The sequence below is a fragment of the Pieris napi genome, chromosome 6, assembly GCF_905475465.1.
Source record: "Pieris napi chromosome 6, ilPieNapi1.2, whole genome shotgun sequence".
NCBI classification, from domain to species: Eukaryota; Metazoa; Arthropoda; class Insecta; order Lepidoptera; family Pieridae; genus Pieris; species Pieris napi.
This window is the reverse complement of record NC_062239.1, coordinates 4,820,220-5,108,577: the sequence shown is the minus strand read 5'-3', so window position 1 is coordinate 5,108,577 and position 288,358 is coordinate 4,820,220. Positions and strand designations below refer to the sequence as shown.

General features: G+C 32.2%; 4 protein-coding genes across 12 annotated transcripts; 2 read left to right on the top strand and 2 right to left on the bottom strand.

The window, feature by feature from the left end:
• Positions 1–46,572: 46,572 nt before the first annotated feature.
• Positions 46,573–50,125, top strand: LOC125050693. The gene is made up of 2 exons (XM_047650696.1): positions 46,573–46,962; positions 47,784–50,125. The coding sequence occupies exons 1-2, from the start codon at positions 46,585–46,587 to the stop codon at positions 48,198–48,200; spliced, it is 795 nt and encodes a 264-aa protein (XP_047506652.1). The 5' UTR covers positions 46,573–46,584; the 3' UTR covers positions 48,201–50,125.
• Positions 50,126–70,667: 20,542 nt separating this feature from the next.
• Positions 70,668–99,016, bottom strand: LOC125050616 (gonadotropin-releasing hormone receptor). Of its 2 annotated transcripts, none has more exons than XM_047650571.1 (6): positions 98,829–99,016; positions 78,799–79,476; positions 76,614–76,797; positions 76,077–76,273; positions 72,182–72,300; positions 70,668–71,882 (listed from the first exon to the last, which is right to left on the bottom strand). In XM_047650571.1, exons 2-6 carry the CDS (start codon positions 79,438–79,440, stop codon positions 71,750–71,752), a joined length of 1,275 nt encoding a protein of 424 aa, XP_047506527.1. In that variant the 5' UTR covers positions 79,441–79,476; positions 98,829–99,016; the 3' UTR covers positions 70,668–71,749. The 2 variants fall into 2 exon arrangements, with proteins under 2 accessions (XP_047506527.1, XP_047506526.1); XM_047650570.1 differs by lacking the exon at positions 98,829–99,016 and adding an exon at positions 81,292–81,388.
• A 7,292-nt stretch (positions 99,017–106,308) lies between these two features.
• On the bottom strand, positions 106,309–251,579 carry LOC125050537 (small conductance calcium-activated potassium channel protein). Of its 8 annotated transcripts, XM_047650445.1 has the most exons (18): positions 251,123–251,579; positions 193,946–194,685; positions 192,831–192,935; positions 191,815–191,835; positions 125,046–125,242; positions 119,814–119,943; positions 119,455–119,550; positions 118,705–118,878; positions 118,248–118,271; positions 117,172–117,314; positions 116,489–116,593; positions 114,944–115,079; positions 113,667–113,777; positions 112,936–113,063; positions 112,018–112,087; positions 110,450–110,551; positions 109,512–109,654; positions 106,309–109,072 (listed from the first exon to the last, which is right to left on the bottom strand). In XM_047650445.1, the coding sequence occupies exons 2-18, from the start codon at positions 194,675–194,677 to the stop codon at positions 108,967–108,969; spliced, it is 2,523 nt and encodes an 840-aa protein (XP_047506401.1). In that variant the 5' UTR covers positions 194,678–194,685; positions 251,123–251,579; the 3' UTR covers positions 106,309–108,966. The 8 variants fall into 8 exon arrangements, with proteins under 8 accessions (XP_047506401.1, XP_047506403.1, XP_047506404.1 ...); XM_047650447.1 differs by lacking the exons at positions 113,667–113,777; positions 114,944–115,079; positions 118,248–118,271 and adding exons at positions 113,505–113,615; positions 115,391–115,526 and having other exon boundaries at positions 110,450–110,569; XM_047650448.1 differs by lacking the exon at positions 118,248–118,271 and having other exon boundaries at positions 110,450–110,569.
• A 14,276-nt stretch (positions 251,580–265,855) lies between these two features.
• Positions 265,856–266,698, top strand: LOC125050549. Its single transcript, XM_047650473.1, has one exon. It carries the CDS (start codon positions 265,861–265,863, stop codon positions 266,599–266,601), a length of 741 nt encoding a protein of 246 aa, XP_047506429.1. The 5' UTR covers positions 265,856–265,860; the 3' UTR covers positions 266,602–266,698.
• The last annotated feature ends 21,660 nt before the right edge of the window (positions 266,699–288,358 follow it).

The window sequence follows — 288,358 nt, the reverse complement described above, 5'->3', positions numbered from 1 at the left end:
TAAACATTACAATTGTACACATAATTCTGACGGATTAACATTCCTTAAAGATATTGTTTCAAGAACAAAAATAGCACTAGTCTGGTGTTTAAGAGTACAACTCCATTAAGGTAATGCGTCAAAGCCTGATCAATACCCTTATGTTTGAAGAAAAATATTTAATGATGAGAAATGTGCCATATATACGTATTAGAACTTAAAAGATGCATGTAATACAATTTAAAAATGCCTGTCATACAGGCCAAAGAGGTTAATTCAATATCAAAGTAAATGAGATTTATCAAGAAAATGTATACATATATTTCATTGATATATGATATGATATATTCATGTTTTTACTTTCGAATTAAATTTAATTGATTGAGAACTCGGAACTGTGGTTAGTAGTAAGACATACACACATATATGCAGTAAACATGTTTAAAACAGAAAAACAATAGATTTACGACGTTTCGCCTTTATATGATATTTTTTACTTAGCTTACCTTTTTATTAGCTATATACCAACATATAGAACATTTTACTATGCTACGATAGAGACCTTCAAGGAATAAATGAAAAAAATAATACTAGTATTGTGCTTAGCAACATATTTTGATAGTTACGTCGACACATATATAACCTGTATTCAAGAAAAGGTTTTATTCAAATTTAATTCCAATTAATCAATTAACAAACAAAAAGCATTGGTAGTGATAACCTCTACTAGCGGAATATAGCGCATACAGATTTTAAGATATGCTTCATTATTTTTTTATAAGCAAGTTAAGCTATTTTAATCAAATCCGTGTATATATCCGTCCGTATATCGTATATATCCGTGTATATATATTCATTATAATTAAGATAAATTTTATACTTAAACCAAAAACTGTAATGTAATGTAAGAATGTGACTTTGAAATACTAGCGTTGCTAAATTACACTTAATACAAGAGAAAAATAAATAAATTTCTTACGATGCTCGATGGCTCGATGAATATGGAGAGAGATCTTGACCTAACGATGTTTACAAATGTACATTTTTCATCGAGAAAAGGCAGGTGATTAAAGCTACATAAAATAATTTATCTAGTTATGATATTAAAACCGTCTCGCTTCATAATTTTAGCTTCGAAAATAATTGATTTACATTATGTAAAAACCCATATAAACCTTCGGCACAAAAAGAAGGCACCTTCCTAAATTTTACATTTGTGTGTTTGTGAATCTGTCTATCACTGTCTGTGGTATCATATCTCCTGAATATGTTGTCATATTTTTAGAAACTTGACGTAGTTTCTAGCACGAGGACGAGGTGGTTTTTAGCAAAAAATTAAGAAGGCATTAGGCCAGGCTTACTTGATATCGGCGGCAGAATTGTCAGGGATTTTTTTATTGGGACCCCATAATTTTACCCATTTACCGTCAGCTAAGATGACGTACATAGGGTAAAGAAAAATACTCATTAGGAATGGAAAATTATAATCGGCCCTTTGACCATACAGGACAGGGCTCGTGAACTCTATACCTAGCAGAGAGGGGGGATTATATTAGGGGTGAAGTACCAAAAACGCCAGATGAAAGACAATCTGAATTTGAATGTAGACATTTAAATGTTCTATGCAGTTTTAGGCTGAATTGAAGCCAGCTGGGATGCCAGTATTAGATAAATTAGATACAGGTATATAAACAGATAAGTGACTACATTATCTGCCTTGTTCATAGACAATCATGAGGGCACCTAAAATTACAGTTTTGATCATAATTTAAAGTTCCATAACCGGCTCCTGTATTTTTGTTGACTTTTTTGTTAGAATTAGGAAACAAAACAAATCCTTGTACAGCCCAAAAAATAAAAAAACAAAAGATACAGTATAACTTACTGTTATCTCACCTAATTAAACTAATAAAGTCTAGCATAATATACTAATTTGAATTCGGTCCTGTATGAATGTAACACGTGCTCGAAGGATCAACACAGGCGTCTATTTAATTAAGCGTCAATTAATTGAAATAGCTTTCAGACTCCTTTGTAACATTGACCGAATAGATACATGATTCGAAATTTGAAATTTAATTAACCTTTGCTGTGATTGATGAATAACGTTATCGTGTTAAGGTTTTAATAACGCGAGAGAGGAAAATTACTAGACGATGGCAATATGACATGTAAAATGTTATTTAAAAAATTATACCTACTACAGATATATCAATTAAAAAAAAAAACCTTAAATTTATTATTTAGTTCTTTGTCCACTCTAGAAATGCGTGGGAAACTAAAATTAACCTACCCCATGTCCCAAACACTGAATTGATTTTGATCAAACTTGGACTGTTCCCTACGTCGGAATACTGACTAAACCTTTTTTTGAGAAACCTTTTAGGTCTAATCCTCAGATTTATGTATCTGTTTCGTGATCGTTGTGATGTGATGTTTTTCTTCGCCGTACAAGCGAGTGTATTTAACTCGCTCGCGCACATAGACAGAAAGTCCTTTAGTGCACAGCCGGGTTTTCAGCTGACTATCAGCCTCTCAGCATGCGTGACGTACAAACGTGAATATAATTACAAAATTTCGCACACGTGCTTGAAAACCCAAATAGTTATACCGAATTATTATCCAATAATATCACATATCCGTGATATTGTTGGATGTGATATTGATCAGACTTAAAATAATATTTTGAGTCTGTTGAAAACTTTAACATAAACTCGTCGGTACCAATCTAGTGGATGTTATGAAAAAGATACAGGTGTAGATTTTTTCGAATTTTAATAGGAATTAGTAAAAAAAGTCAACTTTCTTATAAAAACGCAAAATAGCAGCTGATGACCCCATATAACCCCTAGTTGCGTTTGATCCACGACTTTTTGGCCACCCTGTATATAAGTTAATTATTTAAATCTCTTCGACGTCCCAGTTGCCAGAAAAACTGTGTCCAGTTTGTGTTTCCACCACACTGTTGAAACTTCTTTTTTATTTCAGATTATGTATTCAATAAATAAAATAAATATAAAACCCATGATCAGTTTATTAGGTAAAATTTTAAGTTATTTTTTTTAACAAATGCAATTAGTAATCTTACCTCTTTCTATCACCTAATATTTGTCGCTTTAAAATAATCCAGTGTCTATGGATTCCAGCGTTTCTTAGGAACACAAGTACATAAATTGCGAATATGTAAGTCCATAAAGAAATATCGAAATCATTCTTAAAAATAATTGCTATACCAACCAGCTTTGTTTAGCAACAGTATTTGTTTTGTGAAAACAAATTATTTTATTCCTGCAGATATTATCTTTTGTATTACGTATATACATTAGTATATTAGTTTTAACTCGATGGATAAATAATATTTTCTATAAATTTGTTATTAAACTATATTGTTTTGTTTTTATTTTTCTGGTTTCTTTTTTAAAATACAAAAACAGTAGTTGAAATCGGGTTCGTTACGTAGGTATATGAATTCCTTTCTTATAAGGTTTACATTGGCTTGTTGACAAGATCAACAAAATGCATTGGAAATTTAACTTTGAAATCTCCGATCATTTGATTAAGGCATTTACAACTCTCAACCCGTATCGCTTCCAAACTTTACACTGAACATCCCAGGAATGTATTCCATGTTTGCTCCAATTTATTAGTTAAATATACTATTTGCTTAAGCACTTTTATAAAATCTATGGTTCAAAATACGGAGTTATCTGAATATTATAAAATTGCGCTGCGCCAATGAAACAAAATGTCATTTTGTGTATTTCGATAGCCACTTGGTTGACCATTACTTTATATTTTTTAACAAAGACCTCCGCTATTGCGCAATAAACTTAAGCTGCATGGATTTTCTTGCTGTTTTCATCAATAAGAAAGATTTAGGTAAAATTTGTAAGGCTTATGGGTCACGGGAAGTAACCCGTGCCGATCCGGGGCGGGTTACTTCCTACATAAAACATATACAGATGTCGCCTCTCCTACACTCTAATGGGTCACGAAACAAGAAACATATATAGCTTTCTAACATAAGCTGCAACTTAGATATTGGCGTAATAAACTTGTCACAGTATGACAAACTTTTGCCAACTTATGACAAAGAACACTTTCGGGTTAATTCGGTTAATGTTAGGTGCTTTGGGAATAGTTAGAGCTTATAAAGGATAATACAATGTTGTTAATTCAAAGGAATCGCGGTCATGGTTTCAATGTACATGTACATTGTACGCTTTTGTTTCTATTTATTTATTTATTTACACTTCGTTGCAAATAAAAGAAACACAATACATAAAAATTATAAGGGATGCAATGGGCGGCCTTATCGCTAATAAGGTAACCCGATCTCTTCCAGGTAACCCTAGTTAAAGAGACAAACTAAAAAAAAAAGAAACATGATGCGTGCGAGAAGTGGAGAACCAAATGTTATATAAAAAACCTTAATATAAAGTGATACAAAAAAAATATTATTAACAGACTAAAAACTTAAAAGCTAATCTTACAAATTCATGAACAGAGAATAGTGATGTAAAAGGAAACATAAGAATTATACAAGTCACGATTGATGAGGATAATATAAGGTTAAGAAATGATTATACAGAAGAGTTTTAAAAGATTTTTTAGTTTCAGTTCCTAACTATATTTTATTTACATCTTCATGGCCCATGCAAATGTGTTACAAACACATGAGGTCTGTTGTGACTGTATAAGACTTGAAATAATAAAACCAGCCTAATAAAGTACAAGCTCCCACCTTTTCAGAATGCCAAATCATAAAATGACTGCTTCACGACTGATTTGAGAGCGACCGCCGATGCGAAAACCGCTGTGTGAGTTCGTGAAGTGAGTTACAGAATCACAGGGCTGACGTTAGAAGCACACTTTGTTTAAATAATATCCGCGTTAAGTATTGTCTTTTATTGACATAACCTTAACACATTTAAAGAAAAAACTTTTTTAACTTTTTTAAAACTTAATCTGGTTAAAAAGTTTTTTCTTTAAATATCCGCGTTGTTATTTATTTAAGTACAATTACACACGAGCAGCCGCTCACTTCCGACATTAACCATCCAAACTATCAAAATCAAACTTCACAAAGCATAGAGATGCGAGATTCCACAATTAACAGACTATGTCAAACAAGGTCAAATCTAGATAGATAACTTTAAGGTACACAGACGACGATATATTGATATACAAATTATTATAAGACGTTTCAGTTTATATCTTTGAATGTGCACAAATATCTACTTGGACATGGGAAATCTACCTCTGTAGCTAAGTGGTAAAAGATTGATGGGTACATATGGGTTTAATATGGATTATGGATATGAATTCGTGTTGGTCTCTAAGTCTTTATTATAAACGAAATAATTATTGCATATCTCAGTTTATATATGTCACCGTAAAACTGTAAAAACCGTTAGATTGTAATCTATCTCGCGAGATTGTAAACCGTCAAAAGATTGTGAACCTCAACGAACTGCTTACAAATTAACGTATTATTATTCGGTAGTTATATGAAATTGTTGGGAAGTAATTGACCAAAGAAGTTTGAATGATAACTAAGTTAGTGTAGTACAATCTACCGAATAATAATACGTTAAATTGTAAGCAGTTCGTTGAGGTTCACAATCTTTCGACAGTTTATAATCTCGCGAGATAGATTACAATCTAACGGTGTTTACAATTTTACGTTAACATCTATATCAAATATACATAGATTGAGATATGCAATTGTTTGCATTTAATCAATCGGTCATCATTATTTTTACGTAATTTATTTAAATATATTCTGTATTAAAAAAGTTAAAAGATTTTCTATATGTATATTGAATTTTGCTATAGCAAAATAACATAAAACATAAGGTCTGCTCAGCAATTGTTTGTTTAAAGTATTCTTATTAAGCCAAGATCAAAGTGCTTTTATTGCTTATTCCAAAAAGAATAGTCCAAAACAATGGGAATGAAAGCAATTTAGGAAATGGCTTGGGAACATGAGAGTAGATGCGAGACATATCAACTAAATTGGGCGCACTCGTTGACTCTCCCTAAATTCCTAACTATTTTTTTACTCCAACCCAAATAAAGCCTACATCTTGACCCCTTCGCGGAAGTCAAGCGTGAAATTAGTTGTTTCAAGATTTTTTCTTAGGTCTAGAAATCTGGGTCGCACTTTTGAATTGCAATATTCAAGCTTCAACAATAATGATGTTTTTAGCCTATATTAAAATGAAAACCAGAAACATGAATAGATTTGCAACAAAACTTTATGACACGAGTAATGAATTAAAAATGTTATGTCTACAATGAAGATTAAAAAACAACGTCAATTTAATTAATTATTATTTTTTTATTATTTATCAATAAAGCTTTTGTGTTTTATAATAATATTCTAATTATGAAAATAAATCTGGAGATTATTAAGATTAATCTAACTAAAATGCCGAAGATTTTTGCCATTAATAAATATAAAGGATCTGTTTTATTTATTACTAGCCACCCCGGCGAACTTCGTTTCGCCTCATATGATTTTTTTACTAAGCCTACTGTACCGCCTGCTACCTAGTGGACTGTGAAATATGTGTTTAAATTTATATGTATTAAATGTCTGGAGTATCTGTATAGTATATGTAGTGAATGTATGAGCAAGCTGCACTAGATAACTAAGACCTGCAGACGTGCCCTAACACATAATTGTGAATATATAAATAAGTACGGGATGTCTGCACCAAGAGACCTAAGGTAACAGACGGAGACCTTCGGGTGGAATCAAAGGTTCAAGGTGGTGGGATTATCTCAAAGCTACCGGTCAGGCTCACCACGATCATTAAAGGCTTGAAGTAGTCTTCGCCACCTTGAGAGGACGCGAGAAATGAATAAGACCACCAATATTCAAATCTGATTTATCGTTATAAAACAAGAGCTCGAAAAATAAATAAAAAGTAAGTACTCAAATTGCCGAGCCAGCTCCTTCGTATTTTTATAGACAGTAAATTATACAATATATAAATTAGATACTTTATTCTTAAACAGCTACAAAACCTAATTTACGTGTGAACAACCGTTAACGTCACTCCTGCTACCTGAAATTTATTTACTTATTATACTTTATACCCCTAAGGTTGGTTTTGCTTCGTAGCTTGCGGTTAGTTCCTTTCATAGTCAAAGCTATATCAACTCTCGTAATTGAGTCCGCTGTAATAGTTAGCTTTTTCAGAATGTCTTTTTCCGCTTTTCCAGCATTGTTTTCTGGACAAGCGTTTTCATTTACTTCGCAAACAATGCAATTCATGATAACACCGCATAAAAGATTTGTGGATTTGAAATATTCTGACTGTAGTGGAATGACAATTGAATAAAATTAGTTTTATATATTCTTATATAATAATATTTTACGTTTTCGCTATTAAGGAATACACGTCTATCAGTACCAAATACATATTTTATTTATATTTATAAATATGGGAAAAATAATCAGTGATGGATCGCTAAGTTAAAACATTCACCTTGACAAGGCAAGGCAAGTTTATTATTACATAAAACGATTGCATTTTTCTCTATTAATTAATTGATCATAAGACAAAGTATTATTTGGGTCATACACAAAACGAGTCAGAATTTTGTGAAAAAAAAACATAGTCAGAACTTTTACGAAATCAGTCTTATTTATTACCTTATAATCATAGCATTTAAATGACAATATAAAACAAGATCGTTTTTCAGTTTTGACTGAAATATTAAACTTTTAATTTTTTTTGTGACCACTGAAGGGACATACTTCCACAGAATAGAACAAAAACAAAAACAATCGTTACGTTAGTCTTAAAAAGTTATTCATATAAACAATACAAAGTAAAAAAAGGATTTTAAAAGATATCATCATCACTCGAATCAAAAAATGAACGGCCTTTACATTTCTTTTGTGGTGCATTTGAGTCGTCAGAGTCACTGTATTCTGGGAATGCACGGACTCTGGATTTTTTGGGTGTTACTTTTGGTGGTGTAATTGAGTTTTCCAAGTCACTTACATCAAGGGTTGGACAGAACCTGAATTTATTAGGAGTTACTGAGTCATCAGAGTGTGTATTAATTAAATTTGGCTTTTGTACGGTTAATGGTTGACGGGTTGGGCTTGGTGATGATTCCAATGATGGTGTATTAAACAAGGGTTCAAGCAGTGTTGGGGTTGTTGGTCCAGTGGCTGTAGAGGCTGATGTAGTGTTATTAGTGGTTGCTGGACTGGGGGTTGAAGAAGATGTACAATTCTGTAGAAGTTGTGTTTCTATAAAATTACACGAAATGCCCTCAACCTCTATTTGTCCAATTTCAAAATGGGAACATTCAATATGGGCTGCACATAATAAGCAGCTCAATCGTCTGCAACGTATAATGTTAGGTGCTTTTGCACTCCATGCAACCTGATGAATCTTGAAGGTCCCTTTAAAAGGACAAAGTTTGACGTTTGCAATTTCTTGTATATTAGATACTTCATTATCAATACGAATAATTTCAATGCCTTTACAGTTACCTTTTAAACATGACATAAAACTATCAATGTTCGATATATCTTGGCCATTTGTAACTGCATTATCGCATGTCCGTTTTATGCATCCACCTACCCTATCAGGAGCACCTTTGCCATGTCCTGCCTCGCTGAAATGCCTTCTGCTTTTGAAATTTTGCTAAGATAGTTTGCTATTAAATGAAACATTGTTTTATTACGATACTGGGTAGTAGGCCCATCACTGAGTACATGCAGCTGCTTCAAATCTGGTGTAAGTAACTTTATTCTTTGAATAACAGGTTTTAAATGTGCACAAATGAACACGGGATCGTGTCTTAAGTTTTCTGATACAGTGCAAAGACATGTGGTTTGTTGGTGGCTGATTATTTGACGAGTAGTACACGCATGTATGGAGTGAAAGTTGTGCTTTAGATCCGCCAAAATGGGCTGATTGAATTTCTGATCCATATTTGCAGCAATAATTTTCTGAAAAAATCAATATGAAGTAAGCCATCTGTTGGCGTTAAGTTTTGTTTGATTGATCGAATAACTCTGTGTTGGTTTTATTTGCAAGATTTTGAAAATATGTAGGTAATTTTGTCTTAAAAATATTAACGAGTAATTGATGAGTAGTTTTAACGGATTCTTTAATAGTTTTTTGGCATAGCTTTTCTTTTCCTTTAATGACTTCTAACACTTTTTAATGATCCATCTTTGGTAAATAATTGTATCATTGCATCATTGATTAAAATTTACTGTATTCTCAGAGCATTGCAAACACGTCCTTTCCAGGCAAGAAACACTGAGAGTGTTGTTACAGCAGAAAGCCCTGGCAACATCAGTAGCGGTAGAATAACGTATTAGCTTGGCTTAAAGCACGAGCAATAAAATCATTATTTTACAAATTAAGAATACACTATCGTTACTTTCCAAATAAATATTGCTCTTTTCTGTGGACAATGTCTCTCGTGTGGACTTCTCAGTCTACAGAAAAGATGTCCACAGGAAGGACTTTTATTAAAAAAGTAAGCATTGCTCGATCAGTTTTGACGTTATACAAACAATTTAAAACATTTCGAAACCACTCCTAATAAGAAACGATGGCTGCATGCTAATCGGTAAATTCATTAATTACTTACTAATATACACCAGGAACAGGAAAGACTCACTGATCTTTGATGAAAACTCAGTAAAATTTATAAAAACTGTTGTAATAAACTACGAGCGCTCAGTCACTCAATCCAAACTGGCAAACGCCAGCCGTGTATTGTGGCCAGTACAAAAAAATAATTGTGAAATAGTATTTTGAGTTAGCTCGATAAAATCGATTGAATTTTAGGTCTACAGAAAAGACGTGATTTTGCATAACCAACTGTTTATTGCTAATTGTGTAGGTTTAGCTAGATATATATTTAATAACTTGGTAACATTTAAACATTCAGTATACATATTATCGATAATTAATATTTATTATGAGATAACACTTGTTAATTAAGAACAGCATTTGTCTAAATGTGCTTACCACGTTCACGAACAGTCCACAGAAGGGGACATTTTAAAACTTTTCTTTTTTTTTCAACAAATTAGTAACTAAATAATTCCATATTTAGCAAACGTAAATAAAGGAATATTTGTGAATAATATATCAAAATATATATCAGCATAAAAAAAGTATTATTTTTAAACAATCCTCAACCTGAACTAGCCCATGAGTTTGACCCATTTGATACTGGGGTAAAAAATTACGTTATTACGATCAACTTTTGGTAAATAAACATCGGGGATATCCTAGCAACGTAAAATATTTTTACCTGAATCAATTCATTTCTAATTATGCTATACTTTTGCATAATTTCTAATTACCCCGCTACCGTATAACTTATGTAACCTGCTTTTTTATTTTTTTTATATGTATGTTTTTGTATAAGGTAACAAAGTGTAAATAAATAAATACTTTTATTACCCACTATGCGAGCTTGCTAGTATTAAAAAATACTACAATTTCTTAAAATAGTCTAACTTTGAAAAATAAATCTATCAGCATAGAATACAGATTACTTTATTACTTTATTTTCTACAGAAATATAACAACTACGCAAAATTGTCATCCTAGATCCTATCACTGGATTTAAGGTAAGGCGAACTACATATTTTACTAGATATTTTATTAAGGGAAGAATAAATAATACAATACACAGACAGTGTACGGTATCGAAATTATACTTAGCTCACCAAACGTAACAAAATGCCAAGTCTCTAGTGTAAAATGACTATTTTGAAAAGATTTAGGTTTCAAAGCCTATTTCGTAGGAAATTGAAAAGTTAAGCCAAACAAGAACAGGATATTGCTGGAACGGAAATGAAAAATAATATGTTCGAAACTCAAAAATCATATTCGGTTTTTGAAAACTGCTTGTGTGACTTGTAGTGTGGCACTCTATTTATTTAGAAATGTCCATCTTACCAAGCATGGCGTAAGAGTTATTAATTGTACATAAGAATGAATAGGAAAATAGTAACTAACTGTTCAATTTTTTTATTGAATTTATTTCCCCATGTTGTATATTGCCACTTTTCAGCTGAGTTAATACATTTTGGATAAAAAGAATTGAATGTATAGGTAATTTGCTTCATTATTTTAATCCTTTAAAAAAGTATTAACATGTCGGTCCAAGGGTCAAAGATAAAAATTCATATTCAATTTGGAATAAAATGAAACATACCATTATATGTTTAACGAGTTTGAAATTGTTTGCGAACCTTTACTTCGAATTATACACACAGGTATTAGATAGGTAACAGAATAACATTTTATTGCTTTACTGGGTATAATTTTAATATACTAATTTTATTATTAAGTCGGGGTTCGGGCAAAAGTATGTCATAATTATTAACTTTATGTGTTACAAAAATTAAGTTTAAGGATAATTTTTTGTCAAAAGAAGTTCCTAGGTGTAAAGTAATTGTACAGTTTTTGTCAATGGTACAAAATATAATAGTTGAACGAAAGAAATGGAACGGAATGGTGATTAATGGTTTAAAATATATCCTGTAGTACACACACATATTGAATATTGAGTTGAGACGTAAGCATTCAGTATGAAAATTCCACCCTAAATGCGGGGAAAACAGTATGAGTACGTATGCGAGTGCAACATACTACCATAGTTCTTACCTGCGCTACGCTTAATTTTCTTGGCGTCCTATTGTATGTAAATCTAATATATAAAATTCACGTGTCGCGGTGTTTGTAGTTTAACTCCTCCGAAACGGCTTGACCGATTCTCATGAAATTTTGTGTGCATATTGGGTATGTCTGAGGATCGGACAACATCTATTTTTCATCCCTCTAAATTTTAAGGGTAGTCCACCCCTAAATTATTATTTTTTAATTTTTAGACAAATTTTTATTTTTTATGATACAGCATTAAAAATACATACAACCCCTAATTTTCACCCCTCTACGATCAACCCCTACTTTTTATTATAAATGATATACATGGCAAAATGACGTTTCGGTCAGCTAGTATCCTATATATATTGAGCCTAAACTTACGTAGTAAGTATATACTTCAAGAATTAATTTAACAATATTTACTAGTGAACATTTACGAGGCCCTTACAAATTCGCTTATGTAGGTGTTTTTCTTTTATTGGAACCTCGCTTGACTCTGGAAGCCGTAAAACAGAATAACGAGAATCGTTATTACAGTATACAAAGGACCTACGTAAAATGTTTTCACCGAATAATTCAGATGGGAAATCAGGATGGCCACGCTTTTACAGGTTTGCTTATTGGCATTTTTGAGCGTACTTTTTAAAGAATTTTTATGATCATAAGAGGTAGAAAGAAAATTTTGTTTGCGTAAAACTCCTTTATTCCATTTCTCTTTCAGTATCTGGAGAACAAGTAATATATTTATACTACCGACTGTAATAACTAAGTAACTAATTAATTACTTCGTGCAATTTGTTAACAAGTTCGTTCTTGTATCCGTTAATTAATAAAAAGTTATGACTCGTTGGTGTCAATGTTTGACTAGTAATTTGGTTTCAAGTGTATTAAGTGTCTAATATATATTGCTACTTCTGTTGTTCTATTACAATGCCTAGTTTAGGCGACATGTTAAGAAGTTGATCGTGCAGATAAGAACGGTAAGTGGTCCGTCCTGCGCGAATTTTCACGTTTTTCAATTTTCAGCACGGACTGTTCAAAAACAAACATTGAGTTATGAGATAAAATAAAGAATATTACGATATTTAATACACACTTTTGCACTAAAATATCATTTGACGGTCAATAGAGATTAGCCACCGTTGTGAAATTAAAAAGAAAATTTAATTCACCGATTGACCAATAATCGCCAATCAAAAATGTCAGATGACCCTCGCATTTACAAAGGCTTAAAAATTGAGCTTTTAAATTAAAACATTAATTTAGGTCAGGTTTTATCTATGTCTACAAAATTAATCAGTTCAGTAATTGTTTAACACAAAAACCTTTCAGATTTATACTTGAATATTTAAGGTATAACGTTGTTGTTGTTAAATAGCTTTATTTTAGGTAATTTTGAAACAAAATTAAGAATATTACTCGTATGTGTATTCTTTATTTTCAAGAATAGGTGAGAAGTCTTCTTTGTTCTTCTTCTTAAACAAATATTAGTGACGTAATAATATAATAATAGAGATGTTTCGTAGCGATGTGGATCTCTTTGCATCTTCTACCGCATTTACCATGGCGATCAGAGGATTTGTTAGGGCTAACACCAGCAGCTGAGTTTCATCATTGGACGTCAACGCCGAATACAAAATACCATCCGTATCACCTCGATGTGCGTTATTCCACAACTGAGCGTTTCTTAAGGCAATTTTTGCCACACACCACCACTATGTGGAACCAGCTGGTTCGGAATTAGTTCGAAAATACTTTAATGGGCAGCTGCCCATTAGGTACCCGACTTAGGGTCCTTCAAGAAAAGAGGGTACCACAAAAAGGCCGGCAATGCACTTGCGAGCCTCCTGGCAATGTGTGTCCATGGGCGGCGGAATTTTTAAATAATCATTCAAATAGCCAATGTTTTAAAACATTTAAAATAGCATCTTTGAAATAAACGAATTAACGTGTAATACATGTACCAATCCGAAAGTTTATCTTCGTTCCGCGAAACTATTTTGAGTTTTTAATTAAATTTTTACTTTGATAGTCATCTGAGCTATGCAGATAGCATTTTGTAGGGAGCTAGGCTATGTAGCGTAAAGGGGGTCAAGTAGTACTCAGTAGCAGTTACGGAATGGAAAATGAAAAAAACTACGGCGAGAATTGATCGTTTCAACGGACAATTCCCGCTAGTTTTGTCAGGTTAATGTCACGGGTCAACTTATCTTTGTATAAGGAACTTATTTTCTTATGTGAGAAATTTTCTTGCCGATTAACACTTCTCCACTTAAAGCACAAATACGAGTGTCACCTTATAAGACGTTTATCTTGTAAACACGTTGTCTGCGTTGGATATTTGTATAAAACTGTGAGTTTTGTAACCGCGAGTGGCGCTGTTTTAAATACTTTACGAAGAGGGTAACATTTAGAACAATTAGATGATGCAGCTAAACCGAAAAATATAATTAAACATAGTTTTTGTTCCCGCTTACACATTTCAAGATTAATGTTTGCAGTTTCAGAGGAATTAAAATTAAAATATGTTTGATCCATGCTGCAAACGTCGAAGTTATTGAATGGTCATTAAAACTTTAGCTTATGTCGAAATTTAGTTCTGTGAAGTGGACGATAAAGCCGCGCTGTGTCTAGGTTAAATTACTTAGTAGAACTGAGTCGTTAAATTTAAATTAAGGCAAAGTAGTAAAAATTTACAAAATACCAAGTAACACAATCTCATTTCCCAAACACATCTCATCCAAACGCAAAAGCTTAGTATCAAAGACCAGTATCAAAGTTTGGTTTTGCCAGCAAAATAATGTAAATAAAAAAAATTTTGGTTGTTTGTAAAGTAGGTTTACGATCGAGATGTTTACGTGATAACGTCTTATTGGTGATATAAGTTTTTGGGAAGTAAGGAATTAATGAAGATAACAATTTTTTCAAATTTTAAATTACATCTATCGTTTTATTCACACTTTTGATGATAAATTTCGGGTGTAAAATGACAAGTTTACTTATTCGACTATGATATACATTTTTCTTCATACATTCACGGAATGACTGGCAGCGCTCGAGATGAGACGGGAGATCGGTCCGTCTCTCTCTCGTTATACCTGCGATCGCGCTCGTGAGGTTTTGGTGTGACACAAGTTTCTGAACATGTCACCCGACTAAAACGATTTTAAAGACGTTATCACGTCAAAACTTTTTTGCCCGGTTGAAGTTATGTATTTTTATAAATTTACAACTATTTAACATAATTTTAAATTTATCCGACGTTTCGCGTGCTTTACAGCGTGCGTGGTCACGGTGACTGAAGACAAAGATGTTGGATGTCAAAAAGTATCACAGCTTTTATTTTATAATAATACATAACTTCAATCCGGTCAAAAAAGTTTTTTATTTAAATGTGTAAAAGTTATGTCAATCAAAGACAATACTAAGCAAAATAATGGTTGCTTCGGAAATGTAAAAAAAGCTTGCCTATAAAAAGAAATTGAAACAGAAGCATAAATGTGTTTGTCGCGTTTAAGTAGGGTTTATGGAAAACAATGCAAGATATATAAAACTGTTCCAATCAGAACCCTTAAAATTCTAAAACAAAGAAGATACATGAATTTGTGTGTAATGAAAAGCCGTGAATCGAAAATGCAGATCTATCAGTCTCCGTCAAAAAAGTGTTTGAATAATGTATGTGCGTCAATATGGGACCAGGAAATCTATTTATGTATGTGCTGAATTGACATGTTGTCAACATGTCAAGCGCGGATCAAAGGCCGAAATTCATCAAACTTTTGAGTGTTTTTTGAACTCGTTAGAATTTTACAGCAACTATCAATTAAAACAAAACAATCGATTTGATTTTGATTGAAACCAGTAACATTACACTTCCTATTTCTAGAGGTGATTATTTTTTTAATTTCTCAATTTTTAATTTTTTACATCTAATGACACAATCAAAGTTAATGTCATTTAGCAAATTCATGTAAAATTTTGTCTATGATATTATTACAGGTCGTGAGTAAGTCATAATTATTTACTTACTGTAAATTTTCGGAGCACATACGGTACCGAAAAGTGTGTAAAATTTTGTTTCTTTTCATTCTAAACTCCAAACGATAGTGTACATATAATTACCTAATACTCTTTAAAAATATAAAATGACATACAAGTAATGTATATGGAATGTGTCGACGCCATTATTTAGTTTGCGATGTTAGCAGACAATGTCTTTATTAGCACAGTGCAACAGACCCGTTCTTATTTATATTGCACTTTGCGTTTGAATAGCACACAAAGTCGACAATTACAAATCAATTACAAAGAGAGCAGTTTCTTAGTGGTTAATATGAATGCCGTATTTACCATTTTTACATTTGTCGTTTGGTTGAACCATGGATTGCTTTGAACCAGAATACAAAAAACAAATTAATATTCTATCATATAGAACGTTAATAACATGATAAAGCAGCAATATCCCTAATACTTATAACTGAGACTGATTATTTTTATAAAATATCTATCAAGAAAATTAATTTTCAACGTAGTACTAATATCGTAAGTCGAAGATCCAATTCACATTTCATCTCGCTATGAAGGATTTAAAACCTAATCACTTGAGCCTGAGTATCAACATTGATTACAATTGTTATAGAATTGTAAAATTGTGATTAAACTAATACACTCATAACCGTTTACGACGACATCGTTTAGAACAACATACGTGTTATATTGACCAAAATAGAAGGTCCCGGCTGAATTCTATTGTATTAGGTATTTAATAACAACGTCATCGGCTGTTAAGACTATCGGTTTTTACGACCAAATATGAGTAGTCCCTTCGATGTCGTTATAACAGATTATGACGTATTTATTAAATGATGTTTTTGTACACAATAGGTATATAATTGACAGCGTTAGCTTAGTGGTTAACATGCGGTTTGACACTAGTCTCGCCTAGATTTATTTACTTCTATGCTCTTGTGCGGTAAAGAAATCGCAAGGAAAACGTGTGCAGGCACAGAAGGATCACTGACGTAACCAAAATATATCATTGCAACATATAGAGTGTATCTCATCCACCCCATGGGGCCATAACTCCCCGTAATTCGTACATATATTAATTTTAGAGAGTAATATAAATATTTCAGCGAAACAAATGGAGCACGAATTTAGCTAAAACAAAGAACTCGGCATTACCATATCATTTGGTTGACAGAATGTTCCATTTTATCTTGTTTGTATTCAGGATATATCTCCGGTTTTAGCGTCAGTAGCTAAATCATAAAAGAAATCTCGCAATATACCACACGCTGAGAAAATAGGCGTCCATATTGCTGGCAGCGATGCTATAACTTCTAACATTGTCGTTACATTCTTTATAATGATAGAACATTGCAAGTTAATTTATAAATAAAGAAAATTATAAATTTTATATTATTTGCAACTATATAACTATAAATTATATTGTTAAGCTATCAAAATATAGCTTATGTGGTTAGTAATTATAATTATTTGTTTTTTTTTAAATGCATACAAGCTAAATTGTCTAACACTCTTACTACTTCTACGATACTCTGTATTTTCATGAGAAATAATCTTTAAACCAAATCATCACTGATATAACTCTTATTTAGACAGAGTATACACAAATTCAGAAAAAAACAAATGAATAAAATATAAAGCAAAGCTCAAATTAGTTTTTATGATTATGATAGTGCTATTAAGTACCAAAAATGAGGCATTCTTGCTACAGTGCATGGGCGTAGTGACCAATAACCTTGGAAACCAAACTTCCACTTAAAAATTAAAATATATGTTTATTAAATACAAAATCCTAAAATCTACACCTTTTAAATTCAACGTTTTAATTAAAAAATTAGCTTTAAACCTAATTAAATTTTATACATTCCGCGCTAACTTTAGCAATATGTAAGTTCGTAGAAAAAAGAAGACTTTACTTGCTAGATTACTCCGCCTTTTTGACCTTGACCCTAACCTTTAACACTACATAACGCTGCACTGAAATTGTAAAATGAATATGTTTGGAACTATACTTAAATACTTTTAAACTTAAAATCAGCAAGAAACATACCATGCTGAAGTTATGTTCAAACCCTAGCTAGGCACCGATGTATTTTGTTTCTATACGTTTCTAATACTTGCTTGAACAGTACAAGTAAAACATTGTGAGGAAAATCAGATGCCATAGAGTGGACACTCATGTACCGTACATCAAAAACGTCTTAAATACTGACATATATATTACGGGAATGATAGTTCGTGCCACAGACCCATAAGTTGACATCACCTACTAGCTTTGAGTTGTCCTGTTGTGAAGAAATTGTAGGAATTTGACTTTAAGGGCCTTAAAGGGTGCGTTATTATTTACTTAAATGAGAATCACTTGAAATGTTTTAATATTAACCCAAAGTTAGTTAGCGTATATATAAAAACCAATGTTTACAGAGTGTAAAAATAAATAGCGGAAATTAGAACGATTTATGTTGATGTTGCTGCCATCTGCCGATGACATTTTGATGAGTTTCCTCATAATTTTCTGTGCTAATATTAATGCCGGGGTCAATTTTATTAATTTTCCGAAGCGACATCTTAAACTTTTTAATGTCTTTTTGAATTTCTTTTGGTTTATCCTTGACATTTTTATCCCTGATATTACGTTTTTTAACGAATTTTCCGCTTCAATTTTTTTATTACATTACTTAAAAAGGAAAAAAAAAGTTGTTTGATGATATACAATCGGAAAAACAGCTATCACAACGATCTAAGAAATATTTATTTGTAGATATGATTAATAAATAAATGTTTGAAAATGTACGAAATTGCAAATATATCTTTTACAAATAGTTAAAATAAAAATATTATTAAAGGTAGGTAGAAAACGGCCAATAACGTTTAGATAATAATAATTGTATTATAATGTTGCAGGGAAGACCTACCTCATAAGCTTAATTGAAACGGAACGAAACGAATGAACAAACGCCCATTTTCATTCAGCTCATTATGAATTCACAAGGGACACAAATATCTAGGTTTTCATTGGTATTAGGGACGTAACCTTGGCTTTTTCTGCTATTCATATAAGCCAGTGACGTACCTACCACACTGGTCCCGTATTAAATTTGTCAAGGGGCCTCTCCAGACATCTATGAAGTAACGATGAATACACCCGTACGGCCTAGGTCACTAAACAATAGTAGTTTGTGGTCAACGTTCTACAATACCAAACAATATGGAATATAAATCGGTCTACGTTTGGTCACGTCACGTTATGGACAAGTGCGATGGCGAAGAATCGCACTTGTCGTAAGATACTTTAGTCAAGGGCCCTAGTTTTTATTTAAAAAATCGCGAACACTTTAATGTAATAGTGAACAAATTTACTTATTTATTAACAGACACTATTCAAGCAATGACTTTAAACAAATATTTCTCTGCATTACCATTAATTTTATGTCCATACCTAAAAATTTTCATCAAAAGTAAGATAAAACTAAGTAACTCAGTACTAATATATTATGAAGGGATATTCCAAAAATGGAACGTTCGTCCCTGAACTCAGCAGTGTCCTTCGTCACGTATCAACCAATTCCCGCCCGTGACCTGAGTGGAAATGAGCATAAAGTAAATATCTATCAGAGGAAGTTAGGCAAGCGAAAATGATGATAAGTACATTATCAGAGTTACATCGAAACGTGTCGGAAGTGATCGTAAAAGTATGGCTTTTGAATAGTCTATGGTTTCTTATGGTGGATACCTACATGGATTTGTCGAAGATGTAGTTATCAAGTATTAGGTCCTTACATATGAAATTGGCGTTTTGTATGGGAGGAACAAAAAGTCGAATATTTTTAAATATAATATATTTAATTAATCAAAGTATGAACCATTGTTTTCTATGCCCTTTTGCCATCTCATAGGTAGTTCATTGATCCCTTTACTAAAAAAACCAGTCGGACGGGAATCAATAAAATCTGTGAAGGCGATTTGGACTGCCCCATCGGAGTTAATTTTTTTCCCTTGCAAGAAGTTGTCCAAATTTCGAAAAAAAATGGTAATCTGTTGGAGCAAGGTCCGGGGAGTACGGAGGATATCTTAGACATTCCAATTGAAGCTCTTCTAATTTGGTAGCCGTCTGTTGTGCAGTGTGTGGTCTAGCGTTGTCGTGAAGTAGCAGTGGCGTGGAGCGATTGACCAGCTTAGGTTGTTTAGCCGCTAGCTTTTCCATCATGGTTTGCAATTGCTGACAATAGACATCAGCCGTAATAGTCTGGCCAGATTTGAGAAAACTGCAATGAACAATACCGGCACTAGTCCACCAAACGCTTACAAGTAACTTTTTTGGGGTTAATTTTCGCTTGGGGCAGGATTTGGCTGGCTGGCCAGGATCCAACCATTGTGCTGAGCGCTTCCTATTATCGTAAAGAATCCATTTTTCATCACAGGTAATGATTCGGTTTAAAATACCTTCATTATTGTGCCGGTTCAGTAATGTAACGCAGCAGTCGACGCGCTTTTGCCGGTTTGCTTCAGTCAATTCGTGAGGTACCCATCTTTCAAGCTTTTTAATCTTCTCAATTTGCTTCAAGTGAATTAAAACAGTTTTATGACTAACACCGCAGTCTGCAGCTAACTCGGACGTGGTTTGCGATGGATCCGCTTCCACAATAGCCTTCAATACTTCATTATAAACTTGGGTCTCAGGCCGTCCACGGGGCTTGTTCTGCAGGTCGAAATTTCCAGAACGAAAACGTTGGAACCAAAAACGAACTGTGTTTTCTTTTGCAACATGACCGCCATACACTTCATTCACCCTTCGAGTCGTTTCCGCAGCACTAGTGCCACGGCGGAACTCGTACTCGTAAATAATGCGATACTTTAAGTTTTCCATTTTGTAAAATGAGTGACGCAAACAGAAAAAAACAAATGAATGACGGTCATCAAATCACAAATACATGAGTAAATAGCTGTACAAATTTTGATTTGGAATTCTTAACCAAAGAGGAGATATTTGAGGTCAAAGTGGACAAAACGTAAAACGCCAATTTCATATGTAAGGACCTAATATTACGTTACAAATACTATATTAATACAGATTATATTTTATATGATTTTTTTTCTTTGGATCACCTATGTCAAACAAATAGAGTAACACAGAATTATTACTTTATAAAATTAATCGTTGAAATTTACTTACGTAGCTTTCAAGTGACTGTTACAAATTGGATTATCACTATGGTTTCTGTTCTTTATTACCAGGTTTGTTTAAAGAAAATTTAAATCTAACGTATTTTCAAATGACAGAGATGTATTGAACAAAAATATAAGTATATTTAATGCTATATCTAGCAGTAATGAGCAGTCAGGAAATGAATGAGCCGATGTATTGGAGAAGTTAGCGGCGACGAAGCTGCGATGTTTCATATAACGAATGTCCTATTTCTTACATAAAATCCATCCAAAGAAGTAAAGCAATAGAAAACTGGGCATAGAGATACAGACAGACAAGCTATTTTATATTATTCACTATCCCTATGCATCTCTTTATCCTTTGAGATATATTGTATAACAGTGACATCTGTTAGAAAACTAAGAATCTACAATGCTTAGAAGTCCATGCGTGGCTGTAAGCGACATCTCTTGCAAATTTTCAAAATCACGTTTATATTTTCAAACACAAATTAAGTATAGCGCCGCTTTTGGAAGTTTTATTGAACTAATTAAAATAATTGTTCTTATACACTTTTTATAATAGTGACATCTATGTAAACATTTTTGAAGCACAACAAATTAATTTCACTACTGAAATTATTAAGCCTTACGCCAGATACTGAAAATTGTATGCACTACTTTAATATTTTAAATTAAAGAATGTGTGAATGATAAAATGTTTTTTCTTCATAGAAATAGTTTCAATATTTTCAGATTTTTTTATTAAGTACAGAATTATTTTAAATATTCCGAATTGCGTATATTTTGCGAAACTTATAAATACTTACTGGCAATGTCGACGTTATATGAATTTTAATACAAGTTTCATATTCCAAATAAAATGCGTTCTTTATCAGGATATTTTTTTGCTAGAGTTGGTCAGAAAACATTTCTAGAGCCTTTAGTTAAACATCACTTGAATCAAGTGAAAACTTAATTAACTCTTCTCCCTTTCAACCGGAAAACGGTTTTTATTCAAAACTTGGATTTGTTTCTTGACTTGACCCGGAAAAGGAAAGTTTTGGTACGTTATTAATCATTCATTTTAATTACTTAATTGGCATTCATTTATATTTAACTGGATGACGCAGAACATTAGCGCAAGACTGGGACTGTATTCTTAACATAAAATTATCAAGATAATTATGTGATTTATGATATATTTATTAAAAAACGAGCTTTACAATCGAAGAACGGTACTTCCAATACAGGTCCCAGTCTTTTGTTACGTCGGGATCGCTATAGCTTTTGGAAGTTACAGAATACCAGCCTTGCGTTTCTGTAACTCACTTTTCGAATAATAAACTACAAGCTCCCTCCTTATCAGAATGCCAAATCGTAAAATGACTGCTTCACGACTGATTTGAGCGCGACCACCGCTGTGAAAACCGCAGTGAGAGTTCGAAAAGTGAGTTACAGAATCGCAAAGCTGTTCTTCTATGCCACGTCGCTAGTGACACATCCCATCTCTTTATCATCGGTTTTAATTCATTTGATACATACGTATGTATATCTATTATTGCTACAGCCCATGGACAACTTCTGTAATGACATCCGAACGAAGCCAAACTTTAATACATTATTACTAACATAATACGAGCAAATTATTGTTTCTGGTGGTTTTTCTTTGGTAAATATCTTGCAACTTTATAAAAGTCTCTTGTGATAAAATTTGTGTAAACGTATAGTTTTATATTTATAAATATTTAAACAGTTATTATAATTTTGTAAATTGTGGCTTGCTTCATGTTATCGGGGACTGAAAAAAATCTCTTGTATATTTATAAATATTTAAACAGTTATTATAATTATTTTGTAAATTGTGCCTTGCTTCATGCTATCGGGGACCTTATATTTACAATGCTATGCTTATATATTTATCGATTGGCTATCGTATAAGCCTGCTCCCATATCGCTGGTGGAGAAGGAACTGTGCGAGCTCCAAGTGCGCCATTACCAAGCAAATGCTCTGGTATCATTTTTGTGACAAAGAGGAAGACTCTGTGTACAGCGAAGAATGTTAAAACTTCTATATGTAATTTTTTATACTAAACTAGCTGGCCTGGCGAACATCGTACCGCCTAACAGTCGATTCTTTATTTTTTTTAATACTTATTCTGCTATTCGGGACACCGGTCTAGCTAGTAAGATAAAAAAAGAAAGTTGATAATAATACAACAAATACATTATGTCAAAAAATAAAAATTTACCTTCCCGGAACCCCTCCACTAACTAAGTTCAAATTGCCTTTAAATATTATTACGAATATTTTGTATGGGAATATAGAAAAGTGTTGTTTTTAGACTTTTTCACTCAATTTTTTTTAATTTTTCTCTTCGTAAGAACCATCCTCGTACTTCAAGGAATATTATAAAAAAAGAATCAGACAAATCGGTCAAGCCGTTTTTATGTTATGTCGTGACAACGGAAAACGTGTTTCATTTTTATATATATAGATTATTTTCCAATTTGCAGATAATGAATATTACTCCGCCCACAGAATACTTGAATTGTAACTCTTACATTTATATGATTTTTACAGATAAAAGGCTAATAATTTTACGCTTTCACGAAATTAATAATAAGCTTAAGATTAATGGTTAATATAAAATATTGAACATCTAAGACCTTCAAAGCCAGAACTTCGAATAGATTAATTAAACTATTATCAATCAGTTCCACTCGAGAAGATACACGCGTAATTATCCAGATTAATTTTAGGTTCATGTCATCATTACCATTCATAGATCATACACGAATTTACATAATGGCATATTAACGCATGAAAATATTTAAAATATAAAGGTAAAATTTAATATTTAATTATAAATATTATAATAAAGAAAGAGAAGAAATAGTAACTAGTTATTTCTGTTAGTTACACTAGTATTTGATAAATTTGACTGACTGAATGCCACAATGAAATACTATAACCGATCGAATAAAGCGGGTTATCGAACCAAATAAAAAAAAACATCTTAACTCTATGGTAGAATCAGCTTAGCATTTAAATAGAGAGACCAATTGTTATTGCATGTCGCCTAAATGTAATTGGCTACCGTCTCTAATCCAATCACAGGAACACAACACAATCCGTGTTTCCGTTTGACTTATCACAATCAAGAGAAACGCTATGATTAATTCGTCTTTTGTTTTATATTCAAATTTTTAACTTCGTTCGAATCAAATCGATCAATAGTCGACAGCGCTAATTGGTGTTTTGGCGGTTTATTGGTGAATATTAAATTTTTTTGTGGTTTTAAGAATCTCTGAGAATTTATTCTAAGAATCTGTATAGTAAAACAAAATACTTGAGGCCTTGTATTCTGAACACGGACGGACAATTTACCGTTTTAAGAGCTCCGCATTACGTGAAAACCGGAAATAAATCGTATTCCCTATAATCTTTTTGATGTGTGCGTCACCTTTTGACGTAAGTATGAGACTTGAATATAAATATAATTGGAAAAAAATCTAAATCGTGCTTTATTAAGGTGAAGGAACAAAGTTATGAAAAAACTTTAACTGTAAAGAACGTTATAGGCCAGCGTTTTATATTTAATAAAACTGTAATAGCGTATTTATTTTAAAACTATTTGCCGCGCACCACCGCTTTGTCAAATTAGTTGCCAGTAAAGGTACGTTTGATACGTCTTATCATAGTCGAGACTTAAGCTTAGGTTTCCTAGAAAAGCGGTGCCGTTAAATAACGGCCGTCATTTAACGGTTGTTAATAACGGCCGTCTTTACTTTTTAACATAATGCAAAAAAACAATAATTTTCGCTCGTCCAAGTCACGTTTCCACTCTTTGTATTAATTAAATATGGGCACCGCCACACCCGAAAAACTAATGTTTAGCTATTTGACGTTACGGTGACACTCAACGTTCTCTAGAAAACCTACTCCGATGTTATTTATAGACAACGTATGGGTGAAGTCACAACGTTACATTACGGCCGTTAGATAACGGCACCGCTTTTCTAGGAAACCTAAGCTTTATCGCTAAGTATGACTCCCGTTTGTCAAAAACATACTTTATTTTGACGTAGAGGCTCTGTCCGCGTTAAGTCTCAACTCTAAAGCTTACCCTTACAGGATTTCATAAAACAGCGTACCCATACCCTTTAAGGCCACAGATCCGCAAGCCCCCCGGCGTTCCAGGGGGCTTACTCAAGATGCCTAACAAACTAAATTTGTATGAAAATTTGTCGACACGAAGTGTCATTTTCGTACAAATTTAGTTTTCGACTTTTTACACACATTATGTTAAGGCGATATCATAAAAGTAGCAGGCACTCATTGGTTACAATTTTAGTATGCTGTAATGCGCGGGAATAGATCAGTAAGGCATTTGAGTGTCTTGAAGGAGTGGGACTGTCTCAACACTAATGCTGAATAGAAATTATACTCTTTTTTGTTTAAGTATTATACGCGGTAGTCATCAATGGAGTATCGGGTAGGTACTAAGTAAATTAGACAGGCAAAGACAAGAGTTCGAAAAAGAATTGAACTGAATGTGACAGGCACAGTTTAAATAAATAGTTATAATATAACAGAACTTCATTTATTTATTGTTGCTGCGTTGCGTCTATATTAATAATGTCTCCTCTTCCGAGCACCGCTGCTGCCATGAGTTATAGAATCGCAAGGCTGGTGATCTCCAGCTAGCTAGCTGAATAGTGTGAGAGATAAAGTCCCTAGGTTTTGTGATACGTGGTCCAACCATCGTATTTTATGGTTACCTTATGTGTCATCAAAGGCTTTTGTGGACTTTAAATATGCTTAGTTTTATATACTTTTATAGTAATTGAGAATTTTTAAGTATCCCGTCATGTTCAGAAAACGTATAGTGTAAATATTTATACAAAAATACCATACATTATCTGTTTTACTAGCTATTCCTTCCATATTGATGTCAAAGATATTAACATAATCTTCCCCGCAACGTGGTTTCGCATTTATTACAGTAGGTTTTTGTCAAATAATGAGCACATTTATACAACTTATCTTGAAATCCCCTTTGTTAAAGGTCGATCAACGATTTCTCGACGCAATTTTTGATATCCATTATGTAGATTTAGCAATTTATTTCAAAGATTTAAGAAAAGCAATGGAGCTTTGTCCAAATAGAAAAGTTGAAATTCTTAACAAAACTGAAAAAAATATTGTAGAATATGATCTATTAATTAAAACTTTTAAAAACTTAGATACCTATGGCTTACGTAACTTACTGAACTTGTATATAAAGGGTTTTTAAAACGATATCTATTAATAGACAAACATGGGCAGGGGTCATCGTTCATTAATTAAATCGCCTGCTTTTTCGTAGAAAAACCTTTGGCCTACAGACATATATCAAAGACAATTAAAGTTTAGATATTTGTTTACTAACTCAATGGCGATTTACAAATAAAAATCACACGACACTTTTTTGACAGCTGACTGCATGCATAATGACATTATAATATTTCTAATAAATTTTATATCTAACGAAAAGGCGAGTAAACCAGCTTGTATTAAAATATTTAATTGTTACTAAAATTTAATTTATATGTTTTAAGTTCAAAGCGATTGTACTGGATGAGTTGTTAATCCATTAAAACCAATTTATTGTTTGACGGAAACTGTTGATTAAATTTTTAAATGAAGCCTCCTCTCTAGTCAGGAGAATATTCGGTTCGATTTTATGTCTTAAAAATGTAAAAACGGAACAGAAGGTTCATAAATTGCTTACCTATAAAGAAAACCGACCAATAAAATCATGCAAAGGGCCTTTAAAATAGCAATATATACAAAATATTAGACATGGACAACAAAGAAAATGTGCATTGTTCTCGCGTGAAATTTATCTCCATAATTAAAATTACATAATATTTTTTTTTAAATATTCCCGTCATAGGACCTTCCATTTCCATAACCAACTTGAAAATACAGTAAAACATTTATAAAATACAGTAAAATATAATGTTTTTTGAATTGGCAATTTAACAAGAATTACATTTGTTTGTTTTTTTTATAGAACAGGAGGCAAACGGGCAGGAGGCAAACGGGCAGGAGGCTCACCTGATATTAAGTGATACTCCCGCCCATGGACACGCAATGCCAGATCGCGATTGCGTTGCCGGCCTTTTAAGAATTGGTACGCTCTTTTTTTGAAGGGCTCTAAGTCGATAAGAGTCAAGAGAAGCTATAGAAAATTTTTGGCTGTTGTTGCCAAAAATAAAATCAATAATCTCAAAAATCCTTCTACGGGACTAACTTGTTACCTAACCAAATTATTCAATACCTTGAACGTACAGATCGATCCACAGAATTAGGAACGTGAATATACACTAAAATAAACACATAATTAATAAGGAATGACATCAGAAAACGATTGTAAGAACGTTTTGTATAAAGGTTGAAGTTTTCCTCTTAATTGACAGCATTTGAAAATGTCGTTTCCTTTTAAATCTAAAAAGGAAAAATGTAATATTCCCTTTGAGTTTCTAACGATAGCTGTTAATTTTTTTTCTTTTTACACTGAAATGGTGTCTGCTTATTGTTTCAGACTATTTATGTTTTAACTCGAAGCTATTTCTCTCCAGATATTACTCAGTATATTATTTATTATATTTTATGGGTATTGTAAACGTCAATTATAATATGCCTGATACATATAAAAATTTATATCTAACCAATGAATGGAAAAATAACGAAGTTAGAGAAAACAGAACATAATTTCTGTTTGCCACACTAAATAAACTTGAAAACTTCAACTTTCATTTTAATTGAAATCGTATGATATATTTTATACGTATATGATCAAAACCTGAGTTAAATCTACTGTTTAAATTATTGGTCAAAGTCAAAAATCATTACTTATGAACGTCAAAAAAGAAATATATACATTATGTATTAGGTTCGAAGATTATGTTACAAATATAGTTCGTAATTGCTTTTTTCTTCTCAAGGTTTTATACAATATACGAACTTTCTTAAGTGTCGATCTTCGTATTAGACTTTGTGAAAGCATTGTGCTCTCAAAACTTACCTACGCTCTTCCGGTGTACGGGCCTCGCCTAACTGCTAAAGCACAACGGTTGATCCAGAGGGTACAAAATACATGCGCCCGGTTTTGTATTACCATACCACCTCGCTCACATGTCACCCCATATTTGAACAACCTAAACTTTCTTACAATGAAAGCTCTACAAAAATTGTATTTGGCATGTTTGTTATTTGATGTGGAAAATACTGAACAACCTGAGTATTTGTACAAATAGCCCCTCTGGCGTAGTAATGCTAACAAGCACCAAGTAAGGAATTGTACTCAGGAGCTCGCCATTCCCCAGCATCGGATGGCTTCATTTCGTGGGAGTTTTAAATATAGCGCGACGAAGTGTTGGAATGATATCCCTCCTCCGCTGAAGGGTCTTAAATTAAAGTATAATTTTAGTCGCATCTATAAAATTCTTCTATTAACTCAACAAAAATTCCATGAAATCTAGTTTTTAATCCGCCCAAATTCTGAAAAGGTGAGAGCTTGTAGTTTATTGTTTATTAGAATGCCAAATCATAAAATGACTGCTTCACGACTGATTTGAGAGCGACCGCCGATGCGAAAACCGCTGTGTGAGTTCGAAAAGTGAGTTACAGAATCGCAGGGCTGACATCAAGTAGTACAAAACTCGGTTTGTGATATCATAGCTATGGAAATAGAACTAAATTGAAATTGGTTATACTAAGACTACAACATTTAAGTCGCTTAACAATAATTAAAAGTCACGGAGTACCGAGAGATTGGTGATCAGTCTTTTGTGCTTGACACACGCCATCAACTTTTAAGGCAAGTCGATTTCCTCTCTATGTTTTCTTCCACCTTATGACCATGTTTTAAATACGAACATATATTGATGTACAGCCGGCGATAGATCTTATAACCCCAGGATTGTGAGTTGAAGCTACTGAAGCTACTGGGCCAACACTACTCAAGTGTCATATATATAATTCTAAATGAACAAAACAATTTGAGTTTGACACTGTAATAGGTTCTACGAGTTATTTCGGAAATGCGGAAGCAAGGATCCATAATAAAGCGTACACAAATGAATCGTTCGGCTCAATTCAACTCATTCGTGCGGTTGAGAACACAGCGTCCCGTAAAATTGCCTGTCCGAAGTTTATATTCCTTAGATTTCTACCATTTACGCCAATTTTCCTTTAAGTATTTTTTTTTCATTCGGGATATGAGGAAGCACTTAACGTAAACTTCTGTCATATTATATCTGTCAATCTACTCATCACACAATCTAAGGAATCTAATCTTTTGGGTTACAAGGTTTCAAAGAGCAGGCAGCACCAGAGCAGATTAGATTGTTAATAATTATTAAAAAAATACACGGTACTTCTACATTGTGAGAGAGTTTTAAGATTATAATTTTTGAGATACTTACATAAAATATGACATAAAAACAAAACTAATTGCTTTTAACTATAGTTAGACATTTTCATGCTAGTTTAATATGGGTGATTGTGTACCAAAATATGCAAATTAATGATAAATGAAAAATCAAGTTAAGCGTACGAAATAAAGCAACAATACCTCAAAACATAAGATGTTTCCTAGTCTGCAACTACTAGTGACGCTTCTACAGAAAAAATGTCAATTTAAACTCATTATCCTAAATGATAGAATGTTTTCCACTAAGTTAATGTTTGACTCTCTTATCTGCATCTTAATTTGTTAATTTTTCATGTTTTGATAGTGAAAAAAGGCAGTCACAGGCTGCTGAAACAGTTACTACACACAAAACGATTGCTTTGTGAGGTGTGAGAACGTTTTAAAGGAATAGTCAAAAATGTATTACTTTGTGACTGAAAACTAACAGATAATTTTTTTAAATACATTATAGCAATTATAATTTTAACTTCAGTTTTTACACGCTTTATATTAGGTTTAAAGAACTTTATTTCTCATAAGAACTTAATACTAGTTCGCTTACAATGAGATATAGTACTTAATTCTAAATTATATAATAATTATAATATTAGTAGCCTCTAGAGCGTTGGAAACATTACATTGATTACAAATAATCTTTTAGATTTCTTTTGAAGACATTCATATTATCGCACTGTTTTAATTCCTCTGGTAAATTGTTGAACAACTGTGTTCCTTCAAATAATATCGTTGTTTTTCCGTAATTAGCGCGCGGTGTTATAAGTTGAAGTTTATTTTTTTCCTCAAGTGGTGTGTAATTGTTTTTTTATGTAATTTTATATTCGATTGGATGGAATTTGTTATAATTTTCTTTACTAGGATGCATGTGTAGTATATATATAGTTGTCTAATATTTAGTATTTTTGTTTTTTCATATAATATTTTAGTTGGAGTTAGGTGATTATAATGGAATAATTTTTTATAATTTTGTTTTGGGTCCTTTGTAATTTATTTAGATTATTTTTCGCGGCTGATCCCCATATTTCAATTAAATATTCAAGATTTGATTTTATTAAAGAGTTGTCCGTATTTTTTTTTGGGATGCAGTGTGCAACTTTACGTAGTGCAACTAATAATGACATTAGTTTTGTTTTGACATGATCGATATGCGACTTCCAGGAGAGCTGGTCATCTAATATTAGTCCGAGATACTTTTCTTGAGTTGAGCGTTTTATTGCATAATTATTTATTATTAGTGGTGGGTAGTCTGAAATCTGTTTATTTTTTGCGGCGAAAATCATATGAGATGTTTTAGATGTGTTAATAGTAAATAAGTTATATTTTAACCATTCACTGAGTGGCTGTAAGTCCTTCTGAGCATTATTTATTAAATCACTAATCGATTCGCCGAAATAAAATAGGCAAGTATCGTCTGCGTATAATGTTAAATGACCTGTGAGCCCTATTTTGTTAATGTTATTAATATAAATTAAAAATAGCAAGGGACTTATTATGGATTTTTTTTTTTTTTTTTTGAAAGGGATCTCGCTGTTGGCCTTTAGGGCCTTGACAGCTCAGCTCGGGCTGTTTTGGCGAGCGTAGCTCGACCAGAATGAGCGTTTTTCCCGCGACTAGCGCAAGGGCGTCTCCTGTGAGACTCGAACCTCGGCTTGGGCCGTCACGGGGTGGTCAATCGCCTGAAGGGCAGGACGGAAACTCACTGGAGTGAGCGAAGTGCGAAATAAAGGTCCTCGCCTTCCCCGGTGAAGGCGGTTTTTAACCCTAATCTGTGTCTGAATACTTTGATTGTTATTATTTGCCGCGCGGGCGGCTTTTAATTTATTGTTTGCTACAGTAATTGGATCATCCGGATCCGTTAGTGTGTGTTAGGGCCTCCTATGACTCTTTTTTGTCGGCGGGAAGGGATAATAGTTGATGCTTTTACGCACCAAAGGGTTGGGATGGTGTTTAGCCTTGTCGAAGTGGCGTGCGGACGCCAACTTCATCCATTGGGCTATGGTAGGGAGCTCCAGGTCGTGGTGGAGATCGACGTTTCTCACATAGAGGGGCGCCCCGGTCGCGACTCTCATGAATCGCATCTGAAGCGCCTGTAGCCGGTGGATGTAGGAGGGGGCACAATGCGCAAATACTACGCTAGCGTATGTCATGCACGGTCGGATGCAGGCCTTGTACAAAGTCACCTTGTGTCTAAGGGACATGTTACTCCTTTTGTTTAGGAGGAAATAGAGGCGAGAGAGGACGAAAGAGGCCTTCTTGCGAACGGCGGCTACATGTTTACGGAAAGACTTGTCGCTATCGAGCGTTACTCCTAGATATTTGACGGATTTTTGCCACGGGATGGCTTGCCCGTATAGGGTTACCTCTTTTTTGAGGCGGAATTTTTCCCGAGAACGAGCGCTCGCACCGGGGTTACCCCTGGCAAAGAGAACTGCGACGCTTTTCTCGGGATTTATTTGGAAGCCCCATTGCCGAAACCATTCGCCTAGCGACGTGGTAGCGGTCTGGAGTCTGTCCACGATGACACCTCTGTCTTTGTGAGTGGTATAGAGAGCGGTGTCATCGGCATAGAGGGCTAGTTCCACGTTAGGAGCCCTAGGAATGTCGCCTGTAAACAGCGTGAAAAGAAGGGGCGAGAGGACCGAGCCTTGAGGGACTCCGGCCATGATGGGTCTAGGAGACGATAACGTCCCTTCGACACGATAGCGCATAGAGCGGTCGGAAAAGAAGTCGTGTACTATACGCACGAGTCTTAATGGCACTTGAAGGTGGTAGAGCTTGTAAACCAAGCCGTTGTGCCAGACCTTGTCGAAAGCCTTCGCTATGTCTAAGAAGAGCGCACCCGTGGCTCTCGGTCTCGTGGTGCTGTTGTTCAGCCCGGAAAGGATGTGCTCCGTGATTCGATGGACTTGGTGGACGCACGAGTGGCCTGGTCTAAAGCCAAACTGCTCATCGGGAATGAGCCCCTTTTCTAGGGCAAAGTCTAGGAGGCGCTTTTTAACTACCTTCTCGAATAGCTTGCTTAGCGTGTTGAGAAGGCTGATAGGGCGGTAACTGGTGGGATTGTTACGGGGCTTGCCTGGTTTGTGAATACCAATTACAATAGCCTCTTTCCACTGCGCCGGGAAGGTGCAGTTTTCGAGAAGGCAATTGAATATGGCCACTAGTAAGCATATCAGATGGGGCGGGAGGCATCGTAAGACCTTGTTTGAGATGGCGTCGAGACCTGGTGATTTACGAGGCAGTGAACCCTTGATTAGAGTTTTGACCTCGGCGATCGACGTAGGAGGGAGCGGCTCGGGAGGGAGGGGCAGTGCGACTATGCGTTGGACTTCGCGGTTCACGTGCTCAACGTGCGCCGGGTCGCTATGGTCGAGATAAGGCGTGCACTGCTCTACTAGGTTTACGGCTAAGCACTCGGCTTTTTCGTCGTCATCGAATGCGTCAGGTTGATTTGGACGTTTTAGCGGGGGCATGGAGGCCACCGTGTCGGTTTTTAGGGAACGCGCGAGAGACCAATAGGCCGTGTGCGAAGGTGACAATTCGCTGGTAAGACGGTCCCAGCGTTCGTTTCTAATTTCCCGTATGCGCTCTTTAACTCGGCGCTGCGCGGCGCGGAGTGCTCTACGGTTATCATCGGTCGGTGCCCTAGCGAAGGCGCGAGTCGCCGCGTTCTTCTCGGTCAGTAAGCGCCTTGCGTCCGGGGGAAGCTCCCAACGTTGAGCGAACTCATCTGGGACCTTCCGGGACGATTCGGCGACCTTTGTCTGAATGTGATATGTGACCGAGGAGAGCGCGTCTAACGCGTGAGCGGACGAGACTAAATTGTCGGGGATGTTATTAAGGTCAGAGACTTCGACGGGCTTGAGGGCCTCGTCTAGTTTCTGCCAGTCGACAATGGACTTGTACCTCTTCTCTTGGGTGTTAGGAGGGCCGAATTCAAAATGAACCGGGAAGTGGTCAGAGTCTAATTCGTGTAGCACCTCTATGCTTCGCGGCTGTAGTGCCACGTTGCGTAGAATCGCCACGTCTAAGACGTCCGTTGAGAGGAGACCGTTACAATTTATACCGCGACGAGTCGGATGAATGGGGGCAATGACATTAAAATCGAGTACGTCAATAAGCCTACTGAGGGCTCGCCCATTAGGGTTTTGTTTTGAGCTATTCCAGTCCCCGTGCTTGCTATTGAGGTCCCCGGCCAGTAAGACCGAGGGGCCCAGTGCAAACAGGGTCCTAAGATCGCTCTCTAATATGTCCTTAGTGGGAGGGAGGTACACCGATGCGATGATAATCGGCTGATGACCGGTCATAGCCACGCGTAACACAGAGCACTCTATGTTAGTTAGGGAGGGCGGGTCTAACGGTGAGCAGTGAAGCGCACGTCTATAATAAATGAGCGTACCGCCTTTCGCCGTAGGTCGGTCGTTTCGCACCGCGACGTAGTTCGCGAATCTAGGTGCGCGAACGCTGGGCTTTAGGAACGTTTCCTGTACTAGAAAAATATCAATTGGGTGGCGAACGAGGAAATCCCGAATTAAATCTGACTGTGGCTTGAAACCGTTCGCGTTGAAAGTCACTACGGACAGTGATCGAGCCTTGACCCTAGACGTGGTCGTAGCTATTGCGGTGCGTTAGAATTTACGAATTGCCGCACGGATTTAAGGAGCAGGGTGTGCTCGGTTATTACCTCCACCTTGGTGGACGCATTTTTAGCGGATTTAAAGGCTTCCGCGAATGCGACGAGTGCGTCTAGGTCTATAGCGTCTATTACGCTAATCGCGAGATTAAAAGCGTCGCGGACGTTGCCTGATTCCTCAGATGCCTTCACGGGAGGGCTGAGGGCTTTGGTTGGAGGGCTCGCATTTGATGTGGGCCTCTCTTTTAAGATAGGGGTTGACGCAGGGACCTGGGAAGGCGCTGCGGTTGCGGGTTTAGATGGCAGAGGCGGGAAAGCTTCTGTCGTGAGTTGGGGAGGGCCCTCCGTAACGGGGGGCTTGGCCCAGGGACTGATTTCGGGAGGCGGGGCCGGCACATATGTGGGCTTTGCTCCCGTGCCACGACGGGCCGCATCGCGTCCCGCCATGCGCCTAGCCGACGGCTTTTGCGCCTTTGGGGCTCTAGGACAACCGCGATAATTCGCAGGGTGCCCATGTTGCCCGCAAAGCACACATGCCGGCGGCTCAGCACATGGAAGAGTGCGCTTGCAGTCCGATGTGCCATGGTCGCCTAAACACTTGACGCACCGCGCCCTAGCAAAACAGTTACGGGCTGCGTGCCCGTAGAGTTGGCAGCGATGACACTGCCGTGTGAACGAATGTTTGAGGGGAGTTTCAACCCTCAACCCCGAGAGCTTACAACACTCCCGAAGGTTAAAAATCTTTTTCCCGCTCGGAGTAGGGTCCAAGACTACGAGTACCATATCGTACTCTTCTTTGGTGGTGCGGTTTAGCATACGGAATACATCCCTTACGGGGTATCCCTGCTCGGTCAAATCTATTTGGACGACCCCGGAGTCTATTTCCTTCGGGATGCCCTTGATAACTACCCTAAGGACGCGCTCCTCGGGCAAGGGGAAAGTGTGACCTCCGATACCTTCGGAACGAAGGTAAGAGGTAAGGAATCGGTGGTGCTCAGGTGTGGACACCTGAATGCATATGTTATCCCTCAAAGTTCGGGCTTTGTAACTAATCGACTTAGTGTCGAGAAGCTTAGAGAGGGTGGGCCATACGCCCTTGTCCCTAACATAAACGGGCGGAGGGGTTTTGATGCGATCCGCGGGGGCGGAGGGCGCAGGTTTGTCCGATTTGTCCGATAACAACGAACTTAAATCCCTCTTCGGAGGGTTTGTCGGCTGAGTAGGCCTTTTCGCGGGTGGGCCGCCGCTAGCCGAACGCTTTTTCTTACGTCCGACGGTTTGGAATCCGTCGGATTCCGAGGATGATGAAAGAACGGCTTCGTCAACCGTTTCCGCCGGAGCGGATTGGGCGGACATTGCCGACAAGGGACGCGCTAGATCCGTCTCCCCATCGCTTGCGCTTCCCACTTCAGGGAGTGGTGAGCGCGAGCGCGAGCGAGCGCGGGATTGGTCGGTTGATTTTAAACTATTTTTACGCGATGCCTTCGCGGAGGCATTTTTCCTCGTCTTACGCGGCGACGGAGACGGCGAACGGGGTGAGTCAGTGCACTCTGACTCGTAAAAAGCTTTAATAGCGTCAGGAAAACGCTCTTTAAAAAATGATAATATTTTATTTAGATCGGGCGGTTGAACCTCGGACGCCATACTGTATGCGGGAAGCAATACAGTTTGGCGGCGAGTGTGTACCTACGTCTAACGTGTGAGTACCTAAGCTGTGGTTTGCCCTAATATGTATGTGTCTCCGCTGGTGATAGCGGAGGTGAGGTTTGTCACCGACCTAACCAGCCCGCAGGGGTTTGGGTAAATAGAGCCCCCGCGGATGTGACAGGACCCGTCCAACAGTGGACCTGATTGAAGCCGGTTTCAAGAGAGTAGTTGGAGTTCCTACTCCCTAATAAGTGCCTACTAGGAGGCCCGGCTGCGCACAGGACTTGGAGGAAGCGGAGGGGCTGATTCGCGCCTTGAAAAAGGCACGGTGTATGCACCCCGGACAAAACACCCGCACAAGGCGTTAACCGTTCGATAACCGTTTGGCACCGTTAGGTGGCTATCGGACGGCCGCAGGTAAACCCGCGCTCATAAATTGCAGCCTTCAACACGATGTCCAATCACCGAAGACGCGAAGCGACCAATGAGAGGGCAGCGGGCAGCAAGGGCAGCAGTCGGACAGCGCGTGCGCACTGTACAGCGGCAAGCGGCGATGACTCACAGCGAGTGAGCGAGATGGCAGCAGGATGGCGCATTGGCAGGAGCAGACGTCCGCACAGGTCGGCAGTCGGGCGCAGAATAATTATTATGGAACCTTGAGGGCAACCATATGGCACGTTTTGGATTGAAGACTTGAAATTTCCTAGTTTTACAACCTGACACCTATTTAGTAAATAGGATGTAAACATATCTAATGCTGTGCCTGTGACACCAGCATTGTTTAATTTTTGTAAAAGCTTTTGATGACTCACAGTGTCAAACGCTTTTTTCAAATCAATAAAAATACCTAGTGCAATATTTTTTTGGTCAATATTTGTTTTGATTTTTGTGATTAAATCAGTCGCTGCCGTAAGAGTACATGATTTAGCACGAAAGCCATATTGTTGTTCGATCAAAAAATGTTTTTCGCTTAGATAATTGTTCAGGCGGGTATATAAAACTCGTTCAAAAATTTCTGATAAAACAGATAGGACCGACACAGGCCTATAATTGCTAGGATCAGTTCTACATCCTGATTTGTGTATAGGACTGATCTTAGCAACCTTTAGTGTGTCGCGGAAGATACCTTTCTGTAAACAAACATTTATACAATTAGCTTCACCTGTATGTATGTATGTATGTATATATGTATGTATGTAACCGACTCCTTCGGACTCGATTTTGACCCACTTTAATCGGACAGATTTTATTCAAATTTTGCGCACCTGTCAAAGATAGATGACAATGCAATAATCCGAAAAAAAAGACAAAAAAATTTAACTAAAAAATAAAAAATAAATAATAGTTAAAAAAAACTAAAAAACACGCTTTTAAAGCACATCAAACTAAAAAGTGAAAAATAATTCCTAATTTAAGCTGAAAATGGTAATGAACAAAAAATACTGGCATTATTGTGAAAAAGCGTGGGGCGCTCTGTGCCATATTTTTCGTCTATAGAACAACCGCGTGTTTTTTAGTTTTTTTTTAACTATTATTTATTTAATACAATAAAAACCAATCGTTGTCATCTATATTTATTGCTTTATTTTGATTTACAAAACAAAGTTCTTGTTGAAACCCCACACTCTTAAAAAGTCAATAATTTTCTTATTCACTTCAGCGTATTAACATGAAAGACGAAAGTTCTACACGACATTGTGAAACATGATAGCTCACGAAAAGTATACTAGACGTGACTTAATATCAAAAGCATATTATAATAAGCTTATTACAGACCTAAGAATATACTCAAATAAAATACTTTTCGTAAAACTTTTTTTGCGAAAATATGTTATTTCGGTAATTTATTTCATTGATAATGCGAAAGTTATGATGATTTAGAAAGTTATGATTTGAGGAAGTAATGGACAAAATTTTAATGGGATCTTCAACGTTAGTTTTCTTATAAATAAGGGTACGTCTTCAAAACTAGCTTAAAAAGTATAACCCTTTAAGAAGTCTTTCTTACCAATGCAAAAGCATATGATGCTTCTTGGGTCAGTATCCAGTTTGAAAATATATTATATATTATATACATATATATTTTGTTTTTCCAAGGACCTCTTATTGAGTATAGGCCTCCTCCAATTGACTCCATCTCTCTCTCTGTTTTGAGCATTTTTCTCCCAATCCTCTCCACCAACTTTCTTAAGCTCGTCGGCCCACCGTGCAAGAGGGCGACCACGCTTTCTTTTTCTGGTGGCCCTTTCCACAATGTTACCCTCTTTTTCCATCTGCCATTATTCATTCGATCGGTATGGCCCGCCCATTTCCACTTAAGTTTTTTGCAATAGGGCAGTACATCAATAACCTTTGTTTTGTTTCTTATTTGTGTACTTCTGATCTTGTCCTTCAGTTTTAAATTGAGTATACTGCGTTCCATTCCTCGTTGACAAGTTGTTATTTTTCTATTTGTGTTCGAGTCACATATCCATGATTGGCAACCGTAAGAAAGACATGGCAATATACACGTATCTAAGACTTTCTTTTTTCAATAGCAAACATTGTTACTAACCTGGAAATCGATTTATTATTAAACACGTGTAAATAATCTTACGTAATCTAAATTCACAACATCGAAAGCACAAGCAACTAAATACACTAGAAGTCTTAGTTTCACACGAGAGATTCGCAAATATTCTAGTGAAACGAAAATATTTGTATGGCATCGTTACCAAGTAACTACTGGAGTTATTGAGTTTGAATTTACTTTAAAGTCCCGATAAAATACTTTAAGTTCCCGATAAAATACTATATCATTTAACTCCGTATTTGTCATAGTATAAATTGATAGAAATGAAAGTTATGTTAAAGTAATTTAGCCGTAATGAAATTAAGTTAAATGCGTTGTACATTTATTTTTCGACTCCATTTGCCTAATCTAATCTTATTTATGTGAACAATAATAACTGATAAGATGTATATAGCATATAACTGGATGGTGTTGAGGTGGATCAGAGACCACCTATTTACATTAATAAGAAAAAATTTGTGTTATATCGCGGCGTAACCCATGCACGTGAGTAATTAATAACGTATTTTTTTTAATTACAACCAGTAGTTCCCAAGATTTGTGTGTTCGACCAAACAACAGTTTCAGTTTAATAAAATTACTATCCAGCCGTTCCTAGTCAGAAAATTTACGTCGATTTTTGTCAAAAAAAATCCGTAGAGGACAGCCGGGCTTCAATCGCGCCATTTAAATTTCTCATAACACGCTTAAAACAACTTAAACAATTTTAGCTACTCAAAGGAGGAACGCTGCCAGTATTTTCGGAACCTTGCCTATAGGGACTCTTTTTAATAATATATTTTAAGGTTAGTTATAGTTTTTTTGTTATATAAATTTATGTAAGCTGTGTCATGGTTAGGTAAGTTTATTATTTGACATTTCATGTATCTCATTATGGATATAATAGATTTAATCCCCGCTACAACTCATCTAATCTCCTTAATAATTGAATGTTACATTCAATAATGAAAACGTAACCATTACGTTTCTATTGTTATATAAATTATTGAAGCGTCCCTTTTACTACATTTCAATATACATATATTGCACTCAATTAAAATGTTTGCATATTTAAGCAACCTAATCCACATAAAGAATATAAAATTTGAATCAAATGATTTCAAAACACAGTTTTTAAGATTAAAAACCACTATTATCAAAGCTTATTATTTTCAAATCTCTACAGCTTTGTATAAAACTGTATTTTACACAAGCTATAATTTATGTTTTTGTAGTATTATTATACGTTAAGTAACTCCTAAGTTCCGAGGGATTTTAATTGATTTTGTTTTTGATTTGTCTCTAGTATATTTTATTTGTAATTACGGAACTAAAAAGGACTTATTTTAATAAATAATTCTTAATAAACACGTCAATATTACTGGGAATCATACTTCGTAGGAGTATGTTAGTGTCAAACGATAGATGACGGCGCGTTTCGCTTTGTAAAAAAAATCTAACAGATTATAAATAATACAATGTCTATAGATAGTGGTTACAAATTTATCAATTAACTCAGTATTATTAAAAAACGATAATAATCCAAAAAAATGCCGTTTACAAAGAAAATAGTCTTCCATAATTAATCAATGAATTCATATATTATTTCAGATATAATATTTTCGTTTAAATGGATAGGCCGATATTAAAAAAACTAACTCTGCCGTCACGTGGCGCCCATAAACTGAACTGTATGATATTAATTCAACATATGAAATGCCATTGGAATAATTCATTTTAACATATTTGAATTCATTGAAAAATTAGAAAATGAATCTAGTTACACAACCTGCGGCTCTGCTGATTAAAGACGTTAATCAATTAGCGCCTTTTGAATTCTTATCTCACGAATATTAATTTAAAATACTAAGGGTTGATGTTGTTAAGGGTTGGTTGAAGTCCTTTTTTATACGATCAAACGTAGTAAATGCGATACCGGCCTTAAATTTTATTATTACAGAGGGAAGTTCTTTATGCATTTATCTGCTAGAAATAACATATAATATGAATATAAATCCATATTGTAGATGTTATATTTCTTTGAACTTTAATATAGACATATTTCTTTGAATATTCCACCTTTATGAAATTCTCGTGTAATAGTATTTTTATGAAGTTTTTAGCGTATTCGGTAGTTCTGAGCATTTTAATATCACAAGATGAATAGAGTGCCTCTCCCCATTTTACTTTTAGTATTGTTGTGTTTTTCTTCTACCAATAAACTTCATTTTTAATAGCGATATTAGTTCTGTAATAATTTAACTCTTACTAGAAATATTTTTAATGGCAAAAGACGTTTGATGTTTTCCGGGTCAGCAAGTATTACCATTTGTAGTATTTAGTAAAAAATATCAAATTACTTTAGTAAAAAATCAAACAAAAAAAATTAATCAAACAGCTGGAAAATCAATACCGTTCTTAAACATTTAGCAGACACAAAGAAATCTGAAATGTTCCGAATCAGTGGTTCGCCAGAATTCCTTTTTGGATGAATATAGTAGGCACTTGAATAAAGGTAGGTACATTTGTAAACATGCCTCTGGCTACGACGCACGCAACTACAAAATCTACAAACCAATGTAAATATAGAATACAGATACATTTCTAAATCTGTAGATAGAGATACATTTGCGCTAATTAACTCAATACTTAAATATCCAATTACATGTACATTGGTTGCTTCAAAAAATCTACCAAAAAGAGCGTTTATTAAATCTATGTATAGCAAAATTAATACCAATTGCCGTGCCGTTTCGCCATATTTTTTTTAATGGCTCTGGCACGGGTTGTGCATTAGCCAGCGTCAAGTATGAGATTTTTATCATTCGTGCTTTTTGCCTCAGAAATTCGATCATGTCCTCCATGTACGGTTTAGGCACTCGCCTGGTACCGCACAACCCTCCCAAAGGCCGAGAACAAATTTAAATTAAATTAAAACTTGCCCTCGAACCGGGAATCGAACCCGGTACCCCTCACCTAGTTGCCACTTAATAAGACCGCTAGGCTATGAGGCCCCTTTCGCCATTTCAATGTCGCGTTATACTTTCTTTGACAGCTGACAGATGACATTATGATTTTGATATTTTCATATAACATATCGATAGTGACAGTTGATCGTCATCCTTTCGGATTCCATTTGCAATTCCTTTTTTCCAATATATTTAGTTAATAAAAAAGAAGACAGTTGAAGTTAATTATTGTTATATTATTTTCTTAAGTGACCAATGACATGGCGATAAGACAATATTCTATTTGCTAAAGTTTATTGTCAAAGTAATAAATAACGTGTCACTTAATGTCCTATGTACGTAACTTTGAATTAACAGTTTCAAAAACGTATTACTAAAGATGTAGAGGAATTAAAAAATATTTTTTTATTTAACAGTGCAGTGGTGGAATGGAGGGCTGACAGAAATTCCCTTGGACAGCTAACGCCCGTACCCAATAACCTATCTCGATCCACAATCCACCATCTTAACCCAAATGCTGTAACGAGTGTGCCAATAACCAATCTACAATAGTATGGGTGTCTGTGGATAGACCTTTGTATGAAAATGACAGTTGCTCGATTTCAACAGTTAATTATTTTAACTGATTTTAACTTACACCAGTTTTTTAATTAATTAAAAAAAAACTGTTTGTTATGTTTTAAACATACACATGTATATTTTAATGTTATTTGTACGGTTTTATTTACGTTATTTGGTTTACATTGATTATTATCAATTATGAGTGAAAACTCGGTAAAATGGAACGACAAAGAACATTTTATCCCTCGCCAAAAATGGATTGTCTTCGTAGGGTTTGGTTATTGGGATGCAGATAGGAAATCGATCGACTGTCACGGTCTGATCTCAGATTATTTCAATCTGAGATTGCGGATTAATTATTGGGTTCGGGCGTAAGTTGTATGCTGTGTCAACGTTCGCTGATAGTCGCATGACAGGAAGTCTTCTGGTCTTCTGTAATATCGTATAAACCAAAGCTGGGACTTGCCACCGATCGGCAGCGCAGAGAATGGAACAAAAAGTTCCATAACATTCGGAACCACCTCTGCAAGTATAAAAGTTGAATGAATGTGGGTGTGAATAAAATAAAATAAATAGGTAGTTATTCTGCAGTTTTCATGCAAAAAATATAACTTTATTTATCTTAAACGTAGACGGGTGACTACTTTGTTTACTTTTGTTATGTTCTCGGTGGGAAATAATAATATAGTTTCTTAATTAAAATTTACAATTGAATTAACAATAGATACGACCTATATTTTCAAATAAGGTTATCGTTGAAACAAGATTTCGTTAACAAATGGATTATCGTGTCTATAGATTGAGGGATGTTCCATCAATCTAAATCCACTGAGGCTGAAGCACAGTTCTTCGTATAAAACGTCTTTATGATTAGGTATTATATTTTTGACGTCAGGGATTTAGAATAATACCCAATTGTGACAATTTCTACTGAATTCCCATTCTCGTTGGTATTATCTGATACTTTTATTTTGGCGCCGTTTGGCGTAGAAACATCTATCATTATTAATTTAGTGTTAAAAAATTTAAGTGGAGAGAGAAATGCATGATTTTCTTTTATGATTGGACAATTCACACCAATTGACCTAGTCCCAAGCTAAGCTGGTGAAGCTTGTGTTATGGGTACTAGGCAACGGATATACATATCTACATATTACAGATAGATAGACATATAAATACATAATTAAACACCCAAGACCTAAGCACAACACCAAATGCTCATCACATCGATGTTTGTCTCAGCCGGGGATCGAACCCGGGACCCATGGATACGCAGTCAGGGGTACTAACCACTAGACCAATGAGCCGTCAAATTTTAGATTTTTGAATTTAGATTTTTTTTAAAGATTGTCTTATAGAAATCATATAAAAAATTATATTTAAAAATTCAGGGCTAAATCAAAAGGACTTTAGACGAATAAGTTCAAAAAAGTCAATTAAGTAAATGCTCACTTTAATATAAAGTGTTTTACAGATTTTATCTAGCCTGAATAATCATCAGCTGTTTCGCTAGGCACTCACGTAAACCTTATTTGTACAATCGAGTTATTTATTTCATTTTATTTATATTAACCCGCCTTAACAGCTAGAGAAAGAGTTTTTGTTAAGTCTGTCTTTCTAAAGTTAAGTTAGAGTTAGTTACTTAAGTAAGGTAGGTAGTGAAAAGTCGGGGTTCAGCCCCGACTTTTCACTAATTTCCACTAAGTATCGAAAGAATATAGAAAAATTATTTAATGAGAGTTGACACAAATTTTAAGGCTATGGACATATTATAAAGTAATGTAGCACTGATGTTTCAAACACTATAATAAAAGGAAAACGTTTAAAATTACACACTAGATAACCAGTAAAGCAATTAAGAAGTAAATGTTAATTTTCTTAATAAGCGTTCATTGAAATTAAACAATTATAACTCATAAATTATTAAACTTGACCATTAAACTCGGGCCAAATTATCTCCCGGAAAGCGGAAACCACGCTCCTGTCACTCATATAATTATTCAACCTTTTTTGATTTAATATTCAAAAGTTTCTCTGGGACCAACTAAACTGTTACGGCAGGGGTTGCGTGTATTTTAAAAAGTGTTTTTAAACTACTCTCAGTGTTTGATATGATTGATGTTTATATTTTTACACGCTTTATATTAGCTTCACCTGTATGTATGTATGTAACCGACTCCTTCGGACTCGATTTTGACCCACTTTTAACGAACAGATTTAATTCAAACTTTGCGCACCTATCAAAGATCAATGACAATGCGATAATCCGAAAAAAAAATGAAAAAAAAAAATAAACTAAAAAATAAAAAAATAAATAAATTTAGTTTAAAAAAACTAAAAAACACGCTTTTAAAGCACATCGGTTGCTCGATAGACGAAAAATATGGCACAGAGCGCCCCACGCTTTTTCACAAAAAATACCAGTATTTTTTGTTCATTACCATTCAGCCTAAATTTTTATTAATTATTTTTCACTTTTTAGTTTGACGTGCTTTAAAAGCGTGTTTTTTAGATTTTTTAAACTATATTTATTTTATTACTCCGTCTAAACCGAAACTTAAAAATGTGCAGTCGGGTATGTAAAAGATTACAACGATGAAGACGTACATAATTTATTTATTAACAATTAAATAGAGATTACATCAGCATTTATTAAGAAAGAATTTACTGGTTTTAATTTGCGCCGGAAGTACCTACAGGGTTTCAGGGGTGAGTTGGTATTTTGGTAGTTGAGTCATTTCAAAGTCAAAATTTTATAACTGGAACTTTATGGTACTGGCTATTGAAATGAACTACGACTTTTGTTATTTAGGGTCAATAAATAGTCCATTTATGAATTAGTGTCAGAATTGCACCGCATTTTAGATGCATCTTAATCTACAAATGGAAAATACTATTTAATTAAGATTATGAGCACGGCAAGTTGTACATACGACCAACTTAATAATTTAAAAAAAATAGCTTAATTATATTTTTACTTTTATTGGGAAAATCTCTCTGGGGTTTCTTTATCTTCATTAATCCTAATAATTCTAGCCTAACATTCATTAACAGTCTCTGACAGATAATGATCTTTATTAAATCTGTCGTTAGTGTCAATATTTAGCCGTAAAGATTAACAAAATAAGGTAATTCGGTGAAACGTATTTATAAATAAAATGATACAGCTGTCTTAAAATATCGCAACCTTTATTTATATATATTCAAGCGACAGTAACAAATTAAAAAAATAGATTTAGTTTAAAACTAAAACCTTTTTGTGAAAACCTTTGATAAATTAATTTTCAGAAAGATAATATAATAAAAAATGTACAACTACAATATAGAAATACGTGCATCGCTCAAACGTATGTAACGTTGTAATTTTTTGTTGGCGGTTAAAAAAATATTCTTTACGAAGCTGTTTTATGCATGTACAATGATTTTAATGAATATTTTCTAATATAGAAGAAGAAACAAGTAGAAACAGAAACAATAAACAAGACAAGAAATCGTTTAAACGTAACTTTTCAATCACAACTATTTCAATTTCAATTTTATAACAGCTAACTCATGTGCAGGAGGAAGAAATTGTATTTAATATTTATTGTTTCTCCCTTTTTGTTTCTGTGTTTGTTTTAAATTTTGTAAAAGAATGTTTGTAGTAAATTAATGTTAACTTAATTGTTAATTGAACATTTTAATTAAATTTTAAAACAAGCCATTTAAAGGTAAGTCTTCTTATCATTATTACATCAGTTAAGTTGAAAAATATGATTATGAATAATAAAAAAACCAACTCATTTTTAACCTCTTTCTTGAGTTGTTTTGCGAAACGATTCGTAGCACTTATGGTAGTTTTAAATATAGAAACAGGACATAAGAAAACAAATATCTGAATATTCGTTCATACGAATGGTCTTGTTTTGTCGTCTATTTCTTGTGAATTTTGATATGATGCCTCAGGGAATTCTTATGGGGATAATGAAACATGGGCAGGGTTTTATAAATGCGATTACTTATATTATCAATGTTATTCTGGCAATTTTTTATTAAATCATGGCAAGCTTAAAATAGATGTTTCAGAAACATTTTGATAGTCAATTGAGATTATTCTTTGGAACATTTGGAACCTGATATCTTTGAAGTTTTGTGAAGAAATATTTTTATCAAAAAGATATTTAGATTTGATGTTGGATTAGGTGAATTAGCTTGAAAAACATCATAAAAACTCAATTTTAAATAGCTTTGTGTCCTCTTGACATAACATTATATGTGTGCAATAACTAAATATATCTATCTCCGTTCAATATTTTCTAAATAATAATTTCAATAACTTTCTTAATTTAAATCTTTACATGTGTTATTTTATGAAGTCACATAGTCCAGACAAATTCATATTGTAGAATCATGATTTATTAATTTTATATAGTCCGCCGATACTGTAATCCGATTACAATTTTAGATTTAATCTTTGCGAAGTCAAATTTAATCAATTGTCGCTTTTATTCGATTGTCATAGTTAATCATTTTTGTGCAATATTTTTTCATCGAAGGCATGATATTAGTAAAAGGATTCAAATTTAAATTATGATACACATATTTATACAATATAAATATACGAATCAAAATATTTTTGACAAGACAAAGGCGAATGCTACACGCTCGATATTTATCGTGATATTTGGATCGTGATCCAGAATCACGATGTGTAGTACAAGCGTATAGGCGAATGCTACACGCTCGTTATTTATCGTGATATTTGGATCGTTATCCAGAATCACGATGTGTAGTACAGGCGTATCACGTATCGTGATACGGATCGCTGGAATTCTAGAAATCTAAAAGTCAACGATCTGTATCGCTTATCGTCGATAAATATCGAGCGTCTAGTGACTGGTCGATATTTATCGCGTCAGTATTTATTCTGCCAGCGATGGAAGAGGACGCGCATATTGAGTCGGCGCCCGCCGCACTTCAAACAAACGACCAAAAACACTTGAAAGAATTTATACTTGTATTAGAAACACTACCTGAGATATGGGACAGCTCAAATGCAAACAGAATTAATAAAGTGAAAAGGGCGAATGCGTATGAGCAGCTGCTTGAAATTTATAAGAAAATTAAACCAGGCGCGACAGCTAAAGACGTGATTGCCAAGATCAATTCATTAAAATCGAACTATAGAAAAGAATTAAAAAAAATAACAGATTCGAAGCGATCGGGTGTTGCAGCTGAAAATGTATACAATCCAAAGTCTTGGGTATTTCATATGCTGAAATTTTTGAATAAAAATGAAAAGCCGATTGATAGGGTAAGTTTATATTTTTATATACATACCTACATAACCTAATAATTACATTTCATTGGCGTTATAATAAAGACAGAATCTGTCTCTCAGCATCTTAGCACTTTTTAATGTATTTCTGTATGTCGTACGTTGCATTACTTGTAATACATTATTATTTTGACGAACGTTATCTTCACTTGACGAAAGATAAAAGTGTGGTTCTGTTTTAAGTAAATAATTATGTAAATAACAACATGCAGTAGTCACTTTTGTAGTCTTTGCAGGTGTTAGCCATATAGCTTTTTGAAAAATACCGAACTTAGCAGCTAATATTCCAAATGCACACTCAACCACACCTCTAGCTTTTGATAAACGGTAATTAAATGTTAGTTCCTCTTTTGTGGCATTTTTTAACGCATAGGGTTTCATCAAATTAGGCCCAAGGGCGAAAGCCTCGTCTGCTGTAATTACAAATGGAAATGTTTCTGTAGTATTTGGCAGTGGGGCTGCCTCTGGCATAAGAATCCCAAAATTTGGTATAAAAAAGGACACCACCATCGGAAATTCGTCCATTGCAGCTGACATCAATCATGATAAATTCTTTTTTCGTATTTACCAGTGCCATAAGAACTATACTATGGTAACCTTTATAATTGTAATAAAGAGATCCAGAATCCGGAGGATGTACAATTTTTATATGCTTTCCATCAAGCGCGCCAAGACAGTTGTAAAAACCATGCAATGTTTCAAAGTCCTTTGCAATGTCCATCCATTCTTCTTTTGTTGTTGGCACCCGAAAATTACGTAGATTATTAGTAATAATAAGTACCCATTTATTTTTTCAGAGCGAGTTTTCTGAATTGGTTAAGTCTGAAAACGAAGAAGAACAAAGTGAGCCTTCATTTTCTTCTATGGGTGTACCCGCTCCGCCATCAAAAAAACTTAAGAAGAAGGGGCCAGTAGCAAGACAGAATGATCTTCTCGAAAAAGCCTTTAATTATTTGTCGCAATCATCGCATCAATCTGAGTCTCCAAGTGTATCATTCCCAAATATAGATCCTACTGCTGTTTATTGGGCTCATAAGCTAAATAAATTGATGCCAACTCAAAGACTGCTCGCCGAAAAGGCAATCAACGAAATTCTTTTCGAAGCTGAACTTGGGACACTAAACAGGGACTCAGTACAAATTAACACTTGCCCTCAAGTTTTTAACCGCATTGTATCTCAGACTTCGAATAGTCATCCATCGCCATCACCATAACCGAATAGTGTACCTCATTCGACGCCGTCACCGATTTACTCGAATTCTGTATCTTTACAATTACTACAATCTGTTACATCTCCGGAAAATTGTGTTGCAAAGACTTATTAATTTTGATTTAGTGAATACGTTGACGGTCTGATTTGAGACTAGTTGAGCTCCTTAGCAGCATATAATTATCACGAAACACATATTCAAAGGGATTTCAGAAGCAGCAATCACTGAAATATTCTATAGTACTATACTTGTTACATTAAATGCTTTCTTGATCAAATAATAAGAGCTATTGTTCCATCGAAATTGGCTAAGATTTTCAAAGTTCTGGAGGATTGTACAGAGCGCCAGAGAGCGTAAACTGGAGTAGTGGCACGCCAAAGTTTTACAAGGCCGCTTTCTCGCGCTCTTGTCTAGAACTACAGAATTACATTGTGCCTTGAATCGCACTCAGTGCAGCCACTTAGTCAGATGTTGTCGCGTCATTTCTGAAGATACGAAAAACTAAACACAGATTCTGCTTTCCCGAATTACCTTTTTGACATATTACATCTAATAGTTTGATCACAATTCTCAAAGGACCGCCCTTAATTAATTAAAGGATTGTCGTTGGCATCACGACAGGTTAGACCCTTTCAAACAATTTGGAACTTTCGAAGTTACTTGAAACATGTAGGACTCGATTAGTATTTAAGCTATAAATATTTATCGAGTTGCTTTAGATGATATTTGTACAATAATGCTTTATATGAAAAATTTTACATTTAAATTTTTGAATAATGCGCAGTGACTTATAAAAATATTTTAAGTAACTCTTGATAACCAAAGCAAAGTTTTTACATTTGTTGTAGTATGAACTTTCTTGGAATTATCCAACAGAACCAGTAGTTCCTGTGATGAAATCCTAACTTAGTACGAAACTTGCATCTTGTCTATTGTGAACTCTGCAATCTGGTACGAAGTCCACTATAATGTTCATAGCATATACTATTATTTGTTATAATATGTCTTTGCATAAACAAAATAGTACATTGTAATTATTATTATTCAGTTTTTAATACTGTAATATTTTGTTAGCAATAGAAATGTGTTTACTTAAATAACTGTCTTAAGTAATTGTTAACCATCGGTTTCTTAATGCTTTTAGTTAAAACTTAAATTATTTTTATTTATTTATTTATTCTATACATGATTCTAAATAGAAAGAAGTTGGCGTGGTGGAAACACAAACTGGACACAGTTTTTCCGTCCACCAGGTCGTCGAAAATATTTAAATAATTAACCTATTACACACTCAGGCCAGTGACATACTATACAATATAACACCCCCACCAATAAACCATAAAAATTGCACGAACAACATATACCAATTGAAACAATGACGCTCCACAGCCGATGCAAGAAACCTGTTCTTGACGAGAAATTCTCATTCGAATACAGGATGTGTATTCGAATTTACATATTCGAACATGAACTAAATGACGACGTCCTACTTTTAGTTATGCATAATTTGTAATTGTTTGACTTATAAAGTAATTTTTTAATTTAAATTTGATATTGTTTCCTGTTACATTAGCAAATAGCGCAGCCGGTAACGAGTTTAATAGATTTGGAATAATATAGTCTAATGTTTTTTTCCCATATAAATTATTGTATTTTGGTAAAAGAAATTCGTTTTTTAATTTTCTACGTGTTGTATAGTGATAGTGAGTTTTAGTTGTTTTAAGGTAATTGTCTGTAAAGTAGTTTTCATTTAATAATGCTAGCTGCACTTTCTCTTGTATAGGTATAATTTTGAAAAATGCAAATAGCTTTCTATAGTCTTCTTTATATTGTGATTTTATTTTGTAAGGAGCAATTGCTTTTAAAATACGTATTTGTAATGAAAATATTTGATTAAGATAAGTTTTGCATGTTCTCCCATAGCTTGAAAGTCCATTGTTATAATAGATTCTGCTAGTGCTTTGTATAGCAGTAGCAGAGTATTGAGAGGTTTTTTATTTTTTATTATAGTGAATTTGGCAAGTATCGCTCTTAGCCTTTCACAGACAGAATTAATGTGCATTTTCCAAGACATTCGGTCATCTATTGTAAGCCCCAGGTATTTGTGGTTATGAACTAATTCTAAGGCGTTGCAGTTACAGTTGATGAGGTACGAGTTATAGGAATGTGCACAAATGTGGTTGTGTAAGATTAAGTGGGGTGTACGTGCGCTTAGATTGTGACTGGATCGGATATGCATGAACTTTGTTTTATTCGGATTTAGTACAAGTCCGAATAAAACGTCCACGTCGTGGGACCATTTAGCCAATGTATCGAAATCAGCTTGTAGATTTGTTTCTGCTTCTTGTATGTTAGCCCCAGCGGCTACTAGGCATGTATCGTCTGCAAATTGGAATATCTGGCAATATTTTATTATGTTAGGTAATGTGTTAACGTAGGTAAGGTAATGCAAGGGTCCAATCACTGAGCCCTGAGCCGTACCTTCTGTTATGGATATTGGGAAACTTTCTTCGTTGCACACTTTAACACGATAAGTTCTATCTTGCAGATAGTTTTCACACCACTTGAGCAGGTTTCCTCGTACTCCGCAGTCATTTAGGTTTTGTAGGATTACGCTGTGCCTTAATGTGTCGAATGCCTTACTATAATATCTATAAACACTACCAGGACATGATCCTTTTTATTTAAGTGCTTATAAATATGATCTGTGAATGCGGATAGTAATTGTGTGGTGTTTTTATTTGGTTGAAATCCGTATTGTTTGTTAGAAAGAATATTGTGTTTTTTATAATAACTTTGAATTTGTCCACATATGTATTTTTCAATTATTTTGTTGATTGTTGGCAGTATAGTTATTGGACGATAATTATTGTAGTTTTTTTTGCTACCATTTTTGTATATTGGTCGTACTATACCTGTTTTTAATAAATTAGGATATTGTCCAATGTAAATGCTCGTGTTAATAAGATTAGCTATGGCTACGTTTATTTTATTGCATAACATTTTAATGTCTATAGTTCGTATTCTATCTGCGCCTGGAGATTTTTTGTCGTTTAATGATTTTATTATCTTTGCAACAGATTTAGGGTCTGCTGACTGAAATCTCATACTAGTATTTTCTGCTCGCCGGTATAAACTTGTATCCAACAGTGGATTTACACAGTTGGTTGTAATATTACTGATACTATTGTGGAAGGTAGTTGCAAAATTATTTGCAATATCTTTACACGTAACATTTTGATTTTCAAATGAGTTTTGTATAGCTACGTCAATGGATGTTTTAATTTTTCCTGTTAATTGGTTTAATATATCCCATAAATTTTTTAGATTGTTTTTATTAGCTGCTATATTGGTTCTAAGTGTTTTATTTTTAGTTTTATTTATTAATTTATTGACATAATTTCTGGTTTTATTATATTTTTGTTTAAGTATTAAGTTGTTTGGATCTTTTATATATTGAGTAAAAAGTTTATCCCTGTAATGACATGCTTTAATAATTCTATTATTAATCCAATGGTTACTGTTTCGATGAGTGTTAGATTTAAGTTTAACTGTATATTCTGATTTTTTATATGCTTGAGTTATGTTATTTTGTATGAAGTTGTATATGCCAATAGGACACTTCATTTCTACTGTCGGCTTCCAATCAATTTGCTCTAGAAGGGTCGTTAATTTATTTTTGTCAATTAATGTTTTATATGTTGGAACATCCTGTAGCTGTGCTTTAGTGCAAGCGAGCACGATCGCTCGATGGTCCGCTAGTTTTGTGCCAACCGCTGCAGTGTATAGGTCGTGTGTTTGGGATCGAGCGTATATGTGATCTATGCATGATTTTGTAACGATTCCTTTGTATAGTTCTGCCCTAGTGTATGTTGTGATCCCACACATAAGGCCTAAACTGTGTAATGTGTTGCAATATTTATGTTTTATAGGAATGTCTAGCTTTAGGTTTATATTAACGTCCCCCAATAGATACAAGTCTATATTTTTCTGGCAGTTACTCTTAATGATATTATGAAGTTCGTCAATAAACAGGCTCTTGCTTAGGCTAGGTGGGCGGTAAATAGCACAAATATGCGCAGTGTATTTCGTCTGAGTTGTGATGGTAAAGAGTGTATTCTCGAAATGTTGGCTTTTTACAATTTGTATACTAAATTTATGTTTCTTTTTTACATAAACTAAGATACCACCACCTTTCCTACTGTTTCTGAGCGCTGAAAACAATCGAAATATACAACAAAAATAATTTAACTATAGATCGTTTGATGAGCTAAAGAAAGGTATCTTTTGGTCCCCATCTGTTAAATAATCAGGCTTTAAATTAGTTTGGTATCTAAATATGTATATTGTATATTTCAGACGGCTTAAATCTAAAATGCGGTTACCTCACTGAATTTCAGAAATATAATGTTTTTGCGAGCACTTTCGTTTAATCAAATACGAAATAAATATGGTACAAGTTCAAAATGAAGGTTAAATTATTACCTTTCACATTTTACATGTTTTTTCACAAGGATACAGTGGGCGGTGATCATAAGAATTTTGGTTTAGTCAAGTAATACTTGGAATTTACAGGGACTGACTTGTACGTGCGTGGCTGTGATTAGGGGATTTGCGTCATGATTTATTCATGGTGGAAAAATACACACATTTACCACTGTAGCTGTTGAGTTCGAAATTCAAATTGTTATGACAAAATAAAAAAAGGTGTGTGGCTCCTTTAGGTTTGGTAAGATGTATGTTACATAATTCAAATTAATATCTTTGGTGTATTATATATTATACAGATACGCATTGTATTTATTATTAAGTACTTGACGCCTTACTGGTTAAATCTCGTATTCAAATCCCGGGTGCAACAGTTAGTACCAATCGACGCTTTTTCAAATAATAAATAATAATAATAATCTTTATTTTCTTCTCTCACTTATACGTATACAATATACATACAAGGTTATTATGATTAAACTAAGATGATAACATTAGGAAGTGTATGTGAGAGACTGGTCTCTGTAACAGGAGACCTGAGTGACAGATTGCCAGCCTCTCCACCACTGGACCGGAACACGTACGATCAGGTCATTGTGATAAGATACAATAGAAGAAAATAAGTATTAAGTGCTAAAAGAAAACATTGCAAACGGAGTCGTAAAAATAAATTTGGTGTGTGTTTGTGTGTGTCTCTCTCTCTCTCTCTAAGTGTGTGTGTAATATTTCAATGGTTGCTTTAAGTTAGGAGGGAGTGGGTGTTTTAATATTCCCAAGCCTCGTATTACATTAAGCTGTTAGAAGAAAATATTTGTTTATTAAAATCAAAGAGATGATTGATCTATAACGTTTTTTTTTTATTGTATACATGCCAGGTACAAAAGCGATAAAAGCTTTTTACCGTATCTCAGCTTTTAAGTATATGATCGGATGTACAGTGATGTTGTATAGTTCTTTTTGGTATAAATAAATATGCATGACTTTATCGAAGTTTATATTTACTATCTGAAACTTTTTACTATCTTTACAAGATAAACAAACAAAATCTTATTTTTCGACACGTAATTTTTATTTTTAGTCCTGCTACCACGTTGGTGTAAGGGGCAATCTGTTTAAAGACTGTTTATAGCTTTTTTATTTCTTTTTACTACCAAAGTGTTTCCGCTTGAGTATATTATATACAACACTCGACCTTAACCAGCCAGTTGTTGAGCATTTTGTGCATCATATCGTGCAATTGAACCGACGACCTTCAGGGACGATAAATAATCAAGAATCAATTGAAATTATATAAAAATATTGCTATGACTTTTAATGACTACAATAAATCTTTAGAAATATAATGACTAGAGAGTGCCGACGAACATTAATTATTATAGTCGCCATTTTGTGCCTTCGTATACAGAAATGTATATTAATCTAACTATTTACCGTTAGTGCCACGGAATTGTATTTTAGTCATCCACTACACAGGGGAAATCTCTAGCGTATCTGAACGAATAGCATCCATGTAATTTAAATTTTCGAAATAAGAATATGATGTGTTAATGTGGTTAATGAGTTTTTGTGGTAGCTCTTTAATACGTGCTATGAAATTAATTAGATAATGTAAACATCGCTATATCTTGGTGCAAACCCGCAAGGCGCCCGACAAGAAAATTTGACTTGCCGCAAGTTTACAGTATTTGTTGACTTTGAACGATTATATACCGAACTAGCAAACTCGGCGAACTCCGTTTCGCCACCATCGTTTCGTTTCGTTTTTATGTAACATTTCGTTTGGTGATCCCGCTTTTCTGTTGAAATTTGCCTGAATTTTCTGAAAACCGTGGAAATCGGTTCGTGCGTTCTGTAGTTATAGCGTCAGGAAGGAAAACCCGACTTATTTTTATATATTAGAATAGATTATGTAGTTACCGAATACCAATGTGAATATTAGAAGCCACGAAGTTCATATACTAGGAATAATAATAATTACTTCTTAATTTCAGATTATATCCATCTGTAGTTTCAGTACCTACTCTAAATTGTACTTAAGTACTGGTTAGTATTGGTTAGTAAACAAAACAAAAAAAACAAAAATTTCCTATTGTGGGGCACGGAATAAGAGCGCTTCGCAGTTATATATGAATTCCATATTTTGTAAATACAACATCAAAATCTAAAGATCAAATGATTTTTTGATAATAAAAGTTGTGTGAACATAATTTTAATGTTAGTTTTAACATAATGCTTAAATTGTTGATGATATGAATTTTCTGCAATAAAACAACGAGTACTCGTGGCAAAACTTTAATAAATTTAAAATTAACCCATTTAACCTACCTATATATATTGTTTTAAATAGTAAATCATAGTACTGATTGGAATATTACATACATGAACACAAATAATTGTTAGTATCATGGAAATTATAATTTTTATGGAAACAACTCTGTTATTTATGATAGCAATTGCGAGTATGTCAATATTGGGCTTTTGTACTGCGAAATCAAGGTCGACATCACCTCTACGGATATTGAGAGATCTACTATTATATGGAAATTATATACAAAACCGTCGGCTGACAAGTACTTAGTTTTGAACTGGTCACATTTAATTTTACACTTTTTTGCTGAAAACATTAGGAAATGCGCATTATTTTCGAATTTAAATGAAGGTTAATCGAAGTTAAATTAAATACTTACCTATTGAATGAAGGAGTCGGACTCAGTTTGGAGACGTATTTGCATATCAAAGAATGTTGGAGAGCTTTCAATGTATTTTGCAGTTAATTCAAATAGTCCTTAGGTTCATTAACGGAGCGTAAAACAGTCGAATACTGACGTGGTTACTAAATAGGAAGGACATTATAAGCAAGGAATCTTTTAAAAAACTTTAAATACATATTTAGTATTTATATGACACTAGCGACCTGCCACTGCTTCGCACGGTGTTTAATTGGATAAAAATTAATGCTGTATTGGTTAAAATTGTTTCGAAAATTAGCCGTTATTTGTTGTAAAAAGTCAATGACAAAAAAAAAGTTCTTGTGGGATATCCATAAGAGATAGACAATAGACATATACCATCACGGAGTTGTCTGTAGACCTTTTCAATGTGTACAATACTTAGTACATTATTTTGATAAATCTCGTAGGGTGCCTGAGTTTGCAATGTAAGCGGAATAAATGTAATTATTTACGACATCACATTAGAAACCTCAAAAATAACAGTATTTCTCCACTATTTAATGGATGTTATTATTCATATAAACCAATTCAATTAGCTTTGTTCCCATAATATCAGAAACAATCAGAACTCATCCTTTGCGTACGAAAAGCGTACGAAATAATGAAAGCGAATTGCATTTAGACATGCCTAGCTCTCAGCGCTAAGACTCTCACAGACTCTCTCTCTACTCTGAATCTCATCTTTGTGAATATTGGTTATTTATTTTCTTTTAATTTCATAACGGTGCATCTAATAGAAATGAGTCTATCGTTAAAGTACTCATGCTTCCTTGGAATGTTGTTTTAGTAAAATAAAAGCAGATGCGTCGGTTTCAACGCGTCTTTTATTATAAAGCGGAATTTCAAAAGAAAGCTAATTCAATCTTGCAGCCCAATGGGTAGCCAGGAAATCATACTGCGTCTTTAAAGCTCGCCAGGAATGTTTTCAAATTAAGAATTTTTGCCAAGCAATTTATTTCTACGGATTCACCGCAGTATGATATACACTATAAAATAGTACTATGTCGGGAAGTCATCTTAGCCGCTATTATCTGATTGATGGAAATTAAAACATTACGTTATTACAAACATGCCATGTCTTATTTTTCAACATAAAAAAAGGCCAGTGGCCTTTTACGGTCTGGGCCTCTGTATCTGTTTCGTGATCATATACAACTATATTTTACATGAAAAAATGATTTTTGACTTTTGTTGCACATCTGGGTTTCGACGACTTATTCGATGATTAGAGCCACACGCTGAAGCCACTAGGCAAATAAAAGTATAAGCCGAAAAATATATTTCTTTTTTAATTTGACTAAACCAATTGATAACATATAGAGAAGTGTTGGACTAGTGGCTTCAGCGAACGATTCTCATCCCTGAAGTCGTAGGTTCGATGCCCGATTGTGCACCAATGGACTTTCTTTCTATGTGCGCATCTAACATTCGCTCGAACGGTGAAGGAAAACATCGTGAGGAAACCGGCTTGTCTTAGACCCAAAAAATCGACGGCGTGTGTCAGACACTGTAGGCTGATCACCTACTTGCTTATTAGATTGGTAAATGATTCATATTACAGGCACAGAATTGACTGATTGATATTATCTACTATAACATAGCTCATAATTTTATTGTAATGGTGAAAAGATGATGAAAAGTGAAGAAAATTAACCACTCCAGCAAGCAGGTCGGCAAAAATGTTTAATATATCTTTACATTCTGATAAACTTCGAAGGTGAATTTCAAATACTATTTTCTCACACCACATTGTATGAAATCTCTTTTTCCACGCTACTGAGTTAATGTCAATATTGCGGATTATATTTTGTTTGCTTTGAATTACGATGATAAATTTTTAGCTCAACACCTTATGAAAATAATAAAACAACACATGCTGGAATACTGACCATTCGTGCTGACAGCATACCTATAGTGAAGTTTACGAACACGAATGCCAATTTGAATATTGAATAATAATAGATTAATTGGCCTAATTCAGACAATATGGTAACGTTATAATGAAGACAGGTTTCTGTAGTCAACAGGTCGCTACATATAACCTTACGCTACGAAGTAGAGAGAGGAAATTCAATAATATGCGAACATCACCATTATTGTGGTTGAATTTAATATATCATACACGCCATCAAAAACATAAACTTAAGGTAGAGGGATTGTACTACAGCAATATACCAACGGTATTTCTTATGTGCAAATAACTGGCATGACCCAGACACAAAATTCTAAAAAATAACCGCGAAAACATAAAAAGATATAGGTTTGTATGTACGGTAAAAATGTTCGTTACGCTTAAAATAATTTAATTATCTGAGTAGTTAACGAATGATTAGCTAATACAACTCCATCCAATAACTATTACTAACTTAATTGTAATCAAAAGAAACCGTATAGGGAACAGAAAGACAATCGTTAACCTAAACATTCGAGTTGAAGCTTGTTCGAGCCGCTTTGTTTGGAATTTGTAAGGAAAATTCCTCTGATTAGTTTGACATTAAATTACATATAGTATAACTATATGAATCACTTAGAGCCAAACTATCAAAGGTTCTATTAATATTCAAATGGTGGGTGATCCAAAAGTGGCACCCTTGAAATAAAAATATTTTGGCATGTCTGATTCTGAATAAATTCATTTAAAAAAATGAACCGACTCCAAAGTGCACTAAAAAGTAATAAATAATATAAATAAGTAAAAAAATAATATTTTTTTAAATTCTAAGAGCACAAATTATCATGGGAAACATTTTTGGAAGTCGAAGTTTTTGAATTAATTGATTTCATTAGACAATCCGAATGGTCATCAAGCCAAATTTTATATTATCTTTGGCGGATCGGTCAATGGAAGAAGGACCTATGCTTGAATTACATGTCAAATTCCTCATTAAGTTCTTGCAAAGTCGGGTAAATATTAAATACGTATATCAGACAAACAAATAAACAATGAATCTGACAAAGAAATGTAAACACAAAATCTAATAATATTAATCTATTGGATTTTCCTTCATATATTGTATTTATCTTTATCCCTATCTACCTATAATAGCTAACAAAATAAACGATTTACGATATTCCTATTAAAATAGTTGATGTAGATATCGTTTTAGAAAGGAACGTAGCCTATTTGACCCCTAAACCTGATTTGTAATGTTTGACCAAATACGGAGGGTATTTTGTCAATCTTTAATCTTCGAGTTGGATGTGGGGTATCGTGAATATTACATATTGCTATTAATATTAGTGGTTTTCTTTTTAAAGTGTATACAAGGAAAATATATGCCGTTACAATTGAAAACGCGGAAATCTCCCAGATATTTCTTTATCATTTTCTATGGCACTGAATATTCTATTGGGCTGGAATACATTTTATTTGCATAATAATATTAGTTTTGTTATTCGCATATGAAGATACGTACGTCGTATGCAATAACGGGCTTAAGGAACTAATGAAAGGCTTCATATTTTAGCAAGTAAAAGCTTATTAAATTTACTTTCAAGCTGGTGTAATTTCTATTCATGAATATATGCTTACGCAGAATTGAAAGCTTTTGCTAGTTGTTGCAGAACTATACGGAGCATAAATAAAATTTCTGCAATGATATCCGTTGACCAAATAATATTACATTACGATTTCGAGTTTAACAAAATATTGTTTGGTATTGTTACAGTGGAGATTTTGACACCAATTTTATCGGAGATAATAAACTGTCATATATTTTTGTACAAAGCCTGAATCCAACAGATTATAGCACCATTATAATACAAGTTACTTTTGTGAAATATTGTATTCATTTAAAAGCCTAAAATAGGCAATAATGCTTATCTACGTAATGTGTTGCGTCAAAAATAGAGATACATAAATTTCATACTAATAGGAATGATATGATATAATTTTATTAATTTCAATTAATTAAAATCTTAAATATGATTCTCCTCTCTATAATTCTCCGAAATATTTAAAGCCATCGGAATTCAGTTTAATTATAATATGTACTAGCTCACTTATATAATAAACATATATATAAAAAAAATTTGAAAAACAATTCTTACATCCGTTTTATTAACAATTTATTGCAATACATTCCAAGAAAGACGTATTTTCTATTAAACTCTATTGAAATGGCATCGCTACTGCAGTATTACGTATTATGGTAATTTTATAGGAATTGTATTGCACGCTCTTGAGCCACAATAAAGCTTCTTTGGATTTAAATATTAAGTAACGAGTTTAAAAAAGGAACAATAAATAGGATTGTCTCGATGTCCTGTAGCTTCCCAATGGGGCTTAGGGTACCTACACACAGTTATCTCTTATCTATATATATAAAAATGAAACCCGTTTTCCGTTGTCACGACATAACATGAAAACGGCTTGACTGATTTGTCTGATTCTTTTTTTATAATATTCTTTGAAGTACGAGGATGGTTCTTACGGAGAGAAAAATTAAAAAAACATTCAGTGAAAAAGTCTAAAAACAACACTTTTCTATATTCCCATACATAATATTCGTAATAATACTAAAAAGTCAATTTGAACTTTAATACCATATCATAAAGTTCAAGTGTTCGTGGAGGGGTTCCAGGAAGGTAAATTTTTATTTTTTGACATAATGTATTTGTTGTCTTATAAACTTTCTTTTTTTTTATCTTAGCTAGACCGGTGTCCCGAATAGCAGAATAAGTATTTAAAAAAAAAATAAAGAATCGACTATAAGGCGGTACGATGTTCGCCAGGCCAGCTAGTTATTTATATATTTATTGTTACTTTTAAGTTGTTTGTGTACTAACCCTAAATAATGGGTTTCCGGGACAAACTCAGGGCCTTCTAGCCTCTGTACGTTAACAGCCAGTTAAAACCATATAAAAAATAACACTAATCATAACTATAACAACATCTTTAATTTTTTCGTTGTATATAGACTAACTGTTTGACTCAAAGCTTTGAATTGACGAATAAATTAATACTACAGTATCATACTAAGTATATAATTATAAAAGAGCCTGTAACCCACAATGAGATATGGGGGCATTTTACGGAGCTAGTTTCATACAATATTAGCTTGTTGGGAATTACCTTCTGAAACAATTGAATCCAGGATCCAGGCCACATAGGCGACCTGAAGTAATCCAAAAACATTACTCATACTACCTAATCTTGGCGATATTAAATTCCAGCAAATTATTCATTAAATATATATACTCCTGTATTTACCAATTTTGTTAATGGCTGCAATCTTCTTAGCCACAGGGTATCTATATTAATAACAATGTTCCTTCATACAATGGCCAGTAATTATGAAGTTATACAAAGACTGCCTTACACGTGTATCTGGCACTATTCATATTGTAACGAATTAATAAAATGCTTCTACTCATAAAATTATCATAACTGTGTTAGTGGCTGGTCTTTCTCAGCGGCGGATTATGCGCAAACAAAGGGAATTAGCAAATTAATATTGAAACAAATTGCTGCAAAGTAATCTTAAATATGGCATCCGTATTGCAAAAACATATCGGATTTTGACACGGAGGTCAAAATAGTCATAATAGTTAGTGCTAAATATGTATGGTGTTTTATCCGGAGAATTTGCGTTCGTAATACGAAAACATATTTTTGTGTCCTTATCTTTTCCTTTAAGATGCAAATTATATATACTATATTTTAATATAGTTTTAGTTACATTAATTGTTCGTATTATTATGATAATTAATATGACATTTTATAATACTATATATATTATATTTGTTTTACTTTATATCACAGTTATTTGATGTATAGTATTATTAAAGGCTTCAATCTATCACGTTCTAGCGATTTATGTGATTGAGCGTATTACAAACGTTGTTTAAGTTTGCAAGCTAAAACATCAATCAAGGCGAGTAGGCGCCTGCCAAGACAGTTTGTGATAAAAATCTGTTGGCAGAAATGTACACACTTTGTATGGTAAATATATTTTCATACATTTGAACTAATATTAGAGAATTAATGGAATGCGCATGGGTTTTTTTTAAATTAAATTATTGTCAACCGTGGTTTTGTTTCTTTGTTTTGTTTTAAAGAAATATAACGAACCTATTGCACCTAGTTCATGTAGCCAATTTTCTAATTTAATAATTCCTCGCGATTTTGATTTCACCATAGGTGCAAGTGTGTATTGCGAACATAGAAAGAAATAATCGTTGATGATTCGAACATTCGACCTCACGGTTGAAAAAAGCACGCTTTAGCTCCCAGGCCGACACTGCTCTTTGATCTAAGAATTGTTTTCAATATAGAATAATATCAAAGTGAAAAAAATCCACTAATAGTAATATAATTAATAATAATTATTGACTAAAAACCTTTGATGTATCGTCTAAATCAGAATCATAATATTTTTGTGTATGAAAGTAAATTTAATTATATCAAATATAGGTATAGGTATTTGTTCTATGGCCCGATCTCAAAACAAGAAATAATTGAAAAAAAATCACAAGATAAAATTACTTTTTTTCATGAGCTTGTGTCATACGAATAATTTTGTTTTAACAAGATATGTAGTTGGTGCAGTGTTGGCCTGTAGCCCCGGTACCAATGTTCTTTCTTCCTATGTGCGCATTTAACATTCGCTCGAACGGTGAAACTGGATCGGAAAATATCTTGAGGAAACCGGCTTGCCTTAGACCCAAAAAATCGATGGCGTGTGTAATTTTTTTTAAATCAATGGGTATCCGGTGGTACATAAGTGAATTTCAATATTCCTGCACCAAAATATTAACAAGTTATTTGCCAGACAAAATATTGTCAAAGCGTTTTGCGATTTTATACAGAAACAACCTTTTTGCTAAATTCTTGTTAAGGACGTCAAGGCTTGAAATGAGAAACAAATGCGGTTACATTATGTCAAGGGTAGCCCCTATTTGGAGATTTAAGTCACACATGTGGAAGGCTAATGAGATCCTTGATAAGGTAATTAGGCACTTCCTATGACTAACCTAATAACTATGAATGTGAACGTGTGATTTCGTAATTACCTTGATTAACTCAAGCTGAGGTCTGCGAGTTGCTCGTCTAAAATTAAATTGAAAACTTACAATATTAGAGCGACATCTAATAGATAAAATTCTCGTGTCACAATGTTCGTACCCATACTCCTCCGAAACGGTTCGACCGATTCTTATGAATTTTTTTAATCGGCTCGGCTACTACGATATTTCCAATCCCTAAGTTATAAGGGGTCCACCCCAAATTTATTTTTATTTTTTTGACAATTTTTTTGTTTTTATTTTTTTATGATACAGCATACAAAAATACATACAACCCCTAATTTTGACCCCTCTACGATCAACCGCTATTTTTTATTGTTGTAGGTAGTTATTTTTATTAAAAAAAAAAAATTGTTGTATGTTCACGTGTAACTACTCCGTCTGTGGACCGACTGAATCATAACACTAAATTGTTGTATGGCAAACTTTACAACGCTCCGGGGTAATCTCAAGACATATAACTAAAGATATTATATTATATTTATTTCCATGTATATTATTTAAAATTTACATATTTGTATCAAGAATTCATATAATATATAAATAAACTTATCTTTGATTAAAGATCGATATTCAATCAAGTCGCTAAAGTTCCGTCAGACAAGTGACTGAACGAAACGTTTAACGAGTTTCCTAAACGCTCCTAGACAACAAGACTCATTTCAACTTTGGTAGGGTGACCAAGATAATATTTGATTGGAAAAAAAATATAGAATATGAATATTGAATAGCCTATAAAAATATATTTTTTTTTGTTTTATGTTTCTTTTATTAAACAAAATAAAACCTGCTCTGCTGCAGATATTTGGTACATTTGTTTAGTTCGTTTTACCTTTATTAATAGCATGTTAAGTATTAATGCTCAAACTAAGTATAAACTAGATACTAGCTAGAACCTATTCCACAAAAATTGTATGGGCGAGACAAGCCATACAAAAAGGAACTATAAAATATCTTCAACAACAAAACTAAAATCAACGATACAAATGAAAAATATGCTTACTAACAATTAAAATTATTACTTACCTAAACTAACCATTTACAATAAAACAAAACACGGAATTTCCAAGCTCTCACGATCACACCAAAATCGTAAACAACATGTTTACAATTCCACCAAAAACCAGAATTTGAAACAAAAAACCACTGTCACAACAAACCAACGTTTGCCAAAAGAAAGACTCTAAAAGTAATCAGGTGTTGTCTTGACCGCCATCTTGTCTTACATTATTAATCAACACGCTGGCTTTCGGTCAGACAGATAGTTAAACGTTTTCGATGCCGCTTTATTTAAATCAAAACGCTAGCGACTGGATTTAAGATCGATAGATCTTTAATTTTTTTAATTAACACTCTAGAGATACAATTAACACTCCGATTTAACTACTTTACTGCGACATGCATAACTTAATATCGTTTGTAGATCATTCGTATACCCACTACAGGTAAAAACGCTGCGTCTGAACTGTTAGAAACTGATATTATCGTATTTTAAGTTACGAATACTTGACAAAACTTGCGTAAAGTGCATTTGAAGGCCGACTAGGCCATTAACGTGTTAATTCGTCTTGATTTGAAACGGTTTTTAATCCGATTGATAGGAATTTAGGAAATCTTCTTTTTATTGACGAATTATACGTTAGCTAGGCCATTGACGTGGTTTGACGTGGTCGTTATAAAAATATTTTAAACATAATTGGAATTCTAATGAAATCGGTTTATTTTTTTGTATAGCAAATACATTCCATAAATCTTATTTTACTACTATAGTGATGAATACTATGTGATAATAAAGGATATTTATTTTTATAAGCCGCCAATATAAAACTTTAATCAACTGTCAACCAATATAATTTATACTTTATATTAATTACAAAGTTTTTATAGTTAGGAGTAAAGCGGGCATTAAACCTTAATCCAATTTTATACCAGTATTTATTAAATTTTGTTGTGAGATAAATGTTATCTCTATTTTAAAATATATTACGTATATGTTTGAATGATTTTTATTAAAATTTTCCCTAAAATATAGCATATTGAGCCATTTTGGTCATTACAGTTGAAATATAATTGAACTTTTCTAGCACACGGATTAGATCCCCAATCGTAGTTTCTACGAGTCGTACATTTTTATACAACGGGTGTACTTTCCCTACTCTATCCTATGTTTAGTTTATATTACTTACTTTATATTAGCAGTGCTGGCTTTGTTTTTTGTTCTTTTTCTTTATTGTCATTGTATGAAAACATTGTGAGGAAACCAGCATGCCTTAAATCCGTAAATTGACGGCTCGTGTCAGGCACAGAAGGCTGTACACCTATAAAGCTGATACCAATAAAGACAAAAATGATTACGAAATGTGAGGCCACGACCAACGGTTGTAGCGCGACTGATTATTTTAAATATAAATTAACATTACACAAAAGCCTTTGGCTACCCATCTCCATTCGCCCTAGGTAAACCCGATAATATCGCCTTTGGTGGCACTCAAAGCCTCAATCAAATTGGTTTAGGATAAATACATTCGTTGGAAACCTTCCTTTAGAAATGGACAGAACAGAAAACAATAAAGCAGCATCTTGGGGAACTCTAATGTGTAGTTCAATGTTTAACAATACGTAATGCACATTTGCTACAGTGAATCTGGCATAAAGCAATTTTCCACAAGAACGGTTTGGTACCAATCTCTCAACAAAAGAAATATTAATACACTTTCTCACTTTTCCTTTATAACTTTACCAGTTCCAAAAGTGAAATAAATAAATCGCTTAATGGTGAGTTTGTTTGAATTCATATGAAATTGTATTAAACGGCCCATTCTGTAATTGTATTTTCGTGAGTGATATAATGGCAGTCATTATTTCAACATTCATAGGATCAATATAACGTGAGATTATATCGCAGGAACTGGCAATGACATGCGTTACCATCCGAAATGAAAAGCAAACGATTGGCGATTGTAATGAATGAAAGAGACCAAATACATTATATTATCAATTATTTATTTGTACATATATTTAATTCCTATTAATTTAAAACTCATGGCAACACATTCCAAAAAAATCTTCATATATTTTAGAACATCAACACGATAATTTATACTTATTAAACACAAGTTGCGGTTACATGTGTTTCAATTCATCATTACATCAATTGCATTTATATCAGGATATCGTTTCAATTAAAATAATATGATAAACGCTAAGGGAGCGTTCAAGTATTACGTCACACAATTTTTGGAGATTATTGAACCCCCCCCCCCCCCTCCCCGTGTAACGCGCCGTAACGTTTTTCTGTACCCAATAGTAAAACGTTTCGTGACCACCCAGTGACTCTTTATACCTAAAAGTTACCATTATGTGGTGTAAAGTACTGGAAAGTCGAAATAATATTACCAATAACGCGTAATTCAATCCCCGCACCGTATCGTAACGTTGTACAAAAGGACACAGCCCCCCCCCCCCCCAAATTTAGTTACGTAATACTTGAACGCTCCCTGATGCATAATTGCACAACTTAGGAATCATGAGGATCTTGGTCGTATAATGAGGGCTCAGCTTTCAAATTATCTCCTGAACATCTACTTTATTTTACGTACGTTTTTGGCTTACATGCCAAGTTAAGATTAGATTAATGATCCAACCGAAGGCTTAAACGAGTGATAAATTAAATTAATAGTCAATTAATTTATAGAGGAAGTAATAGCACGCGATATGCGTTAATAATGAAGCGTGTGGTGTTAATATATACTGGGATGAAGCTGTTATTTTCTATTAAACACAGAACATTTTGACATAACTACTGTATTTGGTGCGTACAAAAGCAATCGTTTGTGATTAAAGTTTAAAAAATTATAATTATGAAAACTGAAATCATCAATTCAAAAAAGTTTTTATAATTTTTTTTTTACCTTTGCCTCATTTTAGTTTTATTTCACTATCGTTTACTTGAATATACCCGTGTAGACTCTTAACGTAGAGTTTCTCGTTCGCGTTCCGGTTGTACCTATAGGTTATAAAAAGACCTTTAACTAAGAAACATAGGTGAGGCACTTTTTAATATTTGTTTTGCTAATTGCTTTTCTTTTTTTGCACGTGCATTGAATAGGGCAAACAACTAGACAATTTATGTACATGGGAGGTGGCACGCAGGCACAAATCAGGGCCATCAGAATTTGATCCGGCATGCTCCAATTACAGCGTTGGTTGGTATTTTACAAAATACAATAAACAAAAAATCCTATTCAAATCAATAAGGATGTTGAGCGTAAAATAATTACTAACAAATCCCAAACTGTACTTGTATTTAAAAAGCCTGAGGCTCTTTAGGAGTTTAGTTGCCGACAGTTGTACCGTTTAATGAGTGCAATCTATGAAAGCCCACTAGAGATATCGTCGAAAGCGTCTCTTTGAAGTTTTCATTGTGAAATTGTATTGACATTTTTAATTTCATTTCGTTTTGGTTTACAGAGAATTTAGTGTTAGCCTAGTGATTAAGGGGATATTCTTAAATGGAAGTATTTTTGTTTGAAACAAACACTTGCCTATACGCTGAATGTAAGATATTATGAAAAGTGTATCAGCCACATAGTAATGCAGATTTCCTTCCAATAAATAAACATCGAGGATACTGATGAATCGGAAGACGGTTTTAGTGCCACGGATTTATACTACTACGGGCTACTCATATTATTTAAAAGTTCTTAAACAAAAAAATAAAATGCCATCTTGTGATAAAAGATCCTCGCGGCTAATTAAAATATGAATAACATATAATGAACAATAAAAACGTGTATCGTAATTAAATATAATAAAGAGGTCGCGAACTGGGTTCAGAAACCGCTTCGCTTCCAATATTGTATAAACCTCATACAATGGATAGAATATTAACATCTTTAATAATTCTGTTTCTAAATTAATTGGTATTGTTGCCTTTTCAATTGTGAATGGCCGTTTATTTGTTTTATATTAATTGCGCCTTTCGGTCTCTTGTTTTCATGATAAACCGCTAAACATTGACGTTCATAATATATATATATTTTTGAAGTTATACTTCTTTTGGCGCGTTATGAAAAATTGATGAGAGTGAAATTTTACGATGCGCGCGCACCGTGACACAAAATTAACAGAATGAAGTTAGTGGCGCATGTTGGCACGCACGCCGCCTCTGTTCACTGTGTATTTATATTTATAATATTTATCCACATGCTTTGAGTTTCTACATTGAAAACGCGTGTTTTCATTTTGTTTTCATTATACAAGTGCGAATTTTATATGTGCGTCTGAATTATAATCAGAAGTGATTTAAATTGAATATTTAAATCAATACTAATTAATATTAGAAAATATTAATAAATATAAATGTAATATTAATAAATATTTATTTATTTAATATTTCAAATGTAAACTGAACTTTATTGACTACTAGCGACCCGCCCCGGCTTCGCACGGGTGCAATGCTGATACTAAATACACTACAGAAAAACTGTGCGGCCGGCCGGTACCGCCCGCAAACGATACGTCCCGCAATTTTTAAATCTGTAATATCTTCGAAAATATTCACTTAAATCATACGGTGTAAAGGGTCATAAAGATCTATATTAAATGAACAATGTATTCAAGGTATTTAATTGGTTAAGGATTAATGCTGTATTGGTTAAAATCGCTTCGAAAATTAGCCATTATTTGTCGTAAAAAGTAAATGACAAAAAAAAGTTATTATGGGTTATCCATAAGAGATAGACATATACCATCACGGACTTTTCTGTAGACCTTTTCAATGTGTACAATACTTAGTAAATTATTTTGATAAAACTCGTAGGGTTCAGCCTGCGTTTGCAATGTAAGCGGAAAAAATTTAATTATTTACGACATCACATTAGAAACCTCAAAAATAACAGTACTTCTCCACTATTTAATGGATGTTATTATACATATAAACCTTCCTCTTGAATCACTCTATCTATTAAAAAAAACCGCATCAAAATCCGTTGTGTAGTTTCAAAGGTTTAAGCATACAAAGGGAAATAGGGACAGAGAAAGCGACTTTGTTTTATACTATGTAGTGATAATGACTCCTTTTTCAGTCTTTGATTATTTAATTGTAATTAATTATTTGCATGCAATCAAAAACTATTTTTAATAATGCCAAAGAAGTATAACTTCTTACGCGCGTACATAAGTACACGCACCCTTTTTATTTTTTTTATCTTCTCATCTATTAAATTTATATGTTAGAATTTAGTTTAGCAATAAATATTGAGTATTTAATTCGTAAACTAAAAATTTATCCCACGTTTAGTAAAATGTCTTCATTAGTGTCTTTGTCATATGCTAAGTTCTTTTACAAAATCTTACTTATACTTTTTTTAATATCAGCCCTGCGATTCTGTAACTCACTTTTCGAACTCACACAGCGGTTTTCGCATCGGCGGTCGCTCTCAAATCAGTCGTGAAGCAGTAATTTTATGATTTGGCATTCTAAAAAGGTGGGAGCTTGTAGTTTATAATAATTTTGTAGTTTGTGTTTTAAAATTACTGCTTCACGACTGATTTGAGAGCGACCGTCGATGCGAAAACCGCTGTGTGAGTTAGAAAAGTGAGTTACAGAATCGCAGGGCAGACATGGTTAGATTTGCACACATTAGTGCACAGCTGGAGTACGAATATATGACCTCAGGTTTGACAATCCTACATCTAGGCTTCAGAGGAATTACTTTATACAATTTCCTTATTGGTGAATAAAAATTATTTAGCATGGCATGACCTTAACTCTCCGAAAAACATTAATTACAATTTAGGAGTTCAGACTTACCTTCAACTGTACCGTTAACCCATTTGACGAATTAAGTTCCTTATTGTAAATTCTATTATGTTTCACAACTCAAATTACCAAGTTATAAATAACTTATTCACTATGGAGATGCTATAAGCACAGACAAGCAAGAATGGAAGTAGAATTTATAAATATACTAGCAGACCCAGCCAAGCGTTGCTGTGGCTAAGGTTTTTGTTATATGACATAGTAGTAAACTATTAAAGGGAAACGGTAGGAGAACACCAGTCATGGGGACCACCATGCTTCTTTGGTGGTTATGCCATTAAATTGTAGCTCATGTTAAACGTTGGTACTTTCAACACAGCGCCATCTGTTAGAATTGTGACTGTCAAATAATAAACAAATAATTTGCAATAAAATAATATTGCTGGTATAAATGAAGATGTAAGCCATCCTATCTTTTAAGTTAGATCAAACTGCACACGGTGTGCAAATTTGATTGAAATCGGTTAAGTAGTTTAGGAGTCCATAGCGGACAAGCAACGTGACGCGTAATTTATATATATTAAGATAGTAGAATAGAGCTTGCTTCACCACTGTACAAAAAATTTGATTCAATATAAACTTGTGTAATATCTGTTTTGCTCTCGCAATATTTAAAAAAAAATGACATCTGTCATTTCATTTAACTAATTCAGTGAATTCGTACAAATCAGGATGAATTATCAGAGCTGTAAACAACAATCTGGTTGATCTCAGGCCTCCATTAAATGTCCCCGAGAGATGATATTGGAGATCTTATCGTGTAAATTTTCATCTTCCGTTTTATGAATTTATAATTCCTTGTATTTGAATAGATTACACCCAAGAGATAAACAAAACAATAGGGCCCTTCAACGACAAAAGTGTGTTTCGTTAGACTCCTACAGATGGAAAAATTAAAGCCTAAAATGCTGAATAATCGATACTAACTTTTTGTGTAATATATTTGATATTGTAATTTTTGAGTGTGTAGGAAACCTTTAGGGCTAGAAAATTAGAACGAGTACTGGATTCTTACCTTTTGTGTGGACTCCTGATAATATCTTCTCGTATTATTAAATATAATTACTGTGATAGACAGTCTAACTATATACGTATAATCTGTTTATAGAATATTTTTCAACACATAACCACTAGCATACGTTAATGCCTAGTTAAATTTACACAAATTAATCATTAACTAAAAGTTTCATAATCTTTTAATTAAATATTAATTATATTAAATAAAGGAGAATTATACAAGAATTATTGCTTTTTTAATTCTAAATAACTTTTTAACAGACTTCTTAATTACCAGTTCAGTGGATGTTATTTCAGTAAAACTTAAGTATTTAAAAAGACGGCGGCAGGGAGTGATTTTCTGTTATATCTTAAGATTCTATTGTAATAAGTCAAACCAATACATCGTGTGTCATAACTTTATTTAACCTTTTTACACTATAATTAAAGTACAACAAGTATAATATTCAATATACATTTTGTTTTGTTTACTTTGATTCACAATGAGAGACGAATATGAGTTTAAATTACTATGTATGAAATGTGAAACATAAATAGTTATTACATTTTGTTTCAAAACATCGAACATTCTATAAATATTATAATAGGTATTATGAATATGTTACGTCTTGACTTTTCACAATTAGGATAAATCTTTCTATTTATAAGTATGTTGTGGCCCAATCGGATTAACCATTTCATGATATGGTGTACAGTAGGAAATGGTGGATTTGAGCCACGACATTAATTTAACTTTTAAAGTTACAACCGTTATATTACATTATAACAATAAAATAGTAAAATTATCATCCAAATAATATTATTTAAAACTTGAATTAAGTTATGTTACAAATTGTACCGAAACAAATATTCGTCACACGTAAAAATATGTTTGTATGACATACACATTGTTATGGTAATTTTGATTTTCATTTACTGCGATTGTCAATATTGCTCGGCATCAATGTTTTCCGTGCGACACTTTTAGTTATTACATCAAAAGTAAATAAAATACATGACGCTCGCGAGGTAAAAAAACAAAATATTTAATAACTTCAAAATCCTTTCATTAGTGATTCGCTTGTATTCGAATTAAATAGGATTTTTTTAAATTAAATTGTTAAAAAGTTCTTGATTCTTCTACATATTTATACGGTATGGTAGATATACAAATGATACTGCTTGCACCGTATAATAAGAAATTTTCATAACATTTCTATAGTTTTAATGTGTTTTCAATAAGTCCTTGTCGCACATAACTATTTCGTATTGTATTGACTAGCTTTATGAGATGTGTAACACTCTTTGACATCAATCAACTAGAGTCCTCATTCTCTTATTTACTTGAAACGATTTCGATTGTCAGATGAAACAAATCATATTATTCGTGCAAATAAGTTCTGTAATTTTACTTATTTGACAAAGCACGAAACAGATTACTTTGTACTTTCTTCACAAATAGTAGACCAATTTGGCTTCAGATTTTGTTATAAAACACTCACATTGTTTTGTCCGTTAGTATATTTGGCTGATGATCTCATCGATCTGATCGTGGTCAGTCTGACAGATGAGGTGAGGTCACCTCGGCGGAATAATGATGCGTGAGGTCCACCAGATTCCCTAAACAAAATGGACATTAAACACGACCATTGGAAGGATTCCAAGTTATTTTTATAAATTACTTAACTTATACTAGCATTTTTTTACTAACAACTTTAGAAAGTAATAATTTCGCATGGACATTATTTTATTATTATGTTGTTTCTTCTAATAAAAGATAATAAGGTTTATTTTTATAATTATTTAACAAAAATAATAAAGAATTCGCGTTTGGTAAAGTCTAGGTATAATAAAATATATATTTAATAGAACTTTGACTTAAATAATTAACTTACAAAGTTTTAGAGAATAAAACATACTTATCACTATATCGAGCTCGCTTTCTGGGCCATAAGTGAAATGCTCCATAAATAACGGGATTCACTAAGCTATTGGACATTCCAAAGAAGAATATCCCTGAAAGTAGCTCCTCACTTAACTGTAAAGAAAATATTATTGTTAAGTAGAGTACAACTGAGTTTACCTTTAGGATAAAATAAAGGAAACTGTTAAAAAATGTGATATTAGTAGTTAAAAGTATAAACTTAGTCCGCTAGTAACTAATAATTATAGCGTTCTTTGTTAAAAAAAAAATTGGTTGTTTGTAAAGTAGGTTTACGATCGAGATGTTTACGTGATAACGTCTTATTGGTGATATAAGTTTTTGGGAAGTAAGGAATTAATGAAGATAACAATTTTTTCAAATTTTAAATTAGATCTATCGTTTTATTCACACTTTTGATGATAAATTTCGGGTGTAAAATGACAAGTTTACTTATTCGACTATGATATACATTTTTCTTCATACATTCATGGAATGACTGGCAGCGCTCGAGATGAGACGGGAGATCGGTCCGTCTCTCTCTCGTTATACCTGCGATCGCGCTCGTGAGGTTTTGGTGTGACACAAGTTTCTGAACATGTCACCCGACTAAAACGATTTTAAAGACGTTATCACGTCAAAAATAATATTATATATGTTATCATTGCACCCCCTGTAAAGGCCCTTAAGGCCAACAGCGAGATCCCATTTAAAAAAAAACATCGAGAGCTTTCAATCCTCAAATTAGTAATAAGTAATAATAATAATAATCAAAACTTTATTTATGACAAAAGGGTTGTGACAGAAGTCATATATCGCTAGTCCCCACACTAGTCTAAAATATAGATTATTGATCGTGCACCTTATATCGGGCCGATAAAATTGTCATAATAAATTAAGTTCAATAATTATAATAGTTTGATTAAAATAATTTAAATATATTTTGTTTTTTTTTGCAATTCGCCGCATAATTTATATTTCTCACTTATTGTTGTATTACAATAGTATTCTACAACATTGCCTTCGAGCTCTCTGATACTCCGAAGTAGCAATGAATATGTGTATTTTATGATTAACATGGGTTAATTTGCATAATTGCCGGCCTCTATCAGCTGTCAAGCCTCGTTTAATATAACATTAATCATTATCGTGCAGTCGCTACATCACATTATTCCGGTAAAATTTTATCCCATTAAACGCGTTAAGGGTATAATTTGTGTATTTGTTTTCGTTCGTTCGTTTCGTTCTACAAGGTCTTAATGTTTAAAAATTCGCCCATTCGAGATATAATTTTGGTTAAATGATCACATTATCGGCCTTGTATTCGTTAAGGCAGAATTATGATGAATGCCTGTGTTCCTTCAAAGGAAGGTATGTCTTGATATTTTTATCATTATTCATTACTAGCTGGCCTGGCGAACATCGTACCGCCTAACAGTCGATTCTTTATTTTTTTTAAATACTTATTCTGCTATTCGGGACACCGGTCTAGCTAGTAAGATAAAAAAAAGAAAGTTGATAATACAACAAATACATTATGTCAAAAAATAAAAATTTACCTTCCCGGAACCACTCCACTAACACTTTAAAGTTCAAATTGCCTTTAAATATTATTACGAATATTTTGTATGGGAATATAGAAAAGTGTTGTTTTTTGACTTTTTCACTCAATTTTTTTTAATTTTTCTCTCCGTAAGAACCATCCTCGTACTTCAAGGAATATTATAAAAAAAGAATCAGACAAATCGGTCAAGCCGTTTTCATGTTATGTCGTGACAACGGAAAACGGGTTTCATTTTTATATATATAGATAATTACTGTTCATCAACAGAATTTATTATAATAAAAGTGAAAGTTTTTGAGTATTCTCTACGTGTTTAGAAAAAGAGTTTCTCATTGTTTTGTTAAAATAGTTATATAATTATATCAAAACTGAAAGCATTCTTATAATATTTAATAAAGAGTTTCGAATTATTGACTTCAACGATCAACGCTTTGGTTATTGTGAACATAAAAGATAACAAAATTTGTGTTTCATTATAACCATATATATTTTGTAGAAAATTTACTTTTATACAAATTTAACAAATACCCAAATAAAAATGAAAGCCTTAGCCTTAGCCTTAGCCTCTTTGGCTCCGTAATAAGAGCAAAAACCAAATAAATCTTATTTAGCCAAGCTATGAAAGCTTTTGATGTTTAAAATTACTTTTGTGAATGTACGTGCCGTTTAATCGGTTCTACTTAATTTTTAAATGGTTTTATTTAGCTCACCCCGTTTGTTTTATTCTTGGGTCAAATTTAGTAATTCAAATTTCACCCTCTTCCTGTCAACCGATTAATCTGAAATTTTGTATACACTTTGGATTTTGGTGACAATACAATAAACTAAATAAATAAAATAAAAATAAATAAATAAATAAATATTATATAATATATAAATATAAATATATATTATATATATATATAACATTATATTAAAAACTGTATCTATTTTATTAATTAAATATATATTATATTTAAATTATAGAATTGATTTATTTATATAAACTAACGGGCAAGGAACCTTGCAATAATGAAGCACTAAATGAATTAAACAGAATGCGAAATAAAAACTAAAAACTTGAAAATAAAAATAGGTAAAAAAACTTTTTAAGTTAAACGGTTTTATGTTAAACATACATTGCAATGTTTAAGATAAATGTACTAAAAACCAAAAAATAATAAAATAGATACAGTCGTGGGAATTATAAACATATGCATAGACTAGACTAAAATAAAACCGTGGGGCATGTCAATTGTCTACAATCGTTGATTAAAATGTTTGTTTTGTAATGTTACACTATAATTAGGCAGTTTTTCAACGATGGACGTGTGATAAGTAGGGCTAGAATGTGGAAACAAGCTAGCAAGCTCGATTATAAGCGAGTTTTAGGGTTTCATAGTGGTGAGCGAGTAGTACTTTTATCATATGTTTTGGTCGATTAAAGACAAACTACGAGCAGTGAAACGATTCCTCGCCAGCCAGCAGTGTGAATGTCCAACGATAAACTAGTTGAAACATCTCTTTTATTTACATGGAGTGTATAACTATTGGAATTTCCATGAGCAAGAAAATAGTAAGTAATTTCAGGACGTCTGCGGGCCAACTGCCTATTTTAACGACGAATTAAACGATTCTTCTATCGCACATTAAGTCGATAATTTGTAGACAATTGACGTGCCCCACGGTTTTATTTTAGTCTAGTCTATGCATATGTTTATAATTCCCACGACTGTATCTATTTTATTATTTTTTGGTTTTTAGTACATTTATCTTAAACATTGCAATGTATGTTTAACATAAAACCGTTTAACTTAAAAAGTTTTTTTACCTATTTTTTTTATGTATAAAAACAAAACTCAAGAAAAAACTCTGCTGTTTTTGCTGGATGCTTTAGTGATTCATACCCAAAGCAATTACTTTCATGAATTAACTTGTTAAACGAGGCTGATAAATCACAAAAAATACAAAAAACCTCCTCCTTAAGATCTTTAAACTCTAAATCAAGCATAGCTTAAAGCATTACAAGGTATTTTAGCGATGCTTTAAAAAACGTATTTGAAAACTAACGATCGAAAAAATTCTTGATTCCGAGATAGAAATGTTTTACATTAAGACTACAAGTACTAGCACTGCTTAAATCTATTATACCACCTAATGGGTTATAAAACTATTGGAACTAATAGGTAAATAAAATCAAATAGGTAATGGTTACGCTGTTACCGTGTCCCTAGGATGATGGCTGGTGGGGTTTTAGTGAGTAAGTTGTCCATCGTGTCGATCTAATATCGAGTCCCACATAACGTCACGTTTCCCCATATTTAAAATATAAATATTTATATATACTTACACGTTTATCAGGATTTGAGAATGTAAAAATTATCATCATAATATAATATGGTGTCCACCATATCACAAATGCAGCTACTATAACGACAGACATTCGTAGCGATTTCATTTTCGCTCTATCGATAAGTCTTCGTCTATTCATATCTGGAGTTAAATATTTTTCTCGTCTCGTCTCCGGTTGAAATACTTTTTCACTCTCTGAAAAAAAATTAATTGTTGGTAATGTTGCCGAATCCGTGGTATATTAACAAGTCATACATAATTCCCGCCTCAACAGAAACGGACAAAACAGTAAACACTCATATTGGAGTCACAAATCATTCAACTGATTGACTTCATATTTGTGACTGGCCTTTCTATCGTTATTGAGAACTAAACACATAAAACTCAAATGTTATTTTAATATGTTTTTTTTCGTTTTATTGTAGCAGTATCAGTACATTTATATTACATTAAGATTCTTTTTTTTTTCGATTAATCAGTCATAGAAGTTTCTAGAACAAAAACGAAACCGGCATTCCTAATCCTAGAGACTTACTTGCAATAGTTCTTACAGTAGACACATAGGTACTGATTAATATTAAAAGTGGTATAACAAACATAAAGACAAGTGATAGTGTAGTGTACGCCTGCTCTTGCCACCTTTCCGTATAAAAACCATGGGTCACGCACTGGTAGAACTCTTCTACAAATGGACCTTTTGCTACCCTGAACACCACGGTCTGAAACAAATGTCTGTCTCAAATATTTTGTAATAATAATAAATATTTTGTAAATTTTAAGGTAACTTTTAATTAAGGTATTTAACCTTTAAAATCGCAATATTTTTTTTAATTTCATGCGTAATTGTCGTTCTTTATATTTGAAAACAAAATTTGAAGATAAATTTGTAAAAGTCTTTGAAGGTGAATAAAAATTTGTATCTTAAATAATTAGAAAGATTACGTAATTATTTATGTAATTAAAAAAATAGTCAAGTCTAATATTAATTACTTGTTAATTATTTTGTTTATTAGCTTTTGAGTGACATTAATTACTCGCGCTTCACTCACGTACACAAATTTTAATCACGATCAAGTAACTTTTACAACATTAAAGTATCATACGTATACATCTTCTATTGATGAAAGAATGTTGGGTTCGACAGATACTTTATTTCTCAAAGAATTACATTCACTTAGTGAGAAATTTTAGAGGTTAGTAATGTACATCCTATTGAAACTATTTTAAAATAAGCTATATAAAATGACAATATTAATTGCTAGAATATGTACAATATTTTTTTATAAAAGTGCAGGTAGGTCGCATCGATGTTACAACACGCATTGTGTGACTAATTAATAGTAATAATTTCTTAGACGCTCATTAGTATTAGTTAACATTTTTAGTCTACGTTTTATAATAATTAAGCTGTTTAAAATATTGCATATTTACAAAACATGACGTTATTTATACTGTTTGGTGGTATTTTAGAAGGATTATACCCTTTCGGATTTGGGTACCTATTATTACTGGATGAAAAGTTGAGTAATGGTTCCCATTAAAGACGCTACAATGGCAATATGATTTCATATTTTCAACCGCACTTTGTTTATTTTGCAATTTCATGATTATGAATAAAGGATTATAGCGTAGTATTGTCTTTCATTGAAATAACTTTTACACATTTAATAAAACAATTTTTTACCGGATTGAAGTTATGTATTTACATAATTTTAAATTTAACCGACGTTTTGCGTGCTTTACAGCGTGCGTGGTCACGGTGACTGAAGAGAAAAGGTGTTGAATGTCAAAAAGTATCACAGCTGTAGAAAAAGTTGTATTATCTGTATTTATTTCCCCGGAGTCGATTAATACCAACTCCGGGGAAATAAACTTCAATCCGGTAAAAAATAGTTTTATTAAAAGGATTATAGCGATTAAATTAGACTTTAAATCCATAATACAACCTAAAATAGGATAAGATATACAAGATAAGCGTTTTTAAGGCTGTTTATGTCACGCAACACCATGTGGAACCAGCTGCCCACTGAAGTACATATATCCAAATCAATTCGACTTAGGGTCCTTCAAGTAAACAGCGTACCAATACTTTAAAGGCCGGCAACGCATTCGCAAGCCCCCTGGCATTTAGAGTGTCCATGGGCGGTAGTTATTTCCAATTCGGCTTAGGGTTGTAAAGAGCGTACCAAGTCTTAAAAGAGTCACTTGCGAGGCTTGTGGCATTGTGAGTATGGGCGGCGGTGTCACTTATCAGTTATTTCTGTTCATAATATATTCGCAATAAAAAACATTAAACGTTTATACAAAGTTCACTTCTTTTGGGTTTGGGGAAGTCTTTTTGGGTTAATAAACGTTAAGACTTGCCTATAAACATACAATCAAACTTATGCAGGATTGAGATCGTGACCCATGAAAGGTTTTAGCACTGCTAGATTATTATAAAGTACATCTATAAATGCCAATAGACAATTTAAAAGTACTGTAATTTTAGATAAAATAAAATAAACAATACGTTTAACATTGACAAGTATTTTTACCTATGAGAGTAGGTTCTTATTTAGTCATTTAACTTTATAATAGATTTTAATAAGCTTAATATAAGATTAATTAATTTAATTGACGTGAGTCTAAACACAATTTCATCCTACCTAAAACACGTTTTTTGCGGTTACTAAAAAAACTTAAATGTATACAAGCATTATAGTAAAAAAATCACTTACTTGTGGCAAACTAAATAAGAAGCTCAAAATCCACGCTATTATAACTAATTTGGTACTTCTTGTAGCAGTAGCCATACTCTTCATAGGATACTTGACAGCTAACCATCTATCAACGCCGATAAGAACTAGAATAAAAGTGCTTAAATACAACGAGAACATTTGCAGGAATTTAAACAATTTGCATCCTACATTCCCCGCATACCACTGCACTGAAAACGACCACCCCGCTTCCCCCGCTATACAAAATACTGTTACTAACAAATCGGCTATGCTTAGTTGAAATATAAGACTATATATTGCAGTCCAAGAAGGCCTCGTTCGTCTTCGGCCCCGTTTGCCCCTTTGTACGCTTATCATCGTCGCGAAATTCCCTGCGAAAGATAACAAAGCCATCACAGAGAGTATGCTGGCGCGTATTACGGTGCTCTTTGTCAGGATGGGAGCGTGTTCCAAGCACATTATCTGTGTTCCATTGTTGATAAATATTCTATTCGTTAGTTCATCGTTCGACGTGTCATTAATTATATTGTGCTCTAAGCATTTGTGTATGGGCCATATATCTGTAATCAATGTGTCTCTTTGAAGTAAAAGTTCGGTAGACAAAACTTCATATAATGTGGTATTGTTGCCTGCGCTCCCCATGTTTCGACATACGTAATCAAACTGACGAACGGCAATCTGAAACAAATGTTATTATTTAAATTCAGAATATGGAAACGCGTTTGAAGTGCTTGTATTCATTAAAGCGTTGTATGAAGTTTGATTTCTTGTTGTGTTTATTCTCATATAAGAACTGATTAAGTGTCGTACGTCTTTACATAGAAAAAACATAATACAATGCTCTAATAGCCTGCTATTTTTTGCGCGTATAAAAATACTGAACGATTAAGTAGATGTTATTTCTCCGATTGAAGTGGTACCTAATAGGACTCAGCGATTCAATAACACTAGCCTAGTCTTGTACGTGTTCAATATCGAAACTTAATTACAAAAAAGATAAAAACTATTTAAGAAGTATGCTTTTAGTTAGGTAATAAATACTTAGTGCTGTAAGTCCTTTGTGCAGCGACAAACTTGGAAATTTCGTTAGTAAAAAGTTTTATTACCATCGCCTCAGATGTTGTCGCACTTAAAATTAATGCGGAACAATTGGTAAGCGAGTTTAAAAGCACCGTATTTTATGAAATGTGTTTCTGACAAGCAATGACCGTAGAGTTATTCGTAAACGTTATGATAAAAATTCCTTTGAAGGACACGGAATGCATTAATTAAAAAATTCATTAGGTTTAAATTTTTATATCGCTTTTTTGTATTCTACTTTGTTTATTGCTTGAACATTTGACTTTGCCTATTGAAATGCAGCTATGACCTAAAAGGAAACAAGACTTTAACATTTATAAATTTGCTTGTCTAAAACTGCTTCTAGTCTATAAAATTAATTATCAGCCTTAACGAAATTATCAAAGTGAAATAGATTATTACGGACAAAGAAAAAAGCCTTGGCAAAATATATTTTTATAAGAAACGCCAACGCCCGCTATGCAATTCTTAGAAAAACAGTTACTTTCGATGATAAATTTTAAAATACCCATCTGGATAATTTTAATTTACCAAATAAAAATATAATTTTATATTCATATCAAAAAACATTTGAATATCGTAAAAGCAGTTTGATTCTATGTTTAATAACATAGCCCTACAATTTGAATTTGGAACCAAAACACTGAAAATTTTAACATTTTGAACAATAACTAAAATAATTATAATTATAAACCGATGAAAGAGAATATCTCTTAAAGAAGTTGATCAGAACCAATCGTTTAGTAGTTTTTAGGGTAGTAATGGATTTTCATACACTTAAACGAACATATTCTTGTATGGAGAATAAAATATCTCAGAATCTTTAGTGAGATCTCACTAAATACTTTCCAATACTATGAAAGTAAGGGATACCAAATACAGATTTTTATTATAAATCTCCTCAATCCGTGACTATTAGTGACAGACAAAAAAGTAAAATAAAATTAAATAGGCTTTTTCGAAAACAAACAATATTTGTGTAGTAATATCATTTTTCCTTTGTGACAGGAGTTTATTCAAAGACACTTGTGAAACTTCTTGGTAAATTTGGTAACAGCTGTTAATACAAAACTTAATCAATTGTCTTTGTATTAAGAAGAATAAAATAGTTTGATAGGTATGTATTTTCTTTTTAAAACGAATGTCATATAAACGATCAAGGTAGAAAATAATTGTGATGATAACAATTGATCAAAGGATTCTTGATCTATTTATATATATATATATGAGGCCTGTTTATCTTATTTAAAATAATTTTTAATTTTGTCTATGCATTTTAATTCGCTAGTAGGTATTATAGTTTGGTATTTGTCGCGTTATGTATGAAGATAACAACCAACATCCATCAATTATATTATATCTAGAAATTTGAACTCTCTATAAATTTAAAAACTGCTTAAATGTTTCACTTACTTTAGAAAATATTGCATCTTGCAAATGTGCAATTGTCTTCAAAAACCTACACACCATAGGCGTAGTACTTCCACAGAAGTATTACACTAAAAACGGAACAGACAAAAACATAGAATAAAATCACATTTAATAGCAATCAGAAAACGCAAGTCGCATTGACATTTGACATCCACTTAAGTGTTGTCACGTCAAGCCCATAATGCATGTGCATTAAATTAATTGTATATGTCAATAACTATATTTAGTTAGATAAGATTTATTAGTTTTATCTTTAATTTATTTTTGAATTGATAATTAGAATCCAGTGGCGCTACAACCCTTAATAACCCTGACCACAGATTGCATCCTTCTTTCTTTTTCTTTCGTTTCTTCGATCATTATTATTTTTACAGACAAGCTTTAGCCTTCTGTGTGTCGATTTTTGGGCCCCTCGAAGTCTATCTTTAGTGATCACCGTCGGAGTAAGTGCGTATTGCGTATATAGAAAGAAAATTGTGACAGCTGTGAACCGAATGTACGACCTCGATGATAAGGCGCGCATTAAGCCACTAGGCCAACACTGTTTTAAATTGAACACGTTCAAAATCTCGGTGAATGCTAGAGTTTATCATGAAGCTTCCATAGTGACCTTATTACCTAACAATTAGCTGACATGGGTTGTAACGACGTCATCAGACTACGCCATTTAACTAATACTGATGTTATAAACTTAATACTTAAATCGCGTTCGATACCTTAAAATAACATAAGTAAGGTCATCACAATCACAAATCATTCTCACAATCACTGTATTTATTATGACATGTTCTGTTTATAATATATTTTTCCAATAAACTAAAACTTGTCATAATAATTTGAGGATGGCAATTATAAAACAATTTTAAATGTACCTACTGTTTATTTAAAACATTTAAAATATGTATTGAAATGTGTATAGTATTTTTTTTATAAAAAAAAACCAGCAAACAGGCAGTAGGCTGACCTGATGTTAAGAGATACTGCCGACCATGGAAAATCACTCTATCAGAAGGCTCGTAAGATAAATTATTCTCTGTTCTTAAACTCTAAAAATATGTTCGGAAACACTTCACTGGAAAGACTATCGAAGGCCTTTTTATGAATTGGTAGTAGTAGGATCCTAAGTCGAATTATCACGAGTCATCGTCGTTTCTATAGAGAACGCATTTTTAGCTGTTTATTTTTAATAGAAAAACGTGCGTGTCCTACGTTTAAAATTAAGCAATTAACTACGCGTCACACCATTAAAATACGGGCAATACGAGTAATTCAAATTTTAAAATCTATGATGTTTCCAATGTTTGAATAATGCATACTGTGTAAGAGTTTTAATCTGTGGAAAGCTTAACATAGTTTGCGCTGTGTTTGCAAAATATCGGATATTCCTATCTTAAACAAGATTTTCACAACGCAGTACCGTTTATTTAACCATAAATTGGAGCATCTGCTTTTGTGTTTTGGCAAATCTAACAATAAACAATCTAATTTTAGTTAATGTTCATTGTATTTGTATCCTACAAATTTAATTGTAGACAATGTACATTGTACATACGCATTTTGACGCAGTATTCTTAGTGTACCTACAAACTAAGTTTAGTTCGCAATACATTTCTTATAAAAATAATACAATTTACTAGCGGACACACGACTTAAATACAAACATTTCACGTTTTTAAATTACCTGTGTATAGACCGTTTTGATATTTTTTTTATTTATATCTTATTACAATGTACGACCAATCGATAGCGTGTATACTTTAAGTGAAATTAAATATATGTATATTTTGTAAAGACTTAGGCTCTCAATTAACATTAAATGTGTCCCTTAAAATATATAATTTACATAACTTTTATTTGTTATAGTAGCATAAAAAATAATACTGTGGCACTACAAACCTAACCTTTACCGTCTGATTCATTATTTACTTTTTATAGACAAGTATCTTCTGTGCCTGACACATGTCGTTGATTACTTCCTTTTGACCTAACCACAGATAAGGTTTCCTCACGATGCTTACCTTCAACGTACAAACAAGTATTAATTACGCATAAGAACTCCTAGTGCAAAGCCAGTAGTTAGACTGACGACCTCAAGTGACCTCAGTGGTTAAAGATGCACTCCCAAACCACAAGCCCAATACTGTTTGTTATGTTTTAATATATATAAGATTTCTTTTTTAAGAATATAAAAGTGTAGGTGTTATCCGGAAATGAAATTTTCAAATCCAATAACATCCGTGAAACTTCATATAAAGGGATATGTGCAAAGTGCCGACATCTTTAACATTTGCCAATGTACTTACATGTGCATATAATTGGAAAAAATAATATATCAAACTAAAAAAGAGTGGCGGAGAGTTTATTGCCAGGTCTTCTCTTCCATTCCGAGCCCTTGATTTGAGAACTGGCAGTAAATGTAAAATTAGAAGCATTTCATGTATATTTCTTTTTGACGTTCATATATACATTGCGTATATGAATAAATTATTTTTGACTTTGACTTTGACAGTATATTTGACAGTTGTTCTTTCATATAGATGGACCAAATAAACACCTTTTCATAACCCTTTTCTGTAATAATAATATTAGCTTTAATAACTTTGTTAACATAGTACCGTTAATTGACGTCGCAAGTAATTGACACCACTTTTCTGTTTATTAAGGGTTGGCCAAATCAGTAGGTGATTCAATATACGATAGGACTACGACAGCTCTGGTCAGTATGAAAAGGAAATGATTTGTTACCCTTTACGATCCCATCTACACGTGCATTGGTGGAGTCTTTGAAACTCACTAATGTCCTTTCAGAATACACGATTAGTAATTAAGGATGATGGATTAATGTGAGGTATACGCGTATACATACAATACAAACTCTTTCAAATAGAAGGACTTTAATTTAAAAAAATTTAAATATATCTATTTTATAGCTCACAGTATAATGGCTACAAATTATCCACGTACTTACGCAATACACTCACATAGTCTTAAGAATCGATAATTTATTTCTTCGAGAATTCTTACTCGGTTTAATTATGGTTAATATAAATATCACCTGACAACTGCCACATATATAACTAACTAGTAGACTCGGCCAAGCGTTGCTGTGGCTAAGATTTTTGTTATATTACATAGTAGTAAACTATTCAAGAGAAAAGACAGGAGAACACCAATCCACCATGCTTTTTTGCTGGTTATGCCAATAAATTGTAGCTTATGTGAAACGTTGGTAATTATTTTGATAAGGATCAATACCTAGGTACGAATAAAGAGCCTTTTCTAGCGGTGGTATTTTAATAAAAAAATTATAGTAAATGGACGCTTATTGTGACGTAACTATAAAAGATAGAGACATGCTGTCGTGACATTTTTTATAGGTAGTGATGTGTACTGAAAAATTTTAATACATCATTTTGTTCTATCATTAATAGTTTTCGCAGCGCACACGATTGAAGGAAGTTTTTTGTTTATTTTTTTACACCTTGGGTTAGATTATTCAAGTTTTAGTAAGCATCCCTAATTTTTTTGAAAATGAAACAGCCTATGTCACTCGGGAATAGTGTAGCTTGCCAACAGCGAAAGAATTTTTGAAATCGGTCCAGTATTTTCGGAGCCTATTCATTTCAAACAAACAAAAAATCAAACCTTTCCTCTTTATAATATTAGTATAGATAGATAAATAAACCTAATTTTTATTAACAGTTCAAATCGTTTTTTATTGTTGTCAATTAATGTCACATTTAAATATCGAATTGTCCAATGAGAATGAAACCCTGAGGCTATGTTCACATGGCAAAAACTTGACGCGCGTTTTCAAATCGCGCGACTAGACATTGTGGTATTTTCATACAACTGTTTACATGAGCGCGCGTTAACGCGCGCTTTGATATTAATGTAATGTCCGTTTGATGTTCAGATGAGCGCGCGCTTTCATTGCGATCGCATGTAATTTTGTTAATTTTCGTAATTATATTTTGTTCTCGCATTTAAAATGAGTGAAATTGAAGATATTGACATCGAATTACTAATCGATGAAGTAGAAAAAAGGTCAGCAAGTTGGAATATAGCAAATTTGTATAAAAAATATAATATAATTTGTATTTTTTTTCAAAATTGGATGAACCCAATGTGTACGTTTTCTTTTTCTATATTTTTCTTTATAATATAACCCCAAAATAATAGCCTCTTCCACGTCCATTTTCTACGTTCTACCTAACTAGACTGACGAGTACTCTCGCAACGCGCGTTAGCGCTCATCATCTGAACGCTCTTCAAATTTGATCGCGCGTTGACGCGCGTTAACGCGCGTTACATGTGAACATAGCCTGATACTACCTGATACTACATTCTCATATTAATCATTTGCGAAAATAGTACCACGGTTACTTTTATAATACTTATAATGGTTGTATTGTTAAAACTCGTACTCATAAATATTCATACTAAAATTAGTGTTGTGTAACTATTAATCAGGTTACGGTGGCAGTAAAGCTTTATGTTAGGTTAACTCAAGGTTGAATATTAGGAACATGTATGGAGTAGAATAAAAATAAAGGTAAATATTTCTGAGAGATTTTTGGTATTTATTCTTCCGCTATTGAACTGTACTCATTGTCATTGATCCTCTCTGTTTGACTAACGTCGCGTAAAACTACGAGTATAATTTCCATACAAATGTTTGGTATACGCTTAGAGAAAGCAAGATAATTTTAACAGTGGGCTGAGCTCTTAATGAAAACGTAAATGTTAACATTAAGTACATTAAACAAATTCAAATTGAGCCGCCAGTTCTTTATAAAAACAGCTAAACTTTATTCCTCTACCCACATAAAAGAGAATCGAATCTATTATCAATGTAATGTAACGCAAAAAATATAGCTTAGAAGATCTCAGAAAGAAATCTCATTTTCTAAAGAAACAAGTTATTTTAAATTTACATTTTAGCCTATGGTATTGTCTAAATATTATTGTATACATTTTGCGCCTATTAAACTTCAAATCAAAACAAAACACATAAAATAGGCGCACATTTCATTACTGTATAGTATTACAAGAAACATATGTCAGTAATATAAACTTTCACCAGTGCGTAGGGATTGCAAATATATCACTTTCTTTTGGGATAACTATTATTTATGTGATATTGGATTCTATCGAAGATATTTTATTACTTTGGTACATGCGAAATAATTACATTCTTGTCTACACTTAACTTAGGCTCATATAACACTTGTACTATACGTAACGACTATGGAACATCAAGGGAAAGTATCTTAAATATCGTAGATAGGAGACTTTTTTTATGTTGAATAGTAAGTATTACTGCATACAATGACTTTCAAAAAATTACTTGTCTCGTCTGGGAATCGAACCGAGTAAAATGTGTTGTGTACTATGTGAAAATGCTTCAATTATCATTCCGTGGCCTAAACCATATGTCACGGATGATTTTGTTTCTTCAGGTACGTCTAGGGGGATGTAAAACCAGGAACAGGGTTGGAACAAAAAGCTAGTGGCACTACAACCTTTCAGGTCTGGGCCTCAGGTTTGAGTTATCACGATCATTTGTTTTTTTCTAATTGGCAAGTAGATGATCAGTATTCTATACGCGCACACATCGTCGACTTTTTAGGTCTTAGGCTGGTTTACTCACGATATTTTCCTTCAGCGTACGAGCGAGTTTTAAATGCGTACATATGCAGAGAGTCCATGCAGCCGGGGATTGCACCTACGACTTGAAGAGAGTGAAGAGTTAATGTTGAAAATAGGCCAATAATACTCATGGTGGGAAAGACTGACCTAATATCATGACGTATCATATGGTGTGTCAACACGTTTTAAACTAGAGATGCTGTTGACCACTCACAATCACACAAAACGCGCCCTTCGTTCGTCTTTTGTTTTTCATTTTTAAATTTATTCTAAAATATACGACTATGGCTCTACAATCCCAAGCAACACTTACCATGAATTGGCACTTGTCTGTAAGAACAATCATACAAGTCATAGACAATTGAACTGATGTATTATCTTCTACAGTCTTTCGTTTGCCCATAAGAAATAAAAGAAATAATTAAACCGTGGTCTATAGAGCAGAACCAATATATTTGATATGTCATACAATGAAGGCGAAAAGGGAATGCTAACAGAATATACGACAAGCACCGCAGGGGCTTAATAGTTCCATTAATTTGTAACGTCCGAGTTGCCAAAACCGAACAAGTCGTAAAAGAGTTTATAAGCAACATAGAATTATTTTAGAACGTTAGATTAATATTCAGTGCCGCTAAAAAAATCTTCTTTTTTGTTAGTTACGCTTTTTCAGATTCCTTAAGCTTTATACAAACATATCTAATAAACTGTGAATCTTAACTAATAAACATAAACATCAACAACATTTAACTTAAAAAATATGGCACCGTTTACAAAATATAATGCTGATAACAGACCTGACTTAATTATAATCAAAATAAATAAGCATTTTGCAGACACAATAATGCGATAAATAGTAATGTAATTCTTAAAATTTTTGAATAAAACTTTTAAGAAATTCTACTGCATTATAATTTACTTGAAAAGTAGTGTTATTTACTATATCATTTATATTGTAATACAATTTGCAATTAAAACAATTATTTCTAAGACTACATTTATATGACACCCAATTTTTCCTCAAATACTGTCTAAACAATAAAGTAATCCAGTCAAAGTAAATTGCAGGGTTTATTTCCAATCTATAAAGTAAAATATGAGATGTCCCTTAGCTTGTTTAAGTTACATAATATTATTTGGGTCATTCATCAATATTATATATAGTCCAGATTACTTGTAATCTTAACGTAAGCTTAAAATAATAGGGAAGTTTTGGACAAGGGTTGAAAATAATGATTAATACCATTTTAAAATGATCTAAAAATGCATTAAATGCTATTATTATTCTTAAAGCCACGACAACGTAAATAACAGTAAATATTTCGAAGTTTTTATATTTCGCCTTTATAAGGAAAACAAAATGCAAAAATGATTTATCATAATTACAATAATTTAATGCCTGTGATGAGGAGTATGATGTAATGGTTGCAGCTGCTCACAAACATTTTGTAAAAAAAAACAAAAAAAAAAACCGGAAAAGAGTCTCGGAGAGTTTATTGCCAATTTGTCTCGTGCGTTTGCTCTTGATGTGATAACAGGCATTAAATGAAAATAAGAACCATTTTTTTACTGAAGTTACGTACGTGAATAACAATTATTTTCATTTAGTTCGACTTCACTTCTATAAGTAAACAATACCCAAAGTCTTGTAGGAGTTGTGACAATGGAATTTAAAGAATTCCCTGGATCCTGTTTGATCCTATTCTGATAATTATCGATCCATACCAAAAACAAGCATTTACGAGTTATCGAAGGTCATATAAACAATTTGCAATATTAATATTGACGAACACAAATTGGGTTTGCGCATTAAAATACAAAAAAGTCAGTTAACATTTCGCGTTAGAAATATTACACATCCACTGAGGTAATTATATTTATACATTCATAAGTGTGTTTTTGTGTCTAACAATGTTCAAACAGAGTAAATCATTTGGTTGTTTTAGAACTGAATAAAATAGCCTGAAAAATTGGTTGTCTAACATTTGCGAGTGGCGAGCGTGTCGATCCTAAATTACATTTTTACGTAACCTTACTGGCCTTAAATAATGACAAAAGTACATCACTTTATTCGTGTATATATATCATAATATGTACTTAGTATGCATCAGATGATAATAACAGAATAAATACGTAGAATTATCTGATAGAGCGCGTTTTCGATTTTAATGATTTCACTAAAACATGATTATAGGAAGATTTTTACTGTGATACCCTACAACATGGTTGAGAGATAAAGACTAGTTGACACCGCTTCCCGCTTACTAATTAACGTACATTGCGTATAGTTCGAAGGTCGTAGATTTGAATCTGGGTAAGCAGTTGATAGCTTATAATATAATACTTATATTACATATTAAGAACGAAGCAGAAGCATTTTATCTTCTACTCATTCTACAGGTCTACTTACAATATGGAAAAGTTTGTATAATTCTAAAGTAAATACAACAATTTAAATTATATTAAACAATACGTTTGGACCGCGGCATTGTCTTGAAATCCGTGAAAATATATTTGCATGACAATAAAATATAACAAGAAAAATGTTACCAAAATGCAAATTTTATATTTTAAAAAGCCAGAATATAATAATATTGAAATTAAATCATTGAAGCTAGACAAATTAGGTTGCATTAAGGCTATCCTGTTTTTGTTTTGATAAAATCAGTTTTAAGTGCTTCCTGCTAGCGGATGTATTAATTATAATTCGTCTTAACACCATGACAAAGCCTACTTTGATTTATTGAAATTCTGTTATTTAAATGCCAATGCTTTCATGCAATTAATGCGAAACTTCGGAAATAAACAGTGATTAGCAATATATACCACGTAATGTCGTTAGAGTTTATTCCAATTTTTCGCCTGTGGCCTTCTTGTCATCACGTGACCTTGCCGTCTTTAGACACATTATACGTTATGCGGCTATCCATAGTCGCCTAAAAGGAATTCCGCCAATAGCGTTCTATAGTGTATTAAAATCCTATGGTAATTACTAATTAATATATTTTGAACCGACTCGAAAAACCAATACCGGAAGGTTACCATTCGAAAAAACTGTGTAATTTTTTGGATTGGTTTGAAATTTTTTTTGACACCAATCATACCCCTTGATATAAATGAATTGAATAAAAATGTTATACATTTAATTACATTACATTCTCAATACAAACAAGAAAAACATGTATTTAACACTTAAAATGCTTTTTTTTTGTCAGAAATATACGTAATATTTCTATAATAATATAAGTAATTCTCGCTCATCACTCAATATGTATATTATCTTTCTTTACAAGTACTGCCAAGCTCTCCATAGACTTATTGCTAGCGGTTAACAGAAGTTATTTTATGTATTAAATATTGTTGATTTCAAAATGAAATCGAAATATTTAATTACAAAAACTGCGTTTTTGTTATGAAAAGGGAATAAAACAAATTATTGAAATATTACTCATTACAACATACAGGATCCTATTTTAAATTTAAACAATTATTAGATTAGATTAATTATTCTATGATGCTGATGGATGTATCTTCTTCGTGTAGTGCCATCTTATTTTGAAGGTAAGTTTGTTATTCATTATCATGGCTATTTCAATTTTGGATGCTGAGCTTCTGAATAATAATTTGTAGCTTTGACCTTATCATTACCCAAGACTATTCAACCAAATAGTCCATCTACCAGGTCTGCTTCTACCTGCTACTTTGTCTTGAATTATACGTCAAGGTTATTTTGGATGTATGTTTCATTAGAATCCTCAAAAAATTTAACAACTTGATATTTCAAATAACGGTAATTTCTTGATTAATTTTTCATTCGAAAAACCAATTTGTCGAAGTAAACGTACAACGCAGCAATTTTATTTTTCTTTTATTAACACCACACCGACGTTATCGACGACAAGATAACACATATTCAAAGTTTATGAATATATATGAACCTTTGAATATCTAAGGTACAAAAATTTGAATTTGAATGTATTACTTTATATTAACTGCTGCTTTACTATGATGGCCAAATTGCCAAGGGAGAATCGTTTAGTTTCAATAAACTAGTAATGGTAGGAAGGAGGGACTGGCAGAAGTAGTCGGGTTGAGTTATCCGTTGGTCTGACTAAATAAGACAATTATTATGGGTTTCAACATCTGTAATGCTTTAAAACAAGCGGGGGTTAGCGTCGTGTGGAGGGAGCAAGTCTAGGGCTTTTTAAGACAAGCATGACCTTCTGTAATAAAGATTACTAAGAAGATAAGAGAAGAGATTACTTCATTTCGCTATATTTTATACTCTCAATGACCATAATTGCCGTCAATCACTCAAATGTCGAGATGTAATATATGCTAATGTTATACACACTTATATAAATACTTTATTAGTTGCAAATTAATTGTTTTATTCCCTTAATTTGGATAGCAGATATTTATGGTGACTTAAAACAAACATTTTATTCGTTTGGATTTCTTTACAAATTAATAACGTTACGAGAAAATACAACGATAAGTTACGATGACAGTGCAACGTTGCCATAGTCAAAACTTATGAAAATCACTTAGAATGATTAATTTAATTTTTATACGTTTTTATATTCACTTTGTTCGAAAATTCTCTTATCTTTAATTCTAAACATGTTCTTATATTTGCTACATATGATTTACTTTAGTACAGTAAAGAGATTCATAGTCTGAAAGCAGTAAGGGTATGTTAAATAATTTGAAGTCTTTAACACATAAGTAGTATTTAATAAGAATTATAATTCTAAAAAATTAAACCGGGAGCATCATCTCTTAGAATTCTCTCGAAGGTACTAACTGATTTCTAAAGTAAATCTATATATTATATGAGCCGCAAATTCCTATTGAGTGATCCTTTTCTGTCACTTTACAAATAAATGTTACAATACATTTCTTCAACTATATAAGATATTTTTAATATATATCTAAAATGTTTCAGTATTCGAGTATCTTCAAGAAAGGGGAAGGTATTATACGACTACTCAATGAGATAATACGATAACTGAGGGAATTTTTCATATTTCATTTTTGAGCCCACTTTAAGCGATATCATCTATATATATCTATATTAATAATTGACATAATTAAATAAAAAGGAGGGCAACTGGCGGCCTTATCTCTTTCGAGTTATCTCTTCCAGGTAACCATATGTATATACCTAGTCCAGCCATAAGTTAAGTTTTCTAAGTTTTCGAGGTGTTCTGGCTTTAACAGCATTAACAGCTTTTGTAGTTCTAACAGCACGCGGCCGCGCTGGTCTTTTCTGGTATTCGACAGACGAAGTGTTGTTGTATCTGTTGATAGTATGATATACGAACATACGGCTAATACTAAGCTTTTGCAGTGTCTGGAATAAGAACGACGGCTCCATACACACTTTGTGCAAGGCGATCACTGCAATCCTATTTTCTTTAACACCCCATTCCATATTATAATTTGATAATGAACACGAACAACTATGTGAAATGACGAAAATCGAAAGAAGTTTTTAAAATAATATACACGTGTTCCAAATTTAAAATAATTAAAAAGTTTAAAAAAATGCATTTTCATTTGAACGGAACTTAGACTAGTTCGATTACTCTTTCCTAAAAGTCTGTCGTGAAGTCGAGATGATGTACGCGGTCACGCAGTCGATTTTAGCTTTTTTAAAACGAATTTTCACTAAAATAAACACTCTGCCTATGTAATCAGTACAAATTAAAAACATTGGGTACAATTAAAGGCATAAATACAAAATTAGATTGCGTAAATAAAGCGTATATGGTGTAATATTTGTAGTTTGAAACAAATGGTTAATATTTACATAGAATGAAAACATATGCCCGTGTTCCAAATTCAAAGTGAAATATATTTTTCAATAATTTCATTAGATACATTGTCTGAATTTATTAATATTTCTATCAAATGCTTCAATAAATTATCAGGTACGTTTCAATTTAATGAAAATGTTATAATATTTAGGAATAATTAGCACGAATAATTCGTAGAATCAAATCGTTTACGTAATAGTGACAGTTTATGGTCAACTAAAAATTACGGAGAGTTTTGTGCATTTAGATTCAGACTTCAATTCTACTAATGAATTTTGAGTATTTATTGATGTTTATAAGTGTACATTACATCTATATGAATAAATAATATTTTGATTTTCCGTGTGCGTATTAATTAGGAACTAAATGGAGGCACGAAGTTTTGTTTGTAATAAAGGTTCATCTGGTTGAAAATAAAATACTGCAATCTTATGCAATACTATGCCAAGCGACCTGACTTACTACCGCTAAACTAAAGGATGTTAGTATAAATAATGCATCTAGAACAATTTACACGCGATACGTTTTAATCCAAATGGTTGTTTAATAATACAGTTTCCGAGTGATAATATATCGAGTGGCGCTACAACCTTTTAAGGCCTCAGATTCCTGAAATAGTATTGAGGTTTAGGCATTCTGGTTTCCTCATGATGTTCTCTTACCCGTATGGGGGATTGTTAAGTTAATCGACAAAAAAGTCAATTTCTTCGAACCTACGAACTCGGGGATGAGTCTCTCACGGAAGGTAGGCCAACTCTGCCCTCAGTGATAATGTTATGGGTAAGTACATTCCTAAACATGAAGTAGTTATTGAATGTTTTGTTTTGTATAGAGGAAATAAATATGTAGGATAGTAAAGTATAAATAACGGTTAATTTTGATAGTACTATGTTTGTGTTGTGATGCATTGCATTATTTTATAATTTACGAATGTTTACAACTACATACCTACTATAACTTATGTACCGCTATATTTTTATTCAGAACTATCATTGTTATAAATTAAGGTTTCATAATTTTTTTAATTTTTTAATTAGTATCTTTTAATATATTTTAGAGACCGTTTGATTCCAAAATTTACTCACAACTTGTTACTGTAATAGCAATGTATGTTTGAATTAATTTAACATAAATCTTATTTAATTATACATTATACTTAACTTTTACAAGAACTAGCAAAAAAAATATATTTATGAACCATTTGTCAGGTGTTTCACAGTTCAAAAGTCCAAAAGACAATATAAATTTATACACTGTTGATTTTGTTTAATGTCAACATCAACATCGGTCATTTCAGCCAGTAATAAATAGAAATATTTCTGATGAAACGAATCCATAGCAAAAATTATTCCCTATCGTAAATCAAAGATGATACTGAAATATCTTGTGATATTAGGTCATTTATAAGGATGTTTACCGTGTGAAAAATATCTTTACAAATGTTGACTTATTTTTAATGTTTCGCCACTCTCCGTCCTTTTTACCTTCAAACAATGGAGGATGTCAATTCGACATATGATTTTATTTTCGTATGTAAAAAGAGCTCCTGTTTCCGTGGACTGATCTGTCTACTATCTGTCTACTGTCTATGAATTTGGTGTAAAATGCAGCTATTGAGTAATGACTGCAGTATTGAGTAAAATACATACGAGTATATGTCAGGGAATGATCCGATTATCAGGAAATTTTCTGATCGAGTCAATTGACTTCTTCTATTACTTTCAAGAATTATAATTTATTTTGATTCAATTTATTTATATTTAATTGTTACATAATTTAGAATAATTAGAACTAATATTGCTATGACCAATCAGAGCCGAGCAAATGCCTCGAGTGTGGTCGACATTCCAAACTGGACAGTGCGTTTAGGGAAAGTAGGGTACTTTTGATTAAGTATTTAGTGGAACATGGTGGTGATGAGACGTTGGACTGAGTTGGGTATATACGTTTTGTGGTTGAGAAGATTGTGAGTAAAAGCGAGGTTGGGTTAATTAAAAGTGCTATATGTAATGTTAAAATGAATCAATTAAAATTACTGTACGATTATTTTTTCGGGTCTTGTGTTCGCACTATACCCATATCACACTTATCGATGAAGTAAAAACATATTTCTCCGACATATATATGTTTAATAGTGTTTAATTTGAAACTTATACTTCATAATTTATTTAATTACTTTTTGTGTTCTTCTTGACTGCAAATCTTTAAAGTGATCATAAACGTTTACTTCAGACCACCTTTTTAAGCCAAATTCATTCTGCTTAGTTATATTTTGTGCTATTGTCTTATGAGTTAGGATAACACAAGATGATTAGATGAATTATAAGTAGTACTACTAACGTAGGAGTAAAATAGATTAACAATAATGAGTAAATGGGTTCCCTGTGTTACGTAAAACTACATCGAGATTATCGCTGATTTTAATTGAAAGTTAACATCGTTTTTCTCTACATATAGGATGACTTTATATCAAACTAGCGGACCCGACAGACGTTGTCCTGTCTTAACTATGAATATTGATTTCAAATTGGTATAATGAATTAAAAAATATTTCAGAAACAAAGTGTTTATTATTCTAATGCTTTATGTTATACAACATTCTTTGTTTGTTTTTCTGGCTCGCATATTATTATATTATCAATATAATAACTCCGATCGAAGCATTTAATTTGAACGATATTCATTTTTCTTACATCCTCTGACGATATTTGCAGCACGCATTCTGTCAATGTTGTGTTATGTCAAACGCCATAAGGTTACACCAAAAAGTTCGAATTGTATGGTGGTTAAGTACTCTTGAATTTTCTAATTTTCCGCGCAATTTTTTTATTTTTTTATTTTATAAGAACCTTCTCCTGACAATTACAAACACAACAAAAAAAAATCCGACAAATCGGTCGAGCCGTTTTCATGGGATGTCGTGACAACGGAAAACGGGTTTCATTTTTATTTATATAGATAAATATACAGAACATAATTTTTCCGGTATAAATATTAAAAGGTTCAATTTAAGTATTACCATAAAAACACCAATTTGATCCAAATGAAAGCTGAAAAAATCCATTTTAGCCTAGGGCTAATTCTCAAGACTGAGCAGCTCAGACCCGTTTCTGAAGGCTGATAATCTAAAGACCTAAAGAAAAATGAACCACGCTACCAAAATGCGCCTGCCTCATGCAGGTATTGAAGAGTAAAAATAATAAAATTGACTTACATAGTAGTGACGTTATTTACAGGTTACATAAACAAAAATCTAAGCTTTAAAATATCATAGAATTTTAATTAAATGCATTGTCATTTCGATCATGCATCGAATAGATATTTTTAAAAGGCTGTCAATTTTGTCAACAACATAATTTCCTCTTTCTAGAATTTACTTTAAAAATTGAGCTACGTTGGATATTAAAGTATTTTTAACCTCACACAATTCAAAAATCATTGTGATTTATATTGTACATTTTCTATATTTGTTCAAGTTGTTTTATTTTTTTTAATTATTTTTTTATTTTCTTTTTTAAAGACAATTCACACCAATTGACCTAGTCCCATGCTAAGCTGAAGAAGCTTGTGTTATGGGTACTAGGCAACGGATATACATACATATTATAGATAGATAGACATATAATGACATATTTAAACACCCAAGACCTAAGCACAACACCAAATGCTCATCACATCGATGTTTGTCTCAGCCGGGGATTGAACCCGGGACCCATGGATTCGCAGTCCACTAGACCTGTTTATGTTTCCTTACAATAGTTGCCTTCTTATGGTACTAGTGTAATAATGCATTATAAAACTGGTTAAATAAATAAAGTTTTGTAAGTACATTGAACTTTTATTTGTTTTGTGAGCAGACATTGTTGAATATTAATAATATGTAAATACAACAGGACTGTATATAATTAAAACAATTATTATGAGATTTAATTTTTGAGTAGCGTCAGAATATTCTGAAGTGTCTGATTCTTTATTATTATTATTTTTTGGAATTCCATTTACAGACCCTCGCGCCGGAGAAACTTCTTAAAGTGACGCAGGGAATGTGGGGGTCCCTTAAGGTGCACTGGACCCCCACTCGCTGTTGCAGCAGGCACCGTACTGGAGGCAGGGTAACATTTTCCCTTATTCCGTCATGAGCGTGTGCTGACTTACTGCGAGCCCAACTTTTAGAGTTGGTCACAATCCAGTACGAAAGTCAGTACGTGCGTTAGACCTCCTGCCAGGCCTTAATTCAATAGCCTGAGCCAAGTCAAAAAGGATATAATATTTCAACCAATTTTTAAAAATGATTTTATCTTAAGATATTGGAATCATGATTATTATAAACGTGAATTATTAGACGTGAATATGACCTTTTATCGAAGCAAACTTTAATTGAGTTATTGCTTACTACTGTACTATGTTATTAGTTATTTTATTTTAGTTAATTGTTTTTCCTTTCCTACGCGCTTCTGGATTTAGTATTATTATTCTCGTTAGTATGGTTTTCTATAGTTTTCCTAGATAGTCCTAGGTACCTCTTGTTAGCAGTAAAACTGTTTTTATTTTCTATTGCATAATGGTGATCAAAAATGTGAGAAAAAATTAAAAACGTTTTAGGATTTAAATATTAAACTTAGCTATTCATAAAAATAAAGAATTATAATATATATTTAACAATATCTGGTTTGTTTATATATTTTCCAGGTAAGTAAATGTGCTTGATATGAGAACACTTTTCTCATATCAAGAAGAGGAGAAGAGAAGGAGAAGAAGAAGAAGTAGAGGTTTATTCAAAGAGCAATGTAGCCCAAGTATTTTAGTTCCCGGCGTATATGTAAATAATTTTATTAAACTTCAAATAGCTAAAGAGTACTGACGGACGGATAAAACGGACGAAATAATACTAGCTGACCCGGCAAACGTTGTTTTACCATGTATATTATTTTTTGGAAACATTTTTTTAGTTCAATAAAAATAACTATCTACTATAATAAAAAATAGGGGTTGATCGTATAGGGGTGAAAATTAGGGGTTGTATGTATTTTTGTATGCTGTATCATAAAAAAAAAAATCTCCCAAAGACTCCCCTCATCACTAAGTGGTTTGAAAGATAGATAGTTGCCGATTCTCAGACTTACTGAATATGCATAAAAAATTTCATTAGAATCGGTCAAGCCGTTTCGGAGGCGTATGGAAACGAACATTGTGACACGAGAATTTAATCTATACTTAAATTGCTTGCTAAAAATCTATGTTTATCATGTTAGATGAGACCAATGAAATCGTTTTACGAAATATACAAATTGTAACATATACTAAAAAGTATGAAACAAGAATGTCGCTTGTATAAATATTTTTTTTTATTAAAAGAAAATTAATTTAACTGTGATAATTAGTTTCTTATAAGCAAGAAGCATCAAGATTCTGATGCAAACTGAGGCAAATTTTGGATGTATTATTAAGTATTGGACGCCGGTGTCCAAGATTAATATGTAAAAAAAGACAACGTTCTGTTTTAAATATCTTTTTTTATTCATAGATAACGTATTCATAATGTCCGTTACACATTAAATTGCAGAAAATTATTATTAGGATAATATAACAGAACATAAAAAAATATTTTTTAATAGATTCGTTTCCTTGTGTAATAATGTCATGTTTTTAAATACATTAGAACATACAATATTGTTTGTTTAAAAACTTTATTGCCCTTAATTGATTGTATCGATTTAAGAAATATATAAAAATATTATTATTAAATATCAGAAAGATACGATAGAGAGATATAGAGATAAGTCAGTAATAAAAATAAAAATATAATATCTTAATTTTATATCAATACGAACATTATTTTTTTAGAAGTTATTAAAATCTATGAAATTCTTCAAAAAGTATCCGGGTTTTGAGTTATATACACAGTACACACATAGAAAATAAATAACAAAATTAACAGGTCAAATTAGACCGGTTTGGAATATTAAAACGTATCTTGAAAATCGAAAAACACGGAATTTTATTAAGGACCAAAGAACAATTTTTTGTCAATAAAACAACACTTACCCATTAAATAGCTAATTTTAAAACTTCACACACACAAAACAATCATTTACGTGCAAACTTTATGGATACTTCGTACACGAAATTATCAAGCATTCACGAAAATCAACACGATTCTGCCGACATCGCGAAGAAGACTGCCGCGTATAGCCAACGAGTTACGCTTTGTACTTCGGTATCGGCACTAGCTACCGTACCATTTTCATTGTACACCATGCTTTAACAGATGTAAGATGTAAGAAAATTGTAGCAAAATGGCAAACGGTCAGTTGAGCTTTATCTAATGTACGATATTATTTTAAACCTATGAAGACCTAACCTACCGAAGAAGTTTAAAAATTCAGCGTGTCATTTTTTTTGTGTATGATTCAGCTTAGCTCCGCCGTTTGTAGACCGATCATAGATGATCGAGAAGTCAAATTTCAATCAGACTCAGGAGGATATCATCTTTAATGCCTCATGACTCATTACATTTTATTTCTTTTTGGAGTCTTTTTAAATTATCCATTTAATTGTATCAAAGTGATTATTTTTTCAAAATTTATAGTCAGGCTGAAGTAAAACATAAATGGATTTGAAATATATCTTTAATCTAATATAAAAAATTCTCGTGTCGCGGTGTTTGTAGTTAAACTCATCCGAAACGGCTTGATCGATTCTCATGAAATTTTGTGTGCATATTGGGTATGTCTGAGAATCGGACAACATCTATTTTTCATCCCCCTATATGTTAAGGGTAGTCCACCCCTATTTTTTTTTAATTTATAGATAAATTTTTAACTTTTATTTTTTTATGATACAGCATTAAAAATACATACAACCCCTAATTTTCACCCATCTACGATCAACCCCTATTTTCTATAATAAATGATATACATGGCAAAACTGCCGGTTTGCCGGATCAGCTAGTATACATATAAAAGTTTTTAATGGTTACAACTTACAAGTGTTTCCGAAGATGTTTGTAGCTATAATTTAATTACTCGGGTAAAATATGAGGCAGGTTAAATTATGTAATTTTTCACATGTCATATTAACAATATTACACCGAAATGTAAAACTACTTTAGTATTTGAAGAAGGTTATAAAGGTTTTGAATAATAATTATATACATATCATCCATGTTTTTACTTTGTTTGTATCATGAAAACCTCCTAATGGCACCTAATAAGTTCTCGCGTAATTACTACGTATTATTTTATGTATTTAATAATACTAAAAGATGTAAAACAATTAATTTATATTAGAATAACCAATTTATACAACGCAAGATTGAGTAGAACTATGTTAATATTATTTCGTATCAAATGGAAATTTTAATGAAGTGGGCGTGTACATTTCTACTAAAACTTAATTTGTATCGTGACTTTTAATTTTAGGTAATAGCTTAGAAGAAGCATTTAAAACATAAAACTGTAAATATAATACTCTTAATGAGTTATTTTGCGATTTCTTTTCTATAAGGAGTATTTGACATATTTTGCTATGGAAAAATTAAATTTATAAATTACGACTTAATTTCAAAAAAAGCAATTAATTTAAAAAAAACTTAAGTCCGATCCCAACGAAGGCCTCCTCCAAACTCTTCTAGTCTGCCCTTTCTCGCCCTACTCTTGACCAAACCTTGCCTGTAATTAATTTTATTTCATCCTCCCATCTACTGGCCGCATGTTTTCCTTTATCCAATTTTTAATTCATTACAACACGAATGGATATTAAGTGAGTTAGCTGTCCGGACTGCATTGACAATCATTGACAGTGACAACAGCTGCTAACCTTATTTACGCAGAAAATAATATAATAGTGTTTGGGTGTAAACACAGGTAAAAAATTCGGCATCACCCTACATTTGACGCTCAGACAGCAGAGACAACCAATGAGATTGTTTGACTAGCTTTTATTAATTTCTTAAAACTTTTTTTAGTAACAATAATCACAATCACATTTCTTTACAAATAAAATCCGTCACTTCTATATAGTCTTTCACCGAAACATTTTGTTCAATTAAGAGTAGGACTAGAAACAATAGACGTGATTTATGGAGTTTCTGGATACACTTGTTCAATTTGTATGGAAAAATATCACGTTCAACATCAAATTCTCTCAGCGTTTATACCACAACGGAGCGGATAAATGCCATTATGAAGACTCTGGTCAGCCTAATGTACATTTTCCTCCATTTCACCGGTGACTGTCACGCGATGCAATTTAAATTCGATTATGAGATTTAACAAATCTTTGTGCCCATTGCTTGCCTTGAAGCATGTAAACAGCAAAATGTAGTTAAAAGATCTAAGCGAAAAGACGGCGGTAAGAGTTAGTAGACACACTAGGTACTGGATTATCTATACTAATATTATGAAGAGGTAAAGTTTGTGACTTTGTAGAGCCTACCAATAGAAAGCCAACTTAATTTCAAATTTCGTAGGCTATATTAACTCGAAAATTATAAACCCTTTCGTTGTAGTCGGCGAAAAAATCAGTCGAATGAAGACTTCGTACGTAACACTGCCGTAACTATGAGAGATATGACTGAGTCCTAGAGCTACTACTCGTATATAAAAACCTGTCCGTCTATCTGTGTGTCTGATTGCTATAAACTAAAATTGCACAGAACTTGTTACGGTTTTCACCAATATCCAGAATGATCCATCTGGAAGGTTTAGGTAATATAATAAAATCCGATTATCGCGTCATTAAACAATCATACACTTTGTTATGTAAAACGTTGGTTCAAATAAAAACTTTACGCAAGGCGTTCAATCCTTAGTTATTCATCCTATATGTGATATAGATTGAGGTTATTATTGTGGATTCCTTATTTGTATATATCGAAATGGAATTGAAACTCTTTTGAAATGCCAAAGCCATCTTGGTATCATTGGAATTAATGCACACCCTATTTTATTACTATTCCACAAAGTTCTAATTTAGTAATAAACTCAACGGCAATATTAATAACACACTCCATTTCATTAAATATTCTGCTTACCTTTAGTCCTTTATCCTGGTAAGAATTAACACGCTAGAAAGCCCATTTTACAGCTCTTTGTTAATATTTTATTATGACAAAGTGTTCTAGGGAAATTATATTATTCTGTTTATTATACTAAAGCTAGCGGTTTCCATGAACACCAACTTTGTAGTTCAAATTTTGGTACATCTATTCCAAATTGGAGTGAATTATGTAAATAAAAAAATTCGTTTGACTTCGTATCTCGAACAGTGAAAGCACATACGTGGACTAATTTGCATTGGATAAAATATACTGCGTGACGTAATAATTGTATTTCCATATTATTTAATGATTGACTAAAAAAGGAAAAAAAGGTTTAAAATCATAACACTTACTAACTGAACTAAACAAACTAAAATAACAACAAAACAAACGTTTAATCATAATTTGTAAATAAAAGCTGGTTCTGACGGAATGGGTTAGGTTAGGATTTTGTATACTCTAAAGCTCTTGGAGGTTCAAGTTGACGGGTTCTTTTGTACGTATAACTCGTTAAGCACAAAAGCTGGCGCGGCCGCAGAACATGTGGAAAATAATAAACGGCTAAAATATAAGAAGTAAAAAGTCTTTAATCCAATTTTCATTTTGTTCCGTTTTCAAGTGCAGCGTCAGTAAAGATTTAAGTTGCCGCCTGGTAGATAGTACCGGTGACCCCAGAACTGGTGCTTTCCTCGCTCAACTAAGTACCGCGATACAGGAGGAATTGCTGCTAGTATTAAAGGTACACTCCCACAGGGACCAAACTTTTTAAAATTGTTTTCGTTTTCAATTTATCCATTTTTAATTATTATTATTATTGTGTATGTTAAGAATATTGTAAATAAACTTTTCAGCACTCAAATACATGAAAAATAAAACGGCATGTTAGGAAAAACTACTGCTCATATATTCGAAGTTACACTTTCATTAACAATGATCACAAAAATCTTTTGTCTGCACCGCGTGTTACCATTCGCATACAAATATTAAACGAAGTTGTATGAAAACGATTAACTTGATTACCTATACTATTTACATTAAAATTCGCAATTATAACTTTTACATTAATTTTATACATCGTATTAATTTACATAATTTACAAGTTACTTAACAACATCTTGGTCAATGCATTTATTTACTATATTACCTTGGTATTAACAATACTAGCAAAATTTTGAAAATAACCTACAAACTAAAGGTTTTAACGATAACAATGACTAGATGATTAATTTCTTAATAGACATTTGCGGTTTCGTTATGGTGGTTATACACACTCTTTGAATAAACCTCATGACCTTGCGACAGCACAACACGCACATATTAATGTAATTGAGAACAACGAGATACTCTTAAGTCTGCCTCAAAACATGTGCTCTTGGCCAGGCGAAATTTCTCTTCGAGTGTGTACACCCGCCATATAAGTGTGGATGTATTACATATAAACTTTTTAAAATTAATTCATAGCTCCACGAAATAGAGGCCTAATTTCCATTCTAATAATTACGTTATAACTTCAATTATCTCAAAGAAGCGATCGACGAAAAAATACTTAAAAAATCATTGCAGCAAGAAAAATCATCTGCATTAACAATACTATATTAAAGTTTTTACTAACCTACTTGGTGTTTTGAAAATCTAATAGGAATTTAATTAATGTCTATAGCTCATATACTATGGCTAAAACTATAGTTCAATATAGGAACCTAAGTACATCTAATTTTTGGGATAAAATTTAATTTTACTAATAACAACAGTTTCGTTAAATTATAGTTTTTGTATGAAATACCACAGATTTCAGTGTTTATAAAATGAAGTGCTCGTAAAATATACTGCAGAATTAATAGATAGGAATTACTTAATCTACTCATTAAATTTTTTGCACGCTTGCGTTATCTTGTGAAAACTGTTTATTGTGTTGATTGGTCTAGATCAAAGAACCTTCCGTATTGTCCTAAGCAAAATTATATTTTTTTTCTATCTAAGACAATATACCCATATTGAGCCAATTCAGAAAAAGCTTTTGATCTGTTGGAATTATGAAAAGGATTAAACCTTTTATCAGCTACTAAAATAATATTTATAATTAATCTCCAACCATTAGTTGAATTTAAATAACAAAATTAGCTCCGGTGATGAACTTAAGTGCATCTTTAATATAAAAACGTTCTCAAAATATTTTACTAATTAATTCAACCGGTTTTAAACTAATAGATTGTGTTCTGTTGCGCATAAATTATAAAAATAAGTTTATATTTCAAACGAAGATACTTGTTATTCGCGTATCTCTTATTGCTGACAAAAAACTCATCAAACTTCTAAATGGCGGAAGCAATTTAAAATGATCGTGTTTATTCCAAAAAGAACCTTTGAAGCAAGATCTAAACAATTTTAATCACAAGATACTGACTACTTTACTTCCATTTTCCACAATAACTCAGAAGTTATTGCGAGTTATAAAACATTTTGCCTTAATTCGAGTATACATAAGTGCCATTAATATTATAGAGTAATGATGTTTTACATAATTAACTAACTCAAAAACTGCTTGATCGATTTCAAAAATTCTTGCACCATTCTACATCATCATTTTTTTGTAATGTATAAAAAGCGAAATTAACCTGGAGCTAACACACAAAATGTTGTTAGAGTCTCGATAGATTCGTCGAAAGCTTATCAGCAATTGATTGATAATGTAATCAAGTATCGCATCAACGTACGTACGTAATACACCGAGATTACGTAGATTTAAAAGCCTAACGAATAGTTAGTGTTTAAATCAATGTGAGAGAGTTTACCACGATTCAAAAAATTGTGTATAGAATACGATCGCAATTAACGAAGTTGGTGCCTCGTCAACAGTGGTTTTACACAAAAAAGATAATGTATTATGAAACCATTATGGTACCGGTCTAGACCAATCATAACACATTGTCCAGTTTTTCAAAACAGCATTTCTTTAACTAACTCGACAGGCGTTACTACTACATATTATTACAAAGCAGAAAGTACGGATGAACATCTCAGGAACTATTTTTGCCAATTGATAACGTACTTTTCTGTTTATATGCTGTGTTTGAATTAAACACTTCATATAGCGATTGCAGTCCTACAAGCAATATACAGAGTGGCCAAAAAGATATTAGAGCAAAAGAATGATATTAGAGCGACTCACGGCCATGTGTAATACCTTTTCAGAATCCCTATTAAATGCGCCAAAACTTGTACTACAGGGTCACTTTTCGGTAGAGTATTTTTTTTTCACAGTGAGGGCCGAAGTTAACAAAAAGTTATAATTTGAAAAAAAAAATATATCGTATAACTTAATAATATTATCTTCAATACAATCAATAAACAACTTTGAATAGTATGTTTAACGCAAGAACTCATCAGTGCCAATCTAGTGGATATTATGAAAAAGATACAGGATGTAGATTTTTTTCGAATTTTAATAAGAATTAGTAAAAAAAATCAATTTTCTTATAAAACGCAAAATAAATTAGAACTCTGCAGGGGTTGAGCTTAGAGACCTCCCGTAGAACAATTTTTTGCAGCTGATGACCTCATCTATCCCCTATTTGCGTTTGATCCACGACTTTTTGACCACTCTTTCACCGAATTAGAGGCAGTTTGAATTTGACTAGACAGTAGACATGTCGCGTACTTTTAAGTATCTGGGATTTAATTGAATTTTTTTTTAGGAAAAAACAAATGCTAAATACTACACTCGTTTTAATTCGGTAAAAGATTTTGATTTTCGCGCAAATAAAAATGTATATATATTAGCATTCTAAATATTTACTAAGGCCGCATACTTAACTTTATATCAATTTTTATGACTAGATATATTGAAAATATATTATATACATTGACCCTTTGGCAAATTAGAGTAAATAACAAAGACAGACAATAAATGAAAATAATTCTGAAAATGTCTACAATAGCATCGTAAGGACGTATGATTTCTTTATTGGTATTAATGGACTGTCTATGGTAAAATTATTTGATTTAACCCACTTTTTAATACACAGTTCTTACATTTTAATAGCTCATAAATGAGCAACCGTTTATGGAACAGTTGTTTAGTATAGAATCTTTGGGATATATCTTTTTCAACCGTAACATATCTTCTATTAACTATTGAAATTAAGTAGTTTAAAGTAAAATTTCCGATCTATATACTCTCATACCTGCTACGAGTCTTTGATTTGACTGAATCTCTACTCATTATTTAAGTTTATTAGAGGTTATTGTGTAAGAAAATAATCAATATATTAACAATATATGACTATACATTAACAATGACTTAAAAGTATTCTACTTATCATGTAAAAATCATTCTAATAAAATCATATATATTGTTAACATGCACATTGCATCACTGATATACTTTGAAACATCCTGTTTGTCATTGATATTTTCTTTTAATTAATTGAGAATGATTTAATTTAAAAAACAATGACTCGTAACAATTACGACACGTGAATTTAATAAATCCGGACGCTAGGCTAGACTTTTCAATAACGAAGGATATCTCTGAAATACACATGATTAACTTAAAAATATAATATTCGTTCTTTTAGGGAATATATTCCTCGCAATAGATTTTTTCCGACTTCGTTTACTATTTTAAGAATAGTCTAGAATTTATCTGAATATTCTATATCTGGTTATAATAAAAGAGGCCTTCTGAATAGCGTGTGTGCATTTTTACTAATGAACTTATTGTCGTTGAATTACAAGACTTGAATAACAAAAATTTTAAATACTTAGTCCATATATATTATACTAATTTATACTAAACGAAAATATATAAATAAATTGTTCCCATGACTCTCCTATGTTATATCCTCAATATATTATATACATTCATAACATCTAATTAATAAAACTGAATAATCGAAATTTTTGTAGTGTTTTAGGCACTATTTAGACAGCCATCAATATTAATATCTTAAAATCAAGCTTTACTTACGCTAATTTTTATAAAAAATTACAAACTATATCGTTAAGTAGGTAACAATTTTGTCTAATCTAAAGGAGTGTATATATTAAAAGGTTTGTGATAAATAATTCTCAGAATTAGCAGAAATTTATCAAGTGGGTATATATTATATAGCATTGTTTTACATACACCTAGTTCAATTTAGGGAATAATCGATTGTTTGTTAAAATCTCGTTATTTATCGATAAAATTGAATAAATTTGCCTCATATGACGTATGTTAAATTTTATAATTAGTGTAAACAAAGGTTAATTGTTATCAATCTGTCAATATTTGACATTTCCGTCCTTATAGAACATAGACAAACACAGATAATCTTTAATCTACGTTTTATAAGGAAGTACATTTGGTTTGAAGCAACTCACCCTTTGACACATACGATATAACATCAATGAAACATTGCTTCTTGTCATTATGAACACATTATTACGTCAGAAAACAATTGTAATTAATTTACATAATTCCGTGTCGTTTTAAGGTGGTACAAGGATCTTTCGGTTATTATTACTGCCCTATGGCGCACAATAATCAAATTTCGGTCTTAGAAAATAGGGTTCAATTTAACCACCGTTTATTTACGAGATCTACATCGTCAAAAGGAACTTGTAAACAATCAATCTGACCATATACCGTAAGGTAATAGAAGACTTGTATGTAATTCGTCAAATTTTATGTGTCATTACTCCTCCATCTGTGGATCGCAATAATATAGGAGTAAAGGATTCCGCTCAGCAAAAAAATGGCACAATAGTAACAATTTTGTAATGTGGTATTATTTTTTTGCCATTTTGGAACGGTCACAGTTTTTCAGGTATATCTTGAGTTTGTCTAAAAACCATCAGGTTATTTTTCATAATTTAATATAAAATGTCCACAAGACATAAATATTTAATAATAGTCTTTCAGTTCTAAACTTATAGTAGCTATGTTCATGACGTTAGAACACATGCAAGTTACACTAGTAACTAAGACTATGAGTCTATTATCTGGTCTATTATCCGTGACGTTTACAGTACTTTCAAACATTTATTTAAGTTACTCGGTGGAGCAGCTAACAGTGCATTAATTAAATAAAATACTGCTTTTCTCAAAGTATTGCCATTTTCTCACTTTAAATAAATTTGAAATTCGTCGCAATATCATATGTCCGTTGCGGGTCTTTAAATAATGCTACTAGTTTTGAGCTGGCATTACAGGAGAGTAAATGATTGTCAGCGTATTTAAACCCGTGTAGGCAGAGACTAAAGTATTTAAGTTTGCGTTTATAGCAGTGTTTTATTTAATAAACATATATGCAATCGACGTAAATATTACAACTAAAATAGAACCACTAATTCATACGATATTCATAAGTGATATATTTAAATTTAATATAAATTAATTGGTTCCTTGTAAACATGAACGTTTGTTATACATAGTATAAACAAATCTAATGTTGGCTAAGCGTCTATAAAGCATCCAGGTCCTTTATTCACTAACACTTCCGAAACTTGGGAACAGCGAACTAAACTGCGGCCTCTCCGCTCATCCGGGGTAAACATTTCACATTTCAGCACTTAACACCATTATAAATAAGTATAAAAGAGTCGGTAAAGTCATCGAAATGTTTTCAGTTTTTGTATCTGTAATGCATTTTAATTATCCATTGCTTTATTGAACAAAACAAATTGTTATTATAGCGGAAACAATTATTAAATGTTAATGTCCCTTATGAAAATATTTAATTATGCTTTCTTGTTACTGACTATTTATTTATGGGATTTATGCGTCCTAAATATTGTTTGTCTGAAACAACTTAATCATCAGCAGACGATTTTCAACATGTTTGCGATTTTAATGATATGTGGCGCTATTTCATAAGAAATCCTTACACAAATGGTATTACGAACTAAAATCGCATGAGAGTCTAAACTACTTTCCTTTGAATGAGGAACTGAATCATACTAACGCTGTGGATAAGTATTGTGTATTAGTTTTTTAATTAGAATTACCTCTGTACAGTATTTTAAAGTGTCAAACGACTTAAAAGAAAGTGCTTTGTTGATGCTATCTGCCGGTGAAAGAGTTTACCCGTGGTTGGGGTGAGGGGCGGAGGGAGCCGAGTAGCGTCGAGTTCAGCACAGCAGTTCGGAGTTAGGCGGTACTCAGCTGGGCAGGGGCGGGCGGGGTGCTGGGCCCGCGCTCTCAGGGGCGGAGTGCGCTCGCGCCGTTGTTGGGCTCGCCGGCCAACCATGAGTAGGTGGCATTGTTCTGAAATTGTACAGATACAATATTAATAGTTTACATTTGTATATACCTAGGTAACACTGAACATGTTTAGAAAATGAAAAACGGCTTAATGTAGAAAGTTGACAATACTTTTATTGTTTTTAGAAGTAATCTCCGTTCCTCTCTACACATAGTCGCATTCGATGGAACCACTGAGAAAAGCAGTGGACCCATTCTTCCTTAGGGGTCTCTTCTATGGTCTCTTTTAAGTTCCTCTTAAAGTTTTCATTAGCAATGTTTGTAACTGGCCAATTCTAAACATTTTCAGTGTTACCCAGGTATTGTCAACAGTTCGACGTGATTTTTTATTAATGCTACTATTAAAAAGTATAGATTTAACAATTAAAATAGTAATAGTACTATAGTACATACATAGAAGTGTATGTATGTACATACTTGAGGTTGAAAATTTTTAACAGACCTGGCATATGGAGAAATATTAGGTGCGGGGGGCGTTGGCACAGCTGCTGCATCTGGATGGAGGAAGTTCCGCCTCTGTTCAGCTCGCTCCCAGCACTGCTGCAGACATCGAGCCATCATATCTGGTAGGCTGTTTACTTGCTCCTGAAATTATTGATTGAGACCTAACTATTTAAAAATATATTTAATAATATATTATTTAGTAGTCGATAATGTATTTAACCGTTTGTAATAAATATTTAAAGTAGTACCTTGAAAAGTATGTAATGGTAGAGTCTTCAAGTAAAGAATAATTCAACTTGACTGTTAAATTAAATAGCCGATTAGCTAGATTGATTAATATATTCATCATTATTTTTTTCAATTTCAGAGATCATAATTCAGCGAAAGTTTTAGCGCCCGATGGTAAAAAAAAACTAAATCAGTGGCCCTACACTCCTACATCCAACTGTTTCATTATCATTTGCCAATATAATAGAGAAGTAATCAGCCTGTTGACTTTTTGGGACTAAGGCAAGCCAGTTTCCTTACGATGATTTCCTTCACCGTTCAAGCGAATGTTAAATCCGCACATAGAAAGAAAGTCCATTGGTGCATGCGGGGACCTCAGGGACGAGAGTCGCACGCTGAAGCCACTAGGCCATCACTGCTTTTTGTTACCATGGTAACAATGTTTTTTCCACAATGACAAGAAATATTTTTAATCCACGTTTTATAATGAGGTCATTATATAGTATTAAAAAAGGAAAGTATGGTATAAAAGCATTGAAATTCCAAAAATATACAAAATTATTACAAATTTAATTTTATTTATTATTACTAATTCTCAGTTATAAAATTATTAAGTAATGTTATCGCTACGCGCATCAAAATGCAAGACAGAATTTTTTTTAGATTTTCATTTCGAGTTTTTGTTCTTAAATCAAATAAAAAACTTACCTGTAGTGTAGATAATTTTTCTTCTAAACTAGTCAATCTCTCTTCTATACTATCTTGTCTTGAGCTCATGTCTGATACAATCTCGTACACGGTATTCTGGGTCTGTAACAGGAAGGGGTCCTACTATCAATCGCATTGCAGCTCCATACACATCGATAATATTAGTCGTGGTTACTTGTTCAGTGTTACATTTGTGTGTGTGTGTGTGTGTTGAGATTTGTGGATTAACTATAATTATTTAGAGACGGCTCGGAAATATTTAAAGGAAATACTCTCCCCGAAATGTCTCAATAATGTTCATTGGTTAAACCTTGAACTCTTTGAATTCGTTCAGCGGTTCAAGGACGTGTGCATTTAGCGTTTCAGTATATCTTACTTAACATTGTTTTTGTTGTCAGTGTATCTATCTTATAATATTAATTTAATTTTAAAAATTTAAAAAGAAAAATTCTACACTGAATCATTTCAGTATTTAAACGGCTTTGTTTTCGAAAACATAACACCCGGGTTTTATATTATTTCTAGTATTTAGGGTGTATGTTTGAGATTCTATTCAATAAGTTTGTTAGGCTTGGAGATAAAATCTCTTTATTACTATATTTGATATTTCAATATAATATACTCATTTGACCTCGCAACAAAATTATTAACGTCATAACGTCACAGGACACGTCCAATTCGTCTCTGCCACGAGTTCGTGAAATTTTCTCAGGAAAATTGATCTCCAGGAGAGGTGACATAAATTGGCCTCCACGCAGTCCTGATTTAATGCCTATGGATTTTTTCTTATGGGGTTAACTTAAATCTAAAGTCTACGCCAATAAACCGACTTCTCTGGCGCAAGTGAAAGAAAATATTCGTCACGAAATGGCAGCCATCACTGAGTCCACCTGCCGAGCCGTCATATGTAATTATATTTTTTTTAATCGATCAACTAAATATGAACGTTCTTTTGAGAAACCTGCCTTGCGATTCTGTAACTCACTATTCGAACACAGCGGTTTTCACAGCGACGGTCGCGCTCAAATCAGTCATGAAGCAGTCATTTTACGATTTGGCATTCTAATAAACAATAAACTACAAGCTCCCTCCTTATTTTGTGTAAGTTGATTCAGAGATTACTACAGTTAATGTGAACACGTGATTATTTAGTTTATTATATGTATTTTCAAGTTCAATAATGTGAAATTATTTTAAAATATAAAACCATGCAGGCTACTTTATCTAATTTCGTCTACTGCGGGGAGCATGCTTTGCGCTATGAATGAGCCTCACTACGATGGCGTGGAATTTAGCGTTATATATTTTGGACGTTTTTTTCATAGACATATTTTATAAGGGCATTATCTGCGTACAAATACCTTCACGAACTACACTTATCGTGTGCTGCCATCTGTTATTATTAAGTGTATCTAAAGGCGAGGACACATGGCGTAATATAGGATACAGTTTACAAATCTAAATTTTGTCTACGTTGAAGTTTGCGGAACAATGTGCTTCTAACTGTCTAAATGGATGTGTATGGAGTAGCATAGCTTATTAACAGGAGTCAAAAGGTTTTGAATTACCTTAGCCATGTCTGTTATTGTATTTGCGTTGTCCATCAGTTTTCTCTGGTCCATTTTCACTTTTCTTAAGCTGAAATATATAAAGGCATTTTTAATCTAAGAGATTATTTCTATTATTATTTTAAGTAATAAATACTATTGCAACATATTTATTGGTTCTAATTCTACACATTTGAGGGCTACGACACTAAAAAGGTATACTAATTTTATATCTCAGAAATCCCATACTATTATTGGGGTTCCAACTGTGGACGCTATGTTTGAAAGAGTTAAAATTTTGTGCAAATTATGTCATAAACGTCCCAATCCAATGATTGTTACTTGTGCTAAGTCTTAACTCAGAATTACCCTTAGATCTTAAAGCGACGTATTTTTGTTTTTAAAAAAGCACCGCGGACAACCTAGTATGCGATCGTAGTGAAAGTGATAAGAATGCCATATTAACGCCATCTATTGCCAGGAATGTGCAAACTGTCTCTAGATTTGCAAACGCCCTATATCCGTTTATTGATATGTTTAGTAAACTCAAACTCAAACTCAAAACTCAAAAGATCTTTATTCATGTAGGTAAATAATTACACTTATGAATTGTCAAGTTAAATTAATTGTAAATTTACATTTACTACCAGTTCGCAAGTCAAGGGCGTAGAGCGGGTAAGAAGAACTGGCAAGAAACTTTCCGCCACTCTTTTTAATCGCCAAGTATTGTCATACAAACTGTTTGAACTGGAGCAAATCAATCCCAAGGATTAGGATCATTTAAGTATTCCTCAAATTTATAAAAAGCTTTATTGATTAATTTCCATTTAACGAGGGCTTTGAATTTATTTAGCGATAATTCTCTAATTTCGCTTGGTAGTTTGTAGTAAAAACTGTACCTACTTGCGTAAACCAAATACAATATGCCAATACACTTACGCGTAAATAGCTAATAAAAATTTCCTTTGATGAGTCCTTACTCGCCCTGGGTCCACCCTTTTCACACGCCGTGTATGTTTGTATATTAACCACGTTTCCCGCAGAACATTTGCTGCGGCATTTTTCAGCTGAAATTTCATAATCAAATGTCGCTATAGTTAGGAAATTATTTAATTTTGGACTACCATTATATATTTATGGGCATTCACACAGTGCGGTTAGTACCTAAAGCTCACAAAACCCTATCGAATAATAATCATATTCTAATTACGTGCTACCAATCCATTAACTCATCGATTTCTATATTTGTATTCACCAATTTGTTTTAATAATTTTGCAGTTATAATTTATGTATGATCCCTAGCAATACTCTAATGTCTAAATGTCTTTTCTAAAATAACCTAGAAATGTCTAAATTAAGATTTATGCATTTGTATAACGCGTACTACGCTTGGCTACTCGTGTATGAAAGACCTAGCCTTTTTGAATAGCTAACGACTTGAGCCTTGAAAATAAGCGGAGTCTAAATATTAGTTCTTACCTCACAGGGTACATTGTATTAAATTTACCTTTTTTGTAAGTTGTGTTTCCATCATGAAGTTATGCACATGTTTCTCCGCTCTAGTTAACTCTAACTTTCTTGAGGCAACGGTCACTAATAATGCTGTGCATCCTGCCCCCTGTTAATTAGATTACAATGATTGTGATGAGCCGACATCAATAATACTTACTCTTTTAGTAAGTTGTGTGTCCATCATGAAGTTATGAACGTGCTTCTCAGCTCTAGTTAATTCTAATTTTCTTGAAACAACCGCGACTAATAACGCAGTGCATCCAGCTCCCTGTTAAGTGAATATCTTAATGTAATGCAAGCGAATGTGTAAGAAGCATTCAAGAGCATCTCTAACACATTCATTGCCGCTATCTTTGATGGAAAGGTTCATTGTAATACTCACTCAATCACAAGCTTTATCATAAAGATCACACAACTCAACATATATTAGAATTTTTAAATGTTAATGTTACATTTGTTAGGGCCTCTTGGATCTAAGGCATTGAATGTGTTAAAAGAAAATGCGTTATCGAGGCTAGAAAAAAGAAAATTATTTATTCGATACTTTATTTAGTTGCGAGGATAATAGACACAATTTTGTCAGAAGACTAAATACACATGCATTAATATGAAGCGTAAAGTAAGTTTAATTTTTAGATTTAAATTTGCATCGATCACCCTCATCTATAACAATGTCATCAATTAGTTTATGTTAACACTTTTAAAATTATTATTTAAATTAGTGCTATATTAAAATTTTCCTAATAATTTTAAAGTATGAAAGTCGTTTTCTATGCCAAATTGTGTCCATGAAAAACGATGTTTCACACTTTTAACATTACATAAGAAGAAAAGTTAGAATTTGTGATTAAAATCCAATCCGTGCAATTATGTCTAATTGTGCGAATTCACTCCAATGTTATTCGAACTACCACACCGTCTGACAACCCCATGGTTACTATAAGAGGTGCTATACCACACACTTTATAAAGATTTTAGGAAAAGTGAGCCATTTTAAACATAAATTTATTGTGCATTAGTGAAAGTCATGTGAATAGAGCAAGAGACAGAAGAGAAATGAAGCATTCCATACTACTGAAGACTAAATCTAGCTGGCTTTAACAGGGAAATGGACGTTTGATTATTTCAAAAACGATATTTACGTGTATTTATTGTGTTTTGCTCAACTAAAACAATTTTCACATGTAAGTGTACATCAAATGTGTCACGGTATAAACTTAAACATTATAATGCAGTATAATATATAGTATTACATAATATAGTTTCGGCATTGTTCTGTGAACATATAGTGAACATTTATTATATCGATCTATTAGTTAGCGTTTCTTATACAGAGTATTGACTGAAATGAAACAAACATCAAATCAATTCTGTACATACATATTAAACATCTTATTTTGTCAGTCAACACAACGACTATTTTATCAAACTTACCATAATACCGGTGCTTACGGCTATACCTCTGCCACAATATGTGTTTGGCACAATGTCACCAAAACCAACGGAGAGAAAAGTAATTGCGATAAGCCACATCGCATTGAGCAGATTAGCATGTTCTTCGTCGTGAAACCTTTTGAAAATAAATGTAATTTCTTTACTTTGCGAACAATATATTTTGCAAAATACCAATCCTGAATGTGTCCCTACCTCGTGTACGCAAGCAAGTCAACAGAATCGAAATAAGGAGAAATTGTAGGAAGAAGGAGTAACAACGATCTAGAAGAGTTTGACTTTGATTATAACACTGATCTCATTATGCATTGGTATATAAAATGGCTCACCTTTGCCGATGTTAGAGACATAGCAAGATCCGATAGCATCTTGCCATGCCTTAATTATTTTAAGCTGTCCTTAACAGTGCCTACCACATTTCATACATACCACCATACCGCAGGTGAGAGTAATGCCGCGACCGCAGTATGTGTTGGGTACGATATCGCCGTAGCCGACACAAAGGAAGGTAATAGCCGTCAGCCACATAGAGTTTAGCAAATTGGCATGGTCTTCATCGTGGAACCTGAGAGCCAAAACGCCCGACAAGAACCACATGGTAACCGAATAAACAACCAATTTATGTGAATAGTATTCAATTATTTTTTTAGTTAATATATCATTTTGATATTGTGAATTAAATTTAGGACATCACAATTTTGGCATGCCTTTTAACAATGAACAGAAATTTATCTACATACTAACACGATTTTGGTTGATACAACGTGCAGTCTAAACACTTTGACAGAAACCAATTATATATAGCCATGCTTTGATACCAATTAGAACGGGACTGCAACAGACAACACGAAAGAACAACGTAGCAGGAAGAAGGAACGCAAAGAGAATTTAAGCCGGCCGAGTCTGATATCCATATACGTGAACGATAGTGCTCTAACACTGTAGATTAAGCAAATAATAGAAACGATAATATATTCAAGTGTACTGTGCCGAGCGTTGACAAAGTATCAATCATCACTCGTGAAGCAGAATGTATCAAATCAAGCATTATTTACAAACGAACATATTTTGTGTGCGGTAGCTTTTAATCAGACGTTTCACAACACCGATTTTTTATTATACAGTGAATTCTAAATCTAACACATAATATTCTAGAATATACATAAATGTTCTAACACGTTAGCTACATTTGCAAAAATAGTCAAAGTCAAACTCTTGTCTCTCATTGCGTTGAATAACAACTACGTTTCTTGAAAATTCAAATAAAGGTAAAGAAAACATAGACAGGGATAAAAAGCAAAACAAATGTCTCCACACCACAATACATAAGCATCATTCCCGTTTAGGCGATACATCATTCGTACACCGGTCGTGAAAATAAAAATTAAACTAAATGAAAGCCAAAATACTGATGATACATATGTGAATTTATTACACGTATGACAAAATGAAACCATTAATGATATTTTATATCAATTTATTAGCTTATAAACGTTATTGCACATTGAGAGTTGTTTTATTACTAACCTTTCGCATTGTCGAAGCGTCCAACTCGCTATTATCCATAGCGATACCATGAATACAAGTAACACGGTGCCAGGGCATATGGTCATTAGAGTCTTCAATACAAATCTGAAATTCATTTCAACAAATCTGTTAATAAATATAGCAGGCAAATACATTATCGTCAATCAACCGATAGTTGGGCAAATCTCTCAATTATATGACAATGGAGAGGATTTTTGAATGAAGAGCTAATTCAGACGGTCGCGAGAATATCATCTATATTTTAATTGACGTATAATAACGCATGAACTTAAACCGCACTAGAATTTAGGATACCAACAATGAAGTTTTCGTTGAAACATCGCTGCACTTGCGATGCTACTTAATGTACATTATGTTACGTTACAATACTTAAATCTGCCTTCTATCTATGTTTCGATTCATTTGTTTCATACTATAATTATATCCAAGAAATATTATAATAAGTAATAACATCATTGTGGTTATGGATATTATAAATAGAAAACGCCAAACTGTAGGTAACTTTTCAAATTTTCAGCTGCACCTAGGAAGGATTTATTTATTTAAATTCATAATTTGAAATAAATTTCCAAACCGCTGGTAATCGCTGCTTAATTAAAACTGGTTCAACGCATTACTTTTATGTTGATGGTTAAAGGTTTTTTGAGAGATTATTAAATTACCTTGTGTTAAAATTAATTCTGTTGAGGGCTCCTATACTCCTCGAAGAAGCGTCTGTGAAGAGCTTACTATGAAGTAGCATGACTCTGCATATTAAATAAAGCCGTAGAAACATTGGAAGAGACAGAGTGACGTCATAAGGTACCTGGAATGGGAAATATGCTTGTTGTAACGTGTATGAACTTAGATGAAGTTCAAAAGTCGAGGTCAAGCAACATTAGGAGAATCATAATAAAATGTTATAACATAAAAAAAAATGCTTTTAAGAGCGATCAATATTAATATCTATCTGTTACGGTTAGTAATCAGTTAAAAGCTAATGTTTAACCAACTTCTAGAATTGATTAATGAAATTTTTATCAAAAATTATCAATTATTTTCCGCTTGTTAAATTTATAAACAATAAAGTGAAATAATTTAATGAAATTGCAGGTCAAATAATATATAATTTAATTAAATTGCAGGTCAAACACCGCGCAACTCATGTTTTACTCAGGTGAATGAAACAATACGAACTAATTATTTTGTCGAATAAAATATTACAATGAATGTAATTATAAGTATCATCATACACAATTTAAAAAATCGATTTTTAAAATATTTAGTAACCAAAAGTGCGATTCTAAATTCTCAACCCAGCTCTGCTCTAACATTTTTTTCCTTCTTAGTTGCTCTAAAAGAAGAATTTGTTCTACGGTGAAGATCAAAATTTTTGTCTGTCTTAGACGCAAAAAAACAACCCGAGCGCGTCTTACCTAAAATAAATATTCAATAATACAGACAAAAATATTTCTTTCTTGTCTGTATCATTGTCGGGGTTTTCATATCGTATAACTATTACGATACGTACGTATCGTATCGTATCGTAATAGTCAACTATTATCAATCTCATAATTTTAGAATTATCACTCAAATACTCTAGCAGAACACTGTAGTCATTTCTTATTTGGCCTTTTGGACTTTCACATATAATTACGTATTGCGAATTGGGTTATTTACAAAGGATTACAAAATTAAACATCTACCATGCCTTGTGAATGGATACAAACACTCAATCAGTTTGCACTCAAATACAGACCTGAATTTGTTTGTAAATTGTGCCCTGGGAGAAATAAAATTAATGTTAGGGAATCATAATACACAAAATATATATAAAACTTTTTATTATAAGTTTTATATAGTAATTATTATATTCTTACCCGACTTTGAATCGTTTTTGTTTTATATACAATAAAATTCCGCAAAAATAATATTGAAATATAAATTAAAAACGCAATAATATATTAAAATATTATATGATAGTAATGTTATAAATCAAATTAATGACTATTTTTTTAATTAAGATCTCAAGACATAATTGTTTTTATTTATCTCTTAACTTTTAAGATATTAAGGAATATAAATTTTTCCTCAATTTTCCGAGACTCAAAAAAGGCATTAAATTAACGTTTTCACGATAACGTTTAGAATTCGATGGCGGTAGTCGAAATTTAAATGTGTATCTTTTTTTAATTAAATTAATTTTTTGTACTTACAACTTCAACCCCAATGACGCCTCCTTTATTGGCCAGCTTGGTTGTCCACGTGAAAGTATACTGTCCAGGTATGGGGTGAACGGCACAGATGCTCAACTCCAGGCCGATTTGTGCTATCCTTTGCCACGTCATGGCTATCCGCCAATCGTCAGCGCAGTTGTCTATCATAAATAACTGGAAATGTTTAATTAATAATTTAAGATAATATTTATTGCCTTCATTTTTTTAACTAAGATTCTGTAAAGAAAAAAATTATTCTTCTCGTAAACACATTCGCTGTAAGCTTATTTACAATATTTAAAAGCTTATTTAGAAGGGTGAGAAGTAGCGCTAACTATGACTTCCATATTATGTCTATAAAGTATTGGATTTTACATACGCGACTCTCTACTCGAAATTTTACGGTAATTTATGGTATAAAGACTTTTGAAGTAGTCGGCTTTATTTATTTAGTTAGATACTATATACATCAATCTCTTGAATTATTCATGTTTAAATAGCGTTATAAAAAATGTCTCTTTTTCAATTACCACTGGCCATTGATTTAGAAAGGACTGGGCTCAACTTTGATAGCATTTACGTAAATCGCAATGCTTTTCTTTTATTAGTGTCATTGTGTTGTAGCTTCATTTTGTTTTCATTACTCGATAACAGATGGCGCTACGAGTCCTTTGAAACGATCCTAAATCGTTTAACTCTGTGTATTTAATTTTGATTGGAGTTTTTATTCTCACTTAATAATATAATTACCTGTATTTCTAAGGCGTGGTACGCGACGATTAGGCCAAGTAAGATCACAGTTGACATTGATATAAGAGTTTTCAGTGCCTGAGAATATATTGAAGCCTGAAATCATAAACGTCGTCATATTAGTTCGGCTTAAACTGTGACTTAATGAATATATTTTTTATATATTTATATAAACTTATTCTTATATTTATGATGTTGTAACGTTTATTTATGACTAACTATCGGGGACAAGAACACAAGAACATAAGAATTTATTGATAAATTATATTTAATTGATAAAAGCTTAATAATTCTAATTGGTGCGTTGGTGGACACGTCTTTACAAATTAAGTATTTTAATTAAAAATATACATCCTTACCTTACTATATACACCGGCACTAGATAGTTCATTTTCTATAACCATAATAATTATACCAAACATTCCCATTACTAACGCGTAATCACTTATTCTTTTTCTTTTTTCAAATAATGCCTTTCTCCTACCTAACCTGAAATTAAAAAAAATATTAAATCAATACAACTTTACTTAAAAACACAACTGACAGATATAGCCTTTCGCCGTGAATTAGTCACGTAATAAATATATCTAGTCTGGCAAATGAAAGAAGATAATTGAATTATTTGAAAACTTTCGGATGGCAATACAGAATGTCATTGAATTTCTTAGGTTAGTATGATTTATTGTATTGATACTTCATGCAATTACTCATTTTTATTTCTTTTATATATTTTTTCTATAAGCCTAAACTTTGTTTTATTTGATAGAATATTTCATTTCTTTCACAGGATTTGATTATTCCGAAGTTTGAGTTTTCCATGCAATTCTAGGTATTTTAAATATCAATAGTAAAAGACTAAATACGTATAGTATTTAATTTCATAGAAATAAAGTTACTATGCATGTAAAAAATAATAAAATAAAATCAAATATCATATAAGTTTAATCCACAAAATATATCAAACTTTTAGGGATACCATACTATTTTTTTTTAATTTGCCGCGCTTTTTCGTTATCTTCTTTGATCAGCCAGACTCCACTAAAATTGTATCTACTAAATATACCAATATGACAACTGACAGTAGATTGTTGAAACTTCACACGTCACAACTGATTTAAAAAAAGAACATGTATGTTGTTTGGAAGAAAGTACCATAGATAATTTATTACGGCAAATCTTCTAACATTAAATTTATTTTGCCTCATTTCTGTCCTCCTTTAATAAACTAGCATGTTATTTTTTTTATTTCTTTGTTTGTATATATTTAAGTTTAGTAGTAAAAAACTTGAGAAAAAAACAATAAATTTGAAACCCATTTACGCGCGAAAATATACTGAAATATTAATAATAAACGTACAATCATTACAGTCTCTCTGTTAGGTTACCTTGTTTGGAAAGTCGGATAATTCGATCAATCCACAGATGGACCAACAATGTACAGTGTGCTATCAATAAAGCTTATCTGTGGATAGTAAGCGATGGCACGAACTCTATTTCGGACTGAATTAATATTTCTGCCACTCGATACTTACAGTTAGACCCATATTAAATATCTTACATAAGTAAGTCCGATGTTATATGGGGGATTAGGTTGTAGAAATAACTTAGATTTAGCCTTCTTTTTTTACCCAGCTGTTGTTGTAAGAATTGTTCGTCAAGGAATTGAGACCAGCCGCTTATAAGCGGCAATTAATACGTATATTTTAAGTCGTATTCCAATAATCTTAAGTTAGTAGTTATTCGCAAATGCTAGTAGCTATACTGAACATAGTAAGGTATGCTGCTTATGCAATATAAAAAAAATTGTGATTTTTTTATCTCAAACAGCTGTTGGCTGCGTCATATATATACGTTTATACGTAGCAGATGTTTCTTTGACTGAATTATCAATTACGCCTAAAACACAGGGGTTATACTCTTATACGTATATATACTCTTTTTATTTTTTTTATTTATATAAAAGGGCCTGCGACGCCTAAAAAGAGCAGTCATCGCAGCCCACAGACATCCATTTTTAGTGGGTGCGTTGCCGGCCTTTTTTTTTTATACTCGAATTTTGAACATTTGGTCGTATCTCTCAGGGAAGACCCTCAGCGTAAGTCGATGCCACAGTTCGCTAGTTCGCAAAAGAAAATGAATACCTTGTGAAACGGACTGTGGAAGACTTCCAGCCATCAAAGTGATATAAATATATGTAATAAGTGTATATATATATATATAGGATACAGTCACTAAACAAGGATCTTTAAAATCCCAACGAAGGAAAGAACGTCGTATTAAAGTGCACCATTTATTAAGTTGATGATAAATTTTATTACTTAATCGCTCCAAGCGTTGTCTATCGAAGGATTCCCAAACTTATTCAAGCGTCCTTCTAATAAATACTGAACTAATTCTTAAGTCCAGTTACGGATTTGCGAGGCTTCTGGAAATGTGAGTTTCCATAGGCGGCGATCACTTATCACCATCTCCTGAGTAGGACGTTAAAGTTCACACGCGAAACCAACTCAATAATTAAGTTTGATTGCCAATACAATTATATCGATCTTTAGTTTACGCGGTATCATTATAGACCAGTGCCGATAATTTTTGAAACCTAAAAAAATAATAGTAGGATGAAACCTATTGGAAAAGGAGGAGAATTTTATAAAAATTACAGGGAAAAATAATTTACGGGCGATCTGAGGTCGGGAAGGGGTAGGGGGAGAGTTTTAAGGGTAAAAAACGGTTTATCTCGATTTCCGGCAAAACTAAAAGTCCTATCGAAGAAAGTTAAATGGCAAAGTTGTAGGTAAAAAAAGATCTAAAACTTTTGTATTCACACATTTTTCACATAACCTCAAAATTTATGTGAAAAATTCAAAAAACTAAGTTTTTGGTTTTTAATTTTTATCTTTTACAAATTTCTTTTTTTTTTAACGAAATTTGGTGAACCTTTTTACCTTTCTATGTCCCAAATACGCTGTAATTTATTTGATTAAAAATATTTATTTTTTCACCTTATTTTGAATGAATATCGAAAAAACACCCTAATTTTCAATCGAAAATTCACCCGACAAAAAATTAGTTTTTTACAAAAAGTTGGTGTGCTTTCAGTTCGTTGAAATCTCTACTTTCCTATGGTAAAAAAAAATATATATATATTACCATAGTAAATCTTCTCAGAAAATGCAAAACATCGTATGCAGTACGCCCAGACCCGTCATACCCTTCCCTACTTCTCTATGAAATACGAAAATTTTAGCCCATCTAAGGGCAAAAATTTTTTTTTAGGTCACTCAGGTATATATAAGTTATTTTAAAATAGTAATAAATAGGCATCTAATTATATTTTAAAGAAGATTCGTAGGGAAGTGGATGACGGGTCTGGGCGTTACTGCATACGATTTTTTTCATTTTCTGAGAAGATTTACTATGGTAATATATATATATTTTTTTACCATAGGAAAGAAGAGATTTGAACAAACTGAAAGCACACCAACTTTTTGAAAAAAGCTGATATTTTGACGGGTGAATTTTCGATTGAAAATTAGGGTGTTTTTTCGATATTAATTCAAAATAGGGTGAAAAAATAAATATTTTTAATCAAATAAATTACAGCGTATTTGGGACATAGAAAGGTAAGTTTTCACCAAATTTCGTTAAAAAAAAAGAAATTTGTAAAAGATAAAAATTAAAAACCAAAAACTTGGTTTTTGAATTTTTCACATAAATTTTGAGGTTATGTCAAAAATGTGTGAATACAAAAGTTTTAGATCTTTTTATTACCTACAACTTTGCCATTTAACTTTCTTATCTTATAAAAGAGCCTGGCTTGTTTCCAATCCTTATAAGATAAAGAATATTAATGTTCTTGTAGAGTTAACATTACAGCCAAAGCTGAATAAAGAAAAGAAGCTAAACTAAGTCTAAGATCAAGCAACCTTCGATATTTATTGAAATCGGTGATAAATAAAAATAAGTTTGACATCGTACAAATATAGGTCGTACCGTTTACGTTTTTCTAACACAAAAATATTTTTGCGTTAATCAGAAGATTTAAGCACTGATCTTGAATCACAGCGTAATTAATTACATAGAAAAGAGGACTGTTATAATTAAAAAATATTAAATATAATTTATTTGTATGAATATATGTTTATTTATGTTTGGTTCTTGTGATTAATACACAGCTCTCAAGCGGCGTGCCAAGTTTATTACTTATTGGTAACCACTCTTGAGACTGAAAGTAACAATGTTATTATGAGTAATAAAGGAATTATTGTGAGCGTTTTCCTTTGCGATTTAGGGCAAAATTAGGTTTCGTTTGTTTAGGTATAACAATTCTCCATATAGTAATATATATAATATTATATGTACCTGTGAATCTGGTCTAATTAGTATACACGGCGAAAACAACAAGTTATAAATTTTACACATACATAGTATGTATCATAAGGACATATTTTGTTATTTAAAAAAAAATTGAAATTACATGGAAAGAAGTAATGATTTTGCGGACGAACGATTGCAAAGAATACTGGTATTTTTATAATACAAAGTATTTATAACATTATTTATAAAGCTCAAGCTTTCAAGTGCTTTCAGCGATCATAGTCAGTGAGCTCCATAAAAACCAAAGAAAACAAAACAAAATGAAACAAGGGCCGCTTTAATCATTCCTGTCACAGGCAGTAGAATCCACCCAAATATTAAGCAAGCAAAGAAAAAATAGGTGAAACAGTTTCTTGGCTTGGTACCTATTTCTAAAGTATCTATGCAAAAAGTTAATAACGAAGTATTTTATGCCAAAATTATTTAATTTACTAAGAATCGATTAAAATGTATGTTAACGTAGTTGGGTCACAGAAGTGATTTCCCCAGCCCCAATATTTGATTTGTCCCGACTGTCAATATTTGCAATACTCGAGTCGTGTTCATAATAGTAATATTACTCAACATAGATTGCTTTTAAATTACTTTTAACCTCATTGTCATATGATCAAAGAAAACTGAACCCCGTTGTTACTTTATTTCAATATAATAAACTTTTTTCTAAAGCTTGTAAAAAGTCTATTGAATGACTGCGTGTTACGAAATTTTATAGATTTTCTTAAAACTCGAACCCAGGTTTGATAATAAAGCAAAGACTGAAACAAATTATTATTTGATCTCCTAATTGATAAGCGAATCAGGTGTCAAAATTCACCAACAATACTCTCAAGAAAAAAAACCTGTGGCACTCGGGGACTGCCGCGGTAAAGCTATTGCATAATTTTTTTTTTCAACTTATGCAATTATAATTATTTATTTATGCAGTATTTTTTTTTTCTTTGATATTAATTCAATCTACCACTTTACCAGACTCAGACTAACTCGCCTATATAGTCTGTCTCACTCTAACGCGCACCGGTTGCACCGATCTCGTCAGAGAGATGTGAATACGCAGTATGCGTTCTGTCCCGCTCTAACGCACAAGGTTTTTTCGTTACGGAATTTCTGGATTCGGTCTCCACGCTCGAGGCCCGCGATAGAAGCTATGCAATAGCTTAAAAAAAGAAAAATTTAAGTCTACTCTAACTGAAACTACTAAGATATTATATTTAGCTTACCTATATCCTATATTAGGTTTGTGTTTGGCAGCTCCCCCGCCCTTATAAGTGCCACCGCCGAGAGCCCTCTCTTCGCCGAAGCGAGGGTACTCGCTGTGGACTCCCACCAGGGCGACTCCGGCCTCCTCCGTCGCTTCCCTTCCGGAGTACGCCTTCATCGTGCCAGGGATCGAGAGAGTCGATACCGGCTTTCGCAGCTGGAAATTTACAAGTAAAAATTAAGTGTATAATGTTTTCACATTTATATGACAGATGGAAGTATTAGTTCGACCATGAAATTGCTATGCGACCATCTAATAAAGTATAGCCGTATATTTTAGTAACTCACGTCATTTTGCTATGTGTAAATGTTGTATACAAATGCAAATTGAGCTATCTTCAAACGCTTAGAAAAAATGATAAAAGAGTACATTTCTAAGTTATTGTAAAAGAGCTGGTTTATATATATAAAAATGTTCGTATGTTATGAATAAGTAAAAGGATTTCAAGGAAACCGTAATAGCATTAGGATCTGAGTACAGCACTTCGGTAGCCCAATATAACAGAAATGAGTTTTGGAATCACGTCGGCAATTCAGCTAAGTTTGCCAATCCCATTCGCTTTGAGTATCAGATTAGGCTGAGTAAACCATAATATGTAATAATACAGTGTGGTGGTAATACAATCTGATCCTTGAAGTCATCACCTTGAAACTATTCACTATATTTACAAAATATATACTTATAATAGGTACATTATATATATATATAAACATTATTTACCTGTTGACGTATTTCGTAAAATTGTATGTACCTATTTAATATATAATTGAAGACAAGATTTATTTCTTGATTAGGATTAGGAATTGAGTTAGGGGCTGTAAGCTGTTTGTGTGTGTGTACTGTCAGTTTTGACTTTGACAAACATGAACCTTGGTTAACTGTTAGTACTGCAGTACAATATCGGCGCAGTGTCAGTGGTAATCATAAAACATATCGGACTTCGTAATTCTATAATACATATATTTTATTACAGCTTTGCAGAATATTGGAGAATGTACCAGAAAACATCAGATCGTCTGCATTCGAGGCAAAATAAAAACATACTAATGGTTAGCACTTACGGTAGTATTCGTCGATTGCATTATTCCGAATTACGAAAATTATATTAGATAATAAAAACGGTGAATGGTCTATGCTACCAGATGCCCTGGTAAAAATATTATTCTTAAAATATTGTTAAAAGAATTTAATTTTACTCTATAAAGTTTCCAAGTTTTTCACGTATTATGTTCATGGTCATGATAAAATATTTAAAACGGGAATATTAATAATATAAACACACAAATGTCTTAACCCATAAAACACAACGGTAGTTTTTAATATCATATAGGTCTTATCTAGTAGATACGATAGCGAAACAAAACAAACTTTTAAAACATAAACTTATTTATAAACACATCAATCTTCGTTGTATAGCCCTTCATCACATTTTGAAACTTCACCCGATTCTGAATGATGGACTACTTAGAATACAAATTGATGTACAGCATTTGAAGTGATTGCTAAGCCTCATATAAAAAATATATATAAAGGCTGGAGGCTCAATAATGTTTTGAAACCGCCCCTGTACACCCACACTGCCAGAAGGTTTGTGAGTGCGTTGGCGGACTTATAACAATCATGTCTAAAAATAATTATTGTTAGTTATTCAGCTAACTACCGTATGAAGCCTTCTTTATTGTGTTTAATGGTATTTATTATGACAATTCTGTCTTAATGGCAATGTATCACGGCTTCAAAATGTATCATTGGTCTAGATGTCCGAATTATAAATGAACAATTTTTCTAGCTTTGTATTATTCTTTAATAAACTAAGGTTTTTAAAAGGCTTAATAATTAATTTATTATGCAATTGTAAATATAACGTTACTATTGTCGTCTATCACGTTAAAAAAATGTATTGTTAATAGTCAACACAGCTCATAAACCACGCGAAACGTTTGTATTTTTAATTATAATAAACCATTTGTAATAACGCAGTACAGTCTGTTAATAAAGAATTTTGTGTTAAAAATAAACTTTGTTCTATTTTTGAATCTCGGTATTGTAATCGGTGGATGTCTTAGCGGGGTCATTTTTCGTGCCTTTGTTCATTGTATTCCTACAGTAGACAGTTGACACAAAAAGCTTATTATTAACTTAATGAGATTTAATTTGGTTGTTATGTTCGCGTGCGAGTTAACGCCCAAGTTATTTATGGGCTGGGTTAGTCATAAAAAGGCAATCCTATTTAGAGGAATTTAGATTGTAGAATGCAATAAATTAAATGTCATTGCTTTAAAGCATATACATTGGAGTTGCTAATGGTTAAGCTCTATATATTATGGTATGGTTTTGCATGAAAAATATATTTTTACATTAAATTTTAGTAATAGTTACTGCTATTCCCGTTTGTAGGAGTCTTATGAAAACTCATAACTATGTACATATTACATTATAATTTCCATGTTTAAATTATGACAGTAAAGTCACGATTTAAATTACACAACATTTTCTCTTTGAAATTTGAAAATGAATAAATTTTACATGATTTTTAATAAAGTAAATAATACGGTTTCATTCAATAATACTTTCAAATTAAAGTATCGTTTGTCATTAAGATACTTAACAATCAAGTAGATTGCCCCAACCTTTTAACAAAATTTCAATTTCGTGTATCTCAGACATCCCATCATTCCATTTGTCCCTCTTTTCCGGAGAACGCGTTTTGACCAAAATTTACCTATGTACAGATTCAGCATTCTGTTAAACGAGCTGGATCTGGATATCCATAGTTGCTCCCCTCACACTTTAAGAGCGATTTTCGTTTAATTTTTATTTAAATTATATTACTGCTTTGCTTAATTTCTTTTTAATATTTCTTATATGCTATGTTTGCCTGTAAGTGCTTGTCACATTAAAAATTGTATTTTATTTGTCTTTTATCAATGTATCAATCAGTGTGCCGAGCGTTGGCAAGCTTTTATAAATAAATAAAAATGAAACGAAAATATTGACCATTTTAGAATATTATAAAAGATATTCAACCAACTTTATGGATTATAAAAGTGTCAGTTATACCAACGAACATAATACCAGAGAGTTTATAAAAAGTCAATGATCTAATTCTAATTTATTACACCTTGTGAAAAATGGATAAAGTCGGCAATAAAGTCCCGAGAATCGTCCAAGCTTTAAATGTAGAAGCGATATTTTTTCAAGAGCCAAAGAGGTTTTAGAAATTGTACTTGGAAAAAATTCGTAGTGGAATTGGAAATTCACAGAACGTGTCTGTTGTTAGTTAAGACATACTGCCCTTTTTAATGTATTCTTACTGATATTCCTACATATTTAACTAGTGAAGAATTGATGTAATTAAGGTAATACCAAAGAGAATATTATATTAAAAGTCTTTGGATTCATGTAACGTTCAAGGTAAGCCATAATATCGCTCATAAACTATTCCAAGATGCTTAAACAAAGCGTATGTGTATTGATTAACCCAGATTCTTCTCAAATATTAATTAGTTTTCTCCCTGAACTAAAAGTTATGGGCGTATAAGTGATGCTTAAGAACCGCTGCCGTAGAAACTTCGTTATAAGTTCATTAAATAGCAGATAATATCTTGGCTAATTTTATTCTGCACTGTTGACAATTTTAAATTGAGCTAATAAGTTATGCAACGGAAACTTGTTTTCGTTTAAGTACTCCTCGTTTATGAGAGATAGTGAAAGATATTTTCTAGTTTATTTTAAGGTTCATTAATTTTACCTCTATAAGACAATAGAATTAAAAACACAGTGGTGCTATAATCCTTGGTTGTGGCCTTAGATTTCAATATCGGTTTCGTGGTGATTTGCCTTTTTATATTGGCAAGAAGAGGATTGGCTTTTTGTGCATGACATGCCGTCTTTTTCTCTAACGCATTCACCGGTTTCATTACGATTTTCCTTAATAGTGAGTTTTAAATACGCTCATAGACAGAAAATTCCATAGGTTCAGGTTCGAACCTTCATCCTCACGGTTGAAATGTACACACTCAAGCCGCTAGGCCAAGGTTGCTCTCAGAAGGCATTATATAACATTATGGTTTCTTTTGTTGATGTCTTTTGTCGTATTTTTATCTGATATTTATGAATTAATAGTAAATTTATCTAATATATAAATTCTCGTGTCACAATGTTCGTTCCCATTCTCCTCCGAAACGGCTCAACCGAATTTTTTATGCATATTATTTAGTCTGATAATCGGCTACTATCCAGTGTGTTTTTATTTTTTTGTTATGTGGTATTAAAAAATACTTACAACCCTTACTTTTCTTACCCCTACTTTTTATTATAGTAGATAGTTATTTTTATGAAACTAAAAATGTTTCCTAGAAATAATATATATGGCAAAACGTTTGCCGGATCAGCTAGTTTAATATAAAATTACTCTATGTAATTTATTTAATATGATTGCTTAAGCAGTTAGCACGTTACTCATTCCGCAAATGCATGCAGCACGCTTTAATAAACATAATTATAGGTGATATTATGGAAGGGGTATGTGCTGCGTCTATTACGTGTAGTTATCAGCAAAGATGACAGATCATACATTATTATAAAACAGTTATTTTGCGTTGATACCCAAAATATTTGCGTAAAAGGATATTTATGCCTTATATGAAACTAAACTTGATTGAATAATTATTAATAATTAAATTAAGAAGATATTTAAAAATAAATATTTTGCCTCGTTAAAATTTTCTTTATCTAGAAAACAGCGTTTAATATTCCTTAAGTGTTTAACACATTTCTTTGTCCAGCTCAGCTCAACGTGTGGAATATGGCCAAGATTTTAAGATGAAGATTTTTGAAATGAAAGGAAATAAGATTTTCTCGTTTTCTTTTCGTATTCAAGACATTAACCTAATTGATTTATACATCAGATATTTTAAATAACTTTAAATGCTATTTTACAAGTACTTGTACATTATCTTACATATCAAATGATTTTGCATACGTATTGTGAATATAATATAATATATTTTTAATTAAATAGGTACGATAGAATATATCTGTCTTTTATTTATAAAGATTTAAATTTATTATGGAGTATTGGTTTTATTTATCCTATTTTTAGCATTGGGCCACTCTTATTACGCTGATCTACGGGATTCTACTTCAGTACCTGGGTTATGCATTTTATTCACTAAACATTGACCTCCATTTTACCCTTTAAATAATTAGCCTTTAATTGAAAAAGGGATGGTGGATACGGAAAAGAAAACGTTAAAATGTTGTAATAAATCTAAAAAAAGTTCAAAATGTTACCCTTAACAATATAATTTATTTGAATAGTTCAATGAATAATAAATAATAAACCAACACCCTGGAGTTAAACCTTCATCATCTTGATGTAGGTCTCTAAACTATAACAGACCTTATCATAACGCCGAGATAGCAGTATAATTTCAATTGTTCGTATTGTATTACAATTATAAATCTTACTAAGATGGAATGACAACCTCTACCTGAATTAACAACATACATAGACGTTTTAATAACTATAATTAGTTAACAGCTACTAAAGAAGTTTGTAAAACTTTAAACTGGTTTGAAATATTAAAATTAATTGTTCAATTTCAGAATTATTTCTTCTGATCGTTTGTGCTATGTTACTTTAAGCTGATATTATTAAATTAATATTTAAATATTGAATAAATATCTTGATTTTTTGTATTCTTTTGTTTGCAGTGTGCATTGTTCTTAAAATAAATAACTATTGACACATTTTGTAATAGATATTAAATATTATTATGACAAATTATCTACAGATAACTGAAACTGACGATTTATTAGACATGAATACATTACCTACTTAACAATCAATCAAATTGACTCGACCTGTGTATGAAGTGAATTTATATTGCTGTTGTAAAATAATTATCTAATATATAAAATTCTCGTGTCGCGGTGTTTGTGGTTAAACTCCTCCGAAACGGCTCGACCGATTCTCATGAAATTTTGTGTGCATATTGGGTAAGTCTGAGAATCGGACAATATCTATTTTTCATCCCCCTTAATGTTAAGGGTAGTCCACCCCTAAATTATTATATTTTTTAATTTTTTTATGATACATCATTAAAAAATACATACAACCCCTAATTTTCACCCCTCTACGATCAACCCCTATTTTTTATTATAAATGATATACATGGCAAAACGACGTTTGCCGGATCAGCTAGTTTTATTACAAATTGCACAAAACAAGGATACTCTTAGATTTTGTGAAATATTTCGCTAGTTGAACTATACAACTTTTATCATTGAAACTATCTACATGAACATGAAACAGTACTTTTAGTGGCGTGGTCGGAGCATTTTTGAACTAGATTACTATGCATTTACGTTTTAACAAGCACATCTATAAAATATACATAATGCAATGGAAAGTTATGTTAGTCAAATGTTGATTATATCTTAACGCTAAGAACTGGCTACCATAAAAGGCTGTTTCAGTGGGGTAGCAAAGAGTTCTAACTGTTAATAATAATAAAAAAATTATTGACTGAGACATTCAATGCTAGAATCAAGCTTATTTTGTTTAGGTGTTAAATCAGCTAATTTATTTATTTACACAAAAAAAAGCAGGTTACATAAGTTAACGGGCGGCCTTATCGCTAACAAGCGATTTCTTCTGAGAACCCTAATATGGAACAATAAACAAAGAAACACCTACAGTGGGTAAAGTACAAGAAGTGCATAATTAATTAACAAAAAACATGTAACTATAATTAAAATTAAATAAATTAAAATATAAATAATAATTTGTGCTTTTACAAAAATGTAAAAGCTAATCCCCTTAGCTTTTACATTTTTGTTAGGTACTACTTATATATATTAATTGAGTCACAATTAATATATATAAGTAGTACCTAATTTTCTTATGTGTAAATAATAGTAGCCTACTTGTAATACTAGCCAGTAACAAATACAGAGATACAGTTAGTATTTAAAAATATAGCCAATGGTTCTTAGGTATAATGTGGTAGAATGTATAAATTTTTGAAGTCCATTTTTGAGTTTATTCCAAGAATACAAAGCTTTCCTTTCTATACTATTAGTTCTGTTTAATGGGACGGTTTTATTTCATCGGAAAAGTAATAAAAATATTAAAACAGTCACATTCCATTATTACACCGTATCGAAAGCACTAAAATTTCCTATTTTCCGGAAAACTTGGAAATAAAATCACTCAGCAAAAACCAAAACGAAATGGCCATGAGAAAACCACTCCAAACCGCCGTTTCCACGTTTCAATATTTAAATTTTCATTTTTGAATTCAGGTGTGATATTGGAGTAGTATTGGAAAAATATTTTGACCATTCAAGATAAACATTGTGCTTTGGTTGTATTTATTTAGAACTAGCTGTTCTCCGCGGTTTCACCTGCAATTACGCCATACATGCACGTAACGATTATTATTCAAAATTAAGCAAATATACTTTAAAGGTTATATATAGTATTCGATCGATCGATGATTGATTCAGATAGATACATATATAACAACACAGATTTTAAAGATGACCAAAAACCTATGTTGCTTTATTCTCACCGCACGCGACAAAATATCTTAAAATTCAATATCTTTTCCTGTTCTTTTTAATTCATGTTTCGCTCTTATTGGAGCTCCTTGATATAAAATGAATATACATAGTATTGTCTTTTAGTGACATAAAGTAAAGCTGTAAAGCACGCTAAACGTCGGAAAAATTTAAAATTATGTAAAATAATAATTGTAAAGTTATAATAATACATAACTTCAATCCGGAAAAAAGTGTTTTCTTTATTATTAATATACATATTAATTATAGAAATAAGCTCACTTAATCCGTTTACTATATTATATTATTTTAATGTATACGAGTACTACGTATTAGCTTAGTGGCTTGTAATAGAATCTGTCTCTGTTGACTGTTCTTCTCGAGAAACGTTAGTTGACTCGTGTAAACTTGGGTGTTAGTGACGTTCATAATCGATAATCTGATTATATATAAAGGAAAGAGCTATGAGCTAGTCTTGTGATTTTCAGTTTAAGGGAGCGTTCAAGTATTACGTAACGTATTTTTTTCCTTTTGTAAAACGTTATGATGCGGGGCGGGGATTAAATTACGCGTTATTCTTAATATTTTTTTCGACTTACACCACATAATAGTAACTTAAGAGTCACTAGGTGGTCACGAAACGTTTTACTATACTTGGGTACTTAATAACGTTACGGCGAGTTACATGGGGGGGGGGTCAATAATCTCCAATAATTGCGTTACGTAATACTTGAACGTTCCCTTATGCATCATTATTTTTTTTAGAATATTCCGTCCGTAGAATAACAAGTTTAATATGACGATATAACATATTTCTACCATTACGAAAGCATTGACACACGAATAATAATACCATGTTATACTTAGTTATAATAAAATACCTTTGTACTCGACTAATTTTAAATAAGAAAAAGCAGCGCTTGGTTCTTCATTTAACTCTTTTAATTTGGATTCGTAAATCAACGTTCAACGCATTCCCAAAAATATAAATGAGCCCGTCAGCGTTACAAACGAGACCAAATTAACTAAATTCTTTCATCGCTCAGTGAATTAATACTCGAATTAACAATGTCCGACCACACGTCCGGAACCGAATGTTAAGTGAACTGCGAAAGGTTTTCAAATGCCAATTTGGTTGAGTATTTCTGGACCGATGATTAGCGAATTCATTTAACAATATGCCAGTTATATGAACAGTATTATAGCTTTTAAAATCGAATATACTTAAATTTCGTTTTTTGGTTTCATACGTTACGCAAATACATTTAAAGCTTAATATCGGATATAAACGCAAATTTATTGCATTATTAACATATACAGTACTTTTATGGTCTTAAATACATTCATATAAAAATTGGTAAGTTCGATTACATTTTTATTTATAATCATTTATTGTTTTGTTACAACTAATATACGAATCACGGAAGAGTATCTGGTCACCCACAACTTAGGGATGTCCCATTACTAGCGTATGTATAATAAGGTACAAAACAAATATTTTCTTTTAAAAAATAAAATAAATAAATATTATCACGAATGTTTTGGAAAAATCTCATTTACCTACGAAAGAATTTTATGAATTCCTCTTTGAAAATTTTTGTACTGAATAGTGAATTCTAAAACAAAAGATTCTAAGACTAACCGCTGCTTTCCTTTACTTCTGAGAAGACAAATTCAAACCGCTGACGGATGCTATATTTTGAAGTCTAATTATTCTTTGCATTAAAGTCTTTTAACTAGGGTGATTATCATGACAATCATGTTATATATACAATAAATGTTTTTGTTTAAATATTAGTATATTATTACTATGAATAAAAGTTGTCTTAATGACTTGGAAATATATTGTATTATTTAGTTCAAATAACTATTTGGAATATTCGAAATGACGACCTCCCTCGGGATCTAAATGTAATGGACGTCGCGACAATAATGAAAATGATTGTTGGAGCCCACGAACAAAAGGCTCCACCAACACTTGAATGTCGATGCTTTTCAACTTCTCTACACCACGGGCCTAGTAAGAAAATTGAAAAGGCCAAAACCATTCGAATTATTGAATTAGTGTGAGTGCACGTTAGTCTTAAGTCCTAAACAGTGGTTAGTGGAAAATTCGTACACAAGAACAGAGTGTAACCCTTTCATAGAGAATGTAAGTGTCATTGAAGACTTTTTTATGTTAAATATCAGTTTAAAAAAATTAGGTTATACATAAATTACTTATTAGTCTTAGGTTACATCGCAATGTTAAATGATTTCGTAGCGCAGAGACAATTTATAAAAGAAGAAATAGTTATTTGTATAGTTTAGATAGTATGCCTTCTTATATTTTCTTTATCCTGATTTCGTGCCTATGTATGGAGATATATTTACTCTAAAATCTTCGCATATACATATTATGCTGTTGTGATAAAGGACTTAGAATATATTTCTTTATAGTATCAATGCAATTTCGTGACTTCACCATATTACAATTAAAGTAAAAATATATATAGAAATAAGCTGCAAGAAGCTTAAAGATGACATAGTTAGATAAGCAGGTCAGACCATTTGTAAAATAGCGCGATTTGTATTTTTTTTAAACTTAAATGATCAATTTCAAGTTTGAAGTCGGCAATAATTTAGGTCTAAACTGAGCCATCCAAGCCCGTAGTGTACGCGGTTCATCTTCTAATTTCTCCCGCGGGGTTCCGGCGGATTCTACAAGTTTTATTGCTTACCTGACTTGAAATATTATTCCCGTATATCGACATTTTCCTCGTGTTTGCAAGGAATAAGGGGTATATTTTGTTTCGTTATAGAAGCGGCGAATGTGATTTATTGTGTTATTCTGTATATTTCAAAGCTAAGAATAAATTAACTAATAAAATAATAAGGATTGATTTCTTTATGTACAAGACTGTGGACATTCTATAAGGCTGTTTAAATGTCTATGGGACCATTTCGAAGCTGGTGGAATCGAAATCGAATCGTTAACCGCCTTCGGGGTTGAGACGGATAAAAATCGATCAAGAAAAGGTCCACCTAAACGAGCTACAAACCATGCCCAGTGACGTCACAGGGTAAGGCATCAGTGAATGTTCCAAGGACTTACCAAAACATGTCATACGGTACGACCATTGGAACTATCTTAGTTTGCCATTTCTAATTTACACCAATATTTCTTAAGCCACTTCAAAAAGCTTCCTCTACTTTAAAAGATATGAATCAAAGCTGTCAACATTAAATTGCTTTGGGTGTGAATTGCTTGCAACAAACATGCATTCAACAAAGCAATCAAAAGCTTATCAAATGTTTGGAACAAAAGACACGCAAACTTGAAATTCACGAGTCTTTTACAATACTAACATAAAGTGAGTAGCTTAGAAAAAAAATCACAGAGAAAAAGTTTATTTATAACAAAAGCAAATTATACGAACTTTGTTCTTTAAGCTAATATATATATACATAATAATATATATATACATAATAAGTTATAATGGTATTTCAGAAGTTACATTCACTCCAAAAGTCTACCTCCATGACAGTAGGTTATCACAAATAACTGATTAAACAAAATTAGGAATACAATTATGAGACTTCAAATTCATAGAAACATCTGAATAACTAATATACCGATAATACGAAGACTGTACCAGCTGTGTTTATATGTTGTGTGCGTAGACCATATACAAATTATTATAGAACTCCCAAAATACCCTGGATTTTTCAGTTTTTCTATAAAAATAAACTACTTGAAAGTAATAAAATAGAGAAGTAAGCTTTACAATGACAAGCTACATTAAGCTCCCCACAGCAAACTGCCATCCAGATAATTCATAATAATTACAATTCAGACCATTAAATTTTCTGCTTGAATCCCGAAATGTTTTATCTCGATTTCATTTAGCTTGCATGCATTTTCTATTAAAAACGGCAGCCGGGTTGCAATTCAGTGAATAGCTTTGTATTCAGTAAATTCGCTGGATTTTCTTTGAAATATTAAACATGCCAATTGCGTTACATTTATTTCTTTCATTAAGGAATGTACTAACAATGCATTCGCCTAAAGAAACTCATCAAAGCGCAAAGTTTTCAACCTCTACAAAGGTAAGCAGTGGCTATGCCTTAATTGGTTACTTCACAAAGTTTATTACGAGTCTTCACGGTGAACGTAAAACTCGTAGCCTTCACATTTTTCCTCTAATATTATTTCTTTCACCGGCAAAATTGTGTTATCCCTGACATTTATTATGGCGAGCAGGTGTTGATTTTACGAGGAAAGGTACATCGTATGGTTCTAAATTCGAATGTCACCCATAATCTAATAGATGTACGAGCTCATACCCACACTTGTTTGAGCTAGGTATAAATTTATACAGTGAAATAGTTTTATTTAAAACTTTATTAAAGCAGAACCATATTTTGTAGAATATTATATTATTATTTATGATAGTTAAATATAGCATATAATACACCTTTTGGTAAAAGTTTTGCCAAGCTTGCTGCCTTCGAGGCAATAGATTAGGTCAATATACGAACAGACATAAAGATATAAATTGAGTGTTTCATTGACTACAACCACGGCAATGAAATCGTCAAACTAATTGGATTAATGTTTAAATTCTGATTTATATGGGCTAATAATTGTTTAATAGGTTTATAGTACTCGGTACACAATAATATCGAAAATTGTAGTATGATACATAATTAAATTTCCGACAATTGTTTAATATATCTTAACTAGGAACTAACTTATATACAGGAATAAACTTCAAATGCTCTTCAAAACAACTATTAAATATATCTCACTCATAAAGTAACTTTTATTTACTCTTGTACGTAAAACGTCACCGAGTTTCATAAATGCGTTGGCTGTTCTGTGCTTTATGTCTACAATAACTTACTTTGTACTACGCTTGAATAAAATTCGATTCAGTGTTACCGCCACTGTAGTTTATTGAGGTTCGAAATTCTTGTATAGTAAATTCCAAATTTAAATCAAAGATTATTTAGCCTAGTGTAGATACTAGTATTGTTCTCAGGGATTTCCATTAAATCATCGGAAGATTTTAAACTGATGTACTTCTTTACATAAAAGCGAGTAGCCTACCTACGTCTGTATTCTGTTTATGAACGCGATAAACGACTACTAAATATAAGTAGTGTAATCCCTGAGAAAGGGTATATATTTATTAGTTGTAGATTTTCGTGGAGGAGGTCGCCAAAAATCTTGATAAAAACACGAAATTTACGGAATCTTGTTTAAAGATATATATTAATTCAATCAATAACTGTAAGCCCAAAAATAACGGTATTTCCACATTTCCGAGAAGGCCGGTTCTCATGTGAATAATTTAGACAATTTGCAGTGTTCACTGAGTGGGAAATTGAAAATAAGAAAATAATTGAACAAAAACAAGCTCTTCCGTTCGGACTTGAGTTTTCGTTGCTTGAATATTGAATGTAATTTGAGAGCATGAAGGAATAACAATTCAGTACTCCCAAATTGTTTTGAAAGAGATTTTCTTTAAATACTCTAAATTTCTTTAGTCTCCGTATGAAATTGTTAACACAAGACTTTTTGATTACACTTTATATTTCTCTATAGATTACAAATTTTACTTAAACCGTCATCTTTAAAATAATACCATTTTAAAAATGACTCTCATTTTTTTGATATTTTTAAATAATAAAATAAACTAAACCTGTCTTATCTCGCTGTTTTAAGTAACGCACTTTTGTCAATTTTTACTAATTTTATGAATTTTAAGTACCTACTTTAAAAACTACTATAGTCAAGAGTGGCACAGGATTATTAAATCTTTGGTGAAATATTATAATAAAGTTTTTTTTGTCAATAAGGATATGGTTTAGTCCTCATCTTATTTCACTATTTTTGTACATAACTGAATTCAAATCGTAATCTAGTTTGTCGTATACGCATTCTATATTTTATAGTTAAATTCTTGTTCATTAGTATCTGTAATATTACGATCAATAAAATGTCGAAGAAATTTCTAGTTAAAACTTCATTACCAGATTTAAATAAATTCGTCTAGACACTGTAGATACGCAGAATTTGTAACTTTAAGCGTAGGTGGTTTTAGTTCTGCAAAGGGATTCAAGTCACATTCCTACAAATCTAAGTTTAAATTGAAGGAAAACAGAAGTGAGCAAAATAAATGTTATTATCAAAGTTTTTGTGCGCAATTAAGGCTTAAACTGAAAAAGTGATGAAATATCTCGCTCGGAAATTAGACAACTTTTTTACGTTTTGTTCAAGGCGAATTTATTTACGTAAGAGGGGATTTGTGCTTAGTATCTCAATTAATTATAATTAATTTAGCTTTGAAAATAAAAGCGATTATCGTTAAGAAGTAGCCTGTAAGGGACTTGTTACAAAATTGATTCCTAATTTTCTAATGAACAGTGTTAGCATGCTATTAACCCTCGAATCTCGGTTGTGCACCAATGATTTTTATATGCGGTTAACATTTGTTCGTACGACGAAAAGTTTACCTAGGATAAGATCTAAAGTCACGACTTTGCGCTAAGTATGACTGCCGTATGCCAAATCCAATGTACTCTTTACAAACGGGATTCATAATCAGTTGCTTAATCCCATTAGGGTGATGGTGATTCATTCATTATTCAGAAGATATTTCTGAGAACACTAGTTTTATATAAAATGGTTATAGATAGTTACATCCAGTGGCGCCACATCCCTATATAGGATTGCATCTATTTCTTTTATAGATATATTTGAAGTTATACTTCTTTAGGCGCGTTATGAAAAATTTATGAGAGTGAAATTTTACGATGCGCGCGCACCGTGACACAAAATTAACAGAATGAAGTTGCCCACGGAAGATGCTACGGCATTGGACATAGTTGAAAAACAACATTCGAATAATAATAGAATTTATGTTACACTTAATGTAAGAGAATAATAATAAATATTTATTTATTTAATTTTTCAAATGTAAACTGAACTTTATTGACTATATTGACTCCTTTTCCAGTCTTTGATTATTTAATTGTAATGAATTTTTTGCATGCAATCAAAAACTATTTTTAATAATGCCAAAGAAGTATAACTTCTTACGCGCGTACATAAGTACACGCACCCTTTTTTTATAGACAAGTAGGTGACGAGACTTTTGTACTTGATACATTTTACCGATTTTGGGATGTTTTTGAATTTGTTTTTATCACGTACACCGTTATACCTGTACCTAAAAATAAGTTGTATTACGCATTTTCGCTAAAATTGTGAAACCAAATTTATTGCGAATATTCAGCATAAAAATAAAATAAAAAATAAGAAACGACGTCGAAGTCAACGCTTATATTTTATTCATACGACATCGTTACGTACTAACCTCCTGACAAGCACCAGTAAATTTTCTTAAAAACGCTAGCTCCGTGGAATATGAAAACTATGAGGTTGAATAATAAATCACTAGGATTTTGCAATCAGCATCTTTTAATATTTATCGTCAGTCTTGTTTTAGGTGTTAAAAATAAATATATACAGCTTTTAAAACATTTTTTTACACAAAATTAATTAATTTTAAAATGGTTATAATAGTAGGTTTATCAATAAGAATAATAATCCAGAGGCGGTCCACCCCTAAACGGGTTTTGAGTTCAGATTGCATCGTATTTTTTACATGGTAAGGTTATATGGTATGTCATGTTTACGAATAAGGGGCTTAAAAATTTGACCTCCAATTGTGAATAAGAAAAATAGATTTAAAAATTTATACATTGTGTATTATATTGAGTCCCTAATTAGGATATAACTTTATAGTTCTTTCGTTAATTAATTTGTTATCCAAAAACAGATCTTAAGATTACCAAGTTGAGTTACGACGTAACGCGACAGAACGAAAACAGCGTCGTAATTCTTATGTGAAGTGCCATTAGACCTTGGGTCAAAAACAAGATTGGAGCGACGAATACGGGAAAACTTAAGAAAAGCCTCTTAGAATTTGTTAAAGGTCACGTTATTTTCGATTCGTACCTTATAAATGAAAATTTATACGTAGATCTCAACTTCATTTACTTATTCACATGATAGATTACTTGTTATTTAAACTTACTTTTTAAAATAAAAAATACAAATTTATTGATGAGTATGATTATTAAAATGTGATAATTATTAAAACCTTTGTGTTTCTATTTTTATAGAAACTGTCATTTGTTTTAAAAGCATATTTCTCAAAAGATACTCCTCAGTCACGATTTTGAAAATAAACAAGGATTTTTCTTAATTTATAATAAGCTTCTTTTATTCATGCTCATGTGCTTATCTATCTTAAATTATTATAGATACTGCCATTTATTTTAAATTTATATTTCTCGAACAATACTTAGAAGTGACTCCGAAAATATTTAAGGATATATCTTATTATTTAGTTGTTCAAATATAAAATAATACCTAAAATTACTACCACAAAGGTCTTACAATAATCGTCAACTAAACAATTTCTGAATCAAAATATTTTAAGTTTCGAGCAACAGCCTTATCAGGGACACACAATGCTATCCTTTACTCAGTTGTTTTAAAACTTTAATCGAGATTTTACGTGTCAAAGATTTTACGAAATTTTGGTGTAACTGACGATATACCTATCTGTTGTTTAGAGATAGGAGTCGTGTAATATATTTAAATCTTTTGTTTTTTAAGAGCTTTGGAACTATTTCTTAGTTCCCGTCTCCGTAGATTACCTCAAACCACCATTAATAATAATTTAATTATATTATAATTGCATATTTGTTCGTATTGCGTTTTCTATTTATAATTAAATTTCAAAGACATGATGAATATTACCTGTATTCAGCTCTTCTATTCAGATCTATTGAATTATGTAAATTCACTTTGAATATATCTGTTCTTCTATTTTTATTACATTCTCAATAAATTTGAATCGCGGGTAATTTACCGTTCATTGAATGTATAATGAATTCTCATATACTTACAAAAGTTTACCGTATTCTATAACAGAATCGAATCGGTAGTTTTTAGACTTCAGCTATAGATGCTGCAATACATTATTTATCACAAAGTTAAGGAAATAACTTCTCTGATTATTCACTAAAACTAAATCAATCTTATTACTCTCTTTTAACAAAAGCACTGATCTTTTCAACACAGCTTTTTTTTCAATTCGGCCCAGTGTATGAGTTGAGTTTATTCGTTACAAACAAACGAAAATACTAATAATCATCTTAGTAATATTAGTAGAAAGTTAATAGGCATGGTCGAAAATGCGTCCCGGTGTGAGAAGACCTAGTGGCAATTTTGCATCCCGGGAACTCCCACCATAGCCAAAAACGTGCTCATTATCTTCCAACGATTATTTAATAATAAGATCCTAATTATGAATGTTACATATATAATTGTAAATGAAAATTAAAGGTTAGACTTAAGTTACCTTACAAAACTGCTTAGTCGTCTCATTATATTTTCCGTAACACATTCACGGTAAAAGCTCACATAAAATAAAGAGCAATAACTTAAGAGATTTCATTACAAATTAACAAATCATAGCGTTCGGCAGTGTAAAATAATTACAATTGTACCCTCAACTTTAAAAATAATATTTTTATGGTTTGTATAAATACCGTAAAAATGTCATGAGTTTCTTTTAAATAAAGAACTGACTTTTATTACTACAGCGTATAAAGCAATAGTTAAAAAGGATTTCAGATGTTTTAGTAACAGGGATATTGTACCCTCAGTTTTTGTACCATTATTTTTAGTTGGATTGTCAGTTCATGACTACTAGGCCAACAGTTACGTTGATTTTTGACGTGATAACGTCTTTTAAATCGTTTTAGTCGGGTGACATGTTCAGAAACTTGTGTCACACCAAAACCTCACGAGCGCGATCGCAGGTATAACGAGAGAGAGACGGACCGATCTCCCGTCTCATCTCGAGCGCTGCCAGTCATTCCGTGAATGTATGAAGAAAAATGTATATCATAGTCGAATAAGTAAACTTGTCATTTTACACCCGAAATTTATCATCAAAAGTGTGAATAAAACGATAGATGTAATTTAAAATTTGAAAAAATTGTTATCTTCATTAATTCCTTACTTCCCAAAAACTTATATCACCAATAAGACGTTATCACGTAAACATCTCGATCGTAAACCTACTTTACAAACAACCAATCTTTTTTTATAAGCACGACATACTTGGGTCATGTGTTGAAAAATATAATTGTTTATATCAAAGCCTTACACCTGTTAAATTATTTTCGTACCTTCACCTGTTTAGCCACTAAAACGTGGCTGCTGGTAACGTAATCTTAACAATTTCGAGTCTAAACAACTAGATCATGTCTCAACAAGAATTTACACATCTTTTAGTTATGGTGATAATAGATATATTGCATATATCTCGCAGCAGTAAATATATTCTAAAGCGACTGCTATCAAAGAAACTGCAGTCAGACAAAGATAAGGACAAAGACCAGTATCCAAATGACAGTCTTTTGTTCTACATTTTAATATAATTAAATTATATTATTAATTCTACGATAATACATGTTACGCCCGAAAAAGCTGAAATACTTTCAGTACTGAAGATACAAATTCGTATCCAAACTAATTATTAATAACTTTTTCGAAAATGCGCCTTAGTAGCTACTCCCAAGCACTAAACCACAGGAAATTTGCGAAAACTATGTCGTAAGCCTAGAAGATACAGGATACTTTCAAGAAACATATTGCTTTAGTTTATCGAGGAGGATATAGCTCGTTACTCAAGACCAGCATTATCAATAAAATCGTTCACGTACACTTTTAATCATCATAATAATGAAACAGTCCACAAAATTCGTTTGCTGTAAAATGACATAAACGATTATGGTTATTGTCAAAACGTGGTCGTACTTTTAATTTTATCCTTTATGCAGTACAGGTAAGTCTATAAAAGTTAAAAATGTTAAAACTCTCGGGTTTATTTGGAGTGAAATTTTAAATTTCAGTTGTATGCGGTTTGCTCTGTGCTCTGCTGGTGAAATGTACTTTTTAGTAAGGTATTTTCAAGGAAACCAAACATGTGAATGTTATGAGCTTTTCCTATTAAATTTTAGCCAATATAATATTTTAATTAATACTACTAATTAGACTAATTAATTTTTAACAGAAATCTAGAAATTATTAAATTTTTGTTATTCATGTATGAAAAACTTAACGTTTTTTTTTAATTCTATCTCTATAATGATTAAAAATGAATTTAATCACTATTGAATTCTCCAACTTAACACCTAAAATTTCACTTTTGCCAAATCAATATTTCGAAATCGCAAACCTATTAAGCTCACAAAGGCTTAGTAAAGTGATTTTCAAAGGCTAACTATAGTTGTTAATAACTAACAAACTATATTTAAGTAACGAAAAGCTTTAGAACACATTGTATGGTAAAATCCTCCGAAATTCTTCCAAACAAGTCTCAGATTATCCCCTTCCTAAAATTGCACCTAAAATGCTCACCAGAGTTTAAGTTTAACGAGATACATTTTAAAATTGTGTGGAACTTTCGCTGTGAGGGTAATAAAAGTCTCAAGAAGTTTTAATTTTTACCGTTTATGAAGTTGGCTTTGTGTTTGGTAGTTATTTAGCCACACAGGGGGGTCACTATGCTGTTTTGTAGAAATATTTTATACCATTTCTGGTACATATAGTGGTACTTATGAATGGTGATAGTTTGTTACCTATGAATTTTATAGACAAATAAAATGTATTAAAACAATCTAGAGACTATTCTAATCTTGATTAGAAGAATTTTTTCATTTACAGTGCGTAAATATCAAATATTTATTTAGTATAGTTATTGGATTAAAATTTCCCTAGCATTTTTTATGAGATACAAATCATTAAAAACATATTAACCATCACCATAACCAATAAAATGGTTTTTCTAAGTATTTTAACGTCCTTCATTAAGCGTTTATTACTTTGGTTTACATTCATTCACAAACTCATTAACAGTTCAAAAGGCATAAAGCGAACTTCATCAAAATAGTTTATTACTTTCTAAGTGAGCTGGTTTCCCTTACAAAACGTTTGGGTCAATAACTGACATAATTTCGTTCAGGGTAAAGCGGTCCGTTTGGTTGTTATTGATTATTTTAAGAACATATACATTCTATACATATTTCTAGTTGACTCGGATATTTTTTGGACCACTAAGGCTTTGCCCAGTATAACATACATATGAGAGTAATTTTTTACGATGCGCAAAAACCCGACATAACATAACATAACACCCTGAAGTTAGCTTTAGTCAACACTTTAGTTTTTTTTTAACTTCTTTTGGCGTATTAGAGAAAGATGATGAGAGTAAATTTTTTCTATCGTTAGTGTCGTTTTTCTACAAAAGTAGAATAAGGCGAAAGATAAAAATTATAAACGCCAAAACAGTATAACTTCTAACGCGTGTACACACACGTTTTTTTTAATTTCCTTATTTTGTTTTTTGCCCTGTAAATTTTTTATTTTTGGTGGGTTGTAAGGTTCACCTACAGGCCTTAAGACCGTAAATATGTAATGCTATTATAACTGTAATCATAGATGTTGTATTGTATTATCATATCAATAAAGTTCAAAAAATTAATTTATTTTTATTTGTTATTGTTTGTTTGTTAAATTGAACTTCTATTAACAAACTTCAAGAGTTGGTGGAATGGCTAAAAGATCTCGGAACGAAACGGATCACCAAAAGAAATTAACTGTGAAATTTTAATGTATGATCCTTGGTGATATAAACAACTGGTGCTGGAAGATCGAAATGTTAATATTCCATAATTTATTATACTACCTTTCATTATTATTTCATTATACTACCTACTAAATAACTAGATTTAACTTATTTAGATAGAAGGAAAGATGTTTTTGCAAAATTTTTTACAAACATTTCCTTAAACTTTTTTCTGGAAATTGGTAGAGTTTGCATACCTAGTGATGTTCTGGATTTCGAAAAAATTTTCTATTTTACAGCAGGCGGTATACTTCAGAGGTTGAGTCTTCATTACTAACTTATATACAGTCACTCCTTTACGTCTCTATATACAAGGTTCCTTCGCTTTAACTATACATTGTCATATCACATTAACTTAACATGTAAACATTAAACGCAGACTAAGTTCCAAATAGAGCAAAGTACTTGAAAAGGCTAAATGCGTTGGAGCGCGCTTGCTTTAATGAAGCAACTAACACTCTGAGGAACTGCAAACAAGTCGAGTGTTGCACTTAAGTGACGTGTTGAAAAACTGTCTCGTAGGCTTCGTGTGAAATAGAATATCTATAAATAGTACTTAGCGCCGATGTCTTAAGTCTAAGTAGATATTATCGTTGAGCAAAAGGTTGCCATACAGCTCATATACTACATTACCTCAAATTGTTCTAATAATAATTATGAATAAAAAAGAGTTTTATACTTGTAAATACTTGGCTATTAAAAAGAGTGGCGGAAAGTTTCTTGCCAGTTCTTCTTACCCGCTCTACGCCCTTGACTTGCGAACTGGTAGTAAATGTAAATTTACAATTAATTTAACTTCTTTCTGACAATTCATAAGTGTACTTGTTCACCTACATGAATAAAGATATTTTGAGTTTGTTTTAAGCAAGGTAATGTTAAAAATAACTTTTAACTCTTCCTTAAATAAGTCGTTAAATTCGATATTAAATTTTGTAACAATTTAGCGTTTTTAAGATGGATAATTATTAATATATGTAGGTAACTCAATGGATGACAAACAAAATAAATAAATACATTATGTTACTGTTAGTCACGTTAATTATGTTTTAAGTCGAGTTATTATGAAAATAATTTAAACGACACATTTAATTTAATGATTAATTAAATCGTTAATCTTTCCGATGTATCCAGGATATTAAATCTTTCACCGCAGAATGTCTTAATCTGAAATTCGCGAACAAATTGCTCATAATTTATCATTATGAGATTACTGACATATTTTTTGAGGGTAGAGGTGATTGATTACTCAAAACTTGTACCCCAATTTGTTCGTCATAGTTTTAGGGTTAATTAAGTACATCAGTTAGGTTTATTAAGTCTCAAGACATTGTTGGTTGTGAATCATCAACATTTCAGAACTAGTTTTCCATTTTCAATATATACGTATATAGCATTCATGATTTGTCTTTTGTCTCGTGTCTTTGGTTGACTTTAAAAAAAATATCGCTTTTTATACTAAAAATAATAAATATTTTATTAACATTCAGCGTCTATTGCTTTCTTATAGCCAACAATATACGCTAATACCCATAGTTTACAACGCCCGGAATTTTGTCACATAATAGCTTTATTTATTTAGAAAATGCTCGTTCCATATTTAAACACAAGGGAGTAGCGAAGTTTTGATGACCTCACTTTCGGTTTAATTAAGGCGACTGAAGCACTCGAGGATTTTTTAAATTTCGCACTGCTTACGCTCTATAAATGGTAATGAGTACTAAAAGTTTTATAGTTACTTAAAATGGTCATTTATATTTAAATGAAACATATTTCTTACTTAGGAAAGGTCTTCTCTGCATTTATTTGAAGAAGTTATTTTGAAAAAGGTCTATTATTTTCTATTGTGTTTTACGTAGGTTATTATTATACAGATATTACAACTGTATTATTAAAAAAAAATTGATTGTATTTATTGTACAAAACGTGGTTATTGCAATTAAACGCATATAAGCAGAAATATTAATTCGATCGGAATCTTAAATTATATCTCGTCCTTTTTGTGCTACAAAATGATGGTTGACTGAGTTCAGCCCTGAGATTCTGTAACTCACTTTTCGAACTCACACAGCGGTTTTCGCATCGGCGGTCGCTCTCAAATCAGTCGTGAAGCAGTCATTTTATGATTTGGCATTCTGATAAACAATAAACTACAAGCTCTCACCTTATCAAAATTAAATTTTATAGCGTATCAAACTTAAAATTCTTAATTTGAAATTTATTTTTTTTAATTTTATAATTATATACGTTTTCACCCAGTGAGGCGTCTGGTGGGGTAAATTTTCTGTCTCTAGATATTTCTTATATAAAAGTCAAGGATAAAACAGGAATATAATAAAGATAGATGCTTCGAGAACATTTAAAGCTATCTTGACGTTGAAGGGCGTCGGAAATCCTTCTTTATGTCCCCAGAGGACGATAGATGAACCGCGACTGAGAAAATTTACCTTGCAGCTGAAATGTTTAGAATATTTTAAATTTTATACGGTTTTACTCTTGGTGTTTACTGTTTGAAGTAAAAATTTAGGCATTTATGAATTTCGTAAATACACTAGCTGAACCACTGTTTCGCCTACGACTTGGTTGTACCTGCTCGATATCCAAATAGAAAGAAAAATATCAATTATCGCGTTAAAGCAGGCTTTATATTTTTATCCATATTTTTTAACTCACCGATGCCTAGTTCAGTTTAAAATTTTAATGCCACCAGAGGATACTTCATTACTTTGCCATAATATGTATTGTTAGTAATATTTAAAAAAATAATCAAAATAAGTTTTCTTGCTAACCAACGTTCCAAACCTAAAAGGAAGGTTTTGTAAGTAAAATTTCTCTTAAGCAAAACTTGATAGCATAAAAACAATTGACTCTGTATTTGTTTTTATAGGCGGAGAAGGCTCAATGTTAAGTGTTAAGTACCAAGCTCACGAGTGCAAGTCAACCCTTAGAATTATAAACCATTACTTGTTTATATCAAAAATAGATTCGTGAGCACATATATTCAGGTTTACAAAAGCGTAGAAATAATTTACTGGAAAAAGTTGAAAGACCACAACTTACTGAATTAGTAAAGCATGAGGACAAACCATTTGTTTTGGGTTGTCACGCAATGAGAAACGACCGTAACGAAATTCAGACATTAGTTTGAATAATTACTTTTTTTAATATTACTTTGAAGAGGGAAAGTTCAGTATTTTACATTTGAAATATGGTAGAATTTGATGATACAAAAATAACACCAGTAAAATATAGTGATTTTATATTACGTAAAATACTTACAATAAATAGAATGTCGACACTAAATATTTACACATAAACAAGACGAAAATTTGGATATGTATATCGTATATCATTAATGCGAACTAAATAATTCCAAAATATTGAGGAGTTAATTCTTCACAAATAAGTAAGCTAAAATATTTATGTACACATCATTGATTTAAGCTAAAAACGAAGAAATTAATAGTTAAAATTATAATAAAATCGAACTTAAAACTTTTGTTCATTTTCATTATATTGCCTTAAACCGAACATTTTACAGTTTCCTGATTTCTGCGGATCAAAACCGCACCCTATTGCTTCCTTTATAAAAGATATTTATTTCTTAGTATTCGAAGTACATCGTGGTATGAGAAATACGTCAGAAACCGAGTTTATTGTATCCTTTCTGGGTGATTAACTTTTATCTGTTTTCCTTTTCAGTGTTTCCAATGTTTCAGATTGTTTTCATTTATCTAGCAAATACATAACGAAAACCCGATATGTAGTTTTCAATTCATCTTTAAAAAAATGAACGCTTTGGGTATTAAGTATGTTATTTATTTTAAAAAAAGTCAATTATGTAAATATAATTGTACAGCGCGCTTTCTTAGACACTTCTTGCCGCGCACCAGCTCTTTATGGAACCAGCTGCGAAGGTATTACCAAACCGTAATGACTTAGACTCTTCTCTTGAAGAACGTACCACTAACCTAAAGGCTGGCAACGCACTTGCAAACCTCGTAGTGTTTGGGTGTTTGTAAACACTTAACTTGATCGTGACCCGGCTGCTTGTTTGTCTCCTCTCTCATAAAAAACATACATAGAGACATACATATCTATGACATAGTAAGCATAGAATAAACCAACATTGAATGTGTTATCATTCATAAAGGTCCTCATATTTCATTCATTTCCCTCGTCATTGAATATCGCCAAGGTTACGAAAGTTATTACCATGAGGGACTGGAAATTCCGATGGTCGCGATAAAAAAGCTTTGAATCGTACCGTAAAAGCGCTTAGTAGCGGCTTCCGTAAGGCGTAAGGTGAACCATTATTTAGATGACGTGCGAAATACTACCTTAAGCATTTCCATTTGTTAAGGCCGTGTTATGAAATTTTGACATTGGCCTTGTCTGGTAATGAGATTAGCTTAATGAGGTTAGAATTTGAGATGGTTGTTTGTGAATACTGCTTACACTTTATATATATAACTCTTCAGAGCGTGTATTTGTGACTAACCGGTTGGACCAATTTTAATATTTGTTTTTATGTGTTCTAGTGGATTCGATAATGGATTCAAATTTACAAATATGTGATGTTTATTATTATTTTTGCTCTATTAGAGATTGGTTTAGATTTACAATTAGCAGTTTTATTTTTATTTGTACGGTCCAGATTTTGTAAAAAAAATATAAATTTAAGTTCTATTATAAAAATAATAGACAGAATTAATTAAAAAACTTCGTTCGCTTATTTTAAATTGAATCTATGAATATTTTTTTACATATCAATAAATTTTGAAGCATAATGGTATATATTTAAGCGATGAAATATTTAAAATGCATTCTATTTTATTAAAAGTTAGGAAATTTTATCATTATTATTATTTTTTTTTTTTATTTAAAAAACTGACATAAATCGTTACAACTGAAAGCTTTGCATACCTGAAATGCAGTCAACTCCGCGACGAGGCACACTATCATGGACGATGCTGTTTCATTCCACACGTGAAATTACATCAACGACTAATTCTAGTCTCACAAAATCATTAAATCCATTATTCACTTCACAAAACACTTGTCACTACTTCTCTGCAAAAAATCCGAATGTTTTTCACAAAAATCCACTAAACTTAAAAGCATTTATGCAACGTGGGCTATTTTTAGAGGTTACAAAGTTCGCTATTAGTAAAAACTGGCTGTAAGCGCTTTGATCCCATTGTATCACATTGTATCGACAGTTTGAGCATTGCGAGCATCAATCAAGGAAGCTTTGAAACAAAGCCAGTGCAAATTACCTCAAATTTAACACACGTATTTGTTTCCGGTGTAAACTTTGTGTTAATATTTGATTGTTCAGTGGACTCTTTAATGAAAACATAAACAAAAAACTCTTAAACAGCCAAGCCGGTAGGTTCTTAGAATAACAATAATTTATTTATTTAATCGTACGACGCTTATGTAACCAATCAAGTAACATTAGCGTCGTACGAAGAAGCTCATATTCACGCGCTCATTGGTATTATATTATGTTTAAAATTGACCTTACATTAATGAGCTAGCATCGCACGAACATGTGAACGTATGGAACATGAATATTGATGTTTCGCCACAATCTTCGCTTACTATGCTGCTGCTTTGCGTATACGTGAGTCGCCCTACTTCATATAATAATAATAATTCTACGTATAACGTAATTAAAATGTACTGTTATTTATATATATTCATTAAAAAAGGACTTCCGATAGTAAATGCCATTAATTACTGGAACCATTTAAAACGGCTCTAATAAGTTTTTCTTATAAACTCATTTATATTCGCAGTAACAGTCTCCCAAGTTCCAGCGCAGCTAATTTTTAAATTTATTGTACAATTTTTTTTAAATGCTGAAATGAACGTTTAACTCTAATTTACATTGATGATAATTTAACGATTTCAAAAATTAGAATCTAGTTTTTATATGATCATCGAATTCTTGAACACGCTTGGACAAAAGGAAGTAACAATAGAGAAATGTATTTTTGCTATTATCTCTAAATCTTTTATCAACTCAGACGGCTAATGGTTACATATGGACGATAAAATGATATAATATTTCACTCGTACACCGTCATTCATACATAAAAAATGTACTCAACAAACCACTTATAGAAGTGGCCATTTATTACATAGAGATATCTTTCTTTCATCTTAAAATAAGAAGCACCTATAGCAGCCTAATATTTGCACATCACTATAATCATATGTAGTTAACATTACCCGTTTATTTATTATAAAGACCTTATTTTATTTTAATGCCTTTTCTTTAACTATTTTTTTTTCCAATTTATATATTCTTTTTTAAGCTCAAGCTCATCCGCTCATGATCCTGGCGCACCATTGCTCATGGGCCTAAGCCAAGTCACTTAAATTACTTTTCCCTTTAAGACATATTCACTACTTATATATATTATAAACAGTTTATGGGTATACCCAATAAAACAATATGTACATTATTATAAATAAGTATTAATAAATGTATAATTTATCAATCGTATGGAACATTAATCGTTTTTTTTATCATAGTTTATAATGTGTTAAATTCAGGGAATTTAAATGATGATCGAAACGTATAGCCAAGTAAATAATATAGCTCCTCTCCTAATAGGTTTGTGGTATATGAAATGTTGTATTCAAGACATGCAGTAATTAAATGCACGCCGAATTGATGGTATGCAATTATCGGCAAACTATTGTTCGATAGTGTTTGTGATACGTTTGACGGTAGAATCGTGTGGTACGCCACACAATCTGCAGTGACGACAATTTTACCAATAACGAATGTTAGGAATAGTTGATACTGTATATGTACGTCAAAAATAATATTTTTTTTTACTTATTTACGCGATAAACATGTTTATATAATGTTAATAATATTGAAAACAGAATTTCTCCCTCAGGAGCAAGACTAGAAACTTAGTAGGACCCTTGAAATGTACAAAGTAAAAAAGTATCTACAATGTAAACAAGGTATTTGAAAACAAATATCACAAAAACATGCCTAAACATTTACTTTATTTTACGCATTCCACGAAAAGGTAATAATGGCCGACAATTTAGACCATCCGACTAATGTCCAACATTTTTGTGTTATGAGCTTTAGTTCACAATATTGCAACCGCAATACAGATGCATTGCCTGTCTAGACGTGGGGACAAACGCAATTAATATACACAGAGTAGGTATTTTTAAATGCATTTTCAGAAATGAAATAATAGCGCTGTAGCGTGTTTTGCTACATTAACATTAAATATTGCTATTTACAGGTTAACCACCTGTAACATTTTTGCCTTATGTGCTAACTAGAAATATTCCTTTATATTATTTTCAGTTAGAATCTTCGGCTTGTTCAGCTGTTTTGTTCAATTAATCTCCACACTTGAAGAAAGTCTTGGCGAGGAATTTGTAAATTAAAACACTGTCTACTATTAGATATGTTTTGGAAACTTTCAAGAATCTGGAATATTCTACCATTATACGTGATACTATATATACCCAATACTACATAGTATATTAACTAATTGAAATTCAAAGAGCTCTAGTGCCGAGTGTAATAACGGGTTCCAAATAGGTTTATTAGTATAATAGGTGTCATTGATATTAGAAATGGCCATGGAATGTTTAATAATCAAATCACGTTCCTAATTATTTGATTGTTATATAAATTATATTTAATTGGATTACGTGCACATATTAGGTCCTTAGATATGAAATTGGCGTTTGACCACTTTGACCTCAAATATCTCCTCTTAGGTTAGGAATTCCTAATTCAATTTTTACGGCTATTTACTCATGCGTTTGTTTTTGAAAAACAAATGCACGAGTATAGATTCATTTCAATAGATTTTTTTCTTTGCGTCACTATTTATAAAATGGAAAACATGAAATATTGCGTTATTTACGAGTACGAGTTTCACCGTTTACATTTAAATGTATATTATATTAAGAATTTAAGACATATTATTAAATCAACTCAAGTTTTATTGGTTATACCAGATATTATGGTTGTAAATTTAATGTTTTATCTAATAAAGATATAACTATTATTGTTGATGAACAATACAACTAGCCAAATCCATATGGACAAAACTGCGGGCGGCAGCACGTTGCTTATATAAATGCATATACGTATCGCTTAGTAGCCTCTGTTCGTTAATGTACTATTAAAATGCAAATCTTTATTACAAAAAGTTTTATATTTGTATAAATTATTAATCGCCTAACCACGGCTGCTTTCATATGACGGTACTAAGGTACTTGTGTAACTCACTATGAATTTCAAATATGTACATTACATATAGTTAGTAATTACACATTGTATCTATTCAAAAACTACTAATTAGCGTCGAATCGTTCGATAAAGAAAACTCTTTGCCTTGTAACTACCGAATTAACGATTGATCAGGTTTGGTATAAAATTGATATTAACTTTCTTAATTTGTTTTAGTTTTATATTAATTCATTATTATTATGTTGCTTAAGAATATTGTAAATAGTTTACATTTGTGTGTAACAAAAAGATTTGTATTTAACTATTCAATATTTGTTTCAGAATATTTTAAGTATTGAGTGGTTTTCCAATAACAATTAAATCGGTTAACCAATAACCGCTAACATAATTGATGCAATCTTTACATTATTAATTTCATATCGGAAATATACCGTGAATCAAATTAATCGTCATTATATAATTTGATCAATATTCTATTATTTCTCCCATATACCTTTGAAATTCGCTTTTCCTTTGTGATTAACCTAGAAATTCTTAAATAAAAAAAAATCATATAAACAATTTATCTCTATATTACGGATACTAAAATTTTAGTCTGAAATATTAAAAGAGATATAAAGCCAAGTTTTTACTATGCCTTAAATGTAAAATATAGTGTTTAATAAAAGTAATGAACATCAATAAAAGCCAAACGAAATGGCACTATACGTTCGTTGATATGAGAAAATATATGGTCAATGAAATAATGTTGTTTTTGAAGTGAAACTTCTTTATCGGGTTGGAAAAAAATTTAGTGTAACATTTTTTCGTTACGCGTCACATTTTTCGGTTACGCGTCACATGTTTCGGTTACGCGTCATATTTGACCGTTACGCGGTTCTTTTTCTTGTCCCTACCACGGTTGATTCAAAGAGATTCTAAACCATTAATAACAAAAATGTATAATAACGATAACAATGATACCTACTAAAAATTCTATTACAATTTATGAAATTCTGTAATAATCTTAGTGGTAATAAGGTAAAATGAAATAATTGTATTATTTGTATTCAAGTATGTGATATTACAAGCCTTTTGTTAAACTTTATCTAATTTAACTTAATTTAACCAATTTCTGTAAAGTTGCATATAGGTAATTTTTCGAAAAATAAGGTCATAAAGAAGTTTCACATCAACGTGTGTACACTAGTACAGGCACATTTTTTTTTACTATATTACTTATTACTTGTAAGCTATTTTATTTTAAAAAAATCTTTATTAAGCAATACTATTATTTATAATGGAATTTAAAAAAAAATCTTTTATTTAGTATGGAAATGTTAATAATATTTGAAAGTATTGAATAATTACATCGACTTACCATGATAACTCTAATATTCTACAGAAATAGTTACTATAAATCTAGTCGTATAGTGAGTCGTAAATCATATTACAATGCCTTTAAATTTATCTGAGAAAAGACATCTAAATACTCAGAACATCGACCCCGCTATGGCGCCACGAAGTCTACCCAAAGAACTCTGCAGTGTGTTTCCGCATACTACATATACTTACATATTTCTTTAAATAATATCAGTCTAATCACACTATAGAAAGTGCGTTTTTCATCACATCGTAAACACATTTAGTCAGAAAGAGGCGAAAGATTCAGAAAAAAATTTCATAGTTAAAATCTTATAAGAGTGAAATGTTTTTTTCTGAATAAAGTCTTAGAGAACATCGCGTTGCGGCTATTATCAGTGTCAATTGTCAAACTGCCCACTTAAATCTTTTTTCATCCAAAGTAACAGATAATCCATGTCCTTCCTACCCATTTCCCAGCCACTAAAAAAAATCCTCGAGGTAAAAGTAATCTTCAGTTCCAATTAATCAAAGCGGTACACGTTTGGCACATCTCAGAAGTTTTTATGACGGAGACTAAGCCACATTTTATATTAAGAGTATTTTACGAGATTGTATTGTTTGTGGGTGGATATTACCAGTTTATTACTTACGCTTTTATATTGCCTAATGTATTTTATGCTATACCTACACTAACATAAAACTTAATAACGTCTTAAGTACTGGCTCAACGATTTTCTTTTTATTTTTCAGTAACTTTTATACATACAATTGCTAACCGAGAGTTTATCTCACTGCTTCGTATCTTACAGCAAATCATAAGATTATTCAACAAACACTTGTTTAATACAAACTTATACTTAAGATAAATATACTGCGATGATTTAGGTGTTTTGAATATTTAATTGTATTTCTAATATAATATTTTATAATATTTTATACCGCATATATATATACTTATTTTATATATTTATTTTATTTCTCAATCACCTCAATCCTGTTTTTGATGGTGTTAAGTTATCCATCCTAGTGACCGTGACCAACTAAAGACTATATGCTGGCCTTATTGAAAACGTATTTTGGGTCAAACGCACCCTAAATCGAACGACATGCAATCAAACCATAAACAAATCTAGACGTGGAAACCATATCGACAAATAGTTCGTAATATACATAACGCCTTGTTCAGTGACTTCGATAAATTAAAATAAAAACAAATTGATATTTCATTAATATTATAATGACGCAAATAGTATTATAAATATAAATATTAAAATTTTCTTAAACAAATAATATTACGTAAATTTTAAGTAGTTCTTTATTCGTTTGTTTTTTTTAGTTTTCTAACAGGCATAACCTTTGAATAAAATGACGTTGTTACACGCGTCTAATTTAAATATAATTTACATATTAACATTTTAAATAAAGGGCTTAAAATTTTTGGTATCATTACTATGTCACGACAAAGTACCATCAATAATTTTCCCATTTAGCTTCGAATGGCCACAAATGTAGGTCAAAAGAAGTAATGATTAAATAAAAAATCGATTTTTTAATATTTATAAGAAATTGACGCGTAATGATAGGGTAGGCCGTCTATATTTATTTCGTTTCAGAGTTAAGCATCGGTTTTCCTTTCTACTTTCGTTTAGCTGTAATACCTAATGGTGCATTATTTGCAATAACTTGGCTATAATGCACCTTCGTAGTGCCCACTTGATTTTGTTGAATAAATTGGTACCACGTCCTTATGGACAGAAAAACCATGTACTCGTATAATTTGTACTTCCACCACACTCCTATTCTATAAACAATTGTAATAATAATAAATAAGGCAAGTTGACTGACTGGGTTTTTACAGAATCATTAAAAGGACTAATTACCAGTTATACCACTTATGTTGTAGCGATTTGCCCTATCTGTATGCTTCTCTAGCCCCCCTAATACCAAATCAGTATACTACGTCTTCGAGTAGTTCAAGAACGTATCTAATTACCTGGTTCTAGGTTAGTTAGAAGTCGACTGTAGAAAAATGCATCTGGCTACTATATGTGTATAGGTATACCTGTGACTTACGTGTACAAAGTTAACGTGTTAAAAGCTACATCACGCTCAGCTTTTTATATTTAAATACTTGCTAATTGACCAATTTTCTTGAGAATATAAAATGCTTCGAATTAAGTGAATAGGGAAAAAAAATGATCCTATCTGTATTGCGTGAATAAAGAAAATCATAAATATAGTGTTAGGCGAGTCGTCGAAAGAAAAGGGTAAAAAAGTTCGTGACAAGAGGAAAACTGTTCTCTCGGGATTGAGACCTTTGTGTCGATTTGACGGAAGATGAGCAAATGCTTTCGTTCTCTTGGCAATCTTTGTTTTGTCATTTGTTACGCAAGGTAATATTCTCAATTCGTAAATTGCAATCCTAGTTTACCTTATACAAACCCAGCATTATGAGTGATTTTTTTAGCTACTTTGTCCAATATTTCACTTGATACTTATGTCAATAAGTATGATATCTTCATGTTGATTACAAACATTTTTCTAAGTATAGCATTCAAGGAAGATGATTATTATTATAGTAACCTTAGCAATGCGACTTATTTTCTACATTTAGAAAGAAACTGAGCGTCATTCTCAAGATGAAATATACCGATTATCGACCAATTGAATAAATTTAGAATGCGTGGGACACAAATTATCTTGAACTACGTTGACGATAACTTTACAATATTGATCTTTTATAAAAAAGGTTTCTTAACTTCTTTAAAATTTTATTAATTTACTTAATTATATTAACAATTGCTTAAAGTCGGAATATGGATCTTACTAAAAACATTAAACTATATTTTTAAATCTGTAAGTATTTCATTTAAACCGTATATAACTGAAAAAAAAAATGTATTTCAATCTTATTAGGTAAAAATAAATATGCTCAATAAAATTTAGTAATTGCACGCGTAAAGATTTGTTATCTGATAATTACTTTTTTCTAAACACCATTTCGACTATATAAATGCAATATTAAAATGCAACTTATTCAAAAATATTTTATGAAACTGAGTTCATAGTTAAAAAGTAATTTTATGTCAAGAAAAATGATACTTATCCTAAAGTTAATTCCAATTCAGTCCTAAAATTTAGATACATTTACACTTTAATATGAGATTTTATTCTTATAAAAGCTATGCAATAAAAATCGGCTCATATGTACAATTTAGAAATAAACTAATAATTAAATAGAACAAACAATATACTGTAAGTTTACCATTGATTAAATAGCGATTTCAAATACAACAACAACCTGTATTTGTGTTCATATTAAGTGATAAAAGATCATAAATAAAAAAGTGCTTACTTATGTACTATCATCAAAGCGTGAAGAAGGATTTTATCTAAAATATATACCCAGCGACGTAGATTTATATTACAGCCATTGCAGATGCAGCTCGGCATTAGGTATCCATAGAAGTACTTAAAACGGACCACTAAATTCTAATACACTAATCTAACCACTAAAGGATGCACTAATCTGTAGCTAATTATTAAAAAATCGTCACGTTACTATTATCTCTGGTTATGACAGCCCGCGGTGTCAACATAGCAGTTTCCGGTCCATTTGCATTAGGCTTCGGAATTTAAAATGATCGAATTGGTTGGATAATTTAGTGACATTTCGAATTTTTGCTCAATGACTATTTACAATTGGGGTGCACGATAGTTGCCCCTGGCGCGGCGCGGTTTCAACTGAATAACCCTCAATTCGATGCCTCCGCCCAACATAGAGCGCTTGCTCGCTCGTTCACAAAACGAAAATTAAGTCTTATGTACTTAGAAATACAATATACATTTCCTTAACAGATTCCGGCGAAGAAGATTCGAGCTTCGTCCCCATAAGCGGGCAATACGCATGTCCACGACATCGTATAATGTACAGAAATTCGTACAGTGAACATTGTTTCCTTGTACATTCCGATTTCTAGGGTTCAAGGGCTTTTTATTACTATTTGAGATAGCAAAATATAACACTTTAAAATTACTACGCTATTCAATTTAATACATTTTACAATTATTGTATTTTTATGTTAAAGATAATACCACAGATATTATTATTTAAGTTCAAAATTTGATTTCACTATTATAGGTTGACTTCCTATATATCTTGAGAAGCTTAAGCCGTCAGCGATTGGATAATAATAATGTATTCCAAAGGAATTAAAAGATCTTCCGACTAGAGTCCTTAAAAAGCGACTTGGTGTTTTTAGTATATATCAAAGACTGATGAAACTGTAAAGAATTAACTACTGTAGTGTGTGTTTGTGCTGAAAGTACAAATAAATTAGAAAATCAAAGTTTTTGAAAATGACATTCGATATGAATAATCATCTTTACCCATTACTTTTTCAATCAACCCTTTTTAGCCACATCATAATGCTATTTGCCGCTTCAAATCACTCTTTGTCTGGATTGTCCCACTTTAAAGTCCACTTGATAGCATTCAGCAGAGCCATTATCGGATTGCTTTGTAAAGGCATTCGGGTTCTTGTAGCAATTCACTTTTTGATAATGCCAAGTGCCGACGTTATAAAATTGTGGTTTAACTTGTAAAAATTATAAAACTGATTATCAAATTTAATTTGGCATTAAAAGGTACTTATGTACCTGTTTGGCATTAATGTACTTTGTTTTACCTACATGAATAAATGATTTTTGTTTTTTTGTTTGTTTGAAGGATAAATAGAAAAGACTATAGTTTGATAACATCAATTTCTTTGCATGGAGCAAACACTGAGTGTATTTTGAATTTAAATTAAAACTTGATTGATCCAACGAGTGGGAGATTTAAGTTAGTACAGTTAGTGCAGTGGCAACGACGTAACAATAATAGAAATCGCGCAATTTTAGCGCTTTTATATGATTATTACTTCAAATTAGTATAACACACATTACAATTTAATAAAAACCTTACCTACACATACACCGACATAAAAAATTACAAGTTTAGAGAAAACTTGTAATTTTTTTTAAAGAGTAAACATCCAACTATAATAATGAAGCGGACTTTGAAGGCTTTTTTAGTATAAAGAATAAGCACAATTACAATTATATTTTCTACAATTGGTAGCAGAATGATCACGCAGGATTTATTATAATAATGGCCATTATAATATCATAGCAAAGTCATAAAACGAGGAAGACAAATAAAAAGTTGGGAAGATGATGTGTGAAGAGTAGCTGGCCCTATGTGGCTACGTAAAGCTAGAAAAACAGAAGAGAGGAGGCCTATGTCCAAGGTCAAGCTCTATAACAGAAATCAACCGGCTTGCCGATTTATTATTAGTATTCATTTTTATTTTTAGTGTTAATTTTTTAGTATTTCTCATTTTTATGTACTAGTATAAGTAACTACAGCAATAAAGTCTTTATTATTATTATTATTATTATAAATATATAAAAAGGTATTTAATTTATTTCATCAAATATTATCGCTCGTGCTAGTTAATATATTTTATTACTTCCTCCATCAATATGTCCATATTCCACGTAATATTATGTATCTGGTTTATCATTGCTTTGATGTGATATGCGAAAATTAAATTTATGACTGAAGTGACATTTATTAAATATGTTATTGCTTTAATATTAAGTTTTGTTTATGAACAAAATTTTATGTTTGCAACTATAAATAGTCTTATGTAACGAATATATACGTTTGTAAATAAGATAGATGAGGCCTTTGTGTTAAATGTAAATATGCGAAAATAACATTCAATTTACAATTAATGCAAACTTAACTAAACTATCGTTACCTATTTATCCTAATAAAATATCGATAAAAATCATTTATATTTCAGTATTCTAGTCTAGTTATTATTAGATTTATTATAATATTAATGATAAACTTTCTAGTGTATTCATATATAAAATCAGCACACAGGGCACAGTAGGGTAGTTTCAAGCATTAACTAGTTTAAGTACTGCATAATTGATACTTCAACGAAAGCTAGCAAAAAGCCCGTGAATTTGTAACACTTAGCAAAGTGCCATTTACATTGATATAAATATGGAGCAAAAGCTTCACTGTTTCCGGGTTGCTCATTCTAAGCTTCCTATAGTTATAGTACATATTTGTGAGTTCTTTTTATAGCATAGAGTATACTAAATGTTACTACTACTACTACTAAACTATTGAAAAATCACAAGCTTAATTTGGCTTTAAATATGTTTATGTTTTATGCATCTGATATGTCAAATCCTACATGTCTTTGCGGGAATCATAATTCACGTAAAGTCTCGCCTCTTAATCATACTCTTATCGACTACCATAACGTGAATGTGTGAGTGTTACCGAAATACTACTTAGTATGTGCACATTTAACATTCGCTCGAACTGTGAAGGAAACATCTTTAGGAAACCGGCTTGCCTTAGACCCAAAAAAGGCGACGGCTGATTACCTACTTGCCTATTATATTGACAAATGATCATGAAACAGATATAGAAATCGGACGCCCAGACCTAAAAAGGTGTGTGGTTTGTTTTTGTTTTGTCATTTAGTGCAATTTCACGACATAAGTATAAAACTTTTTCTTATATATATTATTCATCATAACCTAAATCATATTTAACAAATTTAAAACATAAAACTTTGATAGCATACCATATAATTAAATCACAATACATTTGTAAGGATTTAACTAAATTCCACTTCTAAAGGGGTATAAAAGACCATAGCTTGTATGAAATCAAGTTATTTAGAAACCCACTATAAAAAATCAATTAATAAAATATTGTAACTAATATTAAATATAAACATAAACTAATAATAATAAAATAATATACATTGAAATAAATAACTAAACTTAACATAAACTAAAATATATTATTAAAAGGAGTCCCTTTAGGCAAGGTTCCGAAGATACTGACAGCGTTCCCCCTTTGAATTGCTAGACTAATTCTTTGTCCGAGGTAGCTACCAGTATATATAGTATTTTATATATTGTAACTATATTAAAAACTGAGTATTTTTTTATCTTTACAATACATTCATTTAAATCTTAAAAACTCTATTGTCTATACGTGTTCTGATACACATATAGACGAAACATATAATGTGATAGCTGTTCGACACATTTGATAAGTTCATGTTTAAGCTAATAAATATCAGGAGATTCAATTTTAGTACTACATTTTGCTGCATTCATCATAAGGAAGCGCAGCATTACACAACGTATTGACTTTGAGTTTTTGGCACCAGAAACATAATTTAATGGAAGATTGTGTACATTTCCATTTAAAAACATTTTGTCATGGTTGTTCCAATTTCCGTTTATAATATTCTCACATTTCCTTAAGAAATAGGGTTTTTTTTACATTGACCTATTTCCAATTTACGTTCGTTTTACTAGGTTTCCCTCGCACGACAGCGTTTTTCATGTTGTTATAATTCTTTATTAGAAATTTCAAACAAGCTTTAATATTTTATGACGTTTGCGACTTCCGTCCGGTTTTATGTGTCGGTCTATAGTGCCATAAGCTTATAAGCTTTTGTGGCCAGAATTCTAATTTTAAAATATCTGATTTACGTCAGCGCAGTACTACAACCCTTTATGGACAAGATTTACGTATTTTTTTTAAAACTTTCCAAGGGTTTCATAGTCGGTGCACATACGCACGATCTCAAGATTAAGAATAACTCATTAAACCTACGAACATTGTTCTGACGTGATTTAATTCATATAATATTAAATTTGGTAAATATTTATTCTCGTACTTCAGCGTTTAAAAGTCAGTAAATAAATAAAAACACGAAAGAACATGTTGAACTTGTAATCATTTTGATGAAATACACCTCACGTTTCATATTTTTAATAAGTTTTTCAAATTTCCTGCGTTTTAATAAGTTTACCGCTCCGGTCCTCCAAATTGAAAATCAAAATTTTGTACTTATCCAATATTTCAACGGTGCGGAGTATTTACTATAGAACGAAATTTTCATAAATTAATTCATTTTTTTTTCAATATTTGCTTACAAAATAAATATCCATTTGATTCCTTGCCCTTGATTGTAGACAATTATCATCATCTTTCAAATATTTGTTTATAGACCTGCATCGGGCCATGCAAGTTTCCATAACAACTTCTTAATGTTGTCACGATAATACAATACAGTGCAAACAAGAGGTATTTTGCACTCCTGAGCTCGCTAATTAATGAGTCTTCGAACCCATAGTTTTCTTCATGCGTACTATAGGTTTTAGGTATGATCCCTTCCATTTCATACTTGCTAACTATACGGCTCCCAACTTTTGTCTCACTAACTTTGAAAAAAAAATCTTAGCTATTGAGCAATCCTTAGACTTTCAATAGACCGTCAGTTAGAAGACCTCTAAAATCGATATCTACGCGTCGTGGACCCAGTTGTATAAATAATTCCTTTCCTCTACGTCATTATTTGCTGTATATTTTTCTCCCGTTTTAGGTGACAGTATGAAATTCCGAGTCATTTTTCATAAGGCAATTTTAGGAAATCCATCAATATCGATTCCACCGTCAATTTATATTAGCTCAGCGTTAACCACTCCATCTGCTATGATATGTGCGTGCTACATTGTGAACTGACAAATTGACTTGCTAGCACGCAACCTCCTCAAGCGTTACGTCACGAACAAATATATATTTATGATCCTGTTAATCGAACACATATCTTATGGCAGGTTATTTGAGCGTGCTAACGGCTTATCATATTATACGTAACTTTAGAATACTAATGTTTACGTATTTTGAACGCTGTTATTAAAACGAGACTTTTAAATTTCGAATAACGAGACTGTTAAATTTTATTAACATTTTAAAATAAATTTCATGTGTAATTTACTGTTTTCTTTTTATAAGTAAAAACATAAATCAGTGGCTACAACCTCTTTAGGTCTTGGCCTCAGATTTCTGGATCTGTATCATGTTAAAAAATTTTTTAACCTAATAGGCAAGTAGGTGATCAGCCTCCAGTGCCTGACACACGCCGTCGACTTTTTGGGTCTGAGACATGTCGGTGTCCTCACGATGTTTTCCTTCGTTCGAGCAAATGTTAAATGCGCATAGAAAGAAAGTCCATTGGTGCACAGCCGGGGATCGAACCTACGACCTCAGGTATGGGAGTCGCACGCTGAAGCCACTAGGCCAACGCTGCTCATAAGTTCCATGTCATTTTTATAAGTAAGAAATAATATGTCTATATATTAGTTAGAACCAATTTAAATAGGTGTAACTTAAATGACATTATTAACTGGTTTAGTTAAATTATGAATACAATTTTATATCGAGAAAAAACTAATTTTAATTAAATATATAAAAATTTCAACATGCAATAGAGTAATATCCTTATAGGTACTTAAACACATACCGTTATGTATAGTCCATAACTCTCTTGTGTCACCTAAGAAATAATCGTGGCAAACATATATAACTGTATATTACGTCTGTATAAACAGTAAGATGACAAACAAGTTTCAGAACGTGCTAAATAAATAGTACAATTTTTTCAACGAGGCTAACAAAACAAAAACCGCACCTACAGCCAAATTACAGTGCGCCAATAAAATATACCAAACAAATACTATATTTCAGAGAAGGATAAAGCTCCGCCAACGAAACATTTGACTAGTAGCCAACTGTCTGAAAAAGAAACTAAAAAGCTTAATACTGCTGCCAAATGCGATGGCAGGTTAAGTTGGACGTACTGACTTAGGCCGTTGAGTTATTTACGAACACTTTAAAGAGTTTGAAATTTTTAACCTGAATCGAGTTTATGTAATATCGAAAAGTTTCCGACGCAAGCTTTTGAAGTTATCAAATAAGTTGTCGCAGCTGCATTAAAGAATTTTCGTTTTACCAAATGGTTGGGCTCAAAACACAAGAGTGCTCGTCCTTGTGATAATGTGATTCTGATTTCTGAACATTTTGTACCCAAATAACTTGATCAAATGATGAAGGAAAATATCGTAGGGAAGAATCAATAAAAAAGCTATCGAGACCAATCTGAATATATACTACAGTTTTATGCAGATTACAATTTAACATATAATAAAAACTTATTTTTTGTAAAGAAATAGAAGCAAAAAAACTTTAACAATAAAATAAATGTAAATTTTAAAACCTTTGTGTAAAATCCATATATGCAGGTATTCAATTTAGATCCGCTTTAAAATGATGTTTTACAAACTTTTTACTTTAGCATGGAACAAAGAATTTAGGTGTAAAATAGCTTTCAAAAGTTTCATCACTCAAGCTCTGGCTGCGATACAGCACGCATTGTGATCAGCTTTTGTTACCTACACCATCCCATTTCGTACAAGGTTAGTATTATTAATGTGTTCATTGTTATAAGCACCATTGAATACTTGCTACAAAATAAAGTACTTGTTTGTCACGTTATAAATTTTAAAACTATGTAGCTAATTATCATAGAAAAGTCATAGGACTAAACATATTTTAAATTCCATTTATTTATATATAAATAATAATAATCCAATGCCCTTACAACCCTATATCGATCTAGGTCTCAGATTGGATCCACTTCTTTGATAATTTTTATTTTAAAAACAAGTAGGTGTTTGTTGTTGTCTGTGGTTTTTGATTTTTAACCACATATAAATGATATAGTAACATAGCTCCTATAATAGCAGATTTTACAGAATTGTGAAAATTCAAAACTATTTAAATTTAAAACTTCATATTATTTAATAATCCTATGATTTCATTGATTAAATTTTAGAACTATGTTGAGAAATTACTTTACATGAATAACCTTTATATTACTCATAAATATTTCGATTTATTCAAAAACAATAACTGTAATCTTCGTTTCATTTTACGGTTTTCGAAATAATTGTACTTTTGTGTTTTCAAAATAACAAAAGAAAAACATAAATTTAACTATACAGTAGGTCTATTTGAGATGAAAGTCCAATGTTTAAACACAAACAATGCATTTCTTTGCTTTTTACCTCCGCATTCGGCTTCTAACGAGCATTCGTTTGCTCTGTGCCAGGACATAGAGTACAAAGAGTTACCTTTAATCGAATATTCGGAAAAAGCTATCGTCAAAGAGCCTATTGCGATGTGAAAAATAGCTCCGGAAAACCTGATGGAAATGTTTGACAACCCTTTTGTTCTTTTTTCAAAAAGCCACAAAGCCTTAAAAAATTAGCTTTTACAGTTTATTTGAAGTTTTTATAGTGTTTTACTAGATTTTATTAAAACGTGCTGCTACGTTAAAAGAACACATCGTGAGTACAACCGGCTTAGACCGTAAAATGACACGTTAGACCTAAAAAGATATTTATGAACCATACGCATAAATATGTTTGTCTCATAGGTCCCCATTTATGTTACAATTAAGGGACTTTAAACTATTAAATAAACCAAATTACATAGTGTTATGTTGATTTATAAATATTCTCTAGTACTTGTGGGAAGTTTCCATAAATTTTAACCTTTTTTCTGCCGCTATATTCGGCTAGATGCGTGGGAGTACAGTCGCCATAACGAATTTCATGCGGCAGCTTTTCCAACAAAAGGACTCGTAGGATGCTCCATTAACGGCCGCCCGCGCGGCAAAGTCTTTTCAGATTAGGGTAAAAACCCGCCTTCTTCTGAACGCGAGGGATTTCACCTCCACATTCCACAATCTCCAGTGAGCTTCCACCCTGCCCTTCAGCCAAGTGTCACCCACGACGGTCCAAACCGAGGTAATTGACTCTCAGAGGGCGCGCAATCTAATAAAAAAACACGTTTGCAGGCAGAGCTACGCTCGCCTAAACAGCCCAAACTGAGCTGTCAAGGCCATTCAAGCGAACAGCGAGATCGTATTTTAAAAAAAATCATGCGGCTTTGATTCACAAGTAGCGGCTTAATATTTAATATGAGGGAACTATATTCCGGAATGTCTGTATTTATAAATTAATAATTTACTTTTAAACATGTACAAAGTTTTGCTATTCATTATTATTGTTATATTAAAATATTTATTGTCATGCTACGAGTATATAAAATACCTAACCAGAGCTTCTCTATGGATGTTTACTTCTGTCATGCATACAAAATCTACCCTAACCGACGACAGCGACTCTTAGAAGATTCGTAGGCGAGATACACACATTAAGATAGATATTTTCAAGTTAGATCAGTCCGGTATTCTATAAGAAAGTGTTAAAAAACAATAATAATATTTCTGGTAATGAAACCTTGATTTGTTAAAATATTTTTCTTTTGATATAACCGTTGATTTGAGGATAGTAAATTTTTATTTTTTAATATATAGTATAGCGTTTGTTTTTTTGGCTAAAATGTTTCGAATATTTCACCAAAACTTGGATATAAATATTAGACCTGCCTTGTTTCGAGTTTCAGATGCAAAGATGATATGAGACCACGCACTGTAGAGGCTTCGAGAAGTAGAACGTGAGATCTAGGCGAACTAGGCAGCAGCGTAGTCAGGAGGAGTTACAGGAATACATCTAAGGGGTTTCTTTAATAGGAAAATGGTGGATAATTGTTAATTGTTGTTATATAATTCCTTGGGGGAATATAGCTCATTGAGAGTGCGTGAATAGGTCAGAATCACGAGATAGTGGACCTTAGCCAGAGTATGTTTGTAACCAGATGGTGCATGAATTTATAAACATTTAAATTATAGTACAAGAATGGATGGGTTTACGGTCTATCAGACACGGTGTTGGTTGTTAAATTTTAAAAATTGCTTATTGCTTAAAAAGATTAGGAGTATATTTGAGGTAAATCGCATTGATGTATATAAACGGGTAATACAATAATTTTAATATTTTTATAATTGTCTGTATTGTTTAATGCTTATTATGATTGTATATTTAAGGATAATTGTATTATAAAACATCAGATACTAAATTAGTGTGCTTAAGTTGATTACTCAATGTGCTCTTTAAGAGTAGAATACGGTGAGAATGTATGAAATATCTTGCTTGTTTAAGCACGAAAAGTGTTTGTATTAAAATCTATAATTTTTTGTTTCTCCTCCATATAGACCGTGTAACATACCGAATGTTATGCTGCGTACATGAGGATAGTATAGAATGTTAGGCTGATGCACAACTGCATATATATAAAAGGCATTATAATATGCTCTATGTAGTAAATGTAACTTTAGTCTGGATCACTATACATTACACCACAAACTTGTATAGGAAAGTACCGGAACCCTGTATAAAGTCTATTTGTGGTATTTCTGGTTTCGATGTGGCTTCCACGCCAGATGTGCCTTAACATGTACAGCGTATTTAACAAAGCCGTATCAATTACAATAATGCTTTTGAAAAAGTAGGCTAAGCTGTATTATACAGATGTTGTTGACGCGAAATTAATGAGATTTTTGAAGTGAAACTTCTTTATCGGGGTTGGAAAAAAATTTAGTGTAACATTTTTCGGTTACGCGTCACATGTTTCGGTTACGCGTCACATTTGACCGTTACGCGCGTCTTTTTTTCGTCCCTACCACGGTTGATTCGAAGAGATTCTAAACCATTAATAACAAAAATTTATAATAACTATACCAATGATACTAAAAATTCTATTACAATTTATGAAATTCTGTAATAATCTTAGTGGTAATAAGGTAAAATGAAATAATTGTATTATTTGTATTCAAGTCTGTGATATTAAAAGCCTTTTGTAAAACTTTATCTAATTTAACTTTATTTAACCAATTTCTGTAAAGTTAGTTGCATATAGATAATTTTTCGAAAAATAAGGTCATAAAGAAGTTTCACTTCTAACGTGTGTACACTAGTACACACACATTTTTTTTTTATTTCATGTTTGTCAAATCAAATTCTTTTGACTTAAGACTTTTCGAATTTAGCTTTTTCTTATTTACAATATTGCACAGAATAGAACTTTTGACTCTGAACTGGAAAAGTTTTAAAAGTTGCCATGTCTCAGTACTAAATTCAGTTCTGCCTTTAGCTCTAGTATAAGTTTGTCAAAGTATTGCTAACGTTAAATATCTCTTTGAAATATTAGTATGCAAAGTCCAACCACCTATGATGGGTTTACGAAAAACTCATTTCACGTGATTACGTCATTAAAGGTATGTGGAATTCTATCCAACGACATATCTTTCTATTAATATCTGCTTAAACACCTAAGAAATGCATGCAGAGAATTCTTAATTTGAAAAACACCGTCCCATTATTTTGTTTCGCAAAAAATTTAACTGCAAAACATTTTCATACACAGGTCTTTTATAAAACGCTCTCCGGCAAAACAGTTACAATAAAGCGAGCGGTGGTGCAAGCAAAAATATACTTTAAGTCAAACAAATAGAATTCAATTTACCAATTCTCAAAATAAAGTAAATGCAAATAAAATTGCATACAATAATTGCTAGGTTTTTACAGTTCATTCTCCAATCAGCTTATCGTTTCGAATGTCAGATATTGCTTTAATGGAAAATTAAGTGACTTTAATTGAATGAAAATTTGAACCAATTTTAAGTATAGAACTCAAAAAAATCATAGTGCATTTTAGTGACGTTAAATATTTCGGTTTGTAACTTTGTATATCTTTGTGAAGTGACAATATTTGGGAGAAAATTTGGCTTTAATTGGTAGTTAGGAATACTTAAAGTATTATATTCATTTATAGGCTTGGAAAACAACATGATATAGTGCGTGCACCAATGGAATTGTTTATGAATCCCTAATTACTTTCTTGTTGTACAAACAAATATCAAAAATCCATTATTGTTATTTGATTTTTTTTCAAGGTCACCACTAAATGTATGTTATTATTAATTTTTTACATTTAAATCGTTATTCCGTAACATTTTAAAATTCGGGAACAGGATCTGCTTAAAATATAAATATAAAACAAATTAATGCCTTTCTAATATACTTGTAGCGTTGAAAAATTATAAATGGTTTATAAAAAATATAATACATTGGCTTGATTGAAAAATTCTCAAAGAAAGCACACATAACATATAGCTTTAATACTATATATAACACATTATATATAATATTAAAGCATATATTTGCCAATAAGCAATCTCTTCAAGGCCCCTAACAGTGGTTAAATAATGCCTTAACTTCAATGAAAACGCTCCTGAAGTTTATTACAACATAATGTATTTTTTTCATTCAAAGCTTCGGTTTGTTTTCTTCTAGATTTGTATACAAATTAGAATACGGCTTAAGTAAGGAAACAAATATACGTTCATAAATAAAGAAAAAATCTATTTAATGTCTTTGACGTTCATAATAGTACAAAAGTTACCGCAATTAATAAATATTTTGACTTTGACATACTTAGGAAGACTATGGGCCACTAAATAATTCTACACTATAATAGCCTTATCTCGTGTATAATATAAAAGAACTTAATGAAGTTAGCAAGAGACTAAGATTTATACATTTACGTTGCTAAAATAGTTTTGCATATATAAAGTACAACTAGAAACGAATTTTATTATTCGAAATTTAAATATTTTAATACGTCTTCCACTTCTATTGCTTTCAATATGTATAATCAAAGACAATACCTTAATAAAGTCAGCAAGAGACTTTTATAAATTTGCGTTTATATTGGCTACAGAAGTTTTCCCTTAAATAAAAACAGTTTTGGTATTCCATATTTAAAAAGTTTTAATATGTTTCAAATTCAATTGTTTATATTCCATGAAATTTATTTCAAAATGTAATATATAAAGGTCTTATATTGCCTTTACTCGTAATATTAACTCATAACATTCCAATGTAATAAATTGATGTGGGTTCAAATTACCGTATAAATCTCGTACCTTTGTGTGCAACAATTAATTAGTAAATGTTTAAGGTAAACCTTCATTCAGATTTTGTAACGGTAAGCTAGATCCTGTAATTTATTACGGTGAAAACATATTAATATTTAATCATAGGGTTGTTTGGGGTATATACGAGTATATAAATTAGCATAGTTTACGATATTGTACTGGTGTTTAAAGTTGACGTGATTGACCTAAGCTTGCTATAACTAAGTTATTGAAGTTATACTTCTTTAGGCGCGTTATGAAATTACATTCAAAAAATTTGTGATCGCGTTTGCAATTGAAAGTCGGAGAGTACCGGCGCTAGTAACAAACTTCTGCTTGTAGCGCGATCTTGAAGTGGAATATATAGGTTTCCGCTACGAGTTTACTACGAGAGTAAATGCTACTATATCTGTTAGATATTTGCTTATATTTAAACAAGTCATTACCTTTTATATAATTATAAGAACAATAGTTATAATTATGTTAATAACGACTATTGACTGTCTATCAGACTTTATTAACTAGAAAACAATTGATAAATACTTTTAACACAGCAGTGAATTGTATTTTGTTCAATATTACCTAAGCCTAAACTCAATAAACCTTATAAAAGCCAAGTCAGGCAAATAAAGTGTTCCTAACAAATAATATTTGAAGCAACAAATACATTAAAATATATTTCTACAAAATTCATATAAAAATTACGATATGTGATTGTTATTTTCGTCGTATCATTAAAACCCGAATGTTTTCCGCTATTTACGCCTGAATTTAACAGCAACAAAATGTTTGTATTATCGTGTTTAAAACATTTGATAGCTTAATAGGTGTAATTTTGCGAATGTGTATCACACATTTATGTTTATACAGCGGTGTTATTTTTGCTTGATATTCGTGAATTCCATATAAATAAATCAACCACAATTATATTCAACATTATTTAAATTATAAAAAGCAAACCTAAAATAAAGAATACTACATGATATTGTCTATAAAAAACAATCGTTTGCCGAGAGAATTTATGTATTGAAGGCAATTGTTGCATTCAGATCTTAGTTCTTAATTTGTACTAACTCTAGGCATGTTTTCAAAGAAGTATTACATCTGTGGGTGAAACAAAATAGTCACTATCTTGCTATTAACGTGTTTTATACCAAATCACCTATCCAAACTGCGCAACGATAGACACAAAATACTGACGGAGTTATTTCGTGACTTGATTATTTAGGATATAGTAAACAAAAGAATGGTGACCACAAGTTACATAATCGACAATCGAAGTCAATACTGTGGCGTGCCGTCTCGACGATAGACGTAGATTCACTAGAGCAAACGAATAATTAATCGGTCAACCGCTGTTCTACTTTCAAGGAAATTGAACTTTTCCTAAGTTTTCTGTTTACCAATCCCTTTTTAAATTGCATTTTTATTGGATGATCTGGAATGATATGATCATTATAAATAGAACTGAGGTTCTATGAAAAGGCTTTGAAGTAGACTTTCAAATAATTTAAATTTTCTGGTCTTTTTGATTGTCAATCCCTTGTGTGTCATAGAACCGAACCTCGTTTGCGTCATGTATTACCTTTTGTTTTCATAATTATCTAATGCTTCTAGAATATTACAGTACAGATCTATAGATTTGTACTTTACCATAACTTTTTTTATTTAATTTAAAAAAATCCGCATATATAGTCTGAAATTAAATATAAATAAATATAAAAAGTTATTGAGCAAAATAGTAAATTTTTTCACTTTTTTACTTATTTCTTTTTGTATTTTGGATTTATGATGAAAAGTAACACAGACGTAATTGTAGGCATAGTGATTTTCTGCAAAATATGTCTTGACAAATTTTTTGTACGATGGATAGTTTAGGAGATATAGCCAAAAATGTGTTTTCACCCCTTTTTCCAAGATGGCTGCCGGGGGACAAGGGAGCCAACCCCATAAACTTGGGTTTAAGCTTGTATTGACCCCACTACATGTCCCATAAATAAAATTGCGTCCTCTATCAAATGTTCAGGTTGGCCCTCAAATTGTAACATTTCCATGGACTAAAAGACTTCACTTGCTTCTTGACCAGTATTACATAACAGTCTCGTAAGCATTTTTAAAATAAGAATAATTAACAGGAACTATTTGTATAGTCCATATTGTTTTGCAAGTAAATCTTTAACATTAACCAAAAGAATCTTGAGGGTTAGTAAGTGTGGTAATCCATTTAGTCTATTAGGGACACAGCAACACGCTTCAGAGTCCTTATAAGTGTAAGAAGGGATAATATTAATATCATTTCCCACGACAGATACAGAAAACGGGCACTGAAGTAATTTCATGAGTGGTCTATTTTGGTCATAGAATCCTTGCCATTATTAGCTATATATATACAATAAATTTGAACTTCGTTTTCATAAATTATTTTGTTTTTTACACAAGAATCAAGTTCCTTGGATTATTTGATGTCGGTTGCGTTAAAACCCTAGTATGATTGTATAAGAGAGACTGTTTATTCAAATATATGTAGAACTCAAATTGTTATTTTTAAAACCAGATAATTTTATTAGAACTTGAACTTTACTGAACTAGAAAATTAAATTCTCATTTCAAGTTCTTTTATTCGGTTTCGTTTTCTTATTTACAAACCTGACAACAACTTTTGTATTTTAGTTTAAGCAGTAAGAAGTTTAATACTCCAAATAACAACGACATTTTAAATAATAAAATTAAGTATTTTAAGTAATTAAGTATGTATAATAATTTTAAATAATGTATAAGCAACGTGAAATGATTACTTGCTTCTTGTTAGAGCTAATAATTATTGGACACAATGATGATACTTTCAGTCACTTCACTTCGTACTTAGTAGTCAATACTTGGTTTTTACAAAAACGGTTAAATGAAAATAAAAACATAAAAATCTTCACCAACATTAATGATAAATTTACTGAAGTAGATTGTATTACTTTTATTTGTATTTTTTTTCAGTAGCTGTCTTTAGTAATCTTCAACCACAAGCTTTGTTTTTATAGCCAGATGTATCTTTCAATGACATTTTTGTTATTGCGACAACGAGCGAAAAGAGGTTTTTGCCTTAAGGTTCCTGGTCGCCATGCTAGAAGGTTCTATGTCTTGTTGTAAAAGGCTTCTCATTAGCCTCTGCCTGGTATTATTGTACGAAGGGTAAAGCAGAGTTTTTTGTATTTGACAAATGATGGTGTGGGCATTCCCGATGAATCTTCTCTGTAGCAATTTTATATTAAATAATTCTATTTATCATTTTCTATTTATTATTAGATATCAGACGTATCAAGTCTACTCATATTTGTTTTTCTTATTTTTAAATATTTATTGTAATGTTAAGTCAAGGGGCTAACTTTATCTGAATAAGTATAACAAAATGTAAGTCTCACTTGATATAACTGCAGTCATTTAATGACTTATAAATATTCCAATCCGCATTTAAAATTCAAACTTTATTACAGACCTTCGTTATAAATGTAACTTAAATTCCCAGCCAAGATGTAAATGAAAACTTTAGAAGTGTTCATTAAATGCAAATTCAGGACTTTAGTGAATATCGAAATTTGATTTCAGTTTCAAACTCCATCATCTTAGCAGCGATTACGATAAAATTGGAGGGCATTGATTCAATATTAGATTGTCTTAAACTGTCTCCGAAATGCTATAAAAGCTCTCTCACTAAATTGAATTTAAACCGTACGTACAATGTATACAAACGTGAATAATTCAATAATGTTCCGAACATTTACGGAATTTATTTAACACTTGATTTTACGAATAAAATCACCAAATACGAATAAAATGCTATTGAGTCTTTATTTGTTATATTGTGAATACGTTCAAATAGGAATACATAGAAGGCTTTTAATTCCTAAAGAAGCCTTAAATATATTGAATCGTCCAACTATGCTCGGATTCATTGATTAATGTAAATTTTGTGTCAGTTAGAAGACATAGAACAGTCAAAACTAAGTACATAGATAATTAGAAAGAAGTTACCTATTATTAAAAACAATAAAATAGACAGTAAAATGGAGTGAAATACCAATTTAGTGACTGAAGCCGCAGACCGACGCTAGCAATTTTATAATCGAATTTCAAATCGCCTCAGGGATCGCAATTTTCATCACAACAGATAAAGTTCAGTTCCAAGCTAAGTGTCGATGTATTAGGATATGCTTGGAGCGTTGCCAACACGACGGGCGCAGATTTCACATTCACATGCATAATACATGCATGCAATCTCCAGCTTGTGTCTAAAAGGCATTATGGTCTATATTACCTTGTAAACGATCTTCAACTTTTATGATGAAAAAGAATCTGAAATTGTTCATTATTCGCAAAGTGGTTTTAGAGTAGTAAAGATCTATTTTTATTTAGTAACTAGCGGACCCGACAGACGTTGTCCTGTCTTAACTATGAATATTGATTTCAAATTGGTATAATGAATTAAAAAATATTTCAGAAACAAAGTGTTTATTATTCTAATGCTTTATGTTATACAACATTCTTTGTTTGTTTCTCGGGCTCGCATATTATTATATTATCAATTTAATAACTCCGATCGAAGCATTTATTTTGAACGATATTCATTTTTCTTACATCCTCTGACGATATTTGCAGCACGCATTCTGTCAATGTTGTGTTATGTCAAACGCCATAAGGTTACACCAAAAAGTTCGAATTGTATGGTGGTTAAGTATTCTTGAATTTTCTAATTTTCCGCGCAATTTTTTTCTTTTTTTCTTTTATAAGAACCTTCTCCTGACAATTACAAACACAACAAAAAAAAATCAGACAAATCGGTCGAGCCGTTTTCATGTGATGTCGTGACAACGGAAAACGGGTTTCATTTTTATATATATAGATGAGTATTTAAAATCGGGAGTAGTGTTAGATTGACAACAACTTCGGCTGTGGTTTTAGATGTTTTTGTGTGCAATTGAAACTTGCACGGTTTTAACTAGCATAGGACTTATAGGGACTTTCTGGCTCTTTCTTTCTTTTTGGGAAAGGGGATTCGTAATTAAGTCAACATGTAGATGCGAAAACAGACCAAGTATCAGGCCGGCTTATCACTAACATACTAATAAAATAATTATCGATGAAATAGATGCAATCTAAGGTATATTCTAATTTGTATCTTCATACAGAAAAAAAGGTTTGACATGTCGGGAAAATAGAATTTAGTTTGATTGACGTTTTAGAATACGGGCCTAAGAGATTAAGGGTCTGTTTCACAATGTATAAAGTACCAAATAGCTATGCAACACATAAATTATTATTTGGAAGATAAATTGTGCTATTTGACACTTCATCGGACTCATAACTTATGATGGACTTTATGTGACGAATAGACAATAGACACTATATGACAGTCGTGAAACGCAACAATAGTGTTTATCCTACCAATAAGTAATAAATAACTAATTTGGAACTTATATAGAACTTATCCGTACATTGTGAAACAGACCCTTAGACTTAAATTAATAGTCGAGACTTAGCGTGCACTCCCGTATGTCAAATCTAATACATGTTTGAGATTCTTAAACTTAATATAAGCTGGATATTTCAGTCATAAGTCAACTAAAGTTTTTCAATTTTAGTTATACGCGAAAAATTCTGAAACTGCAAGAAACTGAATGTGGTAGTAAAAGTCGAACTAACCAAATGTTTATAGCCTTTTAATAGTTCTTGAAAAGTTTGCGACATCTGACTTTTTTCTGACGGCATACATTAATATGATTTCCCCTGACACCGTTGCGAGAATAAAAGTTTAGATATTACTTGTCATTTTAATATAAAACACATTCTGAACAATTTTCATTAAGATATATATATATTTTTTTGATTGGACAATTCACACCAATTGACCTAGTCCCATGCTAAGCTGGTGAAGCTTGTGTTATGGGTACTAGGCAACGGATATACATACATATTATAGATAGATAATAAATACATATTTAAACAAGAAAGACCTAAGCAGTAAGCACAACACCAAATGCTCATCACATCGATGTTTGTCTCAGCCGGGGATCGAACCCGGGAGCCATGGATTCGCAGTCAGGGGTACTAACCACTAGACCAATGAGCCGTCGTATGTTACAAAAATACAAAATATAAAGTTTCAATATTACAATTAATTTATTATTTGTATATGCGTCCACCAATTTCGGATTTTTAAAATCCATCAATAAATGACTAGAAATAGATGTATCTGATCTGAGATTGGCGCACATAACTACGTACTTGGCGAATACGCTGACTCGCGCGTGTTTTAGTTTATCGGTTGACGTATTTGACCTACCGCCGTATGTAAGGAAATTTCAAATTCTTGCAGCTTCTACTTCTAATTTCGAGGAACATTTCAATGATTTTTTACGTTTTTGTTTTATTATAAATGCATTCTTTGTCAATTTAATCGAAGTTGAGCTGTATTATACATCTGATAATAATAGAAAACCGAAAGTAAATATATTTCCTTATAGCTTATAGTAATAATTTAAAGATCCTTTGATAATATCTTTATTCAGTAAAATTGATGTTAAAAACAGTCCCAAAAACATTGACAAGGGACGCTTAGCCCTCGGCGATTTCTAATAAGAACAGTATGAAATTAGTTACCCAATTCTATCTTCAATTTCTCAGTACATTTCTTATGTTTGAATTTATAAAACAAAATCTAATATTTATTTAACTACACAAAAATATATTATGGCAATTATAAGCATTTATAATTTGGATCTGTTAAAATATTATCTTAAACTAACAGCTAAAGCTTTTCCATGAATTTTACTTTAGTTTCGTATATTTGTATATACCATTGTAATAATGTACTTTGCCTTAACCTTGTCAGTTCAGAATATAAGGGCTCTAATGTAAGCCTTGTCTTGAACTCTTGCTTACTCAAATATACACTAAATCAAAATTGGTCTACTTTAACGTTTAGTTCAACTAAGTATATGTCAAAGTCAAAGTCAAAAATCATTTATTCTTGTAGGTACATTGTGTATGTACACTTATGAACGTCAAAAAATAGAAATATACTAAATAATAAATATATATATATATATATATACTAATATTATAATATAATATATTAAATGCTTCCATGTTCCATGTTGACAGCTCGGTGGCTAAGTAAGTTATTACCGAACTTAACTAAGGCATTTAAGATGCACGCTACGCTTTAAATATACAAGTAGGTGATAAATAATATGTGATATACAAATGCCTTAAAAATCTGTCTTTTACCCATCCCATACGAGAGTCAGTCAACGTGTTCATTTGTGAAATTTTATTGTGGAGCATTGTCGCTTATTAAGCAAACGTTTGCAATTATACTTTAAAGCGATATACAACATTGCATCATAAAACTGACAACTCAAAGGAAATAGTTGGAAAGTTAAAGCGCTGAAAAAACAGCACAAACTTTAATTAAAGCGTCTAGCACGTGCCACTTCAATATCTCATAGTTTGCAAATTGTGAGTAAATTTATTTTTCTCGACTGAGTATTAGGTTGCAATGATGGAAATGCCTCGTGGCTGGGAAACTTTTTATGAGCTACAATTTGCGGACTCGTTTTCAGATCCGACTTCGAATCACCTTTAACGTGGACTTAATAAGGTATCTTTGCTTATTAGTTTCACTTCATTTTTATTGGATTTGCGACAAATTGCGGTTACTTACAAAGTACTTTTTAGTAATAAAGGAAATGTACTAGTTATTGTCATTATATCTAACGAAAAACTTAACTTTCATAGATTTCACTATACAAAAAATCCAAAAACACGATGAAACTGTTATCTTCAAAGCATTGGTACTTAACGATGTAAATATCGATGTAGTTCAAACCTTTGTATGACAATGTATGTATGATTCACTATAATTATTATAAAAAATCAACGCTAATTTGTGATAAATATCTTGTGGAGGCTCATCATATTAAGAAAAATCTAAACATACATTAAGTTTATAACAGCTACCAGCTTGCGAAAGCTAATTGTATCTTGACAAACCAAGAAAATCTGCTACAATGCTTCACATAATTTCTTTACATGATACCATTTTCATATCCATACAACGGCAAATGAATTGCAGATATAAATGTATGGGTGGACATTGATTGATCGGTCTTCGGAAACCAAACAAATGGATGGGTAACGCTGTCCAATTGAAAGCCTCGGATTCTTGTGAATATGGAATATACAATTTATCATTTCAATAGTTACTCTGATTTATAACTCAGTGTATAAAATTTCAAGAAAAATGTTAAATTCGGTTTCGAAAGGTTTTCTTTTAAATCACCTCAAAGTATATTTGGAGTCCGTAGCCCTTATGAAGTATGAAGTCCCGCATGCAGACACGCCTCTATGTTTATTTCATTAATAGTGTGTAAAATAGTTCAAATAGACTTTTATATTAACTTTAGATGTAACATTTTCCAAGTTCTGACGTTGACACTCCAAAAACGTTTAACGAATAAGTAAGATCATCTATTCTATTTTATGCACAGATTATTCAACTTGTAACAAATAAAAAAAGGGTGCATGCTCTTATGTACGCGCGTAAGAAGTTATACTTGTTTGGCATTATTAAAAATTGTTTTTGATTGCAAATAATTAATTACAATTAAATAATCAAAGACTGGAAAAGGAGTCATTATAGTCAGTAAAGTTCAGTTTACATTTGAAAAATTAAATAAATAAATATTTATTATTATTCTCTTACATTAAGTGTAACATCAATTATATTATTATTCGAATGTTGTTTTTAAATTATGTCTAATGCTGTAGCATCTTCCGTGGGCAACTTCATTCTGTTAATTTTGTGTCACGGTGCGCGCCCATCTTAAAATTCACTCTCATCAATTTTTCATAACGCGCCTAAAGAAGTATAACTTCAAAAATCATTGAAATCAAAACCTACTGCTACTACTGTTAAAATCAACTAGATTAAATACAAAACTGAGTTATTAGTATTGGCAGAAGTTTTTAGAGATTGTTCATTATAACTTATTCAAATCATTGGCATATCTAATAAGATTTATATGCAGATTAAAGGAGAGAGTAAAACAGTTATAACATAATAAATCATCACCCTAATTACCGATTTCATGACTGCGTTTTACAACGTCATAAATTGTAACATCTTAATGCAAATAATATTCAAAGTGAGGCACTTATGCTAACGAAGTGATGTCACAAATCTCGGTCCCTGAATACTGACAATTTTATATGTCAGTATATAAATTGTACTTTAATGCCAGTATATAAATATATTATTATATATAATATATATATGCCAGTATACATTTTGATTAAGTGTGATCCAGTATCTTTAAGATACTAATCGATCTACCCTATCGATCATAAGATTTTGGTTGGTGTTTATAGCTTACGCTCTTCCGAAAACTATAGCCTTGAAATTCCGTGTCATAACTCCTCCTTTCTTGGCGAATCCTTTAAGATCTCTGCAGTTAAGCAATGGAACTCAATTCCAGTCCCTATTCGCTTAGCTCCTTCTCTATCTTCCTTTAAATTTCTTCTTCACAAACATTACCTGTCCATATCGTATCCCTAACTTTAATAATAGGTACCTACCAACTGTCGTGAGACTGATCTTAATTTAGGGAATTAAAAATGATTCATGTGCACTTTTTATTAATATTATAATTTTTTTTTCGTGTATTCTTTATTAGTTTAGTTTGTTTTTTGTTCCTGATAAGTTTCCTTTTCTAAACAATTAAATGTAATACATGTATTTTTGCACTTCTTGCCTTTCATATGTAATTTAATACTTTTTTTTTCTCACAGTGGTTGCCTAGAAGAGATCGCTCGAAAGCGATAAGGCCGCCAGTTGCTCTCCTTTTTATTTAATTATGTCAACTGTACTATATTAACGTATATGCAACGAAGTTGCAATAAATAAATAAATAATAAATAAAATAAATATATTTTGGCTCCATGTTTCAGGTTAATATCCCGGCGACGCGACAATTTGGTTGCTGTTTCAACTCGAAAAGACGTTGGGCATTCACAAGGATTTTCAATCAAAAACCTACCATTGCTTTGGTGAACTTACCACAAACCAATAATAAAACCGATATGGATTTAAAGAAAAACGCTTTTTACCGGATTAAAGTTATGGATAAAAAACCGATATGGATTTATAAAACCTTATTGTATTTACTATCAGATAAAACTTTTATAAACACGTTAGTCCTCAAAGTTAATTGAAGTTGTTCAAATAAAAGTGTACTGCCGTTTTAATATTTGTTCTCGACGCACGTACCACGACTTTGCGCTACTAAACATTTTATACACTGCTGTATTTTTCCACTTTTATTACTTTATTGCTATAAAATGTAGTTTAATAAAACGAAATTTAAGGTCCTAAAACCCATTGTTTTAGTATATTCTTAGCAACCTCCAGCACCTCAACTATCATATTATGACAATAAAATAAATCATACTAAATTAATAACATTTATAGTAAATAATTTTAAATTAAATTGTTTCTATATTATTTTTCGTAGTATCTCAGTATTTTTTTTTATAGAACAGGGGGCAAACGGGCAGGAGGTTCACCGGATGGTAAGTGATACTGCCGCCCATGGACACTCTCAATGCCAGAGGGCTCGCGAGTGCGTTGCCGGCCTTTTAAGAATTGGTACGCTCTTTTCTTGAAGGACCCTAAGTCAGTTGGTTCAGAAATACTTTAGTGGGCAGCTGGTTGCACAAGGTGGTGGTGTGCAGCAAAAACAACCAAGAAAAACGCTCAGTTGTGGAACGTCGGACGTCGAGGTGATACGGGTGGAATTTCATATTCTGCCTAGATATCATCATTATTAAAATTATATCTAAATTATTATTCGCATCAGAAAACCTTGTATGCCCGTCCAGATTTGGGTAAATCTTATAAACCTTATATGATCGGTCAAAGGGCCTGGCGGAACTTTCATCCCTCAAGTTCTATAATCCTTTCTATTGCTTTATGAATGTCAATATATCCTTTCCTATACTTTATTTCCTAATACGATTGTAATATTTATTTATTGTCCTATCGACAGTCAAGTTTTAGTATTTTATTTAAACTAGCTAACTTTATAACATCTTCTTCATTCATAGATAATGTATTATAGAGAATCGTATTAATTATGTAGAGATAATCTGATAGATCTGATGTATGTATTATATTGTGATAATATTATCATACAAAATATTTTCCTATTACTAGTTGTTAGCTTTTTACTGCTTTTATCTTATGTTTTGTGAAGACAAAAGTTACCAGAACTATAAACATAAACGAAGATTCACGTCATAGGAATTAGACTCCCAGATTGTAACTGTTCAATAATTTTAAATGAAAATAAATATCGGTATAATATTATTTATATTACCAAACATTTCATAAATATAAATAGAAAATGTGTTTATATACTACGCTACGAAGTGCAATAGTGAACCTATTGTTTCAGCAAAAGCTCGACAAAGCTTAAATTGTGGCATGAAATGGGTTCTGAAGGCCGCGCTAAGTTGTCGTTAGAACTGTATATGTTTTGTTAACAATTATCTCCTCTTGCAGGTCTTAGAGAATAATTTAATTCCGAATATCTTAACAAGCTCATAGCTTCATGAAGTTAAATTAAGACTTATATAACTTATCCTGTTAAATATTGGAATGATACAACTGTTAGAAAACAGATAAAACCTGTTATTTGAAATGTTTTGAAACTAAGTATCATAATCAAATTTCACCTGAATTTTTTTTTGCACACGAAACCAAAATATATTGTCATTTTCGAAATACTGTTTCATAAATCCAATAGCACGTCAATTTTTAAATAGTATTTCGTTTATAATTACAAGATTAAGGAATCCTCTTTCCATTACAATGCATTTCTTTGATAACAGAAGCTTGCTTCTTTGCAGACCTTAATTTATGCTGATCATTTTATAATTGACTCTGCGCCAAGGTTTTTTATTATATAAATTACATAAGGTTTGTTTTAATTATCTGCCATTATGACCTGTCATCATAATAGAATGATATCAGAGCTTCTAACGATGAATAATGTAATTGTGTGATCAATATTTTGATTAATTGAACCAATGCCAGACTGCCTCATGAAATGACCATGCGTTCAGCCGCGTCTTACATCTCGGGTCATGTCATGATGCGACCAGTGAACATTTCACAAGTCCGTATTCACTTCTCCCGCCGAATCTTTGTAATAAAATAATCGTAAAAATGTTCCTGAAATAGTGAATATTTTACAACTAGCATATATCAGCAAACTAAAGTCAGCTTCATCTCGTGAGCTTTTAGTAATCGAACTTTATTCAGTTATAATGAAAACGCTGACTTCACATCCCCTTTGTAATCATATAAGTTTGACGCCTTTTTGTTGCCACGTATAATATTAAATCAGTATTTTATACCACGGTAAAGAATAGATATGTTATATGAACACAATACCACAATTATGGTATTGAGATTTTAAGTGTTCATTCACATTTAAATGCCTAAACCTATATTAATACTCCACCAATACTACATCGATATTTACTTTTAAAATCAGGCAGTTTTTTTAATATTCTACCACACTGAATATGTGTCAAAATTATTTTTTAATTAAAGTAGGAAATATTTTTTTCACTATCACACGATTTTTTAAATTTATTTTTCGCTATTAATTATATAAACATTTATATTGACTAGTAAATGTCAATGTTTTTATGCTTTTAATCTTTGACGAAACGAAAATTAACGCCGGAAGTTGACCACAGTTGATTACCCTAATATTCTATAACTCACGCAAGGCACTAAACATAAAAGCTACACGCCTTAATTTATTACATAATGAACATACCAAAAACCTGAACGAGAGATACGAATAAATTATATGCTTAGTCAACAATAATACTTTTGGGAGGTCACGTATGGTATTCCCCTAAGCTCAATTTACGGCAACGGTATACGATAACAATATGAGTGGGTCAAGGCTACAGTGTTACTTACACTTTACGATTACGATTTGGATATCGTTCGAATATTATAAAAGGCAAATAATAGTTTTGATACAGTACAGTATTAGAAATATTAATTTATATTAGATTATTTTTATTCATAACATATTAATCTACACTAACGACTATGGACTTAAGGTATGCTGTTTAGATTTTTACCGATTTTTAAAGTGAAACTTTTATTACATCGTCTGTATGTTGCATGTTGCGTGACGGTCGGCCGCGGTGTAGGGATAAAGTGAAAGGCGCTCGTCATAGCAGCCAAGGCCAATATGGTGGCGCCTATAATTCGCAGCAGCTGACCGTGTAGTATATAGACTATTATTTAATATGTGTATATAATCTAAATAATTGTTAAGTATTACCTACTCTCTAAGACACAGAGCTCAATAAAAATATTAGTTGGATACTTAGACTAAGTATAGTAACTTTTATTATTTCCCATTATCATTCCAATTTTCCAAGTATAAAATTAAGATTGTAAAACCATTTTTATACCCTTATATATTATTTCAAATTTTTTTAGTTAAATGTCTATAATGTGAAAAAAAGTTTCACTTTTACCGTGGTTTCATAAAACCACACAACCCTTTTGCGCCAAAGAAGTATAACTTCGAACGTGTGTACATAAGTTCACACACACTTTTTTATTGTTTAATTGTAATTAAATGAGTAAAGACCATGATAAATTATGAAAATTTTACCTTTTCATACAACAATATTATGTAGATCGTCTAGTGTAAAAACATTGTTATATGTAGACGTTTTAGTCAGTATGGCGTCGTCGTATAATTTCCCAAATAAGGTTTAGGCTTATTTGTAGAGCTATAAAGGAACTAAAATATTTCACACTGATATTATTCTGCCAAAATCAATAATTCTCCATCTTTCATTGATAGACACATTTAAATGATTCACGTAAAAACTTTTATTTTTAAAGCACTAAATTTATATGGCTTAGATTGTTAAGCTGTACTGTATATTACAAATGTAATAAAAATATAGAAACCACTAAACATATACTCGAAATTGAGTTAAATTATCTGCCCGCCCTTTTGCGATATAGTTAATAGCTCAATAAAAGCAAAAAAGCTTAAGATTACACTCGTCAATTATTTTAATCCAAAGTCCAATAAATTTAATCCTCTTAAATAACGATTACGGCGAGAGAAACGCAAACAGGATTTAGCCAATTTTATTAAGTCATCGTTTATAACATTTTAATTTATGTGGGAGGATTTTTAATTCTTACTCTCCTGTATTGGCTTGTATTGGTAAATACTTGATGCTCCGTTCATGGACATTAGTGTCAACAGCAATTCTAGATACAGAAATCAATGACGTCAGGAATCGAAGGCGTAAATAATTTTGGTTGAAATAGCTGCAGACTTCTGAGCTCAAGATCGATGTATGTGAGCAAGACAAGATTCAAATGTATTACCACTAGTAACCCGTCTATTTACATTTATTTTATAAGAATCTTTTGAGCTGACAGTTCGTTTTTGCCAATATAGATAAAGTTTATGCATAGCACACGTAGCGGTGAATATTGCATATTCCATTACAGCTTGATTAGCTGCTACCTGTGTAATAGCTTATCATAATTAAATCGGCTGATTGGGTGCAATATTGCCGATAATTAAGGGGAATAATAGGACAACACGGTAAGAATTCTACAACATGCAATCTATAATTTACTTAATAATTTAGAAATAAAATTTTGCAGTATCATTTATGAGTACTATATACATATCTTGTTTATTTTAAGAAGTATCAAAAGTTTGTAAGGCTTTTCTAGTTATCTGATTCGCAATAAATTTTACAATATAGTGACAATACCTATCGGTCGGCAAATTTCTTATAGGCGTACTATAGTCTAGTCGACAAGTTGAAAATGGAACAAAATAGAGATACTACTCTTAAAATTATGTGCGATAGCTCATTGGATCCGGAATGACGTCTAGAAAAATGTGCTAAAAGCGTGTATTAGCACATAAAAAATTGCAAAAGTTATAGACCATTAAAGATGAAAAAATAATGGCATTTAGTTTTTTGCCAATATTTAATAAACTATTAATATTTAAGAAATTTCAAATAAAGATTCTGAAAGAGGAGGAAATTTCTAATAAAAAACTCCTGACTCCCAGAACTCTATCTCCATTATTTATAATGTTAATTTAACGCTGAAAATAGGTCTGCGGGTGACATTTTTAGGATTCGCGCGTGGCGTCAAAAGCGACTACGGCACATTCATTAATTTATTTAAGGTATTGAATATTTTTTTTTAAATTTGAAAAAATTATGGTGTGTTGTGAACACTATAATTAATTTATTCCCGTTGAAAATTTTACTTAAAGTTAATTTTTCAACAAGTTAAATAATTGTTAACTAACGAAATTTTCTCGAACGACCGTCTTAATTGTAAGTGAAAAAAAATGTTTAAATAATGGTCGCAAAAATATTTCGCTTCGTAGAGCCTTTCTTACATACATACTTAACAAGATCGTGCCATAAAAGTTAAAAAAATATTTATACTTTGTTTATAACAATTTTTTTACTTAAACAAAAACTTTAAAATCCATGTAATGATGTTAAAAAAAAATTTTTTTTTCTAAATCATCATAAAATAGTTTTTTTATTAATACAAGATATTTATTGATTTGCAAAAAAAAAATTCCCGCCATTTGTTGATAAATTTTTTTTAAACAAATTGATTAAATCAATATTTTTTTAAAAAATTTTAACACAACTTTATTACATTAAAAATTTTATGATTTTTATAAAAAAAATTTTTTTTTACATCATTACATGGATTTTAAAGTTTTTGTTTAAGTAAAAAAATTGTTATAAACAAAGTATAAATATTTTTTTAACTTTTATGGCACGATCTTGTTAAGTATGTATGTAAGAAAGGCTCTACGAAGCGAAATATTTTTGCGACCATTATTTAAACATTTTTTTTCACTTACAATTAAGACGGTCGTTCGAGAAAATTTCGTTAGTTAACAATTATTTAACTTGTTGAAAAATTAACTTTAAGTAAAATTTTTTTTTTTTTTTTTTACTAGAAACTCCCCCAATTTTATATTATTGTGTAATTGAATATTTTTTGTTCAGTACAACTAATACATAAACAAAACTGCGCTCGATTGCTTTGATTGCCCTCTGGAATCGCAAGCTTAACCATCAAAGCCACATGTAAAAGCAACTCTTGAAATACGGCTTAAAAAGGTCAACGTAGAATTAGTATTGACAGTATCGATTTAGTCTATTAAAAATTGACTTCAACTGCAGTGAAATAAAATATTTAAATGCTTTGTAGACTTGCTCTATTTACGTCTTGATACCTAATATCGATTCTTACGTAATGTTTCATTTTGTATGCTGTATAGTAAAGGTTACGTAAAGCACAGAAATATAAGATACTTGAATCTGGTTTCTTTTCTTTATCTAATTACTTAAAACTATTCTTCTGTTTTTAAGATTCAATATACACTTACTGTATCTTATCGTTTACTTGTTTTATAATTTTAAGTCGAACTTTTATTTTAATGAAACATGAGGCCAACACGCATGGCAATGATGTTGGATTTACGTGTGTGTGTAAATACGCTATTATCTTAGAGATCGATAAAGTATATAAAACATTATCTAATGTGTAACTTAGTATAATAAATATAGTTTTTTTGTACAAAAAACAAGATATAATATAGTTTTACTTAAAACACTGATCAATGTTTGAGTGTGATTTGACACACAATTGGTGAGATTTTTATTTTTTTAATCAATTTACCTAAGAACTTATCTACTTATCTTGATAGAAAAGCTCGTATTTTAAACATTTTTATGCTTCGAAAGTTTGTGCTTGATTTTTTCTTCAAACTTTACCTAGTTCTATTATTGTTTTAAGCTTCTTATGTAAGTAAATAAAGCTATCAAAGGATTACCAAGAAGCTAGATATATTGTTGTTTGTGTTTCAAGCTGTATAGGAACTTAGCACAAAGGCAGATTAGACGTGAAACTTCGTCTGATAGTAACGTACATCGAAGCAACAACGGTTTCCTGTCAAATAATAATTGGGGCATTATACGTCGATATGGCGTCAAATTTCTGCATATATTTTATTGATAATTTTACAGCAAGTAGATGATCAGCCTTTTGAACCTGATATGCCGTGGAATAATTTTTTGAGTATTTTACCTTCGCCGTATGAACAATAGTTAACACGCACAGGAAGTAAAAATCGATTACAAATCACATAAGTTTGACGACTACACCGTATGTACTAACGGCTCGAATAGTAATAAATAATCTTTAGTGAGGTACAGCAATAATATATGATTAGTTCACGCCCTTTTTGGTATAAGAAATATCGTTGCAAGTGTGGAGTTTCTTTGTCGCTATTAAATGCTTTTCAAGTCCCATAATACCCAGCAGAACGATCCAGGCGCCAGTTTTATTGTCTCTCTTTTTACTGTTAGGATAACATGTGATTGTTTTCTTGTATATTATACAGTAGTTCAGAACATTGTGCAGTGTAACATTTATAATAAGAAAGTTTACACGTTTTAATTTTTATTAAACCACATTTAGTATTATTACCTGGTGGGGTAATGCGCGTCAACTAAATAAAAATAACTATCGTTACTTATAATATTTTCATTATTTGTTATGAGGAATTTCAAACTGTTATTTTGTATTGTATAGTATTTAATCGAGGAAGGCTGTATGCAATATATACAAAATCAAGACGACCACATGATAGGAGCGTGATAATCTAATATATAAAATTCTCGTGTCGCGGTGTTTGTGGTTAAACTCCTCCGAAACGGCTCGACCGATTCTCATGAAATTTTGTGTGCATATTGGGTATGTCTGAGAATCGAACAACATCTATTTTTCATCCCTCTAAATGTTAAGGGTAGTTCACCCCTAAATATTTTTTTTATTTAGGTATAGATATGTTTTTCTGTTTTTATTTTTTATGATACAGCATTAAAAAATACATACAACCCCTAATTTTCACCCTTCTATGATCAACCCCTATTTTTTTATTATAAATGATATACATGGCAAAACGACGTTTGCCCGGTCAGCTAGTAATAAATAAATATCTTTAAGCGGAATTTCAAAAGACGCAGTAAATATCTTAATATATCAAGATGCTATTTATATAAAAAGTTAAACTGCAATTTATGGTAGCAATTTGTTTTAAGTATCGTTGCAATCCCAAGGGAGTCAGTTAATTTCAATATTATACGCTAGAGACCGCTAGAGAGACCTCGATGCATTAAACTGAGACAAATTAATTGTTTTACTAGACTACCGCTCCCAACTTTAGTCTAAGCAATTTAATAAAATTATCTCGCGTCCCATTAGACGTACATACTTACCGGATAAGTGTTGCATTTCGTTATCTTCTATCTTCTTATATATATATATAATGAAAATGGTCTTCGTTTGAGGCTCAATCACGCCTAAACCACTGATCGTATCGACATGAAACTACAACCATTCGATGCGAAATTTTTCCTAGATGGTTTATAGCTATTTATTTATTAAATTCCAACGTTCCTTCATTTTTTTATTGCTGTTTTACTTTTATGAAAATTTATCCATACGGACTTCACCGCGGAAACATTCGGGGAGGCTTCCTAGAACCTCTAAACCTCAAACAACATCTGTTAAAAACTCGATTTTCGAAATATTTCAATTTTCTTAGCGGGAAGTTAAAAAGAAGAATAACAAAAATAAGAAAAAAAATAAAATAATGAAACATAAAATTTATTTTAATTCGTCTAGCAAAGCGGGCGCGAATAGGCTAGTTTGTAATATATTTAGAAAGATACTCATTCAGATACCTCGTTAAGGTATATGAAGAATGATACACTTAATAAAGAAGAAGCTATATACAATATTAAAGTTTTTATTTAGTTATAATTTCAATAGAACAATTAGAAAAATTCTATACTTATTACAATTCAAAATTTTTCCTAGTCTGCCGCGGGGTGGTACTGCATATTTGAGTAGGCATTGGAAGAAACCGGTTACCATTATAATATTTATATTTCGAAAGGACTTGCTGGACTTATATACAAAAGCATTTCAAGCTATGAAAAGCGAGATTCATAAAAAATTAACTTCAATTAATTAATAAGATTTTTTGTTTTTTTCTATTATATACTTTTATCGATTTAATTTATACACTTACAGATTAATTATAAGCAATCAAGAATATATAAATGAATAAACTAATTTTGAGTGTTACTACATATATACAGTAATATATACGGTAACAGATATAGTATATATATTATACAAATGGCACAATATTTTTAATGCATCTTTTATTCGCGATAATAAAACTCCTGCCTCTCTGCTCTGCTCTTAATATGAGCATTAAGATATCCGATTATAATATTTATGAAATACTTATAAATATTTATATATAAATCACATAAAACATATACTGTAGGGAATATAACAATATATTTATATAATATAATTTGTTTGTATATTAAATATGGTTATAGGCGTGACTAAAGATAAGAGTCGGATTCAGAGAGACTAGGGTCTGTTTCACAATGTACGGATAAGTTCTACATAAGTTCCAAATTAGCTATTCATTACTTATTGGTAGGATAAACACTATTGTTACGTTCCACGACTGTCAGATAGCGCTATTCGTCACATAAAATCCATTATAAGTTACGAGTCCGATGAATGTCAAATAGCACAATTTATCTTCCACATAATTTATGTGTTGCATAGCTATTTGGTACTTTATCCGTTGTGAAACAGACCCTTAACGTCAAATATGACTCCTGTGAGTTATATTAAGCCTATGTTAAGTGTCAACCCTAGGTAAGAGTGTGAATACATACATACTCATAAAAGGACTGAATATTATGTAATATTAAATATTAATATGCTCTTAAAGCGCAATAAGCCTTCAAAGAAATAAAATTCATTTCAGTATCATATAATGCTAGTCCGTATGCAAGTTTCCAGACCATTTATAGCGTACCCTTTCAACGAATATAGCTCATATTGATACATTAGATACAATGGCTTAATAAAATCCGCTTGAATGCTGCTTGCAATATTGCTTTTGGTCCCATCCGATGTCTCGTTTCGAGGAAGCTTATGTTATGGATGAAGTATAAAACTTTTACTGTATTCAATCGCCAGGTGTAAAATAAAACTATATCACTTTTATCTTGTCATTGTACTATTTTATGTTCACTATAACGTTCTAAATTTGAAAAAAGAGTGTAAACTCCAGGTAAGGTACCTCGGTTTTACAACAAACCCCTTAAAGCGACGAAATCACTCAGCTTTAGTTGGTATAGCTTGTCTTTCATACAATGATACACTCTACATAGATTACATCCACCATTAATTACGACAACATTTAAATAAACTCACGTGTAGACAAACTGTTAGTAGGAGTCATGGATATCTATATTTTATCATATTCTTAGTTGCTCACAAACTTTCAAACTGTAAACATGGCAAGTAAGAGAAAATGTGTGTATTAAAGAAAAAGTTTAACTGTTACCCGCAACATATATAGAGAATTACTAACACTAGTCTGAAATAAACTTTTTCTTTTCCTACTACAGATTTTTCTTATTTCCATTAAACTCTTTATAACGTCAAAATAAGCACCCTTGAGTGTCGTTATATAGACTTTACACTGTACTTGTAAACGTATTGGTGTACCTGATTATTTTTTATTTTATACAATTCATCGTAGATTTTGTGTATGTTTCAAGTTTTTGTTTCTTTAGTGTCAGTTGTCAATAATTTGACGTTTATCTATTTACTTCAAATTCTGACATAAAGCGTCACGTATTCTTTCTCGATTTAATCAACTAAACCTAATTATGGAAATTATTAGAAACACCCGTTTATAATATTGTGGTACTTACTGAATACGTCTTTAGTCCTGGCTGCTATGTAACAAGATTTTCCTTACAATTAATTATTTACTAAATATTGAAATGTTTGCAGTAAACAAATTGCAATTGTGTTTTGGTGCATCTTATGAACTGAAACTTTAAGCTTTTTTCTGATATTATATTTATATCAATTCGTTAAATAGTTAGTGTGTAATAATGTTATATGGAGAAAATACAGCATATTTATATGACTATAGAATGCTGCAACCTGTGTTCTAGTACCTAATTTTCTATTTTCTAAGTATATTTTGCTAAAATATGACGTCAAAAAACATATGCATCATTGATAAAATATTTAAAATGCAAATACAAAATTCATACATATAAATACGCATGATTTTGAATATTATATCGTTAACGGACCCGATTTAAACTAAATCCCTTTGAGAGAATTCGTTTAACGATAAATCTAGGGTCGCCCGCAGATTTTCGCATTACAAATTTAAATGCTGTTTACATAAAGAAAATTCTGTAGTTATAAAGTTCAGACCGTATAGAGACATTTCTTTGTAACTATAAAGTTTTATAACTTAAGTATGAAACTTTAAAAACATAAATCTTTAAGCTCAGTGCAATCTAACAAACCTGCAACAGTGCTACAACGCAGTGATAGTGTAACGTGCTGTGAATGCGACTTGATATTCCCAAAGCTTCACCCATGAACGAATATGGTAGCAAAACAAATTTGCTGATCTCAGGAAAAGATCCCATTTGCATACAAAGCCAGTTTGTCTCGTGCCAGTGCGTTGATGTAGCCATCTCCTAAACTGATGAAAAAGCTAAGGGTGCTGGGACCGACTACGGGGACGTCACATTCGCCTACTAACAAATTACTTCTGTGATAAATCACCACAGATCACGACTGTACAATGTGCAAGTCACTGCTCAATTAAAAACAAAAGTCTGACTTGTATTTTTCTAATAGTATCCACAACCAATAGAAAAGTACAAATAATATTGTACAGTCGTTTCAAAATGGGGCCCACCGTGCGGACGTAGGTTACTGTATCTCCCGTGGCCTCAGTGAATGCACGCCTGAGCCGAGCACGACGGGTCTGCGACAGGGTTTGTGGGCAGAGGAGCAGTCCCTGCTGGAAACACGAACGAAGTCAAACTACTGAGAGAATCTCAAGACCCTTACACAGCACTTACACAGCAGCTTAAGCTCAGGCATCTCAGACGAAGTTCAAGACGATTTGCTTTGACTTGAATATTGAATACTATTTATAGAAGTATCCAAGTAACCTTCTGAAAATTTGATACTCCAAGCTATCATATAAATGTTATGACCAGAATAATGAATGTATATAAATTAGAATGTCTTATGTTATCATCTGCGACGCCCTTTATTTCACGTTAGGATACTATTTGAGTAAATGACGTGTTTATACAAAATAGTGTTCGGGTAAAAGCCGGAGATTGTTTTAATGACGCTGAAATGTGTCGAGTTGGCTCCAAGTGACGTGAAACGGGTATAATATATGGAGTTGCTGCAGCATTAGGGTACTTTGCACGCTGTATTGTACTATATTAAACATGCTATACAAATTTATCTTCTCAGTAAGTTATGAGACCAGCTACAAAGGGAATTCAAATTTCGAATTTCACGAATAGGAATAAATATACCCGGAGTTTTGAAGTCAATATTTTATAGGCAATTTTTTATAGATAAGCACTTAAAGAAAATGATATTGGTTTAATTAACTGGCATCACTTAACAAAGTAAAGATACTCGAGTAATTATACAGCTGTTTCCTTGAGGCAATTCGCTTAGCCATCAAATTAGATTAACTTTTTGCCGCAACGCTTCTTAGACATCTTATTTTATATAACCAATAAACGATGGATTGAAAAAAGGACAGAAAAAATTTAGAGGATTATAAGTCAGCAGCATTTAGAATAATCTCATTTTTAGCATTTTATGGGAAAACCCTGTAAATATAAGCATAATAAACAATAACGAGCGCATACAATATATTATATACGGTATTAATAACATTATTTGTAATAGTATACAGTGCTACGTAAGTGCTACGTGGTGTAGCAGTCCCTGCGTAGTATATAAATTGAGCCGAGCGCCATCTATGCTCCGAAGCCTTACCTGTTTAAAAGGCCGCATTCCGCCGTTGATTCTGAGCGAGTCTGCCGCGATTCCTGCAATTCCATCTCCTGGTTCCCGTAGCTGCCGCAGAGAGGCGCTAGGGTGGTGACTATGGTGAGCACAGTGCGCCGCGCATGCGCTAGATTCCGGCTGAGAACTTTGTCGAATGATTCTGTTGCTTGTGGTTGGTAGTAATAGCGCTGGAGGTTGTATTACGGGACACGCGCTTACGGCGTGTAGAGAACTACATCCACATGGGTAGTGTAGACCGGATCGAACACTTTCTCGTGATACAGATCGCGCTAGGTGTAACGATGAGATTGGTGCTGTTGACTGACGTCGTTCACAAGCACGACATCTATTGCAAGTGTGTGGAACTAGCTGACATGTGACGGACCCGCGGTGTGAACACATCGCAACGGGCGATACCAAAGTTTGAGGACGTTCGCATTGGTCTCTACATTGTAATTCTATATCGGGAACACTTCTAGTTGTCCCATCTTCCACTCTAATCGAAGCAGCGCTTTCTTCACTGCCTGGTCCACCGGAGAGTTGAGGGCGTAAATGTGTAGTACAGTCCTGGCGTTGAAGGACTGGTTTCACACTCCTGTTCTCATTTGGAATAATAACGGTTACAGCTGGCCCTGATACAAGTAAACTAGCTGTCTCATCGCTGCTTCCGTAACCGGAATTTGTAATTGCTTCTGTACTATCAGTTGTAGGCACTGACATTTTAAAATCTGAAACAAAAGAGAAAATTTTAACAAAAACTTATACAAAAATAAAACAGTTTAACATTGCTTTGTAGGCTGTAAGTAACCCTTGTCACCAGCAGACCACGCGAAAGTTAAAACTAAAGTGCCACTTATTTTATACTGCGACGTTGATTTTTTTTAAGTGCCTCTCGCGAGCGCTTTAAAATATTATATTTTAATACAAAATATTTTTGAATCCTTATATTTGAATTGTAATGTTTACCATATAACCAGAAGTTTTCTATACTCTTAACGGTAAGGAAAAGGGTCCAGGGTTTAGGCAGATCATTAAATAAATCTTCCCAGGCGTAGATTCATGCTTGAAGTGTTATTGTCGACGGTTTTCAAACTAATTGAATGTTTATTATCTGGAAATCCAAACTTACATACGTAAAATGACTAATATATTACAAAGTTTACTCGTAAAATAATTTTATTAATTCAATAACATCATTTTTACATTATATAAATATATGAGATGATACTAAACAATTCACACATTTATCTCGAAAACAAATTTGTAAACGGAAGTCTACATTAAGAAAAGGCTTCGATTTCCTTTTCCTCTTACGAGCTTTTTAATGGAATGTTTTTACCGACTGTTCAATTATACATTTATGTATTTTTGTGCTTTTTAAGATAAAATGAACAATCAAAATATTAGTCCTCATGACATCCATCATGTTCATCAATCAGAAACTGTTTTTAATTCGTTTTAATAAACTAAATATTAAGATGGGAGATTTGTTTTTTTAAATATACTGAAATTTCGCTATGAAAGGTACAAAGAGCACTAATAAAGGTTAATTCCATCATAAATAAGATACTTTTTAAAGAAAACATAACCCATTTTCAGTTACAGTCTTAATCTTATTGTGAGCTTTCACAGTGACTTTAGTCATATAAGTTATGACGTACACAGAGACTCGGGCCATTTATAAGAGTGCATAGTCGTGCACTTCGTCGTACACATAGTAAGTAACTTGGTACTTTTATATTTCATGCTTTATTTTGTTGTCTCTAAGAAGGTAGCGGTGTCATTTAAGACATTTTCCTTAAAAATAAAGTACATTAAAGAAAGCTTTTTTATTACCACTCGTCCATTATAGTTGAAATTTGTGTCGCAAAAGGCGATAGACTATTTTTAATACAAATACTAAGACATGTAGTTACATCAAGGCCCTTCAAATAATACAAATATTATTTTTACAATTTAAAATGTAAATAACAGATAAAAATTCAGAAGTTAAAAAAACCAATTCCCAAATGAAACTTAAAAACAATAAAGATAAAAATTTAAGTTTGTTTATAAATAAAATAGTGTCAGGACAAATGTTCTAAAGAGCCAAAGATGTAACAGAATGGTGAATTTACCATGGTTATTATAACAAAATGTCCAGGTTTCGATTACTAATGAAATCATACAATTCGTCGTAACAGTACTAAAACAATAATTAATAGAAAAAAATAGTATCTTTTATCTTGAAGAATAGGACTTAAAAACGTATCATACACAACATAAATAAGTAAAGACACACAAATTGTACAAACCTTATTAAAACGAACAATAAATCTTAAGTCTTGTAAATATACTCCAATATTCATCTTCCAAGTTTAAGTTTCAAAGTGATAAAATATTCACTATTTACATTCTCCATATATTGCTCACTGAGTTAGTTATTTGTGCAAGGCCAAGCAATAATTTGTATGGTAATGTATGCCTTCGGGATAATATTGATGCTCGGATTACCTAACACGTGTACGTTAAATCAATCTATGTACTAATCACTTAGTTTTTTTTTATTTAACAGATAGTACGTTCTTTAGACTGAATGAATCTTGGTGGCTAATTCCTATTGAAACTTTTTATGTGCATTTTGTCTGCCGGTATGAGCAAAAATTCACGAATACGCTACATATCCTGCCAACCCGTAACTGCATTTTACTAAAACCTCGACTGCACTTTAAATCGCTCTGGTCGTTAGTGAGTAACAAAAAAAACTTTAGAGGTCAAGGGACACCCGGATGGAACGAAATTCCTTTCGATTAATTTAAAATCTATCATACCAATTAACATATAATTGGTATGATAGATTTTCTCGACACCAATCTTACGACGAAATAAAAAAGCCAACATCACGAGGTGTTCCCAGGCGGTCACCCATCCAAGTACTGACCTCGCCCGACGTTGCTTAACTTCGGTGATCGGACGAGAACCGGTGTATAACAATAGCAAATAGCAAAAAAGTGTCGTGACAACTTTTCGTAAGAATTTATTCCGTCTAGCCCCCTTTCACAACGCGCGATAAGGAACTTCGTTCCAATAATACACTAAATTAGATATATCTTCTGCTATGTATTTGTAACTTGCTATTCGTTTTAATTTACTTAGGTATGAATTTGTTCGCATTTGAATACGAAGTTTTTGAAGTTATGTTTAAGATCAAATATTGACAAAACAAATCAAGATTTCTTAAATATTAAAAACTTTCTTCATGTGTCTCCTTTCCACCTACTGACTATCAGCAACAGTCATCTTAAAAAAATACTATGAATAACCTTACAATTTAGTATTTTTTTGTACGTAGTAGCTTCTTCTATAAAATATAAGAGAGAGTGTCATAATAAAACCCCATGAATGCCCTCTGCACCACCGAGAGGATATAGGACAGTAAGTCGAGTATTATACATATCATTCGAATTTTCAAGGTAACAAACACATTGATTTTCATTGCACACGTGGCTATGAAAGCCACGTGTAAGATTAATTAGTCTAATTTAGGTGACCGAACTTTGCTCTCTATAATGTAAGATTTTGAATGTGACATGTGTTCAACACTTCTAAAAGGAAAAGCATTTACTAACACAAAATGTTATTTAAGTATGAAAGTGGCGTAACTTAAAAATAAATTTACTTATTGGTATCAATTTGATTCATTTTAATAGTTTTTTTTATTGTACAGGTGACAACGGACAGGGTCTCATCTGATCTTTAGTAATACCGCAGCCCAAGGGCAAATCACTGCCACAAGGGTCACAAGTGCCTTACTGGCATTTTAGGAATTGATTCGATCTTATCTTGAAGAACCCTGAGTGAAATTGGTTCGGAAATACTTCAGTCGGTCACTATGCAGCTGGCTCTACACAGTGGTGGCGCGCGGCAAAAAGTGCCTTACAAAGCGACGTCGATGTGATAAAAGTGGAATTGTTGCCATTATGATAACAAAACATTGACTGGTAAATGGACATAATATATGTATGCGTTAACTATACAGTAACAATTGCTAGTGTTAAAAAAATGTAAATTATTTTACATCATGTTAGCCTCGACTTGAAGCGTGCAATTCTTAACCATAAGGTAGTTCGTCCCAAACCTAGCTGTGCGCAACTAACACTTGTTTGCATTTTAAAAGAAAATATCATGAAAAATTCAGCATGTTTTGGACAGAAATATGAAGACGGTCGCTGATCACCTACATACGATTCATAAATTCTAAAGTCAAGATCAGTAAAGCGTTGTAAATATATAATGTAAAATATTGTTTAAATAAATAGTTTCATGTCTCATATCATCTACTTTTTTTAGATAAAATGTACTATTCAATATAATATGATTATTTGCGTGAAACACTGTAATTGATATGAATTTAATGATGTAATGTATAATATAAGAATTGACTTTGACTAATTATGTAAAATTCCTTAAGACAAATTTGCGCACCATTGTGTGGCAGAATATGCGAACGATTTACGATTGTATCACCTTAACATTTTGTACCATATTCTTGCAATAAATAAATTATTATTATTAATTACCTAATACGACGAGATCATAAGAATCGTCCCTACATTACAAAGTTTGTTTCTATATAATTTTTGTTCACACAGCCTTAAAAAAAACTTGAAAGAAAGAAAGAAAACCATGCAAGTCTTTTCAAGTGCAAAAAAATTGTAGTTTACATTTTCAGTATATTTCATTTAGACCGAGAAAAACCATTTCACTGCCTCTCACTCAGCACAATGGAAACTTGACGTGAAAATTAAGGCTTATTTTCATACTAAAGTGCACGAGTGTGTTTCTTCGTCTGGAAATTATATCATCACACAACGGATGTTTCAGCTGCTATTTATAGTGTGCAAAAGCTTTCGATCCAGAACAAACATGAATTAATGTATGTGTTTGTATGATGTTGTATACTCTCTTAGTAATAAAGTTTTAATACTATATTTCTTACCTATAAAATTTAAACTATGTACTAATCTTACTTCAGAAGAATCCTTAATTTTCATCACCTCTCTGGACACCTAATATAATACACATAAATAGACTGAAGAAATTCAAAGAGAACATTTGTTTTAAAAATTATTCCAATATATATTACGAGGCTTATCTAAGATTTGTATGAGAATAACTTATACTGATACATGAAAGAGCAGACTTATTACTGCTTACCTATAATTGTCATATCGACTGCCCAAAATTGCTTAAATTAATAACTTAAATGTACCCTATAAAGAACTTTTGATTTAATAAGAAATTGACCTATATCTATATGCATATTGAATATTTTGTATTGTAAATGCTGTAGATTAATAAATAAAGGTAAAATAAATACTGCTATTACTAATTTTGATATTAAATGTATGATTGTTAATAATCTACTGTATTTTTTCTTACTACGAAAATAAAATAAAATGGATATCTCAAAAGCTAACCCATAATTAAACATTATATCAGGAGTCTGTATAAAAGATAGCCGAGGGCACAGTGGGGTGACAACTTACTTAACAACTTATGACATTTATTTGGACAGGAGTATATTGTTGGAACAGATTGTATTGTGTTTCGTGTGAATAATAGGGATACGACACAAGTGTCAGTAATTGAATTATAACTTGCCGTTGTATTACTTATTTTATGTGTGTTAACTGATTTTTAAATAGTATAAACATGCACGAGTTATTAATAATAAAAAATCCAAAAATAAATCTCTCCAAATTTTCAAATAAAAATAAAGATTTTCACAAAATGAATCAATAGGATATAATATCCTAACAAAAATAGCACTCATGTTGTTGAAGCAGATTTATTGACAAAATACAAAAAACCTACAATTACCTTCTTCGTGCTTGGGTTAAAAAGAAATATATGCAATACTTATATTCTTTGACAAGAATGATTTAGATGTTTGATTAGAAAAAAAGTCTAAAATATTAAAAATATTGGGGTTGACCGACGTCAAACCCTCTAAAGAAACTTCTATCTGGCACAAAACAAGACCATTATCCTGATTAAATATGAACCTCTAGCTAACCTAGATGTTTAAAAAATTTATTATGCGAATATAAAATAATTTAAATAAAATATCAGGTAAATCACTAAAGTACGCTCATACCCAAGCACTTTTCTATTCTCTCTAAGTCATGATATCTTAAAAGACAATGCGATTAAAAAATACCCAAGAAAACATAAAAATATTTCTATTTAATAAAAGAAATATCTTCAGTACTAGAAATATGAAACATTTTAATATAAATAAGATGCCGTAAATCATAAATGACGCCGAGGCAGTTTGATAAAATGAATGGCATCTTTATCTATCCGAGCAATGCATTAGTGAATTACATTAAATATTTTAAAGTTTTATTATGATATCAAAAGGTATAAATTTATATTGCTCCGAATGTAACCATTTATTCCTAATTTTATTTTATTTATAGATACGTATTATTCAAAGTTATCTACACTAGTCGTACTATTCAAATTACTTATAAAAAATCGGTTGTCTGTAAAGTCGGTATACTGACGATAGTTGAACGTGACAACGTCACGAATCGCTGACTCAAGTAGGAGAGAGACAGATGTCGAACGCTGAAGAGCGCGGAGTCCGATTGTGCCTCTCTGTCGCTTCGCGCTCTCGCTTGCACTTCAAGCCTTAAATGGAACGCCTCAGAGCGAAGTAACGCCGCATGAGTCATGTTTTTTCGTGCGTGCAGCCGGCTCCATCGATTTATAAGACGTTGTCACGTCAATAAAAAACAAGAATTAAACAATTGAACACCTTTGAATAAACTTCATCGTATAGTATTTAAATTTCGAACTCCTAAATATTTCTCTAGTTTCGCGGAATATGAAACGTAACTTATTTTACCTTTCGTGAATAATATCATATTACTTGACTTCAAACACGTAATTTGCATTTAATTAGATTACATCTAACCGTTTTTACTTTAATATATATAAATAATTAAGAGGATTTAACCTGCAACCTCCGTTAATTTGTCGTAGAGGATTGTATATCTATAACATTCCTTAAAAATGGACTATGAAATATTTTGTATTCTATTCTAATCTAATTCCTGATTAGAATAGAAAACAAAATAGATTAGAAGTGTATTCTACCAAACAGCAAAATAAAATAAACCAGTGACGCTACAACCTTTTTATGTCTGGGATTCAGATTTCTATTTATGTTTGGTTATCATTCGTGTTTGGTAATAGACAAGTAATAGACAAGTGGACTTTTTGGGTCTAAGGTATGCCGGTTTCCTTACGATGTTTTTCTTCACCGTATGAGCGAGCGAGTGGGGCACACAAAGACAGAAACTCCATTGGTACTTAACCGCGATTCAAACCCACGACCACAGCGATGAGATTCACACGCTGAAACCGCCAGCACATCTATAATACTATGATATAATATGACCATGTTATATTGAGATTTATTATTTCATGTTCTCTCGCTTGCGTGCAGACGTTTATAGATTTTTTTATTATAAAATTACTTAAATAAATATCCGTAGTACATCCAGCTGTTAGATGATGTGCGTCTTAATCCACTATATAAATCATCATTTGTGAGTCAAAGAAGTGCTCTAGGGAGTTTACGAGAACCAAGTAAAATATATAGCGGTACCCTGAGAGACTGTGGCAAAAAAAATAACATGTTTAAGTGTCAAAGGTCAAAGGTCAAGAGCAGTGTTGTCCTAGTGGCTTCAGCGTGCGACTCTCATACCTGACGTCGTAGGTTCGATCCCCGGCTGTGCACCAATGGACTAGAAAGTCCATTGGTGCATGAAAGAATTCTATGTGCGCATTTAACATTTGCTCGAACGGTGAAGGAAAACATCGAGAGGAAACCGACATGTCTTAGACCCAAAAAGTCGACGGCGTGTGTCAGGCACTGGAGGTTGATCACCTACTTGCCTCTATTAGATTTAAAAATGATCATGAAACAGATTCAGAAATCTGAGGCCAAGACCTAAAGAGGATGTGGCGCCACTGATTTATTTATTTTTTTATTTTAGGTGAAAAGTTGCGTAAATACCTATAATATCGCATTAAATAAAGTTCTCACTTATCAAATAACAAAGAAACTATCCATTAGCGTACCTACTCAATAACATAAAAGGGTAGACGTGGCGCTTATTTGTCGTATGTAGGCGGTATTGATCACGCGATATGACAATTAAAACATTTCCTAAATGTTAATAACTTTTAACCTTCGATAAGTTAATTTGTTAATAATCACTTTTTAAAATTAATTTTGCATACAATTGGGTTTTTGAAAAAAAAAAATTTGTGATAAAGGGAAAGATCATATATAAGTTTTATAACAAAACTATTTTTTTTATTTTTTTTCGCAATAATTCAAAAGTTATTTCAAAATAATAAATAATTTTTGAATTCAGTACCGAAAACACGCCGAACAAACCCGAGCGCGTGTGACATCATAATGTTAGTTTTCACTCATTGCAGTTGATAGAAAAATAATAAATACAGTGTTTTGATCTATTTCATTTTTTTAATTAATATTAATATTTAATATATTAAATATACTATATATATTTATATATTAATAGCCGTAAACGCTGTACTGTTAAATTGCTTTAACATTATGACGTCTCAACATGGTGATCGATCATTCATTGCGCGTTTATAGTCACGTGATTTTTATTTAAATTTCATCAATTTTTAATTGTTTATATTTAATTGAAAAAAAAAAATTTAAGTTTTTTGCATTAAACATCAATATTATTAACAATAAAGTTTTAAAATACATAAAAAATCTCAATATTTTTTTTTTCAAAAACCTAATTGTAAAGTAAAATCAATTTATTATAAAACAATTGAATATACAATAAAACAATTGTTTCGTGTATTGGTCATAATAACCTTAAACATGTATCTTTAAGGATACACTGAAAAAAGTTGCTAAGTTTAACGAATTAATACGTCCTGCTGAGTCCAACATAGTAAGCTTGCTATTATCCTGTTTATGTCCTAATATATCCTCTATTACAAAGCATAATAAAAGTAAGTGTACACTCATAAAATGTACTTGTTTTACGATACGATATGGCTGAAACGTAAAACGTGTAAGAAAATTTTAAAGTTTATGCTGCCGACGTTCTTAAACATAATGGCAACACTATAATGCAAAGTTTGATAACAAACTACATATATTTATTTGTTATTCAAATTGTTGATTGTTAATTAGTTATTTTATGAAACTAATTTTTAAATCTCGTGAAGTTTTATAAAGATTCAGACATAAGAAGGCACAATATTTATTTTAAGATCTATAACAATGACATCAGGCGAATTATTGCGTATGTTTTACTAAGATTTAAAAAAAAATAAGGTAACCTACTAGCCTTAAACAATTATTTTAGTTTATTTGATCTTCAAAAGATTTAATTGCGTTACCGTATGGCTCAATATCTCCCATATACAAACTAAAACTATTTATTTTACAATTAATAATCTATTAATTTACTTATTGTCCCCGTAGACATTTTATCTAAATGCTTGTACCATATGAAAAAACACGAAGGGCAGACGGTTTATAAAGGCTCTTACCAGATTACAACAAATTGGATTTGAAATATTGACTGTACCTTTTTACTTATCCTTTTATTCCAAATTTTCGTAAAGGCCATACGAGGGTTAGCAAAGTGAAGTTGATGGCATGTAGTAAAACTTAAGAGCCATATAAGATATTTGAAAGATTCATGAAAGTTTACATTTTTAAATTTCGAATAATACTTTTGTTTCTTTGTTTAAACGATTAAGCTTCGGTATGTATATGGAGATCCTGGCTTCAAATTGTTTACGTTTCTTTGGCCTTAAAACAACGATTATAAACATTAGTGACAACTTAAAGTAATCAGTGAATTAGATAAGAATTATGTCGTGACTTAAAGAAATGAACTTATACATTATCATATACATTGAAAACTATACCTTAATGTTTGAGCCTTTTGTGTACTTCGACTTTTAGGTAGAATATTTTTTTTACAATATTATTTAATTATCGAGATCCAAATAAAACAACCTCCGAGTTGAAAATCACATGCTTAATCACTATGTTACTAATAACTTTTCTAATTATAGACTGTCTTGTTTGTCTATTATACTCGTAAAACACCAACTAATTAATATAGTATTATGTTTGTTACCAGGGTTATCATGTTATCCATGTTAAAAATGAGGAGCTATTGATTACAATAGATACTCATACAAATACGGTACATATCTAGTCTACGTTTTAATGAGACCGCGATAGTTTAAATAAGCGAATCGAAATGTATAACTAAGTAAATCTACGTATGCAAGAATTGTTAGCATGAATACAATATTATATTATGTTATTTTTTAAAATAAAAAGAAATTAATTAAAAATTAATTATTTAATTTTTTTTAATGATGCAAAGAAGTGAGAATTACACTATAAAATTTAGAAAATTCTCCCCCCTGGTTACTTGTAAAATGATACTTAGATCTATCGATAACAATTTTGTTATGGTCAAAATCTTTAAAGAAACCCTGAGACCCATAATATATTCATACTCTTAACTCTCTTTTCGTACTAAAATCATATAGAAGGATTATAGGTGCTACAATAAAAGCTGTCCTTGCAAATACAACCGTGACGTGATATCTCTCTGTGGGTGTAAAGTAGATCGTCTGCTTGCGTGATATATCCGCATTCAGCGAAGATTGTATTCCATCACCATAATGTGAGGTTTGTTCGATATATCAATGAAATATTTTATGTTGGTCGCGTGTAAAATTTGAAACAGAAGTTAAATATCAAATATTTAATACATTATTATTATGTTTGTTAGGTATATAACCACACTAGCAGCTTAATAAGCTGATGGTGGGTATTTTGAGATTTGGAGAAACTATCCAATCTATTTTTAAAGAAGTTCAAAGATGGTGCACTGATTACACTTTCCGGAAGCCTATTCCAGTCGGCCACTACTCGAAAAACTTTTTAATAATTGTTATTTTAGCGATTAAATTGAAGGATAATATTATAAGTGTCTAATTTATGTTACTTTGTAAAGAGGTTTGATACATATATCTGGGGTACGGCTGGTCAAATCTAAGCCCATATAACAATATTATTCACGCAACTACAGAGCATAGAGCAAAGGATCACTTATATCTGCTTATTAAAAGTACATTCAGTAGAATTTGAGCATAATATGACGTAATCTTAGCGCAGTTAACTCGCACTTTGCATGTGTTAACACCAAGTTTAGTATTCTCTTAAAATTCAACTCTCTTTAAGTTCGCAAATGTAGCGCTTTGGTGCAGCTTCTTTTTCATAGAAAAATCACAAAACGTCTTTTCGGTCCTCTCCGGACTTTGACCATGATATTTCAATATGATTCGATAATACAACTAGACCAATGAGACAGCAATGAATAGATTTACAAATTGTTTAGTATCTGAGGTATTATACCTATAAAAAATTTCAATTAGTGCAGCATAATGTGTGATGTTTTTACAAGTGTTATGTTCCCCATTTTTTATAGGATTTTAGGCCCTTTTCTTAAAGTAATGTCATAGTTGGCCATTTTTCCATCAAATTTAAGATTAGTAAAGTTGCTGTATGTTTAATTTATATCATTGTCTATTTTTATATTACAAATAATATAACAAAAGCCCTGTAACCGTTGTAATTAAAACAAGAATTATCATAACAAAACATCGATAATTGTGGCGCCGTGCACAGCTCGGATTGCTAATGGGAGATTCAATTTACATTTCAAAACAGACCGACGCCCACAAGTACTCTAACCCTCCAGATTTTGCAACAATTTAGTATGCACGTGACCTATGTGCTAATCATATATTAGTATGGCAGCTATTGAGTGATTCACTTTTATAAAAGAAAAAAAATATAAAAAAATATATCAATTTACATTCGACAACAAACGAATTAACAAACAAATTCAACCAATCAGCGCGCGAGGTGCGATCCGTTTCACAATTTGACGGTTTCACTTCGATAGATTACAATCTACCGAATAATAATACGTTAAATTGTAAGCAGTACGTTGAGGTTCACAATCTTTCGACAGTTTACAATCTCGCGAGATAGATTACAATCTAACGGTGTTTACAATTTTACGGTGACATATATATTCAGAAATGAACTAATTGGGATGCAAAGCTATACGTTATTTTGAACATTGTTTCAATTGGCAAACCAATTTGCTGACACCTATCGTTTCGAATAAGTACTGTAATAATATATATAAATTAGAAAAAAAACGTTTGACTTTGAAACAAATACTTTAATTTTCAGTATAAACAAAAACTACAAAGTTTGAAGCAAACACAACAAAAAGTAATATAAACTAAGCAAAAGTTTAAAAACTCAATTTAAAAAGTTTAAGCCTTTCTCGAAAATTCTAAAACAATATCTATTTATACTTAAGTTCATTATTGTTATCTATAAACACAAGTAGAACTAGGATTTAAGTCTAACCTTTTGTTTTAGCTTGACATTTTTAAAACATTTTTATACCTTTAACATAATATTCATCAAGCTCAGTTGACATTGAGTGACTTTAACAGTCAGAAAATATGTTTCTAAGATAAGTGAAAATTCGTGTTCCAAAAATACAATACACGTGTTGGGACTTTGAAGCTGTGATCGTACATGCGTAACCTTCAAGTAATTATTCTGAATAATATTCGGGAGTACGAATAACAAAGTACGCCATTTATTCAAAAAAGTTATATATATATGTACGATACTCTTCGAGTTAATCGTATTGGATGTGCTCGCTAATAGTCTCTTTTTTTTTTAATTATGGTGTTTACCATTTTAATTTATACCACACTGTATATACTGCCAACATAAAGGGTAGTCTGCCAAAGGAACCAATTCTTTATATTATTGAAGCTATTAGTTTATTACGTTATTGTTCGTTATGAATAAAGTTTGTAAAGTTATGAATGAATACTGAATGTGCTTGGACATACACCAAATAAAAACGCGTCGAATTGAAAGCCTATACTCTAGATTTTTATGAAATATAAACGAACGAACGTCACTCAGAGACAATTGGAAATCATTGCGGATGTCAAGTATTACACTTGACACAATCCCTATCAATGACAATCATTAGTGTGCGATTTTATTCATAGCTGAGATATTTCATAGACTTAAACTAAAGCGCTCGAATTTAATGATACCTTAACTAATTGAAAATGCGGATGTTTTGGATTTATAATGATTAGTAGGAATACAGAGTACGAAGCAAATTGGATGTACGATAAACATTTAATGTATGTAATACTTAATTATTATAAAATTTTTACTCATACATAGTTAAGAAATGAAAAGTTATAGCTATTAATTACGTTATCAATAAAATAATAGTAATTTCGAAAATTATATACGTCTAAACAAATAGTAGGAGCTAGGAAATTACAAGTTAAAGTTTCTAACTTATTTTAACAGATAAACCTTATTATTTAGTATTTTAGTGCAGTGTCAATTTGAATTTAAGGATTTAACTTTCTCTGTTAAAAGATGATATGAAAATTAAAGTATTATTTTTCCAACTATTATTTAAACAATTAAGACGTGATTATGGTACTAGTTAATCATTTTATTGTAGTTATTGATAAAAAGCATATCTTAATATATATATTTCTTGTGTGCGTGTGTATGTGACTGAACTCCTCCTAAACGACTGGATCGATTTTGATGAAATTGTTTGTGTGTCTTCAAGGGGATCTGGGAATGGTTTAGATTCACAAATCAGCCCGCCAGATGTTAAGGGTAGTCCACCCCTAAATTTTTATTTTTTATTTTTTAGACAAAATTTTTAATTTCTATTTTTTTATGATACAGCATTAAAAAATACATACAACCCCTAACTTTCACCCCTCTACGATCAACCCCTATTTTTTTATTATAAATGATATACATGGCGAAACGACGTTTGCCGGATCAGCTAGTAGGAATATATAACTTACCAACTCTATAACAACAGTCGCTTTAAATCGACGCCATTAATATTTGTTACCCTCTACATAAAAGCCGTCATGGACCTTTATTAAAAAGTATATTTTAATTTAATAATTCCTCATTTGACAGACGAAAATTAATACTCCTGATACTAATCTCAGGCTTAACATTCATTAGGGATCGTTATCTCTGAAATTAATATTATTAACTATGGCTGTACCTTGATAAGGTCATGAATTTAATTTCATAATATGCTGCCTTCAGTATTTCGTTAGCAAATATTCTTATGTCAATAAATTAAGACATAACATTTATTACATACGAAAACACACACACATAAACACACAAAATAACAATACTCAAAGAAAAAATAAAATAAGACATATCAAAAACAATAAAATAAAAAATTCTCTTTTCCCATTCGGTTCGCTTCAAGTGTGCAATGTGAGTGTGCTGTGGTTGTAATTGGCCCTGGCTCAGCATTATGCTGAGGAGCAGAAAGTTCCACAGCGCTATACTCTGCTCTTATAAAATTGGTTGTGTTTATGATATTATTTGAAAAAAAAATATTAAGTATTGAAAACCTTTTTGTATCGATATATATTATGATAAGGTAAATATCTTAGAAAATAGGCAAACTCGTGATTAATTAACAGCCTGGTATAAGACTTTGTTAGGTTTTTAAATGCAGTTATTTTTTAAATACTATATAATATCTCTAATATCGCTGATCCGGCAAACGTCTTTTTGCCATGTATATCATTTATAATAAAAAATAGGGGTTGATCGTAGATGTTGAAAATTAGGGGTTGTATGTATTTTTTAATGCTGGTTCATAAAAATTAAAAAAATATTTTTTAAAAATTAAAAACTAAAGGAAATAAATGCTGGACTACCCTTAACATTTAGGGGGATGAAAATAGATGTTGTCCGATTCTCGGACATACCCAATATGCACACAAAATTTTCATGACATCAAAACTAATTCATGTACTGTCTGTACAAAACAAAATTGAATAAACCAAATATTTGACCTTTTAGCTACTTACTCAGAATATATCAAAATACAGCTAAAATATCCACTATGATATACGTGATATCTGGGGAATAGAAGTTTGCGAATAAGCACATACAATGTTAGTATATTCAGGTCAACCGAAACCGCATTCCCGATTCTATTCCAGTGGTCAAGTGTATAAATACAATATGACTTAACTGTCCCTTGGGTTGGGAATGTTTGTTTAAATCCCCGACACGTTTATCGTGTACGTTAGTGATATGGAGCTTCCCGGTAACTTTAACAGCAATTTCGATCTCCTATAGTGATCCTGATATTCATACCTCTTGTAAGCACTAAGCAACGTTATTATGCTCTCGAGTCTAATAATAAAAATAAATTCAATTGCAACTATGTAAGTTTACAGCATGCCAATACATAACCTGTATATCAAGACATGACATTAAATTAAAATAAAACAAAAGATCAAAAGAAAAAAGATCTAATACCTCTACTGCGTAATTTATACGTTTATTTAAAGCATATGACAGTACGGAACTAAATCTATCTATATACAAGTGCGATGCACTTTGCGTACAGCTGAGTCATACGGCTAAAAATACGCGAACACGGAAGCTTAAGAATAAAACGTTAAATTTGGACGCGCTCAAATTCCATTAGAGGGTTATAATCCCTCGCGTATTTATATAAGATATGACTTGACTAGTAAGAAAATAAATTATTCTCTACAATTAGTGATGCTTAATTCTTCAGAGATTTCGTTCTAACATCACTCTATCTGTATCATTAATAATTAGTTAAGTGCCTTAATCAAGTCGGACTCTCAAATCCAAAACTTTTTGACATATTATGGAATTCATACTTTCTAATATTCAGATTTTGGCCCTTATAATGCTCTTTCTTACAATGTTCTTCTACTCCAGTCGCGAGCCAGTATTAGTTGCACACAGAAAGAAAAAAGCATTCGTCCCAGCTGGAGCACGAACGAGTTTTACTCTTTAGACTAATGTATACGTATAGCATTAGTCTAATTTATTTTAGCAACGTCTTTTTTTAAACTTTCTTAAAAATATTTTTAAACAAGTTCTAAGTGTTAAAATCATATATATATTTACCTATGGTACAGATTTTTATTTGAGAATTTTACGTTGTGTCCTATCGTGGTGTTCCAAGTGGCCTTTAGAGATACAATTATTGACTAAATATCCATGACCAAACACAAAGAGACATGAAAAGGAAATTTTAACCTTAATTTCGGGGCTTCTTTTGAAACAATAGCTCTTTTGTAATTCCAAATCTCTGAATTAAAGAGAAATAAATAATGTTGGTTAAACTGTTTCACTTGGATATAGTGTTTAAGAGCACATCAAAATATAATTTTTATAGATTTTGGCCAAACGTTAACTTTATTGATATCTGATTTTGATATTTAACTTACTTAGTGCTGCTCTCGGATAACTTTGAAAATGTTATAATATTTTGAGATATTACTGTAGTTGATTATATTACGGTATAATAAACAATCTGTGTTGTCTTATATTTTTGCACAGAATATTATTCTGATTATATAATTTCACAGAAAGATACATTATTTGACACTAGTTTTTTTAAAGGTAAGTTGTTATATTATATATCATTTGGTAACAGTCTATTACTTTCAACATTATTAATTTTATTTAAACTAAATCGATTTTAATTGTAATAATTATCAAATTATTTGACTTTCTCACATTATTATAATACTATCATCGTGTTACCCAGTTTATATAACGCTAGATTGCTTTGAATAACAAATACATATTTTCGAAACGTGTTGTAAAATGAATTTATTCATGCATTCTGAATAACAATATGTACTAATAATACAATGTAACACAAACTTCACGAGCTTTCCAATATAGAATAGTGTAAATATATATTTTAGAAAATTCTACAACAATTTCAGTAATGTTGCCAATAATTTAATAAATATATATGTATACTGATTAGTTTTAACCCTAATTTAAAATTTTAGTGGATCTTGAGAAAATGCATCGCTAGTTTATAGAGTTAACGCTACTAATAAACTACTAAAATTACGCCGAGTGTTATGTAATCCCACCAGAAGTTATTAAAAAGGTAATTAACTTATAAATATTTTAATTTAATTTTTTAATGTAATTTGTTAAATGTGAAAAAATTTAAATAAATCTTTTAATATTTCAATAATAAGAATCCCTGTTTGGATATATTTATATCATGTAAGCGATTACCCATTTTTTTTTTTTAGTTTAGCTTACGAAATCACAGTACTAAATCTACTAATTAATTTACAAAATCTTACATCTAAAATGTGTGACAATTAAAGTAAACATAAACGTATCTCAAAAAAAAATTGAAATCAAAAATTAAAAAAAAACCATTAAAACCTATACAAGATAATACAAGCACACAATAAAATAAAATTATAGAAATTTGTTGGCATTTAAAGCAGAAAAAAAGAAAAATCATCAGGCCATTAAACAAATCATTATAGCTCCCTGTGATGTTTAAATTCGGCAAATATTCCTCAGTATACATGAACGGCGCTCGTTCATCATTAAGCTCATGCGTTTGTTAGAGAATTGAAAAATTTCGAGAAACGTAATAAAAAGGCACAGCGAGCTCCAATTACTGAAGCAAACTGGGATACCAGTCATCAAAACGTGCTAACATAATTATGCTCGGAAAAATCTCTACTCTTAATTACGTTTCTCGAGTTTTATTTAAATCTGTATATTTCGTATGTAGACATATATTAGGGAAATTTTTGGGTTTATGATTTATAACTTTTAATTGGATTATTAAAGATAACGCTTAATCAAATGTTGGGATTTAGCATTAGATTAGTCGTGCTCGTATCAACTCATTGTACATAGTTATATCCCAACCAACATTTTGGCGCTAATTTTCACCACTCTAATCGTTTGTATTGTTTTAACGGGTATATAAAAGTGTCTAGTAAAACTTTTGTTGGTTTAATGGTCATGAATATAACTAAATAACTCATTAAGATGAGTAACAGTAACAATAATACATAATATGACTTAAGAAGTTATAAAAGAGTTAAGCTGAACCACAGTAACGCTAGGTATTGTAACCTCAAGTAACAATAAGTACCTTAAGTAGTAATAAGGTTTCTAGTAAGTCTTACTATTCCCAAGTGTTCTTTAAGAGTGCTAAGTAAATGTTTTATACCACTTAACATGCCTAAAAACGTAATATTACTTAAGAAGGTATGAAGGTTATAGTCACAACCATCATAGAACCTACTGTTATATAAATTCAAGTAACGCGAAACACAAATTAATTATATCAACAATAATTACTTGCGTATTAGCCAGTGGCTAGGTGTGTGTGTGACCATGGTATGTGCGCAATCAATTCCAGCTCATGTGGTGAAGAAAAATATTTTCTATAGAATTAAGAGACAGCACGTTTAATAGCAAAATTCAGAAATGCACTGCTATTTATCTATACTAATATTATAAAGAGGAAAGATTTGTATGTAAGTATATTTGTAAAGTATTGGCTCAAAAAGTACTGGAGCGATTAGAAATTCTTTCAACATTTGTTTGCTACATTATCTCTGATTAATATAGGCTGTTAATTGCAAGAAAAAGGATATATGTATATTCTAAACCTCAGTGAAATGTTTTTAAAAATTACCCGTTGACTTTATATATTCTGTTATAATTATGTTTTCTTCAAATCCCGTACACAAAGGAAGCCAGCGATACACTATTGCTAAATACATTATTATTAAGGTATCTCGCATTTACTTTACGTTTAACAAAATGTTAGAAAAATAATGAATATCCACTCGGGCCGCTAGTAATAAAGAATATTCTACTATCATTTCTATCTATATTTGACATTGTAACAAACACCTGAGTTTCACTACAGCAGCCACTATAAGCGAGTAGCCATAGGTACATAATGTAAAATAAAATTATTAGAATAATAATTTTATTGCCAATCTATGTATAACAAACATAATTATTAGATGTAAACAAGAATGCATAACAAATGAAAAAAATTACACACGAAACAAAAAACAAATTTAAGAAAGTAACTAGGAAAAACAAAATAACATGTTTAAAAAATTGAAAATATTAACTAACTACTATATAGGCACTAACGAATAATAGAGCTTTTATCATCTCATCTCACAATAAAAGAGGTCCATTAACCTATGTAATTCGTTAACTCAAATTATACACCGAATCATACGAGTATGTGAATGAATGTACTGAAATGTGTACTTTTCAGAATGTAAGTCCTAGCCATGCCACACAGCACATGAACGGCAGACGATGTCGGCATCTGACATATCCATCAGGCACATTGAAGACTATAAAAGTCTTCGTGAGACATATGATAATGTGGAAATAAATTAAGGTGGAAAATCCCAATTTAAATTCGAAATAATAGAATCCCTTTTTGCGACTGATTACCTTTGAATCCGATCGGAAATAGGCTATCGCTCAAAGATATCGGCTCATTTAAAGAAAACCTACCCATTTTAAATCATTTTATCAGGTGAATGGGACTCAATTGGAAATCAAATGGAAATGCACATTTAAAGAGATTCTGTTGGAGTTTTTAAATCTTTCCTACAGCGAACTTTCATTTTGTATGCAAACTGGAAACTGAATTTTCCACTGCAGTTAGCAATATATTAACATTTAATTTATTATTCTGCAAATCCATTTATATTCATGTAGGATTTAATGTTTATTCCTCTTATTTAACTTTATTAAAATAATTTCAATTATTTTTATGTTGCATTTCATTCATTTATCTAGTTTTTTTAATTCATTAATAATAAAAACATTCCTATATATTAAACATAAGTAGTTAATCATCAGACAATCTTCTGTGCCTAACACATATCATCGTGTTTCGGGTAAGACGTGTCAGTTTCCTCACAAGGTTTTCCTTCTCCATATTATGTGCATGTTAAATACGCTAATAGAAATAAAAATCTTTGCTTATTTTATCTGACGACATCAGGGTTGAGACTTATACTATCACTACTCACGTATAGAATGTGATGTAATATGTAATATCCTTTTAGGTAATATCAAAGGATCTCATATCCGCGATCCGCGAACTAGAAAATGAACATGAGAAATTTGCATAGTTACACATTCTTTCCAAATGCGTTAATAAAAACCTGTTTACATTACATACACAAATTTATACATTTTCTATATTTATCATAACATATAATAGAAGTTTCCCCTATTATTTTCAATAATTAAATCTAATCGTCTATAAGCTCTAAAATTATAACCAAACCTTGCTTTCATGTAATGGGCCGTGATACCTTATTTTTTTCTATAACTACCAATTAATCGTATTGTTCACCATATTGTATGTGGCTTAGATTGCCACTAAAAACCTATAACTCGGAGGTCCGGGTTCCATATTAAAAGATTACGGTTTGTCAAGATTTTCTAATATTACATAGGTACATAAGTTGTTTAATTGAAGCTAGAACTACAAAAATTATATAGTGACTGGAAATATAATAAACAAAACTCTGAAACTGTCGGAAACTGTAAACCATGTGCCAACCAATGCTTCATTAAAAGTTTAAAACTGCAACGCCGAGGAAATAGCGAAAAATTAAACCACCTGCTAGGAATTTCGGGAAGTAATAAAAGTACCAAAAGTCGTCATAAATAATTTTGCCTTCACAATGTATCTTATACGTGTCATTGTTTGAACAAACTCTTTATTTATTTTCACAACTAAAAAGCGAGTATATGTAGGTACATTGTATTAGATTGGTCTTAAAAGATTTTTCTCTTTATATGTATAACGTTCAATGTATTAAAAAAAAATCTGTAGCGACTCTTACAAACTGGACTACCCGTCCCTTTCATATAATGAAGCGCGCTATCAAAGTGCTTCTCATTAGCTGAACATACACGACATCAAGATGTGGTGTCTTCGGGATGATGATTTGATGTCGAGGATCCTACTTCCTTTCTTCTCACCTACGTTAGTGAAATTCATGTTTTAGTAACGTATACTAACGGCTTGATAACTAATTCAAAAAGTTATAAACAATTACTCAACTTCGCAATCTGTTCATTTAAGCACGGGAGTAGATTCATTAACTATCTTAAAAGTAGTTACATCAACAACACTAATTGAGTTAAAAGCGCGAACTCTCCTTACTAAACTTAGCCTTTCCAAAGCATATCTCCTTTATGCTTTGTTGAAAATTCTGCAATCTATGGCAAGTTTAAATTTGGCATTAACTTTTAATTATTCCTTCTTGATTAAAGATTATATTGTTCCAGCGGCTAATGATCCCTTTGCGTTGCGTAGAAATGAAGGGTATTTGTGCATCTTTTACCGCATTTACATGGACAGTGTTCAGAGCTGTTGGGGCTAAAACCTGCAGCTGAGTATGAACTTGACGGCCTTCCACAACTGAGCCATTTTAAGGGAGTTTTAGGCGCGCACCACAACTAAGCCATAGCTGCCCACCGATGTATTTCGAAGGTCCGGAAGGGTCCTTCAAGATAAGAGCGTACCATTTCTTAAAAGGCCGGCAGCGCACTTGTGAGCCTTCAGGGGAGCCTCCTGCCCATTATAAAAGAGACGCGATATCGACTCATTTTAATAAAATTGTGAACAATTATATTTTTTTATTAACATTTTAAATAGCACTTTAGAGATTTTTTATTTAATTTAAGAATTAAAGGCATTTTACATATTGACTTAATTTTTATTACAATACTACGCTCTAGTTGGAATTTAAAACTCAATTACAACCCACTACTACTTTTTATGCTAAAAAGCACAACGTTAAAAAGACCTTTTAACAATTTATACGTTACAAACAAAAACTCGCAACACATTCATAACCTTTCATAGCAGTAGTTAAACTCATTTTAACTAGAAATAAAATTTTATTTTCTGTAATTGTGGCTTTTCAATTTAATTTTTTTAAACATTTTTAAAGGCTTTTCCTCTTTATAACAACTTGTACGACCTTAAATCCTAAAAAATAATGTAGAAAATATATCCGACCAACATGACACTTCGCGTGCATTACAAAACGCACGATAACGAGTTAACTTTCAGTGAATCTTGTAATAATGTAAAACGAAAGAAGAAACGTTGAAATTTCACCTACTTTAAGTAAGTTAACAGCAACTCTAGTCCAATCAATGACTTGCGATACGTTGTGTCGTTTGACTAATCGCAATCAAACGAAGCGCACCATCGCTTTAGCTTTATTTTACTTTGTAAGACCACAGTTTAGATCCAAATTTTAAACAAAAATATTTTCAATTGCCCTTGATTTGAGAAATGGCAGTAAATGTAAAATTAGAAGCTTTTAATGTATATTTCTTTTTTGACGTTCATAAGTGTACATTACCTATATGAATAAATGATTTTTTTTTACTTTTTGTACATTGTAATCGATTTCGGTTATTTCTACTTACTCTACTTATTTGAATTTAACTAATGTACCTACTAAAGTGTCGTATCCTCTAGGTATAAGTTATTTAAATTATTCAATTATTATTATCATATTAAGTAAGCTATAAGAACTGTCATAACTAAATACTTCGTAGTAAAAATTTGTTAGGCTGATGTTGCAAATCTATTTAAACATTCTGGCCATAAATTTAAAGTAGCTTAAAAATCACTACTGTACTGGAAACTAATGCTTAGGTCCACCGGGCTATTGCACTGAATAAACCAAACGATGAAAATGATATATCGATTATTCGACATTTGAATTTCGAATAATTTTGTTTCAAACACAAAATGACGGCGCAGAAAACACTTTGTTTGAATGTATCAACGTTATTACTGTATTGTGCTATAAAGAGGATCTCGTACTTGAACCAACCCATCTTTTGAAAGACTTTTTTAAGAACTCTCGATGTTCAACTCGAGTGCCATTCTTTCGAATTGTCTTTTGAATATCTCTTTCAATCTTGTTGTTTTAATATTATTTAACTTATATATTTTTTAATTCTATTGACAATGATACTTTAGTTATCCAAAATTATAAGATTAAATAAATTAAAAAATATATTTTGTTAAAAAAATGTATAAAGAGGAAACATTTGTATTTTTATGCCTGTTATGAATTAACTCTACTAAAAAGTAGCGGACCGATTTGAAAAATTATTTTCCAATGCTACATAATACATTATTTATTAGCAACACGTCCATGTCCAGTCCTGCGAAGACTATACAGGTCGCTAATAGGTTTGACTCTTTGAAAAACTAAATCACACAAATGTCGAGAGATTATTTCTACCAGTCTGTAATATTTAATTCAACACTTGAAAGGAAACTTGGAGTTCTCTATATTCTTCGTAATTACAATACAATGTTGTTAACAAAAAGAACAAGAAAAAAAACTATTTCATTATCTAACCACTTAATTATATAAAGAAATTGATAGAATAAAAACAGACCACAGAAAAAGACCTTGGCGGGAATTTTTTGGTCATATTTTAAGCCAGTCATATTTGCTCATATTATATTATTTACTTAATAAAAAAAATAGTAAAAAGTAATAAAAAATGGTTGTAGAGAACTGAAAATATTTTGGAAATTCGGGATATCTTTGGGAATCAGTTCCTTGGCTAACGTGACTCTAGTCCGTTACGTTCCGGAACCCTTGTTCTGAAGTAGTAAGTAACTCTCCATAATAAGTTTTAGATTGAAAAAAGTAAATCCTTCTTAAGATTCATGGTCTTGATTATATTGGTATTAAATTACATTGTAAAAGACGTAAAATATAGCTTTATCGTAAAATTTATATTGAGTTTAAACTAATTCCGGTATTTAATAGTCCCATTAATTCCACTCGACTTAACATTTATTTAACACGTTCAGCAAATTACACCATTAAAGTTTATTGCTATCCAGTAATTGTATTGAACTAACCTTAATCGACATGATTGTATGTAAGGGTCGAATACAAGTAAAGATGTCTACAATGATGAGCACAAGCTATTGGGTTTAAAGAAATAAAAGTTTGTTTTACTTCTATAAATCACAAAAACCTTACCTACTTGCCTATTAGAAAAAACAAATATTGACGAAATAACAATAACAATCTGAAGCTCAAATCCAAAGTGATTGTGTCACCACTAGTTTTTTTGAAATTGTCTGTTTTATCTATAATATATCCCTATATTAATAAATTCTGTATTGGGCTGATCAATTAAAAAAATTGTTAAGCCCCTATCTGGTACCTAATCCGCATTGTAAGTGTTTTATAATAAAGAATTACTAGTAAAAACATAAATTTGACGTGTAATATTTTTTGCAAAATTTATGATCACTGTAATTTGCATGTCAGAAAAAAAAGACTGTACTTATACTATAGAAAATGTGTAAGTGCAATATATCTATTGATGTGTGATCATATATGATGTTAGTGTACTTTAATAAATAAATATCTCTATATATAATACATCTACATCTTTCATACAACTCGTACAAACTCACAATTACCATTATTCGCAACATAGAACACAGGCTTATGTATTAATTATTCGATGCTTAGAGAGTATTCTCTCAAATCATAGATTCACTCGTGCGAATTTTGGCTATTGAACGTAAAGTTAGTTAGTGGAGATATTAAGAGACAAAGACGAATTATACGCTCAAGTCAATCATAACTCCAACTAATTGTTCGCCGTCTATAATCACAGTTAATAACGATTTACATCATTTTTATAGTTAATTTGTATATTATGTTTAATTTAGAAATATAACAGATTTAATAAAAATAAAGTAATTTATCAATGTCACAATACAATTATAATTTCTCTTTCTCTTTCTTCTTTTAGAGTCTCCCCATTACTGGAGGTTGGCCGTCAGTCTCTTGAACTGTATATTGTTCTGTGCCACTACATAATGACTGTTTACTACACTACTTCCACACAATATTATAATTTTTTTTTAATATTTAGTTTATATTCAATTTCTATTAGTCACAAAAAGTTAATTAATAATCAAATCATTAGCATATATGGAAATAATACAAGAACGTCTAACTAAGGGATAAAACAAAAGCGACCGTCCGTGTCACAAATTATGCATTACCCTCAACAGAATTAAAGAAGTATTACAAACGAAAATTTTAATATTTACCATAACTAGTAACTTATAATTGAAACAAGTTGTCGTCTTTTTATTGTTATTGTATTAACGGTTTTGTTAAAAAGTTTTCTAAAAAACGAATCATTAAAAAAAATTATAAATAAAAAATAAAAATTATTATAAAAAAATAATCTTCGTAAGAATATCTCCCTCGCGCCGTCATTAGCACAAAATATCACGCCTCACCCCTGTAAACTCAACGCTTCCTTAATGTACGATTTCTAAAATGGTTTTCCCGGAAACAAAAGGATTAATTGCAAGCACGGGTTCAGCAGAATGATATTTTTATGATGATACCAGTTTTTAAATGATTTAAGAATAAATGCGACACGTGTTCGCAATTAGAATCTATTTTTGGTACGTTAATAGGGATGTAGTTAGCGGCGATTCAGAGTCTGGCATGGATTTTTCGAATGCTTAGTATAAAACTAAAGCTCACGCCAGTAAGTTTCAAGCATCTAGAAATGTATTTCACCATCTTATAAGTATAAAATGCAAATAGCTTGGATAATAGCAATCATATATCTATACAAAAATGTATCCAACAAATAAAGCTTGTTTGTTGGGAATGCACATACATCATCGCAATGCATACATCTCTACATAAATACTAATAATAGACGAATTTGCATTTGGTAACGTTCCTTAACTAAAATGCTTTTAAACAAGTTGTTGAGTTATGTAGCAATCAAAGATAATGTAACAATGATTGAATGATTCATTTCAGCTACATTAATATGTAGTTTTACCTACCCACGACGGCTTAGCTTCATTTATTGAAGTGGTATATGTTAAATATACGTCGGGAAAGACGTATTTCGGAGATATAAAGAAGATTATAGCTACATAATTTATTCTATTTGCATTCAATAAAGTTCAGTTTCATGAATTAATATTGATAAATTTAAATACACAGATAACTTATTTAAATAATAGTATTTAATCAAAATAATATGATTTATCATTCATAAATTTTAGTACAGTCTAAAGATAATAACCCACGACCTGGACTGTATTTATGTTGCATAAATTGTAATAATTAGCAGGCATTACTTGCTTGATGAAATTAACGAACAATTTCCATTTCATATTAGCTGTTAAAATAATTAAATATAAAGAATAAAGAAATAGTACAGACACAAAGGTAATTGAGACTTCTAATATTTAGTAATACGCTTAGTATCTTAAAATGCACAGAATCGTAGGATTGATCTCCTACTAATAAGAGCTTCTAGAGCAGTTTACGTTAAACGAAATCGCAAAAAAGATTTCAGATTCTATAATCATGATGAGATTCAGTAATCTATGATTTCTTGATCTAAAGCCGTTAACTATACTGGCAAGATTTTATTGAGATATCTATGTTTAATTCTATTATCAGATATTACTTAATCCATGGCTCTTTAGAGCTTCATCGGCAAATTACATCTTTACCCACAATATTCTTGACCAGATCTATGACGCATGATATTACCGCCATCAGAATGTAAACAAAAGTGTAATTTGCTAAGGGTCTGTTTCACAATGTACAGATAAAGTACCAAATAGCTATGCAACACATAAATTATTTGGAAGATAAATTGTGCTATTTGACATTCATCGGACTCATAACTTATGATGGACTTTATGTGACGAATAGCGCTATCTGACAGTCGTGAAACGCAACAATAGTGTTTATCATACCAATAAGTAATAAATAGCTAATTTGGAACTTATGTAGAACTTATCCGTACATTGTGAAACAGAACCTAAGTCTTTTATAATATTTTAGGGGGTGACGCGTCAGTCTAATCAAAATAGATATACTTCTCGATATTAGAAACATGACTCGCTTCAAGTTTTTATAGAATCTAAAGGCCGATTTACATTATCTTAGTGTTTAGGAGAGTGCTTTAGGATAGTACTTTAGTTGAAACATGTAAACGCTACTTGCTTTAGTAAACACTACGCTAAAGAACTTGCCTTTCAAGTTGTACTAAAGCACTCTCCTAAACACTAAGATAATGTAAATCGGCCTTAAGACAGATAATGGGACTAAGTAAGTAGTATCCCTGAAATAACAAAAAAATAATAAATATATTGAAGTTACTATATTAAAACAATTACTTTGTAATAAATAAGAGAAAACAATAATACATAAGTTGTCTCCTACATAAGTTTACATAATAGAATAATGCAACTGCCAAATGACAAGTCTCAAAAACACAACCAAAATCGAATCATTAAAAAGAACTACACAATGCAATCACATAAATATATCTTGTATTATGTACTAAAATAAAATATATATTTTTATATTATTAAAATTAATATAACATATACTAGAATAACACGTGCAATCGCTTGACTAAAGTTATATTAAAGAAAGTGTAATGTAGGCGTAATATACGACGTAATAACTAAAATTAGTATTCCGATATTGCGAGGTTACAGCTGTTATTTAGAGCTAGTAGACATAATTTTGTAGACAGTTTTATGGAACCTGTATTTACGATGTATTTTTAGAATATGAAATATGTTTAATGTTGCCTATATTGCCTACGTGCCTACAACAGAAAAATGAATTTATTTTTATTTATAATTACGTCATAAATTGTTTCTTTTATAAAAGTGACGACAACTTCTTCTTCAGTTGGGCTCTTCATTACTGAAGCTCGTGTTGGTGCCACACAATTTCCTTATCTCCTCGCTGTCTTGGGCAAGCCTCATCTCATGGGTGATTGTAAGATCCAGTTGCGCCTTTACTTGATCGGAACAGCGAGTAGGAGATCGGCCTCCACTCTGCCAGTCACAATAAGTAAAGCGATTAGTAGGTAAGTAAACAAATAATTTTTCTATTACAAAAATTCTAGATATTTCGTAACGAGAAAAGAGTTATTTAATTACTAAAAAAATTATAGACTAGAAAGTATTCTAAAGAATTTCAATATATATTGTAAAGAATACAACAACTGGCACTTTAAAAGTTCTCGATTAAAAAAATGCGTGACAATATTTATGAAGAAACAGTATATTTGTTTTTAATGCGCTTCTGTCCCGTTGTCCCGTTGTGAAATCATAATGACACTTTTGTAAGGCTTTGACGCTCGCGAGATATCTAGTTCAAAATCTATATAACTGAATATTAAGGCGAAACGAAGTTCGCGAGGGCAGCTAGTATGTAATAAAAGTACTTTAATAAACATGTACAGTAATATAAATGTTATGTGGACTATTAATACTTTAGCATGTTTTTTTATGTATTAGTAGCTAATACATAAATAAAAGCCTAAAATATTGTGTCAAAACATACCAAATGTAAACACGTGGTGTTGGAAAATCGCCAAAATGTTGATTTATTATCACAAGTGTTTAAAATATTATATTCATTGATTCGTAAAATAATACGAGTTGAATTTTCCCGCAATTTGATGAATAGCCTAGTGTAAAAATATTTTGTCACGTTTATATATTTTCAAAGTTAAGCAAGGGTTATAAGGAAAAAATATTCAAAAGCTATTTGAGGCTTATATTACGTTGATGAAAATGGCGGTTAATGTTTCTGTGCGTGTTTATAATGTGACTAATTTGGTTTAAGGACTTAGTTGTGTCGTATTTTTTTAGCTAATCAGCTTGAGTTTCTCTTCTATAAACAACATACGAATCGATATAATATATGTACTATTGGATTACTATTCCATTAAAAAGATGGTCGGTATATTATATTCTTCTGTTCTAACCCACAACAGTTATAATCTTGTTGAAAATTTAACTCAGGATTCTTAATTAGCCTATAGAGGTGGTTTTAATACTTTTGAGATGACATTGTTTATTTAAAAATACATAGAAATGTTGTTATCTATGTACTAAAATAACGAAGATAAAATGAAAATAAAAATGTTGCTGCATTCCTTAAGATTATTAAGTAAAAATTGGAACTCGATGCTTAGCGTAACGAACCATAATAACTCAACTCGGAGCGAAAATATTATCTTATTTTATATTCTGTAGCGAATATTCTCATATATTTTTTAGAAATCTAGTGACAAATTATTTTATTATTTTAGTTACTTGTTTCCTATTACAGTCCTTTGATTTAATAATACGATTGACACATTCTTACACAATAATTGGTATCGTGCAGTTTCAGGCACACTTAGATGAATCTAGACCTCGTTGCGAAGCAAGTTTAATTCTTAATTCACTAACGTTTACTGTGGATACTTAATGGCAAAGAATGTAGTATCGGTAGTAACATTGATCCATCATCTCCTACTATCGGGGTCATTAAAATAATCTAAATAAAAAATTCAGGCTGGCGCATATTAATATTCCTTATATATAGGACGTATACTATTGCGAATTAATGGCAGTAGATAGCTTAACTGTACTTTTATGAACAAATTTAAATCGACCTAACGTAACAAGATTAGGAACCTATTTTTGTCTTAAGCCGATAGATAGAATACTCATTCAAACCTAATAAGTTTCGTATTTGGCAGGTATTAACAAAGTTCATGCTCAGCTGGAAAGGAATGCGATACACCTACATCAAGAAGAATAGGTAACCATGTCTATATACTCTAGTTAAATATTTATGAGCTCACACCGTATCTTTTTGTTCTTCGGCAGCATCATAAAAATCGTTCCGTATTTGTTCTTTATGCATTCGTTATTTATATTCTTTCTTTGCAATTTATCGCGTTTATGGAACAATATTAATAAATCTGATGTAAAGAACAAGAGTTTGAGTTTGAGTTTGAAAAGGTTGTATTTTTATAAGATTATAAAAATATAACTTATCTCTTCTATCACCAAAAGATCTTAATATTAACTTTCTCTTTTTTTATAATAGTAATACCCAGTTTCTAATACCCAGTTTGTTACCTTTTGAATAATAATGAGACTGAATTGTGAACAAATTGTGAAACTTTTTATTATCATAATAAAGCTAATTATTTATTGATTGATTAACCAGCCGAAATTCTCTAAGCCAAATTCCCATGGCAGATATATAATAAAGAATCTCTAAGAAAATATTGACAAAAAATCTATTATTAATAATTATTGTTTACCACCATTATGTTTGATAGCCAAAAAATTCTATGGCCTAGCCCTGCGTGAAACTTCTGCCACAATTTGATGAAACAATATTTTTTAAATAAAATCATAAAGATTCCTAACAAGTTAACAAAGTAATTATATTTTGTATCCAGTAAATTCAACCGCATGTTTTATTCATAGCTTTATGAACTAAGGGCATTGAGGAGTTATTAGGAAAGGTAAAACTTTTCATTTTCTTCCTAACAGCATAAAACTTACGCCCAACTCGTGTAAAAGGTTACCTAAATGGCATTGTCAAAGGTCGCTTCACGGCGGTCAATAGCAGTGTCTAAGCCCGTAAGAAATGTTTTATGTATGATGAAGTTTACAATACCCTAGTAATTCCTGGTATCCTTATGATGATCCTTATGTTTCTTTAGAGCATAGTTGGACTTGACTTGAGCAAGCCAACAATGGACTTTTATGTCTATGTGCGCAATGAACACCATACAAACGAGAATGTTTGTATGGTGATTAAAAACATCGTGAGGAAATGCGTTAAAAATTGATATAAAAATGAGGCTGAATTTAAATTTGTATCTGTAAACATTATATACCTAGGCGCTATACATGTGTCCCTGCAGAAATGCTTAAACAAATAAACAACTCAAATTTGATGAAAATTGTGTTGTGTCTATAATTATTACAAAAATACTAGCTGACCCGGCAAACGTTTGTTTTGCCATGTATATTCTAGGAAACATTTTATTGTTCAATAAAAATAACTACCTATCTACAATAATAAAAAAATAGGGGTTGATCGTACAGGGGTGAAAATTAGGGGTTGTATGTATTTTTGTATGCCGTGTCATAAAAACAATTTTTTTTCGATAAAATAAAAATAAAATTTGGGGTGGACACCCCTTATCACTTAGGGTTTTAAAATATAGATAGTAGCCGATTCTCAGACTTACTGAATGTGCATACAAAATTTCACAAGAATCGGTCAAGCCGTTTCGGAGGAGTATGTCAACATTGTGACACAAGAATTTTATATATTAGATTTAAGTATTAAATGACTATGGAATCACTGTTACTATCGACCATTAAATAGTCGGAAATTTTTGGATTTAGTGTTAATAATTTTAATAATGACAATGGAATTACTTTTATAATTAACAATCATCGAATAGTCGCTAATTTACGTATATAAGTCTTGTAAAATTGATTAATCGAATAAACCACAGGTATTAAGAGTTTTAACTGATTTGCCCTTGACGTTGACAATTTCAAGCTCTATGACATATAATGACAATGGCAGCTGACATTAGTGCCATTGCTCCGACATATACTCGTATGGATTGCATAATAGCCCATATTTGGATATTTTGAATTTGGAATAATTTAATTAGATTCGACTCAGTTGTGGAGGCTAGTCGTTATTAAACAGCAACATTCATCATGTTTTAAAAATGTAAATTAAAAGTTCATAATAAAATGATCTTGGAGGTAAATAATCAAAGCCTGACTTCTAACTTTTCAAATTTCCATTAAAATAAAAATCCGAAAGTGTTTTTTGATGCGATAATACTTAAATTAGAGGCTTCAGAATTGCTTAGCCCCCAGAAACCAAATTAAGATAAGCGCTATCCGACACCTAATTTGATTACTTTAAATTGATAAGAAGAAGGGTCGAGGAAAACAATTCAACTTTCGGACGATTGTTCCAAGTTGACAAAGACGGAGAGAGATTTAAAATTAGTATTGCCCAAAATAATAGTAACTTTATTATTCGCTTGAACGGTGAAGGAAAACATCGTGAGGAAACTGGCTTGACTTAGACCCAAACAGTCGACGGCGTGTGTCAGGCACAGGCTGATCACCTACTTACTTATGAGATTGACAAATGATCATGATAAAGTGACAAAAATCTAAGGCTGAGACCTAAAAAGCCACTTTTATAATAACACCTACCTGTGCCTCCGTTGTCCATTTGGTTAAAAGAATTACGGACGCACAGGCTGCCCTTCATATGCTTCACTCTGCGCTGTATGAGACCTTATTTCTGAACCAAGTCTATTTAGGATCTTTTAAGAAAAGAGCATACCAATTCTTGTAACAATGGCAACGCACTTGCGAGACCTCGGGCAGCGTGAGTGTTTATGGGCGGCATCACTTAACATCAGGTGAGCCTCTTGCCCGTTTGCCCCCTGTTACATAAAACATTGTGGACTAACCCTATTATGGCATGAAAAACACCTTGTAACCATGGTAACACGGTACTATTTTTACTCTATAAGAGTATAACTTGGAGAGTTTTTGTTCGCAAAAAATATAATTGTTTCGAGATGAAAGACAAACCTAACAACCATTAAACATTCGTAAATAACCATTTAAAGCCAACAAAGAAATACTTTAATTTATGTCGCATAACAGTTTTTATGAAACGCGTAGCTTATTTAGACAAGATTAAGTTGATTAAATTAGATTAGTATACGTTCTCTATAAAGAGAATCCTCAAGTACATTTTTAATTAAAACTGGGATAGCAACAAAACTACAAAGCTTTAACAAGGCCAAGGCTAATCTCATAGGTGTTAAGAAAGCTTTCCTGCCCTTGCTACACACTTTCACCTTCGCAGAAATTAAGTACAGAGTTACTATTAACATACACTCATATATTTTATCTTATATTTAGATGTATAATAGTTATTTAAAGTTTCGTAACAAATATAATTTAAAAATGGAATCAATAATTTATTTATCGACTTTAGGTGTATACTCTAGTTTAAACATTTGTAAAAAATAAATTTCAAATATTCGAAAAAAGAATATTGTTTTCCAATTAAGGACATAAAATAGGTAATTTATAATGTTGTTTATTGCTAAGCACTGGAGCGGAAAATTAAAGCCGACGCGACCGCGGCGTCTCTATGACGTTTATGACGTTGTCATGGCAACTGTTATTTGCCTTTGGTTTGTTTTGATATAACACAAAGAAAATTTAAAATAATAATATTGAATGGCGTTATAACTAAAATTATTATTAATTACAGTAAAACAGTTAACACTCGTAATCTTCACGAAAATCATAAAGCAATGTCATATTATTTAGCAAAGACTATGTTTGATGAAATTAAATACAAATCAGTTACTATTCACGGTATCATCTAAAATAAAATAAAAAACAATATTCTTAAGAATTATCGAATACTTTGCACAAAATATTGGAATAAATCGCAGTAGTCAATTTCCTAAGTATTATAATATTTATGTCTTATTTAATATTTACTTTTACTTACAAATTTTTAATGTTATGCCACTTTGGGTTTTGGACTAACTGTGCCATCGTTTTCTGTCACTTGTCAAAATTTTATGATGTGTATAAAGAACATTACAGGGTGCATATTTCAAGAATACGTGACATATTTTTTTTAATTAATTTTCTTGGTTTTCCCACTTCCTGCCCTATTATCCGAATTTTACCTTGACTTTTATTCATAGGAAACCCTTATTTATTATAATTTGTGTTTATTTATTTGAAAAAGCTCTATTGGTGCTGCTAACACTTTAATATATGGTTGCGCTGCTAAACGTCATGGATATCAGATTAAATGTTCTCTGATCATTTTTCTTAGCAAGTAGGTGATCCGTCTTTCAAATATACTTTAATTCAGTTTCATTCATTACTTGTCAAACCAAATAAGGTCGTAGGTGAAGGTCAATCTAGAAATTACATGTACTCTAGATATAACCGGGCGTAAAACAATTTTCATTCCCGTAGCGATGGCTCAAGGGTCAGGTTCTCGATGTACAGATAGTCTTATCACGTCATTTACATACAGTTACAAAGGCTCGAGTTGAATTGAGACGTGACCCGAGAGCGTGGTTGGATTTATAAGTTTTCATGTTTGAATGACTATGATACCGTAACATATTGTTCTTATCAATTTAGGATCGTTAAGTAAATAGGACTGAAATATGCCTATATATATTATTTATTTATTCCTTTTTAAAATTTAATTACAATGACTAATGATATAATGGTGCTTACAAAAAATTTGTAAAAGAAAAAAAATTGGCGATGTAAAAGACTGTCGGATGATTAATTTTCAGTTCTTACGCCTACCTACGCCCTTGATTCGATAACTGGCAAATGTAAATTTGGCACCATTCATATTTTTACTGACCTTCATAGGTACCTTAAGATACCTACGTGATTAAATGATATTTTGATTTTATTATTAATTGATGTATAAAGAGAATGCAGACAAGAACCACATATCAAAAAACTAGCCCGCTCTGTGAACGATTATTTATAAGAATTTTAAAGAAATACAAAACGGTATAAAAAAAAATCGATTTAAAAGAAACCAATTTACTACAAAAAATAATATACAGACTAACTATGCAGCAAGTAATGTCTAGAAGTATTGAACTGATTTTAAAATTCATTCACAAAAAACTATATCATCGTCGCTACACGACATAAGGTACATTCCATAGTCTTTCAAATTTTTTTCTCTTTTAAAATCACGCTTCCAAAAGTTAGGATATAGCTGTAATTATTTTGAAATGTAAATAAAGGATGAATTTTGAATATAATATAAGTAATGATCCAGTGACAACCCTATGCGGGTCTTGACCTCAGACTGTATCCGCTTATTTAATCATTTTTATTTCGTAGACAAGTAGATGATTAGGGCGTTGAAGACATGCTAGTTTCCTCACGAATTTTTCCTTTACCATACGTGCCATTATTACAAAATTACACACAAAGACAGAAAGTCCATTGGTGCATAGCCGGAATTGAACCTACGATTATGACAGTCCCACGCTTAAGGCCTGTTTTGATTAGTGCGAGTGCAAGTGATTAGTAATTGATGATGATTAGTGCAGGTGTGTAGTGCAAGTAGTGTCCAATTATTGTTTAGTGGCTCTGTTAAGTAAATTCAGTTGTCAATTGTTTTGCAGGCACGCTGCGAGTGAGGGGGAAGGGAGGGCGCACGCGACGCCACTACTCGCAGTTCTTTCGCAAAAAAATAGAACACGCTTCTAATCACTTTACTACGCAGCCAACTAATCACCTGCACTAATCAGTCGCTGTCCACACTTGTTTTCTCCTAATCACTAATCACCTGCACTAATCACTAATTAAAGTGAATACAGGCCTTAACCCACTAGGCCAACACTTAATCTGTAAATATTAATTAAAAACTCATTTTCAACTTAGAGATAAGTCTGTAATTACATTTGCAGTATTTTCCATTATCTTGTTAAGTTTTATGCGATAAATATATCGATCACATGATAATAGGTACTCCGTACAGTGGATTTTATCGTAGAAGCGCACTAATGGAAAATCAATTAGGCGAGGGTAAAGTACTAACGAATTGTGTCGCTTACAAAGAAAGTAAGAATGTTCACAATCATTTACACTTGCTTTGATTTTAAATATGAGCATGTAAATGAATTACCGTAATGTGAAAAGATTTAATTAAATCACCTTATTACACACACGACTTCTACGACACGCTTACTTAATTATATTTATATAGGTTTAGAAATTATTCCTGCGTGTGATAAAATTTGGCATAGTTCGAACGTTCAAATCCTATTTTTTTTTTTATATTATACGAAATCAACAATTGAAGGAAAATATCGAGAAACTAAGATGTCTTATGGTAGGGGAGCCCACGATGCTAAATGGGGATTTACTCGAGCGTCGTAGAGACCTATTGGGATGCAAAGCTTAGATAAAAAGAAGAAAAAAATGTTATATGATAAATTCCTTTTCATCGGTGGGGGAAGCGGCTATAGATAGTTAAATATGTAAAAAAAACTGTTGCATGGACATCCTCGAGCGCGTCAGATATTGATAGCATCTATGCCCTACGTATTTTTAATAATGTACGTATGTTAATCTGATCGTTTGCATGATGAGGGTGGTTGTATTTAAGGGTTGAAAATTAAAAAAAAAAAAAAATTATCGAGCGCGTCAGATTTTCTAAGGGAGTGTTAAGTGCACCAAAAAAAAGCTCTCATTCACTAATCTGACGATTTCGATGGGACGCAAACCCACAGCCATTTTCTTAATTTGCAAAAAAAAATCGCAATTTTGAAATACTCAAGCGCGTCAGATTAAGATATATGTGGTTCATCTTTATGTTCGAAACGTACTGTCTCATAATCTGACGATTATCTAGAGGGATTCGCCTGATCTGACAAAAAAAAATAGAAAAACGGTTCACCTAAAGGGCCATCCCTGCAACTTCCCGCTAATTCCATTCCTGGGCGCTTAAAATTGATATTTTGAGCTCGCTGAGTTCAAAGAAATAACATGTCTATGCATTTGAGCTCTCCCAGCTCGAAAGTCTGATAGAAGTTTCATGGAACACTATTTTTGGAATTTTCAAACCGCAATAACTTTTGAATGGATCAAGCAATTTTCACGCGGTTGGCGGCATTCGACGCAGTTTTATCATCCTCATAAGTAATTTTGCAATTTTAATTGATAGAACCACAAATTTCGGAGTAATCCCGAAAAAACACTTTTTCGGGTTTCTTTCGTGTACGATATCTCTCGAACGAATCAACCGCTTTTGACCAGCTTGGTGGCGATCGACGTGGTTTTTCAAGCTCAAAGGCGGATTAGTTTTTGAAGTTGATCGATAAAGAAACCACTTTAAAAAAAAATATTTCTTATTTTTTTAAGATATTTCAAAATTTCTCAAAATCTATCGGTCCGAATCGGTTCAAATTCACAGGAAATGTAATTTTGAGGGAAATATTTAGAACGCCGTTTAGTAGATTCCGATCGGTTTAAGGAAATGTAGGCATCACGCAGCTGCACGCATTTAACTTTATCGACGAATTTTTGTTATTTCGGCTTGCGGAAATCGTCAGATTATATATTTTTCATTATTCTTGAATTATTTCCTTCAAAATAAAAAAAAAATTAGCTACGCTCGAGAATGTCGAGATGACGTTTTTTTTTTACAACTTTGTTGCCCTCCCCTTTTTTTCCGTCACTCTCAAATTGTCAGATTAGTGGAATATACACTTTTTAGGATGTAATTAACTCACCCTACCTTAATCTGACGCGCTCGGGAATTTCTGATGATCAATTTTTTTTTACTAAACTGATCCTGTCTCCTTCACGTGCGGCCTTATATATGGGCCTCATATTTTGTGGAGGTACTTAACCGGGTACAAGGTATCCCCCTATATATTAATCTGCCGCGCTTTAGTAAATCCCGAAATCCCCTCTTGGGCTCCCCTACCATAGATAAATGATATGTTTATTTATTATATTATATTATTGTATCATTTGTTTGGATCATTATATTTCCACATTTGTAACAAACAATATTGTTCGTACACATATACAATATGTGTATGATAATAATGTCTTCTTAGATAAATTTATTACGTCTGTCAGCCACAAAACTCTGAACTCTGACAGGAATCGGTGGTCGATTTGAAGACATAGGGTCTTCATACCACCGAATTTATCTTTTTTTTTTCTACTATATATAATTTTTATAATTGGTTCAAATAAGTATACTTATTAATCTTTTGACCCAATTATAAAAATCCTAGCCAACGAATCTATAATTTACCAAAAGAAAATTAATTTTTATTAAACCCAATTACATAAGTTAACAAACAGATTACCTAGAAACGAAATATTAAAAATAAGATTATAAATTTGTTAATTTCAAGTCGCTGAAATTTAATTAATTTTAATAAAGCCTTGAATTTATTCTAAATACTCAAAGTCACGAACATCTAGCAAGCACAAACATGTACGTTATACAATTATCGGACCTACAAGTTAATTTACCAACGTCTTGCTTTCGGCTATCATTAATCTTCTTCGTTCGTAGTCGCTTGCAAGTGACTTTGGACTAATACTCTTGTATATTTTTCGAAATAATGTATTTTATGAGATTCGTGTCTATAATTATATTTATGGCTTATTTTTGCCATATATGGCGCATAGTTCTGATGATCAAAAACAGTCACAATGTTGTCTAAAGCAAAGTATTTATTTAAATAACTAATAACGTTTTAACGGTCGAGATTTTAATTCTAAAAAAAAACTCAACAGGTAAATAATGAACGAAAGCGGCCGTTTCTTAAAACAAATGAATGATATTTGGTAAAAGGCGATTGTAAAATATAAGTGTGGTAATAACCTACGAAACTATAATAAAAAAATCAATTTATTTCAACAAAAGCCTTTCAATACGCTACAGTTTTTTTTATGACGTATTCAGCTTACCGCTTTAGCTGCGATCGTTAAATTTTTATTCTATCGAACGTTTTGTGATTTGAAAATCCCTTCAAAATGTTTATTTAGTGGTGATAAAATACCTTTAGTAATTATATATTTTTAGCCAATTGATCCTATTTGACGTACCGATTACCTCCCATGTAAAGATAACCCCAGACATTGGACTAACACCCTTCCCCCTATAGACATACTATTTCGTTTTTGACACTGTTTTCTTTCACCATACAAGCAAGTTTTGTTTATATATATCTTTATAATCTCGGGTACTCGAGAGGAGAAGAGACGCTACATTTGTAACACTATTACTTATGTAAATCATAAAACGCACATATGTTTGAGAGATAAATTCTGAAGTTTTACAGGGCATTTGTCACTCTTGTTACATAATGGTAGCTGTACACACTCGGCGAGACACCCCGAGACAGGCCGAGGGCGAGAGTGTACAGTAGAGCTCTCGTCTCGCCTCGCTTCCTCGCAGTCGGTCTCGCCTCTCTCGGTCGCCTGTCGGTTTTTTGCGCACGAGTCAAAGGGTCTCGCGAGTAAAACGAGAGCGACCTGTACACACTCGTTCAATCACTTGCTCGATGACTGTGGTTGTGACAGGACGTATCGCACAATGTGGTCTAACGAACGCGAATTTTGGCTGGTATTGCTTCTCTCATAAGAGTATTCTTCTTAGTTATCAACGGAGCAACTTTTTGCAGTAAAAATTGAAAGTCGACTAAAGACATTCTTGTAAAATTATCAAATTGGCCAGAGGGTTCTGCCACTAGCTCTGCCAATTGATTTTCCATGGTGCTGCTGAAATAAAGTACACAATAAATGAATGACATACAAAAGGTAAAACATACATACAAGTAGCAATTTACAATTTTGGATAATATTAAAACTTTATGAACCTAATTACCTATTTCTGTTGCGGTGCATAGTAACCATCCACCATCTTCTTCTTCGCCATGGCTTCGTAATTTTTTTTTTATGGTAAACGTGAAGAAAATTATAATAACTTATTGCACAAAGACAAACAGCAGCAGCGGTTTCCACGTCCATTATTAACGGTGTTTTAAATACAAATAACGTAACGAGTGTGTACAGGCTGCGCTCTTCTCTCGGTCCTCTCGGTCGAGACTCTCGGCGAGAGGCTCTCGCCGAGTGTGTACAGCCACCATCAGATCCGAATTGAGACCCAATTTTTTGTTTGTTTCACTATATCCAGTTTGGAAACATATTTTAGATAAAAAAATCTATGAAGTAGACAATGAAAGTCTGCTCTGTGGCGGGATGAAATAACAAAACATTGATTCCCATAAAGAGAAGATCATTAATTGTATTTTGACATATTAATCGTCTGAAGAAACGCTGCTTTATATTTCAGGTGTATTAAAAAGAAAGGTACTGCGCTGCCGACTAATAAAAATCTTCTCTGATATGGCACAGCATCAATATTTTTCCATTCCCCGAGCACTCGTCCATACATTGAATGGAGCAATAACAAAAACATCGCATACATGAAACGAATAACGTGGTTACAATAAATTGAAAAGATGTAATCGATTTGAATACATACTTTCATATAATATCACAATCCGTAGTAGAGCATAATATGTAGTTTTTACTATATTTAAAGTATTTATTTTTACAGTTTTAATAATTCCAGGTAAAAAGTAATGTTTGGACACAATAAACTACAGAATCGGTACTAGTTATTTTTAGTAACTATTTTTATTTTCATTAAAAATATAGTAAAACAATATTATAACAGTAAACATTTTAAGAATTGGTTGGTTTGAACTATGAAGGCGGTTTTTTAAATATGGTTTGATATACTTCTTTATAAGTTTTATTTTTGTTTTCCTCTTTCCACAGAATACAGATTATTCAAATTGTTTAAAACAAAAGGTAGTGTTTGTAATAAATACATACCAAAGATTCTAAAGACTGAACATTTGAGCACAGATGAATTAAGCTAATTAGGGCATCCATAGTTAAGCCGAAGAACGCGTTGAAAAGCACGAAACATGGATCAGCTTTTAATAACTTAATGAATGAGCTTTCTAGCTACTTCATATTTGGAGGCTGTAGAGTAGCTTTATTAAATGGATTTGTTATTTTTTTATTTTTAGGTTTTTACCGACTGTCAAATAAGGATCAGTTCAGTTTGATCTGAATTTTATGGGAATTGGAAATTACGGTCACCAGAACGATTTTTTCCATATAAAATAAACAATTCCAAAGTATGAACTGAACATTTTTGGAGGAAAGCCTCCAATCCAATTTCGTTTGACTCGGCCACGGTGATTCAAGCCTCGCGTACGTATGGAATTTCGAATGCAATTTTTACAGTATGTGTGTATATAGAACATCAATATGGAGAGAGAATGCATTCCATGCATCCATAGAGACTTAAAAGAAATAGTTTAAATTTGTTTCTAAAGAAGATTAATTATTTTCAAGAGATTATTAAATATGACTTATACGCCTGTATTTAATATCTTTGGCTCTGTAGTTGTCATATTAGCAAATACACGAAATTTCGTGCTTATTTATTCTAAGCTAAATCTTACCTATAATCTCCATATAATTTTCTTAACATATATATTATATATTCATATACAACAAGTACTGGCCATTGTAAATATACATTAAGAAGTTAACGCGAGTACAACTTATTTAAATATTCTTTATGAACCAATTATACATTACGAATTAAAAGAACCACATAAGTTCTTTTTAATGCAGCGGAATATTCAAAATACTAACTTCACTTTAAAAGATCACCACGACCACTGAAAAGCTCTCCAAATATTAAGGATGTACTTAATCACGTTTTGAACTAATAACATCAAATAATTTTGGCAAGGAGCACTTAAAAATACAAGGGCTGTGACATGTTTAGTAGACACGTCACCCTATATTGATTACATTATATCGACCGTTTGACCTACACAATACACGTTACAAATGGTGTCTCATCCCACTATCAAGTTCCAATAGTAAACGTATGGAATATCTTAAAGGCCACCTCATACTAGCCTTCCATTCATCAATTTTAAAATAAGTGTAATAATAGAAAACCGTACAGCTTTTTTAAACCCTTAAAATATAGGTTTGGTACAGAGAGCAACCTGTTTATACCGAATGATTTTGAGAAACAACAACACTTATAGTCCATTGAAATGTTAGCGATTTGCTACAACACATGTCCTCGCAAATTTTTTGTACCATGGATAGTTTAGGAGATATAGCCAAAAACGTGTTTTCACCCCTTTTTCCAAGATGGCGGCCGGGGGACAAGGGCGCTTTCCCCACAAACTTGGGCTTAAGCTTGTATTGACCCCCCCTAAATGTCCCATAAATAAAATTGCATCCTCTAACAAATGTTCAATTTGGCCCTCAAATTGTATCATTTCAATGGACTATTAGGCTAAGGGTCTGTTTCACAATGTATCCATAGAGTACCAAATAGCTATGCAACACATAAATTATTTGGAAGATAAATTGTGCTATTTGACATTCATCGGACTGATAACTTATGATGGACTTTATATGACAAATAGCGCTATCTGACAGTAGTGAAACGTAACAATAGTGTTTATCCTACCAATAAGTAATAAATAGCTAATTTGGAACTTATGTAGAACTTATCCGTACATTGTGAAACAGACCCCTAGACTCATATTGGAGACTAAGCGCAAATGTCAAAAGGATTTTGACATATGGTAATCGTACACTGCATTATGTATCGACTTGGAATACTCGTTGAGTTTCCGGACTGTTTAAATTTTTTGAAATTCGAACGACATTCAAATGAACAGATGGTTCCATATATTTTTATAGGTCTCTCAGTACAGTTTCGCTATTTATAATCGAGTCCAGCTGTTCTGCACCCTATATTCTGTGGTCGACGGCTTGGTAGGTAATGACTAATAGGATTAGGAACGCTTTGAGTTGAGTGGACTTCGTTGTAACGTATTATTCTAACATATTGCTTTGACTCTAGGCTATTAATCTAAAACGTTATTACTAATAGTAATAGTATTTAATTTGGCGTTCGCTTCTTGTTATTGAAACCACCTTAACGGCCGTTTAATTTAGGTATACCAACATATGGATTCAGTCTAATTGCACTCTTTAAATTCGTGCTCTTTCATCTCCGTTTGTCAAATTGTGTTTATGTTACGTTGAAAAGAGACGGGTGTGTACTTTACTTAAAACAATGCAATCAGTGTTCTTGTGTTTAATTGTCAGTGGTGAGTTTCTAAAACTGCGTAAAAATAATTGAATAAAATATTATGATTTCCTTTAAGCTTAGACTATATTTGGGACATAAATTATATCTCTTGAAAAAGACTTATGTAGCAAGACGCGGATAACATCTGTTAACATAATTTGTCAACAAGCCGACATCGCAAACTTAAAATTACTTATGTTGGAAGAAATTACTTTGTACTTTACATTTGACATAAAAACAGTAATAAAACTGACATTATACATAATTTTTAAATTGTACTTTTCTCAACTGCGCCAGCTTCGTTAGAAATTAATAGGAAAAAGTTTGTAATAATCACATGTCTCACTTCCTTTGTATATACATTTCTATTGTAAGTGCTATATTTAACTCAGCTAGCGTAGCTGAGTTATCTTTACTACAAAATAATAATTAACAAAGTTAAATCGTTTTCTTTTATTATTATATGTATTGATAACTTTAATACTCGAAAAACATCAAAGTAATAATAATAATATAATTTATTCAAAAAATGATTGCCGCAACAACGTTTCAAATCTGGTCCTCCGATTTCTGGTTGTGATCATTTATTTTTCTTAATAGGCAGTTTCTATGTCGGTTTCTTCGCGTTTCCCTCACCACGCCTCCTGCTGAAAGAGGACAAGTCTTTGTTTTTTTTATGTTAATTGATAGTGAAAAGTGATAATTTATGTTATTATTATTAATTACTTGATATGTCATGTATGTAATGTTGTGTAAAAAAATGGCGATTAAAAAGAGTGGCGGAGAGTTGCCAGTTCTTCTCTTCCGTTCTACGCCCTTGATTTGAGAACTGGCAGTAAATGTAAAATTAGAAACATTAATATGTTTTTCTTCACTGACGAGTCATAAGTGTACATTATGGTACCTATAACTGTTTTTTTTACTTTTACGTACGAGCGAATATTAAATGTATATAATATGCGCAATTACAAAGAAAAGTCCATCGGTGATCCAGTCGTGATTCTACTACTACTAGCCGACACTGCGCTATAAACCTATACCTATATAATTTACGTATACGGAAAGAAATTATAATATTTCTGAAATGTATAAGTTTGCTTGAGGAAAAAGTACGTCTACGGCGTAAAAATTAGTTCATCGGACGGTCAATTTAATTAATAAGTAAAATTTTAGTTATCAATTGTAACGCTTGAACAAGGATTGAAACCTATGTGGTCCACATTGAACATTCTATAATAAACTTATACCTAAAACAATTAATTCATTATGGTCATAACATTTGATGGAATAATTAATAGCAATGGTCTACCTAGCATCCTTTCAACTAAGGTGAAATTAAGGTGCGTATTAAAATATCTTGAGTGAAAACAGAAGGTTAAAGAAACAGGTATCCAAGCCAAGATATGATATATTGCCGCTGGTTTTTTTACAGACTGAGAAACCAAATATAGTCCTGATTTTTTTCTTATAAAAGCTCTTCCAATTGTAATGCATTTTGATATAAGCAGTGGTGACTTTTCTGTATTAATATGAAACCTTGAAATATTACTGAGCCATACAATTTAAACAGTCTACGTAAAACTAATACATTATAGCTTCCAGTCAGCCGTTCTATTTACTTAGAGTTTTATTGATTCTTAGGTCATTTAAGTTCAGACATTTTGTGAGACAAAGAAACTTTTAAGAAATAAACATTCGTCTTATTTATACGAACGTTTTTAGACAAACTGATTATATTGAATTTTAAACCGTAGTTTAATAACATTCACGTTTTAATAAAAAAACAGCACAATAAATATGATTAATCCGGTTAATTATTTTAATTTAGGTTTGGCTTGAATTGTTTTAAGGCCAAATTTCTGCTGTCCGTAGAAGGTTCGGAATAAGGCAAGAAAGATTTGATTGTTTTAAAATTTTCGGTTATTCTGTTAAAACTTAAAGAGATAGCTCCTTATTAGTGATGTTATACTACCTACGTAATAAATAGTAATCTAAAATGTAAAAATCCTTATAGTATTTAACGCTGATTACAACACCCTTTAATAATCTATTTATTTATTCAACAACTCATTCCGTAACTAGTACAATCATAACACTTAAATAATTAGGACATCGGGTGGTAATGGAATTTTAAAGAAATCCAAAGGTTGGATCGTATTCGATTTTTCACATTCAATTTCCTTTGAAATTACGTGATGCATTTCGCATGGCTTTTACCTGCAAGCCTACCCATTAATATTGAATAGGTTGTCGGCTATTTCAGGTCACGTTGGAATTTTTAACATCAATTATGGTCTGCCAAACATCGTTAGAATCGCGTGCTAGTTTATGTTAACAGTTTAAACCGACTTAAAAAATCTTTGCATTACATATGTTTTTTTAAATGCCTAAACATAATTGCTACGACTATGGACTGATTGAGGTCTTAAAAAAACTTGTATCGCTGTTGAGAAAGGGGTTTTTATTCTAAGGGAAAGGATTAACTAAATCGCAGTTAAATAATAATCATAAATCAGTTTTACATTGCAATTGGTATTTAAAACTATTATCTATTAATCTATATCGTGTTTTTAAATATCTCTCTCTATAATTAGACGGCTTATTGGTCTAGTGTTTAGAAACCCTGACTGCGAATCCATGGGTCCCGGGTTCGATCCCCGGCTGAGACAAACATCGATGTGATGAGCATTTGGTGTTGTGCTTAGGTCTTGGGTGTTTAAATATGTATTTATATGTCTATCTATCTATAATATGTATGTATATCCGTTGCCTAGTACCCATAACATAAGCTTCACCAGCTTAGCATGGGACTAGGTCAATTGGTGTGAATTGTCCAAAAAAAAAAAAATTAGACAAGAAAAAAATATTTTTCGAATTATTTTCCACGATAGTATTTCGTACCATTTCGCAGCTGAATCATTTGGTATATGAATAATCCAGTTTGCTAAATAGGTGAAGGTTCACCAAATAACTATTCCTCAAAAAAAACCAAATTTAAGTATAACAATTTCATAAAATTATTTATTAATTGTTATTATTACATTCTAAACCTACTCATAACAAGCTAATACATTTATTTGATCAATAAACCCATGACAAGGTTTTGATTATCAAAAAGCAACCCAGTGACCTATAATCTGATTAATAGCTTTATTAACTCAAGGTTATTTATACCACGTATTAATTTGTCATGTATACCAAGTTAAATAAAACTTTGAGTGACAAAATGCTTAGCTTTAATGACACCGTGAAAATTAATTATTAAGTTAATGGGTGGGAGTGGTCTAGTTTTTGTTACACTAATTTAAAAAAAATATCTTACATACTTTTACTTTAAATACAATAGACAATCGTACATTTCACCAATCGGCTCAGAGTTGTAGTATTAACTATGTACTTTAGTTATTAAGTATTGTAGATTTATTTTTATACTTATTGATAAGTATTAGTATGATATATATCATATAGGTATATATGACGAAAATGATTAGTTTAGTAGTGATTATTTATAAATTTCAATCGTTTAAAGTGCTAATAAATTACTTTTAGTAATAATAATGACTAAGGAATCGCAATTACTAAATGGTAAACCATTAAATAGTCGTAAATTAATAGATACAGCAATATTGGAATATCAAATAAACCTCTAGAATCGACGGTTTAAAACTAAGTTGACTTTGATGTTGTTAATTTATAACCTTTATGACATAATGACAATGACAAAATGATATTGACATAATAACAATGACAGCTGACGGTAACGCCACTGCTCCGATATATATTATTTCTTTTATATGCAACAAATATATAGTAAGCATTCTACAAAGCGCACTTAGAAACATATCCATTTCAAGCCTCTTCGCTGTTAGTCGCACGTTTATACAAAAAGAGAATTTTTCTTCACTAATGTCTATAAAATTGGACCTACCTACTAAGTCATATTCACTTAATTTGACACCTACCCACATACTTAATACTCATTAATTAAAGATTGCAATTGAATGCCAGGTGCCAACACAACCATCGTATATTACTGGCGGCCTACTATTTCACTGAAATTAGAAGCTTAATTCTCGATTTGCTAAATAGGAATGTTTATGAAACAGTATTATGAATTCCCATCGGTGGAATATAAGTGTATATATTATGTATAGCTGCGTTAGCATTTGAAATAGATCTCTTAATAATCAGAATTTCAAACAGTGAGCGAATTATATAAATCAGTATTATATAATTCCATATTATAGATTATAGACGTTATAGAATTCATAAATTAAATGCAGAGATAGAATGGCCAATCTGATCCAGAATCAAATTTGACACCATATTAAAATTTAACCTTGTATGGGCGGACATAAATTATTTATTTTTTGGAAGTGAGTACTGCAAAATTGCATTCCTTTTTTCAATTCCAGTTACAAATTTATAATAGTATTGACAGATCAACGTAATTATATGATTTACTTTTACATATTTTTATAATACTTAGAATGGTCTCTAAATCTAATAAACAATTTCTGTTCTACATACAGAGAGAACTGAACGTCAACGTCGTATGATACTAAAGCTGGATGGATGGAAGAGAGGATGTCAAATGTGATCTTTATTCGCATCGATAAACTAAAAAGCATAATTTACCTGTTTATAAATTAACGACATTACATAATATCATTATAAAGCAATCCCCTAAAACTTTAAAAGCCCTGTAACATTCCTAACAAGAGATTACACTAAATTACATACAAAAATTTCCGAAACCATTTGTAATTTCCATTAAAAAACCAATACAAAACCGTCCAATGAATAAATATTAACTCTGTCGGAACTATTCTGTAGTTCGTTTGACCCAAGTTGGATCACTTATTCATAAAATATCGCTCACATTTTAGCTTTATATCCTCAAGGAGAAGCGACAAAGGAATTTTATATACATTGTTACGCCTTTTATCACATTCGTTGCGACTAATAATTTATCAATTTCTTTGAATCGAAAAATCCTAAAGCTTGTATATGGATAAGTTAACTGTTTATCAAAAACGAATAGGACGCAATTCTAAATTCTAAACACTTTTACTAAAACAGTAACGATTAAAATAACAACGCACTTTAAATATATAAAATTGTATTTGTTTTATAGAAGAGGCGGCAGGAGGCTCACCTGTTGCTAAGAGATACCGCAGCCCATAAACACTTTTAATGCCAGAAAGGTCGCGAGGACGTTGCCGGCCTTACAAGAATTAGTACCCTCATTGTTTCGGAAATATCTCTACGGGCAAGTTGTTTCGTCATAGTGGTGGAGCGCGGCAAAAAAATGCCTTAAACACGCTTAGTTGTGGAACGATGGACGTCGAGGTTTTTCGCGGAATTTTTTATTCTACGTTAACGTCCGATGATGAAACTCGGCTGGAAGTATTCATCCGAATCACTCCTCTGAACACTCTCCATAGTAAAAGAGTATACTCCATAGAATAAACATCTCTACGCATCGTGGCGTTGTCAACGCCAAGGGATTAAGCCGCTCCGAAAGTGTCATCACGCCAAAATAGCATTAATATAAGTTTTCGCTTTTATAATAAAAATTCAGTAGCACTGTAAAAATGTTCGGTTGAGTTTTGATCACCATTTGACACATACATAGAGAAATCTATGGCGCATAACTTAAACTGAACCTAAGGGTAGAGAATCAAGTTAGGTTTAAGTAACACTGCTCTGACACAAAAAAACAGAGAAATAAGCAGATGTTGCAGCACGTTCACAACAAGACAAAGTCTTAAAAGCAAAAATATCTACAGATGCAACAACGATACTAAGCTTGTTTTATTTATATTTTTAACTTCATTTTACATCGTAGATGTAAAATAGGTCAACGTCGGGGTTGGAGATTGATATAATGACGCAAATTGAAGGCAACTGACCCGACGAATACACTTTATAGATACCATAATAGTTTTCGGCCGTTAAACACTTTTATAGCATGCTTAATTAATAGATAGTATCTTAGGAAACTATCTTTTATCCGACTATTATTAATATATTAAGCAGCTTTAGATTAGTGCTTGCTTTTCCACAAATAGATTTTTCAAAGTGCACGAATTTTCGTACGGTGAAGAAACATCGTAAGAAAACCATGTCTTATGACTCAAAACATTATAAGTAGTATTTCCTTATATGTAGATAAACGAGGTTATATTATTTAGTCTTTAACAAATTTTAAGTTACTTTGAATACGCCGCAGAGTGATTATTATTAAATTAAAACTAAGATTAATCTAAATTTAATATAAAGGCATTTTTTTCTTGTTCTGTAAATGTGCCGCATTAAGTGCCATGAACAAGAAAATATTATCAGTTTTAGTAGAAGATACTACTACTAGTGATAGTAATTCGCATATTTCAATTCAACTAGAGCGTAATTATGTACATATGCCTACAATTCTAATGTTCATTGTTTTTTGTTAATCATATTTTAATGGGTTTTTATGTAAATTTCACTGTAAAAAAATAACTGTAATATTTATATTACAGCAATTTTTATGTCACTGTTGTATTATTTTGGTAATTGTGATATCTTTGTATTGTCACCTATTGTGTGTTCTTTAATATAAGTTGAATCCCTCTAAAGGATACGTTAATTGGATGAAAATAACAATGTATCCAAAAGAATAATTATAACAATGAACATAAATGGGTACACGAAATTGAGATGTTTTCGAAATAATAACGAAAACATTTATTGAGTTTCACGATTCTGACGAATTGGGGTGAACTTGAAAATATGAAAATATCTAGTTCTACGCACACGTGAACAATTCTGTATCAGTTTTCATAATATTGGTTTAACCAAAATCAATGTTTTCTTTAAATATTCAATTTCTTTCAAAGCTCTATCTAGGTTTTTAACTTATGTATGTGCGCCCCAATGAGGCGTGTCAGACAGATTGGTATAAAAGATTTCTACCTTTTTTTAATTGAGAATTTATTTTAACTCAAGTCCGTCTACTGTCTTGGTCTGATTTCCTTCACCGTTAGTTTCTAATATAAAGAAACGCCTACTACCGGTGTTCGAACTAGACGATAATTGCTTTTATGTACTGAAGATATATAAATTACAACGAAATGTTTCTATATTATTACATACTTTACAATAACAATTATAACTGTAGTTTCAAGGTATATTTTACAATTGATTGTTTTTTCACACAATAGCCCCTTTAATGTGAACTAATCCGCATACTCTGTCACGCAACGTCCAGTGTTTGTTTCTTGGCAAATAAACAAGTAATCAGGCGATAGTTGTTTGTTCTCCTCAGACACACAAGTCTGCAAAATGAGCGAATTGCCTTTTTTTTAATCTTTTCGTCAATGATTAATATAAAGCTATTTAAAGCTATTATTGTTGTTACTTTCCGAAACGTGAAAGCACGGTGCAAACTATAGCTTACGTCATATTAGAAAAGCTCATCTAAGCTATTATATTGCCGGGATTCGAAATCGCTTACCATGCACCTTGACCAGTAACCAGTGAAGAGGATTTTATTATAATGCATTTAATGTTAGAAATTATATTTTTTTTTATCTGATATTGTAATCTAGAGGTCTGGTAAAACAAAAACTGTAGATTAGAAATGATCACAATAAAAAGTGTCGTAAACGTAAAATGCATCTCCAATCACTCGTTCAATCAGATTAGTAAAGCCGTTTGTCGTCTAGACAAAATTGTCTTTTTATCAGAGTAACTGACCCGCGAATTCAGACATTACGATTAGATTTTGCGTTTTCTGAATGTCATAAAACGAAGCTTTTGTTTTAGTTTCTTGACACCGTCGATCCATTTTGCTCTTTACACGAAAACCATTGGGGTGGTTGTATAATTTAAATTAAATATATTATAAAATTTCTGTAGTTAGTTCACTTCGTAGTTAGTTCTTAGTTCACCACACCGATGGCTGGATTCCCGGGACCTTCAAACTTAAAGAGCTTACTCTTAACTTAAAGGCCGACAACGCACCTACTAATTACTAACTTTTAGCTGTTTTGTAGGCTCGTTTGCCTGGCAGTTAATGGGAATATTGATTTAAAAAAAAAAATAAAGATTTATTTTAATAAAAACACTGTCTTCTACAGTATAACAAATAGCAGTACTTATTACAAACATTTTGCAGAAACATACATAAAAATAATAATACCTGCCAACATTCGCATGGTTATCTACCCCACATATTATTTCGATAAAAGTCTTTATGCGATATTTATCCAAATTATATTATTAGCTATTAGTCTTATATCTAATTAAAGTTTGGCAGTGGTAAAGTTGAACTAGTACCAACTGACTACGAATTTATTCGCGCGTAAGTTTGCGGTTTCATCTTTGAAAATTACGAGTTTCTACAATATACCTGCTTCAGTTTTCTCTTCATAGTATTTAATTTGAAAAAAGAACCAACAGCCTATCAAGTGCCTAACCTTACTTAACCTACTTAATGCGTTGGCCTGAAATCAAATATGAATCATGTGAGTTTCGATATTAAAATCCTTCCAAATTTGTGCTTGCAAATTCCAAATAAAACTTTTACCAAAAGTTGATGGCTTGACGACGAAAACGTAGTCCGTTATATATTTAATTTTATATTTGTATTTGCTAGAAGTTAAAAATAAAACTCGTCTATTATTAAAAACCTTTCGTCAGGGCGTTTCGAAAGATTCCCCATAGAACAATCCGTTTCTAACTCACTTATAGAAAAGTTCTCAAGTTAAATAGCTTTAGGACAATCTGAGTCTGCAACTTTATAGCAACTGTATGGTTGTAGAAAGTTGCCAACAGTAACGATACTGATGTCAATTGGATTAGCAGTGTATTAAAGTCTGGTTTTAATTCCCTCCTAAGAAACCTAACATTAACTTTCAAGACATAGCTAGTTTAGTTCCGTAGTAGTACCGTACCACCTTAACAATAAAATCTGTGTTATTTCACAATGTTCAAAATGCCTCAGAGCTCACAAGAATTAAAAAATAGAGGGGAAATTGCGGCTTATTTTATAATGGATATGGTAGTCCTAGTTTTGATTCGCACTAAAATGATTTTGAATAAAAGTTAACTAGTTAAGACTACAACACAAAAATTACATTTCAATCGGACCCAGTAGTTTCTGAGATTAACGCGTAACTAAACCCTCGTGGTATATTACTATAGATTACGAATTGTAAGTCAAAACGAACGAATTCAAGGAAGTTTAATCATCCAAATAGCATACAAAGTATGTTTATTACACTTGTTTACACACATCACTCAGTTTTCGCAATAAAAAAGGTGTAAAAGTACTGCCTGCATCTTAAATTTCTTTATCAAGTAAATACATCGGTATACTTGGACCAAACAGAAATAAATTGCACTCGTGTGGGTGTTTTATTTGGGCAATATGGCGGTCTTCAACGAACAGCTCAAGCAGGCTAGTCATAAATCTTAGTCCATCGTCGGTTACACGAATAAACGTCCGGGTTTAATAGATGAAGTGCGATGGAATTAGCTTATTTACGAGATATTTGTAAAAGTTTGGCAACAATAAGCCAATTATGTAATTGAACTAGCCAATGTGTTTAATATTCGTAGCTTAAGAGTGAAATTAACTTCATCATATACAAAAATATTATATTATTTTAATCACACGTTACAGCTCATCTCCTGTCATACCCATCTAAAGCTATTTTACATTATTATGTGTTACTTGTTGCAATACAGCGAACAACACTCCGTAAGATATATCACCAAATGTTCTAAAAAATCATTTCTTACGAGAATTAAAATTATTTTTAAGCGGTCTTTGCCAAGGAACGCCACTATATAGAACTAACTGCTTTATTTTCAAACGATTGCATCAGAGGAATCTTAGATAAATAAATAAAAAATACACTTAAAATCAATAATTTTCTTTCGGTATCTTTTGAAGTCGGTTCAAATGTGTTCCACTCAAGCCCTACACACAAATAATATATGCCTAATATTTCTGTATACACCAATATGCTTAATTGTCGAAAATAATTTCTAAATAAAACACTAGAAAATAGATAGAATTGGAAATTAAGAAACTAAATAACTACATCTACTCAATAAATTAATAATGTATGTTAATATTATATTAAGAACAAACTGGTCTAAGCCTTTTTATTTGAGACTTATATATCCATTGTTTTGTAACGAGACAACCTTTCAATATTATACAAAATGAACTGATAATATCTTGTTAAATTAAAAGGTTTCCAATTTGCGAGGATTAAAGCTTTCAGCTGGATTCCAATAATAAATTCTCTATCTATTTTAACAACTGCCGTTCCGTGGTTGACAACTACAACAATACAAGTTTAATAGGTTTGTTTCTCAGTATAAAGAAGTATGATTTTAGTCGATTTATTATGTTCAGTAAAAGACTTAATGCCTTGTTAAAAGTCTTTCATTTATCATTTAACATTATTACCCTCCTGATATGTAAATTATTTTTACAGTACAAAAATTGACGGAAATTACGAATATTTGTTACTGGAATATTATGTAATTTTACACAGGAAAGTTATTTTTTTATAAGGGACTAGGAAAACACGATTGTTATCTTGCAGACTACTAAAAAAATCTATGCGTAATATGTCATACATATATATAATACATTCGTATTATACAATATACATATAGTAGAGATTTTATTTAATTATCATTTCAAAGTTTAAGAACATCACGTTTATTTAGAATTTTATTTTAGAAAGCTAACATAAAATCGTTCATTTAGTTTCACCAAACACGCTAGATACATCAAAGGCTTTTAAGACACAACCTTTGAAGGCTCTCATTGCTCGCAGAAAAGTTGAGAAATCTCAAAGCAACTTTATGGGAATAATTTTGGGAACTAAGATATTGCTTTATTGTGTTTGACCCTTTTTACGCGAATAAAAGCAGTCGAGTTTCAGAAACAATATGAATTCCCCTTTACAATATGAATATAATCCTTTGACGTGTGGCTTAGGAGATTAAAGGGCAAATTTCTTATTATTTTTAATCATTTAAACAACGACCCAGTGTTGGTAACCCGCTTTATGGGTCTTAGAATCAGATTTCATTTGTTTCGTTGCCTTTGCTTCAAAGCATTGACATGCTTGCATCAATTCCTTACATACCTACACGTGTTAGGGTTTCTAAAATTAACGAATATGTTTCTATAATTAATATTTATATTTATTAATATAATTGATATATGTATACTTATTGTATTTAATTATTAGAATATAAGTAACAGTTCTATTGTACGCGTAAAGATTTTCCTCAATATTTACCGCGAAGACGTTAGCCAATTACAGTAGCCGCTTGATCTGTAATACTTTCTGACTTTATACAACGGTATTCGATTATTTACACCATAAATTAGTTAGTTATAAATTAGTTAAGTAAATAAATTCGTTTTCTCTGGCGTTATTTGGCTAAGCGCGGAACAACCAAGAGGGGGTCGGGGTCGGTATTCTATTTTGGAGAACGATTATAGATTGTCACCAAAATTGTTAAGTCTAAATTAGTGTGTAAATATAGATTATTTATCAAATCTATTGTTATCTACTTTAAAACGATATTTAAGTAAGAGGCCTAACACTAGAAAGTCTTAATTGCGCACATAGAAATAAATATCTATTGGTACACAGTTGATATTCGAATTTAAGAGAGTTGGAAATTGCACAGTGCACACTATGCATTTGTTTAAATAAAACTTGTTAAAAAGTTTTTTGTATTGGAAACAATATACCCGCGTCACCTGCTAAACTAAGTTAAACCTAATGGTAGGTTATTTTTGAAAGCCTTTCGTACAACATTGGGTTGAAAAAGAAACAAGTAATATATGGGAAATGATATTAAGGCGGAAAATTCTAGTTTCAATTCATTATGGGTTGATCTTTTCTCATAAGATATTTTTCTTAACAAAAGTATACTTAAAGAGATTAAAAGGACTTGTTTGTTCGACAATACTTTTTTATTGTCGTATACTACAAAAAACTACTACTAATTCTGTTTTTTCTATGATAAATAAATAATATTTTAGAAGTATTTGATTTTTTTTCTTGACATGAAATTGAGCTTAAATAGTGTTCAAAACAATTTCGTACGAATATAACCATACCGGAAATTTGCCCATATTCGAAATTTAAAATGTTCTGGATGACTACAGACGGCTTAAATTTTTAAAAAGTTTACCAACTCCAATTTAATACAAAAAATATTTATAAAAACATGCTGAAAAACAGAGTTGGTATATCGACCGTGCTGTGCTATGTGCTATAACCCCGGCTAGCGACGGAGAAGCAATCAATCGTTTTTCTATTAATGCAATTAATATCAAGAGACCCAAAATTGTCATATAGCAGGTACAGTGCGCCTACGTGCTAATCGAAAATGATTATAGAAAAAGATGCAGGAATCTGAGGCCAAGTTTTTTTAAAAGAACAGGGAAAACTGGCAGGAGACTCACCATGGACACTTTCAATGCCAGAGGGCTCGCGAGTGCGTTGCCGGCCGTACTGTGGCCTGTACCTCAGGAGCTGACCGTTAATAATAGTTTCTATTATTTTGGAGAACAAGGTTATTAAAGTATATACAAGTATTATTCGAGTTCTAACATGACGACAAAAATACAATGTGAAAAATTTCAAGGTTTTATTTCAACGGGCTATCATAAAATATTAAGGACCTGTAAAAGCTCCGTTAATTACACCTCTAACGACATATTACATTGTTCAGACGTTATTAAAAGTGTGAAAACTTGGGTCGTCTAATGAGACTTGGTTGAAGGTGAAATTAATAGTGTAGTTTCCAACCGGTCTCGTTTTATAGGTCATATACGCGGTTTCCTAGTTCAAACTATGTTTAGAAATAATTGTAGTCATCTTATATTATATATACATATATTTAGGTACAGGTATCGCCTAAAGCTATCTTTAAATATGCCATGCCATGTATTTGGGTATTAGATGTGGTAGTTTTCTGGTGATGTTTTCCTTCACTGTACCTTAGAACATGTTTTAAGTAAGTACATATATATAACACACACAAAAACATGACTGGTGGAAATATTCTTTAATACGATGTTTTTATTTTTGATAGACGTTAACAAGCTTTATATCTAAAGCATAATATTATGTTTGAAGGACTAAATTAATAAATATTAGGGTTACCAGAATAAAACATTCCATCAAACTCATTACTCTACGAGTTAATTTAATATAACCTAAATCTAGAACAATCTACGGAAGAAAACTAATCACATACTAAGCAGAACAGCTTACGTGGTATCATAAATAGTTACTTTTACCTTTAAAATAAAATCAGTGACACAACAACCTCTTTAGGTCTGGGCCTCAGATTTCTGAATCTGTTTCATGATCATTTTTCAATCTAATACGCAAGTAGGTGCCAGCCTCCTATGCCTGACACACGCCGTTGACTTTTTGGGTCTAAGACATGTCGGTTTCCTCACGATGTTTTCTTTGACCGTTCGAGCGAATGTTAAATGCGCACATAGAAAGAAAGTCCATTGGTGCACAGCCGGGGATCGCACCTCAGGGATGAGAGTCGCACGCTAAATCCACTAGGCCAACACTGCTCTATTTTTAACCTTAGAAAATATTTTATAATACCGTTGGTGAACGTGCGCCAGCACGACTATTTTATGGAAAAAATAAGTTATGTATTAGTGTAGTAGAGAAAATATATATAAGAGAAAAATAGAATCGTTTATGTATTTTTATATAAATGTTACATTTCCTGGGATCCAAGCACTTTAATTTTACGAGAAAAAGCAGTAAATAAAGAAATATTCATAGTTACATTTATTAAATCAAACCTGTGAAATTAGAAATAGATACCCAACTAGATACTCACAAAAAGAAGCACTTATTAATTACTCAACAATAATTAATACAAAATATACTAGCTATTATAATTCTTTCTAGACTATAATATTTACTATTATATATCTACCATAGACTATACAAAACTATCATGTTAAGAGTAATAATATTGAAAACGTGTCTATGGTTAAAATTTGAAAACTTTTAAATAATGATGATTTACGAGTTAGTTAAAAGTTTTGTGATGATGGCAAGTTTAATTATCTTAGACGATGGGTTAAAATAAAGTACACAATATTAATTTAATACTGAGTGTACATACATAGTGAGAATATTTTTTGAGGGCATTTTTTTCCAAAATATAAAATTTGTTCGCATGTGTTCTCTAACAACATTAAACTATCTAATAACCTTTGCAATAAACTAATATTGATAATACAGTTTTAAGGTTCAACATAAAAATCTTATAGTTAACTTATAACTGTTTTGTTAAGTGGTATTTAAATTATTTACCTACCTGATATGTTGTCGGATATCGATTATCGTTTGAATAACTTGGTTAATGTCTTGACCTAAATAAGTCACTACAATTACACTACACTACTTTATACACTTTTCTAAAATATATACAGTTCTAAACTTTGGTCCACTCCGAGTACTTCAATATGGTAGAGGATATGAATACTGTGAAAAATAAGTCACGGTTTTGGTCCAATTTGTTGTGAAAAAGGGTAAGGGTCCGGTGATTTGGGCTAAAGCGCTTGGAACATAAGTTTATAGGTACATCGAATCCATCACAAACACAACCACTTACGATCGCTCGTAAAACAAATTAGCTTTCAAAGAATGCGTCAAAACAATTGAGAAAACGAATATAAATTTTTAAACATCAAACATTTTAAGCTTTTGTCGTTCGTTCGACTTTTAAATTTACGCGGAAAAACAGAGAACATGCGAACATCCGGCCGCACCGACGCGGTCTGACTGTAAACTGAAGTACGAAGCTTCTATTCTGAAAGTGTTGTGGAAAACCCACATCTAAACTTTCGCGGGAATGAAAAAGACAGCAATATATATTAATCCGACAGGTACAGGAAAGATATTACGGAAGGAAATAAACATGATTTCTTTTAGGCACGTTATTGAAAATAGCACAATACAGTTTGTGAAATCCATTACAGTAATGGAATGGGATGTTAAATGTGAATAGTCATGTAATTCTCCTAATGCCATCTGGTAGTTATGTGTTATATGTATACATAGTATAGTCTACACACGGTAATATGTATTTTCAAACCCAAGGCATTAAAATAGCGTTACGTCAACTGACGAGATTTTTTTGAATATCAATAGATATCATTAAAAAAAAGTGTGCGTGTACTTATGTACGCGCGTAAGAAGTTATACTTCACGCGTAGAAGTTAATTAATTAATTACAATTAAATAATCAAAGACTGGAAAAGGAGTCATTATAGTCAATAAAGTTCAGTTTAGATTTGAAAAATTAAATAAATAAATATTTATTATTATTCTCTGACATTAAGTGTAACATAAATTGTATTATTATTTGAATATTGTTTTTAAATTATGTCCAATGCCGTAGGATCTTCCGTGGGCAACTTCATTCTGTTAATTTTGTGTCACGGTGCGCGCGCATCGTAAAATTTCACTCTCATCAATTTTTCATAACGCGCCTAATGAAGTATAACTTCAAAAATATTTTAAGCCATAAATTGGTAGAATAGATTGAACTATTAAATATTCAAATACTGTAGCAACACTGAAGAAGTATCTAGAAATGAGTGTTCACGCTTGATACAAATTGTTCGTAGGTACCTTACTTTACAAGACAGAAAGAAGTAATTTCTCAATACTTTTTTACAAGAGCAGTATTAGCCTAGTGTATAAATATGGAATTCTCAATCAAGAGGCAGGTCAAACCGTAAGCTTATTTTTTCTTTTAAATTTAATCCGCTAAGCAAATGTTTTCTTTCAAATAATTTACGACAAAAAAGCATCTTAGAAACATACTTTGTAGTATGTTCATATCGCCACTGGATCCTTTTTAAATCAAACAATATTTACTATATAATATAAGTTATATTACTTATAAGTTATTGAACTGTATTTTGGATTGGAGCAGCGTGGAAACATTTTAGTTTTATTTCTTATGTTTTCCATATTTCCTGTCGCAATCGTAAATAACGATAACATTCATTTGTTTGGATTTTCAATCAAAATCTGCATGGCTGGCGCAAAAATCAATCTGTTGAATAATTCGTTCGGAAAAAGTTCGATAAACAATGTAAATTTTGTTCGGCAAATTGGTTTCCGTTAAATCAAAGAATTAATGGATTTGCGGATTGCAAAAAGTTTTAAGTGCATATTCAAATTGTTCTTTTATGTTTGACTAAAGTTTATTTTGAAATAATTGGCTATTTAAAGAATTATATTAAAGTATAGCGCTACAAAACTTAAATTAATCAACTTAACCAACTCGTTTTATATACACTATTGAAAAAAATTCTTACTCACCTTCTGCTCACGATGAACACCATAGGTGACAAACATCTACGTTTTGATTATATTTTAAGTGTGTTTTCATTGTAATTATATTTTACAGACTTATTTGTTATGAAACAAACACTTGGGATTCACTTACTGCCAATATTCATTTTAGTAAGCCTATTCGGACTGAGTTTTTAGACTCAACTTAGAGCACTTTATTATATATTTTTTTCTATACTAACAGTTTGCAATTATATGTATAGATCAGTCTGAAATGCAATAGTATTAAGACTGCGCAATACTCTAGTAAATGGTGCTACTAAGTAAATACTACTGAAGGCAAAAAGCGCCCAAGCGAAGAGCTGGAGGGAGTTCTGTAGTAGGCAGGACAGGGAGAGTATGTGGGATAGTATTTACAGAATAATAAGAAGGACGGAAAAGAAAAAAGAAGATATACCCCTCATTCATGGCGGCAATTACCTTACAGAGGAGGAGTCGGCCAACCTATTAGCGCAGACGTTCTTTCCGGACGACACTACTGGGGGGGATAATGACGAACACAGAGCTACCAGGGCGTTAGCCAAAGAGCTCGGTGAAGGAGGAAGTAACGCTGTACATGATCCTCCGTTTACTGAAACCGAACTAGAAGATGCAGTCGTCAGCTTTAACCCCAAAAAGGCACCCGGAGAAGACGGAATTTCTGCAGACATATGTCGGCAGGCCGTCAGGGCATCTCCCGACATATTTCTGCAACTGCTCAATAAAAGCGCGGTCTTAGGTTACTTTCCGGCCCGGTGGAAGAGGGCAACTGTAGTGGTACTACGAAAGCCGGGGAAACCTGACTACACCAACCCGAAGGCCTATAGGCCAATAGGCCTATTGCCAGTTATGGGCAAAGTGTACGAGAAAATGTTAGTAAGAAGAATCAGATGGCACCTGGTACCACGCTTAAGCAACCGCCAGTACGGCTTTATGCCCCAGCGCAGCACCGAAGACGCCCTCTACACCGCAGTGACACATATTAGAAGCAAGCTTGAAAAAAAGAAAATCATAGCCGTTATATCACTCGATATAGAGGGCGCCTTCGACAGTGCTTGGTGGCCTCAAATACTGGCTCGACTGGTGGAAGAGGAATGTCCTGCAAACATAGTAAGAATAATGAACAGTTATCTCCAGGACAGGAGCGTCATCCTAAATTACGCAGGCCATAACATCTTAAGAAGAACAAACAAAGGATGCGTGCAGGGCTCCATAGCCGGACCTACGCTCTGGAACTTACTTATTGACCCTCTATTGAAGATGATAGATGCAGAGCAGGTCAAGGCCCAAGCGTTTGCAGATGATGTCCTGCTTATGATAGATGGAGACACGGGAGAGGAGGTAACAAAAATAGCGAATGGTATATTGGATCTTGTGCATAAGTGGGGCGTGAGGAACAAACTTAGCTTTGCGCCTCACAAAACCAATGCGATGGTGGTGACACGCAAACGGAAATATGACAATCCCCGCCTCACTATGAATAAAGAGGCAATAAAATTTACCAACAAAATAAGGATCCTGGGCGTAGAAATAGACGCTGCATTAACTTTTAAAGGCCACATTGATAACTTGTACAGTAAGACAATATCAATATATAGACAAGTTTCGAAAGTAGCAAAGATAGGATGGGGCTTACAGCCGGACGTCACTGCAACCCTATACACTGCAGTGATCGAGCCTATAGTCCTGTACGCCGCGGCTGTGTGGGCACAAGCAGTAGAAAAAGTTTTTATTAAAAAGAAATTAGATCGCATGACAAGGGGCTTCGCACAAAAAATTGCAAAAACATACAAAACGACAGCACTCAGCTCAGCGGCCTTGCTTGCAGGGATACTTCCCCTGGACCTTCGCGTTAAGGAGGCCGCGGCCGCATACCTGGCGCGGAAGGGGGTGTCACCGCACGTAACATCTGACAAGACAATAGAGACGCGACTGCCATACACTGAGCTTCCACACCCCGCCAAAAGACTTAAAATAACTTACAAAAAACTGGATGACCCGTCAGAAATCGATAACGTTACTATGACAAAATTATTTACAGACGGGAGCAAAACGTCCGCGGGAGTGGGAGCGGCATGGACTGAGTGGCAAGACGGGACCGAGATTAAAAATAAAAAGGTGAGGCTGGCTCCGTACTGTACAGTGTACCAGGCGGAGCTAGCCGCACTGAGGGACGCAGTGACATATCTGACCAAGGGAAGGCGGAAAGCGGCTGTGCTCAGCGACTCTCGCTCTTCACTGGATGCCATCGCGGGTGGACGCTCTCTCGATCCCCAAGTTGCCGAGATTCGCCAGAACCTGGAAGAGTGCCATGAAAATGGCATTAAAATTGAACTCTTTTGGGTGAAGGCGCACGTTGGCACTACGGGAAACGAGAGGGCAGACGCTCTCGCGGGGGAGGCGGTTGGGGAAACAGGGACGCGAATAGGGTACGATGCGTATCCGCTTTCCTATTTGCGACGACTGACAAGACTCAAGACTTTAGACACCTGGAACGAGCGCTATGTGGGGGGCGAAACAGCCGCAGTCACAAAAATATTTTTTAAAGATGCAAATGCGGCATACAAACAAATCAAGACAAGGCGTTTCGCACCTCACATGGCGCAGATCCTGACTGGCCACGGGGCTTTTGGACACTATTTACACAGACTCAAACTGAAGACAAGCCCCGCGTGTGACTGTGACGACAGAACCGACCAAACGGTGGTTCATCTACTTGTCGACTGTGCGAATTTTGAAAGGGCCAGGTGCGATCTGGAACTCGAGACTGGCATGAGGGTATCCCTGGATGGGCTATCCGACATGTTGCTTGGGCACAGATCGCAGCTGGAAAAATTCTGCGACAAGATTGTCAGATATGTCACCCGCACAAATAGCACGAGAGGTAACGCGGGTGTCGCCGGGCAGCGGGCCCCAACTCACCTATAAATATTATGACGATATTTTCGGAGTAGTTGTCGCCCGGGCCCGGCGGGGGACGCCAACCCTTTAAGACAATAATGTCCCTTTTTAAGAAAGGGGAGATTCTGACACTCCCCTGCTGCTTGGCCACTCGGTCACAAATCTGCCAGATTGCGTGGCTGATAGGCTAGGATGTAGGGGTCCCTTTTAAAAAAAAAAAAAAAAAAAAAAAAGTAAATACTATATATTTTAAAATTTAGACAGCTTAGTTTAAGATTGTTCATGAATGTACCTAATATATCTGTTTTTTGTAAACAAAATAAAGGTAAAACATTAATTCTATTAAATCTTTACATTGCATAATTGTTTTTTATGAAAGAATAAGTCAATTTTTTGTTTATTAACCATTGTCTCGGAGGGAGTTTCAACTCGATATTAATTACAGTTATTCTTCGATAACTTAACTCTTATTATTTTCAATAGCAGTTAAATTGAGAGAATTTATAGCTTTCGTAAGTTAGAACGGCAAAATATTTCTGGAACAAATAAAGACGTAAATAACTTTAAAATTGAGTGAGTAAATTCGCGCTCAAGTTTGTCGATTCTATGACGATATCGTTATTAAATTAGAAGTTTGTTGTTACTTGTACGTTTTATTCAGTTTCTTACGAAAACTCCTGAAAATAGAGATTACAATTTCTTTGACATTGTGTATAACACACAGTTCTCCGAGAGCTGACGAAAATTAACAAAAAATATTACCGAATGGCAACAACGCGATGGAAAACTATAAGAGGAAGATAGAGCAATAGATGGGCAGACGATATAAAGGGACAATGTGGAAAAGAACTAACATTAGAAGAGAATAGAAGCAGCTGGAAGGGACCTATGTGTCACCAAATCCGGTACATCTGATGTATTAGATGAATTTAGGTTATGTAACTAAAACAATTGTTTATATATTATACTATACTGGGTGTCAGCAATAAACGCTTAATAAATATCACACACAGTCTCCCGGGATCGAGTAAAACTGCAAGTGCAGGAAAACATTATCTTAAATAGGAACTGAGGGAAGAAGTCAGGCAATACCTACTTACTGGTATGTCTAATAAAATATAGTATTTTATTAAATTTACTAAACACAATGGCTATTAATATAAATTAATCCATCTTTAGACCTGTGTAGGCATTAGTACTGCCATGTAATTAATTGTAACAAAGTATGATTGAATGGTATTGTTACCCAACAATTGCCTTAATTATATTACGTCGGGTAAACCACAATTCATATCAGTATATTATAATATGAATAATACATTACGTGGAACAATGCTTTCTGATTATTAAATTGTATATTAATTTCGTGGTGTAAACTAAAATCACTTCAAGTATAATCATCATTTTAATAAAATATATTATTACTCTATAATATCTAATATAACTTGCGTCTATAGAGCCTAGAGTAAAGATTCACATTTCTCATAATCTTAATAGAAAGTTGATTATCTCCATATTAAAATTGGTTAATAAAGTTTAGAACGTAGAAGGGAAAACGACCCGACCTTACCTTAATTGTGGTTGCTCGACCGCATCATTTTGCTTAACAAATCCAAATCAAGCAAGCTTTTGTATCTCAGCATCTTGAATATCAACAGTTTTTTTTATTTTGCGCCACTGACACCCCTATACAAAGTGCATCAAGGTTTAGTAAAAAGCAACAAGGTCTATATCCAAAACGCCAGTAATTCCTAAGACTTAGTAAATAACAGTCGTTATTTTAGATACCAAAATATACGTAAAATAATGAAAAAATTTATGTTTGTATCCAAAGAAATTGTACATCTATATGGTTTTATGAATGTTCCGTTCACGACATAAAACGAGTAAAAGATTCATGAGCAATAAAGATCTTATGGTTACTGAATTATAGCTTCATAACCATTACCAAAATGAGCCAGGTCTTAAATTGCCGCCCCGAAGTGATAAGTGAGATAGTTATATATTTTATATTAAGTTTTCTTCCATAATGTAAAAGTTCGAACTTTTAAAATTTTATATAAAATCTTTAAAATATTTAAGTAAAAATTTACGTTCATTACATAATAAAATAATCTTGTGTCTATTCTTTTGTCTACATATGTTTTAAATGTTTTGTTTTGCTTAGATTCTTTATAATTTCAAAGTTATTTTATAGCTTACTAGTAGACTCGGCCAAGCGTTGCTGTGGCTAAGATTTTTGTTATATTACATAGTAGTAAACTATTCAAGAGAAACGGCAGGAGAACACCAATCCACCATGTTTTTTTTGGTGGTTATGCCATTAAATTTTAGCTTATGTGAAACGTTGGTATTTTTTTACACCTTGGATTAGATTATTCAATTTAGTAAGCACTCCTATTTTTTTTGAAAATGAAACATAGCCTATGTCACTCGGGAATAGTGTAGCTTGCCAACGGTGAAAGAATTTTTGAAATCGGTCCAGTAGTTTCGGAGCCTATTCATTTCAAACAAACAAAAAAACAAATCTTTCCTCTTTATAATATTAGTATAGATGTAGTTTTGGACTTCTTACGCTTACCATATTTAATTTTATTTTTTCTTACAGTGATTGCCTGGAAGAGATCGCTCGAAAGGGAAAGACCGCCTTATTTTCCTATTTTTTAATTGAACTGATTTCTTGCAACGAAGTGTTAAATAAGTAAAATAAATTATACAATTCAATTTATTGTTTATCAACCATTTTATAAAATTATCGCATTGGTGACGTGGCTAACGCACGCATTAACCCCATTCGGATTCAAGTCTTGACGATACAGCGATGGGTACCGACAATCTAATTTTAAATGCAACTATGCTTACTTTAAACGCTGAAATAATTCATTATTTTCCTCAAAAGTTTATTGATAATGATGTCGTAATAAATCGTTGAATATCGAACTAGCTTTTCAGTGAACAAAATTTAATGATATAAGTTTGACAGTGCATGATTAATGTTTCGTACCTACCAATATGTTATTGGTAAAAATTAATAATGGACTAGTGGTTTCAGTGAGCAACTCTTCCTATGAGGTCGTAAGTTCTATCGCAGGCTACTTTGGAGTTACTACTGTTAACAACATTAATCAACACGAAACAGATCTAGAAATCTGTGGTCAGACTTAAAAGGTTGTAGCTCCATCGGTTTTTATTATGAGCCAAATAATAAATAAAATTAATTGAATTTGACAATTTTGTATCCTAATTATTTACTAAAGTACTGTAGCCACTGTGCAATTAAGTATATATCATCTAGTCGTTCATTTTTATAAAGTGATTCATGGTTCCGATATACTAAATTCAGCCTTATACACCCACCAAAGAAAAGAGTCAGGAAAGATTTGACATCTCAATCGTAAAGATCACTCCACGTAGTGATAGTAAAGTACTGCGTGAACATTCACAAAACATACAATGTTTTTCAAAAGAACGCAAGTGTATTAGTCTAGTTTTGTCATAGACCGCATAGGTATTGTTTATAGACATGAAAATCAAAATTACACTACAAACACATTTCAAGCTTAATCAAAAGATGGCTTAGCTAATTATTTAGTGAACAACTTAAGAAACCTTCATATTCAAGATCTACGAAGTTAGTAAATACTCAAGTATCCTGAGAATACGTCTTTGGCAGCGATTACAAACTTTCTTAGATTGACTTGCATGAATGTTATATTAGACTATGGCTGTATTTGCATAAAGTTAAAGTTGTGAGCGTAATTTTATCGTGGTATGAGCGGCGCCGAGAAACAATATTAGCCTCTCGTTTAATCAAACTTATGTATGTTAAATGTAATGTCATTATGTGACCTTGTGAGGTTGGTAATAGATTGCAAGGGGAAACGTCCTTTACATGATATCCCTGCTCAACCAGGTCGGTCTGGACAATCCCGGAGTCTATCTCCTTCGGGATGCCTCTGATAACTAACCTGAGGACGTGCTCCACGGGTAGAGGAAAAGTGTGACCCCCGATACCTACGGAGATCAGGTAACAGTGGTGTTCTGGGAAGACTGGAACTCTGGACGCAAGGTCGAGCCTTTAGTATGCGATACCAAAGGCTCGAACCAGTCTGTTGCTCTTTCTGTCTGTCACCGACACTATCGACATCTTTATATGTTCGCAGAGTGAGTACATAGTAGCAATATTGTGTATCTAATGTATTTTGTACTTAATATTTTATTGTTTATTTTGACATTATCGTATTGGTTTAGTACTGTAAGGGTCTGTTTCACAATGTATGGATAAAGTACCAAATAGCTATGCAACACATAAATTATTTGGAAGATAAATTGTGCTATTTGACATTCATCGGACTCATAGCTTATGATGGACTTTATGTGACGAAATAGCGCTATCTGACAGTCGTGAAACGCAAAAATAGTGTTTATCTTACCAATAAGTAATAAATAGCTAATTTGGAACTTATGTAGAACCCTAAGAATAATTAATGTATTTATGTGAATACTAAATAAATAAACTCTAACAAACTAACACAATGAACAAATAAATCTTATAAATAAATCATCTAAAGTGAATAAAGCTTAATTATTTTCACATTAAAAAAAAAATATTTTCTTTCAAGTATACCTCTACTATATTTAATCAATTTGATAAAAAATATTGATGACTACAAAAAAGGTTTTATTTTGCCTGTGATATGAACAAATAAATAATGTCTAGCTTCATCGTTTACTCAGTTTATTTTTAATCTGATGTCACAGGAAAGTCACGATTATCAAAAATAATTCATATTGCTATATACGTCGTGTGTACCACCCTTATACAATATAATTTCTAAACATTAATTAATAATTAGGTAGATGTAAATAATAGGAAATATTAAAGACCATTTATATTTACGTTATATTAGAACGGTAAACAAGGATTAAATATGCAGCTTTTAATGATACAGCGTCTACAGTGTATTCACCCCCTTAAGGCCATAAATCTGTACTACAACAGTACTAAGGTGGGTAACAGACTATATCTTTTTCAAAAGCTGTTCAGATTAATTGCTAGCTTTATTAATGCGTTTTGTGGAAGAAGCTTTTATGAAGAACGTATGTGAAGAATCAAGAACATGTAAAATTTAAGCAGTATTATCTGTTTTAATGAATAATTGTTAAGCTCAGTATAACGTAAGCTTAGAGAACTTTAGTTAAGACTTCGTTTTAAGGGGTAACTTTTTGAAGTGAAACTTCTTTAGGCGCATGAGGGTAAAAATTTTACGGAACGTCACAAGATGTGCAGCGTTTTTGTCGAAGAAAAGGGAGAGAGCGATTGAGACCGATTGAGAGAGAGTGAGAAGTACCTTATAGAAATTATGTTTTTGAAATTAAAATTTCGTAAAGAGAATTTATGAAATAATAGTATTTTATACTTTATGCAAAATAATTTATCAAATGACGAATTGTAAATTAAAATGCCACGTGTTTTTATTAACGAAGAAATAAATTTAAAAAAATAAATTTATAATTTGTAGGTTTAATACCTAAGACTTAAATTTTAAGGTCAATTAAATTCCTAACATATCTTCCTTTTTCTTTCCCTCTAAGTGTCGGAAGTCTAAAGTTTTAGATTTGTATTAATATGAACAAGAGTTAAAAATTAGTTTACCAAAGAAGTTTCACTTCTGACATGTGTACTTTGTACGCACGCATTTTTTTTAAAATAATTATTAATATATTTAACTATGTATATGAATTATTGCTATGTCGAGATGGATGGGAGCACGTCGTAGTTTCTTTCGCAGTAAAAATAACTTTTTCATTTCAGATACAGAAGACTAATTGCATTAATAACAACATCAAGGGGTAACCTGAAACCGGCAATATAAGATTAAAGTATGTTTTCAAACAAATACAATCGACTTGCTTTTCCAAGCTGCTATGATATTTCAATCGACGTATTTCTCTCTGTACCTTTTGCTTTTTCAGTAAATAACCTAGATTCGAGTAACAATTTTTACCAGTTATTTTTCTCAAAATAAAAACGAATAGACTTTATCTGACGTGATTAAAAAGTCAGTTTCATTATACAAAGGAATATTATAGGAAATGTTAGGTCTGTTTTATAAACGTACTATAAGAAACCTTAAATAATATTTTAGGCTTTTTATAAGTATTCAAACATATTGTTGCTTTTGCTTATAACATGTTTATATATGTTATAAGAAACAAAACTTTCTAAACATTTTTTGTAAGGAATAAACAACTTACCAAAAAACATTTACTTAATAAATCGTTAACTAAATTCTCATAATAACACTACTAAGGGTTGTTAAGCTTGTTAAAGTCCCCATTGTCTGTAATTATACCGTATTTATTATGGTCACAACCCACAAACTAATTGAACAAAACGGTCACGTTTTCGACCCCAGAGAATCAATATTTGTTGTTCCTTTGCAAATAGTTTATCGTACGTGTGCCTTTATTGATACATTGCATAGATTCTCATACTAATACTCATAAATAGTATATTTTTCTTATCTAACGTTATAAAGCTGAATGGAACTATTGATTTTAATTAACACAGATTTTTTATTTGTATTTTATTGATAATCGCTTTAACATCGCGCTACGACCGAGTTGATGAAGCAGCGCGTCCTATCTATAGTTGAAATCGTTGTTTCTGAATATAATAACGACGGCTCGTTCCAAATTTAAAATATGATTATGTTTTTAGGTTAACATCCTACAGAAAAGCAATTCGAAATTCAAATTTTATTTCTAACTACGAATGATTTTAAATTTAGTTATAATTCTCTGTTTGATTCATACTTTGGGAATCCGTAGAAGGAAACGAATTTATGAATTGCGTTATACATTATATAATAAAACCATGTTTTGGTGTAATTATTTGTCTCAAGTGTTGCTGTTTTAGTTTAATTAGCTTAGCCCGGGGGCAAAATGTACAGATCTATTTTTACATCGTGTCCTACAACATCCCTTCAAACTCTTTTTAAAATCCGTCAATTGATTTATTTTTATACCACTGAATAAAAATAAAATGAGTCCAAGGCCTTACACTAACAGCAAAGGGAGGGTGCCATTATCTTAAATAATTGCGTTAGGTGACGACGAGCGAGAATCCTGTGGGAAATTACAAATATTACTGTAACTAAACTCGTACACGACACACAAATTAATACTTCTAAATGGCAATGAATTCTTTATTGACACAAATGTTTCAAATAAATACATAAACCTCCACAGTGTAGTGGTTGATGCAAATGGCGTACAAAGTATTCGTGTCACATTCTACGGTAAGGAAAAATACGATAGAGTTACTGCAATAAAATAATCTTTTTTTTTATGTAATAGGAGGCAAACGGGCAGGAGGCTCACCTGATGTTAAGTGATACCGCCGCCCATGGACACTCACAATGCCAGAAGGCTCGCAAGTGCGTTGCCGGCCTTTCAAGAATTGGTACGCTCTTTTCTTGAAGGACCCTAAGTCGAATTGGTTCGGAAATACTTCTGTGGGCAGCTGGTTCCACATAGTGGTGGTGCGCGGCTAAAACTGCCTTAGAAAACGCTCTGTTGTGGAACGACGGACGTCGAGGTGATACGGATGGTATTTTGTATTTTGCCTTGACGTCCGATGATGAAACTCAGCTGCAGGTATTAGACCGAACAACTCCACTGAACACTCTCCATGGTAAATGCGGTAGAAGATGCAGAGAGATCCCACATCTCTACGCAACGCCAAGGGATCAAGCCGCACGGAAAGTGACTGGTCGTCGACGATTCGAACCGCTCTTCGTTGAATACGGTTAAGTGCTTCCACTTCCTCCTCCCGCCCAGAGGTGAGAGCAGTACTCCATATGGGGCCGATTTTGCCCATTTTTTGATTTTTGATTTTTTTTTTGTTTTTTTTTTTTAATCTCATTTCTGAATACTATTATAATTATCTTTACAGCCAATTTTATTTAATACCAGTGTTTGTCTAGTCACTAGAACAACTCTGGTCCACGATTAAGCCACTAGACTTAAGTGGCTTAATCGTGGGCCTTACTAATGGATATTGGTTTTGAAATACACATTTAACACTCGCTCTTACGGTGAAGAAACACAAAAACAAAAATAAAACATCGTGAAAAGTTTTTTTGTCGTATTCTTCATTGCAGGTTGCATCACTGTAAGGTGACTGCTGCCCTGCTTGTGATATCTCTCCACTTTGTTCGGTCTGTAGCTTCCCTTATCGCAGCTGTTATGGGAAGACCTATCAGAACCATGACTTGGTCACACCTTTTGCCTTTCACCTTGCCGACCATATCCAGATTGTAGAGGTTATTTGGTAAATTTAGAACTCTACCATCATCGCTTTCTATGGCCCATATTTTCGGTTTAAGCTCCCATGTTATGGATTTGATCTTGAGATAAGTGTCGTAATAGTCTCTTCGAGACTAAAATTTTACTTTTGATGAGTGATTTTGGTATTTTGTATGGTCGTAATCGATGGTACTTTTTAGGGAAGGAACTGTTCATTTCTATTTATAGCTCTCCACGTTTCTTCAGTTATCCATGTTTTCCTTGGAGCATCAACCCTACTGCGGCTTTCCTAACGAGATGATAGTTTTAGGTCTTTAAATTTGATTTATTTCGTGTCAATACTATCGCGGGGTGACCATGACCGCTTCAGCCACCTTTGAAGCAATCTCTAGACATCCAACGTCTTCTTTGCGGCGGTTGAATATTTTGCTAGCATCTCTTCAGCTTAATGCTCATCACTCCCACCAAAAGCTTATGATCACTTCCACTTGCCTAACAAAAATGATCATGAGGACCATCAGACACAGAAATCTGAGGTAGGAACCTAATAATATGTAGCGCAAATGGTTTTTTTTACCATTGTTATTAATGAAAATAGAAATAAATCAGTGGCGCTAACCACTTTAGGCCAGAGCCTCAGATGCCTCCTATGCCTGACACGCACCGTCAACTTTTTGGTTCTAAGGCAAGCCGGTTTCTTCACTGCGTTTTCCTTCACCGTTCGAGCAAATGTTAAAAGTGCACATAGAAAGAAAGTCCATTGGTCGAACCTACGACCTCAGGGATTAGAGTCGCACGCTGTAGCCACAAGGCCAACACTGCTCACTGTTGAATTTAATTAACATTGAATTGAAATAGATTTTATATTTAAATTCACTCTGCCATAAAGTTGCAAATAAGCTGAAACTTCATTTGAAACACGCACATACATTGCTTACATGTTGAAAGTAATGGATGTGCGTGCTAGTGTTGATAGAGGCTACTCGATTGTTTTCTTTGTTTATTATAAATAATTGCTTCGAGGTAGGTACTACAAGGTACATAACTATTTTGTTAAAAAAAGTTTACATTCTTTGGCTTTTTTTATTTTTTTTAAATATTAAATAATTAATAATAAATATTTAACGTTAATAATTTAATAATATTTAATATTTAGTATATTATTCAATTATTAATTAATATTATTCAGTCTTCGTAGCGCAGCCGTGCGAGTGACACGCGTATAACCTAGCACGAGCTTATCAAGACAATCTAATCATGTCGAAGTGTGACCAATGTAATAAAACGTTTTCTAAATCGATGCCCGGATGTGAATGTGCCCGATGTGAAAAAATGGTACACCTAAATACCAGATGCAGCGGTCTTACGAACAAACAGATAACTGCATTAAAGGCGGCCCCAAGCCTAGACTGGACTTGTATGGAATGCCAGCATGAATCCCCGAAGCGAAACTCCTCTTTGTTTATAACAGAGGATGCAGATGAGGATATACCTATGGACACTAAGGGGCTAATACATAAAATCTCCAAGGAGGTGGAAAAAACTATAAAGAAGGAAATAAGCGAACTTAACCAATCTCTGCAATTTCACAGTACGAAGTTGGATGAAGTATTAGGTTGTATTGATGCCTTTAAAAATACCATAAAAGCTTTAGAAAGAAAAAACACGGAACTATTACAAAAAAACAACAATCTCGAATTGAGGGTAGGCGTATTGGAGCAGCGTTTCCATGAGATGGAACAGAAGAAACTTGCTAATTCTATAGAAATAGCAAACGTCCCCCCTGCGAGCGAAGAGAATGTGATAAAATTAGTTGAAAATGTAGCATTAAAACTTAAACAGCCCTTCGACGGTATCCGTAACTCAATGCGATACCAAGGTAAATACGACCAACCCGGCATTATACGAGTTAAACTTACTGATAAAGCGAGCCAAGAAAAGTGGATTAAAGCTGCAAAAACCATTAAAACTATGGTGGCCGATGTTTGCCCCTATGAACCCAACAATAACAAAATAGTATTCATCAGGGAAGCAATGACTAAATCCAACAAAAGCATTTTATGGGAAGCCAAGCAGGAATTAAAGAACAAACAAAACTATAAATACGTTTGGTTTAAAAACGGTATGGTTCGTGCAAGAAAGGATGATAACACAAAAATAGAAAACTTAAGATCTATATTGGATATACAAGCGTTAAAAAAAAAAGACAGAATGTCAATTAACTGCCCAAATTAAATTGCATATAAATTATTATTATTAATATGGATAGTTTAACTAGTGATATTTGTGAATTAGAAGACTGTATAAACATAAATGATTTCGTGAGTAAAATACCCAGTAAACATTTAAATCTGTTGTGTGTACACATAAATATAAGGTCAATCATAAAATATTTTACTAGCCTCGAGCAATGTATATATGCGGCTAACACTATTGACGTTATTGTTGTTACAGAGGTTAACATTTCTGATAGAATCAGTTGTTTGTACAATTTAAATGGATATCAAATGTTCTCAGCGCTCAGAAACAGTAGGAAAGGTGGTGGTATCTTAGTTTATGTAAAAAAGAAACATAAATTTAGTATACAAATTGTAAAAAGCCAACATTTCGAGAATATACTCTTTACCATCACAACTCAGACGAAATACACTGCGCATATTTGTGCTATTTACCGCCCACCTAGCCTAAGCAAGAGCCTGTTTATTGACGAACTTCATAATATCATTAAGAGTAACTGCCAGAAAAATATAGACTTGTATCTATTGGGGGACGTTAATATAAACCTAAAGCTAGACATTCCTATAAAACATAAATATTGCAACACATTACACAGTTTAGGCCTTATGTGTGGGATCACAACATACACTAGGGCAGAACTATACAAAGGAATCGTTACAAAATCATGCATAGATCACATAATATACGCTCGATCCCAAACACACGACCTATACACTGCAGCGGTTGGCACAAAACTAGCGGACCATCGAGCGATCGTGCTCGCTTGCACTAAAGCACAGCTACAGGATGTTCCAACATATAAAACATTAATTGACAAAAATAAATTAACGACCCTTCTAGAGCAAATTGATTGGAAGCCGACAGTAGAAATGACGTGTCCTATTGGCATATACAACTTCATACAAAATAACATAACTCAAGCATATAAAAAATCAGAATATACAGTTAAACTTAAATCTAACACTCATCGAAACAGTAACCATTGGATTAATAATAGAATTATTAAAGCATGTCATTACAGAGATAAACTTTTTACTCAATATATAAAAGATACAAACAACTTAATACTAAAACAAAAATATAATAAAACCAGAAATTATGTCAATAAATTAATAAATAAAACTAAAAATAAAACACTTAGAACCAATATAGAAGCTAATAAAAACAATCTAAAAAATCTATGGGATATATTAAATCAATTAACAGGAAAAATTAAAACATCCATTGACGTAGCAATACAAAACTCATTTGAAAATCAAAATGTTACGTGTAAAGATATTGCAAATAATTTTGCAACTACCTTCCACAATAGTATCAGTAATGTTGCAACCAACTGTGCAATTCCACTGTTGGATACAAGTTTATACCGGCGAGCAGAAAATACTAGTATGAGATTTCAGTCAGCAGACCCTAAATCTGTCGCAAAGATAATAAAATCATTAAACGACAAAAAATCTCCAGGCGCAGATAGAATACGAACTATAGACATCAAAATGTTATGCAATAAAATAAACGTAGCCATAGCTAATCTTATTAACACGAGCATTTACACTGGACAGTATCCTAATTTATTAAAAACAGGTATAGTACGACCAATATACAAAAATGGTAGCAAAAAAAACTATAATAATTATCGTCCAATAACTATACTGCCAACAATCAACAAAATAATTGAAAAATATATATGTGGACAAATCCAAAGTTATTATAAAAAACACAATATTCTTTCTAACAAACAATACGGATTTCAACCAAATAAAAACACCACACAATTACTATCCGCATTCACAGATCTTATTTATAAGCACTTAAATAAAAAGGATCATGTCCTGGTAGTGTTTATTGATTATAGTAAGGCATTCGACACATTAAGGCACAGCGTAATCCTACAAAACCTAAATGACTGCGGAGTACGAGGAAACCTGCTCAAGTGGTGTGAAAACTATCTGCAAGATAGAACTTATCGTGTTAAAGTGTGCAACGAAGAAAGTTTCCCAATATCCATAACAGAAGGTACGGCTCAGGGCTCAGTTATTGGACCCTTGCATTACCTTACCTACGTTAACACATTACCTAACATAATAAAATATTGCCAGATATTCCAATTTGCAGACGATACATGCCTAGTAGCCGCTGGGGCTAACATACAAGAAGCAGAAACAAAGCTGCAAGCTGATTTCGATGCATTGGCTGAATGGTCCCACGACGTGGGACTTGTACTAAATCCGGGTAAAACAAAGTTCATGCATATCCGATCCAGTCGCAATCTGTGCGCACGTGCACCCCACTTAGTCTTGCACAACCACATTTGTGCACATTCCAGTAAATCGTACCCCATCAACTGTAACTGCAACGCCTTAGAATTAGTTCATGACCACAGGTACCTGGGGCTTGCAATAGATGACCGAATGTCCTGGAAAATGCATATTAATTCTGTCTGTGAAAGGCTAAGAGCGATACTTGCCAAATTCACTATAATAAAAAATAAAATACCTCTCAATACTCTGCTACTGCTATACAAAGCACTAGCAGAATCTATTATAACATATGGACTTTCAAGCTATGGGAGAACATGCAAAACCTATCTTAATCAAATATTTTCATTACAAATACGTATTTTAAAAGCAATTGCTCCTTACAAAATAAAATCACAATATAAAGAAGACTATAGAAAGCTATTTGCATTTTTTTAAATTATACCTATACAAGAGAAAGTGCAGCTAGCATTATTAAATGAAAACTACTTTACAGACAATTACCTTAAAACAACTAAAACTCACTATCACTATACAACACGTAGAAAATTAAAAAACGAATTTCTTTTACCAAAATACAATAATTTATATGGGAAAAAAACATTAGACTATATTATTCCAAATCTATTAAACTCTTTACCGGCTGAGCTATTTGCTAATGTAACAGGAAACAATATCAAATTTAAATTAAAAAATTACTTTATAAGTCAAACAATAACAAATTATGCATAACTAAAAGTAGGATGTCGTCATTTAGTTCATGTTCGAATATGTAAATTCGAATACACATCCTGTATTCGAATGAGAATTTCTCGTCAAGAACAGGTTTCTTGCATCGGCTGTGGAGCGTCATTGTTTCAATTGGTATATGTTGTTCGTGCAATTCTTATGGTTTATTGGTGGGGGTGTTATATTGTATAGTGTGTCACTGGCCTGAGTGTGTAATAGATTAATTATTTAAATATTTTCGACGACCTGGTGGACGGAAAAACTGTGTCCAGTTTGTGTTTCCACCACGCCAACTTTTTTCTATTTAGGATGATGTATAGAATAAATAAATAAATAAATAAAAATAATTAATAATAATAAATATTATTATTTTATTATATTATTCATTCAATTTAATAACTAGATATGTTTCATAACCTTTTAACTAAGTAACAATAGGTCTTTGTGAAAAAGCATTGCTAAATTTCATTGAAAAAATCATTAAAACTCCTTTACTTGTTTAAATGGTACTACAAAGGTTATTATGGTCATACAAAATTCTTGGCATAGCTGCCCGGCTGGTTTAAAAAGAATAAGTTAGTGGGCAACTTCATTCTGATAATTTTGTGTCACGGTGCGCGCACATCGTAAAATTTCACTCTCAATAATTTTTAATAGCGCGCCTAAAGAAGTATAACTTCAAAAATAACTGGACTTAAAACAGTGGTGGTGAGATTTTTGCTAGTTCTCCTCGTTAGATCTACGCCCTTGATTTGAGAAGTGGCAGTAAATGTGAATTTAAAAGAAACTTTTGTATCGATGTTTAATGTTCCACATAAATCTGAAATACAGTATAACAGAATAAGACTGTAATAATTTGTTTTTTCTCTCTCAATGTCCAAATAAGACCCTAAGGGTTATAAATCTTCGTAAGCAGGTGCGGAAACAGTGGATTTAGGAACCCGAACCTCATAAAAATGAACTATATAAAAACTGATAGCATAAATATATTCTGATACAATGTTATACTGTTATTGTTTTCAAAATATTGTGTCTTTAAGCTTATTACAGAAATGTCAAGAATTATATTTTTAATACATACGCTTAGACTAATTAATATAAGCAGTTAAGAAAAATGCAAATTATTAATAAGGTACAAAACTACTGACCGATTTTGATGAAACTGTTCTTTTAGTTGGAATAATACCATATAAGTTACCTGCTAAAACGTTGGGTATCGCTTTCGGTATTGGTAATAACAAAGTTCCAGCTAATATATTCGCAACGTAAACCTAGAAGTTTGAGCTTTATTAACACAGCAGGTAAAACCGTTTAATTGAAATCGTATTATTGATTTTATATCCAAACTAATATAGCCCTCAAGTAGTAGCCCGTAGCATATCGTGCACTTTAAAAAAAATATGTACCACAAAGAACGGTTCAGTGGCCGTCGATACAAATTTCTACAAAAATAATAAGCCCTGAGTACATACCTCGTTACGATGTATCCTTGCCAAAAAGAAAGGCTGTTAATAGTTACGTCCTAATTTATAACTTTATAGTGACTGTATTGTTCGTTTTTGATGTGAACTATTGTGAGGTAGGGTATCAATATCAGTCTAAGCTTTCTTTGTCCCCAAAATAATACAATTTCTCCAAATCTTAACGACTGACAATTATTATCTTTGTACTGTACCTATGTAATTGGAAATTCTATAACCAGCATTTACAGATTTAATTATTATCTATGGATTGGCGCGCAATTCGAAATTCAAATAAATTTAATTCGAAAGCCGTGTTAATTTAATTTCGAATTCAGTCATTTGTTCAGATATTTTTTTTTGTTTTTGTGAAATTGCAGTATTAATTATTGGTAATTGTAGTTTTAGGCGCTGGTTGGTTCAAACTGCGATGAAAAGTGGATCCTGTACGACAGCCGTAATCATTCGTCTCAATGGGTGCACTTGAGTACAGCACCTAATCAATGCACTAAAAAAATGATTACTCATAACAAGATGATGGGGACTGTCCAGTGCCGGATTTGTACAGCTTCTTACCGAATGGCGCAACAGCTTTTCTCCGTTGCTTCTCCACGACATGAAAGACTATCGTAAAGCTACTACAGTTACAGCTAGACCTGGCCCCATCAGATTTCTTCTTTTTTCTAAATTTTGTCATTTTTTAAAGTGGGAAAGTTTCTCCCTAGAGGCAGTACAAAATGATTTCGCTGACTTTATCGCCCGTGCAGAGGATTTCTACAGTAAAGTGATAAACAGACTTCTATCAAAATGGTAAAATTGTGTAGCAAATTTGGGCCAAAACTCTGATTAGCTGAAATTAAAAAAATACCAAAATGTTTATATTATAAATGTCCAATTTCATATGTAAAGACCTAATCTAATATGTCAGAATACCGGACAATAATTTTCCATAACTTATATTTTAGAAAATTGTGTCTCGTTAAGGATTGTATTTTATTATTTTCTTTTACGAATGCGTGACATTCAATTGTCCATATGTCACGCTGTGATTTATCGTTATTTTATTAATCAATCAATCACGATAGAATACCGCGTCGTTGTATGGGTCGATTTTTATTTATTAAAAACATATATCTGGTTCTTTAGGACAAGTCAAAAAACGGGAGGAAAAAGAAGTCATGTTGTCCTCCGCTTACCAAAGTGTTACCCTACCTTTGAATCATGAATCCATTACTACCTATTTACAGCTAATAAGAGATCGAGATATATAGGTCATAAACAACCTACGGTAAGCAGACAACACTATAATACTATTAAACCTGTCATAGTCGTAAGAAGTAGAACACTTGATTGCGTACGACAATACAGGTACTATTAAAGAAGACACAAGCACGCGCCTCGAAGCTTTTGAGATGTGGCGTTACCGTCGTATACTTCGCATCAGCTGGATCCAAAATTGATGATTGAAATAGTCCTTCAACGAATCGGAATGACACGAAAGTTTATTCAAATACGAATATAGCATATCTCGGACACGTTTTACGTCATCATCGATACGATTTGTTGTAGATCATAATGATGGGCAAAATTCAAGGCAAGAGATGAACGGAAAAGGAAGCAGTCGAGTTGCGGAACGTACGGGAGTGGGCCATCATTTCATTCACCGAGGAACTTTTTAAACTAGTGCAAATACCCGCCAATCCAAGTTGTTATCAGCCAACCTACCAATAAAGTGGCACGTGAAGAATGGAATGATATTGGTCGGGTGTGTTTTTTTTTTTTTTTATAGAACGGGGGGCAAACGGGCAGGAGGCTCACCTGATGTTAAGTGATACCGCCGCCCATGGACACTCTCAATGCCAGAGGGCTCGCGAGTGCGTTGCCGGCCTTTTAAGAATAGGTACGCTCTTTTCTTGAAGGACCCTAAGTCGAATTGGTTCGGAAATACTTCAGTGGGCAGCTGGTTCCACATAGTGGTTGTGCGCGGCAAAAACGTGTGTGTGTGTTTTATAAATGTATATACTGCATACACATTCTTTAATTGGTTTAATTAAGAGGATTAAATAATGTATTGCATATAGCTTTTATGAGGGAACTAAATCAAAGGAGAACGCTTTCACACTCAACGCTCTAACGTCGCCATATGATGGTAGACCATTTACTACATTATTTCCAAAATAATGTGTTCTCTGTAAAGGTGTTTTAAATGTTTTTTAATGCGATTTAACATTTGACGACTATTATTTCAATAACTCACAAGAGAATCCTATCAATTAGACGTGTCTCTCATATTAAAAGTATGAAAATATTCCACTCTACCAATCGACCTGTGCAAACGAAGTCCCAACGGAACATAAACGAAGAAAAATGTATCACTCAGTTCCGGACCACGAAACAATTTATTAAGTTGCATTGTAGCGAAAGTAACGAGTTGAACACGTGCAATCGAATTAAGTACTCGTACTTCTAGGAATACGTGTGCCTTTGTACAACGAACAATGCATGACAACCCATTTTCTTCGTACGAGAAAAGATTTGAGTTGTAATTAATATTAAACATAATATGATCTTTATAATAAACTAAGAATAAGAAATATTGTTACTTAAAAAACTCAGTTTTGTGGCGCGCAGCCCGAACATACAACGACCACTATTTAAGCCTTCTTAGTATGTATTAAGAATATTGCATAACTAAATAACCTGCATCATGAGAACACCCTCGCATACATGCCCTCACGTTTTCACCATAACAAAAAACGTCCTAATTAAGTATTACTTAGTTAAATGTATTTAATAATTTTTATTGATTTTTCCTTTCGTTAATGTTTGCACCTTTTTGTATATATTATGTATTCCATCTTTGGCTATATCTCTGGTATATTTGATTTTTTGGTATTTTTTATGTTAGCTGTAGGATTACGAAATAAACAAATAAATACTTTTAGTGATTTTGAAGTGGGTTTAATTGTTGTATTTTTAAGTAATTTTATATCTATACATTAACCACAGAAGCTCTAAGGGGTTAAATACTTGGCTTATTATTGGTTAAGCAGAATTAGCCTTCAATATCCTAATCGGATCGAAAGGAAGGGAAAATTACGCTCAGTTGCATCCGCAAGAGTCTCAAGGTTTACCTATTTTTTATAGAGCAAAACAAACGGACAGGAAACACCTGTCGCTAAGTGATACTATTGACACATACCTACTGTCTGAAGGCGAGTGGATTGCTAGCCATAAGAATATTAACGTCCTGGGTATATAATAATATGTTATGCCTGTGAAGGAGTTTAATTTTGTTCATTAAACAAACAAAGCAAAGAAACCTGCAGCTCTGTTTTGTGTTGTGTGTTTCTGTGTAGTTTTGTTTTTTGGTATCAATCGTAGTGGTACTTTTTGAAAATAATGTGTTATGAGTTTTTCTTGATTCCTCTTTTATTGATGGAAGTACTCGTAAACATATTATAATTTTAAAGAGCAATACGTTTATTTGCATCTGTTTTTTCTTATATTGTCGTCACGACTGAAAATTTATGACTTCCCTTCAAAAAACAGAGCAGGATGTTCGAGCTATAAAAAATCAATTAAAATATCATGGTAAAGAATCGCATAGTACCAATGTCGTATACCTTACCTTTACCTACCTTGACAATAAAGAACCAGACGAACTTATCCTATCAGAAATTCGTCGGTAGTACTAGGGAATTAAAGGCACATCAACGATGGTTGTCTTTTATTATTTCTTTATTTTCCACTTTTATTAATATTTGTTTGTGGTTGGAAAATGGCATATTATATACAGTAATAAGGTTGTATTTAAGTAATGAAATTAATATAGATTTAAATATAGTTATTTACTTAAGAAAGTATTAATACTACTGTTGTCATTGTAAATCTCTTTGTGAAGAAAGAGGTTTCCCTAATACTGGAAGCCACATGTTTTTATGTATTAACATTAATCACACAAATATATACATGTTAATTCATGTTTTATATGTACTAATCTATAAGGTCGTCACTAAACTTATAATTAAAAAAACTCAAATTAAAACATTCTTATTAATAGAAGAGCAGTGTTGGCCTAGTGGCATCAGCGTGCGACTCTCATACCTGAGGTCGTAGGTTCGATCCCCGGCTGTGCACCAATGGACTTTCTATCTATGTGCGCATTTAACATTTGCTCGAAGGGTGAAGGAAAACATAGCGAGGAAACCGACATGTCTTAGACCCAAAAAGTCGACGGCGTGTGTCAGGCACTGGAGGCTTATTAGATTTAAAAATGATCATGAAACAGATTCAGAAATCTGAGGCCAAGACCTAAGAGGCGCCAATGTTTTTTTTAAATAGATGTCACGCTTATCCGCCTCCGATGATTATAACTGGTACAAACAATAATGTCAAATTTGAACTTTTATTGAAAAGTTAAGGGACTTCAGGAACAAAATAATATTGATACACATGTGAGGTAATTTCTTCAGAAATCGAATCTGTAGTTTAAAGATTAAATAACAAAAAATACTAGATAGTTTTAACGTCTTTGAAAATATAATTAAGGATTTCTTTATGCAACTTTTAAATTTATTCTAACACAATTTTATATTGAACTATGAAAGCTTATCATTAAAATTCAATAGCTGTACTCAATTCATAATTTTTATTCAAGGCAAACATTTATCATCTTAAAATGTCTTGGGGATCGTGAAAATTTCTTCGAAAACCTTGAATTTTCCAACCTGTGTCAAATATTCGTAGTTAATAAATCATTTTATACGACCCTTCATGATAAGCGACACTCGATAGACTATTTATGAATAATTTATGATGCATTTACTTAAGTCGGCGTCCTAAATCATGCATGTACGAGCTTGTAAGAATTTTCATGTACATGCTTTGACTTACGAAATTTTGAGAATATAAATGAAGGTGTGGATAATTCCTAAGTAAGTTAGGTACTTGCAGTGTTAGCCAAACGCTGACATCATGTACTCGAATTTCGGCGTATAAGTGTACTTGCTCGAGTGAAGAAAAATGTCGTAAATAATCTTAGGCCGACGATGACTAGTGTCAGATGCAGAAAGCAATTCTACTTGCTTATTGGAATTTATTTTAAATATATTCATTAATACATACAGATATGTGTTATTAGGATATGCACAAGATATATGTGTGATCTTGTGAACCCTCCTTGATAATCTTTATAATGAAATAGCGAGATGGATGATCTGCGTTGACATGCGTAAACACTTAGAACCAGTAGGCTCGAGTTTTCTACATAAAACTAACAACCAAAATATTCAAAAAACATTCAAATTATATATTTAAAAAAGGCTATACTATTTTGCTACATAAAATACTCCATTATCAATCTCGTTAGGTAGATAAGGGCCAATATTAATGGTTGTATCTACTGAACGTCATTATCACTAATTATCTGTTGCCCATCGAACCATTGCTAATTGCAATGGAACTTGATACGGACGTCATCGAAATGACGACCAAAATCGAATCAAAACTTTGTTGAAACTTCACTATTGTATGATAAGTGAACTACATAATTTATTATGAACTAATACACTACTAAAATACAAGCCACCATTACCTTTGTGCCAGGTTTTCTTTTTCCCCCCTTTGGTCAAACAAGTTATAGTTTTCTCAAACAGTCAAGAGGTACATGATAAAAATGCTTCAACAGTTAATTTTTCATTGCTTTGTATTGTCTTATATCTATATAGGGTAACTTTTCAAGTTTCTTCCTTGTTCGTTACTCGTAGTTTACGTTCGTGTTAGGAATCGTTAATCGCGTTTACGTCGATAACCCAAACCATAAAAACTAAAGTGTGAAAGAATGGTGAACAATTTCCACATCCTAAAGGGAGGATCCTCGAGCAGTCAGCAACCACTGCCTGCCTCACTGGCTAAGGTCCAGAAGTTGTATATTCTTAGCGGTCGGCATAATTTCGTAAACTCGTATTTCAAAGTATGAGGTCATATCAGAGATTGTATTTGTCACAATAAAACCATAAGTTTACGAAAATAATATCCAAAGTTTAGATGACAACTCATAATCCAAAATTAAGCTAGAAGTATTATAGTAAAATTTAAATTGAAAGCACAATTTTGTTACCTATTTAAAAATTCTTAAGCGATAATACTAATGTTACTTGAGTATCCCTGGTCATTCTATATGTAGAAAAAGGATTGATTTTAAAATCCGTTAGGTATTATTTATAGGTTAGGTGACAAATAACAACTAATTAGACATAATCTACAATTATGACCATTAATTGTAGTCACCATCCAGGAAATTTTTAAATGGATAGATTGCTAATTCGTCGAATGGCGTCATTGTGTGGTAGACAATAGATGTGGGAGTACACAGTGCTGACAGCACTCTTTGTTGGTGACTTTGTAAAGAACGAATGAGAAAATGTGTTTTTCACAAATGAATATAGATTACACTCTAAGTAGACACAAGAAGTGACCCTTAGTGGACGTTTCTTTGTGTATTTTTCGTAAATAATTAAAAATAAAGTATAATACTTGCTGCTCCTTATTTAAAAGTGACCGGAAAAGTCCTTAAGAATTCTTTAAGAGTTTTGAATAACAAGGCACACCTTATCTCTGTGGAGACTAGACCCTTATGTGTAGCAAATGCACAATAACACCGTAGGAAATATTCTAGTTTACAAGTGTATGAGACATAATATGTGGACTCACTATTTCAAAACTCATTCCCTGTTGGATCGGATCTGCGACATGACAAGCAAATACCGAGCCAGCGCAGGTACTGTACCCAACTTTATATTGAGTTCAGCAGTGCTACAGTTAGTAAAATATTGAATAGTTATCGCTATTAGACGCTAAAAAGCTTCGCCCCAAATTTATGTGTGTGTTCATCCTGATGGAACTGTATGAACATACTATATTACTTACATCCAAGGGCTACCAAGATGCATCAGATGATCAGTGGCGCTACAACCTTTTTTACGTCTGGGCCTCAGATTTATGTATCTGTTTTATGATCATTTGCCAATTTAATAGGCAAGTAGGTGATTAGCCTTTTGAGCCTGACACACGCCGTCAACTTTTTGGGTCTAAGTAAGCCGGATTCCTTACGATGTTCTCCTTGACCGTTCGAGCGAATATAGAAAGAAAGTCCATTGGAGCACAGCCGGGGATCGAACCTACGCCCTCAGAGATGAGAGTCGCACGCCGAAGCCACTAGGCTCACAATTTTTTTAATAGAACAGGAGGCAAATGGGCAGGAGTTACCTCACCTGATGTTAAGTGATACCGCCGCCCATGGACACTTTCAATGCCAGAGGGCTCGCGAGTGCGTTGCCAGCCTTTTAAGTTTACCTCCTATAACATAAAAAAAGGACCCTAAGTCTAATTGGTTTGGATATACTACAGTAGGTATAGCATACACTGCTCTGACAACAAGATAACGACTATAATAATGAGGTCAAACTCTCCAAATAACATTCACACTTATATAAAATCATTATGATAACTAACAAAGTCTTGATGTCGTCATTAAAACGTTCTGTTTTAATAATCTCGTCTCTGTAGACCGATGTCACTCTGAATATTAATTTCAAAAGCCTTTGAAAGCGCCATGTTATTCTACGCCTAACGTACTAGAATAAAACATAGTAAGTTTTTAAATATTTACATAAATTTTCCTCTTCCTCACACGTCACAATAAGTTGAAAATAGTTTTATCGTTCGTTTCTACCTTTCTTTATTTTTCAAGTGGTAACCTGCTCCTTTAGGGCACATGAAACAGTCATATGAGCTGTTTTAGAGACGCTTATGTCTAACAGTATATCAGGACAGCTTTGAAGGGAATAATATTAATTCTTTAAATCTTAGTTTTCTAGTCGAATAATTTATTAATTAAAGTATTTAAATGTAATATTTGTGGGTAAATAAATATATTTGTAGTCTTACATTTAATTTTATGTTTTTGTTAATTATTTATGCACATCTTATACTTTACCCTTAGGTATTTCTTTTTTTTTATTTTTCCGTACTACCGTTGCCTCGAAGATATCGATTGTTAGCGATGTGGCCGCCCGTTGCCTTATAACGTATGTGCCCTGTTTTTTTATATGTACATTTAAGGTAACGAAGTATAAATAAATAAATAGGTTTAAACAACCATCTGTATAATTTATTTCACGTTACACAAAGGTGGTCATTACTGAATAACTAGTAACCGTTTTTACTGGAATTTTAGGGAAGAGGCCTATGTTCAGCGGTGGACAGGCTGAAACTAATGAACGAAACGAACCTAATTACTAGAACTAACACAAACGATTGCAAGATTACGACATTAGCGCTACGGATACTGAGAGAACTACAACGAGAACGCAAATAAAAACGTTGGGATCGGTATCATCGCGTCGTAATTATTAAGTACCGCTGTAGTGCTTCAATAAAACTATAAAGATTAAGCTTACAAAATAACATTAACAAAGTTCGTTGTTCAGGCGCACTAATTACAAGGCTCGATAAGAAGTTCGATATTAAGTATGTAGGTTTTGCTTTATATAGTTTAAAAGTAATAAAACATAATATTACCTATATTAAAATTATCCGGTTACAGGCGATTCTTAGGCCCGGGGTTGTGCATTCGCACCCCGGCCGTGTGCGAAGTTTTTTTCTGTATTCAGTATTAACGAACTCGCCTTGAATGGCCAAGACATTGTGAGGAAATTGACAGCCTTTTAAAATAATAAATGTGTCACAAGAGGGTCAAACATACGTCTGAGGTCACTCACGCCAGCGGGCTACAGTTGAGTTTCAAACGTTTGCAAACTTATATGAATGATACTCCATTAGTATGATACTTACGCGTCTTCAATATACAAAATAATTGTACTCATAATTCGATGGGATTGCTACGAGTCTATTTTGTTTTCGTAAGTGCATTTAAAAGTTGCTCTTTAAAAAAATATAAATATTTTATCTAAGAATACTTTCAGTAATTATGATAAAATATAGTGTTTTAAGCGCTTTTGAAATGCGAGTTGAGTAATATTCGACTGTTATATATTGTTTAGTATATTTTAATTGCTTATATGAATGTTTGTTCGTGGTCAATGTTTGTGATTGTTGCTATTATTGTTATAAAAACATTATTATCCACTACTATATACCAAATTCATTAGTATTTACCTAAGATATTATATTAAATCCGAACAAACATTTTTAATTTCTTACTTAATATTTAAAACATTAAGATGAAGATTGTTTGAAAGTTTTACAATTTCAAACGTTCTTAAATAAATCTTGTGTGTAATAACAATAACAAGCAAAGCAATATTACACAAGCAAATCAGTTTTTTAAAGTAGTATTATACAAATAAACAATCCACCATGAAAAACATGCGACACAAAGTTTCAGAGAATATAGTAATTCTGAAATCTGAATATTGCCATTCAAACAGTCGCCAATTAACCTAATTAATATTTCCCTTTTAATTACACATGAAATCAAAATACAATGTAAAATATTACCATCAGCTAAATGTGACCCAGATAGTAACGGCTTAATTGACACGTGTCAACTTGTTCATAAACGTACTATAAGCATAAATCTATACAAATATTAGGTCCTTACATAATACATATTATGAAATTGACGTTTTGTCGTACTGGCCTCTTTGGCCTCAAATATGCCGTCTTTGGTTAGGAATTCCAAATTCAATTTTATAAAGCTATTTACAGGTGCGTTTTTTCCAAAACCATAATTCTTTTAATTTTCCCGTTTTAATCCTATAATAACTAGTACTACAAGTTCAATTATATATATTATATGATACTTAAACGTGACTTCATTAAAATTTCACAATACAAATTGATATTACAACATTAATTCGAGCAAAAAAGATATTAAAAGAAAATTCTACTAAGTATTTCTATTTTACCAAACAGTTTATTATACACAATTTAGCATAGTGCTAGATATGTACAGCGAGTCGGACATTCACCGTCTCCTACTATAATTACTGAAATCGATTAGCTTACTACGGCTTGCCAGTTCAGGAGAATGCCTTTACATAGTGCATATAGGTCAGAATTTCTGAACACTAATGACTATCGGAATGTTGTGAGTGTATTAGGACCGATCAGTAATAGAGTTTCACAAGTATTTAGTTATTGGTTTCACAGAAATAATATATTTCATACAAATATTTTGTGCATTGGTAAGCGTTTAGTACTTGTTAAGTAATGTTAGAACAGGTTGTACAACAAGGACGAATACTTGGTGCCATGAGGTAGCCATGGCTCATGAACAATCGAAATATATAAGAGTAAACGTTGTTGTCATGTGTTGGATTTTTGGGCATCCAATGTTTTTTATTTATTTACAAAAAACACAATCTCGTCTTAACAAGTTTATTAAATCAATAAGAATGCGAATCTGATGTGCAATCTCACACGAAATAAAACAAACCTTAAAAGAAAAAAATAACCAATATCAGTTAACTCAACGGACAATCAAAAACAGTCCGTTAGCCAATGTAATTCTTTGAATGTAATAAAATCGAATAATATCTGCCCGTTTTAGAAGGTTAGTTCTAGCCGTGGGCACAGTAATGGCGGAAGATGTCGCCTCCTAACGTACCGCACATTGAGACTAAGGCACTGTAATATGAAATAAAAGCAGATGGAAATTTATATTATGCCCATTTATTTGGTGATAGATGTATAATTAACAACATATATCTTCAACTTAGTAACATCCAAACTCGAATTATAGGTATATTATTTTTGTGAGAAAGTATTTTTGTGTCCTTATTTTTTTTTAATTATTGTTAATTAGCTTATATGTATTGAATGGCTATTAAAACTAGCTGTATTATATTCCTATAATTAAAGGATTCAAATGCAACCACGTAGTGAGTTGACACGACTAATTTTATAGTAATAATCGCAAAAACAAACAATCTATTTTCTTCATAAATTTAATGTATTATAACCGACACATTAACAATGAAGTTCCATTTGCCTACAATGGAAGCCATTTTCTTTCAATAAACAGCAATGTAAATTGTCAGTGTTTGCGGTGCGGTTGTATTCATTCTGTAAATAGCGATCATTCATTATTCACGCTGAATGCTATTGCATATCCATTATACATATCTATATTCCATATATGTTCATCTATCTATATCTATTATGTGCCTTTCTAGTATGGTAGAAGGTTCTCGTAAATACAGAATGGGCAAAGGCAAGCAGAGAAATGTTGCCCGCACTTTTCGTTATTTTAATGTCCGAACATGGGTGTCTTGTGTGAGTGTGTGTGTGGTTTGACGGGTCGAGATTTGGAGTCGAGATTTAGTGTTAATATGTCAAAAACAATGCTTTTTTCTTACATATCTTGGAATATGAGTGTGGTTAAGTCACTGCGATATACGGTTTAGTCATAACAGCCATAAATAGCATCATAATTGGATATAAAATAAAATCTGATCATTTAATAAAAAGAGCGAGAATTATACAACTATCTTATTTTGTGGGTTTTATTTTAGAATTAAATTTTATTAATTTCGTAAAATGCTTTCAGAATATCAATGTGATCCAAGATACACTATGATAAAAAATAACTTATAGTAATATTATTTGTTTCCTTCTGTTTTCCATGTAGTTGCTTATCTTTGTGTATCTATGGTAAAATGAATAAAATATTGTCATTCGTTGATTAGTTATAGAGCGTTACTGAAAACGATTAATACAAAAGTCAATTTTTGAATTTCATCATTTTAATGTTACCAGCTACTTCACCCAACATTTTATGCTAATTTAATCAAAATAAGTGGTTACGCGTATTCGTATGTGTCAGCCAAGCCTTAATTTCAAATATTAAATTGTTTAACATAGCGATTGCTTGCTTTAAATATTTGAGGACTAAAGAAATAGTACATATTAGAATAAGATTTTGTCCCATTCGGTGTCGAGACCCTTGGTCCGTGGGGTCCTAGCGCTTTAAGGCTTTTTAAAGAAATATCAAAAAGGTTAATCTACATCACAGGAGACCGAAGATCTGGCAGCTACCTCGGATAGAGAATTAGTCTAGCTATTCAAAGGGGGAACGCTGCCAGTATCTTCGGAACCTTGCCTAAAGGGACTCCTTTTAATAATATATTTCAGTTATTATATGTTAAGGTTAGTTATTTATTTCAATGTATTTATTTAAGTTACTTACAATATAGATGTACATATTATAATCTTAATTTAAAATTGGATATACGGTGTAAACTAATATGAAGTATTGATAGAAACAAATTTGAAAATCGAATTCTAATTTTAGTGTTTAAAATCATACCACCTTATTATAAAATGAATTGAAATTGGTACCGTCATTGTTGCCATGACAGTGATATTAAAATAATAATATCATTCATTTCTCTAAAAGTAAAACATTCTAACCATTAGACCAATGAGGTAGTTAAATATTACGAGACAGAACAATCGTCACTCTTCAGTATTCCCTCTTCAAGAGATTGCGTAAGAGTCTTATAAGCCTGAGTAGCAATTTATGTGAATCCAGTTAAGTTTCATTCAAGACTAACAAATGGAAAGGATTAGATTGTAACATTAAATGCTCGAGAGAGCTATTAAAGTGATTTGGATTACTTAGCGATGTATTGCTGACTGATGTTGATAAATCACACAATAATGGTCTTGAAATAAATTCAGTGTAGCATATAACTTCTTTTTGTTTAAGAACAAGCGTAAATTAAAGCCAGCTTTTACTCAAATGTTACTGACTAACACTAGTCGATATTCCTACCCATCGAGAGAAGAAGAAATATTACTTATACCATAGGACATAATATCCTTAGACAAATTAGTTTTTAAATAGTAACAATATATATTTGTAAGGAAATTTTTTGCAGCGATCTGTGCATTATTATTTTATACATCCAGGATTTCAATAGCTGATATTATGGTAATGACGTGCAGAAATACTTGTAAAATTATCATAGTTTGTACTTAGGCCTCTGAGGCCTACAACGCACTAGCGGCTGGCCGCGATGCGGCGTGCCGCTGCGGTAGGCCGCGGTATATACGGTCTGCCGTAGCGGCATGCCGTATTCCGGCTAACCGTCCCTATTGCGGTCTGCCGCAATCGTCACTCGTCAGTGCTTCTTGAAATATTGCACATGATGGACGTTGAAGAAGTTGCAGCAGTTATTTATTTATATCATCGTAGAAAATATCGTCAAAAAAACTCTGCGTTGCGTCTAGCGCAAGGAACAAGCGATGACTGAGGAGTGAGGCGGGTAGGACGTGGTATTTGCGGCTAACCGCGCCGAGTACGTGGAGGGGATGCGGCGCGCCGCATCATTCAACCGGTGCGGCTCGCCGCAGCTCCAGTCCTCCAGATCAACCGGAGCGGTTGACGGTTGTCCGCAAGTCAGTGCGTCGTTATCGTGCGGTTTCATATAATTACAAATTGCCTTAGTCCAGCCAACAAGGGAGCGTACTTAATATTTGACGGCCGGCCAGCTGGAAGCTACTGACTCTCGCCCTCTGGCCCTGTAAGTTTTACGGCGTTAATTTCACTTATATGACCCTACATCCAGTTCGTTTTACAAAAAATCTAATCTACCTATCTAAACCAAAGGTATTTTTTTAAAGCTGTATGTTTTTATGCCAAAAACTATATGTTAAAATCAATTTTCTGAGATAGCTAGGAACGTGCTTAAACCTAGTTTGTATCAAATCATAATGTTGTTGTTTCCTAGAAAAGCAAAGTTCAGGAGAAAGTAATTCCTTATACGTTTCTCCTCAAAGTAGTTTTAGAGACTGATCTGAAGAGAGCTAAAACGTAGAACGATTTTTTTTAAGTATCTATTGTTAATTTGTAAAACCTAAGAAAGCTTTCTCTATTACTTTACAACGCATTGATTCCGAATAGTTGATATTCCTGTGTGTAGAATTAAGACTAACAAAAACTTCGTGTTTTTTTTATTATTATTGCATAAATGTTTTAAAAAACTAAAAGTACAGAAAACACCAAAAATCCACTAAGACGGAAACCATGGTAGCCTTTTTAAAGAATTTATTATCTGTCAACCGCTAAATCATCTGCGTAAAGATATAAAATATGTAAACATTTGACGAATTAAAATAGCAGAACATCGTTATTTTAATCTCATTAATTTATGTATGGCTGTAACATGTTACGTATGTAATTAGAGAAAAATGCGGTGTCTAATTTATGCGAATTAAATCACTCGAAAATCAACTTCTTGTAAGGAAATTTATGCCACATTTTCAGCTGAAACAACGAAGATCTATATGAATAAAGATGAAGATCGAGTAAAGCTGAATTAATGATTTTGACGTGTTTATTCCTTTTGAATACCATTATTTCTGGATTAAATTGTTTCCTCCGTAGTTATGAGGTTCAGGCATTAGCTATATATCTCAAAGTCGGATTATGGTTTATTCAAATAAATTTTGTACAAAGCACTTTTGAATCGCTAATGTTATTGATACCACCAAAAAGCTATTTCAACGAATTAATTCTTTGAAGAACAAATATTGTGATTTGAATTAATTATTTAGTATAAACTATAAATAATACTCATAGGTAATAAAAATTTTGTGTTAGTAAGATACCGTAGGAAACCAAAAATGTTTATAATTTTAACAATATTTTAAATAGAATAACAATTTTCTTGAAATGGGAGACGAAATAAGTATATTTCTCAAAGCTATTAACAAAACGATGTAGATTTTGAATCCCGATATATCTGGTCCAAATTCGAAACATGTCCAGCCAAACCACAGATAACAATCAGGTCAGTTTGAAATAAACTGAGAGATTATTAAATATTGAGATCTACTTTATTTGCGGTTTTGATAATATGCCAGAAACACTAAAGATCATATCATTCATTTATCATCCAAAAAGGTAAGCGGGTGTGTATTATTTTTAGTTTCATTTCCTCTTATATAATAATAACGATATTTATTCTGTATTGTTCCCTTTTTATATTTTATATTTTATAGTCCGTAAAACGAACGACGTCTATCGTAGATTTTTTGTACAAATTTTTATTATCAGCAATGTATTAATAAGAACCTATTATCATCATATCCTATGTTAATATCTAGTATGACTTTGACAGTAACCACTGTAGGGTTGGGGTTTAAAAGTCGTCGCATTTATCGTCGAGTAGGTATCGATAATTTCAAAATTTTCGGAACCCTATAATCTATCAACACGAAATTAGGTTAATTTCAATGTTGATTATTCTATAACTTTAAATTAAAAAAATGAGGAAGTAATCGATAAATAAAAAAAACGATTATTAACAATTGATAAATTAAAAACACGATTTTTTACAGTGAACGTCACATCTCTTATAACCAATAGAAAATTAGAAAATGGCGGATCGTTTACAAATTTCAATACATTACACAAAACTTAATTTTTTTTTAAATACTTAGACGTTTCCGGCAACAAAAATTACTTGAAGGTGTTCCAATGAAGGTCTCCCGAGACTCCTGAATAATTAGTATCACCAAATTCGTGCTTGATTGATGATTTCTTCCAGGCAACCCTAAAATGGATCAATAGAAAAAAAAGAGACATCAACAGAGGTAGTATATTTTTTTTTAAAACAAACGGGCTCACCTAATTAATACGGGCCGCCGCCCATGGATACTCTCAATGCCAGAGTGTTCGCGATTGCGTTGCCTGCCTTTCAAGGGTTGGTACGCTCTATTCTTGAAGGACCCTAAGTTGAATTGGTTCGGAAATACTTCACATGACAGTATAGTCTTCTATGACACATCGTAAACTTCTAGGTATCTGGGTCTTTTATGTATGGACAAAAAATATGTATGGTAAGCTAAATATTGAAATATGGCAACAAAAAGATGGAATATGGCATTAACATAACGCAAAGCAAGTGTTGCATGCGATGAGGATTTCAAAGCATTTTGCACTAATAGTGCCAACGATGCACTAGAGTTTGTTTGGACCGGGTCAAAGGTTAAAGAACCCCTGCATGCAACCTACTTCACCAAGAATCTACGAAAAGCTTTTAATAAACCTATTAATTTAAATATAATGGCCAAATCTGGGTTGCGAGGTTTTTATGGTTGGTATTTACATATTAAACATTAATTTGGTCTAATTTTTTTATACATACGTAGACTTAAGCTGCATGCTACAAAAAATCCAGAGGTTTAATCTGGTTTCTATGAGTTAAAATAAGTAATTTAAATAAATACTACAGATTTAATAAACAATTTGTCAAATCAAGACGGCGTGTATCAAAGAAGGCCGATCACGTACTTGCTTATTAAGGCATGCTTACTAGGCCCAGACCTTAAAGATTGTAGCGCCACTGGTAATGTTACAGTAAGCGTGTGAACATACACACATACAAAAACGTGTTAATACGGCGAAGAAATCATTGTGAAAAAATTACGCCTACTATGAGACAAGAAACACAACCAAGACAACAGAGAATAACTACTGTTGCTTAATTCGTGTTAACTAGCATACATTTAATATTTTATACAATATTCTAATATATATTACAGTTCCTTTACCACTTCGTATTTCACGTTTAAGTTTTACCGAGGCTCACTTTAAATTTATTGATGGAGGATATCCGGTAGATAACGCTGTCTAGCCGCAACTAATTTAAGGCTTTCGGGGTACATACACACATCGTTATGTATTTAAATGAGGGAGCATTGAACTATAGCGTAAAACAGAGTGCAATCGTTTTGTCTATATGTTTCAACATATCTAAATTGTTTAACTGTATTCTTTCTACGAAAATGTATAAGTAGTATAAAATATCATACGTATTGTAAGTTTTTTGTTTAATAAATAAATAGTTGAAATACTAGAAATGTTTATTGACTTCCAATACTATAAATTACTAGTTGACCTGGCAAACGTCGTTTTGCCATGTATATCATTTATAATAAAAAATTGGGGTTGATCGTAGAGGGGTGAAAATTAGGGGTTGTACATCTTTTTAATGATGTATCATAAAAAAAATATCAAAAAATTAAAAAAAAATAATTTAGGGGTGGACCCTTAACATTTAGGTGGATGAAAAATAGATGTTGTCCGATACTCAGACATACCCAATATGCACACAAAATTTCATGAGAATCGGTCAAGCCGTTTCGGAGGAGTTTAACCACAAACACCGCGACACGAGAATTATATATATTAGATAATAATCTATATTAGTATTTATGATATGTTAAAAGTAGGCAACGACTTTAAAATATTCAAGCTTGAGTTACATACATTCT

Bases quoted from the DNA above. Each gene is read 5' to 3' on its own strand.
- LOC125050693 (XM_047650696.1), top strand. From the start codon at position 46,585: ATGGAAGAGGACGCGCATATTGAGTCGGCGCCCGCCGCACTTCAAACA. The intron at 46,963-47,783 runs GTAAGTTTATAT...TTATTTTTTCAG, and splicing joins ATGAAAAGCCGATTGATAGG to AGCGAGTTTTCTGAATTGGT.
- LOC125050616 (XM_047650570.1), bottom strand. From the start codon at position 81,348: ATGGTGTGTAGGTTTTTGAAGACAATTGCACATTTGCAAGATGCAATA. The intron at 76,798-78,798 runs GTAAGTGATTTT...CATTTGTTTCAG, and splicing joins TCTTATTTAGTTTGCCACAA to ACCGTGGTGTTCAGGGTAGC. The intron at 76,274-76,613 runs GTAAGTCTCTAG...ATTTTTTTTCAG, and splicing joins TACTGTAAGAACTATTGCAA to AGAGTGAAAAAGTATTTCAA.
- LOC125050537 (XM_047650445.1), bottom strand. From the start codon at position 194,677: ATGTCAGTGCCTACAACTGATAGTACAGAAGCAATTACAAATTCCGGT. The intron at 125,243-191,814 runs GTAAGTACCACA...GTAAATTTCCAG, and splicing joins CAGGACTAAAGACGTATTCA to CTGCGAAAGCCGGTATCGAC. The intron at 119,551-119,813 runs GTAAGGATGTAT...TTATGATTTCAG, and splicing joins GTGCCGGTGTATATAGTAAG to GCTTCAATATATTCTCAGGC.
- LOC125050549 (XM_047650473.1), top strand. From the start codon at position 265,861: ATGGACACTAAGGGGCTAATACATAAAATCTCCAAGGAGGTGGAAAAA.